The 247,333-nt window shown below is 35.7% G+C and overlaps 2 protein-coding genes and 3 long non-coding RNA genes across 5 annotated transcripts; 4 read left to right on the top strand and 1 right to left on the bottom strand.

The window, feature by feature from the left end:
* The first annotated feature begins 3,834 nt into the window (after positions 1-3,834).
* On the top strand, positions 3,835-161,545 carry LOC149542508 (5'-3' exonuclease family protein). Its single transcript, XM_089797444.1, has 15 exons — positions 3,835-4,242; positions 35,040-35,159; positions 45,182-45,305; positions 45,519-45,656; positions 45,819-46,028; positions 66,983-67,154; positions 67,263-67,339; positions 91,827-91,950; positions 120,137-120,384; positions 120,712-120,763; positions 120,850-121,238; positions 121,349-121,390; positions 121,521-121,584; positions 160,584-160,806; positions 160,955-161,545. Exons 1-15 carry the CDS (start codon positions 4,082-4,084, stop codon positions 161,022-161,024), a joined length of 2,214 nt encoding a protein of 737 aa, XP_089653570.1. The 5' UTR covers positions 3,835-4,081; the 3' UTR covers positions 161,025-161,545.
* LOC149542511 (uncharacterized) lies at positions 49,086-49,658 on the bottom strand. Its single transcript, XM_089796211.1, has 2 exons — positions 49,503-49,658; positions 49,086-49,406 (listed from the first exon to the last, which is right to left on the bottom strand). The coding sequence occupies exons 1-2, from the start codon at positions 49,651-49,653 to the stop codon at positions 49,192-49,194; spliced, it is 366 nt and encodes a 121-aa protein (XP_089652337.1). The 5' UTR covers positions 49,654-49,658; the 3' UTR covers positions 49,086-49,191.
* On the top strand, positions 69,660-70,752 carry LOC149542510 (uncharacterized). Its single transcript, XR_016355469.1, has 3 exons — positions 69,660-69,939; positions 70,068-70,219; positions 70,358-70,752. It is a non-coding gene; the product is annotated as an uncharacterized LOC149542510 (long non-coding RNA).
* On the top strand, positions 158,876-159,655 carry LOC149542509 (uncharacterized). Its single transcript, XR_016355467.1, has 2 exons — positions 158,876-159,421; positions 159,535-159,655. It is a non-coding gene; the product is annotated as an uncharacterized LOC149542509 (long non-coding RNA).
* Positions 161,349-162,153, top strand: LOC149542507 (uncharacterized). The gene is made up of 2 exons (XR_016355468.1): positions 161,349-161,474; positions 161,639-162,153. It is a non-coding gene; the product is annotated as an uncharacterized LOC149542507 (long non-coding RNA).
* Positions 162,154-247,333: the final 85,180 nt, after the last annotated feature.

The following is a 247,333-nucleotide window of genomic DNA, read 5'->3' as shown; positions in this document are numbered from 1 at the left end:
AAGCATGGGTGCAAAAGTTAGATACATATCTATCGTATGACTAAAAAGGGTGCTATTAAATTTGTGATACTTCATTTAAGAGGATCAACCCACAAATGGTGGCACTATGGCCAAAATTCCTTAGGACTCAAAAGAATTACCACCTATAGCGAATTCAAGCAAAAATTGATGAGAAGGTTTGATAAAAGAGAGCCTAAATGGTACTTCCAAGAGTTAACTCACCTCAAACAAGTAGGAACAATGGAAGAATTTGCTAATTAGTTTCAAGACCTAACAGTAATGGTTCCAAATCTATCCCAAAGTCAACTAACACATATGTTTGTAGAAGGACTTAAGGATGCCATCAAAATACATGTAAACCTCTTGAGCCCCTAAACTTAGAAGAAGCCATCCAAAAAGCAAAGAAGGTTGAAACTAATAGGATAGATGAGAGGTCTAAGAATTCCAAAACCTCTTTCGACCATAAAGAGACAAGGAAATAAGACCAAGAAAAGGAATTTTGTCTGTGCCATGGACCATGGAATATTGGTCATAATTGTCCAAAGTGAGATGAGATATTAAAGAAAGGGTTATGTTTCAAATGTAAAGAGTCTTGGGAACATAATCATCAATCTAAGAGAGGGAAAGTGAATACAATAACTTATGATGAACAAAGCCCCAACAAAAGGGGAAGATTTATTGAACAAGGGACGTTAGTAGTAATTAGTCAAGAATGGTCCCTTTAAAAATCAAGGGTTCATTTTAAAGACATCGACAAATCTAACATTGGAAGAATTGGTATTGCTTGAGGACAAGCAAATTTGGGAAGGGCAAACTGTCATAACCCCATAATGACATATAATGAATATACATATAAATATTATTTTTAATAAATCATTGTGTCCCATTAATTATTATAACGTTGACCATTTACATTAACACAATATAAGACATTATTATCAAAATATTAAATGAGAAAATACTAATAAATTACCATATTTGATAAATGCTTATAATAAATGTATTTAAGAAATAGAATAATAAAAAATATTTATCATATTTAATATAGAACAACATTCTTCTAATATAAATAAACTGGGAGGCAAAAGGTCACGACCCCTGATCACTAAAGGAGTATATAAATTAAGGTAGATAGACAAGCAACAGGGGAGATAGTGGGGAGAGAAAAGGATCGAACAAAACATAGGTAGAAAGAAGAAGCTTGAGAAATATTACATGTCGACTGTAGCCACAAGGATAAGCCAATACTGGATAGAGAAAACATAAGAAGATCTTGTGTATTAAGAAGGAAGTCACCATCGAAGGAAGGGGAAAGATTATAATCGCTACCACCGAGACCCCTCGTTATCCATCACATCAGTATAGATACAGATCTGTAGCAGAGGAAGTGGTACAGTTTGCGGCAGAGGTAAGTAGAGGAAGATAATAAAGGAGGTTGCATTTCAAAGCAATCAAAGCCCGAACTCCCCAAGGTAAGTCATGGATATACTAAGTTTGTCTAAATATTATTATTAAATGGTATGTGTATTTAAGGTGGTGTATCATTAAGTCAACATATATGCATATACAAACTCCATAGATATATAGATGCAAATATTATATAAAATTAAATATATGGGGATTATATATGTACATATAAGTAAATGCATTTTCTAGATAATTACTTATGGATTTAGATCATAATAAAATAAAATAATATAATTATTAAACACATGATCCAAGCGTGTCTTGGTGGAAGGCATTCATTATGAATGCCATACTATGATCCAAGTAAAACTTGGTGGAGAACGATCCAAGTACAACTTGGTGGAGGGCATCTCACATGGATGTCATAATATGATCCAAGTTGTTTTGGTGGAGGGCATTCTAAGATGAATGTCATATATGATGTGGCCTATGCCGGTGGAGAACATTTATTGCATATGATAATTAAGTATTCTTAAGGATATGGAAACCTTAACTAGATTTATTGTGATTAGGTCAATGTATTACAATCATTATGTATTCTAATGTAACCCTAATGGTGGGGACATTACATTTGTATTCCTGCCAAGTTTCATAATCATTGGTGGATCTTGATCTTGTGATGAAATCTACAGTGTAGATTTTCAGTGGCGCATTTAGCAATGTTCTTGGATCATGTGAGGAGCTAAATCTAGATTTGCAAGCTATTTTACAATTTATATAACTTGTTTGTTGTTTTGTGATTGAACAAATATGGTTATAAAATGTTTCCCATTCTTGGGATTGTGAGGCTGACTTGTATGTCATAATACCTAGATATATTGCAATATGATGTATCTCTTGAGGCATCAATTTCTGAATATAAAGATATTAGTTATTTGAATTAGATCTAAGGTTTCTGACCAAAGATTATAAGCAAACATGCATGAGCCTAACATGTAAGAAGACCTACTATCGAACCATCTGTACATCTAATTTACTATGAAGGAATTCTGATATCACTTGGCTCTCTCCAAATACTTGTTGTTTGCATTGTGTTTACTCTTGTTGCATGATTTGACTAATTTCTTTGAGGTCTCTCCAACTGGGGACTGTGTCAAATAAATTATAAAATCTATGTTGACATTCTTTTATATTTTTTCATTTTTTTGAAGGGGATTAGAAAATTAATGTCATGCTTCCTATTAGCTATATATTGCTATCTCAAAAATAAATTTCCAAAATATTTCTGTTACAACTCTACTTAAATAAATAAACTAAACAACAAGTACAAAAAATTGCAATATTAGCTTATAGAGATAATACTATTGTATATATATATATATACATATATACATATATACATATATCTATGTAAATGTCTACACATACATGTATATTAAATTAAATTAATCTATATTATTTTGAAAGTCACATTCACACACAATTAATAGCATTAATTTTTTCAATCAATAAATTGCACATCACTTGACCAATCATTGTAATATAATTCTTCATATTCATTTCCCGTTTCCTTACTATAAAATTAAAAAAAACAAAAAAAATTAATTTCATATCTATGACAAATAGCAAAAAAAATAAAATTATAATAAAATTTATCCACTATTGAAAAATATAAAAAAAATATTTGTACAGTTAAATTCTGGAGGAAACTCTGTAGTTAACTGTGGAGGAAACTCTGTAGTTAAGCGCGCTCAGGCTGGAGTAGTACTGGGATGGGTGACCTCCCGGGAAGTCCCGGTGCTTCACCCTTGTGAGCATCACCTAGATCCAATGAGTGCTAAGTGTTCCATTTATTCTCATGAGAGATGGATTCATGTTGAATCACTACTCATGAAACATGGGTCATCGAGTTTGACTCAAAAATCACACAGTTAAATCCTGATATTCACATCACAATTTGACTAGCTGTGGAAATCATCTCCTACTTATCAATTGATGAGCTTAAGGGGCTTTCTAATGAATGGTTCATAAGGCACAACACTTGGTGAAGGTTTTGCAAATGGGGTTGCAAGCTTTGGGTTTAACTGTGGAGGAAACTCTGTAGTTAAGCGCGCTCAGGCTGGAGTAGTACTGGGATGGGTGACCTCCCGGGAAGTCCCGGTGCTTCACCCTTGTGAGCATCACCTAGATCCAATGAGTGCTAAGTGTTCCATTTATTCTCATGAGAGATGGATTCATGTTGAATCACTACTCATGAAACATGGGTCATCGAGTTTGACTCAAAAATCACACAGTTAAATCCTGATATTCACATCACAATTTGACTAGCTGTGGAAATCATCTCCTACTTATCAGTTAAATTCTGGTTAAACCTTGAGTTGAAGCCCCAGCAGCGGTCAGGAGTATAAAATAATTTTGCCAACCACCTAGGTAGGCTCTTCGTAAAACTTGAAATTTTCCCATGACGAGCAAAAGGTTGGAAGATTTGGCGCGATTGTGAAAATAACAATAGTCTTTCGACCCTTCCCCAGCAATGGTCGCAGCGGGATTCGAACGGGCGACCAAGCAGGCCAAGAAGAATGCGACAATGCTGTTAATATGGCTGCTGGAGCTTCCCTGCAATGTAGAATATTAAGACCTGTGCGAGTTCATTGAGCTCCTTGCGTTACAGGAGATGGGAATCCAAGGGCTCCTGCCGGCATTGAAGTCTGTAATGAATCCCATTCATGTAAAGGAGCTGGCGGGTAAACATGTTGCGGTGGACACGTATTCATGGCTTCATAAGGGTGCATTCTCTTGTAGCAGGGATCTCTGCCATGGAATTCCTACACAGAGGTATGTGACGACGTAATTCCAGAGCTCGCTTTGTCATTTTTAAGTTTAGACGAGTTTTGACTTTTCGTGAACGTACGCGCCTCTTATGATTATATTCAATTGGATAATAGCAACGAGTTTCAAACCTTTGCACTATCGGTATTGATTCTATTTGTGTTCAGTGCATCTAAAATTTTAGGTAGAGAGATCATTTGCATATATTTGTCTTTCTTGTTGGCAAATTCCACTTGCGAGGAAATCTTAGGCTCAAGTGTCATTTAGGCAATGATTCCGTGAAGTGGCCGTACCTGGAAAATTTCTCAGTATCATTGCTAAGAGATTTGTGAACTATCTGCAATTTACAGGTCCCGTGAAAAATAAGCTTTTCTTACCCCTTCAGATCCAAATTTTAGGATTCTGGTCTTAAGAGACAATATCTGAGAAAGAAAATCACCTTACATTTATTGCTTTATGGCAAACTTCTAGCCACTTCTTTCCAGCTCTTGCTGTAACCGTAGCGAAAAACACAGTGGCCTGCATTTCATGAAAATTATTGCTTTCAATCTCTTTTCACATTTCCAAACTATTCCTGTGGTCATCCGTAAGAGATACAATAGGAAGAATCGCGCTTCGATAGGACCATCTGCGGCACTCCTTGTATACCTAGTTGGAAATACTCTGTCTGTTCATCGTTCATAGCCTAATACCTATCTTGCTATGTTACACAAGAGGTTCCAAACAAAAAAAGCTTAAATATCCAAGCTTAAAAAGACTACATAGCTTAACATACCCTTTCAAATTCTTGACTACAACCATTTCACAAATGGTAGTTTATTTTGATAACATTTTCTTACCTTATTATAAAATTCAAATGAATTCCAATTCCTTCTTACTTTTTGGTAAAATGTTTTATAGTATCTCTCTCCCTTCAAATCGGCTGCTGTCTCTAAGAGCATGTGGTTTATTTGCATTAGACATCATAATCAACATGTTGTTTATTTGCATTCGACATCAAAATTTCTTACTAAACAATAAAATAGATCGAAGTCACTAATAGTTATAATATTAGCAAAAATAAGCAAGGCCTTTTGTCGTCATCATTTGTGGAGGAATCCTGATTTTGCAATTCTTCTGCGCATGCCCTTGCTTTTTATAGTTCCAACTTCCGACACTTAACTTTGTACTTTTTAGGGGTTTTTGACTACCCTTCAGAATTTTTCCAGTCTTTCTTTAAATCCACCTTTTCCATTGTGCTTTTTTCAAACATGAAAGTATTCTTAGAAGTCGGAACCTTCATCATTGAACTTTCTTCCCAGTACTTTACTAAACAATGCAACAAGGCTATCCATCTTTGGATTTTCAAGACCGCCAATGATAGAAACAATTCATGATTTAGATAAAGAAAGCAACAAAATGCACTTATTCTCTTGTAATGTCTCCGTTTAAAAAAATGATCTATGTGAGCCTAGTTCTCTCATAAGCTACGTGGTGAGTTTGGGAGAACTCCAAAGTTTTTGAATTAATCAGGTTGTATTTTGTGGAGATGAGTTTAAATGGTGATATGAAGCCTCTTGATGCTTTACCAATCAATTTAATGATGTCCCCTTCCTAATTTGCCCTAGAATTTTCTCTCAAAATACAATTGCAACGAATTAGGTTTAGAGTTTTGTCTAAAAAAAGCTCTCCTCAATAATGCGATCTTGGAATCAGATCCTGCAAAACAATATGAACGAAAACATATGCAATGCATGTACATCTATATATCTAATTGTTTAGTCAAATTATTTTAGAAAACTTGTTGGGATAGAGAAACAATCGGTCTGCTGGATGCCATTTCTAAACCAAGCCTAAGAGGTATGCATACCACAATCCCATTACTTAGCAGCTTGTATCTGCTTTCCCCGACTATATCTAGCCTCCCGACAAATAGTTGCCACCATGATGCATACCACAACCCCATTACTTGGCAGCTTGTATCTGCTTTCCCCGACTATATCTAGCCTCCCGACAAATAGTTGCCACCATATGGAATTAAGTGGAGTCTGTTAAGTGTGACTTGACTTATTGAATGCCTTCTTCTCCTATGCTGCTAACATCCTACTAGAATGTAATATCCTACACTAGGATATTGTCTCAAATCCAATTTTAGTTTTTAATTTTGTATGTTTGACATTTTATCAAATGCATGCAAGCTTTGATACCACTGCAGTTGGATTCTTGTAAAAACAATTTTTTTTGTAAAAACTGGTTAGTACTTCTGGAATTTGATTGTGTTTTGAGTTTTTTGCATCAACGTTTCGGATCACACACAGTGATCCATCATCAATTTTTTTTGTCTTGTTTGTGTTTGTTTTGGTGAATGAATATGGTATATTTGCAATGTTTGGAATAAGAATATAATGGAACAAATAAAAGATATATAAATAACAAATTTTCCAACTTAAAATTGAAATTGCATTCAAAATACACAACTAAAATTTTCAGTTTTTTACGACCTTAGATACTCTATATTTTCATAAATATCGACAACCTAGTTCATAAAATATTCCCTATTATCCAAATCAATAATACCTGAAAAAACTCGGAGTTACAATTAATGAACTCACAGGTATATATGCCTTGAAACCCTTTGAAAGTATGAATAACAACAAATTGATAGCTTGAAATCTGATAAAAAAACAGCTCTAACAATCAAACTACAGGTCTGCATTAGATGAAACTTAAAAAATGCTTCAAACCCTTGCACAAATATGCTCTTTATGGTAAAATTGGACTCTTAGATGAAGCCCACACCATCGCAATGATTCAGCTGATCTTTTGCAGCCTCAATATTGCAATTACGATGAAGAGTTTTTGTTCTTCAAAGCTTAAAAATGGCCGAAATCCTTTGTTTCTCTTTCATAGTCACAAATTCTTAAAAGCATAGTACAAAAACTCATCAATAATGAGGTTGATTTTCTTTTATAACTCCAATCTCCTTAATAGCATTTAAATCCACTTTTATATTTTTAATAAGACTTTATAAAAGTCTTCAAACCTGGGTGCTCATATTCATGGATTATAAATGCACTTTAATATCATTTAAAATAATATAACTTGTGTGCACATTGACTTTATAAAACATTTTAATATTTCAGCCTCCAAAACATAATCCCTTAATTGCACTTTAAGTCACTTCAATGAAGGGTCATTGACCTCATTCAATATGAAGGTAGGTTGCATGGGTACGTATACCCACACCTCTGGTACGTGTACCCACGCACCCAAGTACTGGGTACTCAATAGAGAGCATCATAGCTAAGGGCCTTGATTAATATTTCTATTTTTGTTTCAGTTTTTTGTTTGCATATCAGCTTCTTGTTCATCATGCTCAATTCAATACATAATCAGTTTGAAACTTTGATACAATACTGATTAATAGTAAACTTTATCACTGTTCAAGTCAGTAGTGTTTAAAGTCTGCCTTCTATGTTATGCATCTAAACATTTATCATATATTATTATTATGAACATATTGCAAATCTGTAATTGAAAACAATACATTACGTTTGCAAACTTTATCACTGTTCTTGTTTTGAAAAACCATTATCATGACTCATAATTTCAGATTTTCTATAAATATTACATTAAAAAAAAAGTTTGATGTACCCAAGTACCCTCGTCCCCATGAAACCTTGATATAAAGTGACTTTGTAACTTTATAAATAATTATTAATAGAGTAATTACTTTATTAATAAATAAAATAAAATAACTCCTCAAATAATCATTATTTCTTAAGTCCATCTGAACCTGGGAATCGACTATTATGTGTCCACTGTGCACTCAACTATCTTACTAAAAATAATAAGGGTCCCTCTCTATGAACCCTTGACCTGCTATAATTAGTAAATCTTTGAACACCTGATCAACAAAGATGCCAAGGGTCAATACTGCGATTGAGGCCAGTCTAGGTGCCCTACCAAACATAGAAACTGTTCGAAATTGACTTACTATAAATATAGTAAGCCCTTGAATAATTGCTCAAGCCCAGGATGCCAAATCTCAATACTGCAACACAACATGATTAATTGCTCTACTAAAGATAGAAATATTGAGTTTCTTGAAATAGAAACTTACTATAAATAGTAAGTGTGTGAAACTGAACCAAACAAAGAGAAATCTTGAACCCTAGTGTCATCTGGAATGAAATCAACCTTTGATTTTGCCAACCTGACTTGGCCTATGAGGGGAATTGATAGGCTAATCCAAACCACCAACCATTGTGAGCTAAAAAGAGACATTACAGTACACCCTTCCTGAAATTGCTTGCCCCCAAGCAATCTCAGAAACAAAAAACTCGCTATTCCACCAATATCCTAAGTTTAGAATGTATAATATCCTTGTGATTACTAATTAACTCCTGTAACATCATCACTAGTATAGCTGATATAACTTGCTAAACTGAATCAAATCTGATTGTAGATGTCATAGGAATTCCTCATAGGGAAGCAACTTGGTATGTTGACAAAGCTTGCTTCCCCATACTGCGCAAAGTGAGATGCCATACACATTGTCCAACTTGTGCACAACTGAACTGTGCACCTAAAAGAGATCATGCACATGAGGGTCAAAAGTAAAACCATATGTACTCGACACCATGTACACATCCCAAAACTCCATTACAACCCTTATTTGAAATCTCAATGCGCTAGAAGGATCCCAAACTCTGAACATAAGGTTACTGAAAAGAAAGTCCGCAGACTTTTTCTACTCAACTCAGAACTCAACTTCATTGTGCCCTAAGCTATGAAGCCAATCAATCAGACCCACCCAAACTGCAATGTTGACACAATTACTTGAGGAATCTTATTGTTCCTAAGTTAGACATTCTATAGAGAGCACTTTAGTAGCTAGTAAAAGTATATGATTTATTGAAACTCGTAGACCTTATTGAAGTGGAGAAGTGAACCTGTGCTATATGTAGGAAAACCCAGATTTTGAGAGCTTGAAGTCGATTCAGCATCTTTTGAGAACAAGTTTGTCAGAAATTTTCAAATATTTGTAAGTATGATAGTTGTATGTACGAAATCTATAGGATTTTGGTAGAGAATTTATGTTTTCTGAGCCCTACCTTTGTCATTGATGTCAAAGGCGGAGAGGTTCAGTGAAACATGTATAGGAGTGATACATACCGAGAGGGGGAGTATTGTTCTGGATAAATTTTTGTTACTTGGCATATTGACTGGATACTTAGCCATTATTCACTAAGTAAATTTCATATTCCAACTAAATTTCTTCCCATTTGCCTCTGTATTGGATTCCAACTCATCTTCAGTCTTGATGTCTTCTTTGTTTTTTAAAACTTATTTATAATCAACTAGTATTCAATTCATAAACAGATTGAATGACTTCTCATCTTGTTCTTCTACTTGTCATAGTTCACACCATCAAAGTTAGAACTATCCTACTAGGAAGGGGAAGAAGAAGATTTAGACTATGTGGGAGAACCCAAATTGGTTTAGCCTTTCATCCTTTGGGAATGCTTGAACAGTGAGCCTTTTGTTCTCATTAACTCCTAATAGGGTTGTGAACCTTTTAACAAGGGTTCAAGGTCCTTTAACAGGGACACTTTTACTAAGTGCATTGTAATTGACTCCTAATAGGGTCATATCCTTTAGTGGGGAATTTATATATTAGTACAATATCTAGTCGATACCATACCCACCGAGGTTTTTCCCTCTGATCAAGGGTTTTCCTTGAGAACAAAAATTATTGTGTTGGCTTTCTTGTTATTGTTCATTCCTATCTTGTTTGTTAGTAATCAATTTTGTAAGTTTGTAATTAATTATGATTATCCACAACTGATTCACCCCCCTCTGAATTGTGAGGTGTGGACATTGCTTATCAACAATTGTTATTAGAGCATCAGGGCCTCTTTGAGAAGGAAGTTTAACAACTTGAGGAGATCTAGGATGGCTTACAAGAAGGAAAGTCCTAAGTTTGATGGAGATGATTATGTTTGCTGAAAGAACAAGATGAGAACTCACTTGATTTGCATGGGTATTGATTTCTGGATGATTGCAAAGACAAAGACTGGTATAAAATTAGAGAATTATCTATCTTCATGTATAGATGATGAGAAGAAGGCATTTCAATGTAATATGATAGCAACAAACGTATTGATTAGCAAATTATCAGAAGCAGAATTTATTGAATTAAAGGAATTGGACTTGGCAAATGAGATTTGGACAAAATGGAACCATTATGTGAAGAATACCAGTACTCAAAGCAAGCAAAGTTACAAATTTGGAAAGCAAAGCTGGAAAGTGCAAGAATGCAAGAGGATGAGTCAGTTAGAGCTTATGTTCAGAGAGTTACAAAGATTGTTGTAGGGATATGGAACACTAGTAGAACTGTAGCAGAGTATGAAATTGTGCAAAAGATTCTCAGATCTTTGACACCAGCCTATGAGAATAAGATTAATGCTCTTGAGGAAGTCCATTATTCAATAGGGAGACATTGATTGGTAAGTTACAAGCCTTTGAATCCGCTTTTAAGGCTATGTTAAAAATATAGGATCTCTGATAGATAAACAATTACAAATATGTGTTTTAATTTTGAATCAAATAAGCAGAATAACTTTACTTATCTTTTTGTATTTGAAGCAGGTTCTTTGAATTCTTTCTTCCTCAGCACTGATTGCTTTTACTGGATCACTGTAAGAAAAATATTGTGAATGATAATGGCAATAATATTATAACATGAGTATAACTCTGCAGGTACTTGTATGTTTTTTGTTGTATATGTTCACTGCAGATTGTGTGATCCAAATATATACATAATGAACAGTCATGACTCCGAAGAGTCATGCCCCTATGTGGCCCAAGGGCCACGTAGGGACATGCCTCTTTGGAGGCATGTTTATCTTAACACATAACTGTTCATACTTTTGTTTACCCGATGACACTGGGCTTAATTACGATGATATAAATTGCATCAAAACACGGGTTGGAGACCCGACATAAGAAAGCATGCTTAATGCGGATTAACGCCTCGACAATATCATCAGTCGGGAATAACAAAAGGTCAGTGTTAATCTTAGTTACGGGTAACATGAAACTTGACAGTTATATCTGCTATGTATAATGTGAAATCCGACAGGAAGGTCTGTCATGGATAATATGAAGTTCGACCACTCAAGTCGGTCGATCATAATGCATATTTTACTGTCATAATATATATATATATATATATATATATATATATATATATATATATATATATATACATAACAGTGGTGTATGTATATGTACATGTATGCATACATTAGTATGAATACATGTACGTATAGATATGCCTTTGTCATGTATATCAGAAAGTGATGCATGCATACTTCTTAGAAATGGAAGACAGATATCAGAGTCAGAATACAAATTGCTTATATCTCTGAAATAATAACATCATAGAAGATTCAGATTTACTTCTTCTGACGCTAAAACATCAACATTGTTCATAAAGATAAATGAATGCTAACAAAGAGTGCGAGCACTAGTAGAGCTTGTGGGAACTTTGGAGAATATGCCAAGGATTGGGCAGACATAGAGGAAGGAGAAAGGAAGTTGGATGAGCTTGAAGCCTTGATCACAAAGAGAGAACACAAAGGTAAGGAAAAGTTTGAAGGAAAATTACATTTAATTTGTTATTCATTTCAAAAGATAGGTCGCTTTACATCTAGATGTCCGAGTACCTAAGTTCAAGCCTAAGCCTTACAAGTAAAAAATTCCTAAAGAATGTTACTATGGTAGTGAAAGTGAACCTGATATTGACTTTGAGGATAGTGACGATGAAGATAAAATAGGATTTGTTGTTGTTAAAAATGAAAGTGCCGTTAATGAAGAGAAAGCCTTAGTCTCGCATGTTGAGAAGAAATTAGAATGGATTGTAGATAATGGGTGAGAAGCAAAAAGTATAGTACTCCAGTGAAATTGGAGATTGTGCACACATATTTGAGTGGTCCTACAAAGACTAAAGCATTCTATGGTGAAAGGTATTTTATGATTCTTGTTGTTGATTTCACTTGAATGATGTGGGTTGCATTTCTTAGAGAAAAATATGAAGCTTTTGAGAATTCAAGGTATTTAAGAGTAGTGTTGAGAATGAATTTGGTTTGAAGATTAGATGTTTGAGATCTGATAGAGGAGGAGAACCCATTTCAAATGAGTTTAACAACTTTTGTGAAGATAATGGCATAAAGAGACAACTTTTAGCCCCTAAGACACCTGGGCTAAATGGAATAGCAAAAAGAAGAAACAAATTAGTGACTGAGGCAACAAGAGCAATGATGTTGGAAAACAATGTATCACATATATTTTGGAGGGAAGCAATGAATACAACAGAATATACTATGAACATAGTGCAAATTAGACAAGGCACTGATAAGACCCCTTATGAACTTTGGTTTGGACATGCACCTACTGTGAAGTACTTTAGAATCTTTGGAAGTAAATGCTATATTAAGAGAGATGATGACATTGGAAAGTTTGATTCTAGAAGTGATGAAGGAATGTTTCTTGGGTATTCACTGAAAAACAAATCATATAGATGTTTTAATTAGAGATCAAAGACTATTGTTGAGAGTGCGAATGTGAGAGTTGATGAGAAGTTTAGAATTCACGAAATGATACTTGATTATAATTCTGATGAAGAGACTAATCCAAAAACTAATACGTAGAATGTTGAGTAGGAATCATTTTATGAAACTGACACTGATCTGCAAACTTCAGTACAAAGAGAAGAATAAAGAGAACCTAAAATCTGAACCTAGAGTAGAAATCAGAGTTGAGATAGTGAAACTTAACAGGAATGTGGCAAAGAATCACCTTGCTGAACATATCATTTGGAAGCAAAGACAATGGAGACATGACAAGAAACAAGGTACATGAAGAACTATGTTCAATTTCTCAAGTTGAACCTGAGAATACTGATGGAGCTTGTAAAGATGATTATTGGATAAAAACTATGAAAGAAGAATTGGATCAGATTGAAAAGAACAAGACTTGGGAATTGGTTCCTAGACCTAAAGATAAGAATGTTATTGGAACTAAAAGAGTATTTAGAAACAAGATGAATGAACAAGGTGAAGTTGTAAGAAACAAAACAAGATCGGTATGTAAAGGATATTCACAGCAAGAAAGAATTGATTTTGAAGAAACTTTTGCTCCTGTTGCTAGACTAGAGGCAGTAAGAATGTTTTTGGCATATGCAACAAACAAAAACTTTATAATGATAGGCATGTACACAGTTAAATTTTGATAGCAATATCTCAATTTGACTTGCTGTGGAAAAAAACTCCTACTTATCAATTGATGAGCTTAAGGGGCTTTCTAATAAATGGTTCATAAGGCACAACACTTGGTGAAGGTTTTGCAAATGAGGTTACAAGTAGGTTTAACCATGGAGGAAACTCCATGGTTAAACACACTCGAGCTGGAGTAGTACTGAGATGGGTGACCTCTCAGGAAGTCTTGGTGCTTGAGAGATGGATTCGTGTGAATCACTGCTCATGAAACATGAGCCATGAGTTTTACCCAAAATTTACACAGTTAAATCCTGATAGCAATACCACAATTTGACTTGCTATGGAAAAATATCTCCTACTTATCAAGAACTTTATAGTTTATCAGATGGATGTCAACTCAACTTTTTGAAATGGTAAACTAGAAGAAGAGGTATACATTGAACAACTTGATGGTTTTCCTTTGACAGATAAAGATGATATTATTTACAGATTGAAAAAGACACTGTATAGACTAAAACAAACACCTAGAGCTTGGTATGCAAGATTGGATAAGTATTTAACAAATTTTGGATTTGTAAAAGGTAGTGCATGATAGTAATTTGTATTTGAAAACAAATGATAAAGGATTATTGAATGTTGTAGTATTTGTGGATGACATTATTGTTGGAGGTAATGAGAAAGAATTTGAGATGAGTATGATTGGAGAAATAAAATACTTCTTGGGATTGTAGATTCTACAGAACAACGATGGCACATTTATACCACAAACTAAGTATCTTAAAGATTTGTTGAAAAAACTTGGATTGGAAAGTTGTAAACTTGTTGGAACTCGTATGGTAATTGGATGTAAGTTATATAGCAAAGATGAATCCCCTACTGTGGAACATAAAGAATACACATCTATGATTGGTGGATTGCAATATTTGACACACTAGACTTGATATAGCTAATGTAGTTGGAATTGTGGCAAGATTTCAGGCAGATCCTAAAGAGACACATTATGCAACAGTAAAAAGTATTTTCAGATATTTGAAAGGGACACCTGATTATGGATTATGCTATGATAAATTACATGACTTCACTTTATGTGCATACATTGATGAGGGTTGGGCAGGAAGTGTAGATGACAAAAAGAGCACGAGTGGTGGGAAATTCTTCTCGGGACGAAGATTGGTTTCTTGGCTAAGAAAGAAACATGATTGCATTTCATAGAGTATGTAGCAGCAACAAACAATTGTAATCATATTATTTGGATGAAGCAAATGTTGAAAGACATTGGGACATAATTCACTGAACCTGTTATTATGCATTTTGATAACACAAGTACTGTAAATATTTCAAAAAATCCAGTATTACATTCAAAGACAAAGCATATAAAGATGAGGATTGCAATGATGAGCTAGCATAATTATACACTTGGAACTTGCTAAATTTGGGACATCACAATCCTCCCTACCTAAGATTGTTTATCCTCGAGCAATCACAATCTTGGGTAGTGAACAATATCCTTCGACTCCCAAGTGGCATCCTCATCTGGTTAACTCAGTTGCTTCACCAAAAATTCCCTAATGAGTCGCCCATGCAAATGCCTCTCTCTGGTGTCCATTATAGCCTCTAGAATTAACTCTAACTTCTCATCATCCAGTAGTGGTAAAGTAGATGGGACTACATGTTTGCCTAACGCCTTCTTGAGGCAAGGTACATGAAATACATTATGCACTTTGTTGTCCTTTGGTAAATCAAGCTCATAAGCTACCTCACCCACACGTCTAACAACACAGAAGGTACCATAGTAGCAAGGCTTGAGCTTCTCAACTCCACTCTTCCTAATAGAGGACTACGTGTAGCGTTGCAACATTAAATAAACCATATCATGAACCTGGAAAGAGCGAGCAACTCTCTGTCGATCAACATACTGCTTCTATTGATTTTGAGCCTTTTGAATGTTGTCTGCAGAGTCCTCGTGACATCTTGACTATCTCGTGATAAATCTCCTACATTGGACACCCTATTGTCATTGAAGAACAAATCGATGGAACTTGGAGTATCATACTCATACAAGGCTTTAGAAGGGGACATTTGAATAGACATATGGTGAGTGGAATTATAACATTACTCGCACAAGTATTTCTACTTCACCCAAGCTTGCTGTTGTGTTGGCACAAAGTTCCACAAATAGCCTTCCACTCGCTTATTAACAATCTCAGTCTGGCCATTAGTTTGAGGATGGTAACTAGTGCTTGGAGTCAACTCTGTTCCACACAATCTGAACAACTCTTGCAAGAACTGATTCATAAAACAACTATCTTCGTCACTCACAATGCTCCAAGGTAAACCATGCAACCTGGCAACCTCCCAACAAAACAAATCAGCTATCCATGTCTCCAAAAATGTAGCAGTGATAGGAAGGAAATGCCCATATTTGGTGAGGCGATCCATCACTACAAAGACAAAATCTTTGCCTTGGGCTTTCGACAAGCCCATAATGAAGTCCATAGATAAACACTCCCACTTCCTCTCAAGAATGGTAAGTGGCTGAAGTAAATTGGTTGGGTAAGTATGCTACTATTTATTCTGCTGACAAGCATAACACTCTTTGACATACTATTGAACATTTGATTTTAGGCTCTTCCATGTGAATCTCTCTCGAATTTTTTTGTAAGTCTTAAAGACCCAGGATGTCTAGCAAATGGAAAATCATGAAAGACTTGACACTTGATCCTTGGACCGGTAAAATCCTTCCCTTGTAAATGATCAACTCATTTACAAGAATATACTTTCTATCCTAAATACTGCTATCAACAATACCTGATGTCCACTGATCCCTAACGTACTCAGTAACGACCAAGTGTCTCCAATCCTCAGATACCTTTGTAATAACACACAAATGGGTTTACATGACGGGGCATTAGCAACTTTATTTTGAGTACCCCTAATATAGGAAATATCAAAATCATATGACTAAATCTTGTTGATCTACTTCTGCTGCCTCTCATTAAGGTCCCACTATCCAAGGAAATGCTTGAGGCTATTATTGTCAATTTTGATGTAAAACTTACTGCCAACTAAGTATTGCTTGAATTTGGCCAAAGTATGCATAATGGTCAACATCTCTTTATCATAGACACTGAAAGATCTCTCACGACCCTTGAGCTTGCTGCTCTCAAACGTAGTAGGATGGCGATCCTGGGAAAGAATGACACCAATGCCTTCACCTGAGACATCACAATGCAACTTCAATGGCCTAAAAAATACGGCAATGCTAACAATGGGCATGATGTCATAAGAGGTCCACTCAAAAGCACTCTTACCAGTCAAATCAGTAAGGGGAGTTGCATGTCGAGTGAAACTACCCACAAATTTGCAGACAAATGCACACAAACCAATGAAGCCTATAAGATGTGTTAGTTTCTCTAGTGTAGGCCAATCTAGAATAGTACAGACTCAATCTTGATCCATGCAAGCTGCCTTTGCATTGATAATATGTCCAAGTTAAAAGACTCTGTCATACCTAAGGCACATTTGGACTCCTTGGCATACAAGGAAGCCCTATTCAGAATGTCCAACACTGTATCCAAGTGGGCCACATGATCATCACATGTTTTACTATATACAAGTATATCTTAAAAAAAAACCCAAAACAAATCTCCTCAATTGACTATGAAAGACTCTGTTCATGGTTGACTGGAATGTTGCTAGTGCATTAGTCAAATCGAAAGGCATGACTAAGAACTCAAAGTAATCACAATGACACTTGAATGCTATCTTCTCCACATCTTGCTCTCTGACTCAAATCTGATGATACCCGAACCTCAAATCAATCTTGGAGAAGTAGCACACTCCATGTAACTCATCAATCTGTGGAATGGGATATCGGTTCTTAATAGTCCCTTTGTTTAGCATCCAAATGTACCATCCTTTTTCCTCACCAAAACAACTGATGAAGCAAAAGGGGGCTTACTCAGCCTAATATGTCCCATAGCGAGCAGCTCTTGAATAGTCTTCTCTATCTCATCTTTCAAACGTTTTGGATGCTGGTAAGGAGTAATCATGACAGGCTTAGTGCCCTCCTCTAACTCAATGATGTGCTTCATGTCTCTATCAGGTGGTAAGCCTTTAAATACTTTGGAGTGTTTAGTTCTCTAGCTGTTGTATATCTTGATGGTAGGCTGGTTTATCTCTCCCATTAAGTGTAGGTAACATCCTACACTCTGCTACCCAGTATACTGTATCATGTCCCATAAGATGCTGCATACATCTAAAAGAAATCAGCTACAAGTTTATATTCGTAATAGCCTTATGGATGTGAGTTTTACCATCTTTAATGAACCTCATCTCCATTTTTTTAGTGCTGAAATATATGTTGTCTATGGTGTGCAACCATCTCGTACCAAAAACCACATCTGTACCTCCCATGTCAACCACATAAAAATTCGCCTAAAATTCATAATAACTATGCTTCGTCGGAAGCTTAGTAATCATCCTATTACCTTAAGAGTGTAACCATCAGCCACCTGTACTCTAATGTCCTCAAACTCCTTTGTCTTAATGCCCCTCTTAGAGACCAATTGTGAATCATTGAAGTTATAAGTAACACTTGTATCAAGAAGAGCAATAACTCTCTGCCTTGCCAAGAGATCACATAGCCTGAATGATCTTTCCTTTCTTATGCTAGGATGGTATACTACCTTAAGATTAGAATCATCAATAACCTCAACACTATTAATCGCTCCTTCATGTGTCTCTTGTTCGTTTTTAGGTGGCTGTTCTGAAAAATCAGAACTGTCCTCATCATCATTAAACTACTCCATCATCCTGTTTTAACCCTTCAGTTTCAAAGGGCAATCATATTTTCATCATAAGGACCCCTACAATAAAAACACAGTCTCCTCCTCCTTGATCAAAAAGAGTTTCTTGATCTAGAGTGATTGCCATAGGTCTCTTCAAATCAGATTTATTATCCTTCTTAGGAGATGCCTAATCGTCATATGATGAAGTAGAAGGTTTGGAAGCAAACGTGCTTCGTGGGGTAGACATCTCTAAGTTTCTTGCTTTTTTCATAGCTTCCTGCAAGGTAGGTGGATCCAAGGACTTAACCCATCCTCTGAGAGGCTCAACTAGTCCCTCAACAAATAACATCACCCGTCTTCTTTCTGAAATGTCATACACCATCATAGAGAAGTGCTAAAATTCGCTAATGAATGCCTCAAGACCTCCAGTCTGTCTTAATTGTGCCAACAAATGGAAATAAGTCTTGGGGTCTTTCCTGTCAAATCTCTCTACCAGTCTATCAACCAATTCTTGGTAGGATACAATCAGATCATGGTGCAGTGATATTAACCCATGGTACCATCAATCTTGGGCTATCCCATCCAAATGCAACACAACAAAGTGAATGGTGTTCTCCTTAGTCATGGGACACAAAGAAAGATAAGTGTCAAGCTTATATATCCCAGCTCTCGCTGTACCTTTCCCACTACCATCAAAGTGAGTCAAGGTCATCTTATTGGTTGCCTGCTTCAAGTTACTTTGTCTAAGCCTCTGTCTTATCTTACGTCTAGGCCTAACTCTAGCGTGCTTCCTCTTTTGTGTCACGAATCTATCAAAATTCAAGTTGTGCTTAATTGCTTGTGGTAAAGCACCCCACTCAACATAATGGGCCATTGCATCATCAACAAATAGTGCAGCCTTAGTCTCAATACTCACCACATCCGACCCAGACCTAATAAAAGTAGTTCATTGTAGCCTATCATATGTACCTATATGCTCAATTATGTCATCTTCTCTCGACCTGTAAGAGCTAACTGAAACACTCTTGGTACCTCTATCCCTGCAACGCCCTCTAGGGAGAGAAATGCGTTGCAAAATCTCATATAACTGCTGTAGAACATTGACAACATGGTGCTAGCCATGTGCAAGATCTCTCAATGTCTCCCTAGTCTCTCTGTCAATGTCAAAACCTATACCAACATCCCTGTAATTACCTGAACTACCAGAGCTACCAACATCTCTATGAAATATAATACCAAACTGTATATCTTGATCACGCTTACTTGGAGGTGAAGTCCTACTTTTACTAGTGTAATCAACTCCAAAAATAACCACAGTGCTATATTGAACCTAGTTCCCTGTAGGCTAGCATGAAATTGCTCTGATACCAATGTAAAGAGCCCCTGCTCTAATTTGGGACAACAACTCAAATACAATTATTCAAATTCACAAATTATGTACATTGCAAGGACATGTATGCAATAAACCTAATTTATTTAAGAACCAGGTATGCAAGTTGGCGTTGGATATTTGATGAAGTAATGAGTTGCAGCCTTAATACATATGTATGCTGCGACAGTATGGAAACGAATTGCTGTTGTAGATGAACAACTCTATTAAGGAAGATGCTGCTTAACTAGACCTCATGCTACCTCCAAAATCCAGATGGACATATATATATAATTCAAATGCTGCTTCAGCAAAGTAATTGTAGCACATACAGATGCCTCCCAATGCTATAATAATAATGGATCTGTAGGAAATGAAGACGCCCAGCCTTATTCTCTTCCCTTCTCCAAATCACTGCAATAGACATGGATAATCCTTCAAAAAACTTTAAATTCCAGATGAAAGATATACAGATTAGTACTTAGTAGATGAAGCAAGATTCACTGGTATAGAAGAGCAATTCAAAGTGCAAACAAATAGAGGAAAATTTAGACTTCCTCAAAGTTCATGTTGAAACCCTTGTAGTTTTTCCAAATTCAAGAAAAGTACAAACATATTGAGATGGTTTGATCCATAATGAGGAGTCCTATAATACTTTAAAGCTCAGAGCTTCTCCCATACACAAACGCCATATAGCTTCTTGGAGACTCATTTCACTAATGAAGCTTCTTCATTACACCATCAGATTAGAATTAAAAGGCTTATAAAGTTATTCATTACGTTAAACTCAATAAAAAACTTGCAATATGTAACTCAATAATGAAACTCAATCAAAGTATTGATGGAGTTTGGATTTAGGGCGCCACAACTGTATTGCTAAAAAAAGAAACCATGCTCACTAGACTTACTATAATAACAATTCACACAATTGAGACCCTCAAATCTGAGTGTCATCTCACGAGGGTCGCTATGATGAATTGACATCGCCAAGCTACTGAAACCTTCTAAATTGGGGACATTACATGTCCACCCTTCTATTTTTCCCCAAAATTACAGTTTCAATAAATTAGTATTAGGGTTTTGGCTCACCAAATAAATATTTCGTCAATAATGGGATCGTAGAATCCAATCTTGCAAAACATGGAGGAAAACACATGCAATACATGTACATCCATATATCTAATCATTTAGTCAAATCATATTAGAAAATGTATTGGGAAAGTGACGCGATGGGTCTACCTGAAGCCATTTTAAAACCAAATGGCTTGTATCCGCTTGATGGCTTGTATCGGCTTTCGCCACTCTTATCTTGTTACCCTGCAAACAAATGCCACCATTTGGAATTAGGTGGAGGTTGTAAGGGGTGACTTGACTTAGTGAGTGCCTCCTTGTCCTAGGTTGCAACAGTCCCACTAGGATGACCTCCTCAATAGTGCCTTGCAATCCTTTTCTTAGACCTCAAGCCCTTTACCTTACAAGGTGGGTTCAACACAGTTAAGCACTTCACATTATTGTTTTTAAGGGCCCGTTTGTTTCGCGGAATTGGATGCGAATTGGGATAGTGATAACCTAGTTTTGTTGAATTCGCCGTTTGGGTTGAAAATGATAAAGTGGAATTAGAATTATGGAATTCTAATTTTGCCCCAAAATGAGGTTACCAACTTCCATCCATGTAGATGGAATTGGGAATTGAATTCCAGGTTTAACATTTTGAGGATTGGAAAGAAACTAAAATGGATTAATTTTTGAAGTCCAATGATTTTTTTTTAACCTAATATGTTTTACCATGCAAACATCATTTTTTTAACCATTTGACATTTTACTCCTGTGCGTTCGGCTCTTGAGCTTTCTCTTTTGCATTAAGTTGTGAGTCGGAAGAATTGAGTTGTAAATCTTTACTTGCTAGCCAACAACACAAAAATTTAAGCTCTACGAGCTTTGATATTTTGTTCTTGTTAATGAAAGGGTCAAGTTTCTGTATGAGGTCTGTCTGGTTAATTTTGCAGAAATAAAGTGCAATAAAGTAAATTCTTGGGCGAAAGACATTAAAAAAAAAGTCTGAAATAGTCATGTTGGCCACTCTATCCATTGCAATAGCAGTCTTTAAGATGTTCAAGGGCAGTTTATTCACTAACCCCTTCCTAAATATTTTGCCTTGAGTTCTTTAGCGATAATAGTCACTGTGTTGTTCAGTGCTACACTTGGCGATGACCAGAGGTGGTCATATGGATCGTCTAGGAGTCTGTCAATTACGGTCATCTTTAAACATGGTACATTGAGGAAATAATCCAGTGAGTCCAATGGAGTAATCCAATGATGTATTTATTACAGTCATTTTTTATTGGAGTAATCAGTAAAATGTTGAAAAAAGGTCTAATTCCAGTTCCAATTTAACGAACCAAACGCAGAAGATGTATCTTCCCACTCATTTTTCAGGTTAAGTAAACAGGACAAACTATTTTTGCAAAACCAGATTTCGAAATACAAAACCTGGTTTTGAATCAAACACAGTTTTGCTAATTCTGCGAACTAGACGGACCCTAAAGGCAATATAATTATCAGTAATAACCTAGGACAAACAACACAGGCTTTATCATTATTCGTTTTATGATGTATGAAAACAAGATATATTTGTCTAATGATATGGAGGTTAGCCTAATAAAGATATTAATGAATATGAGTGATGACAGATCTGCATGGGATTCATAGTGCTGTAAGATTTGTATGCAGTTATGACAGATTTGTGTGGGTTTCTTGACGGGCAACTTTGCTGAGTATGTTTATCACTGTGGTATGTTCTTTGATCCTTATACATATGCTTGATGTTTTGTATTTCTTTTATTTATCTTTCTTTGCTCTTTTCAAAACAATATTTTAGTACATTGTTACTAAATTTTCACACATGTTAAAATTTAGTCCTAAACAATTTGTAAGTGGAAGTAAGGTACACATTTTTATTTTGCATTCAGATCATACTTATCGCCAAATCATATTTCATTTAGAACAAAAGAATAGTATAAGAATGTCCTTTGTATTATTCATCATGATAGATACAATTGATATTTTCAAAGCTGAAATAAAAATGAATGCTGAAAGTAAATGCCTCTCACACAATTTGCAATGAGAGTAGCCCCTAAATCTATTGATACATATTCCTACTTTATGAAAATGCATAACGTGAAAAGAATGAGCATAGAGTAAAAGAGGGTAATAAGGAACCAGCCATTGCCTGTAATGACTAGTTACGTTGTGTTGCTTCAGTCCCGCTTGTCTGCTGCCCTGGTCCATAGTTTGTCCAAGTGCTCAAATCCTGCATACATAAGAGAAAGTGTTAGAACTAGCGGATCTAGGCAATGATGGAACATCTCACTGCATGCATAAACATCCATGCTGTGCACTTCCATAAAACAGAAATATCTACCAACAAAAGGAGAGACAATCACAACCATGTGAAATGTTTTATTACTAAGATGTTTGTTTCCTGTGCGGCATCCTATCTCTTATAGGTATGCAGATATAACCGTAGGCTCCCATGAGGGTTATTGAGCCTGGCGTGCCTATGAGAGATAGGATTGACAAAGCTGATCAGAATGGTACCACAAAAGTACTAAAGGGACATATTCATTTATGAAAACTTTTTTACTTTTACAACAGGAATATGCTACTGTAAGATCAATACTGAAACAATAAGACATCAAAGGGACAAAACATTTTATTTTGAAACCTTTTGTTCAGATATAACAGCAGAGAAGATAGCATTCAGAAATCACAAGGAAATATGATGACTACAGCTTCAGGACCATCTAAGAATAAAGATGCGTATAGAGTAGAGTAAAAGCAGAGTCAAAGGAGGATACCAGGTATGCATACAAGAGCTGTTTTATACAATCAAAGATACAAAGATAAGTATACAGGTAAGTGGAGAACACATTCAGAAAATAACCAGCAGTATATATACCTAAAAATGCAAAGTTATCAACAGGTAGATGGAACAGTTCAGAAATGCACTTATGTTTCTATGCTTGAAATAATTTATATCTGTTAATGTGTTGAACACCTGAAAGATCCCTGATGGATTTTTGCTGCTAATCTGCTGTAGCTTTATTATAGTCTTTGTTCTTTTAATTTTGTTTTTCCTGTTTATTAAAGTTTTCTTGCAGAACTAGACGGAAATGCAGAAGAGTTTGTTTGTTTTAGCGTTTTTGATGATTATTTAACATAGAAATGAGGAGCAAATGATATGAAAAGAGTTTGAAAATTAAATAACAATATGCAGTAAAATTAGAGTTGATACAAATCGTACCAGGCAAATCTCTGAATTATAGAGCCAAATAAAGGATCCAGTACATTTCCCCTAACAATGACGGTAAAACTGGCTGATGAAAAAGGGCCGTGAACATGCATACGTCTGCTGCTGATTAACCGACTCTCTATATTTCAAAGTGCTGCAAATGGCGGCTACTGCTGCAAGGCTCACTTTCCCATGTACCAATAATCACGCCCAGCTAAACAATACTGCAGGCCCAAGCTGAAATGGTTTCTTCTTCCCTGATAACAGCTGATACCACTGAAAATTCCAAGACCAAATACTGCTGAGGGTTACGTCCCAGCCAGTAAATACCCTGGGGTTTGCATCCCAGAATAATATCGCCCAAGTAGAGCAAATTTGTAAACAAGTTTTAAAATGCATAAGATATCCTGAGGAATGGCGCCTCCATCTCCTTATAACCCCTTCCAAAGCAAATCGAACCCTAAAGTGACTCCAAAAGGCGTTGGGTTACAAAAGTAAATTAAGTCTTATTTTAAAGTGGCCATGTTACTATAAAATGACCTTTTTCTCCATAGACATAAATCCGTTCACTGAATTGCCCTGAGACCAAAGAGAAAGATTTAGAAAAGTTCAAGACCTTTCCAATGAGCTATCACACCAAGGGGTATGCATCCAGATGAGGTCAAAAACCCCTTATTACTCCAAAATCGCTATTAACTTAGCCTTATTTAATTATTAAACGCTAACTTAGGAAATATTAAAAATATAACCCAAATAGCTACAAAATGCCCAATTGACATCACAAACCATAAAATCATCAGGTCACCTGTCTGTGACTGAAGTCGGAAATCAAGGATCCACTGGCAGTCTCATCCCTAAAATCTAGGGATGCTCCTAAAATTTAGGAAACAAGCTCTATCCCTCTGAAATTGAACCCAAAAAGCAAACTCATGGAAATCCAACCCTGTGCCTGATCATACCTCCTAAAAAGTAGGAATGAACCCCATAAATGTAGGAACTGACTCCTAAAAACAAGGAACATCTTCCAACTGATCAATAACCGCTAGAACACCAAGTCTCCAACACTAAATAACCATACTGGGTCTTTATCCAACCCTGTCAGCCTACAAGACCCCATAATAAGCTGACTCACATATCTCTGCTAGACTGAGCTAGAGTGGGGACATGACAGTCCTCCCCTCTTGGAGATGCTTGCCCACAAGCAACTGTAATGCTGGATGCTGTAAAATGCTCTCACCCTCCTAGGTGGCATCCTCTATGGGAAGATCTCTCCATCGAACTAAATACTCTCGAATCACCTGGCTTCTCAGCCGCCGTTCCCTCACCTCAAGAATCTCATCAGGGACCAAAATCAATTTACCTTCCTCATCCATAGGAGGTAACTCGGGTGAAACTGTAATATGCTGTCCAAGGGCCTTTTTCAGGCAAGATACATGAAATACATTATGAACTCTACTGCCAGGTGGTAACTCAACCTCATATGCAACTTCTCCCACTCGCCTGAGTATCCTGTATGGACCATAAAAACGTGGTTTGAGCTTCTTAGCTCCCCCCCTTTTTAAGGTGCTCTGCCGATATGGTTGTAAGCGCAAAAAGACCATATCATCCACCTCAAATGCTCTCTCAATCCTGTGCCTATCAGCGTACATCTTTTGTTGATTCTGGGCCTGTTGTAAATTCTCCCTAAGAGATCTCATGACATCCTGGTTTTCCTGTAACCAATCCTGAGCCAAGGGAACTCTACTGTCACTAAATGCCAAATCAGTGAAAGATAATGCCTCATATCCATAGAGAGCTCTGAAAGGTGTCATGCCAATGGACATATGATGCGTAGTATTGTAACAATACTCGCCCAAATGCAACCAACGCACCCATTTTTTTTGCTGTCCTGACACATAGTTACGCAAATATCCCTCAACTCACTTGTTGACTATTTCTGTCTGCCCATCAGTTTGAGGGTGGTAACTAGTACTAGGGGTCAACAAAGTACCTGTTAGCCTAAAAAGTTCTTGCCAGAAGGATCTCATGAATCTGCTATCCCTATCACTCACAATGGTCTTGAGAAGACCATGAAGTCTAAACACCTCTTTGAAAAATAACTTAACCACCTGAGATACTGTAAAATTTAACGCAATCAGAAAGAAGTGGGCATACTTTGTTAACCTATCCACAACAACATAAATGCAATCTTTCCCCTGAACCCTAGGAAGACCTGTAATGAAATCCATTGAGATCCCCGTCCACTTCTGTTCCGGTATAGGTAATGGCTGTAATAATCCCGCTGGGTAGGTATGCTCCGACTTGTTCTGCTGACAAGTCATACACTCACGGACATGGCGTAAAACATCATCTTTGAGACCCTTCCAAGAGAATCTCTCACGAACTGCCCTGTAAGTCTTACCATATCCTGGGTGTCCTGTTGTAGGAGTATCATGGAGAGCCTGCAAAATTTGTTCCTTCAATTGAGAACCTAGAACAAGGTAAACCCTGCCTTTGTAGTAGATAATATCATCTACCACACTGTATCTATCATCCACTATCAACCCTTCCAAGATCTCACAAGCATACTGATCCTGGAGTACTCAACTAAAAGTTGAGCCTTCCAATCCGCTGAAATCTCGCTCAATGAACATAGGGCAGCCAATGAAGGTCTCCTAGAGAGCGCATCAGCCACAGTATTATTCTTCCCCTTTATGAATTTGATATCAAAGTCATAAGACTAAATTTTGCTAACCCATTTTTGTTGTCGATCATTGAGTTCTGTTTGATTTAGGAAATACTTCAGACTATTATGGTCTGTTCTCACCACAAATTTGCTGCCAACAAGATACTGTCTGAACTTGGCTAACGCATGCATAATAGCCAACATTTCCTTATCATAGGTAGAGTACAACTTTTCATTGTTTTGCAGCTTCCTGCTCTCATAGGCAATGGGGTGTCTATGTTGCATCAACACTGCTCCTATACCCAAACCTGAAGCATCACACTCTAGGACAAATGGCTGTGAGAAATCAGGTAGTGCCAAAACGGGACAAGTACTCATAACCTCCTTGAGTCTATCAAAGACCCCATATGCTTGTTCTGTCCATCTGAAAGCCCCTTTCTTAGTGAGATCTGTCAAAGGTGCTACCAGCTGCAAGAAACCCTTCACAAATCTTCTATAATAAGCACACAATCCAAGGAATCCTCATAACTCAGTAATGTTCTAAGGAACAGGCCAATTCTGAATCGTCTAAATCTTCTCTTCATGCACCTTCACCACCTCAACACTGATCACATGACCCAAATATAACACCTCCCTCAATCCAAACTCACATTTGGAGAGCTTAGCAAATAGAGACTAACTCTCCATTATGCTAAGTACCTCCTCGAGATGTCTGAGGTGGTCCTCTCGATTACTGCTGTAAATCAATATGTTGTCAAAAAACACTAAAACTGATTCCCTCAACTGCTTGTTGAAGATATGATTCATACAGGATTGGAAAGTAGCTGGTGCATTGGTAAGGCCAAAAGGCATTACCAGAAACTCATAGTGCCCGTAGTGACAACGGAAGGCAGTCTTGTGTACATCCTCTACCCGTACACGTATCTGATGATAGCCTGAATGAAGATCAATCTTAGAGAAGTAGACAGCCCCATGTAACTCATCTAACAACTCATCAATGCGCGGAATGGGATATCTATTTTTTATTGTCTTCTTATTCAAAGCTCTATAGTCTACACACATCCGTAGAGTCCCATCCTTCTTCTTAACCAGCACTATAGAAGAAGCAAAGGGGCTAGAACTAGGCCGAATGAAACCCATGTCCAATAGCTCATGAATAGTTTTCTCAATTTCATCCTTATAGGCTCTAGGATGACGGTATGGGGTAGTAATCACTGGCTTCGCTCCATCCTCCAACTCTATACCATGCTCAAACCCTCTATCTGGTGGTACTCCAGGAGGTATATCACCAAACACTCTACCGTGACGACCCATCACTGAATAAATCTCCACATGAAATACACGGTCATCCTGAGATATGGGTTTTTTGGATTTAACCAAACAGTGTGTAGCCCAAAGCACATCATTATGCCTAAGGATGGTGTCCATCCTGTGAGAAGTCACCTCTCTAGGTCCACCATCTGACGCTGCCCTCAAAATCACCTTCTACCCACCAGAAAGAAACTCTAACTGCATACGGCGGTGATCAATAATGTAACGCCCAATACCTTGTAACCACTGCATGCCCAAAACCACATCATAATCTTCTATGGGAAGCACATAGAAGTCATCAGTCAAAGTATAATCTCCCATTTGAATACTAAGTCGTGGAATCCGCTTGGTGCAACCCAAGACGACACCATCAACCACCTTCACTCCAAAACCACCAAACTCCTCGTACTATAAGCCACACCTCTCAACTAATTTCTGATCAATAAAGTTATGCGTAGCACCTGTGTCTACCAAACTGGTGATTTGCTTACCCTTAAGTGTACCTTTCAACCGGAAGGCATGAAACTTAGGGTAATTGGAGAGGGTAGCCATAGCTACTTTAGCTGATGCCACAGGCTCAGGGGTGTCTAACTCCAATTGTGTCTGAAACTGCTCAACATCCTCTGTATTATCCTCAATATCAGTATCAGGAACCTCCTCATCCCCTAACTCAGAAGTCACCTCAATCAAATGAACCTTTCCTTTACCCATGCAACGGTGTCCTGGTTCCCATGGTTCTTTGCAGGAAAAACAAAACTTTTTCCTCCTCAATTCATAACTCGTCTCCTGATTCATCCAAGGAGTTTTAGATGAGGACCCTCTTTTGTTCTGTGATGTATTGGCCTTTTGTGCAGGCCATGAATCTCTAAATGGTTTCTTATTTGCCTGATAAGAAGTGGGAACAGTATCCAGTCTCAATGTCACATCAATAGCCTCCTTAAGAGTAGCTGGTTGGAAAGCACATACCAACCCTTTTAGCATATCCTGCAAACCCTCAATGAACAACATCACTCTACGTTTCTGGGGCATATCAAGTACCATAACTGCAATATGCTGGAACTCATTAATATAGGCTTTTACATGACCAATTTGTTTAAGGTGAGCCAACTCCCTGTAATAAAGTTCTGTATCCTTACGATCAAACCGTGCAATGAGTCGCTCGGTGAACTCAGCATAGGAGTGAACTAAGGCATGATCCTGGGTGACCAATCCATGGTGCCACCAATCATAGGCAATCCCCTCTAAATGCAACATAGCAAACTGAATAGCCTCACGCTCAGGCATGGGCCTCAATGAAAGGTATATGTCCAGCTTGTGGACCCAAGCTCGTGCGCTAGTGTCTCCTGAGCCGTTATATGGGGCCAATGTAATCTTCCTAGTAGCTCTATTGAGGTCATAATTTTGCTGCTGCTGTGGTAGTTTATTACCACGATCTCCCCTAAACCTGGTTGTATCTCTACGCTGTGCACAATACTGGGGAAGAGGGAAGACGTCCCTAACCTCAGGAGGTAGAGCTCTCCACTCAGCTGTGGCCGCCAAAACTGACTCTTGAAACCCCACTTCTGGTGGTTCCACCTGCGTTGGCCATTCACCTGGTATGAATTGGGGAAGCAATGGCCTATTCGTAATAGGTGTATGATGGCGATGCCTCCTACTGGAATGAAGGGAGCTCCCAACTGAAGAATGGGACTGATGGTTGCGCTGACTACCAGCCACTGAAACTGATCTACTTTGCCTGCCTAAACTGATCTACTTTGCCTGCCTTGGTGTCCACCCATCTCCAAATGCTCCAAGGTATCCTGTAATCTGTCTAAAGCTTGAGCGATTCTGGAATGAGTAGTGAATAGGGTCCGCACCATCTCTCTTTCTTTTGCCTCTGTAGGCATGCCGTTGCCAGCAACACCCTGCGCCTCACCCATAGTTGGTATTTGTGTGTCTCTGGTGGCCTCTGCTTCCCACTGGTTTCTCTTGCGCTCGTAGAACCTGTGTATTTCTCCACCAAGATACATAGATTTGTATTCAATCCACCAACTAGTAACTACCCAGATGCCGAAATCATTTATCAAAACTTTTTATCCAATACCTAGATGCCAAAATTTGTTGTGACAATTTCTCACAAACCCTACAGGCTGGCAGGATGTAGGCTCTGATACCACTGAAAGATCCCTGATGGATCTTTGCTGCTAATCTGCTGTAGCTTTATTATATTCTTTGTTCTTTTAATTTTGTTTTTCCTGTTTATTAAAGTTTTCTTGCAGAACTAGACGGAAATGTAGAAGAGTTTGTTTGCTTTTGCATTTTTGATGATTATTCAACATAGAAATGAGAAGGAGCAAATGATATGAAAAGAGTCTGAAAATTAAATAACAATATGCAGTAAAATCAGAGTTGATACAAATCGTACCAGGCAGATCTTTGAATTATAGAGCCAAATAAAGGATCCAGTACATTTTCCCTAACAATGATGGCAAAACTAGCTGATGAAAAAGGGCTGTGAACATGCATACGTTTGCTGCTGATTAACCGACTCTCTATATTTCAAAGTGCTGCAAATGGCAGCTACTGCTGCAAGACTCACTTTCCCATGTACCAATAATCACGCCCAGCTAAACAATACTGCAGGCCCAAGCTGAAATGGCGTCCTCCTTCCTTGATAACAGCTGATACCACTGAAAATTCCAAGACCAAATACTGCTGATGGTTACGTCCCAGCCAGTAAATACCCTAGGGTTTGCGTCCCAAAATAATATCGCCCAAGCAGAGCAAAATTGTAAACAAGTTTTAAAATGCATAAGATATCCTGAGGAATGGCGCCTCCATCTCCTTATAATCCCTTCCAAAGCAAATCGAACCCTAAAGTGACTCCAAAAGGCGTTGGGTTACAAAAGTGAATTAAGTCTTATTTTAAAGTGGCCATGTTACTATAAAATGACCTTTTTCTCCGTAGACATAAATCCGTTCACTGAATCGCCCTGAGACCAAAGAGAAAGATTTAGAAAAGTTCAAGACCTTTCCAACGAGCTATCACACCAAGGGGTACGCATCCATATGTGGTCAAAAACCTCTTATTACTCCAAAATGGCTATTAACTTAGCCTTATTTAATTATTAAACGCTAACTTAGGAAATATTAAAAATATAACCCAAATAGCTACAAAATGCCCAACTGACATCACAAACCATAAAATCATCCGGTCACCTGTCTGTGACTGAAGTCGGAAATCAAGGATCCACTGGCAGTCTCATCCCTAAAATCTAGGGATGCTCCTAAAATTTAGGAAACAAGCTCTATCCCTCTGAAATTGAACCCAAAGAGCAAACTCATGGAAATCCAACCCTGTGCCTGATCATACCTCCTAAAAAGTAGGAATGAACCCCATAAATGTAGGAACTGACTCCTAAAAACAAGGAACATCTTCCAACTGATCAATAACTGCTAGAACACCAAGTCTCCAACACTGAATAACCATACTGGGTCTTTATCCAACCCTGTCAGCCTACAAGACCCCATAATAAGCTGACTCACATGTCTCTGCTAGACTGAGCTAGAGTGGGGACATGACAACACCTGTGAGTAAAAATCAAATACAAAGATATCTTTCAGATCTGCAAACAACAGAGCATATGTCCAGGGCTACGATCAAAACTTTAAAAGATGATACTGCAATGTTGGAAAATTTACAAGATATGTAACAACAAGAGTGTTCTTTGCATTTCGGCAACAAAAAAGTTCTGTATTCTCTAGCTCAAACATTCAAAGTAAACCTTTGACTTTTATGCAAAAGGGGCCAGAAAGTTCAGCCAGAATGACGACTGCTTTATTGCAACTGTAAGTTCAACAACAAATACCACTTACAGAGTAAATATGGAGAGCCCATTTGCAGCTAATGCAACTTCAGAATGGTATTAAAGGGGGCCAGTAAATCAGGCAAAACCAGTTTTGGGTTGCTTTCAAAATTGTCTATATCAGAAGACAATAAATTGGAGGAGAATAGGTTAAATGACCTTTCAAGTCTCCATAAAACTGTCACTGCTAGAGGAGCAAAATATATCTGCAAGAAAAGAAATCAAAATAACCCTCCACAGGTGAAACTTGCAGCCCCGATTCAAATAAACTCAAGGAAAATATAACCCACAAAATGGCTTGGAATAAGAGAAGAAAATGTATAAGAATCAGCAAGCCCTTGTTGGTTAGTGTTAACATGAAGATCATTGTTAGATATCTACGGCTGGGAAACAGGAGTATGTATTCAAGCAATAGCTTCAATTTCTACAACTAAGCACACAAAACACCTGTAGATAGCGTGCAAATATGCAAGAGATTTCAGTCACGTCTAGTTGAAACTAGAAACTCTAACCGCAGGCATATTATGAACTCAATATCAGTATTTTAAATGCCATATTCACACCAGACAAAGTGCTAAGAAAATGCAAAGTATTTTTCGTGGAAATTGCACCTGGGGTTTGAGACACATGAGAAATGTGATCATATACAAGGAAAACTTGAGCACATCTTGAAAAATACAGAACCCATTTTGGGTTTTGAATCTTATAACAGAAAAAGCTTCACTGCAAAGCAAATTTCCTGAAAATTTCCAAGTTTCAAAGCCAAGAATGTAATTTACAGCTACAGGGAAAGATCCAGCCGCATAGAGAGAATAGGTCAAAATAATTTTAACAAACAATTCCAGATCTCCATGCAAAGAAATAAGCTCCAGTCATGGTGATTGATGCAGCAAAATGAAGCCATGTTTGCAAAAAAGAGATATCCAGTCATGGAAGCCAAACAAGCTTCAAATGGCATTAAGAATACCGAAATTCAGGCCATGTTTTGCTCAGAGGAAAACCTTAATGATTCATGGCTCCCAAAATAGCTACAAATCTCTCCATTATGGGCAGCCGTCCATGGTCAAGGAATACAGAAATAAACAAAAAAAAAGGAAATGTGTGCTCTTACGAAAAAACCATTTACAGCTGCAAGGTAAAGACCAAGTTGCAGTTCAATCTCTCAATGATGGTGGTCGGATTCATGGCAAAATAAGTCCAGGTTGAAGTGCATAAAGAAAACCAAGTAAAAATCCAGTGAGCACTCCAGATTTCTCCATTGTTGGGGGCAGGGTCTTAGGGTTTGAAACCCTTTATTGTTTCCTTGGCCCTTTCCAAAATGATCGAATGAAGAAATGAGCCAAAGATTTGTTATCTTAACTTTTATTCTTTCCTCAATCAAATTCAATAGGATTTCGGGTCCGTTCCTTAAGATGTTGAAAAATAAACATATTAGTTAACATATTTCGTACTGTATTCTTGTGTTATGACTAATGCAAATTATTTCATTACAAAACATCAATACGGGGGGATCTTTAATTCTCAAGAGAAAGTTAGCTCATGTTGTGCAAGCAACAAGACATTGTTCAGCAAACAGATAGCCTTAATTCAGACATAGAATGTAGCATACCAATCTTTAGTGACAACCTCCTAAGTTTGGTCAGCCATGATGAAAACAAAAAAACAAAAAAACATGGTGGGGAAACAAAAACAAAATTAATTCCTAATTTGATGACTAAGGCTCTTTGAAAAGTTAGAGAAGGCAAAAACTGCTAAGCATGGCTCTTCACATGTCACTTGGTTGTGCAAAGCATGCAACAATCAAAGACATAGGTGTCTGAGGAGTGATTTTGCATTTTAAATTCATTTTTCCATTTAACATAGCAAATGACATAAAACATTGAGTAGCCCAAGGGAGGGAAGAAGTCTGAAACAATGCCCAGAAGCCAGAAAGTCTTACTCCAAGAGTTATAAGCTAAAATATACTTAAGCCACCTTGAATAAAGAGGCCCAGAATTCTGATAATAACTTCCAGCACACCGAAATTAAAGCCAAACACACCCCACCTCACTCCGATATGAACAATGCTCACCGAAACATTGAAAACTATGCTCACCATGCTGCAAACTAAATCCCCACATCAAAACATGCTGAAAATCTTTATCCTCACACACCAAAAAACTCAAAGCTCCGATCTTCTAACAGTAACCAGCTTGAGTGGGTCTTTCGCCAATGAAAACAGTGTCCGAGCTGAGTGGTTTTCGTTATCAAACCAGCAGATTGTCCTTCCTAGAAATGCTCCAGCAACAATTTGCTATCTAGCCAAAAACTAGATGATCAAAAGAGAGCCAAAATGTCACTTTAAAGAGGAAAGAACAGGATTAGGGTAACATAAGTTTGAAAACTCTTTTCCCTCCAAAACCTTACACCCGTTTTAGTTTTATTTTTACTCCTTATATCTCCTTTTATAGGTATCCACCCTCATTTTCTATTTAAAATTATGTCTTCAAAATATGTTTTGCCTTTTAACAACGGGCATCCACATTCGAAGGCATAAAATTAACCTCATGTCAATGAAATACATCGGCACCGTTTTTAAAACAATGTTATTAGACTAGGATAGGGGGTCCTTTTCCAAGAGTCTTAAAAATCAACATTTAAAAGATTAATAAGGCTAACTAATCAAATATTTCTTTGAAACCTTTTAACTCACCAAAGATATAAATTGAAGCTCTGCATCGCTAAAGAACTGGTGGCTCACTAACTTACTATAAATAGCCAGTACCCAAAACAGCTCCCTGCTAAAATAGAAACCTGCTGGAAAGCTCTGAAAACTCTTGCATGAACTCAACAAGGACAGAAGGTCCCTTAACCAAGACACTTAGTCTACCAAGACTCAGAAGGAGGCCATTGGATTAATGATCTGATCAATTGCAAAGAGGAAGTGTAAAGCTAAACAAAGAAATTGTTAATGTTGTACCATAAGTAAACAGGTAGAGCAACATTGTTTTAGATTTTTTGGTTCTTGTATTTATGAACTGTGGAATTATTGATGCTTTTTATGCTATTGTTGGAACATTAGAGGGAAAGGTCCATGTGCTAGCTATATTTGTTTCTTTTTTCTTTTGTTACTTGCAAGAAGTAGATTCATTTTCTGTTGCTCCTAGCTAATTGGTTGAGAAAGTAGATTGTTATTTCTTTGGTTGATGCATTTATGTTGTTTGATGATGCGTATTATATTTCCTGATATTTAACATAATTTTAATGTTGTTTACTATTATTTGTTGCAGGCACATTGAATATTGTATGCACAGGGTAAATCTTTTGCGTCATCATGGTGTGAAACCTATTCTTATTTTTGATGGAGGGTTTCTCCCAATGAAAGCTGAACAAGAAACTAAGCGTGCAAGGTACATTGTTTAATTGGTTGAGTGCTTTATGGGGATTCTTATATCTTATTTTGTTTGTATATGTTTGTGCAAAGTTGTATACATTTCATTCAAAGTTCTTTGTTTTTGCTTCGGTAAATGTGATGCTTGACTTGAATTAAAGTTTCCGCTTTAATTCTATTGATGAATGCAATTATGGAATGGTATGTCTTCAAGCTTATTGGTATATGTAGGTGGTTCTGTTTGCCTAGTCAATACTTTTTTGCGGACTATGTAAAATGAAATGTAGGCAGTAGCCAAACTTATCAACATCTCTTTGGCTGATTGCGGGAATGTAATGCAACCCATTGGCGAAATGTCTAAGGTTGACTTGGACAAAAATGGTCAATAATGCAAGCTTGTTCAATGTCAAAATGAGCTGAATGATATGCTATAGGAATTGTTGAAAAACCATCCAATCTTACAATATAAATTGAATGCAAATTTTAACCTATTAATGGTTAAATGTTCCAAATCCATTGTAACACAGGGATGCGTCCCCCCTCTTTTTGCCCCACATCCCGAAGACTTCAATGCACCGGGGACTTGGGGACTCCGTCCCCCCATCCCTAGCGGCACCACCAGATTCCGCCACCTCCACTGAGGATGGGGGACATCCCGATGTTGACTATTTGCAGATTCAACTATTTATGTTTGATGTTTGATGTTCCAATTCAATGCAATGTTCAAGTATTCACTCTTTTATGTCTTTATATCTTATATTGTAATACATATTTTCATACCTAACATTTTAAGTACCATATGTGTATATATATACCCTCCCTCTTGTCCCCCCACCGCCATCTCCCCACTGTCCCCAAATTAAGGCCCCTCTGTCCCCCCGTCGTGGAAACTTGTCCCCCCGTCCTCCAGGGTGGTGTAACTATGTCCAAATCTTACAAAATAGACATGGATGCATACAAATATGTACCTTTGGCAGTGCTACCATCCAGGGTTGACGAGATTATCATAAAATGCATTATAAAATAACATTGCATGAGATAAACTGCCAATATAAAGTTCTGATTATAAAATCAGTCTGTTGCAAAAACATAAATTAGGCGGGGGTTCCATGAGGGGGTCTTAAGCTCTATTTTTATGGAAGAGGGTGGTCTCACGTACAAAATTGTGTTTGGCTTGGGATTATTTGGAATCCTCTCATTCAAAATAGGAGCGCCTCCCATTTAGAGTTGCATATTTAAGTGGGGGAAAAAGGGATGGGGCTAGAAATTGCCCCACCAACTTAGAAATGCTTTTTGCCACTTGTCAAATATTTAATTTCATATTAAACAAATATTTGGAGGGAAAATAATTTTTTTACTTATTTTTTATGTACAAAGTACAAAAGACATTTATTGTGTTCATGAGACCACTAGCTTTCTTAAATTTTGAAGCTGCACTAGACTACAAAGTTCATGGGACCACTGGCTTTAAAATATTCCTTAAAAAATGGCAAGCAGCTCCAACTCTATTTTTTAGGAAGCCATCTTCCATAAGACTCCAACCTTAGTATGCAGGGCTATAACAGCTGGTTTTTCTACAACTACTTTTTTCATTTATCTAATTACATAATCAGCTGAATCTAAAATCTAAACCAACCATTGAGATCAATCTGGACTAAATATTGAAGTTAAATTGAAACCAAATCTATTCTAATTATTGAATTTAAATTTAATCTAAATTTTAAGAGAATAAATCTAATCTAATACTGAAATTGAATCTAAATGCTGAAATTTAGCACTGATCTGAATTGTTGAATTGAGAAGTTGCATCTAATATGCGAAAGAGAATTAAATTATATTTCTATGTTACATCAATTTTCAGGAAAAATAAAGTAAACTAACTTAAAAACAAAGATACGTATTGATTTACTTGAGAGACTTTTCAAATTAATTGACCAAGCTTTAACATTGGTGAGAGGAGAAGCATTATCGTAGGCTTAACCTCCCAACCGTGGACCTTTTTACTTATCCCCACAAGTTCTAAATTAATAGAATAGCCCTCCCTACCATGAGGTTAGGCTTGGGACGTTCATTGATCCAGTCATCGGAGTACTTAGGTGGGTTGAGGTCCCAACAGCTATTCGGTTGAATAATTGAAGCATCAGGACAACAACGCGATCATTTTGTTATGGCAAGTTCGCCTTTTATCGCCCTGGCCAGGGATTTCAGAGTTGGGTTTTTATAACCCGATCTCCACCACTCAGCTTGACAACTAATTATCAAAGTGGAATCACATGAGCTATTTGCATTAAATTAATTTATGTTTTTATCAATTACTAATATCATTTTTCTTTTATCAGATTCATCTACACCTCACACCATCAACTGATCTCCAGATTGGTGTGTCCTCGGTGCCTGAACCATTACATCTTATCAATTTATAAGATTATGACTTTACATTCTAAGATATTCCTTGGTATTCAGAATTGATCATTACTATTGTTTGTTTGAGAATAGATCATTTCAAGATAAAATCTACAGATTAAGACATACGTGATTTGATAATGGTAAAATCTATATTCAAAAGTAATTTTTAAAAATAAATTAAGGGATGGCAATCGGTAGTAATAGAGAATGAATATGATGAGAATATAAAGCTTCAATACTTCCATAGTCGGCTTTTATTATAATCACCAACTACTTCATTAGCAACCATGTAAATAAGTTCAATTGGCATTTTCTAATATTTTGAGCGTATGGTAAACAACAAGACTCTATTCTGTGCACACAACTCTTACATTTTGTATCAACCCGACTCAGAAAAGACAAAGAAAATGTGAGTGAAAGTTGGAAGTTAAAAACGATTTAACACATCCTTACTTGGCTACGGGTTACTATATCCTGCTTGGTGGCCTCTTCAAATATCTGCTGAATCCGATGTTTAGAGATGCACAAGAATGATTTCGTGGAAGCTCAGAGGGTATGATATAGTGGCTAGACAGGATGATGTTGCAGGTGATAAACGTATTGCAGAATCGTCGACGGATTTTAGCAGGGTGATAAACGTATTTGCCAAAAAAGAGTTTGAGACGAATATCTCAGGATGCTTGAAAGACAATGAGGCTAGCTCATTTATTAACTCGCACTTGACCTTACGGCTTCCTGCCGTTACAAGACTCAATTCGACTTCAAGATTAGAAAAGAAACAAAGAATCGAAAAGAGGTGGAAATATGAATTGGTCAGTTTTAATAATATCATTTTATACTATTTTGTTATCTTTATTAAGGTTATAAGTATGTACACACAAGGTGGCATTATTGAACTATAATTTTTAATATAAAAGTGCCATCTTGTGTTTATATATTTATGATTTTAATTAAGCAAATAAAATAATGTAAGGTGATATTATTATTAATTGATAAATTAAATTAAGGTAAGAATTTTTTGTTTAAAATTATTATTTTATTTTAACTTTAATTTTTAGCTCATGCGAATTCCACTAAGAAATTGGTTGTCAAATTCAAATAACTTGCCATGGTGATTTTTGGGTCAAACCTATCATTTTTGATGACTGGATCTTATGACCATTCCATTCCGATGACCTCATTTCGTAATGCTCCCCTCTTTTTCCAGTCTTTGTCCTGCAACCTTCAAAACAATCATTCTCGTCAAAACATCAATTCATGATTCATAATTTGTTAGATAATATCGTTAGGAATTTCATCATAAATACTAACTGATTGAACAACAGCTAAAAACTATCTTCATTTCACATGAACACAACGGCTAAATTTAACTGACTTAAATTCATATAGTAATTTAGATCGATGCAACATCTTAAGAAAACTGCTTCAATTTCACATGAACATGAATAAATAAAGCAACGGCTATAACTACCATGATGAAACAACGGCTAACTTTACTTGAACATGAAAAATTATTTTGGTTCAACGGCTATATTTAGCTTAAAAAAATTTAGGGCAAAAATTGGGATGTAACAAGGGCTTTAAATGTACAAGGAATATCAAATGTGTATCCACCAACCTTGCTGAAGTATAATATTGAAGTAAGAAGTAAGGAGTTGGAAGGCACTGTTACCACTCTGTACTGTCCAAAATCAGATTGATTTAATCTGAAAATTCTTTGCAATACCATTGTAAGCTGGTCAGATAACCCCAAATTTAAGGAAACTCACCCCAAGCTGAAATAACAGCTGATAAGACACTTTAAACTACCTCAACCAACATGTCAACAAATTATAATTGGACAATAGTAGCTATTCAAAGGAGTTTTTACACGTATATGTTTGATATTGTAATGCCCTGCTTGACGATCCTCGGAAAACAAGGATTAAACAAGTCCAACATATTTTTTTTTGTTAAAGAAAAGTACGATAACATCAATATGTGACAACATAAGTAACAGAAGACTAACAACATATAATCATTCCAACAATCCCAAGCATAATTACTTACAAACACGCTCAATTAACGAAACATAAACCATCTAAGTGTGCTTAACTTGCATTGTTCATTTCATTTATAACATAAGATTGCGAGATTCATTTAAAAGCACAAGATTAATTCTTAAACATTCTGAAATGACGAAAGACTAAACATCACTATGAACATAAAGGAATGCTGAAACATTAACCTCCACACCGGGGAGTACCAGAATAATAATGACGAGGCTAAGACACTCGTAAGCATAAATGTATCCAAGATATAACTAACAGGACTAAATCACTGAAGTAAAACATCTCATCTCAGCATCTACACGTGTGCATTTATAAACCAATGAGAGCACATGCAACAGTATTGAAATAACATCACAGTGATATATAATAGGAACTAACAGGCAATCGACACAACCTATCTAAGTGCCTGTTTCCACCCAACACAGTCACAGGTTCATAAGGCATTAGGTCCTTAGTCGGCCCCCGCACTCAGGATATTCCATACCACCCAATCTGTGGCCCTAGGTTGGAATTCCCATTGTACTAATGCAGTAATCAACAGAACCCTAAAGGTCTAATATACTACAATAATATAAAAACATCTACCAAAGTGTGTGTACAATATCACTACGGTATAACATACAACATAATGAAACATACACTTACCACACACCGCTCAAGTCGTGCATCACGTAGAACAAGCAACATCTAGTAAGCAAGAAACCACATGCAACCAAGTAGATAAACAATAATCACAAGAGAACTCATAGTGCCTAAACACAAGGTGTCAAGTGAACAAACAACACCAAGGAAAATCTGTACATTGGTCCAATGCAGTGATGAGGATACTGCGTGTTGAAGGGATAGAGATTCGACCAAGTAGAGAACATTCACATATGGCTTACACACATGCCAAACAGTAACAAGGACTGAGAGCAATTTGAGACAATGCAATAGATTGGGTCTTGGTCAAAACCTCTAAAGATACTATGATGGGGTTGTGGTAGAGTGTGGGCACAGTAACGCGTCAAATGATGATCCAAACATCCTTGGGCATGGTAATACGCCAAATGACGATCTGAACATCCCAAATATATTGTGTGTTGATTAAGTAACCATAATTTATTTAGTTTGATCTTATTAAGTAACAATGTCATGTATGCAATCATCCCAACCACTTTGTGCTGGTTCTTGCAGCAAACGCCACTCCACATCTTTACCCATACATACCCAACTATCTCACCAAGTGATGAGTATTCAAAGACGTGCAATTCCCCACCCCAACCCTCATGATAAAATAACACTCACCAGAGTACGTCACGGTGATACAAATCTCTCAAGATTCGATAGGCACTTATAAGAGACCGTGCATGCGACAGGGCATGCCATGCTCACAAAGATAGAACTAGGGTTGAATGAGAATGCAAAGACTCAAAAGTGAAATAGAAAGATGGAAGATAGTGGATTGGGTAAGCAAACAATTAATCGACTCCAACTTAATCGAGTGCTTAAAACGTCCAAAATTTGGACAACACTAAAAATTTCAGCTAAGTAAATTTCTGCCCAAAACCAAAGTTTAACTGAAAACTTTAAGATTGAAAACCCATTGAGCAAATAGGCTTGAACAAGCAAAAATCCAATAAAATCTTACTTTTAAGAAAATCCAAAAAAATGACTACCATTTTTGTTCAAAAACTTGCATTTAAAACCCTCATAAACAGGAAAAATGCATGTGGAATCCCAACCGAGATAACCCACTAAACAAAAACACGTATGGACATAGATCCATATACCTTGAGCCTAATCACTCAAGAACTTGAAACGAAAACCTTCAAAACATAATTTTAATCACAAATCCTATTTCACAAACGAAGAGCAACTCAAGAAACTGAATAAAAGAGGCAGATAAACAAGCACACTGCCGAATCTGCCAAGAAGCTTGGCAAACAACGACCTACACATTGCCAACACTATGCAATAGACCTTGCTGAGCCCAGATATTTCCAAGATGAACCCAGATATCTAAACAACATCATCCACTAGATACATAACATGAAATAAGGTACATAACGCATAAACCATCATATAGCAATATCCAGATACTGAACTATAAAGTAAATGTCATCCACACATGAAATAATAACATAATGGTCATCACTAGAGTATCTCAAGTATCTCCAAGAACAAAATGGAACACTGTAGAAAAATGACAACATGAGAGGCACTACAGATATAAAGCTAGAAAGCGAGTAGAACACCACAAAAAATCTTGAATAACATCAAACATCAACACTCTAACAAGTGGGAGCATCTAGATTGCTAAGAAAAATCATAGGCTAACCCTAAACACATGAAAACCAATGCACATTATAATGTGGTAGTACTCAAATTAATTGTAGATCTGAAATACAGTATAAATATTGCTGATACACTAGGTACAAATGTCATAAAGCTCTTAGAAATCACCAGTCTTCATATTTTTGCTTGGTTTTTAGAAGAAATCTCTTTCAATTACTTCACAAGCCCACAAACTCATTAAATCTGCATCATAAATACTTGCATGTCAAGAAACAAGCATGTTAGAACACATAAAAATTTATGTTGAAACAAGTAGAAATCAAACTCAACTTTGTAGCATAGTTTTGGTGTTAGGATGAAATCGCTCTTTCTATTTAGGAGGATCTTCATCCCCGGAATTGGTATTCTAAAAGGGTTTTTGTCCTTAAGAAAATTAAGAAGAATTTGTGATTTGATTCAAAGCAAATAACCTATGAAAATACTATTCTAACCTTATCTATAAACCTGTGATGCCCCCTTCGTAATTTGCTCCAAATTACAATTGCAACAAATTTGGGGTTAGTGTTTCCCAATTAAATATTTTTTATATTATGTGATTTGTAATTTCAATCCTGCATTCACCACATGAACACATATGGCACCATACACGTGCGTGCGTGTGTATTAGGATTAGGTCACAATATAAACATTATTCATAAATAAGTCACAAGCTAGACTAAAGATAATACATTTTTAGTATTATGCAACACTTAAATTGTATGTGAATTCCTATTATAGAAGATGTGGAGTAAGGGGGCATGGTAGTTGTACTTATATAATTTACGGTCACTGGGAGACAGGGAGACTTGGAGGTCTCCGGTACTGAAATTGGTACCGGTACAATAATTTTCTAAAAATAGGAGATGAGGGTACTTGGAGAAGTCAATTTTTTTTAATAGTTTAAAAAGTCTAATACTAAATACAAAATATTAATACTGTAAAACTAAAAGACTAAAGTAAAAAATCATTAAAATGAGGGCTAAAATACATAAAATTGTTTAATATTGTTTTTTACATTTATATTTTATCAGGAGACTTCACTTTTTGGATTAGGAGATTGAGAGACTTTAGGAGACTTTGTCATGAAGTCTCCAACCTTTTTTGAGGTCTTCGAAGATGTGAAAAGCCTCCAAGACGCGTCTCCTTCTCGGGAGCGTATCTTTTAGGGGGAGACGGGTCTCCCCGTAATCATGATATAATTTGATATTTTATTAGGATTTATATATTTATTTATATACTAATTCTATTATTATTTATTATTTCATCCTATTTCACAAAGGGGGTATTCCACAACTCTGTAAATAGCCACTTTTATGGCAACTTTAGGGAAATCAGATGATTTTCTTTTTATTAATTCACTTCCCCCCTCAAAAATAAAATTGTGACTTTCTGAGAATTTATAATTTAATATTGCTTTTTAATCCTCCATTTCAATGTCACTTTTAGATACCTTAATAATACCTTTTTAGGTCACTTGTAGTGCATGCTTAGCACTAACACTTTTTGGACCTCTTTTAAAAACACTTCATGATGTAGGCCATCCTTCTTTACAATAAATAAACAAATTTAAGTTGCCTTTATGATATAAAGTTACCTTGAGACAACTAAAATTGTTTATTTAATTATTTTCATCCATACATCCCAAGGTCCTAGGAAAATTGGTGCTGTCCAAGAATCTTGGAAATCTCCAAGAAGTGTGGAATGCACTTGAAAGTAGGATTTGCACTCAGCTAAAACAATTGTATTCATCTTGACCTCTGAAACACTGCCACTGTAAAAAAATCTAGCACTCTCCAAGAATTATGAAACTTTGCAAGGATGTTGGTATGGACTTGAAGGGACATTACATGCAATGCCTAGACTCTATATAGGGTTCAATAGACAGTAATTTCTTGAGGGTTTGTATCCTATGTCTGTATCCAGATAGATCACCAGACCAACAGAGATGGGTGGTTTTGTTAGTGTTGTGGCATGGGTGCGGTTGAGAGTGAGATCCATTTCCTATTCTACTATCCAATCAGCTATGAGATTCGAGGGAGGTTCCACTCTTATTCAAAGAGTGTAGGTTACTATCCTCCTTTAGGTATGATGATCAACAATGCGTTGCACTCTATCTCTAGGAGGCCTTTCGTCTTCGGGATCTCACTCTTTGAGTCTTCCCCCTCTGGATCTGCATCCCCTCATCAACTTATCACTTCCTTCTTCACTCCGGTTACCTCTCTTAGAGGAACCAAATGGTGTGGGAGCCTGTCCACTGCTACTCACATCAAATCGGCGAGACAACGCAGAGATCACACACACATGCACCATCAGTGACAGCAGCCCTCTTCTCTTCGGTGATATTTCGGACTTATCGGCACACAGATAGCTATCCTTCAGTTTTGAGCTACCTTTCGATGACTACGAACCGCTACCTTTCGGTGACTACGAACCGGTAGTTGTCTCGCGGTTTCACAGTCTCTCTTGTATAGTGCTGTTTCTCTTTGTTTGCTTCTTGCTCTGTTGGTTGCCTTTTTCTTGGACACCGTTTGTTGGTCCTGCTGCCTTCTAGCCTCTATTTGTACTTTCAGTCCCTTAGGCCTGTTTGTGGTCTCTTGTTGGACATTAATATTTTATCTTATCTTATCTTTTCTGCAGATTAATACTTAAAAATACCTTATTGGCAAATTTGTATGATTTAGGGCTGGTTATATACTTTGAGACTGTGGTTGTTTACTATTCATTGAAGAGGTCAACCATGTTTTCTTGGTAGAATGATGTATGATATCATGAGAAGAGTGTTGCACGGTGGGATGCCAGCTGCATTACAAGTTTATTTGTTCATCCTCTATTTGATGAAGCTTGATTTCGTCTGATAAAATCCTACAGTAATATTTATTTGCTTATCCAGAATAATTATATGTTTATGAATGCTAAAAATTTGGGCTCCTAGCAAATTTAAATTTTCAATCCTTTGTCTTATTGAATGAATGCTTAATGCATGTCCTCTTCAAAAGATAAAATACGTTGGGTTTCTTTGATCTTCAGAAAAGTTTTCTATTTAGTATTTCAGTATTCTCCAGTAATTTCATAGTTAATTTGCTAATCTCTATCTTATGCTGAAGTGCCAATATATTCTTTTAACACATGAAATGTTTCTCTTATGCGCTGGTTCGAAGATGCAGCATTGGCCTTTTTGAATGTGTACTGTATAATTCTATGTATCTACTAATGAAGAAGCTATCCAGAACAAAAAGTTAATGAACTTATTAGGCCATTATTTTTGCAGGGTAAGGAAGGAGAATTTGGAACGTGCAATTGAGCATGAGTCATGTGGCAATAATGCTGCAGCTTATGAGTGCTACCAAAAAGCTGTAGACATATCACCCTTAATAGCATTTCAACTCATCCAGGTAGGCAATTCATGTTCACAGTGGGCAATTCTATTTCTCGCCACAGTTTTATGTCCTTTGCACTGTGCAGGAATTGATTAATCCCATAATGCAGATGGAAATCAATAAACTGTTGCCTTAATTGTATACGAAGCACCATAGCAGTGTTTGTTGAAATTGAACTGATTATATTATTACTTACTATTTTTCAGCTTTAATGCTTTTTGTCAAAAGGTTTTACAGCAGGAGAATGTTGATTATATTGTTGCCCCTTACGAGGCAGATGCTCAAATGACATATTTATCCATCAAAAGGCATGTAGAGGCAGTGATTACGGAAGACTCTGATCTAATTCCATTTGGCAGTCTGAGGGTGAGATTGTAGTTTTTAGTTTTCTTCTGTGAAAGCTGATCTTTTACTTTATTATGGTGCATCAAACATTTTCAATGTATATTTAGATCTTACATCTGACTAAAATATTATTGCTGTATGTTATGTTCTCTTATGCTTCAAAACATGGATGCTTGTAAGCAGATTATTTTCAAAATGGACAAACATGGCAATGGTGTTGAATTTCAATATGCAGAACTTGCAAGAAACAAAGACTTGAGCTTTACCAGTTTTACAAAGGAAATGGTTCTTGAGATGTGCATCTTGAGTGGTTGTGATTATCTCCAGTCTTTGCATGGAATGGGACTTAAGAGGGCTCATGGTTTAGTAAAGAGATTCAAAAGCCATGAGAAGGTCTGATTCAATTACTCACATATTCTCCATGTTGTTCACATGATATAGCTATTATATATGTAGTGTGTTTTTAAGGGGTTTCGAAGTTCTCAAAACTCTATATCATGGTAAGTGATTGAATTGAATTTGAAGTAATGTTTGAACTTTGAATCATATGCTTTCTATCCTCTGATGTTCTTAGAAGCATTGCTGTCTTCCTTATAGCATTTTGTAAAACCACACCTGATCTTAGAGTGAAAATGTCTTCATGTGCTTCAGCTACTAGTGAGGCCTAATATTCTTGCCAGCTTCCTCACATGTTCAAAACCAAAGTATGTACAATTTGAAACAATAGATGAGTGCAGGCAAAAAATTCTCTTGTTTCCCTAAAGGGGGTCTCATATTTAAATTAAACATGCTTTGCTAGATAGGGACCAACAGATTTTCTTCTATATTTGGCTCATATGACATTACAATGTGTATGGAGTTGTAGAGAAGTTGATTCATGGTATGTGTAAACCACGTTTAGATAGAATGGACTTAATGACTTTTCAATTGGGTACATTAGACATTCTATGGAGGTATCTCAACCCTGGGATATCAGTTAAGAAGCTCTATATAGAGTCGTCCTTGCAAATCACCATGGATGCATATGGTATTTGGTTTGGGTTCTCATAGTAGGGGTATGTTCATCCTTCCTTGAGGAACATTGTATGGTAAACCTTATCTCGGGGGGATTTTTCTATATTTTATTGTGATCTCTGATAGATTCTCTAAACTTTCCGTTATCAAATGTTCGGATCTCCACTTTAGCTTTTGAAGCTTCACATTAGATTTTAGTTGCAAATAGCACATGATTTCTATTGGATACCAATGGAGTTTTAATTTATTTTTCAAATATTGTGTACTGTTCCTTGTGTAATATGTAAATGCAATCATAGTTGGAAAACTCGCCAAATGCAAAAACTCGCCAAGCCCCCCAAAAGTCTAATCGGGAAAAACTCGGCGATTTAAAAAAGAAACTCGGGAACCTAAAAAACCGCTGAAATTTAATTAAAAATACATTTATTTTGCAAAATTTAATGAGAAGATGCATCTAATAAGTTAATTAAAGACAATACAAAAGAAAGAAACAAAGTTTAGATATATATAAATGCATAATGCGTACAAAATTGCATTCTCATAGTAGGAAGCAAAATAGTAAGTTATTAAATAGTTTCAATCCATCAAACTAGAAGTAAATACTAAAAGTCTAAATACATCAATACAATGTGACAATGTCAATCACATCTTCCTCTTTCCACTTGCACTAGCAGGAAAGCGAGGGGGTCTAGTCCTAGAAGAAGTGCCCCGCACTGGGATAGGGCGTGAGCTGCGTGACTGTGAATTTTGTGGCTGTGCCCCCTCGCTCGACATCCCTACTGACTGGCTCGGTGTCCTAGAAGAGGATGCATCTCCTCCTAATTGTAATGCCTGATCCTCGCCTGAATCATCATCATCCTCGTCCTCATCTTCAATGTCATCCATAGTGAACTGAAAATCAGTGTTAGCCTCCCCCTCCATGGCCTGTCATGTCCCCATTTTGGAGGCAATTTGATTTAATTAATTAAATTAATTAGGTTATCCAAAATAATGAATATTTTATGAGGATGACTAATTAATTATTTTAATTAAATAAATAAGTGGTATTAAGTTAATTATTTATAAAGTTATCAAATAAATAAATATTAAAAGGTAACTTTATATTTAATTAATTTAATAAAGTGACTTGAATTATAAAATATTTTATAAAGTCACTTAATAGATAAAACAAAATAATGTTCTAGAAGCTTCTGGAGAAAGTGGAGGAAAAAGAATAGATAGGCACCCCGGGCTTCATTCTAATCATCCAGATTTGTTGTTGTTGATGTTGATGTTTGTTGATGTGCATTGTGGAGCCTAGGGTTTCTGCAATAGTCACAACTGGCCATTGAGAACGAAAACTCTCAATTGGTACGCAATTTTGAGGGTGTGAAATATCACTTGAATTATTGCAGCTGGGAGGAAGATACTTCAGTCTTCTATTTCTGCTACATTGAGAAAAAATATTTGAGTACAAAAAGCAGTTCGAAAAAAGCAGATCGAAAAAGCAGTTCGAAAAAAGCAGGCTGAAAAAGCAGTCCGAAAAAAGCAGGCCGAAAAAGCAGAACCGAAAAAGCAATCCGAAAAAGCAAAAAAATTATTACAGCCATTTACAATCAGGGGCGGCAGCTAGAGAGGCACGACTTGGGCACTTGAGGAGGTTATTTTCTATTCAGTGGTATTGCAATACATCTATTCTCTAAGGCGACTTCATATGCGAGGTCTGATGTGTATTTTCATAGTTGCCTTTCACTATAGAGTGCTGTTGTAATTGTCATTTCGTATCAAACCTATCATTCATTAATAGACACATCATTCATTTTTACATTTCTCACAATGGTATCAGCAATCCATGGCTTTAGTTGTATTTAATCATGCATGTGATTAGCGTACTGCTGTAGGGGAGTATTGAAGTTAGATATTTAGTATTGCATTAGTTTTCATTGGCAGCTGTAGGTGCATATTACTTTACCAGCAATCATCATATTTTGATATCTTTGTAAATGCCAAGAGTCTTGGCTAACTTAGAATGAATATTGTATTGGATACTCATTCTCAATTAAGGAGATACAATTGCTGGTCATTAATAGTTGTCTTTGAGCGTTAATATATCATTTTTTATCAGCCAGTTAGCTTGCATACCAACTGTTTGTTAAAATACCGGTTGGCTGTAGGTGATCATTTTCATGATTAGAAGTCATATATGCATTCACTATTGCCAAAATTAGTTGCATATTTATGTTAGGTCATTGTTTAGACAATTTGGAGTCTTTTGTAAGCATTCTCTTTGAGGCAAATCCAAACAAGAATCACTGCAGCAATCTGAAAAGTTATATCAGCCAGATGACCCTTGCTTGCAAAGTGTTTGACGAAATGTCAAACAATTGAAGTATAAAGATTTTTTGGTGTTTGAAGAAGTTATAACCTATTAGAGTTATTACATGGCCTGCCTCTCCAAATCAGCGATCTCATCTGGTGTAAACAATGGACTTGGCTCCTGTGCTGTCCAATCAGAATAAGGATCTATCTCATCTAGATCAAGCGGACCAGGTAGTTCTAAGAGCTATGCCTTTTTTATGCGCAACTTAAGATTATAGTGCACATAAACAAGGTCATTAAGCCGTTTTTGAGTCAATCTGTTTCTTTTCTTTGTATGGATGAACTCAAATGAACTCCAATTGCGCTCACAATGGGATGAGCTACAAGGTTGGGATAGGACTCTGAGAGCAAATTTCCTTAAATTGGGGGTATTGCCACCCCAACTTGCCCACCAAGCATCTGCAAAACAAAATTAAAAAAGTTATAAAGCAATAAAAAAAAAAATCAGAAGCACAACTTATCAATTAGCAAAATTTTTAAAGTTTGATGCTTTACCTGGTGCTTGAGTAGATCTTGCTCTCTTTGCTAGCATAGAAGAGAACAAAGGACCCCTTGATTCCACATAGATTTGTTGTTCGGTCACAATAAGGTCTCTCTCCTCTTCACTTGATATCATTCTCTCAATGCATTTAGAGAGACCTTCCATGACCTCTCCATTAAGATCTGAGTAGGAATCATCAGCCCTAAAACAAATAGAAAATGATATCAAGTCTTATTACACAACCTTAAAAAGTAAAGTAAAATAAAGACTTATTAAAATCCCAACTTCAAGGACAATTAATTATCATAGTACCTGAATTTGGGATTGAGGAAGTAGCCTGTTGCATGAATAAGTTGGTGGAGCATATTGTTCCACCTCCTATCAATTATTTCCCAAATGGGGTCAAATCTGAGACTATCCTCGTGATAGTAACTTCTAACAGCCTCTTTCGCCCTATCCATGGCCTCATAAAGACCTCCCATTGGGGATTGCTGCCCATCACATGTGCGCAAGACTAGAACCAGGGGCAGAGACATCTACATTTGAAATTTGAAAAATACAAATTAGTTAATAACATAGTAAGTTATGAATTGATAATGAAACTTGAATAAACTAAAAATATAATGAAGTTACCTCCACAATCTCCTTAGCCTTTGCAAAAAAGCTATCATCAAACACTATTCGTGCCACAGCCTCTCCTTCGGGCTTCTTTGAGTAAGGTGAAGCAACCCAATTAGCACACACAAACATTTGCTTCAAAGCCAATATGTGGTCAAGAATACTTTGCAACGTCAAGAAGACTGTTGCAAACCTTGTCATAGCAGGTCTCATCAAATCTTTGCCTTTAGTGGCTTTTCTCATCAAACTGAGAACCCATGAGTGATTATAGATATATTTCGTGACTCGCCTAGCATCTTCCACAATTGAACTCACCCAATCAAGTTTTCCTATGTCCTCCAAAAGAAGGTCAAGGACATGTGCTGCACAAGGTGACCAAAAAAGTGTGAGATGCCTCTCTTGGAGGATTCTACCTAAAAGATTAGCAAAAAATCAATAATCAGAAACAAACTTTCCATATTTAGTATTTACAAATTACATCAAATCTAAATTGAATAATACCATTATCCATAGCATTACATTCATGATTCATATTGATTCAAATATAAAAAATTAAATCTACCTGTTGCCACATATGCTGCTGCATTATCTGTGATTATTTGCACCACATTCTCTATTCCCACCTCCACGACAACATTCTTCAACATTAAAGCCAATGTGGCTGCATTTTTCACTTTGTTGGAGGCATCAACAGATTTCCAAAACACCACATCATCTTTGTAAGCAATCAAGAAGTTAATAATGGTTCTACTTCTTCCATCTGTCCACCCATCAGATAAAATGGTGCAGCCATACTTCTTCCACTCTTTCTTTTGGTCTTCTATCAACAATCTTGCCCTACCAACCTCTTTGTCAAGCACCCTACAAAATTTAGGTGTAATATTAAATAAAGTGTAAGTGTTAGTAAAAAATTAGCAAATAAGTTATAACAATTAAGATTTAAAATATAACAATGAACTAAAGTGAATCACAATTATTTACAATTACTAAATAGTAAAATACACAATTACTAAATAGTAAAATACTAACCTTTCACTCATATCCTTGCGATTAGGCGGCTTGTACCCTTTGCCTGATATTGTCATTGCATTCACCATATTGACTCAATAGGGACTATCAGCGGCATTCATTGAGATATTGTTGAAAAACCAAAAATCAGCTGCTGCAATATCAGTTTGCTCATTCACCTCCTTAAACCATGCAGTACCCTCTAATGATGGCTATGCTCCAGGTGTTTTCCTGGGCACAGAATAACCACCTATCCCTGATGGGGATCCGGATGGTGATGATGAAGAAGTAGGAGATGTAGAAGAAGTAGAACCGGTAAATGAGAAATTTTGTTTGCGGATCCGTGGGCCACGAAGAGATCCTGGTATGTTCTCAAGTGCTTCTTCTTCCTCTTGCATATCAAAAGGAGCTCCTTCTGATTCAGCTATGGCTGCCCTCATAGCTAATTTTGCCCTCTCGCTATTCAATTTTTTCTCTTCAGCAGCTGCAAGTAGGGCATGGATGAATCTTTTTTCTTCATCAGTTACCTTGAGACAAGGATTTGAGTCATGTTTCTTTATGCCTGCAAGGTGGTATTTGAGGCGGTTTATGCCTCAAGAAATAATTCTCTCACAGGGAATGCATATCACCTTCCCAATATCATTTGGATTTGGAGCTTCATAGGCATACCGCCATGCCTTATCTCTTGCATTTTTAGGCTGAGTGCCTATATATCTAGATGGGCATGGTGTTTGTGGCCACTCTTCTTGCGGGTTTGTCATTTTTTTAATGGTTGACCGCTGCCCTACACATAAATATATAGAAAAATGAATAAACAAAGTTAGAACTTAGAAGCTAGGGTTTCAAATGATTCAAAGTTTCAAACTTCAAACTTCAACCATATCCTTAGCAAACAACAAACTTTAACCATATCCTTAGAAGCTAGGGTTTCAAATGATTCAAAATGATTTTAAATGATTTGAAAACATTTACAAACAAGTTAACAATAACAAAAACAAAAGAACATACTTGGATAAGATGAACATACTTGGAAAGAAATTTGTCTTCTAAAATTGGTTAGAATCCTCTACAATCTACTCAAATCTGCCTTGAATCACTTGCAATCAGCCAAGAATGCCTCCAAACCTTCTTCTCTTCACTCCTCAAGGCTCTAAACAATGCAAATACAAGAAAGAATGAGAAAAAACACATTCACTGCTGCTTTAATCCGTCACAGGCCGCAGGCGAAAATCTCACCAGTAGATCGCGAGTTTTTATGAAAAACTCACCGAGTTTTTCACGATTACTCGTCGAATACTAGGCGAGTTTTTACCAATCTGCCGAGTTTTTAAATCAGCGAGTTAACTGGTGAAAAACTCGCCAAGCTAGGAAACTCGGCGAGTTTTTAAAACTCACCGAGTACTCGGCGAGTTTTCCAACTATGCATGCAATTATTGTGTGACAGGCTGCTTCTTTGTTATGATCTTTCTCCCTTTTATGAGTTCTTAATGGGTCATCTTAATATTTTATCTTAAAAATCCTACTATACTCACTCTCTTAAAGTTGTATGACATTTTGATAAATGTGGAAATAATTTAATATACATGCTACCTCATTCTTAATAGTGAAGTCTCTTGCACAGTTCTTACTCACCTTGTTGATGAATGTGGTGACTTTTTAATCCGTTCTTCATATTTACAATGTATAATGAGCACTGCTGCCTCACTCTGAATTTATGCTGAAGAATTGTTTTTGTTGTGTTTTTACTTTTGAAATTTGCAATTCTTTTGTTTTTGGCAATATATGCTTCTTTTATTTTTTTTCAGATTTATGGAAATGCTCATAAAAATAACACAAATCGAAACTAATACGAAATGCCAACACAATGATCTCAATTGCAGTTATCTAGATTGCAATTAATGCAAAGCATGAACATATAAGCAAAGCCTAATCATCAAGAAACCGGTATGTAGTTTGGTGTTGGGAATAAGTTGCAGCAGGTATCCAACCATATGCCAATGTCCAACAACTCCAAACACAGCCTCAAGAAGATATATGCTGCCACCAAAAGGTCAAATGCTGCCCCTGGACCCTCACGCCAATTCCCTAATTCAGATCGCACTTAGCCGAAATCTCAGTGTCGTTTGCAGAATCTGTACATCCCTATGAATGGCAATGTTGATGGGAATTGAATAGAAGCAAACAGATGCCCACGCTGTGTTGGTTCCCAAAACCGCAGATTGAAAATCCAAGAGCCTGCCACTTCTCCGATAGGATTTCTCAATCAGTTCTGGCCAACGAACGGAAATCGCTTAGATTCCCCTGTACTTCGGGCTCCGCTACACCCAAGCGGGTAAACCTTTACCTTAACACTGACAGCCTGGTTCAAGGCTTTTCTATAGCGAATTTAAACTTTATGAGTTCCTCGGCTGGCAAGGTCCTTGAACTCGATCAGAATGAAACTGAAACTGGATGCTGAATACTTGATGATTGAATGTTTTGTATAAACTTTGTAAATAATGAATTTGATGCTTGCAGGAGAAATATATTGATTTTCTGACTTCAACAAAAAGACCAGTGCCTTTGCTCATCCGGGCGATAGAGTCAACTTCAGAGAATTTTTACATACAACTTCATAATGTTCAATGCACTTGTACTACCAATAATTTTGATAATCTAGATGCGACAGACCAATTATAATGCAGTCTTAAATTAGTCCAGATTGAATTTTAACTCTACCGAGACAAACTGGACACAGCTGTGGAAACAATTAAATATTTCACAACACCTGCGATGATCAAATTCAAAATGCTAATTGACCATGTCCACTTCTCTGATAACAAAATCATATACAAAATTTTAAAATATAATTATGAAGGACGATTCGCCTGCAATTTAAATCTCCACGCCATTAAAGATAAACAAAAGACATTTTTATTTTATTTAAAAAATAAAATAATGGACTTTATTCAAAATCATAATATTGCCCTTATCTCTCCATACAAAATAATAAATATTTTATCTCTTCTTCTGAATATCTGTATGAATGTTCGGATATGTTACAATGATGAATTCCTACAATATTTAATTTTCCCTCTCTATTTATAATGGATAAAGAAACATAACCCTTGAACTAAGAGTTACGTCCTTTCCTAATTTTTAATTATTACCTAATAATTTTTTTTTTAAATGACACCCCTTCAAATTAAATAATTTCTTTTTGTCACCGCTTGAACTAAGTCTTAATCGCATCCTTGGTTAAAAAATGCCATATGGAACTTTTCTTATTTGATTGTTCTAAACATTATTACTATCCTGTTTTACTAGAAATCACTCGGTGGATGCTCTTCGTCTCCTGTAGCCTGCGGTCCTGTGATATGAGTTTTTTGAGTTTTTCCGCACACAATTTCTGACTGGGATCACAATTATTTTAAATTTTTATTCTTTTATAAAATTCATCGGGTATGAAGCTTTCGGAAATACTTTATCTCCTCCACGGCCATACAAACCTGTGAGTGTTCTGCTGCTTCGATATTGTTCATATTAATAACCATGTGACGGCTTCTGTCTCAGATTTAATTTTCCATCTCCAGAAGCAATTTGTGCGCTTGTTCTAGTGCAAAATATTACTTTGTATATGCAACCAGTATCATTGCCTGTGTGTTTCAAATTTCACAGCTTTGGACACGGTGGCTTCATTTTGGACTTCGACTTCTATCCTATGTGTAATTTGAAATATTCACAGGTGGCAAATAAACATTAATGGCAATGAAAGTCTCAAACTTTATAACTCGCAATGGAAGTATTTGGGTTGCTACTGTGATCTGTATTTTCCATGTGAGCATATTCAGGCAGTACTGTGGAGCAACTTTCACAGGTTCAGGTGTATCATCTTCAGTGATATGCATAACTTCATCAATATTATGATGACGTAAATTTTAGTGCTGCTTTCACAGTGTCCAAATAAATTGAAACAGATTATATATTCTTTATTATCAAAGGAGCAATGTAAGATACTTTGAACGAACACCAGGAGCATTCGAATGTTCAATGGCAATTTCAGGTGTATGACAGATTCACTTCTTCCACAATAGGCTTTTGTACTCAGTTGCATATTTGTGTATGGTATCAATATCAATATCAGGCTTCAAATGATTCACAGCATCTCCAGTCTCATGAAGTTTAGCTTCCAAGCTCCTGAGGAATAATGACACTCAGTTTTTGAATAAACTCTATACAGTATAATCTCTGACAGTACATTGTTTGATTATGAACAGTCTTCAACGCTAGTGTCTTGCTTCAACGGTACATTCTCCTTTTATACTACCGGGTTCTTCTCAACACATATCAGGCCGTATATGAATAATCATTGTATAAGAATATGTGTTGATTATTGCTGTTTAGTGGCATCTGCTTGCTATCATTATCCCTTTCTGCTTGTATTGTATTGGTCTTCCGAATTGGAGTTGCTTTATATAAGTGTATGTTGTTTATCCTTCATGTATCTGTCACTGATTTGTGTAATTTGGAATCCAATCCAAATTTGTTTGTTGTACATGATAACTTTGTTCCAACTGCACTATCACTCAAACCATTATATTGTCCTTCTTGTTATTAATGGATTGTTGTTGTTTGTCTTATTCATTCTTCTTTAATTTTTGTGAACCACTTACAACTGCCCTGCTCATGACTTTCTAATGCTTTGAAACATATTATTTGAAAATAAGTAGCGGGTGAGATCTGAAAATTATCTTCTTGACATGGTGTTTGGGACTCTAAATTTACCAAAATTTTAGTGTTCTATCACGCTGAACAATACTTCCTTCTCTAATTGCAGCAGTAGCAATATTAATTCCTCTACAAACCCTTGCAATAATGGCGTCCATAATTATTCTCCTCCTTAACCCAAATCACAGCAGATGAAATGATTGAATGATTTACAACAACACCATTCAATCCTCAGTAGATGATACACAATTCACTAGTATGCAAAACCAGCTCAAATTGCAAACAAATTTGAGGTAGAAAACCAGATTTTCTCCAAATCCACATTGAAACCCTTGGAGCTAAATATTATCAAACAAAGATGCAATTATGGAATAGGTCAATTTGTTTCATAAAGGCATTTTATAACATTTAGAAAGCCCAAGTCTTTAATAACACGCTAAATGTCCAATAGTTTCTTAGATACATCTTTCACTTAGAAGCTCTTTGCTTTATACTTGCACATATTTGAATAATATAATTTATTAACTCCCTTTGGCTCCAAAAACGACCTTTTCAACAATATTATGATATTCTGACACACAAGATCATTGTTTCCTACTTAGTTATCGATTCAAGCACATGAATCGGATTCATGATTTTTTATTTTTCCCATTAGGATTCGTGGGGATTTGTGAGTATATATATATAAATAAATAAATAAATAAATAAAAATATATATATTTATTTATATATATATATATATATATATATGTATAAATATATATATACATTATATATATTTATTCCAAGTTTGGCCTGTGGGTCCTTGGCGATTCATGAAGGATTTGTGTCGATTCGTGACGGATTTGTGCAAGATCTTTGTTTTGGATTGTCTATTTGTCCAGATTCGCGGTCTGCGGATCTAGATGGATCCACAATCCAAAACAAGGATCTTGCCTAAATCTAGATGAATCATGGCATGAATCTGGATTGGATCCAAATCCGGATCTGGCCTCTTGGGCACAAATCAGGTAACTAAGGTTTCCTGTGCCCAAGATTTAAAGCTCTTCAACCTGGTTCCAACTAGCTATGACACTAAGGTGGCCAATACATAGTACCAACTAAAATAGCAACCTCAACGTATTTTATTAAATAATAATCACATTCACCTGTCTTGAAAATGACTAAAGAATTATCATAATCAAAATTTGAGTGATGAAGAAAGACGATGAATGAACTCGACGGGGTGACTTACTAAAAATAGACGCTCCATCCAAGATTCTTGGAGCCCAAACTAGAAGCTAGAAATAAAGACTGAGCATCATTCAACTAGAGTGGAGTGACTAGGCTTTGGAGTGATTATTTGGCATATTTGTGACATTCAACAAACCTTGTCAAATAAGTTGTTCACCAAGACTTCTCCTTTGGCGATGTTTTGAGGGTGGGGCGAAGGGTTTTTGGATACTAGTTTGCTAGCTGTGCTGTCATTGTTCAATACTTGTGTTCAGCCAATGGTTATGTCTATATTTGATTGTACTGAGATTTAATCTTCTGGGTATCTCTAGTTTTTCTGCTGCATTGTGCTTTCCTATTATAGCTGTTTGTGAGCATTTAAAATATTGTATTGGTAAGTTATTTCCTTTGTTTATTTTTTGCAACAAACTTATACATCGTTATGCCACTTCTGCAATTCTACCCTCTTCTATCAAACACCTCAAAAACAAAAAAAAAACAGTGAAACATGGGAAAGTGTACCCTCCATAAACATCCGAGTTTTCTGTACACGAATGTCCTAGAGGCCTGGGGACAGGTACTTGGCGTCCCCTCACCACCACTCAGTTACCGCTCAACCTCTGTCAGAAATACCCAGATATATAAATGTTTTGGCCGATTGAAGGATGTTTTCAAATTATTTTCAAACATAATATGGGCAGTTTATGAGGGTTTATAGCTTCTATTACATACATTATTGCTGGTTATGCTGACTATACTAAATAAAAATCAGAACTATGGTTTCTATTTTGGTGTTTCTATGTTTGAGATTCATGTGGCGCTATTGTTACGTTTTTGATATAATATAAATCTTCCATTTGCCAATTTGATGATTTTATTTAGTATTCTAATTTCTAATTGTAACTGGTAATTTGATATTCAATGTCTAAGACTTAAAGGTTCAAGCATACTGCAGTTTGTATTTAGTATTCCAAATACTATATTTGGCATTTGCAGTTTTGCTATTTTTATCTTATACTATTATACATATATCCATAACTAGCATTTCAAGTACTATGTGTATAGTATATAATATATACATTAGCAACTCCTTGCCGCCCCCTTGCCAGCACCTTGCCGCTATTCCCTCAACATCTCCTCAACATTCCTAAATTGATTCCCTTTTTCCTCTTGTCCTAGAAATCGGTCCTGCTATCTCTTGTCCCCCGGTCCCTGTAAGAATCCAATTCCAAAGAAAACAGTAATATGACCAAACGATTGTGAGATCACATTATTTTTCCTAAATGTAGCCAACCAAGTATTTGATTTATCTATTATAATTGCTGGGTCGAATCATTACTCATGAACGAAAGTACATTGCTATGTGAACAAATTACAATCATAAAACAATAATAGAACTTGCATGAAGCCGCGAAGGTGCAGATGTCAATAAGTGTCCAGTCAACTTGTTCTGTAATGACTAAGATTCCTGAACAACCTTTTCATTGCCTCTATTTCCTGTGTCTATTGCTGGGGTTGGTCTGCGAGTTGGGGAGTGGCCGGTGATCTCCTTACACCCCTGGAATTAACGCCTGATCCTGCTATCTTCTCAGTCTCCTACTCGAAGGTAAAGCCTATAGTGAAGTTGATGCCCGACCTATGTAATACCCAATGTCGTTATCCCCTTGATTGCCTTGGTGAACGCGTTGCTTGGATTGTTCTGCTGTGTCACTTCGGTGGTAACATGTCTGATTGCAATGGATATTACTGCCTCCCAACTTCGTTGGCTTGCCCCAACTCTACCTGTGTACAGTCTCACATACAACAATACTTGTACACCGCTATAATCTTCCGTCTATACTGGTTAGAGCTCCATGGATGTGGTGTTTTAGGTATTAGAGTAGTGTTACACCCTGCTATTACTGTTGCCCAGTGTTTTCGACAGTACATACACCTATGTAACTAGCCTCGTTTTTAATCCAACTACAATAAAATAGCTTACATTTGATTCCACTGTTAAATCAATGACTTCTGAAGTAAAACTTATCTGACTTATTGAATTTATCCTGCCACTTCATACCTAGATTTGGACAACTTTAGAAGAGATACTGGGGCTACATCTAGTCTCCCAAACCTTCTTAAGGCATTTTGTCCTTAAGAAACCAAACTCATTTCCAATTTGTTGATATATTTTCCATGGTGTGAATCCCAATATAGCTCCTTGCTTTTATAAACTAGATATGAGGGGAAATACAAACAACTAGGCAATGTGGGATAAAAGCCAATTTCGTCTTTTAGTCACTTAAGTTACTTTTGTCATAAAGTGACTTTATAAATCAACTTTATAAAACAAAGTCACTTAGCTATAGGAAGCTCGACACTTCAATATCTCCCCAACGAAACCAATTAGAATCCCGTGACAGGTTGACATCCTCAAAATAAATACCGGTAGCCTATCCGGATGGAAAGATAGACCAACAAGGCGCCATAAGGCCTAGCACGAAGAAAAGGGGATATTATAGTCCTCAAAAAGGACGAACTCAATATGCTAACCTATTCAATCAATTTCATTAAATGAAACACAAAAGGACTTGAACTCAATATGCTAACCTATTCAATCAATTTCATTAAATGAATCATCAAGGAAAATATATTGAGACAATAAAGATCGATCATACTATATCTTTTGATACATCATGCTTTCACCCTTTAATCATAAAGTCATCCATCAAATTATGTTCAGAACCAATCAAGGCAACTCAAAATTATGAAATCTATAATTTGTCATCATTATCTTTCGCTTATGAAATCAAACTATGCTAGGAATCATTTGAGATCATGAATCTATCAATCATCCTATGCCATTTAATTATCAAACATGAATTAGTCAAACACGGTTGATTCACTCCTAAAATATGCTTAATAATTTATCATGTAACTTTTGGTTATATATCAAGTCAGATTCAATCTTGGAAATTTAACAAGATCTAAGGTTTAAACAAATCAAATAAAATCATAATTGCTTGAGGACAAGCAATTCTGGGAGGGTAGGACTGTAATACCCCCTCAATAACTAATTTAATCAATACTCCTTAGATATCAATTAAATAATTTAACCAAAAAATCAAATAATTTATAATTGAATATAATCAATTATTAAAAATTATATCCATAGTTGTTAATGATCCAACTCCATATTAGTAATGACAAACAGAAATAGCAATAAAATAAACAAATATAAATCTATAAATAAATCTAAGAAATTCACACTTGCAAATAACTAATCAATTATCCTAATACAATGAATAGAAAATCGAGGGTTCAGCCAAAAAGGATATATAAGAAGATCCACTCGTCACATTCCTTGACAATGTGGGCATTATATATAAATGATGGAAAAATCATAAAGTAAAAAGGGGGAATTTAAAAAGAAAGGACATAAAACTACCACTAAAGCTGAATGAAGTGATGAGGAATAGGAAAGATTTATAATATGTGAAGAAAAAGCAACATCCAAATATATCCAAAGAACTCAACACCGAAATGAGCAAATTAAGGAATTTTACTATATAATGAAAAGATCACCAAACATGGAAGAAGGAGATCCCGAAATTTTAGGGGTAAGTAAATGATAGGTATGTATTTTTCATTTAAATTATATGTTTATTAATAAGAAAAGTTCTTCTTATTATTGTTATTATTGTTAGGAAACGATGTTTATTAGATAATATTGTATTTATTTCATATTACTAATTAGAATTTAGAATATATATATATGTGTGTGTGTGTGTGTGTTTATATTTGTATTTTTGTAATTGTATTTCAAATATATATTTATTTCAAAATGATATTTAATATTTTGATATTATTTTTGTTAAATTTTCAAGACAAATAATAATATTGATATATCTATTAATATGCAATATTTTATCATGATAAATAACATTATGAACTTGGTTGTTAATAATATTGATGACTTTAATTATCTTAAGTTATTAAATATGTGTGGTGGATATGAGAAATATAATAGTTGAAGATAATTAAATTTTTATTTATTTGTTTAAAGAAATCAAGGAACATGTGAAGAATAGTGGAAATCGGATAATATTGTGTTAACCTACGGGGTTAACACCATGGATATCAATGTGAACTCGAAGCATGGAGCATGTGAGATATTAATATCTACATTGTCCGCCATGGCCGAGATTCAATATCGAAGCATGGAGCATGGAGATATTAAGATCTCCATTGTCCGCCATGGCTGATAATCGAGTAATAATACATTAATCTATTAGGAGAATTATAAGACTCAAAGCATGGGGGTAGCAAGGTATTAACACCTTGAACCGACCATCATGGCTGAGAATTCTCCGTGTTGCCAGAATATTCTGATGTTGTCAAACATATGCATATGTCGTTGGCCTTGGATAGAGGATGCCCGTCCAAGAAGAATCTCAAGGAATGCGCTCCTGGGATGACGACGAAGTAACTATGAGCTATGGAACCCAATTTGGAGACATCCTTAAGATTGGGGTTAACTTAGAGGGTAGAATAATATAGTTAGTTTTATTATTATTGTGATTCTAACATTTATTTGCAAGTATAACTTGTCCCTAACTAACCCTATTAGTGGGGACATTCTCAAACTCCTCCTCCAACTCAATGATATTCTCAAACTCTCTATCTTGGGGTATGCCTGGGGGTATGTCCTCAAAAACCCTCTTGTGCTTATCAAGCATCGATTGAATGTCAACATGAAGTTGCTGTCCTGAACCTAATGTAGCCTTAGAGGAAATGAAACAGTTTGCTGCCCACTCCATGTTAGCATGCCTCATAATAGCCTCCATCCCGTGAGCTGAAATCAACTTGGGTTCATTCTCTGCCATGGCCTTGAGAATCACCTGCCAACCATCATGTAAGAATTCCAGCTGCATCTTATCATGATCAACTGTGTACCTGCCAATAGTTTGCAACCACTGTCTTCCCAACATGGCATCTAATCCATCCAAATCAACAACAAAAAAATCTGCCTCTAGAAGAAAGTCATCAAAGTGAATCGATAGCCTTGACACTTTCCTTGTGCACCTCAATCTATTGCCGCCTGCCACTCTAACTTGGAACTTGGGTATATCATTGATCTATAACTTTCTCTTTGAAACCTAGTGTGTGCTTATGAAGTTATGCGATGCACTTGTATCTAAAAGACACACAATACGCTGCCCTCTAACTACACCCTTCAAGCGAAAGGGGTGACTCGTGTGATCACTAGAAAGGGAAGCTATGACAGGGGACTGTCCTGGGGTGGATTCCTTCTTCCTCTCTTTAGGAGGTTGCTCCTCACTTTCTTCCTTATTGCTGCCATCAACATCGCTGCCCTCCTGCTGCTCATCCTCCTCTTCTGAAAGAATATTGACATAATGTATTTTACTTTTGCCAAGGCATCTGTGATCCGGTGTCCATGGCTCCCTACACGTGAAACATAGCTTCTTCCTTTTGAGTTCATTCCACGTCTCAAAGTCCACTCTAGGAGGGGTAGTCTTATGCGGATTCTTATTCTTCTGGAATGAAGTAGACCCTTTATAAGGTTTCTTAGGAGGCTCTAGTATCAAAGAGGGTGAGTCTAGATCATGAGCGATCTTAATAGCATCATCCAAAGTCTTTGGTTTAAGGACCTTGACCAAACCTCTAAATCTATCCTGCAAGCCCTCAATGAACAACATTACCTTACGCTGTTCTATCATGTCCAGAACCATCACTGAGATCCGCTGAAACTCATCAATGAAGTCATCAAGAGATCCACCCTGTCGCAACTACGCCAAATCCCTATAGTAGACCTCAATGTTCTTCCTATCAAAACGAGTGATCAATTTAGAGTTGAAAGTCTCGTAAGATGTAATGAGACCATGATCCTGGGTGACCAGTCCATGATGCCACCAATCATATGTTGCTCCCTCTAAATGTATTGTGGTGAATCTAATGGCTTCTGTCTCTGACATGGGCTTAAGTGTCAGGTAGGTGTCTAGCTTGTGAATCCAAGCTCTAGTGAATGTCTTACTATTGCCATCAAAAATGGGGAGAGATAACTTATTCATGGCGTGCTTCAAGTCCCTATTCTATGTTCTAGGCCTCCTGTCCTGCTGCGGCCCCTTTGTCTCCCTTTTTTGATTCATGTATTGAACAAAAGTGAGATTTTGTTTAATCTGATCAGGGAACAGATCCCATTCATTGTACATAGCCATAACATTATTTGGAAGTAAGCCTGGTGTTGTGGGTTGTGCTACTTCCTCCTCAGCATTATTCTCAGTAAAGATGGGCATTAGTGGCCTGTCAGTGTTCCGTGTGGGCGCTCTAGCCTGCCACACTACCACCTTCACTATGATGACTCGGTGCTCTCCTATGAGTCGGAGCTAGCTACTGCATAGCACCTGTAAGCTACTAAAGTGCAGTAGCAATGTTATTATGTCCATTTCTAATAGCTTGTAAGGTTTCTCTCACTTCTCATTCCTGTTCATTCCCCTCATGTGCCATTTGAAGGATCAGTACCTGTTCAACCTGTTCACCCTGTTCAACTTGTAAGCTTGTCCTAAAGGTTGGCTCCTCATCAATTGTATAATTGTCCTCAATGTCAATTTGATCTGAAGGCCCTGCCTGTTAAGGTCGGATGTGACTAAATTTATAAGGTTTCCTATTCATGCCTGTCTAACATTTTTCCTGTTTAAACCAACCTGCAACTTAATAACTTGCCCACAAGTCGACAAGTGTTGTGGCTTTGATACCACTGTAAGAATTTGATTCCAAAGAAAATAGTAATATGACCAAATGATTGCAATATAAAAAGAATATTGGTAAAGGAAACAATTGTGAGATCACATTATTTTTCCTCTATATAGCCAACCAAGTATTTGATTTATCGATTATAACTGTTGGGTGGAATCATACACTCATGAACGAAGTACATTGCTATGTGAACAAATTACAATCATAAAACAATAGTGGAACTTGCATGAAGCTGCAAAGGTGCAGATGTCAATAAGTGTCCAGTCGACTTGTTCTGTAATGACTAAGACTCTTGAACGACCTTTCCGCTGCCTCTACTTCCTGTGTTTATTGCTGGGGTCGGTTTGTGAGTTGGGGAGTGGCTGGTGATCTCTTTACACCCTTGGAATATGCTCAATCTTGCTATCTTCTTAGTCTCCTACGATAGACTCCTACTCGAAGGTAACGCCTGTAGTGAGGTCAATGCTCGGCCTATGTAATACCTGATGCCGTTATCCCCTTGATTGCCTTGGTGAACGCCTTGTTGTGACTATTCTACCGTGTCACTTCGGTGGTAACGTGCCTGATTGTAATAGATGTTACTGCCTCCCAACTTTGTTGGCTTGCCCCCACTCTACCCGTCTACAATCTCACATACGACAGTACTTATACACCGCTATAATCTCTCATCTATACTGGTTAGAGCTCCACGAATGTGGCTCTGGGTATTAGATTAGTGTTACACCCTACTATTACTATTGCCCAGTGTTTCCCATAGTACAAACACCTATGTAACTAGCCTTGTTTTTAATCCAGTCACAATAAAATAGCTTACATGTGATTCCACTATTAAACCAAAGACTTCTAAAGTAAAACTTATTTGACTTAGTGAATTTATCCTACCACTTCGTACTTGGATTTGGACAACTTTAGAAGAGATACTGGGGCTACGTCTAGTCGCCCAAACCTTCTTAAGGGGTTTTGTCCTTAAGAATACCAGTCATATGTAAGCAACCAAACTCATTTCCAATTTGTTGATTTATTTTCCATGGTGTGAATCCCAATGTAGTTCTTTGCTTTTATAACTTTGATATGAGGGGAAATACAAGCAACTAGGTAATGTGGGATAAAAGCCAATTTCGTCTTTTAGTCACTTAAGTTACTTTTGTCATAAAGTGACTTTAAGTCAAAGTAAGTATAAATCAACATTATAAAATAATGTGACTTAACTATAGGAAGCTCGACACTTAAATATCTCCCCAACGAAACCAAATAGAATCGTGTGACTGGCTGACATCCTCAAAATAAATGCCGTTAGCCTATTAGGATGGAAAGATAGACCAACAAGGCACTATACGGCCTAGCGTGGAGAAGGGGACATTATAGTCCCCCAAGACTTGTGTTACACTGAGAAAACAACAAAACCAAGAATAACCCAAGGTTGTATGTTATAGTGTTATTATTAAAACATCAGCCATATACATATTAGAAACATGTCTTATCTTAGGAAATATGGGTGATAGAGATTTAAGATGCCCTTCTTTGAGGAGTAACAAGCTACAGAGCATAGCACAAAGGAGGCAAATCAATATCTTGGACAATTGATAGAACTTATGGCTTGTTAATTATGCATGAATAGCAACAAAAATTATAATGTGGGTGCAAATAATGGAGGCAATAATAGACAAGGCATCAACAATGGTCAAGAAGAAAAGTCAATTGATAATGGAAATGTAAATCAGTGGCAAGAATAGTCAATTCTAGCACCCTTATGCCAATTTTTCAACCCAAGGTTTAGACCATAGTTTCAGGTCTCACTAGGACCTGGAAATTTTTGAGCTTGGTTAACCTGACCAAGTACTATGGGCTGAATTCTGAGTTGGGTTGGCCTTTTCGAGTCTGAGTCTTGTTTCTATTGTTCAAGGTTCAAACATAGGTTGACAATGAACCCTAGATTATAGATTTGCAGAATTAATTTATGCAGGATTGGACAAGTGGAGGTCCAAGGTATTAGGCTTCCATATCACTTAGGGACTATATTGATGTCAAAATGGAGCGTAGATATCGTGCTGGAGGTAGAACATAAAAATATGATTTGCAGAAAAATGCTGTGAAACTAATTCTTCCCCGTAATTATTGTTCAGGGGAGATTTCAGCTAAGAGTTTGGGTACAAAAAGTGGATACTTATTTTCAGCTAAGTCCCATGCTAGATGAAGAAGCAATATGTAGCAATATACTTGGATGACATTGCATACGAGTGGTGGCATCACGAGATTATCACTATGGGCCATGGTTTGATCACCGCTTATGTGGAGTTCATTGAAAGGTTTATTGAGAGATTTGAGAAGAAAGGTCTAGAGTTGCATTTTAAAAAGTTAGCTCAGCTCAAACAGTGGGGCTTTGCAGGTACATATGAGATCTTCTTTTGACATTGTTTAAACAATCCTATTCTGCCCATGTATCTTAAGGTCTTTATTCCTTTTAATGTTCTTGATGCAACTTAGCTCTAGTGATTTCTCACATCTATTCTATTGCTGCTTAGCAATGATTAGGAAATGGAGTATTTTGATATATTGAGCAGTTAACACATTTCAAAAATCAAAGCATAGTCTGTTAGCACATCAGTTTTTCTCTGTTGCATGTGTTTTGTTTTACAATAATTTTTTTATGTAACTCAAGTTACACTTAACTATGTAGTATGACTGTAAACTTGCATTCATACATTTCAAAGGATTCTGTTTTTCACAGTGAATTTAATAGTTGAAGAAGACAGTTTTATTTTTTGACTCTTCTTTCTAATGATGTCTCTGAAATTGGCACGTCGAGTAAATTTTAGAAATTAGTGATCAGGAAATTGAGTATTTTAATGTATAGAGCAGTTATTATTAACACATAATTAAAGTACAAAACTTCAGGCTTTCTATATGTTGCATGCCTTTTATCTTGCAATAGTCTTTCGGACAGGTAACTCAGTTGCACTGGACTATATAATTTAATTGTATTCTTGCATTCATACAGTCCAAAGGATCCAATTTTTCACAGTGATTCTAATAGAAGCTCCAAGAAAACAATTTTATTTTTCATCATTTCTATACTAACCATGCCATTAAAATTGGAATTTGAAGTAAATTTTATAATCTATTTGTTCATGAGGTTATCAGTTTTCTAAATATAAGGTTTTATCTTATCTTATTTTATCTTGTTTATCTTCAGATTATCAAGCATCTCAGATACAGTGGTATATCAGTTCCACCATTATATGAAGAAACATTCAGAAAAGCAATGCTAACTTTTCGTCATCAGTGTGTCTATGATCCTGTTACTGAGAACATTGTTCACCTTATGGAGCTACCAAACAATGCTGACTGTGACCTTGATTTCATTGGCCCATATCCTTTATATGCATTTTATTTCTCTTTGGATTGCAAGTATAATAGCAGAAGCGTGACACTAATTTGATAAATATCCAAATTCTTTGGTTCCTTTACTGTAGAAACACCAATGCCTCAGGATCTTGCTAGAGCTATTGCTAGAGGTGAAGTTGATCCAATCACCCACAAACGATTTCAGGTGAACATCTTTCAATGTTGATGCTTAGATGAAGTTTCTCTCATTTTTCATGCTCATCTGTTATCACCACCATTGTGTAATTGAAATTGAAATTGAATTTTCGTATTGCTGTAACTCTCAAAGAATGTCATACTTGCTGTGATTCTGGATACAATGTCATTCTTGCTGTAATTCAGGATACTAAGTTTAACATGATATATATAAGATGTAATTTTTTCCTAAATCAGCATATACATCCTGTAATCCTTGTACACGCGAAATCCTTAACTTACTGCTGTATGAAGACTCCTGCCTGTAATATTTATTCCATTTATAGATTGAAAAAATTGGAACAAATTCTTTGCATAGTTAAAACTTATTAATAATGAAGATTAATTGTTCTCAGTTGTCTCTGAAATTATATGATAATCTCTTGTGGAATGAAGTGCTGAATGTGCCTTTGTGTGACTGTAATGTCCCCTTCTCCATGCTAGGCCTAATGACACCTTGTTGGTCTATCTTTCCATCCGGATAGGCTAACGGCATTTATTTTGAGGATGCCAGCCACTCACAGGATTCCATTTGGTTTTGTTGGCGAGATATTTTAGTGTGGAACTTCCTATAGTTAGTGTGGAGATATTTATAAAGTTACTCTATGTCTTAAAGTCACTTTATGACAAAAGTAACTTAAGTGACTAAAAGACAAAATTGGCTTTTATCCCACATTGCTTAGTTGCTTGTATTTCCCCTCATATCAAGATTATAAAAGTAAGGAGCTACATTGGGATTTAGAACATGAAATGTGATATTATTCAAATATAAAAAGGTTGCTTAAATGTGACTGGTTGCTTAAGGATGAAACCCCTTAAGGTAGCAGAGGAGTTGGATGTAGCCCCAGCTACTCTTAGAGATTTCTTTCAGTTTGACATGAATATTGGCGAGTGATATTCTACTCGTACCAAACCTGGCTGGAGGATCAGACTTAACAGGTATTTATATGCAGCAAGGTAACGTGACTCGCGGCGAGTCACGTGAGTCAGTGAGCCGTGTTGAACTTGTTGAGTCATAATGACTCGTGACCTGCGAGCGGAGAGTCATGAGGAGTGACTTGTGTGACTTGCGAGTCAACGAGTGACTCGCGTGATTCGCAAGTCACCGAGTGACTCGTGTGACCCGGCCCACCTTGACCTGGCCGCGACAGGCTTGAAATCCGGCAATTAAAATATAAATTTTTACAAGTTTTTTAAATGTTTCTTTTTACATTTCTCACTCATATAACCTTAAAAGGGCTCCCATAACAGTCTATAGTGAAAAGAAGAAAGAGAGAGAGAGGTAGAAGATAAATAGAGTTTTCTTGTTTTGCAACCAGCTGAAAGGAAGAGGAGAAAAGCTTGCATTTGTGACATTGGAGCTTGCATTTAGATCATCAAGGAGTTTATAGGAGCTCTTCTCAACACTTCCCAAAGCATTTGAAAGAGGTAAGACTTGATTGTTTAGATTTTGATGATTTTTTTGTCTATGCTTATGGGTTTTTTGCATGAATTTTTTTTGTTTGTTTATGAGTTTTTTTTTTTTTTACTTTAGATCTTCATAAAATGCAATGCTGAAATGGTAATATTTGGTCTAAAATGTCTTATTGCAGCAACCTTTACATTTTTGCTTAATTAAGTCATAATGGCTTTTGGAGGTAAAAAACCCAAGCTCTCTAAAGGCAACAAAAAAGATGAGTGTTGGAAGTTCACCATAGAATTTCTGGGTAGAAAGAGAACTCAAACAAAATGCCTATTTTGCAAAATCATTAATAGTGGGGGGATAAATAGATTAAAATACCATATTGCTGGCATACGTGGTCATGATACTGAGCCTTGTGGAGCTGCAACTGTTGACGCTCAACGTTTTTGTTATGTAGCCTTGGAAAAATATGAACAAGAAAAAGAATTAAAAAAAAAAACAATTAGAAGAGTTAGCTCAGATTGGTCCTAGTGCTTTTGTTGCTCGTGCTTCTTCTACATCTATTCCTTGCACTTTTAGTGATGCCACTGCTGCTGCCCCTTCTAGTAGTGCTGGCTTTACCTTTCATCCTAGAGTCAGAAAATCTAGTAGGTTGGACAATTTTTTTGTACCACGTACCACTCCTGGTGCACAACCCTCACTTGAGAGCATGGGCTGGAATAGGGAGATATATGAAGCTGGAGTAAGAGCAATTTGCAAGTTTTGATTTTTCTACGACATTTCATTTATAGCAGCGAGGTACTTCAAGTTTTCAACTTCATTTATATTTGATTGTTTTATGTTTTAAGTTTTAAAATTTATATTCAATTTTATACTTTTAACTTGATGTTGAAAATTTGAAATATGCTAATTAAAATATTTTTATAAATGTAACAAGACTCCTTATTGGCAGGGGATGATTGATGCAGTTTTCATTTGTGGTGCAGGGTTCAAAGTCCCCACTGAAGATGAGTTGAGTGGCCCCCTCTTGCTAGATATGGTTGAGGAGATGAAACTTGAGTTGGAGGACCACAAAAAGATTTGGAGCCAAAAAGGGTGTACCATCATGATGGATGGATGGACAGATAGGAGGTCTAGAACCCTCCTAAATTTTCTTGTTTCTAGTGGAGGTATTTCATCATGCTCTACTTCTTGAAGTCTAAAATTTAATGTATACTATTATTGAATAACAAAATTTTTGTTTTATTGAGTATTGATTCTTGAATGATAATTATTTTGTTTAATTTTCACTTTCAAGATCCACCATGTTTTTGAGGTCCATAGATGCTTCCTCACGTGTGAGAAATGCAAAATTCTTATGTGAGACTATTGAGGAGGTCATAAGGGAGGTGGAGGAAGACAATGTTGTCCAAGTGGTGACTGATAATGCAACTAATTATGTTGTTGCGGGTAAAATTTTAACTTCTAATTTTCTAAGTTCTACTTCTAAAAAAATTGTTTTAGATTTTCATTAAATTTTGAAAATTAAAAGTTTTTTAATACATAAAAAATTTTCATTGTCTACTAACTAATTTAAAATTGCTGCAGGAAAACTATTGATGGAGAGACACCCAAAGATCTTTTGGATTCCATGTGCGGCCCATTGCATTGACCTCATGTTAGAGGATATTGGCAAGCTTGTATGGGTGAAATCATGTGTTACCAAGGCCAAAAATCTTAGTAAGTTCATCTATAATCATGCCTTGGTCCTCAGCACTATGAGGAAATACACGAAAGGAAAAGAGTTGGCTCGTCCTGGTATCACAAGATTTGCCTCTAACTTTATCACACTACAATCCTTGCTGACTTCAAGGTTAGAGTTGAGGTGCATGTTTGTTGGTCCAGAATGGAGTTCCTCCTCCTTTGCCAGTAGCCCTGCAGGGATAGATGCAACAAAATGCATTTATGAGGATGATGGTTTTTGGGAGCCATGTTCGAAGATTGTGGAGGTAATTTAAAATTTAAATTTTAAATTTTAAAAGCTTTAAGTCTTAAAATTTTATTAATTAATTTATCTCATACATATTTTTGTTTTATTTTCATTGTGCAACTTTGCAAAGTTTCATCATTCACTAAATTGTTTTTTTGTTTAATTGTTTTGTAGATCATCGAGCCCCTTGTAGCCTTCCTACGAGTTGCTGATGGTGAGAAGCCCTCTATCGGTTACATCTATGAGGACATGGATAGGGTCAAGGAGGCTATTAAGGCCAAATATGTAGGAGTTGAGGAAAACTATAGCCTTATTTGGGACATAATTGATAGGAGATGGCAAAATCAGCTTCATAAGCCCATCCACGTAGCAACCTATTACCTCAATCTGGTATGCCATTTCCGTGATGATTTCAAGGCAGATGAGGAGGTTCTTAGTGGCCTATACACAGTGATATCGAAGATGTCCCCTAATCCCATAGATATATTGCTTGAGATGGATGCCTATAATAATGCATCAGGGCCCATTTTTTCAAGTCAAATTTGCAAAGAAGGTCGTATAAAATTGCAGCCAGGTAAAAATTGCAGCTTAAGTCTTATACAATCTAGTTCCTAAATTTCTAGCTTTAAACTTAAAGTTTAAATTTTGAAATGAGACTAATATTTTTTTCTTTTCCTTTTTTCAAAATTCAAATAGATGGTGGCAAATGTTTGGGCCTTCAACCAAAAACGTTCAGCAAATCGCCATTTGCATTTTGAGCTAGCCAAGTAGCGCTTTTGGATGTGAGCGCAACTGGAGCATGTTCAAGCACATCCACTCTAAGAGGCGTAACAGGTTGTCTATGCAGAAAATGAATAGGCTAGTCTTTGTGCACTACAACCTGCACATTAGGATCAGGGAGATTTTGGATAGTGACACCTCTCCGATTACTCTAGAGGAGGTTGATCCAGAGTCTGATTGGATCACTGAGGCTACTGATCCTGTCTTTGATGATGAGGACCTATAGTGGCTTGACCAGGCAGATAGAGAGGGCCAGGCTGAGGCTGTGGCTATGGCAGCAGAGGACCAGAGAGCTCTAGTTGTTCCTAGTGGCACCTCACAGACATTGGCAGAGCCAGAGGCAGAGAGTACAGTTGATCCTAGAGGCACTTCACAGGCTAATGCTATGGCTACTGAGACATCCATGACCTACCTTAGACGCCTTACTAAGAGGCATTTTATAGATTATACTGAGCCTGAGGTTGAGGCTGAGGTTGGGGATGAGGATGAGGATGACGATGAGGATGACAATGACGATGAGGATGAGCTTGAGGATGAGGATGATGATGAGGACTTCGACTAGGAGCCATAGCTGTAGACTTATAGTCTTGTTTTAACTTTTTGTTTAACAGTTTAACTTAATATATGATCAGCATTTGGAACATTTGAATTTGATGATGACTATTGAATCTTGATGTGTTGGATTTCATAATACATAATACATATACATTTTGATGGTTTGCATGGATTTATCATTTTATATATGATTCTATGTTTTACACTTTTACTTTTATAATGTTTCCTTCAGGCTTCAACTACTGTTTAACTTTAAAGTATGTCTAAACTTTAAAGTTAAACTTTAAACTTTAATTACTAGTAATATAGTATTTATTTTTAGCAATTTACCTTTGTATTATTGTACTTATGTAATCGATGTTTGACTTTTAAGTTTTAACTTGAAGTATGTGCATTATGATCAAATTATCTTCTATTTAATGATGTTATTGTGTCTTTACGCTTTATTCAATAATGGGTGCATGTAATGTTCTTTAAATCCTAAAAAATTTCAAAATTTCGAGGTTTTTTCACTTTGCCGAGTCATAGCCGAGTCACTGCCGACTCGGGTCAAGAGTCAAAGCCGGGTCACGAGTCAGGTTACCTTTGCCGAGTTCGAGTCTCGTTACACTGATATGCAGAGATAGGAGTTTGTAGTGTTAGACAGAGTTGGGAGATTAATCTGCTAAAGGTGGATTTCATAGTAGTCGAATAGGGATACATATTAGCTGGTGTAGCAGGTTACCAACAACACAGAAGCCAGACCTGTCGAATTTACTTATGCTATCTGCTGTCAGGATGGGGTCTAGTATTTGGAATTGTGGGTGAACTCAAAATCATCGCATACAACTTGTTGGGAGTAAGAGTGGTGGATGGATTGCCAGCAACCGCAGGTGCATTGCCAGAATTAATGAGGGTTGCATCATTATCCTCCATGTGCGAAGCATGCCGTTCATGTGAGCCTAAGCCGTTAGCTTCCACGGTAGCTCCAACAGTGGAATCAGTCAGTATTGCGGGTAGCATAATCAGTGTGCAGGTCCACGTGACCCCTAGCCATGAGCGTGGGAGTCCTGATTAGCCAACCCAGACCCCCATGAATCTGTACTCAGTGTGTTGACAAGAAGACTCACTCCAGATTAGAATTGGGTGCAGAGGTAGACCACTCACGGCAATGCCAGGTGCCATTGTTGTTTGCTCTATAATTATTTATGTAAAACATGCAATTTATAAGCTCAGGCCCGTAGACATTAATGAATAGCGTTGCTAAAATGTCTAATATAGTGTAACTCGGGTGAATGAAACTTCTGTTGATTTTGTTCGAAAATGCACTCTAACCATCTGCATTTCTTTTGATAAACTCATGTTATTGTTTTATTGTTCCACATCCTGCCGCAAAATGGGACATGATAAGTTAAACCGTTGGTCATCTTGCTAACCATATATTAAACCTACTTAGTAATCTGCTATTGCTGTACGGGCTTGGCATCTTATAGTGAGCTCTTGATTTTTTTTTTATATGAGGGAAGTGGGTCTCTTTCCCTTTATATTATCTTGCAAATAAGAAAACACACATTGACAGTGGCAAATCAGACTTTTTCTCAACTTGATTGACCAAAACCTAGAACTTTTTATCCATTCACATAAGGAAGTAGAGGAGTGACATCACAGAATTCAGTGCCACTTGCTCTAGAGTTCCAACTAAACCTCCCTCGAATCTGGTGTGGAAAAAGAAAGAGGTGATCATCAGAACTATACTTTATCCCCAGTAATAGAGAACAGAGAGGACGATACATTGATGTGATCCAAGAGTTTTAGATTAAGGTAAAAACAAGTTTTGAGGGGACCCGAAACCCCTAACAGCAGTAAAAAAGATGTTCAAACATAGCATAACGAAGACACAAGATCCTAAGACCAAAAAAAACACAAAATCAGGTTTTACAGGGACCTGAAACGACAGAATTTATCTAGAAAATGTGACCAAGTTTTACAAGGACCTGGAACCTACAAGTTTTACAAAGCTTATTAAATAGAAAACTAAAACTGAAAACAGAAAAAACCAGACCACTACTGTAGTTCCTTGATCATCTTGGCAGCCTCCTTCCCCACATCAGTTGTACTAAGAGTAGTATCAGTAGGGGAAAATCCAGTACTAGCAGTAACTTCAACAGCCTTTTTCCGTGAACTCAATTTGGTCCTCGAGGAGACATAATATCCTGATTGGTCTTCTTCCCCAAACTTGCCGCAGGCGCACACAAGCTAGAAGTATTGCCACTTTCCTTGATCATATGCCAAAGATCTTGTTCATATTCCTTCAATTTTTTAGGTATATTTCCCACCTGAGTTTTCAGCAGCATAAGTTTGGCTCGGTCATTCTCCTGATCCTTTTGCACTTTGCCCAATTTTTTCTTAAGGTTCATAATCTCATTGTAAGTCCAGGAATCTCCAAGGAGAGAGGAGTCGGCTTTAAACTTTGCAGTATTAAGGAAGGAGAGCGAAATCCCCAAACTCGGGTCATCCTCCTCCTCCTTAGGAATCTCCGTGCCCTTCTCATCCTCTTTACCTAAACCTTTCTCCCTTCCTATCTCCTCCTCCACATTCTCTTCTCCAAATCTCTCGGTTTCACCACCTTGGTTATCTTCATTACTAGTATTACCCGACCCTTCATCTTTTTCCAGACTTTCCTCCACATCATTCTTCCCAGTCTCATTTTTACTACCAGGATAACCCTCTAAATTAGAACTAACATCCCCCATCTTTGTGTCTTCCTCTGCCTCTACATTTTTATCTTCATCTTTATTAGAGGACTCAGTAATATCCTCAACATTTTTTTGGGGAGTATCCTTAATCACTAATTTCTTCTTCACACTCTGTCTTTCACCCCCTTTGCTCTTTCTAGACTGGGATTCACTCACTGACCCCCTTTTCTTTTTCGAAATAGGGGAAACAACAATCGCCTTTGTCTTATGGTAATTCTCAATTAAGAGAATGAGGCCTTCATGAAGGATAGGGTGAGAGTTGTTCTTCCTATGGGCTTGGAGGCTTTGTAATAACGAAAACCTCAGGTAGAAAGGAAAAGAAATCCTATCTTTATACCGGAAATGGTTCAGAAAAACAAAATGGAACTTGTGGACTCTTTTGGATCTTCCATCTAAAATAAAATATTCATGAAGACAAGATAACACATCCCTCCATATTACCTTTATCTGGTTAAACTTGTAAAAGTCCCCATTATTCTCCAACTTTTGCTCTTCCTTAGTTTTCAGAAACTTCTTGAAGGCGGCGTTAGAGATTGTCATTTCCTTGCTGTATTTTAGTCCATCTTTCGGGAGACCAGTCACTTCAGCAATGAAGTCCTCTGTGAGATGAACAGTGACACCATGCAAAGTTACCCTATCCTCGAACCAGTTCTTAAAGAAAGCTTCAATAACATGTGGTTTGAAGTCATGCAATCGCTCTAGGCAAAGAGTCACATTTCCTTTCTCAAGAATTTGCCAGACAACGGCTTTTTCCTTCCAATTTTTGCAATTTTTGGGCTCTTGTTTCCTCGGCTCTCCCCCCATATTCAAACAATGTGTGTCTCTAAGAACGAACAGAGTAGCTAAACCCAAAAAAAGAGACGATACAATTCCTCATGTCCATTTATGGATAATTGATGCTTAATATATCCTTAATGGCCTTCTTCACAACATCGTTCTGAATTATGCATATGATAATCACCCATGTATTTGTGATGGGGAATTAAATGACATTTCTTGAGTCTCCACAATTCAGAGGAATCAAGGCTCCTTAGCACATACTCATTGAGACAGAAAAAGAGCAGTGGAAATAAAGGAGAAATGCAACCCAACACAAAGACAAAGGCAATAACTAAGATTTCTCAAATGAGGTAGCCTCTAGAGCTTATTGAGAAGAACAAAGGAAAATGATGCCCTTGACTTATGAAAAAAGACTTGTCTCTTAGTATGCTAATATTATTCTAATCTTGGTGAATCGTGATGGAATTGTTTGGTGGGTCCCAACCCACCCACATTAATGAAACCATCCCAATGCTCTAGATGATTATCATATATTAGATTATCTTGGGAATCTATTCCAAAATTATCCAAAATATCGGTGGTTTGATTGCTTCTCTTTTGTAATGACCAAAAGTGAAGAAATAAAAAACTTATAATAAATACTAGGCTTGATGTAGGATTCTAGTCATCTTTCAGTACAAAGAATTTCTCCGTTTCAAAGCATTGATAATAATTATAGATTTCACCCTTTACACATTCTTTTCAACCTGTACAGATGGGCATGCTGAAGCCTTACTTAAGCCAAGGGCTTGAGCTTTGACTTTATTATTTGTACCATTGATGAAATTTTTTGTCATGGCTCTGATAAGGGAGCTAGAGCTATATCTGATTATGCACTTGGCTTTGGAAGTGTAAGAGTCACTAATGGACTTGATCTCCCATGATCACTTGCAAAACCAAGATCAACCTTCTACATGAGAGCAACAAAGAGGTTGAAATGCTGGAATATGGTGCAATAATAGAATAATGATATTATAAATTTATAACACTCAAATTGATACAATATGTATCAGCAGTCCCTTGTACCAACTGAGCTGATATGAACTCATTTGGATTTGCTCACAAGGCACTGGTGAGTGCTGATTGCGCGAATATAGGCATATAATTCTATGATGCTTATTAACACCCAAATACCCAAATTTGGTGGGAGTTTTACCTACTTGGAAAATGCCAAACACGCGGTTATGCCAACTCAGTTGAAGACAAGAAAATGGTTATGGAGTGGTGGCTAATAAATCGAAAAGATGGTGAGACATTCAACTACCCAAAGTTGAGTCTAAATTATTCACATAATTGTAGGATTCTGCCAGGTGTTCACATAATAGAAGGTAAAATAATAACATACACCAACACACCCCTTAAGTGTAGCTCAAGTGGGGGAAAAGACATACAAATGGGTGCTGGCTATAAGGCCATGTTAGCTATCCATAAACAAGCTTTAACAAATGAAGAAAAGGAGAAAATGCAGTGAGACAAAACTCCTCCATAAAAGAGAAAAGCAAAAAAAATTTCCGAACATAACAAATCATCCCATGCGAGAAAATATTCTCTCTAAAATAGAAAATATAAGAAAGATTGTGTAGATTTCTTGAAAAGGAGTCAAATGTGCCAATGGTTGAAGTTTGGAACTAGATGGCGAAGATGGACCACAATTGTCAAACAACATTCCTTTCCTTTGGAAGAAACAAAACCAAATAGGTCTATGCAAAAAATAACCATTTCTGGAAGGAATATGAAGGAAGAATGATGGAGATGCATGATGTCTCTAAACTTTGTTGAGGTTTCCATATGAAAATGCTGAAAGTTCTCACCATCAAATTATGTGTTCTATGCCATGTTGTAGAAGATGACAATCCAGGACCTAGTGGAGATGGATCAAGAAAAAGGTGCCTCCCCCAAATGCAGCTCAATAGTGGTCATAGTTATTTCAAAAGTTTCTAGCAGGTTTGTTGGGTGGATATTTTGCAACCGATAGTTTTGGGTAAAATCCAATCACAAAATAGGATGAGCAGCCACAACGTGTGAGATAGAGTCTCTCCTACCTTAAAGGGAAGGCTCCCCCTTCTCACCATTCCTTGGATTAACTCAATGTAAGCAAGAAGTTGAGAGATTTTGTAAAAGGGTGTTACCAATATTCTTTCCTCTTATCTTTCTGAAAAGAATCCACTCACCTGCGGAGCGAGTAATGGGTAAGATGAAACCTCAAACTACACTTCTATCTAAAGTTGTAAACGGTGATATCGATAAACTAACACTAACTCAAAGGCTAGTTGAAAGCGTACCAATTTGGCTCTAAGTCCTGTTTTAACCTATTCTATAAGAATAACCTCTAGCATTGGGGCACAAAGACTTCCAGAAGTAGAGAATTCTAGCTATTTTTCATGAATTTGAGATGGTAATACAAGCTAAAGTCAAAGCTCTTAGTCTATGTATTGCCACAACCGCTCCCAATCAAAGCTTCGGCTCCGATTGCGTCTTAAATAACTACGCTCTATTATTGAACACAATAATAATATGAATCAAAGACAATAGGCACAAATTATAGTCAAAGCTTCTAATTTGTAATATTACAATTGCTTCCAGTCAAAGCTTCAATTCAATTGTTTCTTTTATTCACTTTTTCTCCCAAATTCGTACTACACAATCAAAGTTATGCTTGCACAAATGTGGCAGAGCTTTCTTGCATACAACAAAAGATAATATCTACAATGAGGGGGCACTCCTTTATATAGGCAAAGGAGTTGAGAAAAAGAAGGAAAAAGTAGGAGCAACTCAACAAACTTTGACCTAGTCTACCTAACAAGAGAAATTATTGGATTACATGTCATTACACATGTAAATCGTATTACATGTAATTACACATTTTCATGTAATACATCCTCTTCAATTACAAACATGAAATATGAAGAAGAAAGATGGAAGAGAAATGAAACAATTCTAGGGATTGTTTCGAAGGACCTTGTATTGGCGATGCAATCCCAGATGATAACAAGATCGGGAGTTCATGTATTTTGTGCCACTGCATTCACCTTGATAACTATGGTGTTGTGTCTTTTGATAGCTTCTGACTCTCTTGGATTAATTGTCCATTGTCATTTGAAAACTTGGTGTGATCAAGCTTTTCTCGCTCAAGTTTTTGTGAATTCTCCTTTGTAGATTGACACATTTTGGAATCTCTAACTCTTCAAAAACCTTCTTGACGGTGTTTGGATGTAAACTTGGAATAAGTTTCCATCAGCACCTTTATCTTTTTTTGTTTTGAAGTAAAGTGCTTGGCGCATTTCCACACAAACTCAGGGTCTCGAACGATCATTGGGAAAATGGAGACCAAATGAATTATCGCTTCTTTGAATCTGAAACACATCTTGACGGGATGCCATCTGTTCTTTGAAGAAGTTCTTACGTACCTTGAAGAGTGCGCTGCAACATGAAAGTTTCAATGGGATTGAATCCATGAAATATGAATGTTTGAAGTAAGGATTAGATACTTATGAAAGACGTATGATGGCTGGAAATGAACTAGAAAGCATATGTATTTGGATGGAAAGGGCCAAAGTCTGATTTGAAAAGATGGATTGCATGTGGGCAATGATGGGTTTTTGTGGGTATGGCCGAGAATGCAAGTTAGGATGCATATGGATGTGTGCAAATGGTGACTTTGGTGTTTAAAAGAGTGACCTTTACCAAAATCGAGTTCTCAAGATGCAATCGCATGTAAAGTAATTTACATGTAATCATGACTTGATACAAACATGTAATTAGGTTCAGAAGATGGAAATGCGTTTAAATGGGAACAAAGGATGAGATTTCATGTAAATGTGGATGGAGGGTGAGATTACATGTAATCGCATGTGGAGAATGAGATGCAGTGTGTTATGACATGGAAAGTGGAATTACATGTAATTGCTCTTAAAGTCTAGTTGCATATGAAAGGAATGGATGCAATGTGCCTTGGCATGTAATGGCGAATATGGAATGAAATGATGCACTTGCACGAAGAGGTGGAAGGTGGAGCGAAGTGAAATGTGCTCAAGTTCTTGGGAAAGAACTTGCAATTTATTCCAAATGAAGAAAAACGAGGAAGCAAGCAAACAAACAAGAAAAACAAGCACAAAAGAAACATGTGCCTTTGGTCTTAAACTCAAATATGTCAACAAGCAAGTTGCTTTCGAGTGCAAATTTGAATTTGGGAAAATTCCTAAAGTGTGAAATGAGAGTTTTCATTATTTTTTAAAGCAAAATGCACTTTTCATGGCATATATATGGACAAGTGTGCAACTTCAAGCTAAAATATGCATGAAAATGACAAGCATGAATTGATGAGCAAGTTTGAAAATGTTCACTTGGAGATCAAAGAGCCAAAATAGCAAGAATCATAGACTTTGAAGACCAATTCTCCTCCAAATCCGGATTCTCAAACAATAAGTTGACTCCTTCCATACTTGCATGTAATGGACATTCAATGGTTGAATTTGATATGAGAATGCCAAAACTGTAGTGTCCAAAAGCAATAGCATGCATTAAAACTCAAAAATGAGCCCTCTTCACCCAAATGTATGGGCTGAAATGCCATTTTTTGAGTTTTATTGAACAAAAATGTAACTTTTAAATGCAAAAATCTGGGCTGTTTTTTACAAAAACATTGCAAAAAAAACATGTTCTGAGTCATTTTTGACTTGTGAATGCAAAAACGACTTTCCCAAATATATATACATGGACCCAAATGTAGAAATGTGGCTTCAAAATGCAAAAAAGTGGATAAAAACCCTAATTTTCTGGGCGTTTTTAACAAAAACGTGACTCATAGAGGGCATGAAATGAAGTTTTTTTTGACATCTAAAGGTAAAAATATGTTCTTCAATAGAATATATATGGATTGAAACCTCAAAACAACTTCTATTTGAGCCAAAAAGTGATCAAAACTGCCCCAAATCTAGGCGTTTCAAACAAAAACGTGGCTCAAAAATGCAAAAATATGAGTCACTTTTGTCTTGGATATGCAAAATCATGGCCCTCAAATGCATATATATGCATTAAAACTCAAAAACGCCCCTCTTGTGATGGATTTCAAGCCATTATATTGGCAGCTCTAATCATTTTTGATGAAAAATCTGTTCTTGAAGGAGGAAAACATCAAGTTTTTTGCCCTTGAATCTTCAAAAATGAGTTTTTGGGATGCAAATGTATGCTTTGTGAGCAAAACACACTTTAGAGATGCATACACATGTTTTAGAAACATGTCTTGAGCTTCCTTTTACCCAAACACACATTTTGGGTGCATTGACATGTTTTAAAAATATGCATTTTGGTCAAAAACGGGTTTTCAAGATGCATATGCATGTGTTCTAAGCAAAATGCACCTTTTTGATGTCTTTGCATATTTTTGCAATATGCATGTCTCATTTTTTGGTGTGATTGCATGTTTTAGCAATATGTATTTGCATCTTTTTTATGCATTTACATGCATTTTCATTAAAAATCTCACCTTTTAGATGCAATGACATATTTTTTATGAAAATGTGCTTGTAGACATGTTTGCACAACTTGAGCGACAAATTAAGCACATGTCAATTTAATTTTTGAAGAAATATTTACTCAAATGGGTCATAAAAAAAATTTACACTATATAGATAAATATATAATGTGCAAATACATTTTAAAAGTAATATTTACTAAGATGTTTTGATTTAAAACACAAAAAATAAATTAAACTATATAGTTAATATAGTCACTTATGTGAAAAATCAAAAAGCAACTCAACTTAAAATTATAACTTAAAGTGCACTATATTTACTTTAAGTGAAAATTAAAAGGATAACGTAACTTAGAAACATAATAGAAAGTGAATTTAAGTTATATATTTCAAAAAATGAATGTTAACTTAAAAATATAACATGATATTTTTAATTCGTGTAGTTGCACCTAAAATAGTCATATCATTTGATTGCCAACTCTAGTTAAGTCCAAAGATATATCAAATTGAAAGGAAAACTGAAAGTAATGATGAGCAAAATCAAAGGACCAAAAACCAACAAACACACTCAAAAACGGAAAAAAGGACTTTGAAGGCCTCAAAATCAAGCATAGGCTCAACAAACATAAAAAATAAAAAAGACTTGATGAAAGCCTTCAGTAAAATAGTTCATTATATCAATTGGTTGATCAATATTATCCAATTAAACAACAAATTAAACTTGGAGAAAAACAAAACTAAGTTGAAAAAGTTTCACACTGTTACCTACATTTTATGTTGACAAAATGCATGACAACAAAGTTCATGAAACATAATATTTATGCGTTCAATAGAACTCACAAAATAGACCTATGATGTCTTTAAAATACTCATCCCAAGGAGTTGTGTCTAAAAGATTATGAATATCCGATTGCATTGAATCAACAGGATCCATAGAAGTACTAGAATCATAAAAAACAATAGTTGATGTAGGAGATGGAATATCATCACATATCACTTGAACTTTAGTTAAAAGAATACCAAGATTCACTTAACCATACTGTTGGAAACTATAAATCGAACAATTGTTATGTTGTCATTGATGTCAAACTTTATTGTTGAGACATTTGCTAATAGTGTAGAGTGCCATATCGGTTGATTGATGACAAGGATATGAAAAGAGAGATAACTAGTGAAGTTGTTGAGTAAAGGGAAGTAAGTATGTTGGGATTACAATGGGCACTTGATCAATTAGTCTTTGATATGATAATGTGTTGTTTAATCATTATATAAAGTGAAGAAGACAGTTGAGTTAATACATAGAAGAGAAGACAAGAAGTTGAGAAAAACAATAAGCTTGACCGAGTGACATTTTCACTAGGTCAATGAAGTAGAAGATTAAGGAACTTAAGAGATAGCCGAGAAAGCAATATCAACTGAGTGTTCGTTATGGCTGAGCAAGATGAAGAAGGAAAAATGTAGTAGTGAGCAAACCGTATAAGCCGAGCGAGATAGAGCAATAGAAATTGAGCTACCTAGTGATGACCGAGTAGAAAGAACATAGTAATGATCGAGTGTCGGCATTTTAACAATTTGTGAAGAATCGAGTTTTGAGGCCGACATAGTTGAATTTTCGGATCGGTCAAAATGGGTGAATGATAAGGATTGATGAACTAGCGTATTTAATGCACAAATTGAATTTGTTAAGCGATCAAAGGCAAGGATTTAAAGAGAAATTTCTAGTAATTTCAAGAAAGGATAAGGACAAAACGATGGATAGATTCAATGAATTTGATCAAACCTTAAGATCAATGGTGATGTTTAAGCGGAAAAAGTTCAAAGCTACCTTTTAAGGAGGTATAAGAGATGTTTTATAAAGGTTGGTTTGTTGTTGATTGACGATTTTGTGAAGAACCCGTGAAGAACAGAGTAGCAGAGGAAAAGTGAGAAGATTGGTGAAATTTGATTGTTTGAAGGGTTGCCAAGCAGATCAGAGATGGGCAACATGATGGAGTCCAGTTAATGAACCAACAAATGAGCCGAATGAAAATTTGAATTTGCAAAGTGAGTTGGATCTTGACAGATCAAACCTAGTTGTTACTTTCTAACCTCTGAGGTAGTAAAATCCTTTAATCAAGGTTGACCTAACAGTCATTTGTAAATCTTTTAATCAAGGTGACATTCTAATAGAATGGTCCAAAGTCCTCTAACCAAACCACTCCTAACAGGGTGATTAAATCCTTTAACAGAGTCACACGTAACAATGTGTTTTGTAACCTTTAACAAGGTTGACTCTTAATCGAGCTCACTTCAGAAGAGTGAAAAGTGGTAGCATGTTACTTGGTGGTTTTTCCCAGATTGTGTTTCCTCGTTAAATCATGGTGTCATATATGTGTGAATGTTGTTTTGTGATGCATGCTATTTATTGTTGTTTATTACTGTTGATCAACATATATCGAACACAAAGCTAGTGATGAATGAATAAGTTAAGTTGTTGATGAGTTGCTATATTGGCCGAGTGATTTTATGAGTTTGAATAAGTTGTTTGACATTGTTAAAAGTTGAATTGGTATATATGAACCTGAGGATAACCGATTCACCCCCCCTTTTAGTTATTCTGAATATTCTAACAATTGGTATCAAAGCTTTGGTGCTTGTAAGGAAAGTTTGAAGAACTAAAGTTGAAGATCAAAATGTATAAGAAAGAGGCACCTAAGCTGAACAAAGAGAACTTCATTGCATGGCAATGATTGATGAGATTGCATCTATTTGGAGTTGGAGATTTTGCACTATACTACTTGGACAATTGATACATTGAAGTACCTAGGCCCATGACTATTGAGAAAATGAAGGAGAAGCAGGAGCACAATCAAATGATGATAGATCTGGCATCTTCCTTGAGTTATGCTAAATTTGATGGTGTGAAGGATTCCACTACTACAAAACTAATCCACGGAGGAGACAAAAATGTGTTAAGGGCTAAGTCATAAAGTTTGAGAGGCAAGTTCGATGATATGAGATGAAAGGAGAGACTGTTGCATAGTATTAGAGGAGCTGGAGCAAACATATTTGATGAGATTGTGATAAGGAAGGCATTGAGGACTTTACTTCATATGTATTTAATTAGAGTATCTACAATTCAAGAGCTGAGATGTACACCTGATAATGATTTGACCTTCCAATAGGTGGACTCAGTGCATTTGAATTGTCAAAATTTGGATAACTATACACCTTCTATTATTGAGGGTGCTTTCAAGTCTCAACTAACCCTTGATGGATCTAAAAGAAAGAAAAAGAATAAGCATGTGGATAGCGATAGTGACTCAGATGACGATCTTGATCATCTTGAAGCATTATTCGCAAGAAGGCTACCTAGAGGAAAGGGCAAATACAAAGGTAAACTTCCTATTATCTGTTTTACATGTAGCAAAGTTATTCATATTATTGCAAGATGTCTTCACAGAGATGACCTAGAAGAAAGGAAAGACAACAAATACTGAGGAAGGAGAGACAATCGAGAGAATTGAGGTAACAAAGACTACAAAGGCAAAGGTAAGAAATCTTGTTACATTGCTAAAGAAGATGGTTCTAATAGAGATACGGATGAAAATGACGAAGAAGTTGTTTATGTTGCAATGAAAGATGAATTTGATGAACAGAAAATTGCTTTAATCTCACATGTGAATAAGAATGATAGATGAATAATAGATAGTGGTTGTTCACTATGATTGGTGATACAAGTAAGTTTGAAAAACTAAAACGTTATAATGGAAGTAGTGCTAAATTTGGAAATGATACACCATGTTATGTGAAAAGTAAAGGATCAATTATATTGAATGACAAGATCAGATGTGATAATGCATATTGGGTTGATGGTTTGAAATATAAGTTGTTGACTGTGGCATAGTTGAATAGTTTAGGCTACCAAGTTGAAAAGAGTAAGAGGGTTACTAAGATTGAGCAAAATTGATAAAGTGATGTGCGAACAATGTCAAATGGGAAAAATGACAAAGTCTAGTGTCAAGAGCAAGACCTATTCTTTTGATGATATTTTGGAGTTGGTTCATACTGATTTATGTGGTCCTATTGGAGTGCAAAGCTATTATAGTGAGAAGTCCTTTATTCTATTTGTTGATGATTTCTTTAGAATGATGACTGTGATGTTTCTTAAAGAAAAATCAAATGCATTTCAAATGTTTAGTGGTATTTGGCTAGAGTTGAAAAGGAAACAAGTACGAGTCTGAAGTGCTTGAGATCAAATAGAGGAGGTGAATTCATATTAGATGAATTCAATATATTCTGTAATGACAAAAGAATCAAGAGACAAATGAATGCACCAAGGACTCCACCACAAAATGAGATAGCTGAAAGAAGTAATAGATAAATTAGGGACTGTGCAAGAGCATTGATGATGAAAAAGAATGTTTCACGAAAGCATTGGAGAGAAACAGTAAGTATTGCTGTTTAAACAGTGAACCGAGTTCAAGTTAAGAAAAGTACAAACAAAACCCCCTTTGAACTTTGGTATGGCTATGAACCTAATGTCAATTATTTCAAAGTCTTTGGAAGCAAATGTTTCATATTGAAAGATGCAAGGAAATGAAAACTTGATGCAAAGAGTGATGAAGGTATATTCCTAGGATATTCCACTAAAAGCAAGGCATATAAGTATTTGAATTCTAACACTAACAAAATTGTGGAAAGTGTAAATGTTAGAGTTGATGAATTTGTAGAAAAGAATGAAGAGGAATGCCAGAAAGAACCTGAAGATTACAGAAACTTTGTCTACATCTATGAAAGAGAACTTAGTACATTATTTGAACCAAAGAAAGAGGCTGCTGAGCATCAACAGCTAGGCACAATCGAGGTTCAGCAGAAAAGCTCTATCGAGCATCAACATGCTGCCAAGCATTAGGCTATAGGAGCCGAGTTACACAGAGAAGAAGCCGAACATCAGAGAGAGGAGGCCGAACACCAGACAGACAATGCTGAGTTGCAGCTAGAGAAACCTGAAGAAGATGAGCAAGTTGGACCAAGTAAATTACCACAAGAAGAAAGAAGATCTTAACCTGTCTTAGCAAAATATGTTAGAAGACACCATACAATAGATCAAATCATTGGAGACAAAGATTCAGGAGTCATGACAAGAAACAAGTTGAAAAAAGATACATGTTTACTATGTGAGTTTGAGCCTAGATCAATTAAAGATGCTCTAGAGAATGAAGATTGAATTAAAGTAATGAATGAGGAAATTGATCAAATAGAAAAGAACAAGACATGGACATTGGTACCAAGACCAAAGGATATGAATGTGATTGGAACAAAGTGGGTATTCAGGAACAGGTTGAATGAGAAAGGTGAAGTCACAAGGAACAAAGCAAGACTAGTTTGTAAGGGATATGCACAAGAAGTAGTTGACTATGGAGAGACATTTGCCGTAGTTGCAAGGTTGGAAGGAGTGAAAACTTTACTTGCATATGTTGCTACAAAGAATTCAAAGTATAAAAAGTGGATGTGAAATCTACATTTCTGAATGGAATCCTGGAAGAAGAAGTCTACATTGAACAAGCTGAAGGACTTGTTGATCGTGGCAAGAGGAACTTGGTAGGAAAACTGCACAACACATTATATGGTTTGAAGCAAGCAAGCCCTTAGAGCATGGTATGAAAGGTTACACACTTATATGATGAAAATTGGTTTTGCAAGAACTGATGAAAATTGGTTTTGCAAGAATTGATGACAATAGCAATCTGTATGTGAAAAGTGAATTTGAGAGTAAGGTATTACTAGCTGAAATATTTGTTGATGATATCATATTTGGAGGACATGATTTGTTATGCAAATCATTTTGCTAATGAGATGAAGAAAGTATTTGAGATGTCAATATTTGGAGAGATTAAATTATTTGTTGGTTTGCAAGTTTAATAGATGAATAAAGGTATGTACACTACACAATCAAATTATATCAAAGAGATATTAAAGACTTTTGGAATGGAAGATTCAAGACCAGTTGGAACATCTATGGTTATTGGTCACAAACTTTCTAAGAATGATGATTGTGCTGAAGTAAATTAGACATCATACAGGTCAATGATTGACAAATTGCAATATGTTGTTTATAGCAGACTTGACATTGCATTAGATGTTGGTATTGTTGCAAGATTTTCTGCTAATCCTAAGGAGAATGACATGATGGTTGTGAAAAAGATATTCAGATATTTGAAAGGAACAAAAGAACTATGGATTATGGTACAAGAAGAATGACAAGTTTAAGTTGAAAGTTTACACAAATGCTGATTGGGCTAAAAACATTGATGATAGAAAGAGTACAAGTGGAGGAGCCTTCTTTCTAGGAAAGAAATTGATTTCATGGACAAGCAAGAAGCAAAATTGGATTTCTCAATGCACAACAGAGGCTGAGTATGTTGTTGTAGCAGTTAATTGTTCAAACATTGTGTGGATCAAGCAATTGTTGAAAGGTATGAGGGAAGAGATTATTGAACTTGTGGTGATATATTGTGATAACACAAGTGCTATAAACATATCTAAGAATCCTGTGATGTATAAAAAGACCAAATATATTTCTACAAGTATCATTACTTGAGAAAATTAGTACAAGACAAAGAAGTGAAACTAAAATATGTGAACACAAAGGAGCAGGTAGCTGATATATTTACTAAGGCATTAACTATGGATGCATTTGAGTATCTAAGATGTAATTTAGGGATCATTCCCTTATCTGAAGCGTGAAGAGATGCAACATTGCAACAAATGTTATGATCATAATATCTTACACATTGTTGTGAAAAAAAGGGCAGAGGTATAAGTAGATGAAGCTACAAGACAAAGATGAAAGAGGAAGTGATATTGCAAGATCACTTAGATAGTGACATAGTGAGGATGATGTGTACATAATGTATGATGTCTTTGGCATTGTTGTCAAAGAGGGAGAGTATGTTATCAAGTTATCATCGGAGGGAGATAAGTATGACAGTTACCATCCATCTAGTGAAAGAGGGAGAAGCTGAACTACAAGAAGAGATGTCAAAGAGGGAGTCAATACAATTGGTGTCACAAATCCATGAAACTCAAGATGAGAATAAGAATGAAACTAAGGATATTAATGAAGATTTGTATCAAATCAAAGAGGGAACTGATAATGATAAATCATGAGAAAGTCTTTTGCATTTGCATGGTAACTGCTATCAATGCCAAAGAGGGAGATTGTTGGAAACTACAATTGGAACAATTGTTATGTTGTCATTGATGTCAAATGTTACTAGTAAGACATTTGCTAACAGTGTAGAGTGCCATATCAGTTGATTGATGAAGAGGATTTGAAAAGAGAGATAACTAGTGAAGTTGTTGAGTAAAGAGGAGTAAGCATGTTGGGATTACAATGCACACTTGATCAGTTAGTCTTTGACATGATAATGTGTTGTTTAATCATTATATAAAGTGAAGAAGACAATTGAGTTAATGTATAGAAGAGAAGACAAGAAGTTGAGTAAAACACAGCTTGACCGAGTGATAATTTCACTAGGTCAATGAAATAGAAGATTAAGGAACTTAAGAGATATCCGAGCAAGCAGTATTAGTCGAGTGTTAGTTATGGTTGAGCAAGATGAAGAAGGAAAAACGTAGTAGCGATTGACGTAGCGAAGACCAAGCAAGCCAGTGTAAGTTGAGCTACCCAGTGATGATTGAGCATAAGAACATAGTAATGATCGAGTGTCAACATTTTAACAGTCTATGATGAATCGAGTTTTGAGGCGCCGAGATAGTTGAATTTTCGAATTGGTCAAAACGCGTGAATGATAAGGATTGATGAGCTAGCGTATTTAATGCATAGATTGAGTTTGTTAAGTGATCAAAGGCAAGGATTTAGAGAGAAGTTTCTAGTAATTTCAAGAAATGAGAAGAAGGGCAAAATAATGGATAGATTCAATAAATGTGATCAAACCCTAAGATCTACAGTGATGATTAAGCAACAAAACATCAAAGATACCTATTTAAGGAGACATAAGAGATGTTTTATAAAGGTTGGTTTGTTGTTGATTGGCGATTTTGTGGAGAATAGAGTAGCAGAGGAAAAGTGAGAAGATTGGTGAAGTGTGATTGCTCGAAGGGTTGCCAAGCAGATCTGAGATGGAGAATATGATGAAGTTCAGTCCACGAACCAACAAATGAGCTGAATGGAGATCTAAATTTGCAAAATGAGTTGTATTTTGACAAATCAAACCTAGCTGTTACTTTCTAACCATTGTGGCAGGAAAATCCTTTAATCAAGGTTGACCTAACAATCATTTGTAAATCCTTTAATCAAGGTGAGATTCTAATGGAATGATCCAAAGTCCTCTAATTAGGCCACTCATAACAGGGTCACACCTAATAGTGTGTTTTATAAAGTTTAACAGGGTTGGCTCTTAATCGAGCTCACTTCAGAAGAGTGAAAAGTGGTAGCATGTTACTTGATGGTTTTTCCAAATTGGGTTTCCACGTTTAACCCTGGTGTCATATATGTGTGAATGTTGTTTTGTGATGCACATTATTTACCATTATTTATTATTGTTAGTCATATAATAAACAGAGAGCTAGGGATGAATGAATAAGTTAAGTTGAGAATGAGTTGCTATATTGGCTGAGTGATTTTATGAATTTGAATTAGTTGTTTGAATTAGTCTAGTGTGAACTCAACGCTTTGTCCTTCCGCATCATGTGTGATTTGATAAATGGAAAGGATATATGTTGACAATGAAGGTACACAAAGAACTTCATTGAATGATTTTTCGTCTATGCCTATGGAACCTTTCCCACAAACACACTTATGTGTTATTAGCCATCAAGATGTTTGATGACGAATAAGTTTCAAATAAAGAGAACATACTCTATTCGACCTAATGGGCTTTCTAGATGCATCAAATCCTGTTCTGGTCTTTTGCACCAGCTACACTCCTCTGTGACTGGCCGGAGACAGTGTAGTACCTCTACACATCGGCATGTATATCATTATGTGATGGATTTCTTTTCGCCCAAGAAAGCCTCCTAGTGCTTTCTCTATCTCTTTTCTTTGTTGCTATTTATTTGGTTGTTTTCGCTTTTCTTCGAACACCTTTGTGTGCTCCTGTTGGTGTTAGCCTCACTATTGTAATCTTTCAGTCCCATAGACCACTTTTTGGTCTTTTGTTGGACATTAATATCATTATCTTATCTTATCTTATCTATGATGAAGCCATATGATCTGAAGCTCCAAATTCAAGGATCCATCTCCCTGACTTAGAAATTGCAATTGCAACAAGTGCTAGTTTGACTAGCAATCAATGCTTGTGACTTTTAAGTCTTGATGAGACCCATTTGAATTAGCTCTGCTTCCTCTTGGATCAGAAGACCTGAAAATGGATCAGAAGTAAGCTCAACATATGTAGCTCTCATAGAAAACCTATTGGTTAGCTCTCATAGAAACCCTATTGGTACGAAAGAGAGAAGCAAATATAGAGTACTTAGGCTCAAGCTTGGATAACACATTGAGAATTGACTATATATCCTTCTTAGTAATCTTGCAAATCTTTAGCTGTGTTCTTAGTTGTTTATTGGAGATATAGTCTTTGATTTGGTTGAAACTTTTTGGATCAAGATTCATCAGGTAATTATCAATTTTATAACCCCTAATATGTTCAGTTTGACCATGCAAATTTGAAAACGAGAGACTGATGATAACGAAAAATGGACAGACCCTCAAATAACTAGATCAAGTGGGCCATTTTCAATAATTTGTTGGATGAGCAATCACGATTTGGGAACGATGAACCCATAAAGGCTGTTCGCAGAGCTGACAATCTGATTCATGGGAACCAACAGTTTCAAGCATGATTAATTAAATGTTCTCTGTTGCAAGAAATTTGAGTGAATGAACCTCTTTGCTCCTTTATGCTGTATTTTAGTTATAAATTAGGTCGCTGGGCTCAAGTGTAAGCCTATCGAGACTTCTTATAACCACAATGTAGTTCAGGAGCTTTTAGAACTTTGGTTTCAAATTTTATAGATCTGTTGGAGCCTTCGACGCCAAAACAGGTGTGTATATCTTGGATATTTGTTTCTTAATCCTCAGTGATCAGGTCCATTATTTGTCATGTTAAGTTATCATTCTGCAATTTTGTGGAGTATTCTAATTTTATCCCTGTTTTAAGTTGAGAGAGCACTTATTAGAATGTCAGCTTCTGATTTTTTATGTGTTTGTTTATGACAGTCCCATGATTAAACAGGAGAGTTGGCCTGAATCTGAAGTTTGCTTCTGTGTAATATCATATTTTGAACTTAACCAGCCTGTTGAACTAACTGTGAGGCACATGTAGAAGTAATCAAACGGCTAAACTTATTTTTAGACATCAACACTCCTTTACAGGACATTGTTCAGGCAGAAGGCTACACAGATTCATTTGACATCATTTTTTCTCTCTTTTGTTTCCTGTGGAGAATAATTGTACTATGACTACCGAATAAATTTCTTATAAATTATTTGTATTTAGAAATGTCGCATTACTCATAATCATTACTAATATTATTAATTGTTTTTCTTTTTCACTGAGAATCATTTTGCTAGTAAATGAAAGGATTTGCAATGTTATAGTTTCCATAAAGATTGCTTTTTGAAGAGAGAGAGCTGGAATAAAGAAAGACCATCCTTGATACTTTGTTTATTGCAGAAAACATCACTGCTTTCTTAACTTTCAATTTTTTGTTTGGCAGGATGAGACTTCTACCTTCAAGAACTCAGGGCAAACAAATTACAGTACCAATGAATTCTATAAAGAGAAACAGAAGCGGGCTTTGGAATTACCTGTTCAAAAAAATGTCATGACTAATTATTTCTGTATCCATCTGATTTTATGCTAGATTGTTTTAGTTCTGTCACATTCTAAATTGGATAAGATGGCATCTTGGAAAATCAATAATGAAAAACTGATAAAAAGGGTACATTTGTACATTCTCTTAAAACCTACTGCACTATTTGTCGAATGCTTAATATCTTAGATAGTCTTATAATTTCAATCTCATTTCTGGCACTGAAAGCTAATGTAGGGTAGTGCTAACCCATTGGCCATACAAGTCCTTGAGCCAAAATGGATAGCATTTGGAATTTTAAAGTGTGGAAAGAATATTATCGACTTGAATTGCAAGTAAATCTTTATGCAGTATACTAGCAAATGTCTGTTATTAATATAATTATTCTTGGTCTACAGGCATTCTTAATGATAGATGAACAGTATGCATTTTTGTGTTTGTATAAGGTAGATGGGGACAGATAGTAGTCTTTGACAAAAGTATGAGTGTTTGACTCATACCTCATACCCATATTAATTGCCATCCTACAGGACAATCATTTTTGTTTCAATTAATTTTGTCAACATTTTTACCTAAAAAATATTTTCGAATCACAATTTTCATTACTATATCGTGTTCCAAGTGGATATGTCACCATTCCCCAAGTCATCGTTCCCATTCCTGTGGCATTTCTTAGATGACATGATGGTATAGGATGCCATTGGCCATCCACAGAATTCCTTAAAAACTCTTAAGACATCCCAAAAATGGCACCAATTAGAAATAAATGTTCATGATATGTCTAGCTGTCCCATGTATGGCTGGAAATGTCTAGGACATCTCTTGATTATCCTAGGCTATCCAGACAAATGTTTTTTGTTGTTTTAAAAAATCAAAGAATTCACAAAATAATAAATAAATTGTTCCCACCCCTTATCCAACCCTAAGAAAACATGTTCATTGTTCATTTGTAATAGCTATTCCTTTGTGCTAACATCTTCCTACCACTCTCTGCCTCTTGGTTTTTTGGTCAGCACTCAGCAGTGAGATCATTCATCAGCTTGAACCCTGAAGACATTCACACAGCTAGACCAGGTTACCACTCCACAGTCTGGACTACTACATTTCAAGCTGTTATGTCTATTCTACTTATGGCTGTGAAAGTCAGTTTTCCCTGTTTATTTAAATTTTTTACGTAACACTCGGGAACTTTGCTTATAGTTATTTAAAATATAAACTCAGTATACTATCACACAACAGTTCAAAACCACAGTTGAACAGTGCAGGCAACCTCTAAAAATATCTCTTTGATCTTTGACATAGAAAATGAGCATTGGTGGTAGTGATGATAATGAATTAGTGAAGAAGTTAGCCCAAAGGAAGTTGAGAGGAGTGTTTGAGGTTCTTGTTCGTTTGTAAATATAAAGACAAGTTTTGTTCCAATGCCAAAAGACCGCTTTACATGTACTCTCTTCAAGAGTTTGCATAAGGCCTTTTCATCTGTAAAAGACCCTTTCTGCAGCAGGCATTGGTTGTGTCATGATTGCACAACTATTTTTTTTGGGAGCTATTGTAAAGCTTGACACTGTTGATCAAGTGAGAATGGATATGGGATTAGAGTTTGTTAGGATATATTATCGGAATAGTGGGAAAATGTTGGGGAGAGAGGCAAAAACTACTAGTACTACTTTGTGATGTCTATCCATTCACTATGTATTTTTGGCGCTTGGTACCCCGACTGGAAGGGAAACTCGTGAAGAAGGAAGTGATCAACTGACAAGAGTGTAGGTGTGACCATGTAGGAGCTTGTAGCTGAAGTGTGTGGTGCTGAAGTCTGGAACACTCTTGGATGTAGAGGACAAGGCATCAGCAATCCATGTATCTAAAAAAGGTGGAGAGATCCCGCAAATCCTTGATAAGGTAGTAGAATCTTCCCCGATCTCATAGTAAATAGGGAAGCAGAAATTGAAATTATCATCGGTCTCCGACTCCTCGATATTGCAAAGTAGGCAAACCTATTACTCTCTTTGTAACTGATGATTGGTCTTTATGCGAAGCTAATGAAAGCTCACTCTGAAGGAGCCAACATGATTTTGAGGGATTGTGACCAATGATCATATAGGTATGGGGCACAGACAATGATCCCATCTAGAATCTCCAAAAATTCTTTTGCATAAAAACTCATCTTAAGACGAAGGCCTCCATGGGGATTAACCTAGATAGAATGAGTGAAATGTTTGTAGATGTTTGTCTGACGTACCAAATCAATGGAACCAAGAAGGGAAACAACCTTCGCAAATCAGCCTTGAGCCCTCCCAGAAGATGCAAAAGAAGCAATAGACTCAGAAGAATAGAGGGCAAGGAAGGGATACTTACTATGCCCAATGCAAGAATCGACAATTGCCCTAAGATGGTGGAGAAACCTAATCAGATCAAAGATGACCTCAAAAACGGGAAGAAGGTGAGACAAAGGGTGCTTGATGATGTTGGGTGTTTCACTAATACATAAGAAGTTTATATTATTATGTTTTTATTTTAATTTATTATTATTTGATAATGTTAATATCTATTAATTTTTTTTAAAATTACACACATATATTTAGTCTATATAGTTGGTAATTTGGTGTACAAATATCTAGACTCTTATCTTTATAAATCTACAAGGAACACATCTGGTCTATTGTCACAACAAAATGCAATGCAATCAACACCCCTCTTTATACGGTTATCTGTGCTATTAATCCCAAGGGGTATGTAGTTAGACCTGACCTATGTCTTCCTTTTGATGATGATAAACGATGAAGTTTATTAAGCCACTTTATTAAATTTATAGGGTTGATTCGGCCCCCATATTTTGGGAACAACAAATACATTTTTTATCTTTAGGGTTTGATGCTAAACAAACTAAAAGTTACGATGGGTAGGCTCATTATTGTGTAAAAAATCATACAAGATGGTGTAAATTTTATAAGAAGGGAATGCTAGAGATGAACCAACTTTCCTTTCGTCTACTCTCATTGATTATTATTTCCTTTGTCGCTTCACTTGCTCAATTAAGTGGGATAAGCTTACCTCTAGGCTAGCAAGGAAACTAGTTGTAGTTCATAATACTTCGAGACTTTATGATCAATATATTACCGAGGATCAACAATGTCCAATAGCAAGTTGAGATGTTGAACCTAAAGATAGTGGGTAGGTTGACAAGGTGTAGTGGACATGGGTTGGGCTTTAGATGAGATGTAGCTCTAGCCAAAAATTGGCATAAATAACTCTTCTGATATCGATAGCCTAGAGGTGATATAACATACGTAGTAGTAGTACTTTATTTTTTTATGACATTGTATGTCAATATTTGGAGTTCGATCAATGAAATCTGAAATTATTTCTAGTATTATATCATTAGCGATGAAGTTGATTCATGATATATTTTTTTGCTGTTATATTGCTGGCATTTTTGTCAATGTCTTAATTTTGACTTCATGTCACTCAATATTAGTTAAATATGTGAGAATTTAAATATCGCTATCAATAGCATTTCATAATTGATACATCATAATGCATTTTGGGCTAGACAGTATTCCATCAGTAGTAATATCTCTATTTCACATCGCTTTTATATGTGATTTCTCCACGCAAATGTGGGAATATTTCTTCAAGAAAAAACAAGAAGTTTCAAATCTCCTTAAGGCTTTTATAGAAAACCATATTGACAAGAAAATAAAGATGTTGAGGCCAAATAATTCTTGAAAGTTTTGTTTGAATGAACACAAGCAATTTTGTAAGTGGGCTGGAATAGCAAGGCAAAATGCAACTACATATATGCCACAATGAATGGAGTTGCATGCTATCTAATCAATTGATCAACTACATCAACTTTTCTAGTAAAACTTTGTAGGAGACATGGTGTTCAATGTCTTAGAGTTTTTGGTTGTGATTTTTATGTACATGTTATAAAAGGAAAAAAGAGAAAAGAAGATTGTTTATAGTCATAATTTAGTGTTTAGAGAGGTTATAAGTTTCTGAAACAACTAAAGGCGTAAAGGATGCAATTCAAAGTGCAAGATGGAGAATTTTTATCTAAATATGTATCATTAGAGGAGGTGAACCAAACCAGAAAGGAGGTTAAATCAAAGAATAATGTTCGATTATCTTTTTTCGTTTGCTATTTAGAACTATAAGGGGAGCCTTTGCTTCAAAGGCAAGTAAATTGTGGAGGAAGAAATGAAGGACTCAAATAAACAATACAACATAGGATTTGGTCAGGTTGTCTATTCGAAGAAAACATAGCAGTTTAAAAATGGGTGTTTGAGAAGAATTTTGATGTAGAAGGTAAACTGGAGAAGTTTGAAGTTCCTTTGGTGGCAAAGTGATATATATGGCAATAATTTATTTATTTTGGTGAGGTTTTCTCTGTTGTTGCTAAGTTGTATTCTCTTATTTTGTTTTTGTTGTTGCTATTGCATTGATTTTGATGTAGAATAGATTGATGTCTAGACAATTTTTCTACAGAGTCCTTTTGAAGAAATTTGTATCACAATCATGAAAACTTATAATCAAAAGAAATGAGAATTTGATTTGTAGGTTCAAAGATCCTTTAATGGCCTAAAACAATTGCAAAGAATCTAGTATTGTTTATATAATTATGCTTAGATATTGATGTGCTTGTCGATTCCCAAGATTTGGATGTAGAGGTGGAATCAAAGTCTGATGCAGGGGGAAGCTTTGTGGATGTGTACGAGTCACCGATTAAACTATTTTTCATCTTGTTGTTCCTTCATGTTTGTGGAAGTCATAACTAACATCTTCAATGATGTCTTGGCACTTTATATATGTGTAATGTCCCTTAGCTGTCTGGTTGATCTTTGTGCTTCTACGTTCTGCACTAGGAAGAGTGTTAGTATTCAAATAGAGTTATGAATCAAAATATTATTTAACAATTAAAGAATAACCCAAACTCCTAATTCCGGTTACTTCCCTTCTTAACGAGAAGCTGTGATCAGATACTTAGTTCTTGAAGGAAGGTTCTCCATTGTTCCAGGAGAACTCATCCACTAAGTATCGTCTTCTCACTATACCACTCCTTGTTAAGACCTATGGCTAATCGTTTTCGATTTAACCATCCTTCTTGGAAGATTCTTTCAATCTAGGCCTTATGGATAACCTCACTGGGTAAATCCATCCTTTCGTATGCATATAACTATATTATTCAGAGATACTTAACCTTTGCCTATATTCCCTTTTGATTCAGGGAACTAAATTGGTATTAATTTGATCTTCCTATGCTTCTGTCTGTTTATATGGTTCCCAGCTCAGTTATATCCTGGGCCAAATTACCTTGCAGTTTAATTTATCAAAAATGTATCTTGTCTGTTAAGAAGGAGAAGGTGATGTTCAATTGATTATTTCATGTTTTGTAGGTCTGTATAATTCAAAAATATACCGTCTTACTACTCTACTTTGCTCCTTGTCTGTGCATTTGATAATTTGTTTATCACTGATTTTATACTCCACATATATTGGTCGTCCTAGTGTGAGAGTTTCTCCTTGCTACTTGGATGATTCTGATCGTATAGGTGAATTCTTTGTTCCTCTCCGAAGTTATAGCAATTTGTCGAGAGTGCTGGATACTATCTTTGAACTTCCTTCATATGATCGCAAATGTGAGTGTTGTAGATGTAGCAGTAATAAGAACTGGGTGGTTACTTTACAAATATTTATAGCCTTTGATTCTTTGTGTCTGGCGTGCTCAAACAGTGTGATCCTCGCTCCTTTCTTGATTATGGATGCTTCTATGATGGGACGATATCGGTGTGGATGTATATGGAATGTGTCTGGGATGGAGATCATCCCTCTGTTAGTTCCTTACCCTCTGTATGCAATTGAATGCTTTAATCGGTTCTTCTTCTGTAGATGATTCTCGTGGCTTCCTTCCTATTTTCGGCAGGTGGCTTTAGTCGGGTCCTTGTTGATATAATAAGCGTTAGAGTTTATCCCGTGATGACTATCTTACCTTTTCGACTGCTCGGCTATGTTCTTGTCCTTCTCTCTTCTTCCTTGATATTGTGCTCTGCTTCTTCGACACCTCAGACTCTTACTTCCTCCTTTTCTAATCTTCCTTTCGGAATGATTTTTTTATATGTGGGGAGGGACTACTTGTTTAAAGGGTCATGTCCATTGATTGGTCGGCCTCCTTTTCTATTAGTTTAATCATATTAGTATTTTAATATTTATGTTAAACTTTCTATTAGTTCCATCATATTTGTATTTGAATATTTACATTATCCCCTTGTTTATAATAAGCATGCTTGTTTTTTAATGTTTGGAAATAATTAAACTAAGGGGTAAAGGGAATAGAAACTAATAACAATTTTTGATTTAAAATATTAATGATAATCTGAGGGAATATAGTTTCTAAACATTTATTTATTTATTTATTTTTTCCTCTGAAAAATCTAGTGAACATTCTTGTCTTTTAGGGATTATCACAATATGATTGGCATCGTGCATCTTCATATTACACTTTGACTTAGCATCGTATGCACGATGCGTAATCATATTACACTGCATCATATGCACCGTACGTCTTAATATTACATTGACTTGGCATCATATGCATGCCTTTTCATTTGTTGGTGTGGCGTTTTTCTTACCTCTCCTGAGCTTGTTGTTGTGGTCATTGCTTTTCTTTATGGTCGACAATGGATAGCAATCATGTGTAACAGCATTGGTTTTTCTTCTTGTCATGTGTAATGTCCCCAATTTTAATAAAATACTTAAATAATTAGTAGTCCCAAAATTTAGATAATATTATTTGGACCTTTAATTATTTAATAAAGGGGCCCAATTTTTATTAATTATCCGAAGGTGTTTTCCGTTTTAGCATTCTTTTGTAAACCCTCAAGATTTTTCTCCAAAGGGGTATTTATGTGCGACATGGAGGAAGTTGTTAGTATGTGATTGGGATTATTTCTTTGAATTGCGAATTCCTGTTGGAGTTATGTATTGCTCGCCATTTCAGGGGTGAAAGACCTTCACTCTTTGGCTATTCCGGTTTCGGTGAGATTCAACCCTCACCCTATTCCGATTGTGTATTACTTTATTTTTGATCTGACAAATTTGGAGCGCCATCTTTGTCTGCAATTATATATTTCAAGATCAGAACTACATTATCTGTATTTGGTCTATCTGTGCGATTGGCATTTATTTGTGCAAGTGGCGAATGTTTGGTTTATGTTATTAATTCCATTTGCACTAGGTTTGACATCACTAACGACAATGCACTCCAAGTCTAGTATCTCCATCCGCCACGACTATCCAATTCCTTCCCTGTACGACCATCTAGTTCCCTCCCCATACGACCATCCAATTCCCTCCTCGTGCGACCATTTAGTTCCTTCCTCGTACGACCATCTAGTCCCTTCCTTGTACAACCATCCAATTCCTTCCTTGTAGGGCTATCCGCTTCCTTCCCCATACGGCTATCCTCTTTCCACCGTATCAGCACCAATCTCCCCACCATACATTAGTCTCCACCACCTTGTACATCACCTTGACAACATTGCATGGACTCCCAGTTTAACCGTATGTCCTGTTCATTCACTGTATGGGCATCAACCTTGTATCCATTCAATACAATTACAAGCAAATTGGTCGTCGCACAAGTTTTTGGGTGTAATAGGAGTAGATTGGGTTCTCAGATAGAATACAAGACGTTACATTGTTTTCTTTCTTATTGGACGACAATTCATATTCAGTTTCCTTGGTATTATAATATATTTAACTTTCTCTATTATTATTATGGTTATTATTTATTATTAAATTTATTATATTAAAAATATATTATTATATTATATTGTATTATAGCCGTATATTATATTAATTGTATTAAGAATATTAAATTAAATTATATTTGTTGCATATATATACACACGTATCCATAGGCATTCGTGTCCCACCCAAAAAAAATAAAATTGGTGCATCTGCCCACCCGCTTCCACATCCAAATTGACAACTTACTAATTATGTGATGGGACTTAAATTCATATGAAGTGAAATTGATTAGTACAAATATTTAGAACATGTTGGTGACCATTTTTTTATTGTGATATGGCATGATGAAATGTTGCTAATTAGAAACAACAACCCACAATTATCAATTATATTAAATCTCAACACAAACTTGATAAGAAGGACCTTAGTGCTGTAAATCATATTTTGGACATGGAAATTAAATGGACCATATAGTTACTGCACTCTAGTTGAATAGAAAGAAAACATATTATTGTTCCTGTTTTACTTGGTTTAAATTGATTTGTAGAACAATATCCCAAAACTGCAATGCCCCTTTTTGAGGAGTAGTCGGAGATGATTGATTAGCTTCTTTGATTCTCATTAGCAAACTTCAGGATATAAGGGAATAAATCAAGTTAATTATTTTAAGTTGTCCAATGAAGTAAAATATTATGTATAACTTTATTTGAAATAATTTAATAAAGCTACTAAACTGAAAAATAAAAGAAATATTAAAAGTTCACTTTATTAATGAGCTTTACTGAAATATTTTAAGCAGGATTTAGAAAAGACCTTTGAGAAAGTTTTAAAAATTTAAAGGGAAATATAAAGGAGTTTGGAAGCTCATTTCTTCATGCTTGGTTTTATTTCTTAATTGTTGATTTTGAGAGCATTTTGTGAAGCAAAACCCTAGGATGAAAATCCTAAGGTAAATCCATTTTGATGGTGGAAGATCTACCCTAGCTGGTTGTATGTGATGCCACTCAAGTTTCACACTGGATTCAACATGTGGATGATTTTTGAATTTGTAAAGGCTTGTGCGATCGACACAAATTTCTGAGTTTTGAAGTTTTTTGAAGTTTACCAGGGAAAGCTAGATGACGCTTTTAATCTTTCTTGCTGATTACTGATTGGTTACAGTGGTTGATGAAATGGCAAATAAGAGTGCTCATTGAGATGCGATTGCAAGAGAAAATTGTTACAAGCTAGGCATATATCCATAACAGATTTGGCATCATTAATTTAACCTCTGTTGGCCACAATAAACATTCTGTGAAGGAGATAGGAATAAGGGAATCAGATTGTGTTGGCGTGCTACAATGACTTGGTCTGAGTATGGAAGACCCCTTGCTAGGTATAAACTTCGAGGACAAATGGGTGTTGAGTTTTAGGAGCAATATATCTAGCTCTCAAACTAGAATAGCATCACATGTAAGAACCAGAAATCTAGAAAATATATGAACAAATGACACAAATACTTATCCTGGGAAAACCTCCTGGAGGGAAAAACCTAGCCATGCCAAAAAAATTCTTTTTTACGGAAATAAAAATCAAGGCTGGACAAAACTCACAAGCTATGCATATATAGAAATAAGAAATTCTCCAAGTATCTCACAGATACTATCTTCAATGAGAATGATTTATTCACATATTTCTAATGTTCATTGAACATATACTATATTAATACTAAAACATGCCCTGCACTTATTGCCGAAGATGAAACTTTATACTTCAGTCACCAAAGTATCGACTGTTCATACACCCAGGCAGCTTTCGGTATTACACACACACAATCATGCTAACAGGTAGCTCCACACTTAACACCCATGCTAAAACAAGCAGATCATTAAAAAGTCACTGCCAACTTCTAATGCGATTACACACAACTAAAATAGCCTGCCAAAAACTTTCTGAAGAGTCCGTAAAAGTTCCATCCAAGAATATTTATATGCTACACACCAAAAGACATCGAAATACCAAGAGTGAGCTCTCTTTGAAGACAAGTCTCTTGACAGTTGCGAGAATGTACCACGACAATAGTAAAGGAAGCAACACCTTATAACGATTGTTGAGAATTAAATTTGAAGCAAACCGTTGCCACCATAAAGGATATTGGCAACGTGAGTAACCACAGGGACATCTAAAAAAAAGAACCACTAAAGAAAAGAGTATAATCTTGAAGGCAACATAGTCAGCACCACACTGACATCAAGAAGGAAATGCGTGGCATAATGAACTGCCAGTAAACAAGTGTTCGATGAACACATTGTGCATACAACAGGGATGAAGAATACATGCGAAGGATCTTCAAAATCTTTGATGCGACAAAAGGAAGAACAGAGTAAGGATATCACACAACAACAACATGAAGACCAAAATCTATCTTGTATCTACAAAACTTCAACACTTCCTCTTAGCAAGAGAGAGATCTTCAGTTTGTCATCTCATGGCAAGTGCACTTAGCTGCAACCAAAAAGAATATCAACAAAAATCTCATCATAGATTTTATCAAGAAAACATTGTTATCTCAGCATAAAAGTATTCACCATAGCTATTCCTAGAGGGGTGAATCAGAAAACAACAAATAAAGTCATGAAGTCACACACATGACTTCCACCATGGCTACTCCTAGATGATGCAATAGGGGATTTTACCTTGAGATGCTTTCTCAGAGAAGTAATCATTGACATAGAATTTCACCTCAGACTTGTCGCCTAGAGAAGAGCTCATTAACAAGGGATTTCATCTCGAATTTCTCCCTCTTAGAGAAGAACTGGTTAACAAGGGATTGCTCCTCGAACCTCTCTCATAGAGAATAACTTATTAACAAGGGATTGCACCTTGAACTTCTCTCGCAAAGAACTCATTAACAATGGATTGAAGCTCAAACTTCTCCCTCTTAGAGAAGAACTCGTTAACAAGGGATTGCACCTTAAACTTCTTTCAGAGAGAAGAACTCAGTAAAGCACATAAAATATCATCTGAATACTAAGACTCCCTCTCAATAGGGACAACATACTCAAGCTTAGATCATCACAATAAAAAGTTGATTTTAAGTTTAACCAATCAAGGAGCTTCAGCAGTCATAATGCTACACTAGCTTGTTGATTCTCAACAAAAGGATTTAATACTCTCCCTCTGCCACTCAAGCTCCCTCTGAATTTGATTTCTGGAACTGAATAGTCTTCTTCTGAATGTCATTTCTTCCTCTTCAAAGAAAAAAATCAGAATGATAAACTGTATAGATTCTTCCTCTTCGAAGAAAAAAATCAGAATGATAAACTGTATAGATTCTTCCTCTTTGAAGATTATATGTGACACCAATTCAGTCCTATGGCTGCAAGAAGCATCTTCATGTACATTTTTACAATCTGCACGACTTTGCAAGTATTCTCTCATCATCCCATTGCTTCTTAATCAATCCTGCAACCCAGAGAAATTAATAATAATTCATAGAATCAAACTATCTTGAAGAGATATATAGATCAATACTGAAGACATACATGTTTGACTAATTCTAAGATTATTGAATAAATTATCCTTGAACATAATTGAAAGGTTCAAACATAAAATACTTCAAGAGTACCTATACTTATCTCTCAAATGCATCAATGAGTCTGTTTAACAATTATTTCTCTGATGGAACTTCTTCTACATGTAACTCTCAAGATTTAATCGTCTCAATCACTTGAAATGCAATGATGAGTGATCCAATCACTTCTGAACAGACTATTGACTTGAGGATCACACTAAGACCAAACTGAAGGAATAAACAGTCACCAACTAGTCAGCCGTATGCCCCCAATTAAATTCATAACCCTGTTGAAGCCAAAGCATCAAGAATGTAGAGGCGCTAATCCTTCATTTGAAGCCCCAAACGACCTTTGGTAATTGTCGTTCAATCTGGTTCTAGATTAATTCCTTAAACTTGGCTTTGATACCATGTTAAGTTTTTGAACCAGAATAGCATCACATTCAATAACCAGAAGCTCAGAAAAATATGGTGAACAAATGACACAAATATTTATCTTGGGAAAATCCTCTTACTCGAGGGAAAAACCCAGCCATGCCAATGAACTTCTCCTTTATTGAAATAAAGATCAAGGCTGAACAAAGCTCACAAGCTATGCCAATACAGAATGAAAGAAATTCTCCAAGTATCTAACAGATACTAACATATTTCTAATATTCATCAAACATATACTAATGTAGTACTAAAACATGCCCTGCACTTATTGCTAAAGATAAAACTTTATACTTCAGTCCCAGATGTATCAACCGTTCTTACACAAAGGCACACATGCAGCTTTCAATATTACACACATACACTCATGATAACAGGTAGTTCTGCACTTAAAACCCATGCGAAAGCAGGCAGCTCTCCAAAAACCACTGCCAACTTCTAATGCGATTACATGCAACTAAAATAGCCTGCCAAAACTCTCGGAAGAGTCTGAAAAACTCCCATTCAAGAATATATATATGCTACACGCCAAAAGACGTCGAAATACCAAGAGTTAGCTCTCGTTGAAGACAAGTTCCTTGACAATTACAAGAATACACCTCCACAATATTAAATGGACACCTCATGAAGGGTGTCGAGAGTTAATGTGAAGAAAACCATTGCCTTGAGTAACCACAGAGACATCTGAAAAAAATCAACCGCCAAAGAAAAGAGTACAATATTGAAGGCAACATAGTCAACACCACATAGATGCCAAGAAGGAAAAGCGTGGCACAATGAACTGCCAGTAAACAGAAAATGTTCGATGCCACATATTATACACACAACAACATGGAAACCATGTGATCTTCAAAATCATTAACACGGCAGAATGAAGTATGGAGTAAGGATATCACACAGCAGCAACATGAAGAACATGATAAAGAGAACCAAAAGGAAGAGTCAGCGCTTCATTGGAAAGTATGTAGCGATCATTAAAGGTAAACGATCTATCTCGCAGCTACAAAACTTCAACACGATAGCTGTTACTATAGGGTTGTTGGCAGCCATGTTGGCTTTTGTGTGAGAGAATAAAGCTTATATAGATGGTGCAAATGTTGCTCAGTCTTTTCTATTCCTTGTAAAGAATAATATCTGCAGTTTTGATGCAATAATTACTTCCAAAAGGGTGAATTTCTAAGCCACAAGGGACAGGACAGACACTCAAATTTGTATTCCTCTATATGTAATGTCCCTATTTGTTGCAAGCATCAGAATTTCAGGGATTAGCCTAATATTGGATCCTCGTAGGCTAATAAGGATGGTTAGAGGGTTTTCTGAGGGTTGATTCATTTCCAACATTTAGGGATATATGGATTTGGTCTTTGTTCGATATCATTTGGACTCCATTTGCCATACTTACTATGTATAGTAAGTCGAGAGTAATAGAGATGGACCCTTTCTATTTTTAAAAAGTGTATTTGGTCACATGGGGAATTATGAGGAGAGATTCCTATTTCAGACAGCATAACAATTAGACAAGTATTTGAAGAGATATTAAAGTTCAAGTGACTTAAGTGATTTATTTAAATAGTTTAATGTTATTATAAATTTATAAAATAACTTATAATAAAGTCACTTTAATATTATAAAGTGCAAATATAAAGTTACTTTATGATTTAAAGTCACTTTATGACAAAAGTAACTTAAGTGACTAAAACAAGAAATTGGCTTTTTATCCCACATTGCCTAGTTGTTTGTGTCTTCCCTCTTATCGAGGTTATAAAAGCGTGGAGCTACATTGGGATTGACACCATGAAAAATATGATATTGATCAAATACATATAGTTGCTTAAATGTGACTGGTTATTTAAGGACGAAACCCCTTGAGATAGTGGAGAAGCTGGACGTAGCCCCAACACTCATTGAAGGCTTCATTCATACCAGGCGTGGAGCTGTACTTAGTGTTTTCATCATAGTGTGGGCAACATTCAGAAGTAAGTCAATAATACAGAGGAGGCATCTGGAGTTCTTTATACTAGCTGGTGTAAAACGTAAGTTAGTGTCCACTACATTTGATGGTTGTGTGAGGTGGTTTAGTAGCAGCAGTATCAATCATTCATATCTGGGTAGAACACAGGAGCAGCCAGTGATGGTCGGATTTCTATCAGCTGGAATAGGGCAGACGTAGTACTGCACTAGCTACCCGTAGAGACTATTATCAGTTGGATGTGGATATTGGAGGAGTGAAACTCAACTCTCATCAGGTCTGTTATAAATATTAAGTGATTGTAAGTCAATGTTTTAATGTTCGGATCATGAATAAGAATATATGATCTTGTTCAGTAATTATCCCTGCATATTCATTAGTAGACAGATCGTGGAACTAGGTTCGATGTAATGGGAGAGTAATATAATTTCAGTACTGCTTCCTTTCAAGTTTTCACATTATATAGAATTTCCTTAGTCTGCAACCACTGCAACCTGTGGCCAGCACCAAGTGGGAGTTACATAATGTGGAAGATGTGATTGATGCTGGAGATCTGTGTGGGAACAATACCCTTTTGCTTGTATGCATGTTGCCAACCATCTGTAAGTGATAAACTGGAGGGATAATTAGGTCTGCGATGCTTAACACCACTGATTTTGTATTTAGTGAAGTTCTGGAACAAATCTGAGAACATTATATTATTATTAGCAATCATTGGTTCAGGTCTACTTTTTTAGTCACCATTTCAAAATTAAATTTGGTTCCTTGCCAAGAGTTTGTTGTGTTATTTCTAGTTGTATGGAAATCTGATAAACTTGGCAACCATCCTCAAACCAAATAAACATTTGCATATTGAAGAAACTAATCAACATTCTTAGCACCCCGGTTGTACACCAAGTGTTTGGTAAAATTCCTCAAGTCAAAGTTTAATTTTTTATATCAGACCAAGGGGGATTATTATAGTGGTATCAGAGCCCAGTTTCCTGCCATCCTGTGGGGTAGGAAAGTTATTTTATCTTCAGTTTTGCTGTTGCATTTGGAGTAACCAGTACTCTAGCTTTTTTTTCCTATGGACAGATATAGGAGGATTGGTAGTTCTAGAAGCTGGTGGAGTAATGAGGAATTTAGCACGAAAATGCATTGCTTTGCAGGAGAGTATGGAAAAACTTAAACTTCATCAATTGAGGTTGGCAAAGAGCTTGTCAGATCCAGAGACAGTTGAGAGGACAACGAGGTATATGGTTTCTGCCTTTAGAAGGCCGACATCAAGATTGCAGGGAAGGAAGCTTGAGTTTTCCCCGACAGGTGTCCATGATGCAGATGTACTTGTATTTAGTACGATACCTACTAGTCCCATCGATAGTGTTGATGATGGACCCATTTCACAGAGATTAGTAGATGTGTCAGTACCCTTGGTGGATAGCAGCACTAAGCTTCAATACGTTGAGGCCCTAGAGTTATTGCAATTAGTGTCAAGACAATTGATGTAGTTGTTACTACTGATACTTCAGGCTCTCTTGAGGAGGGAATTATTATTGGAGATTTGCATGTGAGTTATCATAGTGTTGCTCCAGTAAAGGAGGCAATTGCTTCCCTAGGTGGGACTGATGCATGTATGGAGTCACCTAGCCATGATGCCGGTGATTTGGGTGTTACAACGGAGTTAGTAGATGTGGGTTCATGCTCTAGCGTTATTGATGCACAACCTGGCATAGAGTCATGTGTACAGAGTTAGGTGACGATAGTTGAGGCTCTATTAGGTGATGGAGATGCAAACAGTATGGGCACTTCTGATGATTTGTTGGATGATGCTATGAGTTGCATTGGGTATGATACCCCTTGTTAGATATTGGGTGATGACTCTGAGGAGGTTTTGGATGAGTCCCAGGATCGATGTTTACAGGATCTTACTATTGAGGTGGAAGCTGAGACACGTGGGGAGATTGATATTGTGAGGGCTTGTATTTCTTCTAAGGAGTTGTTTGAGGTACATAGTAGTTGTATCTCGGATGCAAAGTTGTGCAAGGACAATAGCACATGTATGAGTGATCTTGTGGTGGACAGTTCTGATTCAGTTTCCTATCACAGTGCAGTTAGTGAGACACAGAGCTTGCATAGGAGTCGAGGGTTACAAATGCATCATATGACTTATCACTTGAAGGGGAGTGATAGTGACATTTCTTCATCTCTTGATCGTTATGATGCTATTCGTTATATGCTAGCAACATTTGGTTGGGGTGCCCTTATGTCAGATGAGCACGGTGATAGTACTATTTCCCTAGTAGAGGTTCATGCGCTTCGAGAGGCTGTTAGCATCTTGAAGTATAGTTACTCACAATTAGTTGATGACAGAGATTACCTTCTAGAGTGGGTTAGCACCTGCTATGAGACATTGGACTCACTTGGGAGCTTGAGGTGATGGTGGACTCTCTTCTATATACTCAATTGGCTCTTCAGGAGTCAGAGTCACAGTTGGATTAGGTTACTATGGAGTTAGAATGGGTACAGTCAACACCAGCCCTAGACCCTGTTCAGTTACATATTGTGGTTGGTGGTGAGTTTTCTTCTATGGTTAAGGATGGGGACGTGATGATGTGGCCAACACATTCATCTAGGATATGAGTGTAGTACATATAGAGGAGGTGAGAGCATTAGTGGAGATGGGCTCTCATGGTGATCTGCTTCCTTCTATTGGAAGTGAATCTATTTCTTCTTTTCATACAGTTAGTAGCATTGGACAATGGATGCAAGTTGGATTACTTGTAGAGTCAACACATCCATGGGAGCCCAACAAAGTATAGAGATAGTGGTCGTGTTACAAATAGCTTCAGATGTTCTTATCTCCATAGTATAGATGGATTTGAGTTCAGTGTGCTTTGGAAGCTAAGTGACAATGCTATACAGTCCAAGCGAGTCTCATTGGTTGGCTTCACCACTTTGGGCATGATGAAGTTGAGATTAGAGTTAAGTAGCAGAAGTTGGAGGATGTTCTTGGTAGGCTTTTGTTTAGAGTTTGGGATCCTTCCAGCGCATCAATATGTCAAACAGAGCTCACTGAGGATTTTCCAGCAGGTTAAATAGATAGTGCTGTTTACTAGTTACATCTTCTCTCTTCACCGATCTTGGTAATTTTGAAGAGAGTTTGAACTTCTAACATTCTCTTGATGTCTTCAGTTTGAATAACCTTTTCAAGGACAAAATTCTTTGCTAGAATGACCACTTTTTTGTAAAGATACTACCATATCGACTACCTTTAAAAAAATATATTCCACTATGGTATAATTTCATTGTGTTGATGTGAATTTTGTGACAGCTCCTGCATGTAGAATAAAATATCAAGTATCCTATCTTCTCATGAATGAGGAAACCCAATATGCTAAACAATATGACAATTGTGTTATTAAATAAGGTGATTCAAAGGTTTACACTATAATGTGATTTGTTGGTAATCTCAAGGGACTTATGCTATTCATTCAATGGGACTTCAACTTTCTAATGTGAATGATTTAGCAATTTGAGGTTTTCAATTGCTTCTAATAAAACAAAGTACAAAAAAAATTGGGTTTGGGAATTGTTTATCGTATGGGGTAAATGAATTAATGCAACAGACAATAGACAAGAACAATTAGTACTCCTTTTATTACTCGCATATGCCAAAGACATTACATTATGCTTCTGATGATGATTACAATGATCTCGGAGGGTGTATATATACTTTCCTAAGAACCTTCCTGAAAGGCCGTCGGCTACATAGCAAGAACTTTCCCAATGGGTCTGTCGGCTACACAGTATTTACCGACGACATACGTCTTGTCGGCTAAACAATATTTACCGACGACATCATCCCCCCCAAAAAGAAAAGTAGTCTTCGGATGACAACACAACAAAAAATAACTAATTATAAAACAATGTAAACATCATGGACTAGAAGGCTGTGTCTCTACTGTGTAGATCTGTTGCGTCATAGCTGATACACCTATTCCGTTCGGACCTTTAAATCAGCTCTGATCTATAAGTTCTCCTCCGCTACCTCCTTCAACATCAATGTGACCTCATGCAATTCTACTTCTTTCTGATCATGTGCTTTCCTTGCTGTTTCCTTCTCCTGTAGCGTTGTTGCAAGTTGCTAATCAGCCTCTTGCTTCCCTTGTCTAATTTCCTCGAGTTGTGCTCCGCTCTGTTTCCCAAGCAAACTGCTGGGTGGCAAGTCGGTTGGCCATCTCCTCTCGAGCCTTCTCTACGGCCTCCTGAGCTTCTTGCCCAACCTTTGCCCGCTATCTCTCTGTGAGAACCAACTCTGCTAGGAACTTGCTTCTCTCGGCAATGTCACTGAGGCCTGAATGGATATCCTTATTCTTTTCCTCCACTATAGGTATAGGATGTTGCGACTGTACCCTTCTTTTTGGTGCCTCCGCACTTTGATCTCCTGCTTCTAGTGATGTGGGGACCTTGACCACCTCGCTGTTCGACCAAATTGCTTCTAACTGAAGATCCTCTCGGGACCTTTGGCAATAGGGGCAAGTAATCATTGCCTTAGGTAATCACTCGCCCGACTCGTTGAGCTAATCTATTCCACTGCTGGCATCTGGGGTTCTGCTTCCGGCATGCTCAAATCAACATCCTGATCCGCCACCTCATCCAACAGGGTGTTGGCTATTGTGACTACTGCATCCATCCCAATCACCTCTAGTCGGACTTGCTCCTATGTGCCTCCCTGACTGAGTCCTCCCTCTGTGGCTATCGACTCTGCTACAAGAGATGGTTGTGGCAAACTTATTGCTATTGATTGAAGTGATCCTTGCTCCGAAGGTATAGGGGTCGATTCCTGAACCACTGGCTGAGGTTATGTTCCCATAGGTTGTGTGCCCGTAGGTGATGCTATCCTATGGCTTACTAAAGGTTGGGTAGCCGCTGAATGTGAGACTGATCCTGCTACTCCTGCTGCTGTCTGTGATTTGGGATTTAGAGTGACTGGGGTCATCACCATTGCATGCCTAAACTGTCCGAAACCTGGGATGTGAACAATTGCCATAGTGTGCATATGCGGAGCTGAAAATGATGGCGTAGCTGTTATTGGTGCAGCTGTCAACTGCCATGGAAAGCGAAGTGGGGTTGCTGAAATCACCTCGACTTCCTCATCATCTTCCTCCTCATCTTGCTCGACCTCCTCCATTTCCTCTAAGTCGTCCTCCTCACAAGATGTATCTTGGCAGTCACTATCCGTGTTACCGGATTCCTCCATCTCCTGTTGTACCCTCTTCTGGCCAACGCCTTTTTGCCCTCCAGGTGTGTCTAAATGTCTCCACTGCATTATCGGAGGCTCATTGGGTACTGCTGGACTTGGCTGTATTTCCAACTTCTCTTGGGGTATCGTCCTCGCAGTTGCCTCTAGAAAGAGTCCGATGGCATAGTGCGGCATTTAAAATGTTTTATGCTACAATGTCATGAACTCATCCATGCGTGTGGCCAATAGAGAAGCCCAGTCATAAACCTTCCCATTCACGAGTCCGTTCATCATACTGACCAGCGGAAATAAGATATTTGACGCCCTACTGGACCCTATAAGTCTACTCTTTATCACGTCCATGAGACACCGCCAATGGCCTTCTTTGATGTCAGATTTCCGCAACCCTCTTCCCCTCTAGGTGCTAGTAAGGGCATCTTTCTTCTATTGTACCTGATCCTTGCACACTAATTCCACTAGCTTCAATTTGCTCTCCTTGTCCATCTTTCTTGGCTCATTGTCAATTTTCTTTCCTCCTTGTGCCGTTCTTGGTATGCCGAATACTCTGGTGAAGTGAGCTGGCTGGAATGATACCACCACGTCATATCCCAAATATGGAACTGAACTCTTACTGGAGTGCCTGTCATATGCCCCAATCATGATATGCAAGACGCCCTCGAAATCCCAGATACAAAAAACTGGCATCCGGATTTCCCACTCCACCTGTGTCTTTTGTATGCTTGCTTTGATGAGGTGGTCATCTGGATTTTCATTCCACCATTTCTTGCATTCCAACCCATTCAACCCTTCAAATGCTACATTTTGCGGTGTTATCTGCACATCCGGCTGGTTCTGTACTTTGGCCCTTTGCTAGCCCTTGTCTTTTCCGTGTGGCCGTGCTTCAGAAGGCCTTGCCTGTGTATTTTGACTCATAGCTGAATTGTGATCAAGTTTCTTCCTCCAAGCCCTCTTTCTAGCTAACTACATACGTATTATTCCTTTGTCAAATGTCGTTAGGTTAGTTACTTCTTCCGTACAACTATCTATTGCAGAATTCCCCTCTTTTAGAATTTGACCTCTGATTGTAGGGGCCCCAAGCCACTTATGTATTTATTATTATTATCCCTCTGCTTCTCCTATACATCGTACGACTGCACGGTCACCCTTGCTTCTCTGCTATACGGATACTATCTCTTCCCTTGTTCAGTGTAAGTCATAATGTACAGCCTCCTGGGCTTATGAGCACAAACCCTCCTGCAGATGATTTGAAGAATGAATGCCTTGGAATGCCAACTCCAATACAGCTTCAGTGCTTATTTGTGGCCTCCCGAGCTTCTTGCCCAGCCTATGCCCGCCGTCTCTCTGTGAGCACCAACTTTGTCTATCTTAATTAGTCCTTTCTTTTCTAACTTAAACAACTACACAAAGGAGGGTGCTATCTTTTAGGATGCTTGGATAATTTTCAAATTGCTATCATCCATTTGAATACCCAAGTTTGGCACAATCCAAATGAGCATTCGCACTTGACGTTAAGTGCTCGCAATGAGTTGAAACCAACCTTACATTGCCACTTGCGATCAACAAGTACCAAAAGGTATGGACATAAGTTTCATTATGATTCACCAACAATGAAATCTTCCACCTTTTACTAAACTACTTAACACCTACTATTAAACTTAAACAAATCATGCTTTAAGTGAGTAGTTGAAACCATAGTTTAAATTCTCGCCGACTTATCGTCGATAAGTCAACTTATCGCGAGAAGTTCAGCACGGCGAGAAATAACATGATTTTTTCGCCAGAATTTGATGCTGAGAACTTCAACTTATCGCGGCAATAAAATGGCGATATACCGGCGATAAATCGCCAACTTCTTGTGATATTTTAAGAACTTCTCACGAGCGGCGCCAGTTTATACCTGCATTTGATAAGAACGTCATTTCATTTTTTTTTGCTGTGTTTGGCGTCTTGGGTGGGGAGGAGAAGGGTTTTGGAGCAGCACTTAGGTGTTTGATGGCGATTTGTAGTGATTTTCAGCGGATTCGAAGCTCTTTCCAAGCAAATCCGGATCCACATGTAAGTTTCTCAATTTTTTAATCTTTTGAGTTAAACTTTTTTTGTCTTCCCATACTTGCATATCTTGCATTTGTAATGTTCTCTAATACATTTTACGGTTATAGAGTGAATGAGTCATGATAAAGAGGCAAAGACCTAACACCATCTTTTTGCAATTTTTCAAAAAATAATAAAGTTTTTCTCAATAATTTCAAAACTTTAAGGCATTAACATTTTTTGTTTTATTCTCTGATTTTCCAGCAAATATGGCTTCCTCTACATCTGGGGCAGCAACATCTTCTAGTGGTCTCGTAGCATGTCCATCTGGATTCATAGGCACGCGCCCTAAAGGGGCTAGAGACTTTGCATGGAAATATGCCTTTGAAGGAACAGAGTATAATAGTGTCATATGCATAAAATGTGAAAGACAAATCCGTGGAGGCATATCTCATTTAAGTACCACTTTGCTGGTATAGAAAAGTGTGACACAAGGATTTGTGATGCGATTATGGAGGAAATAAAAAGGGAGATGATTGCTTTGCTTAGTGCCCAAGAAGAGAAGAAGTTGAAAAGGGAAAGGGCAAAATTGGCCATGAGGGCAGCCATTTACAAATTGCAAGGTATGTTTCCTTTTTAAGTTTTAACAATCATTTATTATTTTTTAATCATGACGAATGCTCGTGCTAAAACAATTATCAATTTATCATGATTCATAATGAGATAATGTGGGTTGTGTCATGTGACTAGGTATCCTAGCCACCCTTGATGAAGAAGAAGAAGCAATTGAGGGGATAGTGGGCTCTTTTCGTGGCCCAAGGATCCGCGTATGGAATGCACCTACTCGTGGCGGGTCCTCGTGCTCAACTTCCACTTCTACTGGGTCTAGTAGACCGCAAAGCTCTTGTATTGATGGTTATTTTGTGCATAGAAACACACCTGGAGCACAACCATCATTGGAGGGTACTAGATGGAACCGTGATGTGCATGTGCAATTTGACATTCAATGTGCTGATTTTTGGTTTTTTAACAAGCTCTCCTTCAATGTTGCAGCAAGTCCATATTTTCTGAATTATGTGACTGGTTGTACAGTAGCAGGAAAGGGCTACAAACCACCTACTCCTGCAGCCTTGAGTGGGAGGTAATTCACTTGTTTCAAACTTTAATACTTTTATAGTTTTACAATTTACTTGTTTTTGTTAAAAGTAATTTTTCTTAATCAAACTCGTGTACTTAAAGTGAATATCATTTTTTATGTTGTGCTTGTAGATTGTTGAAAGATGTTGTTTTTAGGGGCAAAGAAGTGGTTGAAGAGAAAAGGTTAGAATGGGAACAGTATTGCTGCACCATACTTTTAGATGGATGGATGGATGGACGAAACCGTACCATCATCAACTTTTTAGTTTTTTGCAAGGATCAAGTGATCTTTCTTAAATCCTTGGATGCCTCGGACAAGATAAAGACGGTTGAGACTTTCGCTTGAATGATAGAGAATATTGTGATAGAGGTTGGGGCTGAAAATGTGGTCCAAATCATAACCGACAATGCAGCAGCATATGTGGCAGCGGTTAGGATCTTACAAGAAAAGCATAACACACTCTTTTGGTCTCCTTGTGCAGCGCATGTTATTGACCTTTTTTGGGAGGATATAGGGAAATTGGATTGGGTGAAATCGGTTGTAGAGGAAGCAAGGACGATAACAAAATATATCTACAATCACCTTTGGGTCCTTCGCTTGATGAGAGACTACACCAAAGATGAGGAGTTGGTTAGACCCGTGGTCACAAGATTTGCAACTATTTTTTTAATGTTGCAAAGTGTTCTTAAACATATGAATCCTTTGAGGCAGATGTTTGTGTGTCCAAAATGGCTACAGTCAATTTATTCAAAGAAGGTCGATGGGCAGAGTGTTGCACGCATTGTGTTTGACGTCCAGTTTTTTGAGCGAGCTTCAAAAATTGTGGATGTGAGTTGGAAACTTCAAAATTTGATTTTTTTTTTGGTATTTATTAATCAAGTCTTTCATTACTATTTTATAACCCTACTCTCTGATTAATAATTGTTTTCTACTTTTCAATTGTAGGTGGTGAAGCCCTTGGTTAGGGTTCTCCGCTTGGTAGATGGGGAACAAACCCCAATGGGGTCCCTTTATGAGGCCATGGATAGGGCGAAAGAGGCTGTAAGAAATAAGTACAAGGGAGAGAGCCTAAAATTTCAGCCCTTATGGGATATTCTTGATAGGAGGTGGAGCAATCAGCTCCACCAACCCATTCATGCAGTAGGGTATTTCTTCAACCCTTGTTACTGCTTCTCTCCATCATATGCAGATTCCAATGGAGAGGTCATGGAGGGCTTTAGTGAATGCATGCAGAGGATGGTACCCGACATTGTAGTGAGAGACCTTATTGTGGCCGAGATGGAAGTGTATCAAAATGCAACGGGCAAACTATTCTCCTTAGCCTTGGCAAAGAGAGGCAGACAGACTTAGACACCAGGTACAATATTTGGAATTTCGAGTCTCTCACATGCATGTTAAGTAGATAAATAAGCTACATAAACTTGTCCTCATCTTGCTTTCTAACTCTTTAATATTTATCTTGCAGATGCTTGGTGGCGAAATTGGGGTGGTAATGTCCCTGATCTGCAAAAGCTTGCTCTTCGCATCTTATGTCAGCCTTGTAGCTCATCTAGTTGTGAGCGTAATTGGAGCTTGTTTGAATCTATTCACACAAAGAAGAGGAACAAATTGGCACAAAAACGCCTAAATGACCTTGTCTTTGTGCATTATAACCTCAAGTTGCGCATAAGAAAGGTCACTTGATCCATTGATAGCAGCAACAACTGAGCCACTTGATCTGGATGACATACTGGACAGTAGAGGAGCAGCCTTCACTGTTCACTAAGGATGAGATATATGAGTTGGAGAGGGAGGCTATGGAGGAGGGTGGTTTTATAGTGGGACTAGACAACATTTAGGAGGGTTGTGAGCATGAGAAGTCTGAGGACAGTGATAGTGAGCACAGTGATAGTGAGGATGAGGATGATGAGGAGTCCTTGCCAGGGCCAACACCAACACCACCATAGACGACTGCTACAGCTAGAGCTGCTAGACCCCCTCCCTCTCCCATAGTTTTTACTAGAGCTACTGGGATGGAGAAGAGGAAGAAGTAGACTAGTTTCATATTGAACTTGACATTTGTATTTGCTTATATTTTGAGTCTTTGACAAAGACAATTCAGTATTTACTATTTGTAGCTTGTTTCAAAGTTCAGAGTCTGTAGACTGTGACTACATTGGCATTCTACATGAGGATGCAATTTTGTTACTTATTGCATTTATATATATCTAGATCAGCTTGTTTGGTTTGTTTACTCATTTACTAACTCAATACATGCATCTACTTATTGAATTTTGTGAAAAAAATGCATTTTTAATTAAATTAAAGTCATATTTTAAATTCCCGATATTTTCCCGAGAAGTTGCTGATTTCTCTTCGATATTTGCCGAGAATTTTTTTTTGGCCTCACCGAGAAGTGGCCGAGAACGAGAAGTTGAACTATGGTTGAAACAATGCAACAATAGAAAATAATACAAGTAATTCACTATGAAATCAACAACAAATTTGCAATTACTTTGGCAATAGTTTTATTGAAATCTCCTTTACAAATGATTTGAGCAAGCTTTATATAAAGGCTCCAAGTACAATGAATGACTTAGATTGATTCAAAATCAACAACGTGTTGTAACATTATCACACATCATCCCATTGCAAATAGGAACCCCAATTTTCTCGTTTTAGTGTTCTAGTTTTAGTCTCCCGTCTCTTGCCAGTGTGAAGTTTAAGAGTTTAATCGAAGCTCAAAGTTTTTCAAAGTTTAGGAGTTTCATCAAAAAGTAAAATGAAGAAAGCATGATCAAATGTGTATTTTGGTGCTATTGCAGGGGTGTATAGGTAGTGCCCCCAATGGGGTCAAGGGGTAGTGCTCCTTGTAGTGGTCTATGGGCAGCACCCCTTGTGGGGGTCTGGAATGTGTATTTTGGTGCTATTGCAGGGGTGTATAGGTAGTGCCCCCAATGGGGTCAAGGGGTAGTGCTCCTTGTAGTGGTCTATGGGCAGCACCCCTTGTGGGGGTCTGGGGATAGCACCCCTAGTCGGGCTCCTTGTAGTGTCAAAGGGAACCCCCAGGCGTGCTTCCTCTTGGAATATAGGGAGGGGTCATAAGGGAAACACCTCTATCCTGATGGGGGTACTGCCCCTTGAGTCCGTTGGGGTGTTTCCCCTAGAGCCCAATTTTATTGTTGGAGTACACTACAACTTTGAGTTGTGTATTACACTCTTGTTTTTAATCTTCTTGGATATTACTTGATGTATAGTTATACTTGTTGTCTAGAATGCAACTTTTTTTGATGGGGGGGGGGTGTGTTGGATGATATTGTTGGTATACTATGATTATTGTTGTGTTCGATGATATAAGTTGAGTCATAACTAGTTTTGCAGAGGGAGGAGGCACAGGCACAACGGACTTCTAGGACTAGACCTACCTCTCTAGTGGTTTCTGCTAGAGTTGTTGGGAAGGGGAAGATAAAGATGTAGACCATTTTGATGTTGTACTTGTATTTACTTATAGTTTTACAAAGAGAATTTGCTATTTTGAGTTTGATTCAGAGTTAAGACTATCAGGCTATGGCTGCCTACTATCTGCATTCCACAAGGATGCTAGTTTGTACCCTATTTACATTCAAATATTTCTAAACTCAGCTTGTTTATTTTGATTACTAATTTATTGACTCATTAGATGCATCTTCTTATTGAAATTTGGAAAAAGAAATGCATTTATAATTTTAAGTATTTTTTAAGTTCTCGATAAGTTGCTGATTCATCTCCAATATTTTTTTTCGCCCTTTGCAATAAGTTGCTAGTAACAATATTTTGAACTATGGCTACAACCACCTAGGATTTCCAAAGATCAAGATTGAAGGAAGAGTTCAAATGGTATAAGATAAAATAGCATTCACATACAAGGAAAACAAACACAACTAGGACTTCATTGCCTCTGAAGAATTTCAAGACAGGAAGAAGGATGGATGGACAAGGGAATATTTCAAAGACATCTATTAGACTTCAAAGTTCACACCAAGAAGCCCAGGATCTTGAAACTAGTTTGGGATTCAAGTTCAAGCTCAGACACATGGTCACCCCCTAGTGTCAGGTGCATATTTAGATTCAATACTTTCACTATGAACCTCTACCTCATCCTCAGTTAGGCCATGAGAGCTCATTGGGGCACTGCAATAAGCAATATTAATTCAGATTTTGAGTTTCAGCCTAGTTTGACAATTTTGAAATTAGAATGTAATTTTCAATTCTGAGTCTTGATAATCTGAACAAGGAACAACCAACATTGCGATGAAATATAAAAATGCATTTGCAGCTATGTCCATGGAATTATTATCAAAATAAAGTTCTGAAAAAGAAAGTTGAAACTTACAAAACAAAAACAAATCGTGAAATCCATCCTAGAATTGTATTTTGTATTTGAAAAATCCTTCCAACTTGGTGTAGAATCCTCTTCTTTCCCTTCTTCTTGCTCCTTCCCACCCCTCTTGCACTTGCAGCACCTCAGTCACTTTCTTCATCTCTCTTGCACTTGCAGCTCCTCTTCAATCTAACTGATGTAATGAAATTGTGAGTGAATGTGAGGATTTTTAAGGGTTTAATAGAGGTTAGAGGGCATGGATGGGGCCTACTTACTGTTAGGGTTTGACGCTTAGCATAATAATTTAAAATAAAAGTTTTTTAATAATTAAGCCTGTTTGTCTGCCTAGGGATGAGAGATGCATGGCGTCCCCAAGATGTTCTTGCATCTCCATCATTTCCAAGGTGTCCCCAATGAACTTGCAGTGCGGGCGAGTTGGATTGCCGATTCATTGGGGGAGATAGCCATCCCCAAAATTGGGGGAAAAGGTGGGATACACATCCTTGTGTTGCCCTGATTGTAACACAATGTAGTGGTTCCTGTAGTGATGTGCCTTTGAATATTAGCACAAGGATTATGCCTAAGCACAACCTAGAACTATCTTGTTGTTTTATGAATGATTGAGTCGATAGCGAGTGTTGCTTTTGCTGATTTTTTTTGGTGAAATAGCCTTTCAGGTTAAATAAATGTCATATTATGTAATGAGGGTGTCATTATTTTCTTTCTATTGCTTTTATAATAATGGTAGCATTGTTTCTCCCCCATGGCTTTATCTATATCACATTCTCTTCACAGTTCATGAAATAACATGGATCACAATTCTTGTTTAGAATTTGCAAAGAGTGAAAGCTTATGGATTAAATTATGTTGGGCAGTCAGGTGAAATTGATTCCAACCAAACATGCAAGCCACAGGGAAGCTTTTAGTTAATATTTTTAAGGAAGTTGCTTTATTCTAGAGTTTTTTAACAGTTTCTCTGGAAAAAGACTGCCCATACATCTTCCTGTGAAAGTCTTTGATGTAAAAAGGTTTTAAGTTGTTAAATATATAACCTGATAATCCACAGGTCCGGAAGTGCGGGTCGCATTTAATCTTATTCTAATTATCTACAAATGGCTTTATATACACTCCTTGCTTTCCTATTATGAGGCAGCAACCTTCCAGATTAATTTGATATTAACACTAACCTAACACAATGTGTTAGTGACTAATTGCAATTAAACTTGAAATCGCCGATTCATGAGAAGGCATAAGTAAAGTCGACTAAGGAAAAGGACATGCCCTTTGAGGGTGATGTCTTTTGGTCTAGATATTTAGAAGGATGGTGATGCAGTTTTGAAGGACACACAAACAAAATTAAGTCTGCTCCTTCAAGCATCTATATCCAGCAAATTATAAATCAGAGATGTTCTCAAATTATAAATCAGAGATATTCTCAGTCAATATCATATCAAAGTAAATTATTCCTTCTTGCATCAGCATTGGAGAAGTACAGAAGTTCTGATTATAAATATCGGTGTCAAACTTCCTCAATATTCAGATTATTAGAATACCGTTCTTAGCAATCAAAGACTGAAAAAGAAGTCTGATCGAAAGGTTTCAGAATTTGCAGAATCTTTACATAAGCTAGTTCCTTTATTTGAGTGCCTGGGTAGAATGACTTTATTTGTGAAATTCATATTTTTATATATTGCTGCCTATTTCTTACTCTTATTCTTATATACTGCTGTCTATTATTTTATCCTTGACTATTTAAAGGCTTAACATCTGCAGAAGCAAAGAGACAATTCAAAGCTCCAAGAACAATGGTTGAGGAACATGAACAGAATGAAGAACTGCCTTTAGCTGGCGAAGGAAATGGTTTGCCAAACATTAAGACATCTGATTTTGAGGAAATGCTACAAGCGTCAACAGCTAACTCAGAGAGATTGATATCAGGATTGTCTGATGACAAACAAACTTTTAGCAAAATGTTTTTATCTGATCATCTTGGCAGTGACAGAAAGGTTTTTAGCTCACTGTTCTGTAATAACAATTAGTCAGTCTTTTGTTTTGATTTCAAGCAGACTATGCATTGGAAGTATTTGTGCGATGAACTTAAAATATCACATCTAGTGTTTCTTAAATTTTTAGAACTTCTTTATTCTATGTTTGGAAATGTATAATTGTATATCTATATAGCTGACTGTGAGTTGTAATCATTAACTTAGGATTTTACATGGTGCAAACTATGTTTCTTTTAGTTTTATATTTTCTAGCCTTTCAAATTGCCCGGAGAGTATATTCTAAAAGTGTTTAATCAGAAAAAAATCTGATGCTTATGTATTTGACAGACGTGTAGGAATATTGGTAGTGCATATGAATGTGACACAATGTTCAGAGAAGGTAATTTCCCATTTTTTTAGAAACCAAATTCTCTATATCTCAGTTACACTTAAAAAATACTGATGCTTCATTTTTGTGGTTGTAAGATGAAGATATCAGGAGGAAAGAACATGATGTATTGGAGCTTCCAACTAATTCTACATCTTGTGTTACCTTTCAAGAAGTAGGCTCAGGGAATTCCAAACCATTAGTACCTTCTCGTAAAATTGTTGGCAGCATACAGACAAGTAATATACCAGCTCAAAAATTTAGAACAGGAGTGAAAAAAGGGGCTATTATGCGAAGTCGCTATTTTTGCACAGAAATAACTGATATTGATATGGAAAAGACAGTTGCAGAAGTTCTTCCTAGTAAAGAGTGTGTGAATGAGATGGCATGGGACATGGAAATGGCGGAGAAGACAATTGATGCCAGGTATTTCCATGAGAAAGTATCTGATAATAGGGACGTGGGCATCAAAAAACAGATTCAACAGGTATGGAATAAAAGCATTGTAAGTTCAATCATAAATCTTTATTATCGTTTGATATCTTGACAGCCTTATAGTTGCTGATGCCTATCTGGCAATAATTTATTGGCTGGCAGAATTTTCTGGTAACAAATAAAAGAAAAGGAAATGCTCAACAGGTATGGGATGGAAATTTTTCCAATTAACTCCATTATTGTCACGTTCTGATTTACTAATTTAATCTTTATTATTGTATTAGGGCTTTATGGTCTTGTTGATCCTGATTTGACACTAATCCTCTGGTTCCAGGACAGCAATATAGCAAGCAGTAGAAAAGAAGATAGATTGCACGACGCTATTGCAAGTGAAGAAGGTAATGGTAGTAAAGAAGGATTGCCCTTGTTGTCATCAAGGATTTGTTAATCCCAACACGTCTGAAAGTATAATGTTTACTCAACCTGAAAGACTTATATTATAGTCAGAAATTCACACTTTTTAAAAAAATTTAATAACATTCTAGAAGCTGCACCATAACACAGCAGGTTGGCAACCTGATTTTGATTTAGTATCTGTTGCCCAGTTTGCAGTCCTATTCCTTTTGGGTCTAAGTTGCAGTCAAGTCAATGTCTAGTTTGAGTCTATGTGTAGAATGCCTCTAGAATGACCTCTCTTCTCATCATCCCCTTTCAAGCTAACCTATGCGGGAAATCATGTAAGCATTGCACTGGTCAAAGGCTAGGTGATTTGGGGTTCGGTGGGTTAGTTATAAGCGTCTCCTTGATGAGAAGGTGGTTTGTAAACTCCAATGATTCATCATCTAAGGATTTAAAAGGATTTCGAGGACAAAGATCTGCAGTAATTGCTTTTCAATGGAAGATATCACAAGTGATCGAGCTCAGAATGCAGAGAAACCAAAAGGAATGCATGCCATTGGTCGGTTGAAAAGTCAATTGCCCTTCCTTGATTGTCAGATGAAGATTAGATCAAAGGTCATCACAACATCGCACAGTTGAACAAGTTAAATCTTAAGCCGCGAAGTTGCGCACAAAGGGACAGTCAATTTCACACGGTTAACGCAACATCTTAGGTGGCAAAACAAATGAAGATTTTCAAGTTGCGAGGATGCGAAGAATGAACATGATAGTTAAGATTTAAGGCTATCGCATGGTCATAGGCAATGTAAGTTAATCATGAGTTAAGGCTGCAAAGCAGCGAAAGCTGAAGATCGCATCATTGCTGGTACTTAAGAGTAACCTAAGTTTAATGTTGCGATGGAGCGAAAGCATGCATTCGCGGTGTCACAAGGTGCTAAGGTTAATTCTTAAAGAAGGTTGTGACAGTGCGAGAGACAACAACAATTAAGATGAATAGTTTTTGCAAGGTCGCCAGCTAAAAAGCATTCAAGACATTTTAAGTTGCAATCTGGCGAAAGTGATAATGGTTAAACATTAAACAATCATTGCAGTATCACAGATGTTTAAGCTGACTTTCGAATTTGAATTGCGAAGATGCAAAAGGTGATCTACACAATCAAGTGTAAAGTGATCGCAGCATCGCATGCAGTTAGCTAAACTTTCATTTTAAGTTGTGAAGTGGCGAATAAGAGGAATCGCAAGGTTGCAGGGTAAAAAGAATTCAAAATATTCCAGGCTACTAAACTACGAAATGAAATAATAGTTGGTGAATCACATCATCACATCGGGTAAAGATATTGTATGAATGATAGTTGCGAAGAAGTGACAAGGGAAAAATAAAGAGGATAATTATGTTTTAATCGTGATTATTGACTCAAGATCGACGGTTAGAATTCAAATTTGATGTGATCGTTGAGATACAAATTACATGAATTTGGTGCCAACAACAGAATACGAAAGGAATGTAGATTTTCACCGGATTTCTGAAGCCGCATGAAGATAAATGATCACCAGGTGTTCTCAGAGGTGTCATGAGATCATGATCGTTGCTGGGAAAGATGCCACACGTTCATACCATGTTGCAGATTGGATATTTTCATGTTTTATTCATATTTTCTTTCCATTGTGTGACTGTTGCTTTGCCAGAACTGAGGAATGATAGAAAACTATAAATGTAACTTCTTCTGATAATGAAAGGGTCAACAAACTTGATAGTGAATTGGTTCTATAATTCCATTTACCTAATTTGCTCATGTTTTGTTGCCCGTTCAATTTATAGATTAGTCTTGCATTGAGAGTTGACACATATGCTGACCCATTTGTTGGTGACATCTTTTTGTTTCTCCAGAACCTTGGGTATCAAAGAGTTAGGTTGTAAAACCATAATAGGAGGACAAACTGTTAACCAACAGTATCTTAATCAAAACTCTAGTCTGGATTTGAATCTCCACAGCTATCCTGGAATCATGATGTATCTGTACCTTGAAAATATAGATTTAAATTTTTAAGCTTAAAGACAATAAGTTCAGTTTTCAGGGTAGTTTTCTTTATTTTGGTAAGCCCTACTTGTTTAGCTAGCGGTTTATGCTATCTTGAAACTTTTGGAATTATGTTTTTTCAATTTAATCTCTCTTTTATGCTTTTCTACATCTTCTGGAGTGCGGCATATAATAGCATTATATACCTCAAGATTAAATATGCTCGCAAAATTTTCTTTTATTCTGTTTTTTGGTTTCCTTTATAAAAAGTCAACTAGCATTGTATTTTTGTTCCATCAAGTGGCATAATTGTAGAAAAATCATGGAATGCTTAGTACTTAAAATTGTTGTTGTATCAGTCTATTTCAAGATAGGGTGTTGTCTGTGACATGTGTTCCTTGTAGATAGAGTTTGGATTTCTTGTAGGAACACTCTAGGCCTGATTGGGTTCAAGAGTCCAAAGTTGTCATTTTGTCTTTATTTGATGTTCTTTCGTGCAATAAGGTCTTTTATGTCCATTCTTGGTTGATTGGAGTCAAGTTTGGGTTCTTATGTGATATGGAATGCAAAAATATGAAGTTGCACAATGTTGTCAAGCAACTTTTTGCACCTTTTTGTCATAAAAATGACATAAGGATGTTCTAGTTAGTTTTTATTTTGTAACTTGGTTGAGGACTGTCGGAAACATTTAAAAAGCTCTGTAACATTGGCCCGAGTGCTGGGATGGAAGTTTGGATTTTTGAAACAAACAATACAATCAGTTATTAGTTTATCATTAGCATTATTCACTTGGCTTCTATTAATAATAGAGATTAATCAGAGTTTATATAGTTCATTCTTCATGGGATGTAGGTTATGAGTCATACTAGGGGGACCTTCAACGGTTACTTGTCTTCCCTCATCAAGCCCTTCATCAAGTGTCACCCTTATCATTAGGAGCATCAGGTAGTCGTAGTGGGGTATTTGACTCGATACATCTAAAACCAAATCTCGTACTTCTTTGCTTAGAGTTCAGTATTTGCTACATCTAAACCCGAGTCATATGCTTCCTTTCTTAGAGTTCAATAATCTAAACCCAAGTTATATGCCTCTTTGTTTAGAATGTAGTACCCGATACATGTAAACTCAAGTCACATACTTATTTTCTTAGATGCTTGGTCCAACCCTCTTAGCTGCTCTCCTTCTTCCATTTATGATGGATGTATTTAAATATTTATAATGGATCTTAGGTTGGGACGATTAATGTCCATAATCTTTATTATCAATAATTGCTAGGAAATAATATATTATAAAAAGTTATATTTCCATTTTGTTGATTCTTATATTATTTGTCACTTATGTTATGTCATATATTTTAATTATAACTTAAGTACATATTTTGATAGCCTTCCTAATTTCTTCTCATTTTCTTCCTCTTCTATTAATCCTTTTTAACTCCTCTCCTTTCCTCTTCCTCCCTTTCTTTCAAATGACTCTCCTCCATTTTATATCTTAATTTGAAGGAGTCACGTCTCTTTATTATACATCTCTTGACTTTTTATTAGATTTAGTTATTTTATATTATTCTATATTATATTATTTATTTACATATTTATTTTATGTTTGTTATCATTTATTATTAAATCTTATTTAAAAAGGCAACATACTTTTTTTTTTGGATTGGTAAGAGGCCGAAGCCAAGATTATTTATTATTATTTGCGAAGCGTGAGTAGATTCAAACCCAAGACCTCTTCGATAAGAGGCTCACAATATACCGTTGTGTTGTAGGCTCTTGCCTTAAATGTAACATACTTTGAACAATACTCTCTTATAGTTTATTTTATTTATTTAATCATTCACTGTAAGTTTATTATAATTTAATTGTTTCAAATCTTATTTTTTTAATAATAGATTATATATATGTTATTATTTATACTATAATAATAATATTTTTTTACCATTTTTAAATTTTTTATATTAATTTTAATTTTAAATTTTTTTTTTGATTGGTAAGAGGCCAAAGCCAAGATTAATTATTATTATTATTTATTGAGTGTGAGTATATTCAAACCCATGACCTCTTCGATAAGAGGCTCACAATTTACCGTTGTGTTGTAGGCTCTTGCCTATATTAATTTTAATTTATGATTTTATTATCATTATATTTAATAATATTGTATCATCTAATTATTATTAAAATTTTATCTTAAAATGGAGACATGACAATCTCCCCTTCCTCAAATTGCTTGTCCTCAAGCAATTAGATAATTTCTTTTATTGATTTGAAAGATGTATGTCATTTAGTCCAAACTATTAGGTGGCTGTTGTAGTTATGATTGAACCTCTTCCAATCTCCATTGACTCTCCATAGCAGCATTTCATATTAATTATTTTCCTATATCCTCTTTCACGGTGCAAGTTGGTAGGATCATGCTCTAATACCACTGTAATGTCTCTACTCGGTTAGCTTAATTAAATCTTGTAATCATAATCATATTATTAGTTTATCTTTAGCATTTTTCACTTGACTTTTATTAATTTTAAAGATTTGACATTTATAATCAAAGTTTGTATAGTTCATTCTTCGTAGGATATCGGTTATATTGCAGTCAGACTAGGGGGACCCTCAATAGGTACTTGTCTTCCCTAATCAAAACCTCCTTGAAGTATCACCCTTATCATAGGGAACATCAGATAGTCGCAATGGGGTATTTGACTCGATACATCTAAACCAAGGTCTTGTGCTTCCTTTCTTAGAGTTCAATATTTGCTACATCTAAACTTGTCATATGCTTCCTTGCTTAGAGTTAAGTACTCTAAACCCAAGTTATATGCTTCCTTGATTAGAGTTCAGTACTCTAAACCCAAGTTATATACTTCTTTGCTTAAAATGTAGTATCAGATACATCTAAATTTAAGTCACAGACTTCTTTGCTTAGATGCTCAGTCCCACCCTCTTACCTACTCTCCTTTTTCCATATATGATGGTGTATTTAATTATTATAATAGATCTTAGATTGGGATGATAAACTTCCATTATCTTTATTCTCAATAATTGTTAGGAAATAATATATAATAAGAAGTAATATTTCTATTTTGTTTATCCTTATACTATTTGTCACTTATGTTATGTCATATATTTTAATTATAACTTAAGTGCATAATTTGATAGCTTTCCTAATATCTTCTTATTCCCTTCCTCTTCTACCAATCCTTTTAACTCATCTCCTCTCCTCTTCATTTTCTTTCAAATGAACTTTCCTTTGTCTTATATCTTATTTTGAAGGAGTCACATCTCTTTTGTACATATCTCTCGACTTTTCATTATTTAGTTAATTTATATTATTCTATATTATATTATTTATTTATTTAAATCGGTAAAAAGCTCTGCCCTTTTTAATTTGTTTCTTTAATTTTTTTGTAATTCGTACAATTTGTTCCATTCAAAGTGTAGGCATCAGGAGAAAATGAATGAGGTAAGAAAACCCTTGGTATAGCCTGGGACACAAGCGTCCTATTAACTAAATTTAATACATTTGCCCTTGATAGCATTTGGGGACTTTGAGAAGGCATACCTTCCCTTACATATACGTATATTAATTACATTGCTGTAGTGTACACTATTGTTAGCTCTACTTAATTTCAGCCAATAGATTTGAAGACATTTTGAAAGTGTAAAAATTCCTCTCCATTCTTCTTCCTTTTAAGACTACAAAAAACTCATCCCTTGGGCTAAGATCTTTGTTAGAAATCTTGTATACAAAAAATAACATATAGAGAAACAATATTCCAAGCACACTTCTTGAATATTACCTTTTGTCTCTATAGAACCAAGTATGGATGGGATAGACTAAGTTTTTACTTTTAATTGTCTCCTAATTCTATATCTAGGTTGAATTGAGGTTATTTAAAAGATTCAGTTCTATCAAAGGGGAATTGCTGATAGTTTCCATATAAATTCCTATTACTCCAAGATTAGCCAATTTATCTGCATCCTTATTTACTTCTCTATTAATATGTTGGATATTTGTTTGTTTGAAGTAAGCTAGGATTTTGATTGCTCTTTGCAAGTAAGAATTAAGTTTCAAGCTGGGGGTTCTTTTGGTTCTTAGGGCATTGATTACTATTTGGGAGTTGTTGATGTCAGTTTTTGTACTACATAACATATTAGCAATTGAATATCCTTAGGTGTGCAAACTTTTCCAATATGAACTATTTTGGGACAATCCTTTGTTCCCAAATTTACCTTTTCACATTCATCACCCCCCATGGGTTGATATTGCACCTTGTTGAATTGGTCCATGTCGAATATTCTTTCTAACTCAATCATTCCCTTTGGAATAGTATTTGTCTTCAAGCTCATAACTCCTTCCAAATCGATCTCTGCTTCTTCATCCACTTCACCATCAATGATTTGAGCTGTGAAGACATTTGAATTGGTGAAGAATTTGAGGATATGTCTATCATCTTCAAACACTTGGAAATTCTTGACATTATCTGGTACCGATGGGACTGATGCCAACTCAACTCTAAATTTCTTTAAGCCATCCAACTTTATTGGTGCTAGTGAGCTTGCAGTTTGCACGAGGGCATTAGCCACCTGATTGTTTGCTCTACAGCTAAACTTGATATTGAAGGCATCGAAGTCATCTATCAAATACCAAACTCTGTTTCTATATCTCTTCAATTTCTTGTCATGACAAGCAAACTTTTGCTTTATCTGCTCAATTACTAAATATGAATCTCCAAGTACACGAAGTATCTTGGCACCTTTCTTGATAGCACACAACAAGCCTAAAATCAAAGCTTCATATTCTGCCATGTTGTTGGTGCATGGGAATTGCAATCTATGTGCCTCCAAATACATTGCAACTGTTGGGCTGACTAACTCAAATCCGGCTCCAGCTCCTTGCTTAGTTTTGGAACCATCGAACCTCAAAGTCCATACTCCATTGCTTTCTTGATACTCCTTTTGGGAATTCTTGGATTTGTTTGTTTCATCATTTTTCTTCATTTCAAAAGTGGGTGGTGCAATTTGGATCTTTGCTTCACCCATCATGCTACTTTCTGCTTCATCAGCTTGTAGAGTTTCAACCTTCTGTTTGCTGTGTTGATCATCTTGTTTTAGAGCCCCTGGGACTCTCTTTTCTACTTGTACTAAGGCAATTGTACACAAGGAGCAAGATAACTCCGAATGGAAAGCATTGTGAATTCTGCACCAATTGGGTAATAATAAGTCTCCTACTGATGTTCGGTTACCCAACTCTATTCCTTGCTGCACAGTTCTAGTCACAAAGTTCTTAAAGTTCTCGAACATGCCTTAACCGTCGTGTGATGAAGCATCTGGATCCGACTCAATCAGGATCTCAGTGGAATTCCTTCCTTCACTTATGATGTTCATTGTCAACACTTCTGCCTTCTTAGGTCTATAGGTGTTCATACTCATTCCCACAAACAATATTTCGTTTGGTTCCCCATATGCAGTAACTGTCAATCTCAACCTTGGGGTGCTATCAACTCTAATTTGGTTGGCAAGTCCTTTCCACGGGAGCCAGATGTGAGAGAAGTCAGTTGCCATGTATCCATTCAACCTCCTGGCCCATTCCCTACCTAGGATCAATCCATAGGTATCGACCACATCTACCACTGAAATATCTACCATGTGTTCCATTCTCGGATCAGATGCCAACTGCATGTGTATGTTGTGTAACTCGCCCGCCACCGTCACTTCTATCTTATCCAATTGGGTAACCTTTCCGTTTGATCCCAAAGGCGTGATTCCCAAACTTCTACAAATATTCAAAGGCATGACATTACTTGATGCTCCTGAATCTATCAAGCAATTATGGAGGAGCTTACCAAATATCCTTACTGATAGCAGGAATGGGGCTGGTTCATCTTTCCCTTGATAATACACCACGGGTGTCTTATGTACTTGCTTCGGCTTTACTCTGAAATCTGTCGGTTGAGCCACCTCTTCTTTCTTCATGGTTCCCTTATTGTTTTCCGGGTCTTGACTCCTTTGAGTCTATTGTTTAGTTAGCGTTGATCGTTGATCCTTGTGATATCTGTTGAATTCAATGATATCGCCATATGCAATCTCTTGTGTAGAGCTCTCCATCTCTCCGTGTGAAATCTCTTGAGTTGAATTCATCATGTTCTCTCCTGGAATGTCTTGGATCACATGCACTGAGTTAGGAGGCCTCCTTTGAGTATGTGTTGTTGTGCTTTGAATGTGAGATCCTTGTGATTTATTATCTTTCAAACTGTCAAGATACTTCATGAAATACATGAAATACATCCACTAATGCTACCATGCAACTATTCATCTACTTTACTCTTTACTTAACAACTTGAAATGCAATCCACTTTAACAACTTGAAAAGAAAATCTTATTCTAACTATTGGAAGTAGAAACCATGCAACAATACCAAAAGTTCTTAATCACCATGCAAGTCAGAACAATGAGAAAGAAAAGCAATTTTTGGCATTATCTTTGCAACGATTTTCTCCGACCATTACAAATGAGAGCAAATGGCCTTATATAGAGGCCAAAATGTACAACCGATGGTAGAGATAAAGAGGCAAAATCGACGATCTAGATTGGATCCTAGAAACCCTAATTAGGGTTTCCCCCCCATCAGCCAATGAGAAGACGCCACCTCATCAATGGACCAATGAAACAAAGGAAGAGTGGCAACCAATGAGAAGGCACCAAAATGGTGGCCAATTAGAATTAGAAACTTGTCCTATCCTAGAAGAAAGAGAAATTGCCACTTGGGCTTACATCAAATGATCTTCTAATATAAATCTCCCTTTTTCTTTCGTTCTTTTAGCTAAGGCAATGAACCTATCTAGCCTTTCGTTGACTTCTTCCATGGGAGGGCAAGGTGTATGCTTTATCTTGAGCTCAGCCGATTTCATCATGCTGTTTATTGTTTGTAGTGTCTTCTCATGGTCCTTCTCATACTCTTTTGCGTATCCAATATAGGCATTGAGGGAGGAAAGGGTGCCCAAATATTTCTTCTTGATAGTAGCCTTTCCTAACTCATCCAATTTTGACCCAAGCCCTGTCCCATTGATGTCCTCTTCTCTGATGTCTTCAAAATCAAGTGCTGCCCCAATGTCGCTCATCATGGTTGAAATGGAAGTATCAACGCTTGGGTTGTGTTGTGCAATTGCTTTTTGTATCTCCTCGAGTGTTCTCAATTTGGTAGTCAAGGCCACAAACCAAGACTCAACCATACTCAATCCTCTTTCATCAACCAACTTGGCCCTTTCCAAATATGTCTCTAGTAGCCCAATAAACGTATGTAGCCTGGGAATAGCTAAATCCTTGACCTGAAGGAAATCCTTCCACTCCTCTTCAAATACTCTGAATCTGTTTCTAATAGTCACTAATGACGGAATGTTGAGATAAAGGAAGGCAATAAATTTTGCCCATCTTGGATTGTATCATGGATCCAATCCTTGACTTCATGTAGTTGAGCCGCTATCTCTTCTATATTGCTCCCGCTGTCTTGAGGAAGGGCTGCCTGGTGCAGCTATTGGATAGGTTGACAATCTCTCCAATATTTGTTCTTGGCCTCCAACTTTATGATCCTTTCATTTGCCTTCCTCAATCTTTCTCTGATTGAAGCTCTACCCTCCTAGATCTCCTCACATTCCATGTCATCTGTGTTTCTTCCCAAATTATGTTCTACTATTTCATATTCTTGAGTTGCAATCTCATCTAATGCCTCGTTGATTGTTGGTATAGCAATTTGAACTTTTTGGTGACCATCACTGTCATTCCTGATTACCTTTGCCACCGTTTTTGCCATTTTCTTTTAGTCCTCACTATCACCCTTTTCTATTAGGCCTTGGATGTCTTTTGCTGTTCGGGCAGTTACTAACTCGCCTCTTGGCATAAGTATTTGCCTTAACCATAGTGGTGCGGTGCATCTCCCCAAATCTGGATTTGGTTCGACTAATAGAGCATCACCAACGGCCTCGTGCACTTGACTCATTTCCTCAATATCAATTGACCCATCTTCTTCTTCACTAGTAACTGCCATGTCATCTCCACGTTGATTTTTTGAGAAAGGAGAGTACTCAGTGCTATTGATGTAACCACTTGACTCTAAATCAGAGCTCACTTCTACCATGGTCCTTTGTTCACTTGTGTTATCTTCTTGGCCTCTAGCCTCAATTATACTTTCCCTTGACGGTGCTGTGTGCTGTCTCTTTGTTGGAGGTTCCAAATGTCCTTTACTTTTCTCAACCTCCAAAGCTCTCTTCTTGCTCTTAACTGTTTCTTGTTTCCGGCTACTTCCTTCACCCTTCTGTCCGATTGATTCCGTTGGACCCTCTTTTGGCTTCATCTTCTCATAAGTAAGGGGTATCCTTTGACTTTGTAGTTTCCTTAACTTTCCATTATACCATGACTCGGTATGCAAATCTACTTTCCTTGTGAATGCTTCCAAGGAAGGATCTTGATGATCATCCCAATCTATTGGATTCAACTCTGTTCCCTCTACTATATCATAATCTTCTCTCAGCACATCTCCATCATCTTCTAGTTGATCTGGAATATCAAGGCCTCTCCATTTGATATCTCTTATCATGTTCACCGACAACCTTGAGAAAGCTAACTTTCTCACATGAAAGTCATCCTTGGCATTGGCCCAAAAGTCTTCTATAGTGGGAACATGTTTAAATGCATTTCCATGAGATACCTTGATAAGACCATTAGGATCGAATCCTTGCCTTGCTCTGTACCGTCCTAGATGATACCATTCCAATTCTTTCTCCACAGCTGCAAAAGTGACACGATTGGGGCAACTATCATTAGCAACTCTGAATGAGAAGGTAATCCTTGACTTACCCTCGAGTTTCATTATTGTCATAATGCTCAAGTTGCCTAGCCAATTCCATCAAAACTACCTTGTCGGGTGAGTATCTTGGAAGCCTCTTGGGACAAATTGTGCTTCCTGCTACTTTAATGTATGTGAATTGCGAAAATTGGATGAACCAACTCCCATACTTCTTTATCTTTGCTTCTGCTTCCGATGAGAGCCTCCTAGCAGGTGTCCCATGTAATACCCTTAACTGTCTTCATGGAAAAGGCATCACAAAACATTTTGTAATCTTTGTTGTTGTGCAAATGAAGTTGAGGATAGCATTCATGCACCAAATATTGCCTCGGCCCACTGCCAATTTCTCCTAAGGCCTTAAGTCTCTTATTTTTATACAATTTAGCAATTAGGTAAAACAGATAGGATCCCATGTAGAATTGCTTTTGGTTTTTGTACGGTTCTAAGTTGCAACTCTAGATTCTTGCTTATGATCTTAGCCCAATCAAATATTCTTTTCCCTTTTTCAATTTCATCAATAAAGAAGTACATCTAGTTTTCGAATTGCATACCTTGAGCTAGGCCCATGATTCAGCTGAGAAGCACAATGAGATCTCCATATTCTGATTTGAAGTCTGCCACCGTGAGCATCAATGATCTGGTTACTCCTTTCTTTCCCTTGTGTAGCCAATCCTGTTTTAGATGCATGAAATAAACTTCTTGGTTACCCTGAAATGACTGGGTCGCTTGGTCCATCATCACTACTGTCATGCTTTTGTATCGGGCAATGTTAAATGCTTCTTCGATCGCCTGTCCACCGATGTTGGCCAACACTTTTTTCCCTTCATCAAAAATGATGGATTTACTGATCAGATCAAACCTGGATGTACACTCCATAACCAACTCTGGACAAGGCAAAGTAGGAGGAAAAACTGCTGCGTGTACAATTCCACTTCTGTATATCTTCTTTGCCATAGAGGATTGTCCTTCCTTTAGTCTGTCCTTTATTTGTATCATATTTACTATACCAACATTGGTACCAGTTATTCGCCTCATTTTTGAGAAGAAAGTTGTTTTGGGCATCATATCCTCTTTGTCTTTTTTAGTATTTGTTCTCTTAGGATTCTTGCTTGCACTAACATTTACTATCCTAAACACTTATTTCTACCTCTTCGTTCTAAGTGATATGGACTACCCTTATCGATCTCCAACCTTCTTTCTATCGATGGATTTTAACTTATTTCTGCCTCGCCAAGTCCTATCACTACACTTATCAATCTCCAATCTTCAACCTAGGGGTGGGACTACCACTTATTTCTGCCTCTTTGTTACCTTAGGATGGACTACACTTATATCTTCCAACTTCAACCTAGGTTAGTCTAGCTTATTTCTGCTTTTTCAAATGTCCTATCATGGATTCTACCTTTATCAATCTCCAATCTTCAACCTAAGATGGGATGATGAAGTGGTGGATGATGAATGCAAGAAAAACCAAGAGAAACAAAACCAAACAAGAACAAAAGAGCGAAATCCGCTTAAGGACCACTTTCAACTCTAAATGAATTGAATTTACCTTTACCAATGGCTGGGTCTTCTTTTGAATTTTGGATCAAACCTTAGAAAGTGCAAGCCCCTTGCCAATATTGATGCCCTAGCTGAAAAAATCAAAATTCTATCCACTTGAAATTGCCCATGTATGTGCCACAAAAATCAAACTTTATCACTTGTTTTCTTCACCAACAAAATCGTCCAATCTCTAGTAGAAAAATCGCAGCCTCTTTGCTAGAAAATCAGACCTCAACAAGAATCGGCTTAGGGCAAGGAAAAATAATCAGATCTGCCTTCCAAAAATTGTCAAGAATGGAAAATTCTGTCCTTAAACCAATTCGCCAAGCATGGAGGATGTTCTTCTTAATAAAAATCGCCAAATTTGGAAGAAATCCAACTTAAATCAAGAAAGATCTGCCCTTGAAGAAATTCGCCAAGCATGGAATCTTCCTTTTAGCTCATAAATCTGCCATTAAATAAATCGCCAAGCATGGAGAGCAGCTCCAAGTTGCCTAAAAAAAAATTCACAAAGCTGCTCCTTTAGAAGAAATTGCCAAACAAAATGCCAATCTGCACTTGCAAAAATCATCCAAGGAAGATTAAATCTGCTCCTTTACCAAAATCGCCAAACACAATGAAGAGGAAGATGGAGGAATGAGAAGATAAGGGAAAAGAGCTTCCTCTTATATCCAATTCACTTGCTCTCCTTAGCTGGCCGACTTGCACACTGGGAGAGGAAAAACATTAATTAGAGCACAAATTTGGTCCCAATTAAATGTTTAGCCAAAAATTGATTTTGCCACAATGGGATTTGCATTTTTAAATGTCTAGTTAGACCAAAATTGCAAAAATAAAATAAATAAAGCCTTGGAGATACTAAATGTTTCCATTTAATGACGATTTAGTAATTAATATATCATTAAAAATCGGATTTGGCAAGCCAAAATCAATTTTTTCAATTTTAAATTACTAATTTTTTCAAATAGTTTAAAATCTTCAAGGCAAATTAAACCCATTTAATGCCAATTTTTTGCAATTTAAATCCAAAATCGATTTTGCCATGCAATTTTAATTTTAAATTTTAACAAAAATAAAATCGTTTCTCTAGAGTCTAAAATCGATTTTCCCATTTGATTTCACCATCACAAAATTAAAATTTTCATTGAAAAGTTCAAGATTTTCCAAAAAAAAAACCCAAGTCTAACAAAATTTTCATTTTTTTGAAAATTATTCAAGTTTATACCATTATATCCAAAATTTTAAAAAAATTGTTTATTTGAAACTTGTTCGGTCTAAGGATAAAATTAGTTGTTCCAGAAAATCAAGCTTAAAACCGGGTGAAAAATAAAACTAAACCTTTCTCCCCCCGGGCCTGAGGGTGTCCAAGACGTAAATTTTTTCTAAAATTGAAATTTTTGGACAAGGTTAAAAAATTTGCTAAGGCGATCTAGAAAAAAGGGGGTCCCCAAAATTTGGGGCGATGGTGTGAAAACCTCACAATAGGAATCCCCTTCAATTTTCAGTTTACGAATGCTTAGATCCTTGCAAAGTAAAATGCCTTCCTTCAGTGCTTCAAATTCAGCTAAATAGATAGTGTTTATCCCAAAAGGTTTGGCTAATCTTCCACAAATCTATCTATTCCAATTGTTTATAATTGCCTCAATACTAGCTACTATGGGATTTCCTTTTCATGCCATATTGAGATTAAGTTCGAACTAGCCATATGGAGGTGGTTGCCATTTGCATTTGGCCTTGGCATCTTTGCTATTATTTCCCACCTTATGATATTGGGGAAGAATGTTTAGTCCTTTCAAGTTCTTTCTCATTAGGCCATCCCAATTTGAGAAAGATCCTTCAATATGATTGGCTTTCCGAAGGCTATTGTTGATAGTTTCAGTTATACATGCCTCTATTTATTTATTAAGCTATCCCTAAGCATTTTTTTATTTTGGAAAAAATTCTCTTGCTTCTCTCTTTCCATATTTCCCATATAACTATAGAGGGGTCTACTTCCATATGATATTATATAAATCTTTATGTTGTTTATTCTGCCAAGTTTTTATATGATCAATTAAATTGCAAGGTGGTGCTATCTTTTAGTTTAGTTTTTGGCAAAGCCATTCCCAATAATTTCTAGCGAAAATGCAATCTAAGAACAAGTGGCTAACTAATTCATCATCTTTTTTGCATAGTGAACACTGAGAGGGACCTTCATCGCCCCCTTTTCTAAACCATTCTATTGTGATGATTTTCTTTTATAGGGCTGCCCATAAGAAGGTTCTTGCCTTAGGAAGACATTAATTATCCCAACATAGGTTTAGAGGAAGCTCCAAATTGGCTAGGTTTTGAATATCAATTAGGGCATTGTATCCATCTTTAACAGTGTATTCACCAATGTTTGCTCTAGTCCAAACAAGCTTATCTAACATATTTTTCATTGCTACCTTTCTTTTGTTTAAAAGGTTTAATAAGATGGCTTTCCCTTCTAAAATTGTGGTGTTAAGGGATTTCCATATGCTTCCTAGATTAATTTCACAAGAGGTTTAAGGTTTCTTCTTTCTTTTGAGGTTCATTTCTTTGTTCAGGGGTTTAAAACCATCCCATGAATCTTTCCAGTAGAAACATAGTTCTGCAGATAGCCCTCAACCCACTTATTCATGATCTCGGTCTGAGCATCCATCTACGGGTGATAATTGGTGCTTAGAGTCAACTCTGTCCCACAGTCTAAAAATCTCCTACGAAAAGTGACTCATAAACTTGCTTTCTCGATCGTTCACTATAGTTCGGGGTAAACCATGCAACTTGAACAATTCTTAGAAGAACAACCCAACTAATTGCACAATTGAATAGGTAATAGTAATAGGGAAAAAAAAGCATACTTAGTGAAGCAATCCACTACTACATAAATGCAATCCCTGCCCTTGGCTTTAGGGAAGCGCACAATAAAGTCCATGCATATACTCTCCCACTTCCTCTCAAGAATGGGAAGTGGTAGCATCAATCCAACAAGATAGGTGTACTCCTGTTTGTTCTGCTGACAAACAAAACACTTGCACATAGTGCTGAACATCTGTCATCGAACCTCTTCGAGTGAACCTCTCCCGCACCTGCCTATATGTCTTGAAGAACCTAGGATGACAAGCCATAGGAGAGTCATGGAAAGCTCGAAGAATAATCTCATGGACACCTAGCCCTGGAATCAAATAAATCCTTCCATTGTAGATGATGAACTCATCCGCAAGGGTATAACTACTATCCTGAATGCTGCCATCAACAATACCTGATGCCTACTGACCCTTTGACATACTCAACAATGATCAAGTGCCTCCAATCCTTGGCAATCTCTATGACTAAACATAAGTGGGGCCTCCTAGAAAGGGCGTTAGCAACAACATTTTTTGTCTTCTTAATATAGGAGATGTCAAAATCAAATGACTGTAGCTTATTGACCCACTTCTACTGCCTCTCGTTCAAGTCTCTTTGTCCAAGAAAATGTCTCTGGTTGTTATGATCTGTCTTAATGCAAAGTTTGCTGCCCACTAATACTGCCCAAACTTGGCCAAGGCATGCATAATGACCAACATCTTATCATAGACGATCCTGCTCCCAAAAGCTATATGGTGACGATCTTGGGACAAAACTGCTCCAATATCCTCCCCCAAAGCATTACAGTGTAGATCCAAAGGTCTCGAGAAATTCGGCAAGCTAGCACAGGGCACGAAGTCATGATAGTCTTGAACTTATCAAAGCAATCTTGTGCCTGAGGAGTCCACTGGAAAGCACCCTTACGAGTAAAATTGGTAAGGGGAGCTACATGTCTAGTGAAACTTGCCGTAAACCTACGGTAGAAAGTACAAAGTAGCTCTTTCATGCCAAGAGCACACTTGGACTCCTTGGCATACAAGGAAGCCCTAACCAAGATATCCATAATTGTATCCAAATTAGAAACATGGTCATCCCAAGTCTTACCATAAATCAGGATGTCATCAAAGAATACCAACACAAATCTTAGAAGCTAATTGTGAAATGCCTTGTTCTTAGTAGATTGAAAAGTGGCGGGAGCATTTGTCAAGCCAAAAGGTATATTACTAGGAAATCAAAATGTTTGCAGTGACACCTGAATTTAGTCTTCTTTATATCCTTTTCTCTAACTTAGATATGGTGATAAATCAATCTTAGAAAAATACTTCGCTCCATGCGACTCATCAATCCGAGGGATCAAATACCGGTTCTTAATAGTCCTCCTATTAAGCATCTAGTAGTCTATACACATCCGCAATGTACCATCCTTCTTCACCAATACAATTGAAAAAGCAAATGGGGACTTACTAGGCCTGATGTGTCACATGTCAAGCAACTCTTGTATAGTCTTCTCGATCTCATCCTTAAGCCACTTTGGATGCCGATAGAGTGCAATCATGATGGGCTTAGTGCCCTCCTCCAACTCAATGATATGCTCGATCCCTCTGTCAGGTGGTCTACTAGGAGGTAAATCCCTAAACACTTTAGAGTATTTGGTTCTCAACTGCTGAATATCTAGATGATATGTTGGCTTATCTAAACCCTCTAAGGTAGGCATCATCTTGCACTCAACTGCCCATTGAACATCATCCTCATGGCGTACTAAGGGTTGCATATATCTAAGAGAGATCTGCTTCAGCTCTTCATTCCTGATAACCTATATGCTTGTCCTTGATGAATATCATTTCCATCTTCTCATTGCTAATGTAAATGTCCTGAAGAGTATGCAACTATTCCATGCCAAGAACTATGTCAGTACTGCCCACATTCACCACATAGAAATGTAACTCAAAAGCATATGTATTAAGCTTCACTGGAAGATCTAAAATCATCTTATTACATCTCAAGGTGTAACCATTAGTCACCTAAACCCGTATCCCTCAAAATCCTCTGTTTGAATACCCCTCCTAATAACCAAATGGGCATCCATAAAATTATGAGTGGCACTTGTGTCAAATAAAAAAATCACATTTTGTTCTGCTATAATAAGCCCATGCATCCTGAAAGCTCCTTCCTTCCTCATACTAGAAATGTAGCCAACCTTGCAGTTGGAATCATCCACTTCATCATCACCATCCTCAACAACACTCTGCACATCATGATCATAATCAACTAGCCGCCTTGTAGGATCAGAACTGTCTTCGTCATTGTAGAACCGCTCCATCATCTTTTTTTTGCTTTTAGGCTTCATAAGACAGTCATGATTGATGTCACAGTGACCCCTACAATAGAAAGACAACTTCTTCCTCAAATCATTAATGGTATTTTGATCCAAAGGTGCTGCCATAAGACACTTAAAATCTGATTTCTCCTCTCCTAGGGGTTGTCCTATCGTAAGCTGAAATAGAAGGGTTCGAGGAAAACTTGCCTCTAGGTGTAGATGACTCCAAATTTAGTGCCTTCCTCATAGCTTCTTGTAATGAAGACAGGTCTAGTGACTTAACCCAACCTTTTAGTGGCTCAGCTAGGCCCTCTATCAAGAGCACGACTCTCCTCTCTAATATGTCATAGACCATAATGAAAAGTCTCTAGAACTCACTGATAAATGTCTCCAAATTAGCTGTTTGTCATAACTGAGCCAACTCTCTGAAGTAAACCTCAAGATCCTTCCCGTGGAAGCACTCTATCAACCTGTCAACAAATTCTTGATATGATGTGATCTGATCCTGATGGAGAGATACCAAACCATGATACCACCAATCATGTGCAACTCCATCAAGGTGTAGAACTACAAATCTAATGGCGTCCTCCTTAGTCACAGGATGCAAAGCAAGGTAGGCATCGAGCTTGTGAACCTAAGCTTTGGCAGTTACTCTACCACTCCCATCAAAATGGGCCAATGTCATCTTAGTAGCAATTTGTTGTAACTCTGTTTGCCTAGGCTTCTATCGATCAGGAGTAGGCCTACCTTTGGAATGCTCACGCTTCTGAGTCAAATAGCTATCAAAATTCACTTTCTGCTTGAGGGCCTGTGGTAGAGCATCCCACTTAGTGAAATGAGCAATTACATTATCAGCAAAGGGTGTAGCCTCAATCTCAGTACTGCCTGCATCCATCTCCGATCTCAAGAAGGTGGGTCTTTGTGGCCTAGCATAGGCTCCAATATAACTTTTCCTGTCCACCCTATCATCAATCCTGGCTCGGTGCTTAGCCCTGTATCTGTCACCAGCCTTGGACCTATTCTCAACTTGTGATCTATGGGAACCAACAGAATCATCACGAGCTCTCTCCCTACTCCATCCCCGTAGACGTGCTATCTGCTGCAAAGTGTTAGAAAACTGCTTTTTTGGGTTTTTCAAAAATTTTCTTGTGTTTTTTGGTATATATGTTTTTTTTTTGAATTTTTTGGATAATAAGAAATGAAGAATTGCAATGCAAAATAAATAACAATAACAGCTCACCTTTTATTTCAGATTGATGGAAATAAATGATTGCAACTATCAAACAATTTGCTCTTGGTAAAAATAAAATTGTAAAAGAACCTGTATATTCTTCCCAGATGATTTTTGTAGCTCTTTGATAGGCCTCAGTTTGTGTGGGAGTCTCCAAAATGCTGGTTGCAAGGATGACCAGCAAATCACTAATACCCAGCACAATAGCAGAGTAAAATTCCCAAACACAGGCCAATAAAAACATGCACGGGCTCTGCTGTAAAAAAATGCAGACATTACAATAAATTGCAGGGGCCTGTAGGATGATTGCAAGCCCAGGAATTTGAAACACTGGCCCTTAGACAAAATCATAGTACCTCTAGGTATATACGCAGGTCTCAGATATTAAACAACAGGCCTGGAAAAATAAATCGCAGCCTTTAATTATGATCTGCCAGTTTTCAGATAAGTCACACAGCCTTCTTATACCAGGCACAATCACAATGAATGCAAAAATGATGCCAAATAAGTGAATCGTAGCCCAGATCGATCTCCAAAACCTAGATGTAGGAATTTAATAAGGTACCAATTCTCTTCAAATTCTTTCAATAATCTTCAGAGTCAAATCTCTCTTTAGACACAGTAAAAATAATAAGTTAAGGCAAATTGTTCTACTAAGTTTAGGCGAATTGTTCTACTTCAGCAACAATTTGCAATGCTATCTTAGGACAAGTTTTACTGAACTCCAAACCCTCAAGCATGCCACTCTCATAATGAGAATCATATTATATTTATAATAGAACTTGTGCAAATTGGCTTCATCCTTACACCTTTCACTAAAGAGGCTTCAACTTCACAACATCACTTTATAACATAATGTGCATTAACATTATAAAGTGCATTTATTAAAAATTGTTTATAACTTATGCAATACATATGATTCTCCAATAAATTATCTCATCCTGAGCAGATGACTAAATGAATGGCTACCACCACTGAGCCAACATCTTCCCTGCCAAAAATAGTAACTGGCCACAAATAGACTTATGAAAAATAGCAAATCGATAGCTAAGACCCTCGAATTCAACCGTCAACTCACGATGGTCGTGATGAGGAGCTGACAAACTCCAGGTCTTGGAACCTGCTAACTAGGGACATTACACATATTTAGATCATTTTCAAATTTGGAGTTATTGAAGGTAAGGATGCCTTAAAATATTAAGTTTGGTTTCACTTTAGTTGATATTTTTTTGAACTTAGTTACTTTTTGACTATGTATTTAATTCTTCTTTGAATTTTTGAATTGTTTTATTTTTATATATGATAGGTTGTTGCGACTCGTTTTTCCTCTAATACAATCGTCTTGAGACTTGTTTGAGAGGCAATTTCTAATATGGAGGCAAAACAACTTTGAGTGGGCAATAAATATTACGTAGATGATCCTAGCTGATTGCTGGTTGATTGTGTGGAAAATTTCATTAGTATCACTAAGCCTTTCTTTCTTGTGATTTGTTATAGCAACATGGAGACATATATGATGCATTAAACTAAATGATAGAGAGCCAGATCTTGAAGAAACTTTATTTAAACAAGTGCACAAACCTATTTAAGAAAATTGGAACAAATGAACACCTCACTAGTTTTTGCCTTTGCATTGAGTCCAAAATATTATAGTGTTGAGGTTGTTTTTGTGACAACGAGGATGTTGGTATCTCTAACTATTGTTGTCTATTAGTGTCAAACACTTAGTCATTTACAAGGCAGAGTCAAACGGTCATTACTATGACCGAGCTACCCTATATAGGCCGAGTCATGTACATAAGCAAGTATGTAACAAGCTCTATAGGAGCCGAGTAAGTGTATGATCATCAAGTATTTTCTATACGAGTCGAGCTCAACATCGATCGAGCAATTTTGAGCATACAAGTGCCGAGTTACATAGTATGTGCCGAGCACTATACAAACCGAGTAACAACAATGTTGAGTGTTGGGAAATAGTAAAGGCTGAGCAATGCAGAGTTTACATGAAAGTCAAGAATGGACCAGATTTTGAGGTAAATTGTTTTCGAGCCAACATGGAAGGAACATTTAATATCTGTAGAGGTTGTTACGTAGAGTTTTACACGTGAATGATGTGCATTATAGATCCCTATGTATTGTGATTAGTGATTCAGATGGAGAGGCTATTATGGAAGCATCTAGAAAACTCTTTATGGAACTCTTTAAATAGAGAAGATCTTAACCTAGACTGAGAGGTATGACATAGAGATGAGAAGTGTATGCATGCAAACAAGGAGTAACATGTGTCTAGTAAAGTGAAGGATCGAGATCAGAGCAGAACATAGTGAGAGTTTCCTGTTATCTCTTAACAGAGCAAGTGACCTAATAAGAGCAGTGAAAGGAAAGACAAGTATTATCAAATCAAAGGAGACGACCATTTAGTAAGGAGAAGACACGAAATTGGCTTACATAGCATACCGAAAGTCAGGTACTGAATCAGTTCTAACCGACTTGAATCAGGGTAAATCTCTTAACAAAGTGGTCTTAACAGATCTTTGTAAATCTTCTAATAGAGTCCTTACTTTATTGTAAGTGTTAAATCTTCTAACAAGGTGAGACTTAGCAGTTTCTTAGGCTTTTAATAGGGCAGACCCCTCAGAGGGTAGATCATATTTTATGATCAAACATTGTAACCATAACAGGTTAACTTTATTACTATAGTAGTGAAGATTTGTGAGTGTCATTCCCACCCCAGTTTTGCCTTCACCTTGGAGGGTTTCTGGGTAACAAATATTGTGTTATGTGTTTACTTTCATGCATGTGATAGATTAGATTTATATGTTACAACAAGTTTATTATTACAAGTTTTACATGCATAAGAGTGATTGAATGAAATGGTGAAAAGTAAAAGGTGCTTAAGATTCTGATTCACCCCCCTCCTCCACCTCTCAGTATCTTGTTATCTTGTTTATACCTCCATCAGTCAATAGAGGATTACACCCATATAAAGATATTGAAGTTGTTGAAAGGTACACGAGAACATTTTGAAGACTCTTTGTTGATCTTGATTTGAAGGACATAATCATGAGTGAGTTCATTGATTTTGTGGAAACCAATGGTGATGCAAGAGGTTCTTTGTCTATTCGGAAATTTTAACACCTATGGCCTCTAAGAAATAACACATTAGACTGCAACAAAAAACATAACTTTTTTATCATTAATTTTGCAAACACAAAAATTGCAATCTTTTAGTGGCCTTTTACTCTGAAATCTAGATTCTTTTATTAAATCTCAGCTTTGTTCTTATTCTTCGACTTCCTCTGCAACTTACTTCTCATCAAGTCTTCAACCACTTCTAGATAGTAATGTCTTTTCTTTTCTCACGCAACTAAAATGTAGTGCTTCTTATGTGATGCACTCATACCCAATCATATTTATGCTACACTCCTTGCTCAAGCAGAGAATGTCAGAGATTGTACTCAAACTCTGTTTTCCTATGGCTTCCTTCCTCTCCATGGTGCCTTGACCTCCACCAGACACTAATCTTTATGCAATTGCTGGCACCTTCGGTCTTCTTCCCTTTTGCAATGGGACCATCTATACCTCCTTACACAACCGCCACTCTCATTGTCTTTGCACACCCCTTAATGCTATTCCCAATTTCTTTGTTTATGTAGTCTTCAGGACATTTTCACAAATCACTCCCGGGCCATTATTATTACCTCCTTTGCATTCGATGGAATGCCTTTCCCTACTCCATTGACCCCCCTTCATGGTTGTCTCTCTTCTCTTAGGTGATAGTTATCTCTGTTTCTGTTTTCTCCCCATCCCAACTCTCCCTTTCTTCATGCTACTTGCCTCTTGGGCAAAATTGAGCATGTCAATTTGATTTGCTTGAAAGTGTCTGAAGCCTTCTTTAAAATATTATTTGTGCCAATCCTGCAATCTTTGCAATTCATAAGATACATTTCTTGAGGCATTTTGTCAAATAGTTTGCATGCTCTTTATACTTCCATATGTTGATAATTTTATTTTGTACAAATGCGTGTTGTTTTTTGTCAAAGCAGTTTTGTAATAGACGAAGATCTACAATAGACGAAGATTTGCAAAAGTATCTAATGGAACACTATATATATTAAGGAGAATGTAGACTGCATCCTTCAAGAGACCATGTTTGCAAAGTGCTCAAAGCTTGAGGTTGAAATTTTGCAACATAGTATATTGTATGAATATAGAGGGCAACCCTCATCGTTTTAGTATTATTCTAAACCTAACTATTTGCTTCTTTGTCATGTTCCCTTCTTGCAGTAGGGCTAAATAATAAACAATAATAATTAAAAAAAAATATATAAAAGAACAAAATTAAATAATTAAAATTTAGTTAAGTTAAATAGTCAAAAGCATAAATTAGAATTTTGCATCTCCCTTATAAAAGGGAGAGATGAGGACTTAATTGGAGGCAAAAAGGGAAAGGGGAAGAAAAGGTGGAGCATAAAAACTGTTGGGTGGATATTTTGCAACCAACAGTTTTTGGGTAAAATCTAGTCGCAAAATAGGATGACCAGCCATAGTGTGTGAGACAGAGTCTCTCCTACCTTAAAGAGAAGGCTCTCCCTTCTCCCTGTTCTTGGATCAACTCAAGGTAAGCAAGAAGTCGAGAGATTTTGTAAAAGGGTGTTACCAATATTCTTTCTTCTTAACTTTCAGAAAAGAATCCACTTACCAATGGAGCGAGTAAAGGGTAGGGTGAAATTTCTAACTACACTTCTATCTAAAGCTGAAAACGGTGATATTGATAAACCAACACTAACTCAAAGGCTATCTGAAAATGTACCGATTTGGCTCTAAGTCCTGTCGTATTTCTATATGAATAAGCTTTACTAATAGGGTACAAAGAGTTCTAAAAGTAAAGATATCTTAACTATTTTGTGAATCAAGAAAGATATATAAGCTACAAACAAAGCTTCTAGTCTATATATCTCTACAATTGCTCCTAGTCAAAGCTTCGACTCCAATTGTTTCTTAACTTGTTTGATACTCAATTATCAAGAACACAAGATTACATTAATCGAAGATAACATATGCAAATCACAGACAAAGCTTCTAATTCGCACAAGTAACAATCTCACTCAATCATAGTTAAGTCTCAATTGCTCCTTTGTATTCACTTTTCTATCAAAATAGTGCTACACCAACAAAGTTCTTCTGGCACAATTTCTCTAGCGCTCTCTTGCATACAATAAACGATGATTTTACAATAAGAGGGCACTCCTTTATATAAGCAAAGGAGTTAAGAAAAAGATGGAGGAAAAAGTGGGAGCAACTCAACCAATTTTGACGAAGTCTAACTAGAAGAGAAATTATTGGGTTACATGCAACTGCACATGCAACTTGCATTACATGTAATTACATATTTTCATGTAATGCATCCTCTTTGATCTACAAACATAAATAAAAACAAAATAACAATCTTATAGATTGTTCTTTAGTGCCTTGAATTTGATGATAACATCACACGCTATAGGAAGATCATAAATCTCCATTGTTTTTGATATTGCTTCTATCCTTACTGCATCTTCATATGCTGATTGCACAACCTTGGAATTCGTCGCCAGGGAAACTTGCAATTGTTTTGCCAAAGATTTATGTAAAGCAAATTTATTCATTTTGTGAGAGCCAAAATCTTCAGAACCTATATCAGGATTGACCTTGATTGTATATTCTGAAATCGTTCTTTCAACTGCAATCAGATTACCATGTTCATCAAGAATTTGACATCCCATTTTCTCTAAGTCACATGTGATCCTCGTTTCTATTGTTTGACAATCTCCAAGGGCTGATTGCAACTTTGTTATTAGTTTTCTCAATGCTTCTTTGTAGCCCATAAGCCCTTGATATGTAAAGAACATTTTACATGATGGAAGAATGTCACATGAAACCATGGCATCTAAATCAAATTTAACAATCTCACCTCAGTCATTGAGAATCTCTTTTAAATCATCTGCTTCTTGAGTCAAAGATGAAATCAAGCCTTGCTCCATTTCAATCATATCTTTGATACGTCTAATGATTTTAACCATAGCTATAATTTCTTGGACTCCTTTAGAAATGACTTCTCCTATCCAAGACTTGACAACTTCAATTAACTTTCTTTCCTTGGATGTCTGAGACATAACAACAACATTTTGAGAAGATTGTTGCTGAATGACTTCATTTAAACTGGTAACCTCCTGTTTGAGTTGATTCTTCTTTGTCCACAATTCATGATTTCTTTTTGACACATTAGCTAATGCATCTTGAGCATCTTGCCAGCAACTCACACGTGATTGCTTCCCGATTTTTACCTTGGTGAACTTGAAATCAGAATTGGTAAGCTCTTTAACAGGCTTGTCCACTAATGGCACAACAACCTCTACAAATTTGGTTTTCTCCAAATCAACTAATATCCTTGAAACAATCTTATCTTTTAAAGATTTGGACTTAGTCTTCTTTATAGGAAGGTTATCCGGAGGTAAAACCACTTTCCTTCTCTTCATTGTGATCCTGTTCAGCCATGCAAGCAAGTTGAAACTTTCATCTGTAGAAGCAGGTGCAATGTAGACCATGACATTGATCCTAATTGTATCTCCTTTGTAACTGAGCAAGATTCAGTTTGCACAGCTAAATTCATAGGTGCATGGTGAGAGGATTCTGTCACGAATAATTCAAAACCTGTTAGAGATGTATCAAGTTGAGAAACTTGACCCTTCGTGAGAGTTGGAAAATCTTCAAACACACTTCCCAAATGTTCATATTGTTCATTTGTTAAAATGGGAGGAGCTGTTGAAGATATAAGAAGAACCAATGTGTTGAATTCTGAAGTCAAAATAGAAGATGTGAAAAAAGTGGAAAATGCATCCACATCATCATCTATCTCATCCGGAAAAGGTGCTTCATGCATGAATGGTGCATGAGTCTGTGCATGTCTTGGGGGAGATATGATCATAACTTCCCCTTCTTCCTCCTCATCTTCTACCTCTGATTGTTCATCTGAATCCTCCTCTGACTCTTGAACTGGTTTAGAGATCTGAGATGATTTGAATCCCTTTCCACGCTTCAACTTGAATTAAAGAGACTTCTTCACATAAGCAGAAGAAGGTCCATCTTTACCTATAATTTCCAGTTGTGACTTCCTTCTAGGAGGACCAAAACTTCCACAATCCAAACCCAATTTCAGATTAATCCCTTTTAGGCCTTTAATTTTCAGCCACTTGTTGGTGTTTGCTAAAATGGATTGAAATCTATTGGGGATGGATGTACCTTCCTTTTACTGCCATTGAATGGGAAAAGGGAACCTTTTATCAAAACCTGCCTGATGATATTCGAGATCAAGAACATTGCCGTCATCTTCGATTTGGAAATTTGACGGGATCTCAAGCATTTTAAGATAAATGATTTGCTGCAAAGTTAATATGTAGTAATCCATCTTCATTATATCCAGTTCTGTCCGCATGTCAATCTAAACATCCTCAATATGATGAACATGTGTGAAAACCCTCTTGATTTGAGAATTCATTTATCTGAAATCAAAGTCAAATCTGGCTTTGAATTTCTTCAAAGTGATTAGCTACAATTTTGCTTCCATATTTTTTGCTTTATGTACATAATTGATCAAATAATTACCAATTACCAAGGGTTTGGCAGAAGAAATACCAAAACTAGGCCTATGCAAAGCATGCTGATCAAATTGAACTTCCATGAGTTGTCTGGCTAATTCCATCAGAATGATCCTATCAGTAGCGTACCTAGGTAAGGTATATGGCTCACCTCTAAAGTACCCAACCCTCAAGTAAGTATAGGTTGAAAGCTGGATAAAGATACAACCATACTGATTTACCTTTCCCAAGCTTCATTAGATACCCTTTTGATGGATAATTGTCTATCAAACAGACACCAAAAATGCCCAAAGAAAGCATCTTGCACTCTTCTATAACGGAACTTACTATTAGCTAGAGTGATCTGATCAAAGTAATCCCAAATTGGAATCTAAAGATGATCTCCTTTGGTTGAGAGTCCAGAGAAAGATCCAATGGCAGCAACAATGTAAACAAGGTGGGAATTCATGTAGAAAGGCATTGAAGTGCCTACATTGAGCAACTGTTGACAAAGTGCAGTGCTAATCAGTTCTCCCCAAAAGATATGCTCCGTATTATCCATGATCTAGAAGATGAATTTATACATCCATTGTTCAAAATTGGTGGAATCTTTAAGACCACAAATCCTGCTGAGAAAAATAATAAGATCTTTGTACTCTTGCTTGAAATTAGATCTATGAACGGTCTTTGCCGATCTCGAGAAATTGTTTCTCTTAGTATCCAACTAATATTGATTTACATACTTCTGAGAATCTCCTTTTTTCTCATTCCATATTTCTAAAGATAGATCTTTGGTTAGATCTACCCATTCTACATTATGTGGAACTTTGAAAATTTGCTTGATAACTTCTGGATCAAGACTAAAAATAACTTTTCCATTAGCATCCTTGATCGTCTTTGACTTTGGGCTGAAACACTAACGCATCCAAGAAAAAACTTAGGTTCCATGGCAGCCATAGAAATGTAGAAACCAAGTGAATATGACTCCTTTTGATACATTTCATTCATGACCAACAGGAGTTTCTACTCTCTGTAAAATCAGTCATATCTACATGTCCGATCTTTGTTTTTAACACATTGTCAAGAATGGACGTGACATGAGATGGAGTTGCATGAGCCAACTCTTTATCAAACTGGTGCTTCATTTTGCACTTAGATTTAGATGGTGAGGGCATCTCTTGTGCTTGTGCTGCAACACAAAAATCCCAAAACATAAACACATCATCAAAGGAAATCGCCATAAAGGTTGATTCTTGATCAGCAACAAAGGTTTGGGTATGGATTTGATACTTTGTAGACCCGATGAGATAATCTCAAAAGAGACATCATACAGATGCAATAGATAGAAATGGAAGGTGGGGTGAAAGAATTATGAAAGTGGAAATGGAAGGAGATGAATATGTGTGAAGGTGGAATGCATGGGAATGTGTGCTAATGAAAATTGCTGACTTTCAGAAAAGTGACTTGGGCTTTCAAGATGTTAATGTATGGAATATGAATTGCATGTATATGCAACATGTAATGAGGAATGGAAACAGGGATGAGATGCGAATACAAATGGAGAATGAACTTACATGCAAGTGCGAATGATGGATGAGATGAAATGCGTAATGACACGGGAAGTGGAATAACATGTATTTGCTTATGGAGTTGTAAGTGCATAAGGAAAGATGGAAATGCAATGTAACTTGAGGCAAAGTGAACTTTATAGTCATCTTTGTGGAAAGGTGAAGTCAAAGTACATGGAAAAACATGCACATGACATTTTTGACCTTTTAAAAAGTGTTTTAAGTCAAAAAGGGGTTTTAGAGATGTAATTACATGTAAGACTTTTCATGTAATCATGTTGTGCAATTGGATGTGGAAAGTGAGATGAGTGAAAATGGAAATGGAAAATGAGATTACATGTATGTGTGAATGATGGATGAGATGAAATACATGTAATCACATTTGACCAATGAGATGCGAAGTGTTGTGGCATGGAAAGATGGAAATGGAATGTGATGATGCTTTTGCATGAAATGGAAGGTGGAGTGAAGTGAAACATGACCAAGTTCTTGGGAAAGAACTGCAACTTTCCAAAAATGAAGAAAAACCGAAAAGCAAACACACAAAATACAAAAACAAACTTCAAAAGAAAAATGTACCTTTGGCAAAAGACTCAAACATGTCAACAAGCAAATCACTTGAATATGCAATTTCAAATTTGGAGTTTGGAAAAAAACCAAAAACTTGAAAATGAACCATTTCATCATTTTCAAAGGAAAAATACACTTTCCATGGTAAATCAACTAGTGTAAAACATCAAGCTAAAATATGCATAAAATCAGCAAGATAAGCACAAATTAATTAGCAAGAAGAAAAGTGTCCACTTATATGATGATTGTGTGCCAAAAATGAAGGATGAAGAAGCTCCAATGTTGAAATATTTTCAAACAAACTTTGGTCTTTTCAAACTTTGCAAGAGGAATTTGTAATGGGCAGCAAATGAGGCATATTTAATGCACTATGCAAAAAGTGCCCTAAAATCCCTCAAACTTCCAATGTTTTTGCTAAATGCAAGTTCATGAGACGTTTTTGGGTAAAAACATGATTCAAATCTGCCATTTTACAAGTTGTTTTTGTCATTGAGGAGCAAAAACGTGCTTTCGAATGACCAAAAGACATTCATGCAAAACACCAAACTTTTCTTCTTTGCCCCAAAATGTGATAAAAAAAACTCTAAAAATGGGCGTTTTAAAAAAAACTTGGGTCAATAAGAGCATGAAAATAACATTTTTAGCAAGGAGATTCAACGTTTTTATCATGATAACACTTGGATTTACAAAAACGACCCTAAAGGAGAAGATTAGAAGATATCTCATGAAGAAATCCAAGATTTCTATGCAAAAACATGTTCTTGGGAAGAACTTGCATGAAGTTTTTTCAAAATCGGGTTTATGAAGGTCAAATGTATGTGTTTGAGAGCAAAACACACCTTTTAGAGGTGTTTGCATGTTTTAAAAATGCAACATGGAGCAAAACACACCTTTTAGAGGCCATTACATGTTTTAAAAACATTTAAAAACATATAATGGGCTCTCCCAAGGCAAAAATGCAAGGCAAAAACAGACCTTTTTGGTGCATATGCATGTTTAAAAAACATGTTTTTTTGTCCTAAAATGGGTTTTGGAGATGCAATAATAAGTCTTTGGTGCAAAATGCACCTTTTTGGTGCAAGACATGTTTAAGTTACTTTCATATGCAACCCAAGGCAAAAACTCACATTTTTTATGCATATGCATATAACATATGAAGCTCAACTTTTTGATGTAATTGCACATTTAAGTTGAGTTTACATGCAATTGCATCAAAAAGGTCCACTTTTAAGATGTCATTGCACATTTAAGTAATCAATTTAAGCACATGTCAATTTAATTTTGATAAAATATTACTTAAGTGGGACTCAAATTATATTTACATTATCATATTAACAATATAATGTGTAAATATCATTTAATAAGTAATATTTACTAGAGCATTTGATTTAAATAAAAAAAATTAAATTGAACTATATAGTTAATATAGTCACTTAAGTAAAAAATAAAAAACCAACTCAACCTAAAAATATAACATAAAGTGCATTATAGTTACTTTAACTGAAAGTTTAAATAATAAAGTAACTTAAATACATAACATAAAGTGAATTTAAGTTATATTTTTCAAAAAGTGAAGGTCAAATTAAAAATATAATATGATATTTTTAATTCGTGCAGTTGCATAAAAAAAGTACACTTTTTGGGCACTAAATTGGTCATATCTTTTGATTGCCAACTTGGATTAGGCCCTAAGATAGATCAAATCAAAGGGGAAACCGAAAGCAATCACTTGAGCAAAACCAAAGGACTAAAAACCAAGAAACACACACTCAAAAACAAAAGAAAGGATGATGAAGGCTTCGAAAATCAAGCACAGGTTTGACAAACAGAAAAAAAAAAAAGACTTGACGAAAGCCTTCAGTAAAAGAATTTGCTACGTGAATTGGAGTTGATTGATCGATCAAGGTTAACCAATTGAATAACAAATTTACCATGTTCTCCTGAGTTTTCGAGACGGGTTTTGGGGACGACAATTTTTTTTTGCGATTTTGGGGACAGGGGGGTGGGGGGCGGGGAATAAGGGGACGACAAATAGGGACGGCTATATATATAGGGAAAATTTTAAAATATACACTGAAAATTGCAAATATATGTAATAACCCTGTGTGGTTATAGCTAAATCAAGCATCAATTTCTTTCACGTTTCAATGGTTTGACATTTTGTCAAACACTTGGCAAGCAAACCAATTACCACTAAATATATGAGGTTTTAAATTTTCAAACACAATATTAGGATGTACACCTAACTGATCACAAATTTATTTAATTTTGGCCTTAAAAGTATTGCATAAATACATACCAAATGCCAATAAACAATTTGGAAATGATTCACACCAGCCTCTGAATTCATTCATCGACAAACCATACACCAATATATGAAAATGGAATCTAGTTGTTGGCTGATTGTTATCAATCAAAATTTGAAGCCAGCCTGTTTACGTTCAAACTATGTAGTATAAAATGAATTTTACAAATTAAGAACCTGCTCTTTGCCGTAGAATGTAATTGCAAATTCAAATTGAAAGTTGCTTGGTCCAATTTCAATCTGGCGTTCACAGTCTACCTTTACAAATGCTGCCCAAAACTGATATAGAAATCATGCCAAATACAAGAACTCTTGGCATTCAAGCTGTAAATCCAAAACGTTAATTCTGATGCAAATTGAACAAATTGGGATATCCAGAATTACCAAACTCCAATCTGTAGACTAAACCCTCACCCAACAATAGAGATAATTGAAAACGAATTAAAACTAAATTCTTCAGCAAGCTAGTCACTTCTCAGCCACAGTAGAAACAGTATGAGAAGTCTCTTCAATTTAGATTGAAAATTAAATCAATACCACTATACCTCAGCAGTGGATTGATGCACAAAATCAGTCTCAAACCCTTATATTTCAGCAAGGGCACATAAAATCAGAACTTTAGGAAGATGTCACAAAGATGACAAAGCAAAATAAGATAATCAAATGATCTGATGCTTTACTCATCAAATGGGCTCATATTTATAATCTCCAAATGGCACAAAGTTTTCCAAATGAACTTCACTTAAGAAGCTTCCCAAACACAACATTAAAATATAATAAAGTGCCATTATAATCTGATTTATTAATTGCTTTTGGCTCCAAAAATGACCTTTTCCATCATAACTTAATATTCAGACATGTAAGGTCATTGTTTTTTGTTCCCACGATTTAAAACTTTTCGTCTCGGTCCCAGTGAGCTATGATACTGTGATGACCAACAAACAACACCAACAAAAATAACAACCTTAGTGATTTTAGATGAATAATAATAATAATTCACCTGTCTTGCGAAAATGGCTAAAGAAACATCAGAATCAAAATCTGACAACACCAAAGTGATCCTGATGATGAAAAATGATGAATGAACCTAGCGGCGTGACTTACAATAGATCCTCCCTCTAAGATTCTTGGAGCTCAAATGGGAAGCTCGAAATAAAAATTGAGAGTATCGCCCAACTCTAATTCAATTGAGCTCATCGGAACCAACATATTGACTTACTATAAATAGTAAGTCTCTCAAATGGAGCCAAAGCACACCATAGGCTGCTAGAAAGCCTATAACCACACAACTGAGACCCTTAAATCCCATTATCAGCTCACAAGGGTCGCAATGGTGAGATGACCTGGCCAATTGCAGGAACCTGCTAAAAATGAGGACATTACAATATACATGTCATTCGTATGAAACCAAGCACAAAACATGTCATTTAAACATTATAGAACCTTAACATACACTATTTGAATGCCATCTAGGAAATAATAACCGATTTCAGTGCTTAATTGACAATATGCATATCAATATGTGAACAAAAATATTTAAATATAAGTTTAGCAATGAACAATATCATAAAAGTCTAGAAATATAAATATGCCCAAAGGCTAGAGGGCTGTCATAAAATCTCATCATCATGTTCAAGTTCAACATAGAAAACAAAACATAGAAAAATGAAGTAGACTGCTGCTCAAGCTCTTGGAAGTAGAGAAATCACCTCTTCTTGCAAAATGAAAACCCCAACCAGTTGCAACACACTCCAACTTCACAGGCAAAATGAAACAAATGACAAAACAACCACAATGTGGTATTTTTTAACCTTTTATTGCATTTGGAGAGGCGGAGCCCACAAGAGGACCAAGTAGGGACAAACAAAATAAAGCTTTTTGTTTTTATTTTTTTTTAAGCTTCACAAAAAACAGGGCCGTCCTTGGTACGGCTAGGGGGCTTCTGGATGTACCCTTTCCATACCAAGGACGGCAAGCCATCCCCCTTTTCTTTCTTAGAAGTCCCTAAGTTTCAGAGACATCCCCTGGTGATTTGCAAATTTTGGGGATAGCTAGGGGATGTCCCTTACCTATCCCGCCGTACTTGAGATGTCCCCATCTCGGAAACATGGGTTTTTTGGCTAGGGACATAGCAAATTTAACTTAGAGAAATGCAAAACTAGTTTGAAAAAGTTTCGTACTGTTACCTACATTTTGTGGTGGTAAAATGTAGGACAACAAGAACTAAGGAAGGATTAAAGGAAAGGAAAGGGAAGAAAATAAGGAAGTGACTCTCAAAAGGTTAAGGGTTGTGACTTTTGGAAAGGGTTATAATTATGAAAGGTTGTGACTTTTTGAAAGGGTTGACTCACGAAGGTTTGCAACTCTACAAAAGGGTTGTAATTATGAAGGTTTATGACTCTTCGAAAAGGGTAGTGATTATGAAGGTTTGCGACTCTTTGGAAGGGTTGCAACTCTTTGAAAGGTTTTTGATTATGAAGGGTTGTGACTTTTCAAAAGGGTTGTAATTATGAAGAGTTGTGACTCATTAAAAGAGAGATGTTTATGAAGGGTCATGACTCTTGCGAAAAGGTTAACATGATAAAAATGTGTGATCCCTCCCTCACATGGGAAGATATAGAGGAGAATTATCAAATATAATGGAGGAAGGAGCAGACGAGATCTAGAGAAGATTTAGAGAAAGAGGAGGGATCTGATAAAAAAATTGAGAAGGAAAGATGAAAATAAGATATGTAGAACTAGAAAATGAAGATATGCAGATCTTAGATGGGATACGTGCAGATTTGAAAAATAGTAGAGATAGATTTGAGAAGTGAGAGATAGGAAGTGAAAGGGGCAGCAGTTGTCAAATAGATATATCATTTCATAACCAAAGGATATGACCCTTTCATAATGGCATTGACAAATTCAAGGCTACAATACCCTACACTCAAATAAAAGAGAAGAATTTCATTGAAGAAGGGCATGGATTCAATAAGGGAGATCAATTGGGAGAATAATATTATTCTGAAAGGAAGCGAGGAAAAGTGGTGACACTTTCATTCGTGAATTATAATGGTGAGATCGTTCGAAGAAAACATTAATACATTATCACTCATCTATGCATCATGAAATCAACCAATCCATGAATCAGAAAAGTTTGAATCAAACAATCTATCAATTAGCGAAGATTAATTCAACAAAGTGAATACACAAGCAGTCAAATCATCATCAATGAATTCACAACTTGGAATCAGAAATCAATCATCAAATGTCTATCAAATTAATCATTCAAACATCATCATTTAAGTATCATCCTGTCATGCCCACATTCAATCATCAAAAGGGAGAAAAGACAAAAGAATTAATAACAGATTATGGTTCAGATCTATGATCTGGGTATAACATCGTGTTTATGATTGTTTTTATTGAATTGAATATGTAGCACAGAATTATAATGCTATTTATAAATGCATATATAGACATTTGTACAGATATTCTTCATTGCACTGATTTTATCAATATTGTACCACTGATTGAGGAATATAATAATAGTATGTGGCAGCTTACATATAGATTTACAACCAGGACTATATACATATGTGCACTATGCTCTAATATGCATTTGATCTGCTAAACTACGAATGTCGTAATGCAGAGTTTATTGTGTATGTTTTCTGTCTGCTGCAATTAGTCATGGTAGGGGAAATGAGGTAGTCACAAGAGGGAAAATGGTGATGAGGTCACCTTCTAAGCACACCACCCCATGCTATGTGATTAAGGAGCCCCATGGGGCCAAAGGGGAACAAGGGGACTGCCTTTGTGCAATAGGAAGGAGGAACTTTTGGGCACCCCACAGTGAATGATCCTAATGACCACTATCACAGTGTCCCAATGCATATGGATGCTCAACCAATGGAGGTGAGGTAAAAGTGACAAGGATGAGGAGAATGGTGATAGGACACTGCAATAGGTATGCCACTTCATTTGTAAGGAAATGGCCACTTGAGGCTAGGAGGGATGGTGTATCCGCTCTTGGGCCTAGAATAAGAGTCCCTTGGGCACCTCATCAAATCACCCTACCTTATTACTTCTATGGTTGAGATATCTTAAAATTTGATTCCAGCAATCTATGAATCGGATGCATATTTATTTTCAACTCCAGAATGTCTAATTATGAATTATGATTGCAATGTTCCCTAAATTGCTTGTAGGATCTCAATCAAAGCGAAAAAGGTACCCTAAAGCCCTATGTGAGATGTTGATGAAAGTGGGAACATTATTTATTATGTACTGTTAAGATCAAAGTTGAAAAACTCCGACTTGACAGTAACTTGGTCGGCCCAATTTTTTTTGAAAATCTTGAAATCACCAAAACTCAGCAAATAAATAGGCAATAAATCAGTACTTTTATCAAACATTTAATAGTACATAATTTTGTAAAATATTCTTAAGAGCACACACATTACACCAAATTTGTAAAACATATACTGATTTGAGACATCTATCATATATTAATCAAAGTCTCAGATAAAATATTAACTGAAGCTATGAAGTAACTGAAACAAAACTTCAAAATTTATCAGACCTTAGAAAATAAATATTATAATATAAAGAAAACATCTTATTTAGAATTTAAAATGATGATTATTTTTTAAAATATTAATTACAAATTTATATCGTTATTTATTGAATTTTGATATATATAAAATTATTAGCCAATAAGCTATTATATGGGAGACTTTGAACGATAAATGTGATGTTTCATATTGGAAAACAAAAAACCGTCAGCTCTCCGGCCCGAAAACGCAGTTGTATTGGGGCTCTGGGTGTGGTTTTCACCGACATGTGGGAGTTGCAGGAGGACTTGCGCGGGTAAAAAACATGGCTTCTGTTAGTTGATGGAAGATGTTCAATCTTTGCTGGTTACAAATTCATGGATCTGTTGAAGACAAACGTCTGTTAAATGAGGAAATGGCAATCAGGCAGACTCACGGGCAGCCGTGCCAGGTCATGAATAAATGAGGCGGCCATTGATTGAATTCCTGCATAACTCCATGCCCACATCCCGAGCTATTTCAGCCACTCAGAGCTCATTTTTAATCATTTCCTCTGTCGGCACGAACACCAAATACAGTAAATCTCTGCTATTTACCAGGCCCAGACTCAGTTTCTGGCTGCGGCTCCTCCATTTGGGCTGCTTGTGGAGGTAAAGGACTGCCTTGTGCAGAGAATTCTAGTGATCTCCGTCGTCTTGGAGGACCAGGGATCAAGCCAGGCTCTGTGTCAGTATTTCCTCATCGCTTTGAAAATTTTCGACAGATTGTTCGTTTACAGCAGAGCAACACAAAAGTAACAGGAAGAACATCAAGCTTTTCCCTAATCAACTGGTTGTGTATAGCACAGAAATCCTGTAAAGCTGACCGTCCATTCCTTTCGAGAAATCGGCAGTTTCGTCCAAATATCTCATGGAAGCAGAGTGGAATATGGCAATCAGTGTCCCACAGATTCTCTGCTTGCTTCTGATTTCTGGCTTGCACAGAATCACTTTCCAATCTACCCTGCCTTTCTGTAAAGGATTCTACTTGTGCGAACTCCCTCATATTTTGCACAACTAGTGTTCTCTGTTAGCCATGCTTAAAAAGTATAAAACAATATACATTTATTCGATCTATTAGCTGTGAAATATAAAGATCTCTTTTAAATGCGAAAATTGTGTTATGACACAGGAGAAGACAAATATTCAGATCATTCATTCGTACAGTAAGGGAAGTTTATCAGCTAATTAAAACAAGTTGAAGTTGTGATATTTATTTTAGACCTACAAAATTATTTATGCTTAGGCATAAAGACAATGCAAATAAAGGGTGACCCTTATAAGAGATATAAAATTAGGAAATTGGCAAAATTAAAATTATGTTTCTTTGAGGCATTATGACAAATAGTTTAAGTACCCTACTTCTTTGAGACGTTGACAGGGCAGAAACCCTTTATGCCTTGAAGATATTCCTTACAAACCCATTTGGAAGAATATAGTCTAAACTCTTGAATTTCCCACCTAAAATCATGGCAGCATGAATTATAGAAGGATCTTGTAATCAGATCTGAAGGAAAGAGGTTATTGAGTGCCGACAGAGATGTAGTTGCACAACATTGAGAGAAGAAGACATAATAAATTGTTATCACTATTTGCTTAATTTGTCATATCCGATATATTATTTAACTATATCTCACTATCCGCGTAACAATTGCACCAAGAACCTCTTGGTGCAAGTGCTGGTAAATATATGTTACATATATTTGTCACATGTTATAGAGAATAACTATATACAGACAATAGCACAAGATATAGTATATAGTAATACACTACATTATATACTATATAGTAATATAATACTATATAATGTAACACGATATATTAACTATTAGTTTATATTTTAGTTGTAGAAAACTTGGGAAAAAAATTAAAATAACAAAAACCTTTGATTAGGCCAGATGAATGGATGAATGGAGCCCGTGTTTGTTCTCAGACACGTCAAAATGGAGATCGTGTGTTCAAATGGTTTATTGTTCAGTGTTTATCATTTGCTGGTCGTCGACTTTACTGTTGTGGAGTTTACCAAAAACGGTGTTTGTTCTCAGTGCATATAAACCCGTGGTGTTCTCAGTTAAAAATGCTTTTCATCGCTTTATGACCACGAAATGAAAAAGCCCTAAGATTTCTTTGTTTTGTTTTTGGTTTGCCTTTGTAGCACAGTAATTGTGCACATTTTTTTACAAGTTTTAGGGAAAAAAATGCCACGCGATATTGATTATCTCGGTGGCAATATTAACAGCGACTATATCGCTCGACCTCCAGACACGAGATATATCCGGATTTTGGCTAAATGTGTATTTTTACAACAGTCCCTGGATCTAGGTCCAGTTTGGAGTCCAACTCAATCTGGCTGGGAAACATCTAGGAGCCAGTATTCTCCCTGTGGGTTCATCTGGGATAAACTTGGGCAGGTTTGTCACCAGCCAGTGCAAACCTGCTTAGAAAATTGACCATTTTATTTATATACATATTTTTTAATTTTGTCATTTGAGCTTTCTGTATTTTTTTTTCACTATATTTGAAGGTGTTCGTGGGTGAAAACATAGCAGTTGTAAATATCCAGGAAGCTGTTGGTTGGTAGATTGGCAAAGGGATTGTCTACTTTCATGAACAGCTGGAGCTCGTCGATGGAGGAATGGTGCTGTTAACTGGTGAGGTTACCCATAGAAGGCCTGCAATCCAGCATGTTTTTGATGCTTTAAAGGATTCTTAGTTGAGCTCCAAAAATGTGGACATCGGTATAGCACTCTACTGTGGAATACATGGACATCCATGCCATCATTGGAAATAGTTCAATTACAAAAATGTTCAATGTGATGCATTAACTGCCCTTTTTAACTATTGCGCATAAATAAATAAATAAATGAAATCAATTTATTTAATCGTGCATGCCGCATATGATAGAACCATACAAATCTTTTTAATCATGTCTGAAGTTTTAATAATATTATTATTATTTATGTTATTATTTTACCATTAAATAATGAATATCTATTATGACATTGAAGTTTGACTTCTAATATTGAAGTGCTATTTTAAACTTTTGTGGTGGTTATGCTGAGTTATAAGATGTTATGCACTATTCTAAATTAAATACCCACTTTTAGGCTTAAATTATAATCTCTATATGCTCTTTTGTACAGAGAAAGCCAAAATGAATCCAGCCCAATGTTTTTTCCCGAACCCACAAACTGAACCTGAAACAAAACTCGAACCAGCAACTTCGTACAATAAAGAAAAATATTTGAAGATTTGTGTTTGTTTGATAGGAAGGAGCTATTTGTGCTACCGGCCTACTTTACTCCTGGAAGCCTTTAATTATGTGTGGCCTTGCATGCTTGAAGATGCATTATTTTTTATTTATATTTGATCATTGTAGAGTTGACTTTATATTGCAGCTATCAATGTTGCCAGGATCAATGATATCATCATAAATATTTTAGTTAAAAATTTAGATACAGAATCAATGTCAGGGAACATCTGATATGAAAATAAAAATGCCAACGGTTTATGAAGTGTATTTATAAATATGTTATCACAAGCCTGACCATGCGCAGTGCTTTTGTGAAACAGGAAAGCATGCTCCTGTTTTCAAAAGTGACCTAATTAGTAGCACCGTGCAACAAGAAAAGTTTGCATGCAACATCTCACATATTGAACAATATTCGGACATAGCAGAACAGTCAATGGAAAGAATTGCCTCTGCAATTTCATCATTTAGATACAATGCGGGCCGAGCTCGTGCCAGTGGTCTCCGCGCCCCTTCAAAGTCTGCAACAACTTCAAAATCAGTTAGGTAAGGAATAACTGGAGGAGTTGACATTTCTGGTCAATAATGGTATTTGTGCTTAACAATCTTTTGATGGTAATTGGTATGTTTTAATTTTGTTTTGAATGTTTCAGACATCACGAGAAACTTTTGATTAGTGTTTTCATTAATGCAGGGATCTTGATCAGACTAGCGATTTGCAAGTAGATTTTGGCAAATTTGCTTACAAGTCGAAAAACAAGTAGAATCCAGAAAGTTAGCCACAGATGATCTGTCTAGACATGTGCTTGCAGATGAATGCTTAAAAGCTTAACGGCATTGCTGATGCACTCTGTATTTGCTGCTTCTACCTGATTTACATGGTTGAAATCCGTGATTTTTTTTCATTCATCATTGAGGTGTAAGCCTTGCATGTATCTGTAAAACTCATTCTTTTTTGCGCTTATCAATAAATCACTAAAAATTGTAATGAAAGTTAAATTCCACATTTTCATTTTTCATCCCAGATATGAGTGCTACAGAGTTTGCTAGTTTGGTCATACTAAACCATAAAATTGTTCACTGAAGTGTGGACTTAATGTAAACAGCTGTCAAGTTGTTCTTTAGGTGGTATTCTTCACCCGCCCAGGCAGCAATAATGTGCTGGCTGTCTAAGCTGAAAACAAATTATTTTTTCCCAGAACAATTCAGCATACGTAACGACATTTCTATTGAATTATGAGTATTTATGGCATTTAAATTTAATAATTCTGCAAACTTTTTAAAAGAGCAACTGTACTTCTGTTGATTTATTGTTTTAATATTTAAATTAGGAATTAATTTTTTTACAATGTCTCTATATGTTTCTCCTGTGTTGCAGGGCCCCGCACTTGCATTGTCGGATTTGGACCAGGTTGGATCCATGATGGCTTGGACTTTGCCTGGGGTTTGGCTCACGGTTGTGAAGGACCCACAAGTAATCTAGGGCATATTTCGGTGAACCCAGGGAAAACCAAGGGCTGCCCATAAGAAAAATAAAATCATTTTCTAGAATCAGTTTAAAAACTGAAGTGCCAAATACCTAATTTCATCCTTACGTGATGGAAATTGCTAAAACTTTGTGAACCTTAAACGTCTTGTGTGGTTGTAAAGGTCTTATAGGGGTTCTTCACGGCAACCGAAGACTATGGATTGCCCACGGATGTACCTTTTTATTATGGATTTCTTTGTGACAATGAAGGACCCTTAGTCCTTACTTTGTCTTTCTTTCTGCTTGTTGCTTTGTTCATTTTCAGTCACTGTTTGGTGCCTTTGCTTGGCTGGCTCTTCTATTTGTGTGCTTAGTCCCATAAACTGTTTTGGTTTTTCGTGGACATTAATAATTTTATTTTATCTTATCTTATCTTATCTTATCTTATAATTTGGGCCTCTTGACTCCATTGTGGTCTCTGCTCCCACTCCCAAACCAAAACAAAATTCTTATCATTGATAACAATAAAGGTATCTTTGGTTCGTGGAATTGTAGAAATTAAGATTTCTAAATTTTTTGATTTAGCTAAATCAAGGTTTTGCAAATCTTCATTCCTATTTTTGAGATTTTACTTGAACTGTTTGTTTCACTCAGAAGATGAGTGTGAAGACACATTTTTATGCGTAAGCTTGGAGTTTAAGGAAGACTCCAAAAAGTAGTCTAATCTATTGTTTTTACACTCCTCAAAAAATATAACTAGGTTTTGATTTTCCATTCCTACTTGTTAGTAGGAAGTCAAAAAACTTGGTTTTGAGGCTAAATTAGAAGTCGCAAATTCCAATTCCGATTTGACAATTTTGAAACAAACGCAAAAAAATTCAAATCGAGTTATAAAAAAGCCAATTCTTGTCATCTTCCACAAAACAAACGGACCCTAAAGGTATGATGAGGAATTCAGATTTAACTCTTCAATATACTTAGATTATCATTTTATGGTTTCACAACTTGTCAAAAATGTCTTGACATGAGGCTCTAGCGAAATTGAACCAAATGTTAGCTTCTACATGGCTAGATGGCTAGTGGAAGTGACATTGTTAGGCATTGTGGTCTAAGTGAAATTGAACCAAATATTGACTTCAATGCTCTATGAAGATTATTGAATATTGATTGTAATTTTCATTTTGTATTGCATTTGACAAGTTACTAAATCATGAATTTATGAGAGTTTTTTTTGCAGTATGAATCATTTAAGTAATTTGTTTATTGCAATTATGATTATTATTGATTATAAAATTTAAATATATATAAAATTATATACATACAAACTCGTCTTTGTACCCAAGAAAATAGTAATATCATATTAGCGTACTTGAACTTGGACCCATTTCCAACCCTATACCAATATCGACAATGTTATCTTTCTACAATCATATATAAGAATTAAGGGAAAATCCTTATGATTGACCAAGTATCCCATAAGCAAGTAGTAAGATTCACTCCACTCTTTTGGTGATGTAAAGGATATTCATAGAAGTTAAAAATGCATTATTTTTGCTAAGTTCATGCACATAAACTACAGGTGCAAATCCAAAAGGTGACATTTGACTCGCTTGCTCCACCCACTTGAGGATATCATATATTCATTGAATTTCATGAAGACGTTGATGGGTCTTGAACTATTGTTGTTGTACCCATGTATGTTTTTAGGACAAGATGAAAAAAAAGCATGCCTTGGTTGTCACCCAAATTCCATAAAGCTTTGACATGTCCTAGAAAGGACAACAATCAAAGGAAATGTCCATGAAATGTCAGCTTCTCGATAGGCCAAATTGTGTTTGTCCACGACAATGTTTATGAGACAATGAGATAGAAAGGAACATGGAAAACTATCCATAAGATATTTTGGAAGTTTACCTAGTCTGATTTACAAAAGATTTTGAGAACTTTTACTAGCCCCATTTGAGTCCACCAATAGATTGGTGACTCTATTGGGGAAAGTTGCTCACAATATATATTGTGAAGTTACCTAGAATTTCAAATTTCGCAGATGAGAGTCAAAAATTAGTTGTATCACTTTGTTTGGAAGCGTACTTTGTTGGAAGTGAAAATGTGGAAGGTCAACATATCAACACATTCCTCGAAAGAGGTGGCCACTCTATTCCAGAAAAAATTTTAGTTGGTATCTTTGTCGAGGGAGAAGACTCAGAAGGAAATGATTTGATAAAGGAGAGATCATGTACTATGGAGAATATGTATTATGAACATGAAGAGGGTCAATGTTACACCATGGAGGAAGCACACATATACCCCTTAGATGCATTTTTCAACTTGGAAAGATATGAAGGTGAATTTGTAATACTTTTGTTTGTAAGTGTTGAGTTGTCGTTTTCTACGATGCTTAACGATAAGAATCCTTTTGAACTCCTCTCTTGAAAAGTTAATCTGGGATCAACTCCAAGGTTCCAGGTGATCTTGCAACCTATTGGAATCCGCTCAGTAGAAGATAAATGTGAGTGTTCATGAGGAGGCCTTTCCTGGTTCGACCAATTTCAGATAAGACGTTTAATCTGTTTGCCATCTCAAAAGAATGACCACACAAAAAGAAATATATTTTTGTATTTTTCCATTTTTAATGAATGCACTTTTAATTGTGCAACCATATGAATGCTTAAATTAACCAAGTGTTTGTAAAAGCAAATAACAAAGATAAGGTAATGTTGTGGTTTCACAATGCACGCCCTATTTCTTTGCCCCATTTCTCCCAAGAAATGGGGACCACCTTGTAAATTTTTGCTTTATTAGACCCATAGTCTAGGGTTTGAGTCTTTTTAGGGCTTTGTCCGGTGTCTAAATCTATCCTGGCCCTTTGCCTGAAAAACCTAGTTGTCAGAAATTGGAAGTTTTGAATGTAAAAATGATTTGAAGGGTGAAAGGTGTGCATTAGTGCACTTAGCACACATGCACATCTTCTAAGGTCCGCTCATGCACTAGGTGAGTTAGTGCAGGGAGCACTTCCCTATGGAAGTGCGCACTTGCAGACATGAACAGGTGCACACCCCCAAAGGGTGCACTCCTCCCCGGGCCTATAAAAGGTTGGGGTCTCACCCCTTTTCCTCACTTCACGCCTTCACACCTCTGCAAGCACACCTCCACACCCACAGAGGTGCACTAAAGACCTTCATACCTACACACACAAGTAAACACTAAGTCAAGAACAAAGGTGTGCACCATGTTATTTTGCAAAAAACTTAACACCTTATGTAAGGTGCGCATGTGCGCACCTTACATTGACTTAGAGCAAAGACATCATAAGAATGGTGCACAACTGTGCACCATTTTTTGGTTTTGAAGTTCAACTCTTTAAGAAAGTAAAGGGTGCACACATGCACACTCTTAGGTGTAAAACTTGTTTAATGTTAAGGGTGCACTTAGCGCCAAAAGTTGCATAATAGGGTCTTAAAGTGGGTTTTAAGGTATTTTATGATGTTTTAGGGTTCTAGGTCAATTTTCTTAGCATTTAGGGTTTGTTTAAAATTGTTTTTTCACCTCCTTGACTAATATGCTTTTGTTTTTGTGTGGATATAATGGCTTCTTCTTTGTCCTCCCTCACAACAAAGATTGCTCCTAAGCCATATGTTTTCAAGTTCTAAGGTGTACCGTCCAAATCATGTTTTCAAGATGCACATTCAGAAATCAAAGATACAGAAATGGGTCATATTGATTGGATTCTTGGTTCTATTCAACAAACCAAATGAGAGGTTCCTAATGATGTTTGCACTTATAAGATTGGGATTAGTAAACACAGCTTCACACTCGGTTTCAGTAAAATCTTCTAAGTTGATCGTGGCTTTGATCGAGAATTGTGTTTCAGAAGAGAAGGTGGTAAAAAGCATAAGTGGGGAGATCATTCTCGATCTAAGACCCAAGAATATAGAGAAAATATTCCATCTTCCGAGGGCATATCAATATATAAGACTAACATACCATCAAGCAAAAAGGTGGTATAGAGATCATGAACAAGAAGCTACAAAAATTATTCAATCGTCATATTTGATTGATAGGACACGTTTGGGAAGAAAAGCTGGAAAAGTAGATATGACAAGAGGATATATGAAGGATGATATCAGACATTCTATAGTGCTCTTGAGTAGGATCATGGGATTACCAGCAACAAGACATTTAAACATATGGATGGTACACTTCATCGAAACCATCAGAATGGCAAAGATGCCAATTTACTGGGCTACAATGCTTAGTGAGAGTTTGGATGAACAATTGGTGGCCATCAAAGTTGATCCAAGATTCTATATGACATCATACTTGGTATATTTGTTAGCAACAAGGACTAATGATTACCCAAGGCTATTTAAGAGGGGAAGCACACAAGATGCTAATGCTTGGTCGTATGTGGTATACCCCCATCTGGTGAAGAAGAATTTGTTAGATCAAAGCAAAGAGTATTGGATTGTGAATGACGTTTTCATTTTTGCAATAATCAGATTCATTGAAGAAGATTATGCAAAAAGGATGTCAGTAGAGGCAACAACAAGAATTGCAAAAATAGACGCCTATTACATCCAATTTAAGACATTCACTTACCTGAGGGTAATAAACACAATGGTAAATCCTAAGAACCTTTCTAGGTATCTGTCTGATAGACTCATTTTGCTGGAGATAACAAGGCAACTCACATCTGCGTATGGAAGAGTGAGGAAACATCATAATAAAACCTGGGTATGACCCATCACTATAGGTCCTTTCAGAGTTAAACAAAAGAAGGACATAATAACTTTTGATTCAGAATGGGATTAGTATCCCTTGGAGGATTATAACTCCCCTCGTTTGTGTTTTGACAATATTAGCAAATTCCAATATTTGGTGGGAAAAGAATTTGAGCATGACGATGCCATAGAAGATCACTAGATGAATGCAGTAGACAACTACGATATCCGAATCAGAGATTATTGTAGGATGACTCTTATCTGGCAGAGAAGGTCTTGAAGGTTAAGGTCCTATTGAAATCGGTTCAACAAGACATGGAAGAGGTCTTGGATCCTTTGTACAATCAAGATAAGATATTTGATCGACGGATCGTGAATGTAGAGATTGACAGGGAGGAGAAGTAGATATCAACTATAGGGTGAGACATATTATCCAATTAACCAAAGATTGGATCAATAAGCCCTTCAAGTTGGACCCGGTTCTGGAAACAGTTGTTGTACAGGCTACAATTCGCCTAGTAAAGGGGAGAGGGGCAAAAGTTACAATACCAACATTCACAACCCAATCTCTAGTTAGGCCGGAAACAATGTATCAACATGATAGGGAAGTTGGATATTTCAAGGCACAAAAAGACAAGAATAAGAGGAAGAGAGTTTCTCCTCAGTGAACTGAGCTTGAAGTTGAAGGGACTCAAGCCCAACTCAAGCCCCCAAGAGTCGAGAAATGTAGAAGCTACTCAAGTCCAAGACAATCCACAAGTCCCACCATCGGAACAAGGGAAAGGATCGGAAGAAAGAGGACAAGAAGTGTCTCCAGTTGACCAAGGAGAAGCACAAGAAGTATCTCTGCCTAGTCAAGAGGCTTCCCCATCATTAGTTAAGAAAGCCAAGAAGAAAAAGACTCAAGTGAGAAGAACTAGGAGACAAAAGGTGATAAGAAGGGTTATTCCTATTTCTTCAGTTCCAGAAACTATTCCTAAAGAAGTGGAAGAGGATGAAGAAGATGACCTTCCTTGAGTCAAAGGAATTGTCTTGCTAGGGCTAATGAGGAAGAGCAGAGAAGGAGCTCCACCATAACGCCGCCATCCATTCCTACACAACCTATTTAGGTTACTACTTTGGAGGATGAGTTACAACAGTGGATTGATGATCAAGAGTACCAAGGGGCTGATGTCTTTAAGATGTCTGATTTTGATTTCATGCTTGTAGGCAGTAAACTTGTTGGCGATAAGATAAGAGATACACCAACAAATCAGCCTTTAGAAGGGGATTGGAGTCAATTTCCATCTTCTCCACAAGGACCTCTAGGTGCTCCACCATCTCAAGCTCAATATTTATCTTTCTTGGATAAAAGTTCAACCACTCCTCTTCCTCCGATCAATGAAGAATAGGTGCAACCAGTGCAGGAAGAAGAGCCACAACTGAGACCCACTGATGAAGTATCAAAAGAGGGGTAGATATATGAAGAATCTTAGCAAACTTCCCAAGATATAGAGGCGAGAACTATGGACTCAACAGAAACAGAGATGCCTGATGTAGACCCTTCACAAAAAAGAAAGGACTCTGGAGAGGAGCGATAAGGGAAAGGGTCTAGCAGAACAAACTCACTCTTCATCTAAGTCTTCGTTGGAAACTACTCCAAGATGGTTGAGAAGAGAGGTGATGGTTAGGCATAAAAAGCAATTGTATTGTATTGAGGAAGAGGGAACAAGAGAATTAGTTGAAGCTCTCAAGAAGCCTGAGTTACCTAAGGGTGATGTGCGTACATTGGCCTTCATTATGAAAAATCGAAATTAGGACTTGTTCACTCACATTGCTATCCCTCTACATGCAGATACTGAAGATCTAACCACAAATGATTATCAGATCAAAGAAGTCTTGCTTGGAAAGCCAACTGTGGACACAAGTAAATTGATGGTCACCACAGGAATTAAAGAAGTGTTTAATGACTTAGACAAAGATGAGGCCGAATAGGTCAAGTTGAGAAAGCATAGTGAAAACATGAGGCAATTTTTGCATGAGTTAGTCGGTCCTATTGACCCAAATAATCCAGAGGCCACCCTTGAAGCAACTTTAGAAAATAGAGATAAAGAGAGGGCAGTTATATAGGGAGATCCATTTTCTAAGGCTTTTTAGTTATGGGAAGAAAGTTTTGAGGACAAGGGTGTGCAAATAATACAGGGGAACCTTAAGTTATTGCACCATATGCATAATAATGCAGAGAAACTGGTTGCTATTTTAAACCATGATTTTGGACTGATGGACAAGGTACATACCTGGGGAAATGACCTTTGAGCACTGTAGTCAATAAAAGGTTAGAGGTATCATATGCTGATGGATGTATATACGGGGGATGAGTTAGATAAGATAGATGATTGAATTGAGAAGATTGCAGAAGGTAATAAAGTAATGGAGACATTACACGTAGATATTCATAAGCTCAAGGAACAAACCCAAGAGAAAATTTTGGAAGAAGAGAAGTATTATAATGATGCATGCCTTGACATTTTTGAAGATGAGTTGAAAGATAAACTCTTGCCAGTGCAAACAATTGTTGAACAATTTTGATCTTTGATGAAGACATTAGACAAGCATTCAAGATGGAGGAGGCATTATTGGAATTAGATGTAAAATTAGAAGATTTACGGAGACTCGCATATAAGTGGGTAATTACTGACATATAGTGAAGGATAAGTATAGTGCTTTGGATTTATTGGATGCAACCCAAGTGACAGAGATCATAGAAAAATTCAAGAGCAAACATCCAGACATAGCTTTGGGATGAACGGAAACAAAACCAAGAAGCTAGAATTTCAATTTTGACACTTGGGAAAAATTTTGCATTTTTTGAGCCCTGTCTTCCAAGGTGCACTTCTCCCAAGGGGTGCAAGGTGCGTTTCTTCAAAGGTGCGCTAGATTTCATTGAAGAAGTCAGAGGTACGACGACAATTAATTGCCAGTTTCAAATTTAGAGCTTTTAATGCACCAGAAATGCATTCTGATGGTAGTTCAACTCCTACAAACCTCTAGAGAAGGTTGAGCTTCTATTTTTGGCATCTCCAAAGACTTTTGTATCATTTGACAGCTTCCTTCTTCTTATTTTGACATGCTTTCTTTTTTTTAAGACATTTAAAGGCTCATGCATCGATTAAATGATATAAACAAGGGTGGAGTCCTACTTAGCACCTCTTAGAGAGTTAGTTTGTATATAATTAGATTTGTTTTATTGGTTTTAAGCATATATTTGCATGAAGGAATCTCTCACTCTCAACACAAATTGAGAAGAAGATTTCCTATAAATTGAGGAATAAATATGTATTCCAGGTCGTTATTTTGATGCAATAATATATGCTATTGGTGCTCTCATTCGGAGTTTAGTTATTCTTGATCGAGTGTGTTATATTTTGTGAATGTATGTTCATGGAGCTTAATGTAGCCAATTGTTTTTTTGTGTTATTTTGATTGAGTGATCATTTAATTCTGGTGTTTGCCACGTGTTTACAAATTCTGCTAACATACTTAGTTGGAGAAGAGATCATCCTATTGTTCCTGCATAGCTTTTTGTCTCACATGAGCACACTTTCTGTGGTTTTGTGATCTGATGAGAAGTGAAACATCTTACGGTTACTAAATTCCCATCGACAATTGCATCAGTGGAATTAAGGAAGCACTGCTCCTATTTTCATTGGTTACCTATTGATCTTTTCAAAAGCTTAACTCATAAACATGTTGTTTATGTGGCTTATGTCCATTAGGGATTTACTTTTCAAGTCATTTTCTTAAACTTCTTATTACCCTATCTTAGTTATTTGCTTTTACAAACACTTGGTTAATTTAGGAATTCATATAGTTGCATAGTTAAAATTGCATTCATTATAAACAAAAAAATACAATTTTTTTTTTGTGGTTACTTTTTGAGATAGCAAGAAGATTCAACATCTTATTCACATCGACGATTGCATCAGTAGAATTAAGGAAGTGCTGCTCCTATTTTCATTGGTTACCTACCGATTTTGTTAGAGGCTTAACTCACAGACATGTTATTTTTGTGGCTTATGTTTGTTAGGGATTTACTTTTCAAGTCATTTGCTTAAACTTCTTGTTACCTTATCTTAGTTATTTTCTTTTACAAACACTTGGTTAATTTAGGAATTCATATAGCTGCATAGTTAAAGTTGCATTCTTTATAAATAGAAAAATAAATTTCTTTTCATGTGGTTACTTTTTAAGATAGCAAGTAGATTCAACATTTTATTCGAAATTGGTTCAAACCAACAAAGGCCTCCTCGTGAACACTCACATTTATCTTCTACTGAGCGGATTCTAGTAGGTCGCAAGATCACCTAGAACCTTGGAGTTGATCCTAGATTAAATTTTCAAGAGAGGAGTTCGAAAGGATTCCTACTGTTAAGCATTGTGCAAAAAAATAACTCAATAGGTAACAAGAAGTTTAAGAAAATGACTTGAAAAGTAAATCCCTAATAGACATAAGCCACAGAAACAACATGTTTGCGAGTTAAGCCTTTGAAAAGATCGGTAGGTAACTGATGAAAATAGGAGCCACACTTTCTCAATTCCACTGATGCAATTATCGATGGGAATTTAGTAACTATAAGATGTTTCACTTTTCATCAAATCACAAGGCCACAAAAAGTGCGCTCATGCGATACAAAAGCTATGTAGGAACAAAAGGTGATCGCTTCTCCAACTAAATACATCAATAGAATTCGTAAATACGTGGCAAACACTAGAATTAAAAGATCACTCAATCAAAATAACACAATAAAACAATTGGCTCCATTAGACTCCATGAACATACATTCACAAAATATAACACACTCAAGCAAGAATAACTACACTCCGAATGAGAGCACCAATAACATATATTATTGCATCAAAATAATGACCTAGAATACATATTTAATTCCTAAATTTATAGGAAATCTTCTCATCAATTTGTGTTGAGAGTGAGAGATCTCTTCATGCAAATATATGCTTCTAAACTAATAAAACAAATCTACTTATGTACAAATTGACTCTCTAAACAATGCTAAGTAGGACTCCACCCTTATTTATATCATTTAATGGGTGCATGAGCCTTTACATGTCTGAAAACAAAGAAAGCATGAGAAAATAAGAAGAAATATATCAGATGATGTAGGAGTCTCTGAAGATGCCAAAAATAGAAGCCCAACCTTCTCTGCAGGTTTGTAGGAGTTGAATTGCTGTCAGAATGCATTTCTGGGGCATGGAAAGCTCTAAATTTGGAACTAGCAGTTAACTCTTGGTGCACCTCTGACTTCTTCAAAAAATTTCTGGCGCACCTTGGGAGACAAAGTTCAAAAAATGCAAAATTTTCCCAAGTGTCAAAACTGAAATTCTAGCTTCTGGGTTTTGTTCCCCTTCATATCAGAGCTATGTTTGGATGTTTGCTCTTGAATTTTTCTATGATCTCCATCACTTGGATTGCATCCAAAAAATTCAAAGCATCATACTTATCTTTTACTATTTGCCAATAGTTGCCCACTTCTATGCGAGTCTCTGCAAAGTCTTGGACCTTTACATCCAATTCCAATAATGCGACCTCCATCTTAAATGCTTGTTTAATGTCTTCATTAGTCAAAGCTTCATCAAAGATCTTTTGAAACTATTCGACAACTATTTGCGTCGACAAGAGTTTATCTCTTGACTCATCTTCAAAAATGTCAAGGCACACATCACTATAATACTTATCCGCTTCCAAAATTTTCTCTTGGGTTTGATCCTTGAGCCTATGAATATCGACATGTAGTGTCTCCATTAATTTATTACCAGTTGCAATCTTCTCAATCCAATCATCTATCTTATCTAACTCATCCCCCGTATATACATCCATCAGCATACGATACCTTTGACCTTTTATTGACTGCAATGTTCGAAGGTCTTTTCCCCATGTATGTACCTTGTCCATCAATCCAAAATCCTAGTTCAATATAGCGACCAACTTTTTCGCATTATTTTGCATCTACTGCAATAACTTAAGGTTCCCCTATATTATCTGCACACCCTTTTCCTCAAAATTTTCTTGGCATAACTGAAAAGCCTTCAAAAACGGACCCCATTGTATAATTGCCCTCTCTTTATCTCTCTTTTCTAAAGCTACTTGAAGGGTGGCCTCCAGATTATCTTTGTCAATAGGACCGACTAACTCATGCAAAATCCCCTCATGATTTCATTCTATTTTCAGCGTCGCAACAATTCACACTCATCTTTTTCCAAGTGGTTAAACACTTCTTTTATTCCTATAGTGACCATCAATCTAGTTGTGTCCATAGTTGGCTTTCTAAGAAAGACTTCTTTGATTTGATAATCATTTGTGGTCAGACCTTCAATATCTACATGTAGAGGAGGGATAACAATGTGAGCAAACAAGTCCTAATTACGGTTCCTCATAATGAAGGCCAATGTACATGCATCACCCTTAGGTAACTCAGGCTTCTTGAGAGCTTCAAATAATTCTCTCGTTCCCTCTTCCTCAATACAATACAGTTTCCTTTTATGCCTAACCATCACCTCTTTTCTCAACCATCTTGGTGTAGTTTCCATCAAAGAATTATACTTAGATGAAGAGGGGGTTTGTTTTGCTAGGCCCTTTCCCTTATCGCTCCTCTTCGGAGTCCTTTCTTTTGGTGAGGGATCTATATCAAGCATCCCTGTATTTGTTGAGTCCACAGTCCTTATCTTTGTATATTGAGAAGTTTGCTGGGACTCTTAATATATTTGCCCCTCCTTTGATACTTCATCGACGAGTCTTTGTTGTGGCTCTTCTTCTTGCACTGGTTGCACTTGTTCTTCATTGACAAGAGGGAGAGGAGTGGCTGAACCTTTATCCACTAAAGATAAATCTTGAGCTGGTGATGGTGGAGCACCTAGAGGTCCTTGTGGAGAAGATGACAATTGACTCCAATTTTCTTCCAAAGGCTGATTTGTTGGTGTATCCCTTATCTTGTCGCCTATGAGTTTAGTACTTACAGGCATGAAGTCAAAAACTAACATTTTAAAGACATCAGTCCCTTGGTCTTCTTGTTCATCAATTCACTGTTGTAACTCATCCTCTGAAGTAGTAACCTAAACATGTTCTGTAGGAATAAATGGCGGCGTTATATTAGAGCTCCTTTTCCGCTCTACCTCCATAGCCCTAGCAAGACGAGTCCTTTGACTTAAGGGAAGGTTATCCTCTTCATTTTTCTTTATCCTCTTCAGCTCCTTCAAGAATGGTTTCCAAGACTAAAGGAATAGGAATAACCTTGTTTTGCACTTTCTATCTTGTAGTCCTTTTAATTGGAGTCTTAGTCTTTTTTCTCTTAGGAGTTGACAGAGAGGCTTCTTCTTCTTGAACCTATGGGGACACCTATTGTGCTTCCTCTTCAGGTCTCTATCTCTATTCTGGTGGTGGCACTTGTGGATTATCTTGATCTTGAGTGGCTTCTTGGACTTGAATTTCCTTTGGGCTTGAGTCCCTTCAACTTCGGGCTTAGCTTGCTATGGAAAACCCTTTTCCTTTTATTCATGTCTTTCTGTGCCTTGAAGTACCCAACTTCTCTAATGTGTTGATACACTGCCTCTGGTTGAATTTGAGATTGGGCTATGAACATTGGTACTATAACCTTCACCCCTGTACCTTTCACTAGGCAGGTTGTAGCTTGGAAAAATATTGCTTGTGGAACCTGGTCCAACTTGAATGGTCTATTAATCCATTCCTTGGTCAATTGGATGATATGCCTCACCCTATGATTGATATCTACATTTTCTTCTCTATCAATTTCTACATTCATGATCGGTCGATCACATATTTTATCTCATTATATAGGGGATCCAAGACATTTGAAGTGTCTTGTTGAACAACCTTCAATGGAACCTTTATTTTCAAAGCACTTCCTACCAAATAAAGAGTCATCCTACAATAATCCCTTATTCATATATCATAGTCATCTATTGCATTCATCCAATGATCTTCTATTGTATCTTTATGTTTAAATTGTTTTCCTGACAAGTATTGGACTTTGCAAATATTATCAAAACATGGAGGAGGGGAGTTATAATCCTTTAAGGGATACTGATCCCATTCTAACTAAAAAGTCACGATATCCTGCTTCTGCTTGACAACAAATGGGCCTATAGTGATGGGTCATACCCAGGTCTTCCTATGCTGTTTCCTTACTCTGTCATACATAAGTGAGAGTTGTGCAATCTCTAGCAAAATGAGTCTATCACATGGATACCTGGGGAGCTTCTTAAGATTTACAGGACATCCTTTTTGCATTGTCTCCCTCAATGAACCACATGATTGCAAAAATGAAAGCATCATTCACTATTATGTATTCCTTGCTGTGATCTGAGAGCTTTTTCTTCACCAGCTAGGGGTATACCACATAAGGCCATGCATTAGTATCTTGCAAGTTGCCCCTCTTAAACAACCCTAGGTAGTCTGTAGTCCTTATTGCTAACAGATATACCAAATAAGATGTCATATAAAACCTTAGATCATTTTTGACCGTCACTAGCTGTTCATCTAAATTCTCACTGAGAATTGTGTCCCAGTCAATTGGCATCTTTGCCATTCTGATGGTTTCAATGAAGTGTACCATCCATATGTTTAGGTGTCCTACTATTGGTAATCCCATGATCCTGCTCAGGAGCACTATGGAATGTTTGATATCATCCTTCATGTAACCTCTTGTCATATCTACTTTCCCTGCTCTTTTCCCAAGAGGTGGTTTATCAATGAGATATGAAGATTGAATAATTTCTGTAGCTTCTTGTTCATGATCTCTATACCACCTTTCTACTTGATGGTATGTTAGTCTTATATACTGATCTACCCTCAAAAGATGAAATATTTTCTCTATATTCTTGGGTCTTAGATCAAGAATGATCTATCCAGTTATGCTTTTGACCACCCTTTCTTTTGAAACATAATTCTCGGCCAAGGCCATGATCAACTCAGAAGATTGTACTGAAATCAAGCTTGAAGCTATGTTTACTAATCCTAATCTTATAAGTGCAGGCACCATTAGGGACCTCTCATTTGGTTTGTTGCGTAGAACCAAGAATGCATCCCAGTCAATATGACCCATTTCTGCATCTCTGATTTTTGAGTGTACATCCTAAAAAATGTGATTTGGATGGTACACCCTGGAACTTGAAAACAACTGTCTTAGGAGAAATCTTTGCTGCGAGGGAGGATGAAGAAGAAGCTATTATATCTACACAAAACATAAGAATGTTAGTCCAGGAGGTGGAAAAATCAATTTTAAACAAACCCTAAATGCTAAGAAAACTAACCCAAAAACCCTAAATCTTCTTAAAACACCTAAAAATCTCTTTAAGACCCTGTTATGCAAGGTTTTTGGCACACCTTGAAGGTGCGCTAGGTGCACCCTTTATACTTGAGAAGCTTTAACAAAAAGGGTGCTCACCTTGCGCACCTTATGGGATGCACAATGTGCACACTCTTTTTTTGCAAAGGGCCTTAGGACATGGTGTGAAACTGGGTGCACGTATGTGTATGTGCACACCATAATCTTTTGAATACAACCTTTGTAAACCCAAAAATGGTGGTCTTATCTTTAGGTTTGTTTTAGTGTACAAAAGTGCGCACCTTGTGCACCCATGATAGGTGTGCAAGGTGCACACCTTTCATCTTAAGGTATAGTGCTTAGTTTTAAAGGTTTTTCTACTTAATGAAATAAGGGTGCACAACATGCTCACCTTTATGCTTTTTAACTTAGTGCTTATGTGTGCAGGGTAAGGGATATAGTGCACCTTGCAAGGTGTGAAGGTGCGCCCAGGGCAGTTGAAAGCATGAAATGTGAGGTAAAGGGGTTGTGGCCCTAGGCTTTATAGGCCGAGGGAGGAGCACACCCTTTCATGATGCGCATCTATGCATGTGTGCACTTCTCAAAGGGAAGTGCTCCCACACCTTGCTACCAAACATACTAGTGCATGTTAGAAGGTGCACATGTGTGCTAGGTGCACTAGTGTGTACCTTTACTTAGAAAAATCACCATTTACAATCAAAATCTCCAATTTTTGGGATCTAGGTTTCTCAGGGAGAGGGCCAGGATTAACTCAAACACCAGATAAAACCCTAAAAAAATTCAGATCTTGGATTGGAGCTCTGGAAGAGAAAAAATTAAACTAGGGGGTCCCCATTTCTTGGACAAAATGGGGTGTGTGTTGTGAAATCGACAACAAATAGCCCCCCAAAAAAGGAAGAAATGACAAAGGCATTTCTTCACCAAAAAACATCATTTGAAAACATATCAACCACCAACTAATTTTGAACACTTCAAGTAGCTTTCAAGCCCCTTGGTAGTCAAAACTTCAGAATCCCAAATCTTCAAGCTCAATGTGTGCTAAGTGTATTCATTCCCTTTGATGTTTCAAGGTGCAAACTTTCCATCAGTCTTTAACAACTGGGAAACAATCTTCTGCTCTACCAATCCTTGCATCCAGAATCTTCATAGGTCATGTGTATCTATCCTATTTGACCAGATGACAGGATCCATTCTTGAGGGCTCTTAAAGAGTTATCATTTTTGCATTTTAGGTTCTGTATAATATTTTGAGCTCCACTTCACAGAGCTCACATGTCTCCACTTGATTCTTCCATAAAGCGATTGGTTAGATATTACGTAGCGGTTTTGGAGTGCATGTCTCTATTGTCAGATTATTTTCTCAGACCTTTTTCAAAATCTTTCATTCTTAACACCATCTTTTCTTTTTTTGTTTTCTTTTGGTACCCTGACCATGCTTAGACTATGTAGCCAAGGCATTAGTGTCATTTCTCAGATTCTTCTTTAATTTGATAACCACTTGCGTTCCTCTTTTATAAACTTCAGGAAGACTCTCATGCCAAACAATGACCTTAGCAATTCCTTGAAAATACATTTTGTTTGAATAGGTAAGCTTTAGACTGTCCTTTGTTACTATCAACCTTGATTTGAAAGCTGTGAGATAGTCAATTTTTTAAATTTGTAAAGTGTTGAGAAATATCAATCTATAATCCTGATTTCAAGACTACAAGTCCTTTACGACTGCAAGTAGGATCCTCGTCCAGTTGTTAAAAGATACATATCATCTGAATATTTTGGCAAATAAATACCTCTTCCTTCAAGTCAAAACCACAAGGAGTGATTTGTGAAATGTGTCAAGGTAGAACCTTGATTTCACCTAACACTCAGACTGACACGAGAAGAAAACAACAACTCATAAAGAAAACACGCAGCTGAAAAAGTAAACACACAACTGAAAGGGAAACACACTTGCAGAAAATAAAGACACAATCGAAAGATTTTTTTTTCTTAGGCCTTGAAGTAATGTTTCAAGAATTGGCCATTGATGGGCAATAGAACCAATTCCCCTTGTAAGGAACTTAGCCTAAAAGTATTTTCTCTCAAAATTTCCATGATATGATAAGGACCAATCCACAAGCGTTGAAACTTAGTATGGCTGCCCGAATTTTCTTTCGCTTTGTCCCATTGAGGAACAAGATCAGATACTTTGAAATATTTAATCGTGGCCCTCTTGTCGAACCATGTTTTAACAACAGCTTGATGTTTTGCCATATGTTCTAAGGCAGCTATCCATTTTTCATCCATATCTAAGAGATTCATTAGTCTAACCTGGACCTTGTCAGCATCTTCAATGTACCCACTCATGAATTTCAAGACATGAATCTTGAGGTTAAGTGGAAACACTAGCTCTTGTCCGTAGACCAAAAAATATTAGGATGCTCCCAAGGCATTCTTGACCCTGACTCAATCTATTCACAAGGCATGTTTGAGCTGAGTATGCCAATTCCTAGGATTTTCCTTTAGCAAACGTCTTATTACTATAATCAAGTTTTTATTTATGGATTTCGCTACACCATTCCCTTGAGGTTAGTAATTCGAAGAGAACTTGATTGTAACTTGATTTTGCAATGCCCACTATGTAAGGAATATTGATGCAAAGGCTGAACCATTATCGCAAACAAGGAAGAATGACATCCCAAATCTAGTAACAATATGTTCTTCCAAGAAATTAGTGACTATCTTAGCAGTGCAGTTTCTTAAAGTTTTTGCTTCTGCCTAGTGCGTACAATAATAAGTAGCTATAAGAACAAAAGTGTGTCTAGTTGACGATGGTGGGTTTACTGAACTGATGAAATCCAACCCCACTTTGCAAAGGGGCGTACCTCAAACACTGGTTGTAATGGCATTACAAGATGTCTTTCTCTATTAGCACTAGTTTGACAAATATGGCAAGTACGCACATGTTCAAAAGTATCTTTGAAGATCATAGGCCAAATTTAACCTGATCTTAAAATCATATGGATCGTAGCCTCTGCTAAAACATGCCCTATACAGTGGCTATCATGAAATTGTTCCAAGACTTATTTTACTTCTTGTCTGAGGCACTTTAGATAAATCTCTTTATAGTTCCTTTTGTATAATTTTCTATCATGCAACATGTAGGATTCACACTTCATTTTGAGTCCCCTATGCTATGAACTATTCATCCGATTTGGGTATTGATTTTGTAAAAGATAGTAAACAATATCCTAGTACCAAATATTTGTTATTATACCTTGGTTAGTATCAACTTCAGATATTATAATCTTCTTTTGATCTTCCACATCTGTTTTGCCATCAAATCAGAATTTCTTCTCATCTTCGATTTGGTTATTAGCTATCATTTTTGATAATCCTTTTCCTCTTACCAACTTCATGGGTTGAATCTCTAAATCAAACTCTTGAAGGATTTCCATCCATTTTCTTTTCCTTTCACCCAATTCGTTTTGTATCAACAATGATTTAACCGTAGAATCAGGCACAATCGCATATACCTTGCTTCTAAGTATGTAATGTTGGAATTTGCTTACCACTTTGATCAAAGCAAAGGACTATTTATTGAGGTTAGAATAATTTAACTCAACATTTTTCAGAGGGCAACTCATAAAAGAAATGTGCCTTTAATTTTCTTTATCCTTCTTCTACGTAAGAATTCCAACACATGAATGTTCTGAAGCAAAAGAGTATATTTCAAAGGGTAGTCCATAATCTAGACTCACTAGCACTAGCACCGTGAAAATTGCCACTTTGATATCCTTAAATGATTTCTTAATTTTCAAGACCCATTTTGTTTTTGCTCCCTTTTTGAGTAAATCATTAAGGGGGCGAGCTATCTTTGCGAATCTGCTTATGAACTTTCATAAAAAATTATCTTCCCGAAGAAATATTTGAGTTCCCTCCAACTGTGAGGAGGTGAAAACTTTAGAATGAATTAAATTCTCTCAAGATCAATGGAGATTTTGACTTCAGAGATGATGTGGCCAATGAGCTTTCCTTTAGTAACCCCAAACGAGCACTTCTTGGGATTGAGTGATATTCCATACTTACAACATCTGTTGAATACTTGTCTTAAATCAACAATGTGAGTTCTTTGATCCTTTGAAGAGACCATTAAATTATCCATGTAGATGACTATACACTTGTTTATTAACCTCTTAAAAGCTTTGTCCATGGATCATTGAAATGTAGCCCCTGCATTGATTAACCCAAATATGATTCTTTGGTAAGAGAAAGTCCCCCATTTTGTTGTAAAACTCATCTTTAGCCTATCTTCTTCATCAACCATTACCTAGTTATATCTAGAATATCCATCCAAGAAAGAATTCATCTTGGATCCAATCACAATTTGTAGTGCTTCATCTAGTGAGGGAAAAGGGTAATTATCCTTTTGTGATGCTAGGTTCAAGTTACGAAAATCCACACAAAGATGAATCTCTCCTTTCTTTTTCCTCGTAGGAACCAAGTTAGCCACCCACATAGAATGATGAATGAGGAAGATGATTTTAGTATCAAGTAATTTCTTGACTTCCTTCATTATCAAGGGTTCAATAATGGGATTAACAGGTCTTTGCCTTTGACGAAAATGTTTGGCATCTAGTTTCAATGGAATGTCATGCATGGTGATTTTAGAATCATATGTTTTTAGCTCTTTATAGCTCCAAGCAATGAAATCCTTATACTCTCTAACATAATTGAGCATATCTTCCCTTTCTCGAGTGTTGCACACTTTTCCATCTCTCACCATTTTGGGATCTTCATCGGTACCCAAATTGTATGAATCACATTCCTCAATCCCCGTTTCTTTGACTGTTCTTTTGTTAAGCACTGATTAATCATGATAAAAAATGTGCTCCAACTCAACCATCCCTTTAGGAATAGTGTTGGTTTTCAGATTTAAGATCCCATCCTCATCTTCAAGTTCATCATCTAGAGTGTCATCAATCTCTTGCCCTTTAAAGTGGCCATTGCACATGATAAATTTGAGTATATGTTGATCGTCTTGAAAAACTTGGAAGTTCGTAATATTATTCAAGATAGACAGGGAAACAACCAATTCTACTAAAAATCTTTTCAATTTTGTTCTCTCGACTGGTTCTAATGCACTAGCTGAAATGGCGAGGGCATCTGCTATCATGTTTTTCCTCCTTGGAATGGATTTTATTTTGAATGCTTCAAAGTCATCCATTCAATCCCATACTATCTTTCGGTAAGTGAGTAACCTCTTATCATTGCAAGAGTATATCGATTTCACTTGCCTTATCACCAACTGGGAGTCTTCTCCAATTATGAGAGTCGTGATCGCCTTCTCTAATGTGAAGAGAAGTCCTTGAATGAAAGCTTTGTACTCTGCAACATTATTAGCACATCTAAACTTTAATCGATATGCTACATATAAAGAATTACCTTTTGGGTTGATTAACTCAATACTTGGACTAGTCCCCAATTTACATTTGGAGTTGTCAAAGTTGTGTCCAGATCAGATCTTCTTTGGGCTTCCTAGATTTATGCTTGTTCGTCCTTAGCTTTTCCTTTACTTGGGCTTGAAAGGATTGTTTCTTGGGGATCCACTGTAATCTCTCACAAGGTGGACTTGATGATTTTCCATTGTCACTCCTTGATATGAGGAACGTATGTTTGTCTTGTTTGTCCTAAATTTCCCCAATTAATTTTGTAACTTCATCTACTTTGGGTTTAGGATGAATCACTACTGAAGTCCAACCTTGACCCTTTACATATTGTCTCCTTCTTTGGACCTTGATCATTCATAGTGGGGGAGAAGGAAAACCTCCACCATTTGAAGAGATATTTTTGTATGATGCATTTAGATCTTCAATTTCCTCTCTAATTTTTTTCCACAAATTCATATATGTTTGTAGAACTTTGATTTTTTGTGGGTACCTCTTTTGGAATGTTACCACTCTTTATTTCCATTATTTACATTAATACTTTAACAACTGCTTCTTGGCAATTTGAACATTCAAACACTAAATGACTAACTTCATGCAATTTGCAAAATCCTGGGAGAAGCAGAATATTGAGGTTGGCTTCTTCTCCCAAACATTGTAAGTTGGCCACCATGTTGTCTATGAACTATGTTACAGTCTCCTGCTTCAAGATGAGAGTCATGGATCTTCCATCTTGATCGTCTATTATTTTAGTTGAAGTTGTATCAAAAACCATTATTTTGTAAGAGCCTAAATTAGATTGTAGGAATGCCACCTCATTTGGTGCATTGTATTATGTAATCATCATTTTAATTTTGGGTCTGCATCAATCTTTATTTGATTATTCAACCCCTTCCAAGATAATCATAGTTGAGTAAAGTCAAATGAAAACCATCCTCTTAAGCATTTCGTCCACTCTCTGCTTAATAGAAATCCATATGTTTTAGGAATCTCAGCCACATGTATATCAATGATGTCTTGAATTCGGGTGTCAACTATCAATTGTATCTGAACATCTTTCAACACACCAATGACCTTTACTTCCATTTTATCCAATTGTATCACTATTCAATTAGAGGGCTGAGGAGTGACTCCCAACCTTTGTGCTATCAAAAGTAGCATAACATTACAAGAAGCTCTTGAATCAGTTAGGCAACTGTGAAGATTCTTCCCATATATTTTGATGCTAAGAAAAAATGGGGGTACCTCAACCTTATCTTTAAACATAGTTGGTATAGCCTCCGAAGCATTGACCTGTTGAGATATTATCTTTTAAGGAACAATATTCATATTATGGGGTGCCTTTGTATGATCAAGAGTTTTCATCAATGCTTCTCCTTTACGAGGATAATTTTGTAGCATATCAAACATGGACATGTTGGCCTTTGTTCATTTTGAATCTTCCACCGTACTATATTTTTCAGTAGACCAGGCATGATTTTTCAAGATTGCAGGCACATTTCCTTGATTCTGATTTTGTTTTCCCCCATATAGAGGTTTGATAGGTATTGGATTGTTAGTTGCTCTCAAGTTCGGAGGAGTTGGTTGTAATGAAGAAGGAATACCATTAGTCATGGGTTCATTTTGACTTCCCAAGTTGTAGGTATTTCAATTATCATTTTGAAAGGCAAACATTTCTTTAGGTTGAGTATCTAGTTCCTTACTGAATGGAAAAGAGAATTCTCCGTTGGCTGGTTGTTCCATTCCCGTGTTTGGTGAAGAATCATAGGATTCTAGCATCATAGCATTGAATTGCATGGGGGACTTGTGATTATTGCCCATTGGATTTTGATTTACTTGCTGATTTCCATTATAATATGTGCCATCATCATTTGGTACATTCTGATTAATGTCATATTGATTGATGTCCACATACTAGGCATTGTTGTTGTTATTATCTGTAGGAATACTTCTATTGTTCAGATGGGTATTCCATTTTTGATTCTATCTTTGGAACCCATTTTTGCAATAAGGAGGATTATAATTGTTTCCCCCATTGTTGATTCCTAGATTGTTGTTTCTTGCATTTTTGTTTCCAGTAAAATTCTTATTGTAGTTCTGATTGTAATTGTTATTGTTGTAGGCACTAGGATTTGTCCTCTGAAAGTTGTTATTTTGTCCTTGTGACAACCTCAATCGGGTCAACTTATTAGTGATTTGAGACATGGTCTTCTTTATTTGGCCAAGCTCAGATACAATGCTATTTTCTAATTTAGCAGATGCTATTGCCTTTTGCTCAAAGAAGGAAACTTTTGGAGGTTCATATCCTAGGTATGTTAAAACAAGAACTTGTGGAGTAGGTGCCTACTATAATGGAGTTGGATTCTTTGGTATGAACTGGATAGGCATTGATGGTGCACCAATAGGATATGTTGGTATTGTAGTAATAGCTTGTGCTAGGGACATCAATCCTCCTCCATTAGGATTGGCCTACTTTGTAAAAGTAATCATTTTTGAGAAGACTTTTTCCAATGTGTTGATATCTCTTGCATAAAACCTTCTTAGAAAAATATTCGTGAGATGGTCGATAGAATTCAAATAAATCGAAATAGCAACTTTAGCTAGTATAGTGTATGGTGTTTCTAGCTTGCGGTAGGTCATATGAAAGTGATGACTGAAGTGTGAAACCATTTGGCTAGGTCTCTCTTGATTGATATGAATTGGTGATGTATCACAACTAGATTGATGAAAGTTTTGAATTGCTCCAAGAACAATTTTTTGAAAGTGTCTTAGTCTCTGACGCATCCTGGTGGTAAGTTGACATAGTAATTAAAGGCAACTTCTCCCAATGAGTATGGGAATAAATGAAGAACCACATTTTCATTAGCAATCTATTTTTGGTTGCAAATTTCCTTGAATACGTTGATGTGATCTTCATCTATTCTTTTCTCTCCATAGATGAACCTTGGGCAAAAATTCTCAAAATTATTAGGAAGATCGTTGAGTACTCTTGTCAAGTTGACTGGTGAATCTACAACATTTGCGAAAAAGACCATTCGGTAGAGGATTTTGTGGAACAACAGGTGGTTGTTGTAGAGGTAGAACTAAAAAAGATGATGAAATGTTGAATGGAAGTGGTAGAATATGGGGGAATCCTTTGTCGCTACGAGGTTTGCGAAAGTGACTAAGTCTGAGGAACTCATGTGTACAAGGTGAATATCTCAAAGCTCACTGAAACAAAGATGATGGATCAAGATTTTATAGTTGTGTCAAATTCTAAAAAAGCACACCTCTCCAAAAAGCTTGCCTAGCGCACCTTGGAACAGTGACAGTTTAGATTTTTTTTTGAACTTGTAAAAAAATGCAAAATTTTTAAATTAAAAGTTGTTTTCTTCTATTCTGAATGGTTGGGGCCCTCCTTCTAGCGCCACTTCTATTGAACTATCATTTTGAATGATGCTTAATGATAGGAATCCTTTCAAACTCCTCTCTTGAAAAGTTAATCTCAGATCAACTCCAATGTTCTGGGCGATCTTGTGACCTATTGGAATCCACTTAGTCGAAGATAAATGTGAGTGTTCATGAGGAGGCCTTTGTTGGTTTGACCAATTTTGGATAAGATGTTGAATCTTCTTGCTATCTCAAAAGAATGACCACACAAAAAGAAATATATTTTTGTATTTTTGTATTTTTATTGAATGCACTTCTAACTATGCAACTATATGAATGCTTAAATTAACCAAGTGTTTGTAAAAGTAAATAATGAAGATAAGGTAACAAGAAGTTAAAGCAAATGACTTGAAAATAAAATCCCTAATGGACATAAGCCACAGAAACAACATGTCTACAAGTTAAGCCTTTGAAAAGATTGGTAGGTAACTAATGAAAATATGAGAAGCACTTCCTCAATTCCACTCATGAAATTGCAAATGGGAATTTAGTAACCATAAGATGTTTCAATTTTCATCAAAGTGCAAGGCCATAGAAAGTGCATTCATGTGAGATAAAAAGCTATGCAAGAACAATAGGTGATCTCTTCTCCAACAAAGTATGTTAGTGGAATTTGTAAACACATGGCAAACACTAGAATTAAAAGATCACTCAGTCAAAATAACACAATAAAACAATTGGCTCCATTACACTCCATGAACATACATTCATAAAATATAACACACTCAGGAAAGAATAACTACACTCTGAATGAGAGCACCAATAACATATATTATTGTATCAAAATAATGGTCTAGAATACATATTTAATTCCTCAATTTGTAGGAAATCTTCTAATCAATTTGTGTTGAGAGTGAGACATCTCTTCATGCAAATATATGCTTCTAAAATAATAAAACAAATCTATTTATGTACAAACTAGCTCTCTAAATGGTGCTAAGTATGACTTCACTCTTGTTTATATCATTTAATGGGTGCATGAGCCTTTACATGTCTTAAAACAAAGAAAACATGAGAAAAGAAGAAGAAGAAATCCATCAGATGACATAGGAATCTTTGGAGATGCCAAAAATAGAAGCTCAACCTTCCCTGGAGGTTTGTAGTAGTTGAATTGCAGTCAGAATGCATTTTCGGTGCATGGAAAGTTCTAAATTTAGAACTGATAGTTAACTGTTTGCGTACCTTTAGAGAAGTGCACCTTGCACACCTTGGGAGAAGTGCACTTTGGAAGATAGGGTTCAAAAAATGCAAAATCTTTCCAAGTGTCAAAACTAAAATTCTAGCTTCTGGGTTTTGTTCCCCTTCATACCAGAGCTATGTTTGGATGTTTGCTCTTGAATTTTTCTATGATCTCCATCACTTGGATTGCATCCATAAAATCCAAAGCATTATACTTATCTTTTACTATTTGCTGATAGTTGCCCACTTCCATGCGAGTCTCTGCAAAGTCTTCGAGCTTTACATCCAATTCTAATAATGCCCCCTCCATCTTAAATGCTTGTCTAATGTCTTCATTAGTTGAAGCTTCATCAAATATGTTTTGAAACTATTCAACAACCGTTTGCACCAATAGGAGTTTATCTCTTGACCCATTTTCAAAAATGTCAAGGCACGAATCACTATAATACTTCTCTTCTTCCAAAATTTTCTCTTGGGTTTGATCCTTAAGCCTATGAATATCCACATGTAGTGTCTCCATTAATTTATTACCAACCACAATCTTCTCAATCCAATCATCTATCTTATCTAACTCATCCCTCGTATATACATCCATCAACATGCGATACCTTTTACCTTTTATTGACTGCAACGCTCGAAGATCTTTTCCCTAGGTATGTACCTTGTCCATCAATCCAAAATCTTGGTTCAATATAACGACTAGATTCTCCACATTATTTTGCATATGGTGCAATAACTTAAGGTTCCCCTATATTATATGCACACCCTTTTCCTCAAAACTTTCTTTCCATAACTGACAAGCCTTCAAAAATGGACCCTCCTGTATTAACTCCCTCTCTTTATCTCTCTTTTCTAAAGCTGCTTCAAGGGTGGCCACTGGATTATCTATGTTAATAGGACCAAATAACTCATATATAAATCCCCTCATGATTTTATTCTATTTTCAAAGTCTCAACAATTCAAACTCATCTTTTTCGAAGTGGTTACACACTTCTTTTATTCTTGTGATGACCATCACTTTAGATACGTCCACAGTTGGCTTTCCAAGCAAGACTTCTTTGACCTGATAATCATTTGTGGTCAGATCCTCAATATCTGCATGTAGAGGAGGCATAGCAATGTGAGCGAACAAGTCCTGACTTCAATTCCTCATAATGAAGGAAAATGTACGCACATCACCCTTAGGTAACTCAGGCTTTTTGAGAGCTTCAACTAATTCTCTCACTCCCTCTTCCTTAGTATAATATAATTTCCTTTTATGCCTAACCATTACCTCTTTTCTCAACCATCTTGGAGTAGTTTCCATTAGAGACTTATACTTAGATGAAGAGGGGGTTTGTTCTGCTAGACCCTTTCCCTTATCGTTCCTCTTTGGAATCCTTTCTTTCTATGAGGGATCTATATTAGGCATCCCTATATCTATTGAGTCCACAATCCTTACCTTTGTATCTTGAGAATTTTTTTGGGGTTCTTCATATATTTGTCCCTCCTCTAATACTTCATTGGTGGGTCTTTGTTGTGGCTCTTCTTCTTGCACTATTTGCACTTGTTATTCATTGACTGGAGGGAGAGGAGTGCCCGAACCTTTATCCACTAAAGATAAATCTTGAGTTGGTGATGGTGGAGGACCTAGAGGTCCTTGTGGAGAAGATGAAAATTGACTTGAATTTTCTCCCTAAGGCTCATTTGTTGGTGTATTCCTTATCTTGTTTCCTATGAGTTCAGTGCCTATAGGAATGAAGTAAAAACATAATATTTTAAAGACATCAGTCCCTTGGTCCTCTTGTTCATCAATCTACTATTGTAACTCATCCTTCAAAGTAGTAACTTCAACATGTTCTATAGGAATGGATGGAGGTGTTATAGTGGAGCTCCTTCTCCACTCTTCCTTTGTAGCCCTTGCAAGATGAGTCCTCTGACTTAAGGGAAGGTTATCCTCTTCATCCTCTTCATCCTCTTCAGCTCCTTCATGAATGGTTTCCAGGACTAAAGGAATAGGAATAACCTTACTTTGCACTTTCTATCTTCTAGTCCTTTTAATTGGAGTCTTAGCCTTTTTTCTCTTAGGAGCTAATAGAGAGGCTTCTTCTTCTTGAACCTATGGGGACACCTCTTGTGCTTCCTCTTCAAGTCCCTGTCCCTATTTTCGTGGTGGCACTTGTGGATTATCTTGAGCTTGAGTGGCTTCTTGGACTTGAATTACCTCCTGGGCTTGAATCCCTTCAACTTCAGGCTTAACTCACTATGGAGAAACTCTTTTCCTTTTATTCTCACCTTTATGTGCCTTGAAGTATCCAAATTCTCTATCATGTTGATACACTGTCTCTGACCTAATTGGAGATTGGGTTGTGAACATTGGTACTGTAACCTTCACCCCTCTACCTTTCACTGGGTGGGCTATAGCTTGGAAAACTACTACTTGTGGAACTAGGTCTAGCTTGAATGATCTCTTAATCAATTCCTTGGTCAATTGGATGATATGCCTCACCCTATGATTGATATCTGCATTTTCTTCTCTATCAATTTGTGTATTCATGATCAACCGATCGCATATCTTATCTCGATTATATAGGGGATCCAAGACATCTAAAGTTTCTTTTTGAACAACCTTCAATGGGGCCTTTATTTTCAAGGCACTACCTACCAAATAAAGAGTTGTCCTACAATAATACCTTATCCAGATATCATAGTCATCTATTGCATTCATCCAATGATCTTCTATAGAATCTTCATGTTTAAATTATTTTCCTTCCAAGTATTGGACTCTGCCAATATTATCAAAACATGGACAAGGGGAGTTATAATCCTCAAAGTGATACTAAATAATCCTCAAGGTGATACTAATCCCATTCTAACTCAAAAGTCATGATATCCTGCTTCTGCTTGACACCAAACAAACCTATGGTGATGGGCCATACCCAGGTCTTCTTATGTTATTTCTTTACTTTGTCATATGCAGACAAGAGTTGTCATGCAATCTCTAACAAAATGAGTCTATCATATAGTTGTACCCACTACCCTTAAGTAGGTGAATGTCTTGAATTAGATGTATTAGGTGCCTATTTCTGTAATTCTTGCTACTACCTCTTCTAACATATTTTTTGTATAGTCTCCCTCATTGAACCATATGATTGCAGAAATGAAAGCATCATTCACTATTCTATATTCCTTATTGTGATCCGAGATCTTTTTCTTCACCAACTGGGCATATACTATATAAGTCCATGCATCAATTTCTTGCAAATTGCCCCTCTTAACAACCCTGGGTATTTTGTAGTCTTTGTTACTAACAATTTTACCAAATAAGATGTCATATAAAACCTTAGATCATTTTTGATCGTCATTAGCTATTCATCTAAATTCTCACTGAGAATTGTGGCCTAGTCAATTGACATCTTTACCATTTTAATGGTTTCAATGAAGTGTACCATCCATATGTTTAAGTATCCTCCTACTAGTAATCCCATGATTCTGCTTAGGAGCACTATGGAATGTCTGATATCATCCTTCATGTAACCTCTTTTCATATCTACTTTCCCTGCTCTTTGCCCAAGAGATGTTATATCAATTAGATATGAAGATTGAATAATTTTTGTAGCTTCTTGTTCACACTAGTAAATTTTGACCCAATTTTCTACAAAATTTGGTTGAAATTTTGACTCGTGTTGGTCAAAGTTGCGACTAAGTAGTGCGTTGCAATTTTTGTCATCAAAATTTTAACCAAACCTCCAATTGGTCAAAATTTTGACCAAATCTTTGGTCAAAACAAGTACATTTTGGATGAGCCTAATTGGTCATTATTGTTCAAAATTTTGAGCAAATCTTAGCAGAAAACTTTCAAGAGTTGGTTAAAATTTTGACCAATTCTGGTCTATCCCATGAACACAATGCTAATGTCATGACCAAAGAGGTGGTCAAAATTTTGACCAATTCTAGCTGGAAAACCTCCAAGAAATGGTTGAAATTCTGACCAATTCTGCTCTATCCTATGACTAGGATGCCATGGTCATGACCAAAGGGTTGGTCAAAATTCCAACCAATTCTTGGTGGAAAACCTCCAAGCATTGGTCAAAATATTGACCAATTCTAGTCTATCGCATGGTCAGTATTCCATGGTCATGACCAAAGAGTTCGTCAAAATGTCGACCAATTTTTTGAGGAAAACCTTCAGGAGTTGCTCAAAATTTTGACCAATCTGATTTGTTTTTTAAAAAATACAGTGGGTTATAGTAGATATTGATTACCATCGTAATATGTATGAGTTGCATTAGCAAGTGAATCCAAAAGAAGTTATTGTTGGATGGTGATTTTTTGTAGGGTAGGAACCCAACCCGCAGAGGTATGGGCTATTGCGATAGCTACATCCAACAACATACCAAAAGCCTAGTCAGATGGAGCAGACCTATTGGCACCATCAACAACCATAGATGAATCCTTAAGAGGGAAGTCTGAATCCATGAACCATTAGGGGCATCAAGTTTGATCTACTTAGGGAGGCCCTTCAAAGAATCAACCACCACTAGGATCTGAGTGTTAGTGGTATGCAAAATATTAGATGATTTAGAATCGCTCCATTTGGAAGTCACCAATGGCATCTCCCATAGCTTCAAGAAATGAATCTAGCCAATAGGTGAAGGGAAAGATTCGGGAGCTTGAGCCAAAGAGGCATATGAGAAAAAGATTTAGATGCAGGGTAAATCTGGATAGATTCATAAATCAATGGGTCCCGATCATTAAAGTTAATATTATAATGTATTAGAGAAAAAAAACCCTAGACCACCAAGAAGGTCTTTTCTTTGATTTCCTCAATTATGTAGGACAATGCACAATAATATATCCTATCCCAAAGTAGACCCTACAACAAAAAGGAATTTTTTCATAGTCTAGAGTCTGAATTCCTTCATGCTCTCAGTTTGACCCATGCTCACCCCCCTCATTGGGCTTATCCTCATGCCTAGGTTCATATTTTTGATTGGCTTGCACTATGAGGATGAGTTTCCATCTCATCCTCACTGATTGTAAAAGTACCAAGATGATAACCCCACCATGCCAAACAAATCTAAGAAGTCGAAGAAACAAAGAACAACCTCATAATAGAGGGGTAACCTATAGAGGTGGTAGTGGTAGTAGGAGGGTGTTAACGGTGTTGTTGTCTCTAGTGATGTCTCATACCAGTAGAGGGAGTGGAATTGGATCTCGACGAGTCAGATCTCTACGGTATCACTGATATAGGCACGAAAGGTGAGTCCAAGTGCCTACAAAACTTACTCTTGTAGCTTTCATAAGGTAATTAGTAAAAGTACTACTCATGAAAGATGGGTCAAGTCATGGTGCTTCACCTTTGTGATCATCACCTAGATCCAACAACTGCTAAGTGTTTCATTTATCCTCATGAGAGCTATGTTCATGTGAGCCACTACTCATGAAACATGAGTCAATGAGTTTGACTCAAAAAAATACAAAGTTGAATCCTGAAAGTAATATCACAATAAATAAATAATTTATAAATAATACTAATGTAATAAATTGATCGATATTTAATATGCATACAAAACTTACTGGTGCAAGCTAGTAGCTTTCACAAAGTCAATTAGTAAAAGCACTGGTCATCAAAGATGGGTCATGTATCGGTGCTTTAGCTCTATGAGCATCACCTAGATCCAATAAGAGCAAGTGTTCCATTTATTCTCATGAGAGATGGTTTTGTGCGAACCACTACTCGTGAAACATGGGTCAACTGAGTTCAACTCAAAAACCACATAGTTGAATCCTAATAGCAATATCACAATAAATTAATAATTTATAAATAACAAAAATGTAATAACAATATAAGAATATATATATATATATAGAGAGAGAGAGAGAGATCTATTCTTCACATAATATGATTTGAAACATCGATAAAGAAATGCATACAAAAGTAAGTATATAATAGAGTAATGAATTGTCTTTATAAATTATCTTTGTAGGAGTCCTTAAGGCCTTGCCCATTATGAAACTTTTGGTGTACCTACTCAAACATCTGCAAGAAAATCCAATTTAATCCTAATTATGTTAGCTATCATATGGAACCAAAAATGGAGATGTGAAGGTAATGGAAATAGGTGCATGATTTGAATAAACTCCATGGTAAGAGAGTGAAGTAAAGTGAGGAAATGAGAAAGGGAAAGAGAAAGAGAAAGCGAAAGGCACCTTCATTGCTGAGTGACTAAAATAAGTTTGTTGGGCTTTGCCTCTCTCTTCCTCTCCTAGTTGGAGTAGTTGCTGGGAAAAAAATTCAATGTCTTGAGATGGCGAGTAGAAGTATGTAGAGGGGGTCATCAAATCAATCTTTTAGAAACATAAGCATCCTTGTGTCTTACGTAGCAGATTTTATTATTCTCAAGTTTCATTTGAGATAGCACCCATGTTGTTCATTGTTGTGTCTTTCATTCTCTAACTAGAAAAGATGGGAAGATGAAGTGATCATAGTTTGGATTACAATCACTAAAAGCTGGGTCATCAAATTAATCTCTTAGAAACATAGAAATCCTTGTGTCTTATGTACTAGATTTTATTATTCTCAAGTTGCATTTGATACAACACCCACATTATTTACTGTTGTTTCTTTCATTCTCTTACGTGAGTACACTTATTCTAGCACCAAACGTAGTTGAAAATGTCAACTGGATAGTCTCTTAATACATATTAGCCAATGAAATAGGAAATCTTCAATAGTAGAAATGAACCTTTGTTACTTAAAGCAAGTTTTTCATAATATAGAGACCAAATTTTGGATGGACGAGTATGCACCATAAAAATTCTTCTAGTATTCAGGCTTCACTACTATCTGTCAGTAATTCTCATGGGACAAAACCCAAAATAGCCATCTAAAGACTTCAATGAATATTATCTACAGTGGCATATTGAAACATTAACTAAAAATTTTAAATGATACAAATATTTGACCTTGATACATATTGACATTGTAATAAGATAATAAAATTTTGGCTCTGTAAATATTGAACAAACAACCAACTCTATTATCTTGGACTAGACAATTCAACTGTATGAAGATTATTTGTAGAGTCTACAATCCATTTTGAGTTTCTATAAGGAAAAAACTCTACTTCTTGGTGATGCACAACTTCCACCTTTTTCCACTCTTCCCATCTCTTTGCTAAGCCATCTCCTTCCAACATGCATACCACTTCAGACATCTTCGGTCTATCCATTGGTGACCCTTGTGTGCAAAGTAGTGTGACTTGAATAAGTTTTTCATACTTTTGCCTCAACATAATTGTTTTGGAGGTCAAGATCAACCAACATATCAAGTCTTCTCTCTCTTAATAGGCCTTTGACCTGTCCAATAACTAAAAAAATGTCAGTGATGGATTTAATACACCAAGAACATAACCACCAAATTTATGTATCTTAGATAACCAATCCATTAACATGTGTAGTTTATAAAAAGCTCAACTCTCCTTCCAATTCACATTACAAATAAGAAATGCAAAAATTCCAACAATTTTAGATTGCTTGGATAAAAATTCCACATGAATATCTTGGAATAGATATAAAGAGACTGCATTAACACATGCATTGATAATGCAAATCTTATATTTGATTTGATAAAATCTTTTGCTAGCACAAACCATGGATAGTGCTTTCCCAACAAATAAATGAGCATGTTGTGCACAATCATTTAAATGAAAATCTAAATAGAAATTCAACCAACACATAACATACAATCATTAAATTATTTACCACAATTAAGCTATAAGATGTCCTAGAAAATAAACGGGCACTCTTTGTACATTATTCAAAAAAATAATTGAGAAGTCACCCCATAAATGAAATGCAACTATCAGAATGTTACATTTAAAAAATAATATTATTTCCATGCTTCAAATGATAGGTGACATTGTCAATAGTATTTATATTATAGTAAATAGAGTTTCTAAATACCAATCTATGAAATATCATGGTAGTAGATGGCATAAATAATGTTAAGTACTCGATGGAAGCAAGTCAAGGAGTGGAAAAACATAAAATAGAGAGAAAATTCCAAGAAGCATAAAAAAGTAACCTATTTGAAAGTAAAATTGCTTTTAGAAAGATAGGGTTTTACTTGGATTTTGGGAGGTTGCAATTGCAAGCCATTCAACAAGTGGAATAAAAAAGTAACCTATCTAAAAAGTACTATTATTTGCAGGATGACAAGGTTTTACTCAAATTTTGGGAGGTTGCAATAGTTGCTAATAATGATATCTATTCGTATTTACTTTTTAAAATGTTTTCTTAAGGAGAACTGTCAGATGTGCGTAGTTTGATCAACATAAGAAACATAATTTATATACAAATTTCTTCTTGATAAGGTTATATCAGTTAATTAGTTATTTAATAGAATTCAAATGTTGATTATCCCTATGTTATCATAACCTTTCCACATTCCATTATGTACTTACAAGAATACTTCAAGAAGAAATTGCATATTTATTGTTTCAACATTTCAGATTGCACTTACCAAAAAATCATAAAAAAGAGGAAAAGTAAACAAAACTATAATATTTATTGTCTTTGTGTTGCTATGCTTATAAACTATAATAGCCTATTTCCTTTTTTAATAGATTTATTCTAACGATTTTTAAATGATGGGTCTTTGTCAAAACTCAAAGCTTTAATAACTACTTTGGAGGTCCAGACTATGTTGAGGCTTTTTATAGGGTGTAATCTTTTTTGAGAATTTGCAATATTGTAATGTTTGGTTTTATTTAGAAGTAAGTCCATTATTAAGGAATTGTTTTCTACGTCAATTTAGATATCAAAAATTAATTTGTGTGGTATGGCATTTGAATGATCAACACCAAGCATCACAAGAAGGGGCTAGCTAGAAAAGAGATGTTTAGACCATGCAAAAGCACTTGTTTTGATAATGTATAGAATTACTTTAATACAACAAAAAACTAGAAGAGAATAAGGATTGCAAAGAGTACACCTTAACATGAAATATTATATTACAAAATTTGAATTTCAAATTTTTATTCTATAGCACATGGAGCAAATGAATCTTCTTCAATGATTGCACACAAAGTTCTATAAGACAGAAAAAATATACTACTTGAATAACAATATAAAAGTTGAAGAAATCAAACATCAAGCCCATGGAAATACTTTAGAAGCATTGTGTTCTACAATTCACAATTTAAGTGTCCATTAATTTTTAATGCAAGGGACTTGAGAGATGAGATCTTCTTGACTAACCACTTGAGACAATTCAACTTAATCAAATTTGTGAAAATTTGAGTTATGCTCAAGCAGTTTATGGTACTAAACTTTAAGTCTTGAACAACAAGTCTAAAAGCACTAATAGATCGTCTGTCACATATTTGTTTAAATAAACTATCTTCCACATACATGTATTCAAAATTAAAATAAAGTTTTGAATGTCACCATGTTTAGTTTGAATAAAGATGAGGGAATAAACAAAACATCAGCTTTGAACATGAAAAAATGATTTTTTCCCTCAATGCTATTGCACTAGACCTACAACATACTAATTATTAAATAGCTTAATTTTCTCAATGGAATTGTCCAACTTGCAGTCCCTTAATGTATTTTATCTATATGATAACAATACTTTTGTATATGGGTGAAAATACTGCAAAACAATTTAAAATATGCAAGATGGAATCAATACAAGAACTTTAAAGCATGATTGATCAAAGAGATATTTTTCACATGCAACAAGTACTGATCTGTTAAATTATATAAATTTGCCTCCAAAACAATGCCGAAATTTTTGAAATATATGCAAGACAACATAAAGGACCAAAACTTGATACTTACATGCATCTTACCTTTTTGTGAAATCCCAAAATCAACACTACCTACTCATTACAACATTCCGCCTCTTCATCATAACTCTCATGCATCACTTTCAACCACTCTTCATATTCCTTGTCCAGTTGATTATTTGATAGTTTCTTACCATTTCTCTCTATATCAACATGCACTGAAATTGAACCACATCAAACATAATAATGTTCATCTTAACAAAGTTTTTATTACAAAACTCTAAAAACGCAAAAATGAAACACCTACTAATGTAATAAACAAGTAAAAAGATCAAAAAAATAAATTTAACTACTTACAATAAGCTACCTACTTGGAGAGCTACCATCAGGCTCATTGCCAAGATTTCTTAATGCAATAGTGAATTGGTTCTTGTGGGCAAGGCCAGTCTGCAAATGAAGCATATCAAAAATTATTGAGATATGATAGAGTTATTTGTTGAAAAGTTGTTATCCATAGAAAAAAATGTTAGTAACTAGAGTAATGTTTGTAAGGTCTTATGGTTGCTTAAAAGAGCCTGCAATCCAAGTCCAACAGGCCATGCATTGTATTTTAAGTGCAAGGAGATATCCATTATAAATTAATTTTAATTACAAACCTAGCTAAATTGGGACATTATGAATCAATATGTGCACAACTTTGGAATCTGAACGTATCAATTCCATTATGCCTATGCCTTAAAATATGGTAGGAGATATTGACATGCATTAAGTTTTATAAATATAAAAAAGAGAAAATTCTAAATTAACATTCTTTTGAGGTTTCTAAATTAAAATACAAGAATTCTCTCTAATTACGTGAGTCATTATTAGACTACAAAGATTGGCATGAATAATTTTGGATTCAAAATATGATACACAACTTGCATCTGTCAAATGACGACATTTTAATTTTACATTTTATAATATAGATGTCAATTAAAAGGTGCATGAACATCTTTATATTTAAAAAGTTCATGTGTTATAACAAGAATTAATAGAAGCTATTCACTTTTGTTAGGCTTAAGAAAAATTGTGGCACTGGCTTAAGTTAAGCTTCCTATTGATGCCTGATGTCAATTTTTCCTTCTCACATGCAAACACCATTAGAATAGGTTAAAAAGGAATCCTAAGTCATTCTTGAGGCAAAAAGATAATAAGGATCAACCTCATCCAACACCATGAGGCTTGTCCAACCTCATCCAACACCCTCCCCAAAGAGTCTCTTGGTTTTAGTGAAGGCAACAATGGACATAGTAGTTCTATTTCCTTGGTCATTTGTTATCATTTCAACTCTATCAAAATGCCAAACACCTACATAGCTGTAGGTGGTGCCCAGTGCAATGCCAATAGCTTTGTCTCTTGTCATACCTCTGCTTTGCAAAAATAATTCATAGCTAGTAATGTACTCATGACATGATCAATACTTACTGCTTTATAGTCACAACCATTAGTACTATATTGAACTGTCACAACCATTGAAATGTGTTGTGCTACTAGATCATTTCCAATACTACCACATCAACAATAATTAATTCAATATGTACCTACTAAAGAAATCTATGAGCTAACTTGATTTCACCAAAGAGACTAAATTGTGATTTTGACAAGTAAAATATTCTAAGAACATAAAAGTGATTCAGGAACTAAATTTACTACTCCCATGGATGGAGCTCACTACAATATTAGTAAGTTTTCAAAGTAGCTAACTGCACTATCAACAAGTATTCAAAGCAGTGACTTGTGCATTTATTGACCTAGTAACACTTTGTTGATCATATAGGATCCTCTTACTCTATTTAATGTCAACCAATGGTTTTCTTCATTGGATTCCTTTTTATCACTTTGATTGGAGTTTGTTGTTTGACCAAAAATAAATGTATATAAAGAAAAAATAAATTGATAGGAAGAAACAAATAAACAAAATAAATTTCATTTGCATGTACACTGATGAACATAGCAATCATGATTATTTGCAATTATTTAATAATTTATGTACTTCCTCACAAGTTTTTTTCTTTTACCTTAGTTAAGAATTTCTCAGGCCCTACTAGTTGCACCAACTATGAAATCTTGAGTCATTGGTGATTCTATACTATGCACTTGTGTCGTGAAGAACAATTCTTGTGACATTGGGAGGTAAGTAACACTAATTCCAAAATTGCTGATGAAAGAAAAGTATGTCTGAAGAAAGCAAGGATCTGCTAAAACCAAGTGAGATGAAATAAAAGGTTGGACAAGATTCATGGTGTTGGATGAGGTTGTAGCTTATCCAAGATAATAAGGATATTCTATAAAAATAGGTTAAAAAGGGATCCTAAGTCAAACCCTTAGAGACGTAGCCGAGGAAAGGTCATTATTTCCAATGTGTTTGTTGATGTTGATACTATTTAAGCTATAGCTAGTAATTAGAAATTTGAAACAATGATTGTGAGAAGAATAGATAGGAATTATTTATTAGTCATCAATAAATCCTATATGTAGGAATTCTTTGAGTTAAATACTCAATTCGTGACAAAAGTGGATAGGGAGTAGTTCCTGCTAGACTATGAAATAAAGGTGAATAGTATAGGTTTTAGGGAAACAACTTATTTTATGAGGAGAGAAAATAATAATATGTTGGTTAGCCTTGACAAAAAAGGCCCATATCTAACCAATAACTTCATGTATTTTTACTGAAAGACCTACTATGGATGAGCACATGTACGTAGACAATATTATAGGAAAAATATGACACTCAACTTAATATACTTTTTAATGAGGACCCAATAACCTAACTTGTGTTTTGAGTTTGAAATTGCTTCTGAAATTGAAAGGATTTTGTATAAGAGGATGATGCATTGGAAGAAAAATATAAGTTTGAAGAATTACACTTTGTTATGTCAGTTATTATTATTTCAAAATAGTGTTATCTTCCATCACTCAATGAGATTAACCATGTCAGAGGGAAGTGGAGAAAGGTTACCAATTCAACTCTGGTGTAGAACTTGAGGCAAACATAATAAAGGTAATAATTATGGGATGTTCCATGAATATTTTTATGTCATAATTATAGTAAAAATACTCCAGAATCTTTGTATGCATGTGATGTTAGAAAGGTGAAAGAAAAGGATCTTGGATTGATCCTAAGTTGGTGAGCCAAGGATCACCATCAAGGTCATAGAAGTGATCTAGTAAGCACCTAGAAATAACTAGGAAGTAAGGAAGCAAGCCTTGTTGTTACATCAATGATGCAAAATTTTGATAATGGAGAGCATGACCTATTTTGGTCAAACTGTTAGGGATGATACACAACGATAGAAAAAATAGTCAAATTTTAAATCTCTAAGACCTTCTTCAAAGCAAGGTGGGGAAAACATGTCAAAAATTACATTGAGGTACTGGATGGGAGCATTGCAAAAATATGGAGATGGAAGTCTCCAGACAACATCAATATCCCAACCAGATAGAAAGAGGAGTTGATCAGAATCTTAGGATCTAAAAAATGTCACATTTCATCCAAGGCAAGATAAACTAGTTTTGGATGGCTCGAAGAATGGAAACTAGAACACTAAGGAGGGCTATAATTACCTAATTAGAAAATAGCTAAGACCAAAGAAAAACATCTAATTGTGACTATATTGGGATAAAAAGTGCTTGCCTAAGGTAGGATTGTTCTCATGGATAGCACTACAAAATAAAATCCTTATAGCTGATACATTCAGAGAAAAAGGATATGCAGGTCCAAGAAGGTGCCCTTTTTGTGAAGAGGATGAAGAAATGTAGACCACATATTATTAACTTGCAAATACTCTCACCAATGTTGGAGCTGGTTACATAAGAAACTTGGATGGAACTCAACAATACCGAGGTCAATCCTAAGCATGTTTCAAGCTTGGCTTATTTGAAATAAGGACTATTTGTATGGTGGCTTGTGGACTGCAACACCATCTATTGTCGTATGAGAATTATGGTAGGAGAGAAATAGATGCATTTTTAAAAATAAAAGGATAGGATAGGAACAACTTACCAACAAGATGGAGGCTTCCATTACCAAGATTGTGAATAAGAGAATATTAAATATGCAAAACATGGTAGAAAAGATGACTTACTAGGATGAGAAGATGAGAGGTAGATGGATTGGGTTTAAGATTTCTTGGTATGTTAGTTTGAGCTTCATTTGATTTCAAGAATACTTTAATATTCTCTACTTAACAAGGCCAACAATGTGAAGGTGGAAGCTCATCTGGTCTCACCACCTCCCCCTAACATCAATCTAAATTACCCATTATCATCTAATTGCATACTTCATTCATTCATTCATCCATTTATGAACTATAACATTCAATCAATATAATCACATAACATTCATTAATACATAATACTAATCAAGACTTCATTAACACATAACAATATTCATTAACATAAAATAAAAATCAATATTAATACGCAAAATTCATAGATAATTACTTAAAACCAAGTTCTTTCATTATCCAACAAAGTTTATCAAACAAGGTTTATCAAAGAGCATTTAAATTTTTTTTTTTTTTTTTTTTTTCTTAGCTCTCTTAAGAAAAAGGCTGATAGGAGCACCAATATTTTTCTCATTCTCCTCCTCTTGTGGCACATGTAATGTCAAATTATGATGCCTCCTCCTATTTCGAGGAGCAGGAGGTTGCTGCACTAAAAAGGGATCTGTTGCAAGAACAAGTAAATGGGTTAAATTGGCATATTCTTTTTCTTTTTTTAACTGTTACAAGTATATAATTAAGTAGTACAACATAACATGCATTTTTCTTACCTAACAATGCCACATCATGTATGTTAAATTTTTGATTTTCTACCATGTCAACATGCTGAACACTTGGAACATGCTCCACTCCTTCACCATGATGTTCAACATGCTCTAATATATTCAAAAAAAGGTTACACATCAAATTGCAATTGAAGATGTTAAATTATATTCATTATTGTGTAATTAATTTCTCATAAAAAATTAATACCTCTACCACTATAATGCACATCATTGACTTCATCATGAGTAGGTTTTGTGATAGGATATGAAGGATGCAGTGAAATGTTATGCAGTCAATTTATGTTCAAAACTAAAACCAAAAAATAAATTTCTCAACTATTCAATTTTATTTACTTTTCATCTAACCAATTTACCTATGTCTCATTTGGCGCCAGATTCTTGGGTATGGCTTTCAGATTCTTGGCATAGGCATGCAACCACAACTTTATAACCTTCCTTCAAGGTAATTTTTTTTTATCTTCATCTGTGAGCTTACATTGCATTTTGTGCCCTATATTTTTTACTTAACATCATCAATTTTGAATGTATGGTTTGATTGAACAATTTTTTTTTTTAACATTATTTAAAAAAAATCATATGAAATTCCATTACTGCACCTTACAAGTCGAGACTGAAGATTCATTTAGCCACCAAAGCCAAGTTTGTGTTGGCCAACCTTTTCTAGTCTCACTTTTGTAGCCATTGATGTGTCCTATAGTCTATGAATAGTTTGAAACATGTTAAATTATATATTTACAAAGATCACTAATCAGTGCATGATTATATTCTACTTAATGCTATCATGACATACCTTCTGTTAGGAATAAGGTGTCTCAACCTTGGATAATTCCTATTATTATTATTTGTTTTGTAAATGTATTCTTTTTCAAATAATAAAATTAAGTGTGAGTGTACATGTCTAGTTGGCATGTTGATGTGTCACTCCAATTGCATCTGTCAACATTTTGAATAGTGTGTAAGGAGATCATTACTGAAATGGTTATAATGGATTTCTATGATGTGTAAGAGCTATCTTTGGAAGACATGATGATGGGTGAAGAAGTGAAGATATGTGGCAATTGATCATTGAGTATTGTACACTTTACTCTCCATCTAGCATGCAGGGTTCCAAATTGTTTTTTGGATTCCTACTTTTTCGGAGAATGGTAAAACCCTAATACAATTATTTGGAAGTTTTCTTAAAATGGAAAGTGCATAATATAAGTGACTTTAGGGTTGCAGATAGGTGAGAGTGAAAGTGTATTGTTGGTAGTGTTTTTTTGTGACTAGATTTGTCTTTTGTGTCTTGAAAGAACTTGCATTGCAAGCGTGTTGTAACCTTTGTGTTGATGATAACACATTGTGCAGGTTTTGGAGGGGTGGGGTTGTTTTATCGAAAGGTTTTTCCCCACTGGTATATCTTTGTGTTTGTGTTTTCTTTCTCTATCTATTTTTTATATTCATGGTTGACTGTAGTATTTTTATTTACATAATATTGAATCTGAAATTGTAAGGATTTAAATAGAACTTACACAATATTTTCCTTAAGGGATTAGTGAAGGAAGTTGTGTCCACACTTGAGTTTCCTTACAAGTGGTATCAGAGCTTGATCAAATTCTGTTCCTAATTGTTGGGTGGGGTTTTTTGAGCTAATCTCAAGTTGAGTGGGAGTTTTCTGTAGAGCATTCTAAATCTTATTTGCAAATTGAGATGGATAGTTCATCATTTGGAAAAATGGTGGAGGAGAAATTTAATGGCAGTAATTTTGAGTTGTGGAAACTTAAGATGGAACACTTTTTTGAAGATCATGATCTATGGGAGGTGGCTTCACTTGATGTAAGACCCACAACAATATCTCAAATAGATTGGGATCTCAAGGATCAGAAAGCTAAGGTTCTCATTAGACTCTGTCTAGCTGATTCAATTCTCTTGAATGTTCTTGATGAGAAGATTGCAAATAGTTTGTGGACACAACCTGGGTCTGTGTATCGGGCCAAATCTCTGGTGAACAAGTTGTTCCCGAGGAAGAAGTTGTATTCTCTAAGAATTGAGGAAGGAGGATCTATTATAGATCATCTAAATGCTTTTAATTTATTGATTGTACAATTGACATCATCTGGTGTCAAGATAGAGGAGGAGGATCGATGTATGACCCTGTTATGTTCCTTGCCAGATTCATGGGACCATCTTGTGATGGATTTTGGAAGTACTTTAGTCACTTTTAGAATGGATGATGTGGTGTCTTGTCAAATTTAGCTAAGGAAGCTCTTTTTGTTTGTGGTAGATCCAACAATAGAGGGAAGCAAAATGATAACAAGTCTGGAAAGGGTAGATGAAAATCTAATAAGACTGTCACTTATGTAAAGACTGTAAAGAGCCAAAGAAGAAGAAGAAGGCCTCAAATTTAGGTTCAAAAAAATCTCAAGAAGATGGCGATGCTTTCATTGCAGCCTTGGTTCTCAAAGTATGAAGATTCATTTAGCCACTAGAGCCAAGTTTGTGTTGGCCAACCTAGTCTCACTTTTGTAGCCACTGATGTGTCCTAAAGTCTATGAATAGTTTGAAACATGTTAAATTATATATTTACAAAGATCACTAATCAGTGCATGATTACATTCTACTTAATGCTATCATGACATACCTTCCATTAGGAATAAGGTGTATCAACCTTGGATAATTCCTATTCTTATTATTTGTTTTTGTAAATGTATTCTTTTGTAAATAATGTAATTAAGTGTGAGTGTACATGTCTAGTTGGCATGTTGATGTGTCACTCCACTTGCATCTATCAACATCTTGAATAGTGTGTAAGGAGATCATTACTAAAATGGTTATGATGGATTCCCATGACGTGTAAGAACTATCTTTGGAAGATATGATGATGGGTGAAGAAGTGAAGACATGTGGCAATTGATCATTGAGTATTGTACACTTTAGTCTCCATCTAGTGCACAGGGTTCCAAATTTTTTTTTGGGTTCCTACTTTTTTGGAGAATGGTAAAACTCTAATATAGTTCTTTAGAAGTTTCCCTAAAATGGGAAGTGCATGATATAAGTGACTCTAGGGTTGTAGATAGGCGAGAGTGAAAGTGTATTGTTGGTAGTGTTTTGTTGCAATTGGATTTGTCTTCTATGTCCTGAAAGAACTTTCATTGTAAGTGTGTTGTAACCTTTGTGTTGACGATAATACATTGTGCAGGTTTTGGAGGGGTGGGGTTGTTTTACTGAAAGGTTTTTCCCCACCGATATATCTTTGTGTTTGTGTTTTCTTTCTCTATCTATTTTCTATATTCATGGTTGACTACAGTATTGTTGTTTACATAATATTAAATTTGAAATTGTAAGGATTTAAATAGAATTTACACACTATTTTCCTTAAGGGATTAGTGAAGGAAGTTGTTTTTGCACCCGAGTTTCCTTACAAGTGGTATTAGAGCTTGATCAACTTTTGATCCTAGTTGTTGGGTGGGGTTTTTTGAGCTAATCTCAAGTTGAGTGGGAGTTTTCTGTAGAGCATTTTGAATCTTATTTGCAAATTGAGATGGCTAGTTCATCATATGGAAAAATGGAGGTGGAGAAATTTAATGGCAATAATTTCAAGTTGTGGAAACTCAAGATGGAAGACTTTCTTGAAGATTTTGATCTATGGATGGTGGCTTCACTTGATGTAAGACCTACAAAAATATCTCAAACAGATTGCAATCTCAAGGATTAGAAAGCTAAGGTTCTCATTAGACTCTATCTAGCTGATTCAATTCTCCTAAATGTTCTTGATGAGAAGATTGCAAATAGTTTGTGGACACAACTTGGGTCTGTATATTAGGCCAAATATTTAGTGAACAAGTTGTTCTTGAGGAAGTAGATGTATTCTATAAGAATTGAGGAAGGATGATCTATTATAGATCATCTAAATGCTTTTAATTTACTGATTGCACAATTAACATCATCTGTTGTCAAGATAGAGGAGGAGGATCGATGTATGACCCTATTATGTTCCTTGCCAGATTCATGGGACCATCTTGTGATGGATCTTGGAAGTACTTTAGTGATTTTTAGAATGGATGATGTGGTTTCTTGTTGTTAATTGAGGAGACACAAAGAAAGTCTTCAAATTTAGCTAAGGAAGCTCTTGTTGTTTGCAGTAGATCCAATGATAGAGGGAAGCAAAATGACAACAAGTTTGAAAAGGGTAGATCCAAATCTTGTGGAAAATCAAAGACTCATAGAAAGTCCAAGGAAAAATGCTAGAATTGTGATAAGGCTGTCACTTTTGTAAAGACTATAAAGAGCCAAAGAAGAAGAAGACGGCCTCAGATTTAGGTTTAGAAAAATCTCAAGAAGATGGCAATGCTTTCATTGCAGCCTTGGCAGAACATGTATCTGATGATGTGTGATTGATAGACTTGGGTGCTTCTTTCCACATGACCTCTCATTGAAACTAGTTCTCAAAGTATGAAGTTTTTGATGGTGAAAAGGTGTACTTGGGTGATGATTCTCACCTAAAGATAGTTGGACAAGGACATGTCACTATCAGATTCCCTGATGGATGAGTAAAGGGGATCAACAAGGTAATGCACATCCCTAGTTTGGCATGCAACCTATTATCTATAAGTATGCTAAATGATGTAGGTGTGCAAGTTGTTTTTTCTAAAGATGAATGTAAGATGATGAGAGGAGCTATGGTGCTTACTAAGGGTACTAGGAGAGGTACTCTATTTTAGCTTGATGCATGCATTTCTCAATGCAATAGTTCTTCTATTTCAAAGAAGAGAGTAGCTATAACTTCATCCCCACCATCTGAACAAGCAATGAAAAAGACCATGGTTATTGGTTCCGATGGTAGTGTAGCATGTGTACCTAAAGATCGAACACATTAGAAGGAAAGCTTCCAGCATAAAAGACAATGTTGTGGCATATGAGATTTGGTCACATTGGTGAGAAGGGTCTTGAAACCCTGAAAAAAAGAATCTCGTTGAGGGGTTAAATGATTGTAATCTTGAGTTTTACTCTTGCAAACATTGTGCCTATGGTAAACAAAATCGTGTTCAATTTTACTCTAGTTCTCACAACTCTTCTGATGTTTTGGATCTTATTCATTTCTATGTATTTGGTCTTGTAAAAGTTCCTTCAATCTCCAAGTCTATATTTTTTGTATCTTTCATAGATGATTATAGTAGAAGGACTTCGATTTATTTCCTAAAAAGTAAGACACAAGTCTTTAGTTGGTTCAATGAATTTAAAGCCCTTGTAGAGAACCAGACTAATAAGAAGATTAAGTATGTGAGAACTGACAATGGCGATGAATTTTTTCCAACAAAGTTTGAATAGTTCTATAGAGAATGAGGTATCAAGAGGCATAAGACAACTCTTTATACCTCACAAAAAAATGGAGTTGTAGAAAGAATGAATAAGACACTGATGGAGAAGGCTAGGAGTATGCTTAGTGGAGCTGGTCTTGAACAAAAGTTCTAGGCTGAAGCTATGGCCACTACTTGCTATCTAGTTAACAAATCTCCCACATCAGCCCTTGTTGGTAAGACACCCATAGAGGTGTGGTCTAGTAAGAAGCCTTCAATTAGGCATCTTCATATTTTTGGTTGTGAAGCTTATGCACATGTTCCAAAGGAGAAAATATCTAAGTTGGAAAACAAACCTATCAAATATATTTTCTTCGGATACAATGTTGGTGTGAAAGGATACAAGCTTTGGGACCCTGTGACTAGTAAGGTGTTGTATAGTATAAATTTTATTTTTAGAGAGCTACCATCTTCTCCTATTGTGCTAGAACCATATGAAAAATAAAAGAAGGAAGATATTATTCAGTTGCCTCCTACCCCGAGGAAGATTGAACAGAAAGACCATGTTGGGTCTAATGATGAAGAGAGCTCTAGTAGCTCTAATAGTTCAGAAGAAGAGGAAGAACAACCTCAAACTCAGCCCTTGAGGAGATCCATGAGAGTAAGAATGCATCGAGAAAGGTTTGGTTATTCTATTTAGATTCCAATTGTGCTTTTTCTTTGATTACTAACACTGATGAGCCTAGATCTATGAAAGAGGCTTTGGATATGGAAGATGCAAGTTCCTGGATTGAGGTCATGGATGATGAGATGGATTCATTGGATAAAAATAGAACTTGGGACCTTGTACCTTTTCCTAAAGGATGGAAACCTGTTGGTAGCAAATGGGCGTTCAAGAAGAAATTCTATGCTGATGACAGTGTTGAAAGGTATAAAGCTAGATTAGTTGCAAAGGGGTACTCACAGGTAGAGGAAATAGATTATGGTGAAATATTCTCTCCTATTACAAAGTTGAAATCTAGTAGATTTCTTTTATCTCTTGTTGCATCACATGATTTACATATAGGATAGATGGTTGTGGAGATAACTTGCTTCATGGTTATTTGGAAGAAGAGATTTATGTGTCACAACCTGAGCACTACATTGTTAAAGGTAAATAATCTTTGGTTTGCAAATTAAAGAAGTCTTTGTATGGTTTGAAACAATCTCCTAGAATGTGCTACCTTAAGTTTGATACATTTATGTTGTCAATTGGATTTGTAAGATCAAAATCGGATTGTTGTTTATTTTAGAGTTGAAAATGATTGCCTCCTTATTGTTGCATTATATGTTGATGATATGTTTCTATTTGGGAAGGGTAAGGGTATGACTTCTAATTTTAAATCTTAGTTGTCAGCATAGTTTGAGATGAAAGATCTTGGGGAAACAAGGTACATCTTGGGTATGGAAATTAGTAGAGATAGGTCTAACAAAAAACTTTGGTCAAGTTAGAGTAAGTATGTGAAGTATGTGTTGGACAGGTTCAACATGAAAGATTGTAGACCATTATGTGTTCCTATTTCTATGGGAACAAAGCCATCTATAGATAATTGTCCAAAATCTCCTAGTGAGGTGGAAATGAGAAGAGTACCTTATGCTAGTGTAGTTGGTAGTATTATGTATGCTATGGTCTGTACTAGACCAGACATTGCCCAACTAGTGGGAGTTCTAAGCCAGTTTATGGCTAATCTTGGATGGGTACATTGGGATGCAGTTAAGAAAGTATTTAGATATTTGAGGGGTACATCAAATTACTCCATTTTTTATCATGGTAACTCTTCTAGAGCTCCTCATTCAATTTGTATTTGTGGGTTTGTGGATTCAGACTGGGTAGGTGATATTGATAGTAGGAGATCCACCAGTGCTTATGTGTTCACTATGTTTGGTGGTGCCATCAATTGGATGAGTGAGAAAAAACCTATGGTTGCTTTGTCCACTACAGAAGCTAAGTACATGGCTACTACTCATGCCTGTAAGGAAGCCACTTGGCTTAGGAGATTGTGTTCTGATATTGGTGTTGATGCAGGACAAATTACTATTTGTTGTGACAGTCAAAGTGCTATTTGCATTGCAAAGAATCCAACTTTCCATGCTAGACCAAAGCACATTGATGTGCAGTTTCACTTTGTGAGAGATATGGTGGAAGATGGAAAGGTAAATTTGGAGAAGGTAGATACTCTAAAGAATGTAGCAGATGCATTGATGAGACTAATGGGCACAAAGAATTTTAGATGGTGTTCAGAGTCTATGGGCCTTTCAACTTATAGCAGTTAGTTCATACTATGTTCTTGTTGCTCTTACAAGGTGTTTGACTAGTGGGACAATGTTAGGAATAAGGTTTCTCAACCTTGGATAATTCCTATTCTTATTATTTTTTTTTCAAATGTGTTTTTTTGCAAATAATGTAATTAAGTGTGAGTGTACATGTCTAGTTGGTATGCTGATGTGTCACTCTACTTGCATGTGTCGACATCTTGAATAGTGTGTAAGGAGATCATGACTGAAATGGTTATGATGGATTCTTATGATGCGTAAGAGCTATCTTTGTAAGGTATGAGTGAAGACGTGAAGACATGTGGAAATCGATCATTGAGTACTATACACTCGAGTCTCCATCTAGTGTGCCCTAAAATGGCAAGTGCATGATATAAGCGACTTTAGGGTTGTAGATAGGTGAGAGTGAAAGTGTATTGCTGGTAGTGTTTTGTTGCGACTAGATTTGTCTTTTGTGTCTTGAAAGAACTTGCATTGAAAGTGTGTTGTAACCTTTGTGTTGAAGATAATACATTGTGTAGGTTTTGGAGGGATGGGGTTGTTTTACCGAAAGGTTTTTCCCCACCAGTATATCTTTGTGTTTGTGTCTTCTTTTTCTATCTATTTTTTGTATTCATGGTTGACCACAATATTATTGTTCACATAATATCAAATCTAAAATTGTAAGGATTTAAAAATAATTTGCACAATACTTTCCTTAAGGGTTAGTGTAGGAAGCTATTTCCGCACCTAAGTTTCCTTACACCTTCTTTTTCCCTGTTCTAGTTCATTTCCTTTATTATCACATAGCCTTTTCTCCTTTGCATCTTCTATTATTTCATTCCACTCCATTGGTGGAATCATATGAGGATGATCGTACTTTGGGTTCTCCTTTAGACCCCTTCTATATTGGTCCCTCACAGTCTTTATATGTCTTGATGATGCTCTTTTGAGAAGTAAGGCAGTGTCATAAATATTTTTTCCAAAAAGGTCCACAAAAGATGTAATGAGCTGATTTTTAATTCAAGACCCTATTCATTCCACCTTTTATACTTTTTTTTTAGATCAATAACTTTAATATAGTATAATAAATTGCAGAAAAGAAAAATATTGTAGCAATGATATGAAACTATGTACCTTTTACGTATGGTGGGTCCAAATAGCCTCAATGTCATATCAAAAAGATGATCAAAGAAAACATTATTTCCTACAAAAACATCATGGGATTATTAGTCCAACATGAGTTATGTATAAGTAAAAATACTAAAATTACACTTTAAATAATAACAATTTTAAAGCACCTAGAAGCTTTCGTAATTTTAACGAAAACATAGTTTTCTTGTTTAGCAACAATGTCCCTACAAATGTACCAGTACTAGTCATATGGATTGTTCTAGGTTATGGATCAGCTTCAGTAGTATTGGTTTGTGTTTCTCTATCAACTTAAGCTCTATCTATTAGTGCACAAAATAGGTACATGAGTATAAAATCCACCCAAAACTAATAATAATGCTTAATTAAACATTACAAAATATAGAAAAATAAGGTTTAACCAGTTGTAGTGGGCATAGAAGAGGATGTTTGCATGCTCCTTGTTTCTAAAAATGCACTCGATAATATTAGACCACTGAAAAAAGGAGGCGCCCAAACTTCATCATGAGATGAAGAATAAAATATTGTTAGCAAAGACATTTGTAATGGATAAAGATCAAATGGGATACTAGCTAGAAGCATCCAAAAATAAAAGTTTAATGTTATAATGTTGATGAAAACAAAAAATGTTGCACTAGTTTCACTTTCAACATTAGATGTCCTATTTCAACATTGAGTAATTGTCTTAAATAAACTCAACAGTGTAATAATACTATAATTTTTAGTAATTTTGTAAAGAGATAGTGTTACTTACACGAAGGTTGTGCACTACACCCCTCACCATGTGGTGTCACACCTGTCACATATTGCTGTAGAATAACACATAATATTTTAGATCATGATCCATATGATACTATAAAATATAAACATCTATTGAACTTCTATTATTGCTTGAGATTAATTATTGCTTATCTTCAAATATTTGACTCTATGACCCAATTCTTCTTTTAGTGCCTCTTTCTCCTTGCTTGTGTCATCCTTGATGATAATGTTAACAATTTCATCATTGTATCTTTGTTTGAGTTGTTGGGCCATGAACATAGGGTCAGCACTAAGGGCAATGTCATGTAGAAATTATGCCCATATTTCAGATCACATTTGATCTGCTGTCATTTTAGCTTTTTCCTATCATTTGTGACATCAATATCAGTAGAATTCCATCATAATAACTCCAAAACCATAAAGAAAAGAACATAATAATATGACATTTGTTTCTATATAATTTGAACAATTACAATAATTAAGGTTTACCTTCAGTAAAGAAGGTGTGTGAAATGGTGCATCCCCACTTGTGGGTGGTGGTTTATCCATGTTGCCTGAAAAATATTAGTAATTCTTAGCAATCAATAGTGAAATAAAAGTATTTGACATGTTGTACTTAAAGTTTATATCTACACATATGGTTTTCAAAAAAAAAATTGGTGTAACTAATGTGTATATTTGCAAAATTCAATATCAATAAAATTTTATCAAAATAACTCCAAAGCCATAAAGAAAAGAATATAATAATATGACATTTGTTTCTATATAATTTGAACAATTACAATAATCAAGGTTTACCTTCACTGAAGGTGTGTGAGATGGTGCATCCCCCCCTGTGGGTGGTGGTCTATCCATGTTGCCCTATGAAAATTATTAGTAATTTTTAGCAATTAGTAGCAAAATGAAAGTAATAGACTTACCAAAAAAAATATTAATAATAAAATAGATCGTATATTGGAGTCAATATTAATTGGAGGCAATTGGTTTAAATGTTATACTTACCAATCCCATAATAGGGAATTTTTTTGTATCTACATGATTCAAATTGAAATCTATTAGAAACTCTTCCCCTGCACTTATTGATTTTATTATACATACAAAAAACACGATTTCCCTCGTGTGCCTCGAATGTAAAATTCACCAACTTATTAGTTGACACAGGTTGAGAACTATTTATAAATCCTACAATATTCCTTGTTGCTTTTGGCCTTCCATCAATATATATAGTGAACATTTTACTTTGATCATTTTCTTTGCATTGTATATAATTTGGTGACAATGCATACCTACACATACTTTTTTTATGTTGTACAATTTGCATCCAATTGTTGTAATTATAACAAGGTCCTACATGCTCCATCAATTCAACAAATTTATTGTAATAGACCTTGATACCATCCATGGAAAATAGGCCCAAACCATGTAATGAAGATGGAGCTGTGATATATCCTTTCATTAACATAAAAACTAGTGTTAATTAGAGGTGGTTCCTTGGGTACCCATTCTTTCTGAAGATGTGTGTACCTTAAGGGAACCTTCCTATCACCCTCACTCTCACTATCATAAGAGCATGACCCCCTTCAACAAGAAAAAAATGCATTCATTTGTTAAATTTTCTTCTAGTCTTTTGACCTCTAGTTGATCTCCCTATTTTAGACCTACTAAATATTTCACGTTTGTCTTCTATTCTCACATTTTCCTCACTTGAGGAAGAAAGATTAGACAAATACCTATTTGGTGATACCTGCAATCCATAAAATCAGAGACACACTAAGAAAAAAATTGATGTTGATAGTAAAGAGAAGATATGTAAATAAAAAATTGTATTTATAGGGTCTATTGACATATACCTGTCGATCCATGTGACTGTGTAAGATCTTGGTAAAAGGCATTGAATAGCTTGCATATGTAAATCATTTATCTTAAGTTAGCCAAAAATTTGGTCTAATTAATGTGTACATCTAAAAAAATATTGGACATGTACTTAATGTTTATATCTGCACATATGGTTTTGAAAGAAAAAGTTGGTCATCTCACTTATCAAATTCACCCATATTGTAATGAATGAAAACTTGTCCACTTACAATGCTCTACAAACTAAAAATTATGTAGAAGACAAAAGTTAAATGATGCATTCATCAACATCAAACAAATTTCTATAAATAAAAATCAGGACACCATCATACTTGACATTGATCATAACTCAAAAAACATTTCATTGATCATCATCTTCATCCATGTCATCATCATGACCATCATCATACTTGTCACTTTGATCATCATCGTTGTCACCTGATGGGGATACAACCCAAGCATAGAATGGACACAACAAGAAAGGGAAAATTTCATTAACTATGAGAAAATGCTAATACATTCAGTATAGAGAAAATAGACTTCAAAACATGCCCTAAGGGCTTACAATAGTATAAATCTGGAGATAATTTCTCCTTTCAGTACCTCCTCTCAAACTCCACTTCGAACTGCCTTTTACAATGCCAAAAATGTTCTTAAATAGACCTCAAAGGGTTAAGGATTAGGAGTACATTCTAGAAAGTGCTAGTAGGCATCCACCGACCAAATAGAATGCTCTAGAAGTCGCATTAGAAGTCAGCACAAAGTTAGAAGAATCCAGAAATGATAATCAAACTTTCAAGAGGCATAACTTTTGAACCGTAGCTTCGATTGACGAACTGTTTACATTTTTGGAAAGCTCTCGAAGTGCTTTATATCCCTATGGACCAAATTCACCCATCCCCCTTTTTTTGATCCTATTCAAGGTCATTTAATGCCCCTAACCTGACTTTGAAGCATTCTTAGGATGTCTCCAGAAACTGAAAAACTGCGATAACTTTCAAACCATGGGGCCTTTTGACCTGATTCTTTTTTTGGAATGCTCTAAATTACAATGACAATCATCCAACCAATTTACAACTTTTAGTTCACCAAAATGATGGCTCAATTACATACTCCTTATTTTCTAGCATTTACATGTATCCCAAGGTGTTCAAATACTCTATCCTAGAACACTGATAGTGGAACTATGAGAGTTGGAACCTTTATTTGACCCAAATGGGTATCTATAAATGAAAACACATGAAACAAAAAATAAGTCTAAGTACATTTTTTTGGTTAACATATGATTGCCCTTATACCTCTGGATGCTCCTGCATCATCACCACCACCATCTTCATCACCATCATGATCATCTTCATCACCATTATCATGACCATCATCACCATGATCATCATTGTATTCATCAACATGATTATGATCATGATCATCATGATTCTTAATATTATCATTAGCATGACTAGAATATTCTTCTTCTTCTTCTTATTCATCATTGTGTAATAGTCACTCATGATCATCATTTACTTCATCTTTAGATTCTTTAGTATCTTCTTCTTCCATCACATTATATTTTACCAACCTTGCTCTTGGATCATGTCTAACAACAAATAACCAACCTGGTTCCTATGGAATGCCAAAGTAAAACACTTGATCACACTGTCTTGGAAGAATATAGGGCTCATCTCCAACTAGCTCAAATGACCTTGTATTAATCATTGTAAATCCACTATCATGTTTAATAATAGTCCTATCAGGATCATTTCGATTCAGCCGTAGCCTATACCATTTGACAACAAATAGAACTAATTTAAATAAATTAAAGTCACACACATGTATATCATCCAAAATTCCATAGTATCAATTTTTAGATTGCTGAGGATATATGTCATTTCTAGACAAAATATTGGTGAGTGCAAAGACTGCACCTATCCTAGAATCACAAATTTTCTTTATTTTGTCTTACTATTTTATGCAAAATTTACAGCCATGGTAGTACATAGCTTTGTGGTGTTTGACCTGCAATTATTCAAACATGTCAAGATTATTTGCATCGATCTGTGAGTTGATAATAAACTTATGGTTCATGATTAGTAATCTTCTGCATACCTTTCTATGTCTTAAACCATATGCTAGATCAAGTACCATTTGTGTAACATAGAGATCTCCATTATAATGAGCTTCTTTAGCCAACGATGCAACACAGTCCCATGTTAATGAGTGACCATTTTGTTGAGACTATTTAATCCATACCATTAGCCAATCAATATTGTTTGCAATATACAAATGTAGTGTATCCCACTTACGACCAACTATAAAGAAAATAAATACACCGGTTAGAAACAACTTATATTGATGATGGATAAGAATTAATTAACGACAAAAAACAACTTATAATGATCTCTCACTCTCCTCAATCTACCTTTCCCTATTAGCTACTCCCCTTTGAATTTGTTAATAGAGTTGGGATACAAAATGCGATCTACACAGATATTTGTTGTAAACTTTAGAAGATATTCACTAATGTACACCATGGTTTGATATACCATATATTTCTCCATCATAGAACCCTTAGGACATGCTCTTTATCAAACCAAGCCCTTCATAAATTTCAAGTGTCTCTCAACCATCCACATTGACCTAGTTTGTACAGATCAACACAATTCAATCTCATCAACTTGATGTATGAGGTAGTCTTCTTGAGCATTAAAAAAGGTTGAAGGTAGACACTTTTTTATTTCACACATAAGCTATGGAATTTTTCTCTTCCAATATTTTATATATATTTTATCAATTTCTATAGATGATAACCACCTAAAAGAGATTCAACATGCAAGAGCATATAAACAAGATTTCAGATGAAATTATATAACAGATTACATAAAAAGTAAAGCAAGTCATAAATATAATATATGTGCAACAAATATATATATATATATATTTTTAACCTCATGTATTTTCCAAAATCATATATAACTTTTTTAATACTATTGTCAAACTGGTGTGGGAGGGATAGAGGTAGGACGTACTACAATCATTAAAAAATAATTATTTTAATATATTATTAAATAATGCAATAGGTCTAATACATTCAATTTTACAAATATATTATAAATAGAGAACATGAATTACCTTGATGAAGGTATGCCAATCATTTATTTTCAATGCTAGCCCAAAATCACCTTTCTTTGATACAAGATGCTTATATTTGTAGCAAATCCTGTGGGAATTTTTTTTATGACTTCTTTAAATGCATCACTTTGTTGCTCCATTAATAACCAAAGAAGGGCACTCATATTTATGCGGTCTCCATTGCTATTTGATTCAATGAAATCTTTTAGTGCATGATTGGACCCATGAATTTCAGTACAAATTTTGGCAAATTTTTCTCTATCATGCCTTCCATCCAATATTTTTCATAGTGTCTCTATTACATTCTTTATAATATGCATAACATTAAACAAATGCATGATTGAGAGATCCTTGTAGTATGGTAACTTATTAAATTGAGTAGGATAACTTTTTATTCCTCTAGGAAGTTGGTCATTGATGCCTTAATGACCTTCACGAGCATCAATCACATCATTACTAAATATAAGGAAATATCAAAATATAAATTTCAATCTTTGGACCACAAACTAGACATTACCTTAGTTGATCATATTCCAACTTCCATAGATGAGGTGTCATTCTTTGTGACCATTATGTTGTCTCTTCTTTCCCATTAAAAAGATGTTTTTTTAGTAATTTGATACTTATGATTAGTATGGAGAAAGTGCCTAAACTCATCGAATACCTACTTTCCTAAACTTCTTGAATGATGAGATTTCATCTTCAGACCACAAACTGGACATGCAAATTTTTTCTTTGTCCAAAGATCTAAAAGATCATATACAATTATCATATGCAACATAAGCATACAAAAATAATGTGTAAGCACTATAACATACCAAAAATATGTGACCTTAACATTATAACATACCACAAAAATGAGTTAGCCTAGGGACATCATGTATTGTCCATACAAACATTGCATGAAATTGAACTTGTCTTTGTCCTATTGGTCTAGAGATGTCATACATAGTGAAACCATTCCATAACTTTAACAAATCATCAATTAGGAGCTCAATATACATATTCATATCTTTCACTTGGTACTTACCTAGTAATTGAATAAACATAAACACTACATAATTATTATGACCATTTTTATGTATTATTTATAAATTAATTTAGATAAATATTAAATGAAAAATACCTGGCACAATCATTGACAACATTATGTGCTCCCTCTTTATGGATATCCAAGGAGGAATGTTATTATTAATAACAAAAATAGGCCACACTGAGTAAATAGATCTCATATCTTCAAATGAATTGATACCATCCCCTGCCAATCAAAGCTTGAGATTATGAGGTTCTTCTTTAGAGTGAGACCATGTTTCTTCTATCTCTTTAAATGCAGAACTATCTGCAAGCATTTTCATAATGTCATCTGAACTTCTATTGCATGCATGGTAATCTATAAATTTTGTCAAACTAGTGCACCTGAATAATCATTGAAGATGTGGAATAATGAGAATGTACCAAAGAACCTTGTGAGGCACCTTTTTTGTTATTTGATCTTACCGATATCTACTAATATGAAAATCAGGACATTCTATTGAAAATTTATGTTGTTTATGACATAGAATGTGATCATTGGGACATGCATTTATTATTTGATACTCCATTCCAATTTGATTCATAATGGTAGATAATTCTCAGTGTGAATGATACAGAATGTTTGATGGTGGTAACAAAAACTCACCTATCAACCTACAACAACAAATATGCATTGTTAATATAATGAATAGTAATGGTATGCTAACATTGAAGATGACAAAAATGACATACCTTAGAATACATGACATTGCTATACTGGATAAACTATTCATAACCTTCAAGTTCACCAACAAGACTATAGTAGAGAGAATAATTGTTTGGAAGCCTTCATATAGGGATTTGTGTGCCTTCTCAAGTATAGGTATGTGAAGACCACCTTCATCATCATTATCAAATGTGCTAGTACCAACAACATGTGCATCTTCATTACCTATGCCAATACCATCTTCTTCAATCATATCCTCTGGCATATTATCATCTTCTTCCATGGGAGTGTTATCCTTAGCTTGGATATTCACACCTCCATGTTCCTCCAGTAGAAAATCCACATTTAGTAATAGACAAAAATCATGGCCCCCTTCAATGTGACCATGTTGTCTATAATGACTCTGGGCTATTGTGATTAGAATTCTTTGATTCTTTAAGCCCTTACACTTTTTGAAAGAACAATTACATTTATCAACTTTTCTTTAGAATCGAGACCATAATTTAACCATTGTCTCGTTATTTTGTTTTGGGTTCATATTGTTAGGCGTGGTCTTTCTTTATAGGATAATATATCTGCAAAAATATTGGACATGTTGTACTTAATGTTTATATCTGCACATATGGTTTTGAAAGAAAAATTTGGTGTAACTAATGTGTATATCTGCAAAAATATTGGACATGTTGTACTTAATGTATAAATCTGCACATATGGTTTTGAAAGAAAAATTTGGTGTAACTAATGTGTATATTTGAAAAAATATTAGACATGTTGTACTTAATGTTTATATCTACACATATGTTTTTGAAAAAAAAATTTGGTGCAACTAATGTGTATATCTGAAAAAATATTGGACATGTTGTACTTAATGTTTATATCTGCACATATGGTTTTGCAAGAAAAAATTGGTGTAACTAATGTGTATATCTGCAAAAATATTGGACATGTACTCAATGTTTATATCTGCACATTTGGTTTTGAAAGAAAATTTTGGTCACCTCACTCAAATTCACCCATATTATAATATCAACAAATTTTGTTGACATAAATTCAATAACTTTCGTTGATCCTTTCCATTACTCCTTGTTTTTCATGAGTTGGGGTCATTTAATAGGGCAAGTTTGTATTCAGTATGGAGTATGCACATATCAGAGTTGTGACTATTTATTTTAGTAGCTTAGTATGATTAATTCATTCTAGCATTTGTTTGGCATCCCCTTCACCATTTTTCTTGATTTAAAAAACATTAAGGATTTGGTTGAAGAGAAGATTGAGAAGAGCCCCAAAAAGTGGAATAAGTGTTACCTTTCCTTGGCTAGAAGAAATGAGGTCTACCAAAAGATATTGTCCTCTTATAATATCTATTCTACTTCTTTCTTGATGCTCAACCATTACTAGTTTAATGTTATACAAAAGCATATTAGAGATTTCTGATCTAATGGCAAGGGGCCTTTGAAGGCACATGGTGTCAAATGGGATTGGTGTGCCATGAGAAAAATAAAAGGGGGATTGGGCTTGAAGGATCTTAGAACATAAGTTGGCACTTGTTGCTATATATTTTCAAGGCACTATAAGTAATGGAACTTTGAAAAGTCTTGGTTAGATACAAAATTAGTAGGGCAGTCCCAAGTAGAGGTTCCTCATGGAAGGATTTGTACTTTTGTGACCTCATTATTGGATCCTTTTCCATGATTTCTTTCTAGATCTAATATTATAAATCCTTATCAAAAGGATTGGAGAATATTAGACAAGATATTACAGAGAATGAGAATATATTAAAAAGTAATAAAATATGTGGAGAAAGTTCCAGTTGATGAAACTTGGTGCATAGAAACATATCACTAGCTTTACTACAAGGGCACTTAGTCTAGAAAGGGAATTCAAATTTTGTTGTGGAAGACTATTGGTCTAGGAAGAAGTATGTCAGTTTAAACCAAAAACAAAAATAGTTTGAGGTAAATGTGATTTTAGTTTAAACCAATTAAATTTCATGAATTGCCAATAGCCATGGGTTATTCATTATTCTTTATTTATTTTAAATTTAATTTTTATTGTGTATAAGGATAAAAACATTGGCGTGATGTTACTTCTAAAGTTGATGTGTGAAAAAGCATTAAAACTTTAATCAATTACAAAGGGGACATTGTTGTTGAGAGAGGATTCATAATTTGATAAGAAAGGAAGTTGTGGAATTTCTCATAGGAGATAATACAAGAAAAATCTGTAGGTACTCAAATTGATTCCTTAAGATTTGAACAGGTATATCATTTACAGTAAAACTTATTTAGGCTCCTTGAAATATCCCTAATCAGATATTTACTCATTTTTTTTCTATTTTGTACTATGTTCAAAACTAAACACATGTAGATGTATTGCAAGTAACATCAAAAATGGGTAAAAAATCCAATAGATGTTTAACCAACTTCTTCTTAATATTCAAACTTAGATATAGGAAAATGGAATACAATACGATGATTAAACTAGAGGATTCTCCACAAGTTAATAACCAATTCCTTTTAGAATAACATTCAAGATTTCAAGCATATAGAAATGCATTACAGGCCAACAATGATAAAACTAGAAAACTTCCATACAACTCTGTAAACACATTATTGTATTAGACAACATCAATACAATAACTAGTACAAAAACCCAATCTTAAATATAGATTAATAGTCAGATTGGAATACTAGAATAAGAACCTATAAGCATGAATGAAACACCTTAGCTGATGTCTCCCTGGACAATGGGTTTGTGTCCATTATCTACCAGCATGAGGGGCTATGTCCTCAAACTAGCTAAAAGCTAAAGCTTTTTGAAAACTCTCACAAGAGAGAAAATTGAAATGAATCATTAATCAAGCATGCCCAACAATGGGCCTCTTTCCCCTTTTAATACACAAACTAAGACTCTTCGAATTCCCTCTAACTTTCATCCTATTATCTTGTGACTCTTCAACTTCCCTCTGGCATTTTGTCTTATTCCTCCTTGACCCTCTACCCTCTTTATGACATTAAATTGACCTTTTAATAATTTAAGTCTACGTCGCAGAGTCAATTTTAACATTATATAAAATAAGACTTCAATATTTCCAAAGAACCAAAAAGGGGACATTACAAATCTCCCCTCCTTATAATTTATTTTCCTTAAGCAATCAATACTAGGGTCCCATATGAGTCTATAGGTAGCCTTGTAGTCCAAACTGAAAACAATTTTGGCCACACTACGAAGCAAGATGTCACTCTACAATCTATCTCTCAACCAGATCCATGGATTCCATATAACTCTCTAAAAAAACTCTGCACCTATAAACTAAACAACTCTGATAATCATTGATACCACTAAATGCAACCTCAAACTAAGAAGAATTACAAGAAAGTCCTCAACAAACCATAAATACATATGATCAACACTTGGATCCCAAACCTTGTTATCATAACCAACTGATATGATAAGATATAAATGTATCAGTGAACTATGCATAACCTAGTAGATGATGAAAACCTGACCTAAATAGATGATGTAATAAAATTTTTTCTCAAAAACTGAGTGTAGCACCCAAGGTGCAACATATACCAAACTTTCATCTTCAATCTAGAGAATCTCTGAGTACATAGGTACTATGAATAAGAATGAAGCTGAAAGAGTATTCCCTATCCCTATGATCAACAAATAAATCTCCTAAAAAATACACCAAAAACTATCCAAATGCTTATGTAAATAATCCAACCAACTCCTATATGGTGTGAAATCATGAACCCAATATGAATTGATCCTATGATGCATAATCATAGTCAAATCATCACTTCCATCCCATGACCCATATTCCTTGCTTGGAATCATACCAAGATTTCATATCCTAAAATCAAAATCATCTCCTTCATAATAATCAAAAGGAGAGTCCTCATTTACCTCAAATAAGAGATTATCAAAAATCCAATCAACATTAAATTCAAACATGGGGTTATCGATAAACTAAAAATGATTTAAAATTTTGGTACTTGATTGCTTGGGAAAATTATCCAAAGCATACGTCTTCTAAATGCTATTAAGTTCATCAATTACCTCTAGGAAAAACTTCTGCCTCTCTTTATCCTCCTACTCCTAAGAGTGATTCATGATCCTAATCTAATTTTTTGCTTTCTAAAGAAAAATCTGACCATCATTCAATGCCTCATGTGTTTCATTAAGATCTCTATTGAGCTCCTTAATCTCATTCCTCTCTTTATTCAGCTGATCAACATGTGCTTTAGTAACCTTAATAATGTTATCCCTGTCGAAAAACAAATATAAATATTTTGATTTCATAGTATCAAGAGCTATTTTGATCACCTACAAATCAGTAATAAGCCAATCTCCTTCCACTCCCTTTTGAGGCATCTAGTAGAGATCTTCAACCTTTTTGTGAGAGTTTTCATAATGTACCAAAGTTACCACAACCATGTCATTACTAACCTTCAACTACTTCTTTAAGGTATGCATTTAATTATTGTCCCGTTGAAGTGGTTCAACATCTTGCAATGTTGTCTTAGATTGTTCCTCTAAATTCATGTCATGGTTATCATAAATATAAGGTTCGCCATAAAATTCCAACCTACTATTACCTTGCATGCGATCGACCTCATCAACCTACTTGTCAACACTAACCTCCATTTCACCAACATAGAAACTGGAACCCTATGTAATATCTTCTACATGGCCACTAGAAAGCTGCAAATAAATGGTAGTTGGCTACTCTTCTTTTTCAGAAGCTCTATTCGATGATCTTGATCTGTTGGATATTCTTCATATGCATTTTTTCCCTAGACCCTTGTGAGAAAATACTGAACCAAATCAAAATATTTCCTTTTTGCCTTATCAGTCTTATTTTGTTGTTCTAGATAAAAATCCAAGTAATCATCGAATGATAATCATTCTAAATTTGGGTAGGAATTTCTTTATACTCTCCACAAATTTTGAGTATCTCAACTCTTATATTAGATTCAAAGTTCTGAGCTAACTTCATAGTATTCTTCATGATTTTACCCAAAGCCTTTACTTAATGAATTAGCAAGATGGATGCTCAATTCAACATGATTTACGCTCAATTTAACTTCCTTGTGTTAACAATAGAACTAAAGGTCCCTCATTTATATCACATAATTATTTAGCATGCCCACAATGTAGAACTTCCTCTAGGCTGAAAGTATCTTGACAATGGGAATCATAAATCAAACCATGTGCTGAAACTACTCTACCTCATAGACTTATACTACTTTCTTATGATAATTTTGATACCTTAGGGATAATTATTTCTCATGAAAGTGACTTCTCCTATTACTTCCTAACTTTTGGACTTTCACCCTTCCCTGGTATTGTCAAGGTAATAGTACTGCCCAAAATTTTCTAGACTGAATTGCTCATTGTATTGGGAGTGATAGCAATTAAAGAACCAAGAAATAAATTTATCTTTGTTTATAGCTGACCTAGGGATTGCTTAAATACAAAAACTTGAAAAGCTATTCCTTGTCAGTAAAAAATACTGAGTAATTAAAAAAGTCATAACCTCTAACCTTAGACTCGGTCCTATAAATGCTTCAGATTTGGTGTTTTTGTTTTTCTACAACACAATACTCCCCCAACTTGTATTTCACTCTTTTTATGTTCTCAAAAATCTCCCATCAAGTATGAAGTGCATCATCCTACCTTACTATTATTTCCAAAGTGGTTAAAGGCTTGTGAATACAACTTCCTTCAAATGCATTCTTTAGACAAGATGAACATAAGGATGGATGAATTCCAAATATTGAAGTTCACAACTTGTATAACTCAATATGAATTCCAAGGAATTGAAAAATCATCCTTCTATAAACAAATCCATTTGGTATTAGCTTGTAGCCATGCCATAATTATGTTGAACAACCATGACTATGTTTTTCATTGATATAGATTCCTATGCAAATATTTAAAAATCCTGAATGCCAATTATATGAGTTGTCTTCAAGCTATCCCACAAAAAAATTTACTCCTCTTTGTTAAATGGCATGGAAGCCTATTTAGATGCCTACTAATCTCCTTTGTCTTTTTGCAGAGATGAGACAAAATACTTGTATCTAACAGGTCAAATTATCCCCATGGTTTCGTTTGATCAATCTTCATAGCTCATATATTCACTTCTGTCTAATAATATGAAGGTTAAATAAGATATGCTATATTTGTCAATCTTGACAGGTGAAATTGACCAATTATATCTCACTTGAAGACTTCAAACTTCTTATTCTTCAACACATACCTCTCCATTTCTACACCTAACCTTGCTAATATCTGACAACTCCATCTAATTTTATTCTCTGTAATGTAATCGATATACTCCAGCTCAGCTAGGCTCATAGAATGTGCCAGTGTTGCATTGTCAGGGCTCTCACCAAATATGTCAATAACAATTGTTTCAACCCAAGTGCCTTAGTGACACCAATTAATATTTCTCTAATGGTTACCGACAACAATGATACACCTGTACAACTAATAATGTTAATGCTAATGGAGTAGCATGATAATGGAGCATGTACTCAGTTGTGAGGAAGTTTTTTGTTTATGCAACTCCTTCCTGATGACCATTGTACCAATTTCCCTTACATAGTAGACAACTTGACCTCCCTGGAGGAGTTCGATCAATCCTTCAACTAAGACAGGGCTAGAATGTTGCTTCCCAACTCTCTACTGCACTCCAAGTTAGTTGTTGAACTTGGACATGAGGGAGATTACTATTTCTAGTCATCAAACAACTCTATTTCATTGATGAATGTATGGGTAAACAAAGCTTATTAGGTCATGATTGATACCACTATCTTAGCAATGGACGATGTTGTTATTGCACTTTAATTTCCCACACCTAGGAATATCGAAAAACAAGTCTCTCGATGCTATCGAACACACTTGTCATTGGCTTGTCTTAGATGAGGACACAAATATGAAGAAGCTCTCACTTCCACGTGAGTGCTTGGTAAATAGTATTTTGCAACTCAAACACTTCTTGGTGGCCTCTGCTCCACTGTAAACAAAAAACTTGTAGATGACCTCGCAATCTATATCAAGTTGATGACCTCAAAAAAAGGGGCATATGAAGTGTTTCAACTAACAAGGCTTTGCCTTATAGAATGCCAAAAATGATGATTTAGTTCACAAACAATTGAGATTTAAAAAAGTTAGTACCCAATCATACTATGAAGACTCAAACCTTGTAATTATAATTAGATATAATCAAGATCTTGCAAATAACTACCCATCTCCACATGCCAAAAATTTGTAGAGTTTCTATTATGAATGGACACCAAGGCTACCCAAGCTTCAAGTTCAATCTTGGGTAGGAAATTTCATGCATCATTCCTAGAAAATTTCATGCATCACTCTCTCTGTTCAAACTAGACTTTGTTGATAATAGACAAAGAAAACAGTACAACAATACCCAAATTTAAAGGACAAATAGTAGCATCTTCGATAGCCCAAATGAATATAAACTAATCATAGTCTTGCATGTATTTCCTCACTCAAACATTCTTAGCCATCACAAAGATAATTCTAAACTTCTTATGAATTTGTTGCCTAAATTCCTAACAAAACCTTTGATAAATTTTTTGGAAACTTGTTTTAAAATAAACTCCACAAGATGGCAAGAAACATAGCTTTGATACCATTGAAATATCCCTAACCAGATATTTTCTCTTTTTTCCTTTTGTACTATATTCAGAACTAAAAACATGTAGATGTATTGCAAGCACCATCGAAAACTAGTACAAAATCCATCAGATGTTTAACTAGCTTCTTTTTAATATTCAAACTCAGATATAGGAAAATGGGATACAATACGATGATTAAACCAAAGGATTCTTCACAAGTTGATAACTAGTTCCTTTCGAAATAATATTTAGGATTTTAGGCATATAGAAATGCATTACAAACCCACAATGATAGAACCAAAAAAATTCCATACAACTCTGTAAACATGTTATTTCATTATACAACAACAATACAATGACCAGTACAAAAGTCCAATCTTAAATATAGATTAACAGTCAGATTGGAATACTAGAATAAGAACGTATAAGCATAAATGAATTTAAACTAATCATAGTCTTGCATGTATTTCCTCACTCAAACATTCTTAGCCATCACAAAGATAATTCTAAACTTCTTATGAATTTGTTGCCTGAATTCTTGACAAAACCTTTGATAAATTTTTTGGAAACTTGTCTTAAAATAAACTCCACAAGATGGCAAGAAACACAGCTTTGATACCATTGAAATATCACTAACCAGATATTTACTCTTTTTTCCTTTTCTACTATATTCATAACTAAAAACATGTAGATGTATTGTGAGCACCACCGAAAACTAGTACAAAATCCATTAGATGTTTAACCAGCTTCTTTTTAATATTCAAACTCAGATATAGGAAAATGGGATACAATACGACGATTAAACCAAAGGTTCTTCAAAAGTTGATAACCAGTTCCTTTCGAAATAATATTCAAGATTTCAGGCATATAGAAATGCATTACAAACCCACAATGATAGAACCAAAAAACTTCCATACAACTCTGTAAACATGTTATTGCATTATACAACAACAATACAATAACTAGTACAAAAGCCTAATCTTAAATATAGATTAACAGTCAGATTGGAATACTAGAATAAGAATGTATAAGCACAAATGAAACACCTAAAGTGATGTCCACTATCTACTAGCACAAGGGGCTACATCCTCAAACCAGCTGAAAACTGAAGCTTTCTAAAAAATCTCATAAGAGAGAAAATTGAACTGAATCATAAATCAAGCATGCCCAACAATGAGCCTCTTTTCCCTTTTAATACACAAACTAAGAATCTTTGACTCCCCTCTAGGTTTTGTCCTATTCTCTTGTGACTCTTCAAATTCCCTCTGGAATTTTGTCTTATTCCTCCTTGACACTTTTCCCTCTTTATAACAATAAATTGGCCTTTTAATAATTTGAGTCTATGTCTCAGAGTCAATTTTAACATTATATAAAATAAGACTTCAATATTTCTAATGTCCCAAAAAGGGGTCATTAAACTCTTGGAAAACATTAGAAATCAATTTGGATTCCATGATATTGTCCACATATCCAGATATTGTTGTTTGTTGACTATTTTGCAAATCACAAAGATGAAAACTATACTTGTAGTTTGAGAATTAATAAATTCATTAGAACATAGATTGTAGAGATGTGCTAAAAGTATGGAATCTACATATACTCTGGATAATACTAAAATTTGGTTCATTTTCATAGATGTAATTATCAGATATTGAGAACTGAAGGTTGTAATTGACATCTTGTGACAATATATTGTTCAGTTTGCAGACATAACATATTGAGCTAGAAGTTGAAGTTTTCTGTAGATGTACAAACATTAAGGATTTCTAATTTATTTATTTATTTATAATTTTATTCGAAACTATGGATTTAAGGGGAGAACTATTTATTTTAATTTTAATTTTGATAGATTTTTTAATTCTTAAAGACCAAATTGTTAATTTGTACTATTTATTTTATATTTTTAACTTCAATGTTTGAACATGTCTATATATATTTGCAATACATGTATGTATGAATAAACTCAAACCTATACCAAAGGGGAAAAAAATATTGAACCCATGTACCAAAACTGGAAACCAAATTGGAAACTTAGATGAAAATTTAAGCATAATTTAAATACTCCATTTGAGTTGCAAAAAGAAACATCAAGGCTTCAAAATCCAAAATTAATCAACATGATGTAACCAAAGTCAAAGGATTATGACAAGCACCAATTTGGAAACTTACTAAAAATTAACATGCTCTCCAAGAAGTTTGTCAAAAAACTCAAAGGTCAAAATTTTTTTTAAAATCATCATCACAATCTAAATGGCCAACTAAGCTTAATGCCAACAATGGAAACCAAGAAAGGTTGGAGGTGTGCCCTATAAGATTTAAGTCCTCTTACCAATACAAATTAGCCTATAGTAACTCAAAATATATACTAATAGTCTCCATACAAATTAGCCCTAAGAAAGGGGCTTTACAATCCTCTCCTAAGAATTGTTTGTCCTTGAGCAATTGCAGGTTTGGATATAATCAAATCTACCTACTCTACCATGCAACATCCTCCACAAGTACGTTTCTCTATTGCACCAAATTATCTCTAATTATCCAAATCCTCAAAGTACACTCCATGTAATTTGGGGAAATTTCCTAGGCCTATTTGAACCATCCTAGAAAAAGGGCCATAAGAATGCCACACAGATGTTTCATAGTATTAATGCTTTAGTTTTGATAATTTCTTTGAATTTGACATTCATGTGAACTTTGAATTTAATGCAATGTATTTTGGTCTTCCTTTTTTGTTGAAATTTAATGTCTCATTTGGAAGTTTAGAAATGACTATGTTTTCAATGGCAGTGATAAAGCTCTTACTGAGTCATTGAGGAGATTCATTTTCACAAGGTTGATGTGCAAGTCATAGTTACTTTGAGATTAGTCAAGAAATAGTTTGAAAGGTTGTTATAGGATGTAACAGAGAGAATCATTATATGGGAAATCTCCCATGGCTTCACATGGGCTAGAAGATTTGTGGGGAAGTCCTTGTTTGAGATTGCACTAGAGAACATCGTAGAAGAATTGAATGAGCAACATGGGAGGGAAAAACAAGATGTTGCTACAGAAATACCTGTGTCTACAATTTCCACTGTAGCAATGCTAGGTGCTAAGATTCCAGTAGTTGAAGTGCTAATGCATCCATAAAAAGACTACATACAACAAGACAAAGAACTACACTAGAAGGAGGATCCTCTTGGCTGGATAGTGTCAGTGAAAAAGGTGTGACACATATGAGCTGCACTACTGGTCCATTTTTTGTGGCATATTGGTTATATTTTACTAATATAGATGTACTGTTGTTGAAAAAAGTTAGATGTAAATGTTTATGTTGATGTTGTATATGATCATATAGCTGATGTATATGCTGATATAGCTAACAGATACTTGATAACACTTGCAAAACTTGCTAGAAAATGCAAAAAGAGTTACTCTTTCACAAAGGTTAACTTTCATGCTTTTGTCTTTGTTTTAATAATTTTTGTTTTTCTTCATGTAGGCCTTGAGGGGAAATTTTTCATGACCTATGATGAAATATAGAATAGGATAGTGAAATTCATATTTTTAACTTTTAGGAAATGAATTACATACATTTTATTTTAATTAAGCCATTTTCAAAACTAGCAACCAAGACTGGCAACCAAGACATTGTGCATAGTCCATACAATACTTTCTCCAATTTCTCCAACCCATTGAAAAGGTTGTCCTAATGCTTTTAAAGGTTACCCCATTAGTTTCATAACAGTTCCAAATAGTTAGAGTATTGCAAACACAAATTTACAAAATCTTGCAAAAAAGTTGCTCTCAGCAAGAAAATGTTGTCATGACAATCAACAAGAAAATGTTGTCACGACAACATGACAACATTTTAGCAACTTTTTTCCAAATTGGAGTTAGACCTCCAAACTTGTTCCAAAGACCAAGTGGGCATATAATATGCATTAAAGGACCTCAAATAACACATCCAAGGCCATGGGAACCTTGGTAGACCATTTTACCCTTCTTGGAACCTAAGTCACCTAGTGGACAACATTTTGCACTTTTTAGCAACTTGGCCATTTTGGATCTTGCCAACTCTCCTAAACACACCTAAGGACAAAATAGGACCTCTTATTAGACTATTAATGTGGCTAATCATCACTAAAATCTAAAAAAAAAGGAAGCCCTAGGTTTCATACTAGCCTACCTAGGTGCTCCTGCACCACCGGCTAGTTCATATTGACAAACTAAGAGAGTTTGTATCTTGGATGCTTAAAAATTGTAGCTTCCCTACTTATTGTAATGCAAAAATCAGATATATGTATGCAATGTAAGAAAATACCTTATACCATGATAGAGTTACTTACCAAATTAGGATGAATTCATTGATTTTAATTATATGCAATACATTACAATCTAACAATCATTATAAGATTCTAACCATATGCTATGATTCAACTACTAAATGCTCAAGAAATTATACTACTAAATATAGGGAACCTAGTCATTTAGTTTCTTACACTAGATCACTTATATGTGAACCTTTCTTAGTCCAAATTTGGGACTATTTGGTTGATAACAACCACTCTTTACATCTAAAGATGTCTAGTTTACACCTGAACTATATACTTCATGCCTAACACCATACACAACTTGATTATAAGTATACACTACTCCAAAGATATTACCCAAACACCTCTAACAAGCTGCAAAATTTGTGCCCAAGAGGAAATAAAGCTCATGAAAAATATAAGTGTGGCATGTGCCAGTGATGTCAAGAATTGAAACTCCATGCTACTCAAACTTCAACTTGTAAAATGCCCAGATTACAAGGAAATTTTTGTGCTAGAATGTAGGGAAAAAATCCACATAGAGTATACTATACTATGTATGATTAGGAAACTTGCAATCTAACAATTGATTAGAATTTGAACAACATAGTTTTATGGATTCAACATCACCTTTGAAAGTGTTGTAATGAAAAACTGATTGTGCAAAGGGTTGGATGCATTTATTATTTTCAATGAACCCCTTATATGAGCACATTGATTCAAGAGGTAATAGTATCTGAGAACCTTGATTAATCCAAAAAAGAGGTCTATTGGTGACATGTAATGCATGTGGAATCTCAACATGGAAGCATTTCTCTCCACACTCCACAACCAATATAAGAAGATATTTAATCCAGCCCTGTTGATCTTTATAAGCCATTTCTTGTTCTCTTTTTGGAAATTGCACTTCACTTTGTACTTTGTGAGTTTCTTATTCATAACAAGGTTTCTATGATAATTTAAACTTTAAACAAACCTATTTGTACTTAAATTTGTCCATAAACATATTCTCATACTCTATATTAGTAATTACTTCAAGTAATCTTCTTGAAAAGCCCCTTGTGACAAATACATACAAACTATTTTCAAGAAGTTCTTGATCAATGTAAGGTCTTTTCTATAGAATTTGAAACTTTTGATGCTATCTTCTTCATAACTCCCCACAACATTATTACATCTTCATTCTTTCTTATTGCAGTGCATTATAGATTTAAATATGAAAATTGATATAAATAAACAAATCATAATAGTTCAAGCATGCCTTGGATTTTGATATATGTATGCAGTCCTAAGAACTGTATACAAATTTGAATTGATATCACAGAAGTAAATCACTACCATTTGGTAGGGATGGTTAAACTCTTTCAAAACTAAAAGCTAGAATTTTATTTATAGAGAGAAATTGAGAAGGTCAAGTTCAACTAATTGGATTTTTCATAGTAGGCTCCATAAAAGGGGCTTGCACCCTTTCTTTAACCATAAGAATGGTACTACAAAAATAGAAAGTACAAGTTACTAAAGTAAAATAGATCTATATCTATTCAATGGGAGCTCCTCGTATGTGTGTGTGTGTGTGTGTGTGTGTGTGTGTAAGCTTCAAGTTGGTCTTGGGGTATTGAAAGTTTCTCCACCAATTTAGGGAATTTTGTGCTGTGTGGCAATTTGCAAGCATATTGTTTTTAAAATTTATAATCTTAGAAGAGAAAAAGATACTATATATTTTGATATAATTTCCATAATTTTTGACATATACTCAAGTGACTTCTACTTAAGTTATTTCCACATTATTGGTCTGCATTGTGTATGGGTGATAGTGTTGGAAGATACAACCTATGAATTCCCAGAAGAATAGATATGCAAAAAAAAATAAGAATATAAATTGAATAACTTCATGCATGAAGAGGATGAATATTATGAACAAACCATCTAAAATATGTTGCAACAAATCTATAGAAATTTTTGAGCTTATAGTGAAAAGAAGAAAGGGGAAAATAATGCAATGCTTAAAAGAAAAAGTATAGGATAGCTTGGAAAATATGATTCAAAAGTAATAAATGGGTTTTTTAATCTTGCATAACCTAAATAATAAAATAGAGAAAAGGATAAAGGATTATAAAAAAATTGTACTTACCTAGCTGAGATCCAATGCAACACGAACCAAGACAAATAGGCCCTAAAGACCAAAGAGGGATTTTGCAGAAATAGAAAGAAATCATAAGCAGTGAGCGAAAAAAATAATTAAGGTTTTTTTTTTAGAATCTTATATAACGTAGAATAGAGAAAAGGATAAAGTATTATTGAAAATTTGCACTTACCCACATTATAAAACCAAATTATAAGATATCAACACACAAATATTTAGATCAGGAAACATATTACCTATTTGCACTACATATACCCTATAGAAAATCCAAAATATAATGTTTGTGTGGTGCATATACCCTATAGAAAATCCAAAATCCAGAATGTAATGTTATAAATATTCTGTCCTAAAATAGCTTTAGCTTTAGCTGTCCTGACATGGAAGAACTAGATTCATATTTATCAAGAGTGGACTAGTTTGACTAGATGTTTTTTAATTGGGATTTGTAGACCTTGATGCTTTCCTTGGTCCAAAAAAAGTAATGGAGCATCTTTGTAAAGATGTGAGATTAACGATGACTTCTTGTCATAGTTAAATCATATGAATAACAACTCTTGTTGTACATTAATTAAATGGCTGATTAGGCCAACCTGTTAACATCAACAAGAAGCAATTTATTCTCTTAAAAAATTGGGTTATGTGATTCCTTTTTTGCTTCTCTTCCATGATCCAGTGGTCTCTCAATAGCTATAAACAAGGAGTTATAGTTTCTATTCTTCATAACCCAACATTATTGATTAATGTCATCACTAATTCAAGAACTTATAGCTTTCATTCTTCATAACTTATTGCTTTCCCGACATAACTGATTAATGTTGTCACTAATTCAATCAAGAAATCCATCAAGGAGATAATCAGAAATAACTATAATCATCTAAAGAGTAATTGGTAACTTAGACCCAGGTAGTCTATGGATCATGTTGTTGAGAATAAATTGAAGAAGCTAATCAAAGAAGGAGATTGTTGAAAGAGGGAGATTGTATGCTTCAATCAATGTTTTGTCACTGATGTCAAACCTACTATTTGCTGGTAATACAACTACTTATAAGATTTAAGTACTATCACTTATTTGATTGATGAAGAGGATATGATCAAAAGATGTAATAATACCACCTAGAGGAAAGGTTAAGTTATGATTATGTAATGAAGTACAAGGATCAATTAAGACTAATGACATGATGTATTTGATAGCTCCTATTTTGACTAAGATAAATTTTAAAAATTTATGGTGAAAATATTGAATTGATGTTGTAATTTTTAGGGTTATACATTTTTTTTTCATTTGCAAAGGAAACCCTAGCATGTTTTGCCAGATCCAATTATTTTTCATTGTTGTCCCAAGTGTAAAGTTGAGTGTGCTAGGGTTTTAAACTTATCCCACATTGAAAAATCTTCATAAACTTTGAGCTTAGATCCCTACCCTAGGTTTTATAATTGAGTGGGATTTCATTTTGTGTTTTACATCATCTTCTACAATGTTATGATTAAAGGATAGCAGAGTATCATAAGGAGGAGTTTTCAATGTCTTGATCTTAAGATAAATGTTTTGTCATGGTATTGTGGATGATAAAGTTTGTCTTTTCAATCATACAATTTCCTTTGTGTCATATGATTGCATCATAGTTTGATTGGCTTGCTTTTTGGTGATCTCCGATATTATGACAAAGGAGGCAATCATGGCATTGAGAACAATGAAAGGAGGTGTTATGATGTTACAAAGTAGCAGACATCTTAAAATTGTAAAGGAAATATTTGGTTGTTGTGATGCTATAGAATATTTATGGTCATAAGATCATAAGGAGATTAAAGACAAGTAAACAATGATGGTGTGCTATCAAATAGGTGTCCTTTTCTTGATTGGCCAGAATGTGGTACAAATACTAGATGTATGCTTAGTCAGATTAGTGGGACCAAAAAAGAATTTTATACTATTTTGAGTGGCATGTGGCAGTCTCTAACCTTATGATAAATGGTTCATCATAGGATCTGAATAGATAAAGGATGTGTTCTGATGTTATGAGCAAGCTGTGATCATAGGATCACAAATGAAAATTGTAATGCCTATGATGCTACAATAGAAACAGTTAACAGTTTATCATAATATCATAGAAGTCTAAAGGGTAACTGAAGATGTTATGAAATAATAAAGTTGACCACAATCATAGGATCATATGATGGAAAAGGTCAAGGTAAGATGCTATGCTAGTTCAATGGAGATGTTTTCTAAGAGATTTTATAAGAAGGAAAAGTTGGTGCCGACGCCACGACAAACAAGGAATTGCAAGATCATAGGAGAGTTTTTCCATGGTTTCCAATTGGTCGATTGGGGTTTTTCAAAGGGTTTTGTAATATCGAGAGACCATTTTTTCAGCTATAAGATAATACAAGAGGTATTTTCATTAGTCATGATTGTAGCATCATAGGCCATATTTTGACATAAAAAGTTTTAAGTCACTTTTCTAAGTTGGAAGTAACAATGAACTTCTTGACCAATGAGATTTAAGCACAGTACAAAAGGTGCATGGCTGGACAGTAATGGCAACGCTCCCCTGAGTTGACATAATGAGTTGATATTATGTTTTAAGCATGTTAAAATCAATGCAAAGTGAATTTTGATTTGCATATATTAAGTGGTAAAGATTTTCCTACTTTAAAATTACAATTCGCCATTTGCAAAGAAAGAGAATTTGAGCATTTTCAAAGCTTCTAGTGCAATATAGATTATCATTCAGAGCTTTGAGAATAGTTTCTATATCTGATGTTTGCTAGAATATTGTCAAGACGTCTAATAAAGAGGTGGAGGAAATTCAAGCATCAAACATGGGAATTGTAGAAACTTCAACTTATAAAGGAGAGAAAACTAGATAGAAGAAACCAAATAGATTTGTAGAGGAATGGATAAAATTGTTCCTTGATTCTTCTAATGCTAATGCTACGGATGATCAAGCCTTTATCGATCCATATGCCCTTTGTAGACATTTTTTTATGACCTGGTGTTATTGGTTTAGAGCTTTTCAAGTATTTCTATTATGATAGGGAGAAGAAAATTCCTATCTGTAACCTGTGGAAGAAGAATTTAGCCAAGTTGATTTTTCTAGAAGTCTTTGTAGATGTAGATTTGATGAAAGCTCTTTTTCCTTGCTACAACCCAACCACTAAATCCTTTCATAGGAAAGATGGAACCATCCCCTGCACTCTTGACTGAGAATCATTTATTGAGGCTTTTGGACTATATGGAGCTATGGGACAACCTGTAGATTTAAAGGATTTGCAGAGAAAATTTGAGGAAAATACCAAGGCTTATACTAGGAAATCTATGCTACAACATATTCCCATGGATTTAAAAGAATTGGGTGATTACCCTAAGACAGTAAAAAAATGATGCCATTTTACAAGTTTAAAAATTATTTTGTTAAAATAGTTTATGGTGTCTGCAAGATGGTTGGCAAGGATGGGACTGATATGGTTTATGGAGCTGAATTCATAATTTCCAAAGATGTAAAAGACTCCTACCATGGTGGGGAGTATGATTATGTTAATTATATTCTGGAGGTGATGAAATAAAATATTGTTAGGGCTCAGAGTGGGGAGCTAAAAGGTTTCACTTTCCATCATTATTCATTGTTGATGCACTTGATCCTCTACAAGAATGTAGGATATATAAGCTCTGATTTCATTGATCACACTTCTAATACAAATGGAGTTCTAGTAGTTTACCTATGGACACACGTATTAGAAAATAATTATCATTTTTATCATTTTGTCTCATTTTTCAATAACTTTAGTGTTGTAATAATGAAGATGCTAGATCTAGGTTACTTAAGGGCACTTGAGATTTTAAAGAGCCTTTTGAGGCTTGCCCTATTTCTTGAGAATAAAAGATTAGATCATAATTGGGGGGTCATTTTCTTATTCCCAACCTTTTCTTTGATGAGAGTTAATGGTTGTCCCTAGCCACCCCATATATTGCCAAAGTTTATCCCTCCTAGATTAGGTATAATTGAATTTATTTTGCAATTATTTATGGTCAATAGGGAGTATCTAGGACCCAAAGTGCATAAGGGCACTTTCTTGTGTAGATGTTTTAGGATTGGGGATTTTATAATTGGGAAAGAGGCCCTTGACTAGATCCATACTTTCCTCCACCACTACAATTTTTCAACCAACCCTTATAGATTGTACGATCCTAATGATTGGATGAGAATCACTCTGAAAGAGATGAGAAATAATGTCTTGCCTAATGTGAAGGAATTACCACATGAGGATGTTATTCCAAATATAGTTTCAGAGGGTGAGGTAGTTGATAGGTCAATAAAGCTAGATGATGTTTTAAGGATAGAAAATGAATTGAAGAGAATAGATCCCCAATTTTTGGCATTTTACATGGATATTCCCTATCTTTAGAGGGTCAAGAAGATGGTTATAGACCGTGTTGAGATTATGGCTAAGATGCTAGAAGGCCCAATGGGAGAAGAACATAGGGTATGCCCAGAGAGTCTTGAACCTGATGTAACTTTAGAAATAGAAGAAAAAGATGATGCCCCTCAAGCATGATGGGTTACAAAGGGAAAAAAGAGAGAAGATTGTCCATATCCCTATAGAGGTGAAACAAAGGACATTGCGGATTTTACCTGGCAATAATTAGTATTTTGCAAATTTAAGGAAAAATTATCTCCAAAATAGGATTAATGTAGCTAATAGTATGCTCACTTATTTAGAATTAGTAGCAGTAAGGTTGGATGATAAGATTATCCAAGCCCAATAGTTCCTGGAAGATGATGAGTTCATCAAATCTACTAAATTCAAGAGCTTCTTATACAAAATAAAACAAAGTGAGCTAGTATTAAAGATGAAACCAGGAGAATCTAATGAACAGAAGCTGGAACTAGTAGAGAAGCTATAGGCCTATGATCCTAAAAGTCAAGTAATGAATCTAGAGGAGGCCAAAGATCTTGTACAGAGGAGTGGCATGCTATTAGTTCCTGGATGGAACTTGGAACAAGAATTTATGCTTGATCAAATAAGGAGGTAGGAAAATGCCATTTCATATGAGGCATTTGGTGTAGATGGATTGCAAAGAGGAACTGGTTTATACATTGACACAAAATATCTAGCAGTTTGGAGTATGGATTCTTCCTCCAATAAGCCAAAATTAATGGATGTACAAAGAACTAAACAAGGTAACATGATTTTATGGACCCTATAGGGCACCTCTAGCACAGAGATTTCCAAGGCATTGAAACATCTTTCATTTATGAATGAAGTGAAGGTAGAGGAAATAGAAACTAGACTTTTTAAATCCATACATGATTACATATATGTGAGGAAGCTTTATGAGGATGAGCTAAGAAAAAACCATGTGTATAAGGAGAGAATTGTAGAGGTTGAGGCCAAGGTCAAAGCACTTGAAAATGAGGTTGCATCCCTCAGAGAGAAAATTACACAGGCAGAGCAAGTAGTTGCTATAGAACATAGAGAAGAATAGGAAAATCAAGAGTAGCCAGCTAGGGATACAATTGAAGCCCCAACACAAATAAAGGATTTGGGGGAAGAGGAAACATTAAAACCTAGAAGAATAAGCATTGACATTAAATATTATTAGTAGGGAAGTGATATAAGGATTGTTGTCCTTAGGAATATGATGAGCCATAGAATTGAAGTTTAAAAAATATGTCACAATAGGCTCACAATTTTTATGTTGCTTTACAAAGTGCTAAGCAATTTTGCAATGAGGCACTTTCATGGATATCACTACATTTAATCTTTGGGGGCCATATACTCAAGTTTTGGAGAGGCTAATTATACTAATGGCTAAAAAGCCAAATTTTCCTGATAAAATAATCACAGTGAAGGAAGGTCTAGAGATAGTAAAAGAATTAATTGGTTTCTTTACTGGAAAGTTGCAAACTATACAAGGGAAATTAAAAGTTTTATCTTAGGGAATACAACCCTGCACACCATCAATTTTGGATGCTGTTAGCATAGTGATAGACTGGAAAGAGTGGTCTAATTCTTTTGATAACATTTTAACTCAAGAGGCTACATTATCAAATTTTGAAGACACTTCTAATATTCCATATAATAAATTAATTGATTCCTTATTTAAGGCATAAATGGATTTGAATAAATTTATTTTTGAATCAAAAGCAGTCATGGATGCTAGGTGGACCAAAGCAACTCGAGATTTACAAGAGGTAAAAAATACAAAATGGCCCATAAAAAGGGAAATTTATGTTTGGGAGGTAGTGAGAGAGATTAAAGCTTTGCTGGTAGGAAGTAGTTGAGATATTTTGCATATAGGTCAATGAAGGATAAAGAGGAGAAAAATCAAAAGCTTGATATAAATGTTCTTTTACTATCTCAACTACTTTTCTTTTTCTGATCAATATTTTGGAAGAATGTTTTGCATACCTTTTTGTTCCCATCTTCCAAAGTTTTTGTATCCATTCAGATTTTGACATGTGGCCTCCTCTCATCTATAGCTTGTTGCAATCCTATATATGGATTTCCAAGATGAAGAGTAGAGGTTAATTTTCTATAGAATTTTCTCATTGTCATGTATTATTTTGTAGTCCATCCAAATGTTCTATAGTTATGTGAATGAGTTCATTTATAACATACTTGAATACAAAAAGTGAGCATTTGGTACACAGGGCTTGTCTCTGAGTTATATTATGAGTTTCTATTAGCATTTTAAAGATCTAAATAAGAAGGATTTCCCCTTAATTATCATTTTCTTTGATTTTTTTCTCCTTTCTCATATATCCATAATCTTGGGAGTGAATGAACAAGTTTTATTTAGTTTAATGCAATTTAAACAGATTGTATATCTCTTACTAATTGCTGCTAATTTAAATAATCAGGTAATTGCTTTCTATAACGGATAAGGTTTAAGGTTTGTGAAAGGGATATGATAAGAATGAAACTTAGAGTTTAATGTTGACAATTTTAATCACAAGTTGATTAAAAAGGTCCAAATCTGCTAATCTTTGACTCTATATCCCAATGGATAAGACACTGGTCTATTTAAGAAGTTCAAGAATAGATTGATGATTCACTTAATTGCAACATATTCGTAACAACAAATCAATTTACCATTTCATGTATTGAGAGATAAAAGTGCTGGTCATGACTTATTTGCATCTACTTTTTGGTTGTAGTTAGCTATTGTGCTCAGAAAGTTTATCAACAAATCATAGAAGAACATTGACCATTTCTACTATAAGGGATAATCTTGTAGATATCAATATCAATTTAATAGTATTAATCCCTAAGGTTTTTCTGCCTTGGCCTTACAGAGCCTAAAGTGAAGTGAGTCTTGATGACTCTATTAAAGTTGGCCCAGAACTAAGATTTAGCCTCGCTGAATATAGGATTTATCTCATCCTTAGGCTTGTCCTTGTCTTTGTTACCTAGTATCAGGTTTAAACCCAATTGATATGTTCCTTACTAGAAAGAACTCTAATAGTATTGATAATCTACTTAAGGTTACAAAGGCTGGTTACACTAAGAAAGTTTAGAAGAACAAGTTATACAAAGTTTTTTTGCCAAGCTTGACCAAGTGGACAATAGGTGTCGAGAAAAGTTAGTGCAAATCGAGTAGAAAATTAGTTGGAGCTGAGTAAATGCTTATTCTAGTGTATGGCGAGTGGACAGTGGATGCCAAGCAAAGTTTAGTTGATGTTGATCACCAGTAAAATTTAGTTCGTGTCCAGTAATTTCACAGTGGATCCCAAGCAATGTAGTATGTGCTAAGCATCAGAAGCTAGATAATGCCAAGCTGCTGCATTATTTGAAAGATCATAGATTTGATGAATCTGAGCCAAAATTTTTGTTTTCTTGGATTGTGTGAGCCATGTGGAAGATAAGGTTGATTAGTTGGTGGCAAAAAATTCAAGATAAACCATTTTTAGATGAATTCAAAGTGGATTCTAGAAGAGATATGGAATGTGGGGTAGATATACCTAATCCATTCTAACCCAAAATTGGACAATGGAGAATGAGTGGCAAAAGATATTAATTTCCTATTTATAGAAATGGCTGGTTAGAAGCAAAGGTTGTCATGTGCGAGAACCTAAGGAAGACAAGGAGTCAAGAGTTTTGCTTCATCAAGTAACCTAACAGAAGAGTTTGGAATGACATGTTAAGCAAGAAGGCTTAAGGAGATAACTGCTTGAATGGTGAAGAAGCTATCAAAGCTGCAATATATGAAGGCCAAGAAAAATGGAGGACTAAATAGTGATTTGTAATCTACAAATGAGGTTGTAAGTTTTATTAGATCAAATCCTTACTATTACTCTTTAACAATTGTATCAGTCTAGGGTAAATCCTTTGGATTAAGGTTGACCTAATAGTCATTTGTAAATCCTCTAACCGAGTGACATTCTAAGTGAATGGTCTAAAGTCCTCTAACAAGGCTCACTTCTAACAGGGTGATTGAAATCCTTTAACAAAGTCACATTTAACAGTGTGTATTGTAACCTTTATTAGGATTGGCCTTTTACAAGGCATCACTTTAGAAGAGTGAAAAGAGTAGCATGTTACTGGTGGTTTTTTCCAAATTGGGTTTTCACAAAAATCATTGTGTCAAGTGTGTTGATGAATCTATTTTGTTTCATGCTTTACATTTCTATGAGTTGATTTGATAGTAACCTACAAGTTTTAAGTGATTGCATAATCTTATGGATACATGCATGAGTATAAATGTTTTATGGGTTCACTAATCTGTGAAAAGTTTTATTTTTACATCTGGACCTTGGATAACTGATTCACTCCCCCTCTCAGTTATTCTAAAGTATTCCAACAATTGGTATTAGAGCCATCTACTTAAAAGGACTAGTTTGAAGGTACTAGAAGCACAAAGATCAAGATCTCTAAAAGAGAAGTACGAAAGCTTAACAGAGATAACTTTGCTACATGGAAAATTTTGATGAAGCTACACCTTGGAGGACTTTGAGATCATGCACAAGCTTCCATCACCACTGAGTATGTTAATCCTGTAGGAGCCCCAACTACCAAGGATATGAAAAAGAAGAAAGAACACAACCAGGCAATGCTTGAGATTGCCTCTGCCCTAAGCTATACTGAATTTGATGATATCAAGAGTCTTGACAATGCAAAGAAAATGTGGGATGCCTTAAACACTATCTATGGAGGAGATGCAAATGCTCAAAGAGCCAAAGTTGAGAGTCTCAGAGGTAAGTTTGATGATATGAGTATGGAAGAAGGTGAGAATATTGCTCAATATGTTTCCAGGATAAAATAAGTTGTTAATGCAATAAGAGGAGCTACTGGTAAATTAGATGATGACACTATGCTGAGTAAAGTTTTAAGGACACTGTTGCCTTTTTATGCTATTAGAGTTTTTACAATTCAAGAATTGAGATGTATTCCAAGGAATGATCTATCAATTGAAGGTTTGTTAGGTAGGCTCACTACTTTTGAACTATCTAACTTTGATAATTACAAACCTGAGAGTATTGAATATGATTTCAAAGCTAAGGTATCATTAAAGGAAATTGAAGAGAAGAAAAAGAAGAAGTATGTGTCTAGTGACAGTGATATAGATGAGGAGGATGTTGAGCAACTTGAAGCACTACTGGAAAAAAGATTCCACAAAGGTAAAGACAAGTTCAAAGGTAAGTTACCTATCACTTGTTTCAATTGAAATGAGGTTGGTCACATTGCTGCTAGATGTCCAGAGAAGAAGAACTAACGAGGTGGTGACAAATACAAAAGTAGAAGAGATGAAGACAACAAGGACTACAAGACAAAGGGAAGAAGTCTTGCTACATTGCTGAAGAGGAAACAAGGGATGATTCTGATGAACATGATGATGAAGTGGTGTATGTTGCAATGAAGGACAAATCTAATGAAGATGAGGCAAATGCACTTGTGACCTATGTGAACAAGAATGATAGATGGATCATTGAAAGTGGGTGTTCACATCATATGAATGGAGACAAAAGTAAGTTCATTACCCTAAATTGTTATGATGGAAATAGTGTAAGATTTGGTAATGTTTCACCATGTTTGATAAAAGAAAAAGGTTCTATCAAACTCACAGATAAGATTTTATGTGACAACGCTTACTGTGTTGAAGTACTTAACTATAATTTGTTGAGTGTGTCACAACTGAATAATTTGGATGTAAGGTTGAGTTTGAAAAAAAGATTGCTAATATATATGACACTAATGGAAAATTGATTGGAAAGGGTGATCAAACTAGAAGTAATTTATTCTATCTTTATATAGAGGATGATACTTGTCTTCTAGTAAAATTTGATGATGTGTGGTTATGGCACAAGAGGGTATGTCATGTTAATTTTGATAACTTGGATAGTATTAGTAACATGAAGAAAGTTAGAGGTTTACATAAGTTGAAGAAGCCTAATAATGTAATGTGCAAACAATGTCAGCTTGGAAAAATGACAAAGTCAAGTTTTAAGAGTAAAACCTATACCTCTAAAGGAATACTAGAGATTTTTCATACTAACTTGTGTCGACCAATTGATGTGCAAAGCTACAAAGGAGATAAGTACATTATGCTACTTGTTGATGATTATTCTAGAATGATAACAATTTGTTTCTAAAATAGAAATTTGATGCTATTCAAATCTTTAAGTGGTATTTAGCAAGAGTTGAGAATGAAATAGGTAAAAGTATGAAACATTTGAGATTTTATAGAGGAGGAGAATTCACATCAAATGAGTTTGAGATGTTTTTTAATGATAGAGGAATCAAAAGACAGGCATCTGCCCCTAGAACACCTCAACAAAATGGGATTGCTAAAAGGAGGAATAGATCTGTAATGGACTATGCTAGAGCACTCATGATGGAGAAGAATGTTCCTTTGAAATACTGGAGATAAGCTATAAGTACAACTATCTATACATTGAACCATGTGCAAACCAAGAAAGGTACTCATTCAACACCTTTTGAACTATGGTATGGATACTCACCCAATGTGAAATATTTTAAGGTATTTGGAAGTAAGTGTTACATTCTTAAAGATGTCAAGATTCATAAATTTGATGCAAAAAGTGAGGAAGGTATATTCCTAGGATATTCCATAGGAAGTAAAGCTTATAATTTTTTAAATACTAACACTAACAAAATTGTGGAAAGGGCAAGTGTAAATTTTGATGAATATATAAAAGTGTATGAGGCCAAACCTATGAAAGAACAAGAAGTATACAAATCATTTGTATACTTTTATGAAGATATGCCTACTGAAGAAGATGCTACAAATCAAGCTACAAACCAACAACAAGTTTCAGTGACTGCCAAGTCACATCCTAGGAATGTTGAGTTGCATTTAGGAACCAAGCTACATACAGATGTCGAGTTATAGAATGAAGTACAAGCACATTCCAATTTTGAGATTATTGTACATGAAAGATAAGCTAAACTACTTGATAGAGATGCACACTATGATTCTAAAGCTGAAAGGAAAAATGAAGAAACAAGAGCTAAGCTAAGATTGTCTAAATATGTCAAGAGACATCACCTTCTACTCAAATCATTGGAGATAAAGATGCTAGAACAATGATAAGAAATAGATTGAGAAGTGATACATGTTTGCTAAGCATGAAGGAACCCAAATTAGTGAGAGATATACTAGAAGATGCAGACTAGAGTAAGGCCATGGAAGAAGAGATTGAACAAACTAAGAAGAACAAAACACAGAGTCTAGTTCCTAGACCAAAAGAAAAAAATGTGATTGAGACCAAGTCAGTATTCAGAAACAAGTTAGATAAAAATGGTAAAGTCACAAGAAATAAAACAAGAATAGTTTGCAAGGGATATGCACAAGAGGAAGGAATTGACTATGGAGAGACATTCACTCTTGTTGCAAGATTGGAAGGAGTAAGAACTCTACTTGCTTATTCTGCATACAAAGATTTCAAAGTCTGTTAGATGGATGATAAATTTGCAATCCTGAATGGCATATTAGAGGAAGAAGTTTACATAAGGTTTTGTTGATGTTAACAATAAGAATATGGTATGTAGACTGCATAATGCTCTATATGGTTTGAAACAAGCACCAAGAGCATGGTATGAGAGACTTCATACTATCTTGTGAAGATTGGATTTGAAAGGACTGATGATAACAACAATCTTTACATGAAGAGAGAAAAAGGAAATGGTATTTTGTTATTTGAAATTTTTGTTGATGATATCATATTTAGAGGTCAAGATGCTTTATGTAAGGATTTTGCAAATCAAATAAAGCAAGAATTTGAGATGTCTATGTTTGGAGAGATCAAATTCTTTGTGGGTTTGCAAATATATTAGATGAAATATGGTATATACATCACTCAGTCAAAGTATGTCAAGGAAATCTTGAAAAATTTGGACTGGAGGATTCCAAACCAGTAAGTACACCTATGATGATAGGATACAAGTTGTCAAAGAATGATGATTCAACTAAGGGGAATCAAACATTGTACAAGTCTATGATTGGAAAATTGCAATATGTAGTACATAATAGACCTAAAATTGCATTATCTATAGGGATAGTTTTAAGATTCTCTGCTAATCCTAGAGAGAATCATTTAATGGTTATGAAGAGAATAATGAGATATTTGAAAGGAACAGAAGAGTTTGGTCTATACTACAAGAAGAATGAAAAATTTGAATTGAGAGCCTATATTGATGTTGATTGGGCTAGAAACATTGATGATAGAAAGAGCACTAGTGGAGGAGCATTTTTCTTAGGTAAGAGTTTGGTTACATGGACTAGCAAGAAATAAAATTGCACTTCATAATCTACTATTGAAGGTGAATATATTGCTGCTACTATAAATTGTACAAACATTGTATGGATTAAATAGCTACTCAAATAAATGAAAGAAGAGATCACAGAACCAGTGACACTTTATTGTGATAATACAAGTGCTATCAATATATCAAAGAATCCAGTGATGCACGCAAAGACTAAGCACATTATAATCAAGTATCATTACTTGAGAGAGTTAGTTCAGGATAAAGAGGTGAAGATGGAATATGTTAATAAAAGGAGAAAATTAATGATATCTTCATAAAACCATTACCTAAAGATGCTCATGAGTATCTAAGAGATAAACTAGGGGTGATACCCCTATCAAAGGCTATCTAAGTAACAAGAGGAGTACCCTGCATCAAACAAGCTAAATTTCATATGATATAAATTGGTGTAGTGGATCTTACTTTAGGAGTTTCCTAAAGTAATCAAAGAGCTAAAACTTCAAATCAGTCACAAGCAAGGTGATAGAGGGAGAAACTGAAGAAACTAAAAAGTTTATATCTGCATGGATAAGATGAAAAGTTTCTGGCATAAGTCTTTGGCATTATTGTCAAAGAGGGAGATAATATTTGCTAATCAACAATATGATTACTGATCAAGGGAGATAATTGCTAATATTTCTAATCAGAGTAAAGGAGATAGAGCAAGAGAGAGAAATACAAGAAAGAGGGAGAAATCCTAATCCACCTAGGAAGAGGGAGTAACAAGAAGAAAATTTAGAGGGAGTTATAAGAAAGAGTTTTGTCTATTCATAAGATGGATGTTCCTAATAGAGGGAGAGCTTTCAATACAAGGAATTATTATTTTTGGTATTGTCTTACTATTTTTACCTAATCAGTTTGGTTGATTTGGTTGATCAGTTTGGTTTTCCATCAATGCCAAAGAGGGAGATTATTAAGAATAGATTGAAGAAGCTAATCAAATAAGGAGATTGTTGAAAGAGGGAGATTTTATGGTTCAATCATTTTTTTGTCACCAATGTCAAACCTGCTAATTGTTGGTAAGACAACTGCTTATAAGATTTGAGTACTATCACTTATTTGATGGATGAAGAGGATTTGATCAACAGATGTAACAATATTACCTAGAGGAAAGGTTGAGTTATGATTATGTAACAAAGTAAAAGGATTACTTAAGACAATGATGACATGATGTATTGATAATATACTTAAGGTTACAAAGGCTAGTTACACTGATAAAGTTTAGAAGAACAAGTTATACAAAGTTTGTCTACCAAGCTTGACCGAGTGGACAGTAGGTGCCGAGCAAAGTTAGTGCAAGCGAAGTAGAAAATTAGTTGGAGTTGAGTAAATGCTTATTCTAGTGTATACCAAGTGGATAGTGGATGTCGAGTAAAGTTTAGTTCATGTTGAGCACCAATACACTTTAGTTCGTGTCGAGTAATGTCACAATGGATGCTGAGCAACACAATATGTACCGAGCATCAAAAGCTAGATAATGCCAAACTACTACATTATTTGAAAGATCATGAATTTAATAAATCTAAGTTGACAATTTTTTTTTCTTGGATTATGTGAGCCAGGTGGAAGATAAGGTTGATGAGCTGGTGGCACAGAATTCAAGGTAAACTATTTTTAGGTGAATTCAAAGGGGATTCTAGGAGAAGTTTCTAGAAGAGATATAGAATGTGGGGTAGATACATTGTATCCTACCTAATCCATTCTAACCCAAAATTGGATGATGGAGAATGAGCAAAAAAATATCTTAATTTCCTATTTATAGGAATGGTTAGTTAGAAGTAAAGGTTGTCATGTGTGAGAACCTAAGGAAGATAAGGAGTCAAGGGTTTTACTTCATCAAGTGACCTAAGAGAAGAGTCTGTAATGGCATATTAAGCAAGAAGGATTAAGGAGATGAATACTTGAATGGTGAACAAGCTATTAGAGCTGCAATGTATGAAGGCCAAGTAGAATGGAGGATTGAACAATGATCTGTAATCTATAAATGAAGTTGTAAGTTGTATCAGATCAAAGCCTTACTGTTACTCTCTAACAATTGTATCAGTCTAGGGTAAATCCTTTGGATTAAGGTTGATCTAATAATCATTTTTAAATATTTTAATTGGGTGACATTCCAAGAGAATGGTCTAAAGTCCTCTAACAAGGCTCACTTCTAATAGGGTGATTGAAATCCTTTAACAGGGTCACATTTTATAGTGTGTATTGTAATCTTTAATAGGGTTGGCCTTTCATAGGGTATCATTTCACAAGAGTGAAAAGAGTAGCATGTTACTAGTAGTTTTTCTCAAATTGGGTTTCTACATAATCATTATGTCAAGTGTGTTGATGAATCTATTGTGTTTTATGCTTTACATTTATGTGAGTTGATTTGATAGTAACCTACAAGTTTTAAGTGACTGCATAATCTTATGGATGCATGCATGAGTATAAATGTTTTATGAGCTCACTAATTTGTGAAATTTTTTATTTATGCATTTGGACCTTGGATAATTAATCACCCCCCCCTTCTAAGTTATTCTAAAGTATTCCAACACATGTTACATTCCCATTCAAGTTCTTTTGTTAAAGGTAGTCCTTTCTACTTGCGATTGGGTGTCAAATTAGCCAAATGTAACACTCACCCATGTGCAACCTTGTCGATAGCATCCATGTTTAATTATGAGGATATACTTAGCTTTTTGATTGAAAAATGTGCATTTTATGTTCCTTATTTTGATGTATTAATATATTTTTTAATTCTTGGATGGATTGGTAGTAAATTTGGTATTATTAATGGATTACATATATGGAATGCAATGTCAGTAACTATGAAATTATGTTTGGTGTGTCTACATCATCTACATGATGAGAAGTTACATTTTCATGTTGCTTCAGCTATATAAGTTTCATTGGTGGTAGTTGAAGTTTATTTGAGTAAGAAAATGATAAATTAAATCATACTAGAATCAAGGGAGTTATATCATTGCAGAAGTATATTTTACTATTCATGCACCAAGCCTTGTAATGTCTTGCATATTGCATACAGTCAAGTAGAAAATATGTATGCTCTTTAATGAATACATGGAAATCAAGTTGTGAGATATTATGTGAATATGCCCCTGGCTTGGTTGAGTTTGGTAATGTGAACAATAAACTAGTTGTTCCTCCATTCCATCTGTGATTTCTCCATCACCCCCATTCCTCTTGCTGATCATGCCCCCCTTAGCCTCTCCCTTCTATCCAATTAGGCATAATTCCCTATCTTTCTTGAAGTGTATTTTGTCTAAGTAGATAGGATAGAGAATAAAGTAAACAATTACTCTATCCAAGATACGCAAGAGAAACAAAAAAAACAAATTCTACAATAACATGCACCATTTCATTTTCATATTCCTTTCCAAGGTAGATAAACACATAAAGGTTTTCAATGGAAGATAAGAACCTGAATCAATGGAATTCATAGTTCAATGAGCACCTTCCTCCAACTCCAAGCCCATGTCTAGGGAGTTCCACTCAGTGCACTTAGATATGCCCACATGAAGCAGTGACTTATGATGGTTGATCTACGCAAAGTAGAAAGATGGGAAAAGCCCCAATATTACTCACAAGTGAAGACCTCAATGTTAAATCCTAATGAAACCATGGTCTATGCTGCTACTAATAAAGCCACTACTCAAAATATAACATATATCTTTTTCTTTTTTGTTATGTAAGCTGAGTTGGTCAAAATTTTAACCAACTTGGGAGAACCTAAGTTGGTCAAAATTTCAACCAACTAGGGCATAAAACCATCATTTGGTCAAAATTTTGACCAACGCAGGGATAAAAACAAAAAAAAGATGAAATCATAGGCC

This window comes from Cupressus sempervirens, chromosome 8 (assembly GCF_028749045.1).
Source record: "Cupressus sempervirens isolate cs-2001-9-10 chromosome 8, ASM2874904v1, whole genome shotgun sequence".
In the NCBI taxonomy this organism is placed as follows: Eukaryota; Viridiplantae; Streptophyta; class Pinopsida; order Cupressales; family Cupressaceae; genus Cupressus; species Cupressus sempervirens.
Note: the sequence above shows the minus strand (reverse complement) of the source record. Positions and strands in the feature narration are given on the sequence as shown.

What these genes read in the sequence shown, in the direction of transcription:
- LOC149542511 (XM_089796211.1), bottom strand. Translation starts at nt 49,653, where the DNA reads ATGGAAGGTCTCTCTAAATGCATTGAGAGAATGATATCAAGTGAAGAG. An exon ending in AAGATCTACTCAAGCACCAG is followed by an intron (nt 49,407 to 49,502) that starts GTAAAGCATCAA and finishes TTTGTTTTGCAG; the next exon opens with ATGCTTGGTGGGCAAGTTGG.
- LOC149542508 (XM_089797444.1), top strand. Translation starts at nt 4,082, where the DNA reads ATGGGAATCCAAGGGCTCCTGCCGGCATTGAAGTCTGTAATGAATCCC. An exon ending in ATCTTGGCAGTGACAGAAAG is followed by an intron (nt 120,385 to 120,711) that starts GTTTTTAGCTCA and finishes TGTATTTGACAG; the next exon opens with ACGTGTAGGAATATTGGTAG. An exon ending in ACAACTTCAAAATCAGTTAG is followed by an intron (nt 160,807 to 160,954) that starts GTAAGGAATAAC and finishes TCATTAATGCAG; the next exon opens with GGATCTTGATCAGACTAGCG.